This window comes from Nycticebus coucang, chromosome 12, assembly GCF_027406575.1.
Source record: "Nycticebus coucang isolate mNycCou1 chromosome 12, mNycCou1.pri, whole genome shotgun sequence".
NCBI lineage: Eukaryota > Metazoa > Chordata > Mammalia > Primates > Lorisidae > Nycticebus > Nycticebus coucang.
The window spans coordinates 17,874,635-18,160,041 of NC_069791.1; the positions used below are offsets into that span (position 1 = coordinate 17,874,635).

At 45.1% G+C, this 285,407-nt stretch overlaps 6 protein-coding genes, 1 long non-coding RNA gene and 2 pseudogenes across 14 annotated transcripts; 5 read left to right on the forward strand and 4 right to left on the reverse strand.

The window, feature by feature from the left end:
- Nucleotides 1–21,803: 21,803 nt before the first annotated feature.
- ASB8 (ankyrin repeat and SOCS box containing 8) lies at nt 21,804–30,177 on the forward strand. Of its 2 annotated transcripts, none has more exons than XM_053557541.1 (4): nt 21,804–21,927; nt 24,358–24,521; nt 26,275–26,379; nt 29,338–30,177. In XM_053557541.1, the coding sequence occupies exons 2-4, from the start codon at nt 24,393–24,395 to the stop codon at nt 29,968–29,970; spliced, it is 867 nt and encodes a 288-aa protein (XP_053413516.1). In that variant the 5' UTR covers nt 21,804–21,927; nt 24,358–24,392; the 3' UTR covers nt 29,971–30,177. The 2 variants fall into 2 exon arrangements, with proteins under 2 accessions (XP_053413516.1, XP_053413517.1); XM_053557542.1 differs by having other exon boundaries at nt 21,842–21,927; nt 24,344–24,521.
- A 4,501-nt stretch (nt 30,178–34,678) lies between these two features.
- PFKM (phosphofructokinase, muscle) lies at nt 34,679–82,192 on the reverse strand. 2 transcript variants are annotated; one of them, XM_053557536.1, is made up of 24 exons: nt 82,096–82,192; nt 81,343–81,465; nt 57,566–57,658; nt 49,583–49,656; nt 48,519–48,596; nt 47,165–47,354; nt 46,706–46,871; nt 45,554–45,598; nt 45,038–45,146; nt 44,833–44,928; nt 44,511–44,603; nt 43,796–43,921; nt 42,052–42,116; nt 41,522–41,585; nt 40,567–40,716; nt 40,057–40,127; nt 39,368–39,455; nt 39,135–39,287; nt 38,673–38,837; nt 37,444–37,505; nt 37,103–37,214; nt 35,623–35,722; nt 35,440–35,545; nt 34,679–35,212 (listed from the first exon to the last, which is right to left on the reverse strand). In XM_053557536.1, the coding sequence occupies exons 1-24, from the start codon at nt 82,175–82,177 to the stop codon at nt 35,068–35,070; spliced, it is 2,556 nt and encodes an 851-aa protein (XP_053413511.1). In that variant the 5' UTR covers nt 82,178–82,192; the 3' UTR covers nt 34,679–35,067. The 2 variants fall into 2 exon arrangements, with proteins under 2 accessions (XP_053413511.1, XP_053413510.1); XM_053557535.1 differs by lacking the exons at nt 81,343–81,465; nt 82,096–82,192 and having other exon boundaries at nt 57,566–57,660.
- Nucleotides 82,193–82,314: 122 nt separating this feature from the next.
- Nucleotides 82,315–159,663, forward strand: SENP1 (SUMO specific peptidase 1). 4 transcript variants are annotated; one of them, XM_053557539.1, is made up of 18 exons: nt 82,315–83,430; nt 88,003–88,050; nt 90,281–90,411; nt 91,921–92,005; nt 98,211–98,370; nt 103,159–103,330; nt 124,130–124,233; nt 124,316–124,599; nt 128,529–128,583; nt 134,381–134,419; nt 135,477–135,561; nt 135,934–136,089; nt 138,630–138,761; nt 152,594–152,797; nt 154,003–154,082; nt 155,392–155,476; nt 156,003–156,098; nt 157,495–159,663. In XM_053557539.1, exons 2-18 carry the CDS (start codon nt 88,047–88,049, stop codon nt 157,555–157,557), a joined length of 1,935 nt encoding a protein of 644 aa, XP_053413514.1. In that variant the 5' UTR covers nt 82,315–83,430; nt 88,003–88,046; the 3' UTR covers nt 157,558–159,663. The 4 variants fall into 4 exon arrangements, with proteins under 4 accessions (XP_053413514.1, XP_053413515.1, XP_053413512.1 ...); XM_053557537.1 differs by lacking the exon at nt 82,315–83,430 and adding an exon at nt 83,466–84,064; XM_053557540.1 differs by lacking the exon at nt 88,003–88,050.
- LOC128562518 (DNA-directed RNA polymerase III subunit RPC10-like) lies at nt 118,890–119,519 on the reverse strand. The gene has a single exon (XM_053557543.1). The coding sequence runs from the start codon at nt 119,435–119,437 to the stop codon at nt 119,111–119,113; it is 327 nt and encodes a 108-aa protein (XP_053413518.1). The 5' UTR covers nt 119,438–119,519; the 3' UTR covers nt 118,890–119,110.
- Nucleotides 131,134–131,565, forward strand: LOC128562519 (ATP synthase subunit g, mitochondrial-like; annotated as a pseudogene). Its single transcript, XR_008373452.1, has one exon. The product of XR_008373452.1 is annotated as an ATP synthase subunit g, mitochondrial-like (transcript).
- A 19,105-nt stretch (nt 159,664–178,768) lies between the features above and the next one.
- Nucleotides 178,769–180,437, forward strand: LOC128562415 (uncharacterized). Of its 2 annotated transcripts, XR_008373418.1 has the most exons (4): nt 178,769–178,913; nt 179,025–179,812; nt 179,897–179,991; nt 180,205–180,437. It is a non-coding gene; the product is annotated as an uncharacterized LOC128562415 (long non-coding RNA). The 2 variants fall into 2 exon arrangements; XR_008373419.1 differs by having other exon boundaries at nt 178,769–179,812.
- A 16,236-nt stretch (nt 180,438–196,673) lies between these two features.
- On the forward strand, nt 196,674–228,913 carry COL2A1 (collagen type II alpha 1 chain). The gene is made up of 54 exons (XM_053556462.1): nt 196,674–197,018; nt 200,994–201,200; nt 202,630–202,646; nt 203,144–203,176; nt 203,278–203,310; nt 203,417–203,470; nt 203,625–203,726; nt 204,703–204,780; nt 205,407–205,451; nt 205,561–205,614; nt 206,750–206,803; nt 207,543–207,596; nt 207,961–208,014; nt 208,129–208,182; nt 208,472–208,516; nt 209,324–209,377; nt 212,016–212,060; nt 212,529–212,582; nt 214,584–214,682; nt 215,066–215,110; nt 215,204–215,302; nt 215,494–215,547; nt 215,878–215,985; nt 216,414–216,467; nt 216,557–216,655; nt 216,809–216,862; nt 217,335–217,433; nt 217,834–217,887; nt 218,241–218,294; nt 218,600–218,653; nt 218,852–218,905; nt 219,143–219,187; nt 219,358–219,456; nt 219,708–219,815; nt 220,145–220,198; nt 220,479–220,532; nt 220,833–220,886; nt 221,125–221,178; nt 221,477–221,584; nt 222,040–222,093; nt 222,497–222,550; nt 223,166–223,327; nt 223,521–223,628; nt 223,862–223,969; nt 224,288–224,341; nt 224,515–224,622; nt 224,825–224,878; nt 225,001–225,108; nt 225,452–225,505; nt 225,927–226,034; nt 226,311–226,599; nt 227,051–227,238; nt 227,595–227,837; nt 228,328–228,913. Exons 1-54 carry the CDS (start codon nt 196,934–196,936, stop codon nt 228,472–228,474), a joined length of 4,464 nt encoding a protein of 1,487 aa, XP_053412437.1. The 5' UTR covers nt 196,674–196,933; the 3' UTR covers nt 228,475–228,913.
- A 3,936-nt stretch (nt 228,914–232,849) lies between these two features.
- On the reverse strand, nt 232,850–237,766 carry TMEM106C (transmembrane protein 106C). The gene is made up of 8 exons (XM_053555458.1): nt 237,636–237,766; nt 236,953–237,167; nt 236,027–236,090; nt 235,431–235,590; nt 235,199–235,339; nt 234,707–234,756; nt 234,110–234,163; nt 232,850–233,205 (listed from the first exon to the last, which is right to left on the reverse strand). Exons 2-8 carry the CDS (start codon nt 237,137–237,139, stop codon nt 233,109–233,111), a joined length of 753 nt encoding a protein of 250 aa, XP_053411433.1. The 5' UTR covers nt 237,140–237,167; nt 237,636–237,766; the 3' UTR covers nt 232,850–233,108.
- A 31,109-nt stretch (nt 237,767–268,875) lies between these two features.
- LOC128561891 (dynein light chain roadblock-type 1-like) lies at nt 268,876–269,233 on the reverse strand (annotated as a pseudogene).
- Between the last annotated feature and the right edge of the window lie 16,174 nt (nt 269,234–285,407).

A 285,407-nucleotide genomic window follows, 5' to 3' on the forward strand; every position in this document is an offset into this window, starting at 1 on the left:
CATTGTCTTGGGATTTCCCTGGTTGTGTGCTCCGGTGATGTAGAGTGAGGCTGGCCTAGTGAAATTTGGGACACTAGAGAACTCTTTGGCCTATGCCTCTCTCTCTGTTATTAAAGTACAAACCAACTGAGAATGTCCTAAATGCCCAACCGCAGAACATTTAAATAATTTAAGTTGTTGCTGATATAATAAAATATGATGTAGCCATTAGAAATCTGGTTTCCCAAAACTAATATATAAACAGATTTTTCAAAAAACCCACAGTATTGTATTTTCTAAACTTAATGATTCAATCCTATTTGCTTGCTCATCCCTTTCATCCTTCTACAGACTTGCAGCACTCTCGCTTCCAGCCATCGTTCCTACCTCCACTTTGTGCTCCACACACAATAACACCTTATGTTATTTGTGGGGGTTGTTTTTGAGACAGAGTCTCACTCTGTGCCCTGAGTGCCATGGCACCATCATAACTCACAGAAACCTCAAATTTCTGGGCTCAAGTGATCCTTTTGTCTCAGTCTCCCACGTAGCTGGGACTACAGATGCTAGCCACTAATGCCCAGCTGTTTTTTCTATTTTTAGTAGGATAGGGGTCTGACTCTTATTCAAACTGGTCTCAAACTCATGAGCTCAGTTAATTTACCCACTTTGGCCTCTCAGAGTGCTAGGATCATAGGAATGAGCTACTGCCAGCTTACATTATTGTTATTCCTACATATCAAAAGAGAATGGAAGTGCTTTTCCTTGGTTTTCTGAGGCACAGCTAAAGTAGGCTGGTATTTACAAATAGAGTTCGTAAAAAACATAACTATAGGGAGACTGGGAACAGAAACAGGACATGTAGAAACAACTGAGCTTACATAGCATAAGTTTCTGAGTATACTATTGCAAGCATGCTCTCAAGTTTTATGGGGTTGAACTTCCCAGGAGAGCTCTCCTATAGCCAGAATATACTTTCTTTGAGGCTTATTGCCTGGATCCATCACTACATATCTCTTGAGCAGTACTTCACATGGAAGATTTCATCTTGCCTGTGCTCTCACCCCTTCAGGTGGTTTCTGCCTTCTATTTTCAAAGAGTGGCCCTTCCTCCCATGTAGGGCTTCCCATCTTTGGCATCCCATAAGCTTACATTAACATGATCCCCATACAGTAGGAGCTGGGTTATGCCATCACACAATGGCCTTTGCCACTATTGTTGAGGAGACCATATATGTCAGGGCTTTCACCATAAGATTACATCATGCTTCCCAGAAGTGCTGGTCATGAAGTCCACTGAGAGTCCAGGGGGTCTGAGCCCAAGGGGAGGGGACATTATTGGAGAAGCATGAAAGACCATGGAAACATATGCAGTGATCCAGCAGTGTGGCTGATTCCATCAAGTACCAGGTCAGACATTAGAGAGCCAAGGGTGGATGGGAACTGGGGGAGTGGACCAGTAGCAGTACTTGAGAATAAAAGGAGGAGACACTGGTGTATCAAATACAGAATGATATTATTGTAGGAATTCTCCGTGGAATGAGGTAGGAGAAGGGTCTAGTCTCAGGGAAATAAGGGGGAGAGATTTAGAGAGAAAGCAGAACCTCAGTGATTTGGCTGGTTTATAGGGCTGGGGCCTTTGGAGGCCACTACCCTACAGTCTGTTGCTTGGGTCCATTCTCAAGGAAAAGGGGACTAGGTGGCTACCCCAGCCATCGACTGCCACATAGCAAGAGAACATAACTCCTACACACTCTTCTCCTTCCTGCTGAGAATCACCTTAGCTGTTCTATTCCTTCATCCCAGTGTCATCAGCCCATGGAGGAAACAGACCTCATCTGCTTAGATACAGATCTCCATCAGGTACACTTGGGTCCAAACACACTGAAATTGTGACTCTGAATAGTCTCTGCCATTTTCCTCTATCTGGTGTGTATTTTATCTCCTGTTTCTATTTTATACAGCTGACATAGTTTTTGCACTGTAAGTCTGATGAAGACGTTTGCTTGACTCAGGTCTAGAACAATGACCTAACACAAGGTACAGCTGAACACCCAAATGCCCCAAATGCCCCAAACTTTTATGAAGCTGAGCTGCCTCATGGCCCATCTCAGCGTGGTATTATATTCAAAAGAAATGCATCCAATAGCCAAAAAGAATTAAAAAACAATTTAGATTTTTATTACAGTCTCTGGGAAAACTCTGTAGGGGTTTACATTCTTAGGACAGAGCAAAACATCTTCAACTTCTCTCCCTCCTCGATTAGTCTCATGTGTTATGGAAAAGCTGTTGCTGCTGGTCTCTCTCCTTTCTCCCTAAACACCCCTAAACTTTCCCTCATGCCTGGCCCTGTTTTCTCTCTCCCAAACTCCCTTCACTTATGGATCTATTTTTTTCCTCTCCCTCAAGAAGAAACTTATTGAATTTCTAATGTGAATCAGTCCAAGCTTGTTTTCAGTTCCTTTGATTCTGTCCCTCATTCCCTCCATCTATACAAGTATGAGGAGCCCCAGCTATCAATTATGGGGGTCTTCTCAGAGGATAAAAAGGACTGAGAGACTGAAAATTCGATTTTTGTAGGTTCTGTCTGTTACATAGACTTGATTTTATCAACACCAGAGTGGTTTGCCTGGTGTTGTGCCCACCTTTGCTTGTTTCCCTTATGCCTGTACAGAGAAATAGGCATGGTGGTTTGCCAGGACCCTTTTTTAGGTTTAGACTCAAACTTCATTCATTCATCTATTCAACAAATATTTATTAAGCATCTTCTACATGCCAGGCACTATTTTTTGTTCGTTTTAAGGCACAAGGATCCCCTTCATTCTGGAGCTCTCTTTATGAGCCTCTGACTGGGGGTCCAACTATCCAGCTATCTACACCCTCAAGAGTCTTTAGTGTCACAGACACAGCCTTGAGGCAAGCCGCACACACTCCCTCACATAAGGCCTGAGCTGAGCGTGGCCTCAATCTAGTTTTAGGAGTCTTTAAGGCCACCTGTCCCACTTCTTTCTCTTCCATATTAACTTTACTCAGAGAAAGAATTCCCAACTTTTCCTGCAGTCTGAATCTCCTCCAAAAGTACTGCAGCAGTGCTGGATCTTAGGCACAAGTGAGGAGAAGGGCCTTTTCCCAGCTTTTTCACCCAGGCCCCAAGCCCCTGTTATAAGAAGTTTTGCATGAAAACAGCTCCATCTTCCATGGTCAAGTTCTTAGGCACAATGCCTGCTTTTTTGTTTGTTTTAAGGCACAAGGATTAAGGCTCTCTAATCCCTTTACTTTCTTTTATTCTTTTCCACACTAGTTACCCACATTGGTTATACTGTATTTTTACTGTATTCTTTTTTTTTTTATTGTTAAATCATAGCTGTGTACATTTGTGCAATCAAGGGGTACAATGTGCTGGTTTCATATACAATCTGAAATATTCTCATCAAACTATGTTTGTTTGTTGTCTTTCACCCCCAACTAAGCTGTAAGGTCCATCAGAGCAGGGGTTGTGTTTTGCTCCCTGCTGTATCTCCAGCCCCCAGAACAATGCCTGGCACATAGAAGATGCTTGATAAATATTTGTTGATTGGATGAATGAATGAAGTCTGAATCCAAACCTAAAAAAAAAAAAAAAAAAAAATCTGCCTTAAGAATGTGTAGTCTCTGGGATGGTGCCTGTGACTCAAAGGAGTAGGGCACCGGCCCCATATGCTGGAGGTGGTGGGTTCAAACCCAGCCCCAGCCAAAAACTGCAAAAAAAGAAAAAGAAAAATAATGAATGTGTGGTCTGCAGAGCTCCACCTTTGCCTAATCTTTAAGAGCAGTTCAGCTTTTTTAGTTTTAACCACCGACTTTGGTAATCTGTGGCTTATGTTCACACAATAAATGGCCTGTTTAGAGATTGTTCTCGAACAAAGTAATACTTCCTTCAGAGACACTTGGAAGTCTCCACTGTTTAGAAAACAGAAAAGTGATTGTAGATTTGAAGTAAGCGTTGTCACCTGCCCCCTACTCCAATCCCCCTTTGAGTATTCTAGCGCTATTCCCCTTAGTCTCACAGATGCTGGGGCTACATTTTGTCAGAACTCAGGGTCAGAGGACAGCGTGCCGTCCACTTCTCTCAGTGTTGTTGGATTGAGGGATGATGTCAAGCCTGTACGCTGTGGGTTAAGGAGAATAACTCTTCATTTATCATCTTATTCTACTAGAGACAGCCTCAAAAACATTATCTTGTTAGTGTTTATAAGATTGGTATTTACTTGAAAAAAAAAGATACTATGAATATGAGGTTACTATGCTTTAAAGCATGTGTTTCTCTTCCCTTTGCCTTCCCGAATGGGTATATTATAATGATTTAGGGTAATTTCAGCACAGGGTACTTTTTACTGTAACAAAGCTGCAACTTTTTGTCCCTTGCTTGTGCTCTTTCTGCTTCTGCTCTAAAATCAAACCAAACAAAAACTCTCCACATTTATCAAATATATAATGAAGGATATATAAAGATTACTCTTTCTAAGACAGTAAAGCTAAATTAAAATCAAACGCCAAACATGGATCAGAAAAACAATATTCCAGGAATTGAGGTTCATCTCTAAATGACCCAAATGAGATGATTGCCGTAAGGCCTTGCTGCTCTCTCTTCTGAGAGAGCCAGGTGTTAGTCTGGCTCTCTCAGAAGCAGGAGGAAATTTTATGTGAGGTTCCTAGGGGATTGCCTGGATTGAATGAATTAAGCTGGGACTAGATTCTCCTCAGAGGGTGATCCTGAGTCACATATCCAGTGTCTTGTTCATCCTAGCTCATCTGTCACCAAACCACACACCACTTCCAGTTGCTCCTTACATTATTAAAAACCAGTTCCCTTTACCCAGTGGCATTAGTGGCTTTTGCTGCTCAGCAGAACAATGAATATCACCCAAGACACCTCCAGGTGTATTAGATAATAAACTGCCTGCAATTTCATATTATTCACATTGAAATCACTGATGTTTAAATCACAATGAGTTCTGTGGGACACGGGCCTCTCTTCTTCATGCTTACAGATTTCTGTTAGTGTGCAAGGGGGACTTCTCTTCTTAGAACAGAGTGATTATGGAGAGGTTCTATGGATGGAGATGGAGCATAGAGATAATGTCATTTGAAACCTAAGGCTGTAATTTGAAAGCTGAGGTCTAATGGAAGAAGGAAAATAATCAACAGGTGTGAGAAGGTGGCGCCTGTGGCTCAAGGAGTAGGGTGCCAGCCCCATGTACCAGAGGTGGTGAGTTCAAACCCAGTCCCAGCCAAAAAAAATGAAAAAAGAAAAAAAAAGAGGTGTGAGAGAAGAAAAAACTAGAAAGAACTTCTCAGTGGAGTTTCAACTCCAAGACAAGCCAGCATCATTCCCCACTTCCACAGTGAGGGCAAGATGGAGGCATTTAGGTCAGATTTCTTACAGAACTTCTTGAGGGTGATGGATCTATAAGAGATAGGAGCCTGAATTTCCTTTGCAGGAGGCCTTGACAACTAGGAGACAGTCTTAGTTGTCAGAGTTTACCCCTGAAACCAGCTGTGTGATATTTCAGCAACCCTACCATCCATATTTTAACCACAAACCCAAAGTTGAAGAGTCCTGAAGTGATTGTCTGCCTTACACAATAGGAAAATTACCACATCCTCTAAAACCCAGACACCTCTTTAATCATTTCCTTTTTTTTTTCTTTTTTGGCCAGGGCTGGGTTTGAACCCACCACCTCCAGTATATGGGGCCGGAGCCCTACTCCTTTGAGCCACAGGCACCGCCCTTCCTTTTCCTTTTTTTTTTAGACAGAGTTTCACTTTGTCACTCTTGGCAGAGTGCTATGGCATCATAGCTCATGGCAACCTCAAACTCCTGGGTTTGAGTGATCCTCTTGCCTCAGGGTCCTGAGGAACTGGGACTACAGGAACCCTCCACAACACCTGACTATTTTCAGAGACAGGGTCTTGCTCTTGCTCAGGCTGGTCTTGAACTCCTGAGCTCAGGCAATCCACCCGCCTCTGGCCTCCCAGAGTGTTAGAATTATAGGTGTGAGCCACCACGCCTGACCATTCCCTTTTCTCATTTCTATAAGCAATTCCATAAGTCAGGCCCTTGGCATCTCGTGCTCGGAAGACTATTCCTCTTCCAATTTTTCCTGTGTCCTTCTCCTCTCTCCCTGCATCCGCCTCCTCACAGCAGTCAGGAAAATCTACCTAAAAGCCAGATTTGGGCTTTTTTGTACCCCAGTTAAAAATGTTCCAAAGGCCATAGGCCCCAGCCTCATTTTTTCCCACCCTTTTCTGCCTGTTTCCATAAAGTTCCATAAGCCTGCTTGCAGTTCCCACGCCCTCAGCACACTCTGCCCCCCCTCTGGACCTTTATTCATGATGGTCTGTATGTTTAAAAACCTTTCTTGATTTTTCTTTTCTTTTGGATCTTTATTCATTTATTTGTGAAATATAACACAAATAGCAAATAAAATACATGTACACTTTAATGAATAAATCCAATACCTGTATAATCACTGCCCAGGTCAAGAAACAGAATACTGAAAACATTTTCCCCGTCTCCCCACCAGCTACGCGGGAGGCTGAGGCAGGAGAATCGCTTGAGCCCAATAGATTGAGGTTGCTGTGAGCTATGATACCATAGCACTCTACTGAGGGCAACAAAGTGAGGCTCTGTCTCAAAAAAAGTAAAGTAAAATAAAATGACCAACACAATCCATAATTTTTTAAACTTTTTCAGAAGTAATTTTTTGTTATCTGAATCTTAAACTTCATTTTCAGCGAATAGTTGAAAATCTGGGTGCTCAGAGCATGACTGCACTTTAGACTACAGCCTTCATTCTATTCAGTTGAGAAAACACAAGTTCTTAAGCTTTCTCAGACCTTCCCCTGCAGTCAAAATTGCATCAGACTGCAATTCTATAATGTGTGTCCCCATTTATCTTCTAAGCCCTCTTGTGCTTAGAAGAGGGCTGGGTTTGAACCCACCACCTCTAGTGTATGGGGCTGGTGCCCTACTCCTCTTGTGCTCAAATGCACGTTCAAACTTGCGTGTAGTCCAGGTATGTCTGTATGGGGATCTTTTTATATACAGAGAACATCAGGCCAACTATGAAAAATATTCTGTTCATATTTTCCTTGACAGAGGCCAAAATATTGAAAGGTCTTTTAAGTATCTGTGACTTGAAAGTTTTCTTCATAGGTGATGATATTCCCTAACTTATAACCTATGTAATGCTCAAGATTAAGGAGCAATCTATACAGTCAGCATCAGAGTACTATATGTCCTCAGCTTCACAGAAGTCGTCTGAGGACCCGTCACAGTTGGCCCACTGAAGAACAGCCTTTGTGATTCCCCACTCAGAGCTTCACCCACAGCTTCAAATTGTTCAGCTCTTTCATATTCTTCAGTGAGATTATCAGCATCTTTAGAACACCTGTAGCTTGTAGATTTTATTTAAACACTAGATTTTTAACTTATTTTCTTTGATATTTTTATTACCTCTTACATGGATCATACTTGCTTTATGGGATTAAATACACACAATACCAGCCTTAGTACTGATGATAAAATTACAGAGTTCTTGGCAGTTTGTTTTGTTCTTAGAACACAAAGACTTGTGTTCAAAAATTACATGAAATAAACCTTCCTTTTTGGTCATTACCAACCCTACATACACTTAAGTTCACTTATTTCATTTGTTTTTTACCTTGACAGATTGTTCTTTTTTCTCTTTTTGACTTAATTTGCTTTTTGAATACATAAAGTGATTACATAATTCTAAAACGAAAACTACATAAAAAGGTAGACACAGAGCCATCTCCCTTGTATACCTAGCCCCTGATCCCTGTCCCCACTCCTTGCTTTCTATAGATAACCATTTTTAGTAGTTTCTGGAGTATCTTTCCAGTACAAAAGTAGCTCCACATAATATATTGTGACGATCATTCTATAGCAACACATACAAACAGTCCTCCTTATGTTTATGACTTCCTAGTACGCTTCTATCCACCAGACTTTAACTCCTCAACTTCTCCCCTGCTGATGGACATTTGGGGTGCTTCTAGTCTTTTGCCATTAAAAATGCCCCAATGGGCCAGGTCACGCCTGAAATCCCAGCACTCTAGGAGGCCAAGGCAGGAGGATTTCTTGAGCTCAGGAGTTCAAGACCAGCCTAAGCAAGAGTGAGACTCCCATCTCTACTAAAAATACAAAAAATTAGCCAGATGTTATGAGAGGCACCTGTAGTCCCAGATACTTGGGAGACTGATGCACAAGCTTAAGCCCAGAAATTTGAGGTTGCTGTGAGTTAGACTGATGCCCAGCACTCTAGTCTGGGCAACAGAGTGAGACTCTGTCTCAAGAAAAAAAACAAAATGGCACAGTGACTAATGCTGTGAATGTATTATTTCAAAAGTTATACAGATGTACTTTTAGAACAGATCACCCAAAAATGTAATTGCTAAGTTCAAGGACAAATTAATCCATCTTTCATTTTGCTAGATAGAACCAAATTCTCTTCCTTAGGGACTGTATCATGCTACACTTCTACCAGTGGCTTATCAGTGGGTCTCTTTCTCCAGAGTTTTGGCAATGAAGCTCGCTCTCAAACTTTTGGATTTTTGCCAACACAATAAGAAATTCTGTTTTAATGTAATGTAATTCATCTTTCTTTTTTGAGTAAGCTGAGAATGTTTTACTATTTTTAGGGCCATTCGCATAATTTTTATTAACTATTCATGTCTTGGGCTCACTCTTCTGGATTTGTGGCTTTTTATTTCTAGGAATATACAGATATAGATAGACAAGTTATTTATATTATATTATACATATGATTACCTTTTTCCTGGGGTGTGAAATGAAAATATTTTGTCCACTAAATCATTTGTCTTTGGCCTTGCTTTATGGTATTTGGGTCATGACATTTTTTAAAATTATGTAATAGGCCAGGTGCGGTGGCTCATGCCTGTAATCCTAGCACTCTGGGAGGCCTAGATGGGTGAATTGCGTGAGGTCAGGAGTTTGAGGCCAGCCTGTACACAAGGAAGATCCCATCTCTAAAAATAGCCAGGTGTTGTGGCGCCTGTAGTCCCAGTTACTCAGGAGGCTGAGGCAAGAGAACTGCTTGAGCCCAAGAGTTTGAGGTTGCTGTGAGCTGTGATGCCACAGCCCTCTACCGAGGGTGACAAAGTTAGACTTTGTCTCAAAAAAAAAAAAAAAAGAATCGATTTGTCTAAATAAAAAACCAAACCAAATTGAAAAAAGCAACTTGGCATTTTTATTAGAACTATGTTAAATTTACAAATTCACTGAGTTTATCTTTCACTTGTGCATGACTATTTTGTGTCTTTGGAGCATATTGTATTTTCCGTTTTTGCTCACAGCAACCTCAAAGTCTGAGTTTAAATGATCCACACGCCTTGGCTCCCAGAATGCAAGTATTATAAGCAAGACCCACCTCGCCTGGCCCATATTACATTTTCCTCATAGGTTTTATGTGTTTCTTTTTAACTTTATACCTAGACATTTTGTTTTATTTTTCTTCTGGTGTTTTTGTTGTTGTTGTTGTTTTTGAGACAGAGTCTTACTTTGTTGCCCTTGGTAGAGTGCCGTAGAGTCATAGCACACAGCAACCTCAAACTCTTGGGCTCAAGCAATCCTCTTGCCTCAGCCTCCAGAGTAGCTGGTGCCTGCCACAACATACAGCTACTTTTAGAGACAGGATCTTACTCTTGCTCAGGCTGGTCTCCAATTCTTGAGCTTAAGTAATCCACCTGCCTCAGCCTTCCAGAGTGCTGGGATTACAGGTGTGAGCCATGGCACCTGGCCTACCTAGGTATTTTGTAATTATGTTTAGCATTGCAAATCTAATCTTAATGTTCTCTTCTATATGATTTTCTTTGTTTTTTAATGGAAATTGGATTTTATTTTATTTTATTATTTTGTGTGTGTGGTTTTTGGCTGGGGCTGGTTTGAACCTGCCACCTCTGGCATAAGGGACTGGTGCCCTACTCCTTTGAGCCACAGGCACCGCCCTCTTCTATATGATTTTCTACTTGATTTTTCTTCATATCTATGAAGCCTATTGACTTCTTTTCTTTCCTTTTTGAGACAGAGTTTCACTTTGTCACCCTCGGTAGAGTGCTGTGGTGTCACAGCTCACAGCAATCTCCAACTCCTGGGCTTAGGCGATTCTCTTGCCTCAGCCTCCCCAGCAGCTGGGACTACAGGTGCCCGCCACAATACCTGGCAATTTTTTTTGTTGCAGTTGGCCGGGGCTGGGTTCAAATCCACCACCCTTGGTATATGGGGCTAGTGCCCTACCCACTGAGCCACAGGCACTGCTTGAAGCCTTTTGATTTCTATACATTGTTTTTATATCCTGCTATCATACAGAATAATTTTTTTGGTTGCAATAGTTTTTCCATTGATTTGCTTCCATTTTCTGTATATACCATTATATCATCTATAATTCTCTTATACCTAACTGCTTTTGCTTGTAAAAATGCATTGGCATGGCTCGGCGCCCATAGCACAGTGGTTATGGCACTGGTTATGGTGCCAGCCACATGCACCCAGGCTGGCAGGTTCAAGTCCGGCCCAGGCCAGCTAAACAACAATGACACCTGCAACAAAAACATAGCCGGGCGTTGTGGCAGATGCCTGTAGTCCCAGTTACTTAGGAGACTGAGGCAAGAGAATCACTTAAACCCAAGAGTTTGAGGTTGCTGTGAGCTGTGACGTCACAGCACTCTACTGAGGGTGACATAGTGAGACTCTGTCTCAAAAACAAACAAACAAAAAATGCATTAGTAAAGACCTCCAACACTATCTTAAATGTTACAGTGATGGTGTATAGCCTTATCTTGTTTCAGACATTAGCAGAAATGCCTCCAATATATTCCCACAAAAACAGTAAGATGCTAATCAACAAGATGCTTTGTGAGGGCAGCGCCTGTGGCTCAGTGGGTAGGGCACTGGCCCCATATACCAAGGGTGGCGGGTTCGAGCCAGGCCCCAGCCAAACTGCAACAAAAAAAATGGCCGGGCGTTGTGGCGGCAGCCTGTAGTCCCAGCTACTCTGGAGGCTGAGGCAAGAGAATCACCTGAGCCCAGGAGTTGGAAGTTGCTGTGAGCTGTGACACGACAGCACTCTACTGAGGGCAATAAAATGAGACTGTCTCTAAAAAAAAAACCAAAACAAGATGCTTTGTGATGTCAAGAAAACATTCTCTTCCTCCTTTGAAAATTATTTTTTCACTTTTAAAATAAATTTAGGGGGTACAAGTTGAATTTCATTACATGTATATGTTGTATAGTGGCAGAGTCTGTGATTTTAGTGTGCACACCACCCAAATAGTGAACATTGCGCCCACAGGTAACTCTTCATCTGTTAATCCTTTCCAATCTCCCTGCTTCTGAACCTGCAATGTTTATTATACCACTTTGTGCATCCATGTGCATCCATGGTTTAGCTCTCACTTATAGTGAGAGCACACAGCATTTCTTTTTCTATTCCTTAGTTACTTCATTTAGGATAATGAATCCAGTTCCATCCAAGTTGTGCAAAAGACATTTCATTCTTTCTTATTGATGAGCAGAACTCCATGGTATATATGCCACATGAAAATTATTTTTGTTAGGAATATATCTTTTGTTTGTTTGTTTGTTTGTTTCTGTTGAGACAGTCTCACCCTATGCCCTGAGCAGAGTGCAATGATGTCATAGCTCACTGCAACCTCAGGCTTGGGCTGTGGACATCCCACTGCCTCAGCTTCCAGAAATCACTGGAATTATAGGCACTTGCTGCAGTGCCCAGCTAGGTTTTTCATTTTTTGAGGAGTTAGGGTTTCATCCTTGCTCAGGCAAGTCTCAAACTCCTGAGCTCAAGCAATTCTCCCTCCCATAGTGCTGGGATTACAGGAGTGAGCCACTGCGCCCAACTTGTTAGGAATATATCTTGACTTTTCAAATGCTTTTCCAGTATCCATGAAGATAATTACAAGACTTTTATTCTTAGATATAGTAATATTAACTATATTAATGAATTCTTAACATTGAACCATCTTTGCATTCCCAAAACAATTTTCACTTAGTCATATATATTGTGCTATTTTATTCCATTTGCTAATTTTCTATTTAGTACTTTTGCCTTTATATTAATAAATGAAATATGTCTGTAGTTTTGTCTTTTGTATAATCTTTATCATATTTTAGTTACAATATTATATATAATTCATTAAAACTTTTTTTGGGGGGGAGACAGAGTTTCACTTTGTCACCCTTGGTAGAGTGCTGTGGCATCATAGCTCACAGCAACCTCCAACTCTTAGGCTTAAGCAATTCTCTTGCCTCAGCCTCCCAAGTAGCTGGGACTACAGGTGCCCACCACAATGCCTGGCTATTATTTTGTTGTAGTTGTCATTTTTGTTCAAACCCGCCAGCCTGGGTGTATGAGGCTGGTGCTGTAACCACTGTGCTACAGGCGCCAAGCCCATTAAAGTCTTTTAAAGAATCCCATTTTAAACTATCTTGGATTTTTTTTTTTTTGAGACAGAGTCTCACTTTGTTGCTCTCGATAAAGTGCCATGGAGGCATAGCTCGCAGCAACCTCAAGCTCGAGCAATTATTTTGCCTCAGCCTCCCAAGTAGCTGGGACTACAGGCGCCCACCACAATGCCAGCTATTTTTAGAGATGAGGTCTCGCTCTGGCCCAGGCTGGTCTCGAACCTGTGAGCTCAGGCAATCCACCCACCTCAGCTTCCCAGAGTGCTAGGATTACAGGTGTGAGCCACCAGGCCTGGCCCTATCTTGGATATTTTTAGAAAGATTTTTGTAAAAGATCCTCTCTAGTATTTTAGTTGCTTTCATCAGGATAGTTGATCAACATAAGCAATTTCCTTCATTTTCCACTTCACTTTGTTTGCTGCTTCTAAACCCTCAAGACATTGTTTTGTTATCCTCTCCTCTAAAAAGTCTTCTCTGAACTCCGCAGATTGTGCTAAGAGCCTCTCTTCTGGGCTCCTACTGGGCATTGTTCATTCTTACTTAGCTATATTATATTGAAATAATCTATTAATAATGTCATCATCCCCCACTAGCCAAAAGTTTCTTGAGAACAGAGATCCTAAATTTCCTCCACTTTGTAATTTCCAGTGTGTACAAACACAGTGCCTGACATTTTGTAGTAGTCTCAATAAATATTTGATAAATTGATGTTTGATCAGATTCACACACACACGCACACATCTGTCTCTTCTCCAGTTCCTACATGTATCTTTGTAAATGGCTCCTCAATTAATCCAGGAGCTCACAACAAAACTTTACATGTCCTCTGAACCACTGTGCTCCTCATCTTCAGCTGTAGCAAATCAGCAAGTCCTATGAATTCTAATACTACAATATTTCAAATTCACCGACTTCTCTCCCTTCCCAGGCTGCCACCCAAGTCCAAGCACCCATTGTTTCTTGCCTGTATCACTTAGATTGCTGTTTTCCCTGTTTTAATCTTTGCCTTGGCGCCTCTGTAATATATTCTTCCTCAGAACGTTAAAGGAATTCTTTAAAAACATACATATGATCATGTCAGTTACATAACACCTGTCAATAATGTTCTGTTCTTTTGGGATACAGTTCAGAATCCTTAACATGTCCCTCAAGACCCTGTCTGATATGGAGTCTCCTTACATTTCCAGCATCAACTTGTACCCTTTATTTACCACTTTATAATTCTCGGTGTTTTTTCTTCCTCTACTTTCCTAACTCTTCCCTCTCAGGGCCTTTAAATACCCTACCCCTACCCCATTTGCCGAAGGCCCACTTCCTACACATCCTTCATACCTTTGATCTGTTTATTTCCACCCATCTTCCAGCTCTGTGCTCAGATCAAGAAGCTTTCCTTGATCTCTCAGCTGGAATGTGGTCTTCTACTGAAGAGTCAGACCCTCTGCACTTTCTGTCTCAGTTCCTTAGGGCTGCTATGTGGATCATTACTAAAGTTGTGAGATACACAAAAATCAAGAAATGTAAAATCCACATAGATAGAAACAAATGAAACCCTCCCAGCAACACCGATAAGCCAAGCGACTTGAAACTTGCATAGCTGAATCAGAAAAGATGCTGTAGACTGTGTTTCTTGGAAGTGAAATAAAGGACCACACCACGGTCTGTCTCAATACTTTTGTACAGACCCATGTATGTGAACGTATAACAAAAATACCATACACTAGGTGTCTTAGAGACAACATGAATTTACTTCTCTCAGTCCTGGAGACTGGGAAGACCAAAATCAAGGTGTCAGTGTTTGGTGAGGACTCCCTTCCTCATAGTGCTTTCTTACAATGTCCTCATATGGTGGAAGGGGAGAGGGTATATCTTGCGTAAGGTCATAATCTCATTCATGAGGGCTCTGCCTCCATGGAATAATCACCTCCCAATACCATCACCTTGGGGGGTTAGGATTTAAACATATGAATTTTGGCTGGGCCCAGTGGTTCACAGCTGTAATCTGAGCTCTCTGGGAAGCTGAGGCAGGTGGATTGCTTGAGTTCAAGAGTTTGAGACCAGCCTAAGCTAGAGACCACCCCTTCTCTCAAAATACAAACAAACAAAAAACTAGCCAGGCATTGTGGTAGGCGCCTGTAGTCCCAGCTACTCAGGAGGCTGAGGCAAGAGGATCACTTGAGCCCAAAAATTTGAGCTTGCTGTGAGCTATGACTCCACAGCACTCTACTAGGGGCAACAAAGTAAACTCTCAAAAAAAATTAAAAATAAATAAATAAACATATAATTTTGACAGCATATAAACATTCAGTTCATTGCACTTTTCCATTATGAAACTCATCACTATTGTGATTATTTAGACATTCAGGCAACTATTAATGTTTGCTTCTCACACTAAATTAGAATTTCCCTAGTGGCAGGGACCGTGTTTATGTTGTTTTTAGCTGGTCCTCAGAATGTATCATAACAAACAGCACAATAATAGGATTTAATACATTTTTGTTCAATGAATGGATGAATCTGTCAATCACTCAATCAAAGAGTCAATGAGTGAAAGAACTAATTATTGAACTTTCAGCAAGAAGCATGAAGGTGCAAATGCTCACTTCACCTCCAGAGGGAGACATATTCCTAATAGAAATAGCATAGGTGACCCAGAACAGAAAATTCTCAGACCAAGTGTAACTTGCTTCTCAAGCCCCTGAAATTGATTCAGAGGATTTTTTTTTTTTTTTAATTTGGCTAGTAAGACTCTCTAAATCAATCTGGACCACCCAATGTTGCCAGGCAAGTTGGTATTTCCTCTGTTAATTTCCCTCCCATAGATAATCTTAAAAACTCTCCTGCTAGACTTTGTCCATTCAGTCTTGATTGACTAAGTAATTTAGCTGTAAATGCCCACAACATTCTTACAAATATAGTACCATGCATGCGTAACTTCAATATTATCATTAACATTGTTATTTATATTATTACTATAATTTCTTTTCAAAATCCCCCAGGCAATCTTTCTCTATGGAGACTCAAATGTTTTAAAATTATTCTGACAGTGGACAATATTGGTTGCCTGTAGGAACACAAAAATAGTAAAATATTGGTGAAAAACTGATTTTTAAATATCAGTCATTTATAAATTTCCCCAAGTCTTGGGGAAAGTTGAATGGAAAAAGAAAAAGAGTAGAGTTTGAATACTGAGAGAGTACCTGAGGAGCTTCTGAAAGCAGCCCTTGTCTCACCCTGATGGCAAGTCTTGGGTGCTATCCCTGCTGCCATGAATACTGTTCTTTTCTTTGCTGAATTACTCTCTGCAGCACAGCCTTAAGCATATGAAAAGTTGCACAGGCTTACATTATATTTCGCCTTCATTTTCTTTTTCTTTGCTCTAGTTCCCAAGCTTCCTTTTCCATTTTTCTATGTCCTGGTCCCTGAGTCTGAGAAAGATGTTCTTCTCAGGCTCAGGGACCAGGACTAGAGGCATTCCCCTCTCCCTGTCTTTGGTAGGTCATCCATCACATACCTACCTACTGTGTGTTGGGAGCTGTGCTATGATGGAGGAGAAGTGTGCAGGAAAGCTGAGTCTCTGCTTATGACGCAATCTAGAGGAGAAGACATTCAGTAACCTCCTTCAAAAATATAAAATAATGCAAAGGTTGGGCGGTGCCCATGGCTCAACGGGTAGGGCACTGGTCCCATATGCCAGAGGTGGCGGGTTCAAACCCAGCCCCGGCCAAAAACTGCACACACACACAAAAATAATAATAATGCAAAGGTGGGGCATCCAAATTTATGTAGTTTACCCAACCATTTTCCACAAATATGGTGTAGGTTTTGTAAAATTATCCCTTAAAGTAAGTGTTGTTCCTTTCATCCTGTTGTACAGATCAGTAAACTGAGACTTAGATACCTAATGCAACTTGTTTAAACAGGTAAAGTAACTAGAACGATGATCAGAACTGGAACCTTGGTCTCATTAGGGTTTGCATGATATTTCATTGTTTCTAAATATGAGGAATGTGCTATAAGTGATATAACTAAAAAATTGAAGAAATTTCAAGTAAAGTAAAATACACTGTTCTATTAATGAGGGGAAACTATTTTTCCCAACTAATCTGATGGTCGGATCTTATTTTTTTCACTCTACTCTGTTACTGTTGACTGATTCCTTCTCTCCCCTTCACTCTTGGGGTATCTCAAGTTCCTCTTTGGTTCTTTTCTTTTTCTTTGATGATGAGAAAACATTTTTTTCTTTTTCAGACAGAGTCTCACTTTGTTGCCCTCGGTACAGTGCTGTAGCGTCACAGCTCACAACAACCTCAAACTCTTGGGCTCAAGCGATTCTCTTGTCTCAGCCTCCCAAATAGCTGAGGCTACAAGCACCCGCCACAACGCCCAGCTGTTTCTTTGTTGCAATTGGCATTGTTGTTTAGCTGGCTCGGGCCAGGTTCAAACCCTCCAGTCTCGGTGCATGTGGCCAGCGCCATAATCACTGTTCTATGGACACCAAGCCAGGTGATGGGAAAACTTACCTGGAAGGAGTCCCCTTCTTCTTACTTAAATCACCTTTCTTGGCCATGCACTGTGGCTCATGCTTGTAATCCTAGCACTCTGGGAGCCCAAGGCAGGTAGATTGCTTGAGCTCATGAGTTCAAGACTAGCTTGAGTAAGAGCAAGACCCTGTCTCTACTAAAAATAGGGGGAGGGGGTGGGAAACTAGCCAGGCATAGGGGCATGCACTTGAAGTCCCAGCTTGTCAGGAGGCTGAGGCAAGAGGACTGCTCAAGCCAAGAGTTTGAGGTTGCTGTGAGCTATGATGAGAACACGGCGATTGACTCAGGGTGACAGAGTGAGACTCTGTCTCAAAAAAACAAATCACTTTTCCCTAGGAACAGCATCATAGAAACACTGCCATCAGCATTAACCACGCAGCCCCTAAAAGAGAAGTATATGGCTTCTGAAACAGGAGAGTATTTGATGAGTTCTGGCCAGAGGCCCAAAAACTGTTTCCAAAGGCTTCATGTTACCACTCAGAAGGTTTCAAGGCAGAATTCCTCCCCTCCAGCACACTGTCACTCTAGAGGATCCACTCAAAATCAGGAGTGGGTTTGGAGCCAATAGGCAAAGAAAAGAGATTTTACCCCAGAAAAGAATTGCACAAAAGCCTGTGGCCATTTGCTACAGGCAAGGCTCAAAAAGCAAGAAACCCAGCTCTGTAACCTGGGACACCTCTGTGGCAATGAACTACAGAGTCTAGATACTAACACACATTGAACAGTGATAGCAGCCATCATTTCAAGGAAAACATCATTACTAAATTACCAGTTCAAGTTTATGCCAACGTCTGAAAATAGGAACACTAGTCTAACTGCCAAACAGCATCAACTAATAAACTCTTGAGTGCAGAACTGGAATTAGCAGGGGAGAGAAGTAAAAATAATGACCTAGAAGTTTCACGAGAGACAGGGCACTCTAAAACTCATGGAATCACTTGTAACCAAAACATGAAGAGCAGACATAACCAACCGAAATATGTAGACATGGAATCTGATCAAAATATAACTTTATTTTTTGTCTATTATCATTAAAATTTTTTTTTTTTTTTTTTTATAGAGACAGAGTCTCACTGTACCACCCTCGGGTAGAGTGCCGTGGTGTCACACGGCTCACAGCAACCTCTAACTCTTGGGCTCACGCGATTCTCTTGCCTCAGTCTCCCAAGCAGCTGGGACTACAGGCGCCCGCCACAACGCCGGGCTATTTTTTTGTTGCAGTTTGGCCAGGGCTGGGTTTGAACCCGCCACCCTCCGCATATGGGGCCGGCGCCCTACTCACTGAGCCACAGGCGCCGCCCTAAAATTTTTTCTTATTGGGGGAAGCTATCTTCCGCTCCTAAATGGAAATTTGGGCAGATTTTCTAATTTTTTGGTTCACTCTTTGATAATTGACTATCCTTTAAGTATTAGTCACTTCAAATCTGATATACAGTCTTCATTTAGTAATTAGAGTATTGCCAGGACAAAATGGTAATGAAATACTTCAGTCTTCATTCTTAGGTACGCTAAGGTGCTTCATTGTAAGACTTCTTTTCCTCTTCCTCCTCCATGTAAGGCATGTGGCTAGTGGCTGCCTTCAGCTTTCTCCTCCACTGACCTGCTTCCTCTAAACTGCTTTTGACTATGCTTATGTAAAAGTGGGAGGAGGTGGAACAGGAGATAGGACAGTTCTTTTTTGGTGGTGTGAGTTTGTACTACCTGGGTCTGAAAGACGGTTAAAGCTGACTCTTTTTCTCGAAATGTGCTTTTTTTTTTTTTCCTTGAGACAGAGTCTCACTGTGTCACCCTGGGTAGAATGCTGTGGTGTCATCATAGCTCACAGCAACCTCAAACTCTTGGGCTTGAGCAATCCTCCTAAATCCTCAGCCTCCCAAGGAGCTGGGACTACAGGCATACGCCACTAACCCAGCTAGTTTTTTTTTTTTTTCTATGTTTAGTAGAGACTGGGTTTTGCTCTTGCTCAAGCTGGTTTCTAACTCCTGAGCTCAAGCAATCCTCACACCTTGGCCTCCCAAAGTCCTAGGATTACAAGTGTGAGCCACTGCATCCAGCCTTTGAAATGTGCTTTCAAAGTTTCTGTGGAGATTCCCATCATCAGAGATCTCTCACTTGAGTCCCTTTGGCCCAGACCAACATGATTGGTTACATTTGACAAACTCTGTGGATTGTAGGATTCCTAAGTTTACCTCTAGCTTCTTACTAAGGGACTTAGTAGGTCCCTTCATATCTCTAGACAGCCCTTTTGAATAGACCAAAGGCAATACCACGTTGGCTGTCTTCTGTGTAGTCCACACCTGGTCCAGGGAAGCTTTTATCATCTTTTACCTTTTATCAAGCTTTTACCTTTGTCATCTCTGTTGAATCTGGGTGTCTAGGAAGATCCCGATTCAGCCACCTCTACTTTGTGGCCACACCCTCTTTAATTTATAAGCAAGAGTTGGTGCAGTTCTCTGTTCTATAACTATGGGGAACAGTTTCCAAGGTCTCTGGTCCCACGAAGTCCCTCTTTAGGTTTGAACAGAAGGAAGCAGCATCAGCACTTCCTCTCTCTCTGGGTGGGAGGAGAGAAAGTACACACAAATTTCTTCTCCAGAAACCACTTTGTAGACTCTTTCTTCCTATACTCTCCTGATCTTACCATGAAGCAGAACTGTTCTTCCACATTAAATGTGTACATAATAAAAAGTCATTGAATTAATCATCTTTAATTGCAATGGACAATGTTCATATACGCCCCCAACCCTTGATAATAAGGGACTATATTACATATGGACAAATAAGGGACTGGATTACATATGTATATAGTCACATATTTACACACATACACACATACACACACATATATACATATATGTATACATTCCTGTCTGGCTAGAACATTTAATTGGCTGTTAAGTCTTTTGGTTCTAAGTTTCTTGGCCATAAGGGTCCCAGTGAGGGACAGAATGGACCCAGGTTAGGTAGCCACACCACCCCAGCAACAATAGGACAAAATAAAATTTGGCCATTGATGTTGCCTCTGGCAAATCTTGGCCAAAAGGAGGGAAATGCAAACTTAAATAAAATCCTACCCCTCTCCTTGACTGAATAGACCTCTTCTTGGCCAAGGGAACTCCAGCAAAACCTCAAAAGTGAGCTACCAGCCATGAAAGGGCATTGTGCATCATTATACCTGCCCCCTTTTGGAGTTTAGACTAATTGCAATCCGTACCTAAGGCCAGGCAAAGCAAAGGTTAAGTCACACCTTCTTAAGGGATCACTTTAAATAAGCATGAGGCCCAATAGAATTCTAAATGAGGCTCACATCTATAAAATCCCAACACTTTGGAGGATGGCAGGAGGATCGCTTGAGGTCAGGAGTTCAGGACCAGCCAGAGCAAGAGTGAGACCCTGTCTCTACTAAAAAATAGAAAAATTAGCTGGGTGTAGTGACTTATGCCTGTAGTCCCAGTTACTCGGGAGGCTGAGGCAAGAGGATCACTTAAGCCCAGGAGTTTTAGATTGCAGTGAGTTACATTGATGTCACTGCACTCTAGCCCAGGTGACAAAGTGAGACTCTGTCTCCAAAAACACAAACAAAAGAATAGAAATTGCCAACATTTGCAATTTGGTAGAATTTGCTTTTTTTAAAGTCAGTTTTTCAGCTTCTTTTGAAAAACTGGACAATCCCTCTACAGCACTGTGGCAGGAAATGGGAGGCACCTTTGCCATGACAAAATTGGTTGGAGATTGGAACTCAGAAGAGGTTCACTCCTCAGACCAGGTCATGAGATTTCAGTTCACCAGCCTCTCTCACTGACACAGCTGAACTCTCTGGCTGAGATTTCGTCTCTAATTGGTTAAATCTGGTTGCTTAGAACAAACTCTGGGGAGCACGTGCTGAGGCACTCCTAGTGAAACAGGCTGCACCTGTGTGTTCCCTACATGCAGCACCATGTGTTCCTGACTTGGAAATGTTTATGCTTTGCAAATAAAGTATGCCACTCAAAGGCGTCATCGTCTCTGCATAGAAAGAGTTATTATTAACAGGTACATCTCTTTTATTCCTCAACATTCGGGATACTATGCTTCTTGGGTGGTTGAATTTGTCTTTGGTATAGTTCACTTTGAAGGACAGTGGACAATATCCATGAGGGTTCTAGGGAACATAGATTTGTTACAACATTACGAATGATGCTGAAAAGTTCTCGTTTGCCAGAGACACTTCTTACTAAGAGTTGAGTCTCCTAAGAAACTGAACCACTGTGGACTAAGTGGACAAAGTCGGCATTAGTTTATCCTTTCGCAGGCGTCCTCAAACTTTTTAAACAGGAGGCCAGTTCACTGTCCCTCAGACTGTTGGAGGGCCGGACTATAGTTTAAAAAAGAAACTATGAACAAATTCCTATGCACGCTAAACATATCTTATTTTTAAGTGAAAAAACAAAACGGGAACAAATACAATCACACCACCTCATGTGGCCCGCGGGCCGCAGTTTGAGGACCCCTGCAAGTTTAGAGAGTTTGGGAATAATCTGAGAATAAGGTGCCTTGATCCGGTTTCAGATGGACAAAGAGGGAGGTAAAGATGGGATGAACCCACTGCAGGCCTGGTCCACGGGGCGAGGCCACATAGCATCTGCCCTACAGCCAGGGTTCAGAAACTGGAAGAAGACGGTAGACCTGGGGCTGTAGTTGAGAGCGCCACATTGCGCCTGCGCGCAAAACCTCTCAGTAGGACCAAAGCTGATGCACAAATCTGCGCAGGCGCGCCCTGCTTACAGTCCTTGATTAGTGCGCAGGCGCCCATCCCAGTTGTTGTTCTCGTCCTGTAAACAGAGGGGTCGGCTGCCGACCGCTTCTGCTTCCGGTTCACGCCTTGACAGCGGCTTTCACTACCCAGCTCTACCCACACGGTTAGGTGAGTGCCGTCCTCGGTGCGGGAAGGTCTGCAGCCAGGTCCCCTAACTCGGGGCACCCCGCCTAGTAACGCTTCCTCCGCTCCCCTCTCGAGGTCCGCCAGCCTTCGAGGCTGAGACATCGTTCCGGGCCTTTAGAGGGGTAGAGCGGAACGGGAATTTGTCCACCTCCAGGTTCCCCCAGCGCGGATTGCGCTATCTCCTTTCAGTACCAGCTTGCCGGTATTGTTGCGGTCAGTTGGGAAGCTCATGCGGAAAGTGGCACCACATGTCCTTGCATTTCGTGCCCTTGTCCTCGGCCCCCTATCCTCAGCGAGACAGCTGCCACGAGCCCTCCCGTAGCAGGTGCAGCGGGGTTTGGGGCGCCTCTGGCTAGGCCAAGGCCTCACTTGCACTAAAGCTGTTGAGTGTCGTCTTTCTTCCTTTATGCTTTGCAATTTAAAAACAAAAACAAAAACCTTGGCGTTTTCTGTGGATCGCCGCCGCGAAAGAAAACGGAAGAGAAAGGGCCCGCTAGGGGTCAAACTGTGCACGGACTAGATAGAATTTAGATTTTCTTTGACCCTCCCTGACAGTGAATGTTGCCAATCTGCCCTGAAGTTTCACTCTTTCACCAGGAGCTTCAAGGCAGCAGCAGGCCACTGGTCACAATCTCGGTTAGGAGTTCTTATCCTGGAGTCCAAGAGAACCCTGAAAATGAGGGTTTAGTTTTACCGGATTATCATGGCCCAGAATCTGTTAACAAAACCACTTCAGGCCAAGCTTCCTGGGTTAGCTAGCTGTTCTGTCTTCTGTCCCCATTCTTGGAATGCACCTTTGCCTTTTTTACTCAAATGTACGTCTGCCATATTTTTTCCTTGCAACAAGATACAGACCCTTGTTACTGAGTTTAGTGACTTCTTCAGAGATGAAAACATGCTTGATCTAAACTATCTAGAAAATTTCAGAGAGACATATAAACAAGTGTGTAAGCTTATTCATTCATAACAAAGTAGCAGGGGAGGAAACTATCCAATTTAAGTCATTGACGCCTATGAATTGAACATTTTTAACTTTTATCATTAATAGAATTCGTATTAATATAAATGGCTGATTAGCAAAATAGAAACTCAGTGTTTACAGTATACACAATGTATAAAGGGATACTCCATCACAAAAAAGCAAAAATTATATATTATGAAATGACCAAAATAATTTCATATGCATAATAGCTTAATGACTGCAAGTCTTGACTTTATTAGCTTTACATTAGTTCAACAAGTATTTAAAAGGATCTACCATGTGTCCAGCACTATTGATAAAAACACTATCTTTATGCCCAAGAAACTTACATTTTATAATAAGAATACAGATTTCTAAGGAATTATACTTACACAGCTAATACTGCATATTATATTTTCCCTACAGTTTTTGACACATGGTTTTTCATAGAAATACCCTACCTTACCGGCTGTCATTTTAAATGTTCCCTAAGTAGTACCTTTTATGCAGACAAAACTTTCATCATAGTTGAATTTAAGTATATTACATCATTTTCTTCTTCCCTCTTAGCACTCTGTCATTTTGTGGCTTCAACATATAGTTCCCCAAATCTTTTTCTCGTTGTCCTGAATAGCCAATTATTGAAACTTTAAATTCACTTTAAATCTGCTTAATTTTTTAAAACTGAAAGCGTATTTCATTGGTATGAACTTTAATTTTTGTCTAGTTTTATATTGATGACTCCAGAGTATACTTTCATTTTCCTTCCTTATTTTAGAATATTACCTCAAATATATCCTAATTTCTTCTCTGCTAAAGACATTTGAAAATATTTCTCAGATTTTTTTTATTAAGATAGATATATTTGTGTAGCCACCTCCCTTTCTTCTCAATCAACCAATATTTGTTAAATACCTGCTTTTTGTGAGAGTTTGTGGCTGGCCTTCCATGTGCAAAAAGAGTAGAATATAAATTCTTTGCTCTCCAATTGAGTACAATTTATGTGGAGAAAATATGTATAATATGTAATTATACTGTAGGCCAAATGTAACAAATAATCTAAAGGTGGGACTAATGATAAAATCCACAAAAATTGAAAGCAGGAACAGAATGTTTTGTGGCATCATCAGCCTTTAAAAAAAATCTCATTCCTTGCCTAGCCTTGTTTATCAACCGCACAGACCTCCATGGGGGTTCTGATTACCTCTTAGGGAAATCTTATGCTGGACTAAGTCATGGAGGTCTTGAGGGTCAGAACATTTGTGTACAGGTTCACCCAGCTCCCTGAGCAACTCTTATAATCTAGTTCCTTATGATTACAAAAGATGGTGTTTATTAATCACTGACCTCCTTGAAATTTGCCTTTTAATGTTAGGCGCCAGAGAAAGCTTAACCCTAAGGACAGAGGTGGTTAGTGATGTTATATAATGCCTAAAGCTTCTTTGTTTCAGGCAATTTGGAGCATGTGAACACACTCTGAGCCTTGATGAGTTCCAGTATGTGGTATATTATGCAGAGCATTCAGAGCAAATACTCTCTCTCAGAGCGCTTAATCAGAACAATCGCTGCCATCCGTTCCTTCCCACATGATAATGTAGAGGACCTCATCAGAGGGGTGAGTGTGCTGTTACTGACATGAAAGTCCTTGGGGTGGGGGGATCTTAGTGGATTACAGATTCGCATCTTTAACTCAGCACAGGATCACATGGAGTTTTTACAATCTTGTTAAATGTATTAACTCGATCACTAAAATACAATTTTTCCAGTGTTTTTCTTTGCTTGCTTTCTCTCTGTCACCCTATGTATCTGATATTTTTCTTCATGAAATATGTTCTGGATAAGTCTAGTCTGTGTTCTTTGTAAAATCTCTGTTTGGATATGATGTATATGGAATCTATCAAGCTCAAAGTCTTCTGTACATGTTTTATTAAAGGGAGGAAGGAGGAGAGCAAAGCAGAGGTGTTTTTCAAATTCGTTGCTGTTGTTGGGGTGTGTGTGTGTGTTTTGAGACTGATGTCTCACTTTGTTGTCCTGGGTGAGGCAAAGCGGCGGTCATCATAGCTCACAGCAACCTCAAATTCTTGGGCTCAAGTGATCTTCTTGCCTCAGCCTCCCAAGTAGCTGGAATGGTTTTCAAATTTTTTTTTTTTTTTTTTGCAGCTTTTGGCCAGGGCTGGTTTTGAACCTGCCACCTCCAATATATGGGGCCGGCACCCTACTCCTTTGAGCCATGGGCACCACCCATTTTCAACTTCTTGTGAGCCTTTCTTCATACATGGGTTATAATAATTACATGGAGAGATTTTGCTTGCCTGTGTCTTAACAACAGCTATGACTTCTATTTCTGTGGGGGATATCAATCCCTAAAATGTATGGAAATTATAATTTAGGCAAACGCCCTATCTGATATCTTAGCCCTGATATTCAGTAATTGTGTTATATGATTAGTATCCCAGAAGGTCTTTACTAGCCTTTTCTGCATATTATTCCTGGTGAAGAGAAATTACAGAGTACTATTTTGATCACTAGAAGGTACATCCAGACGGTTACTTCTGTACATTGTTTTAAAACAGTCTTAAGACTTTTGGATCCCTATTTACAGCTTGGAGCTCTGGAGCTGCTTGAGAATTATGTGGCACAACCAGAGAAGGAAAAACCTTACAGTGTTTGTTCTCAGCTGAAAAGTGGTGTCAGAAGACTCAGCAGTAGAGACTTTGTCACATCCTAATTCTAGCTCTGCTGCGGAGTCATTCAGTGGCTTTAGTGTGACTGGTATCTCCATCTCTTTTATCAGATCTCGAATCAGAGAACCAGCAGGGGCTGGGCATCAGAGAATACTGATACTGAGAGGCTACTTTGAAGATATTTACAAACAAACAAACAAAAATAATGTTAAGATGACCCTATTATAGGCAATGGTCATTTGTTGAACGGTGAAAAGAGCATGCCAGTTCTGGCCTCAGTCTGACAGCCTCACTTTCCTACTTTATCAGAGTGTGGGAGTCATAGAAAGTAGATTCCTAGTCCAATTTTCTTGCCCACTGACAAGGTTCCCACTGCTTTTACACATGAGGTTATGTCCTCAGTGATGTCCAGCTGACCATCTGGCATGCTACCTTGTAGAGAAACCTAATAACTTGATGTAAGGAATTAACAGTTCCTTTCCTTCATCTTCAGTGTATTCCCTTGGTTTGGACATTGGCATTATAATATTATATATTTAATTAATAGAAATAGAAACTAGGAACAGTAGTATATTTACAGCATGGTCAGGTTAGCACTCTCTAGCCCCTGGACTCAGTTCTGAGCCTTGTCCTGCTGAGCAGGCCTGAGCCGAGCAGCTGACTGCAGTTTGCTTCTTCCCTCAGGGAGCAGATGTGAACTGCACCCACGGCACACTGAAGCCCCTGCACTGTGCCTGTATGGTGTCAGATGCTGACTGTGTGGAGTTACTCCTGGAAAAAGGAGCTGAGGTAATGTGTTTAACACTTTCATATTAATGATTCGCTGAAATTTGAGTTTTACATTTTCTTTTTTTTTTTTTTTTTTGTAGAGACAGAGTCTCACTTTATGGCCCTCGGTAGAGTGCCGTGGCCTCACACAGCTCACAGCAACCTCCAACTCCTGGGCTTAAGCGATTCTCTTGCCTCAGCCTCCTGAGTAGCTGGGACTACAGGCGCCCGCCACAACGCCCGGCTATGTTTTGGTTGCAGTTTTTGTTGCATATACCGCCACCCTCGGTATATGAGGCCGGTGCCCTACCGACTGAGCCACAGGCGCCGCCCGAGCTTTACATTTTCTTAGAATTTGTTACCATCACTCCTCCATTTCTTCCCACCTCCAGTCTGGTTTTCCTAACTCGTGTTAACATTGTGTAGCTAATATTGAAAAGGCAATTATATAAAATGACAATTTTATATGCCAATTAAATTTTATATGCCAAAATGGCAATATATAAAATGATCCTAAGGATTTCATTCCTTTGTTGTCTTCTCCTTAATTTAGACTGTCCAGCATTCCAAGGAGATTTATCTTCCTTTTCCCTCCCAGATTACCTTGTCGGGATTGTTCGTATTTCTATTTACACTTCTTATTGCCTGTTGACTATCTAGGAACTCTAAGAGCAGAGATCCTGCAACTCTGACTAAATCTAAACCACCTGAGACCTACTGGCAGCAGTGCAGTTCTAACACCACTGCCACTGGGAGATCAGTATCATAAGGCAATCCCTACTTGTGATATTTTGCCCACTAATTATTCTATGTTTAGCATATCTTGTTCCTATTTTCCTGCTAACGTATCTTAAGTTTTTTAAAAAATTAACTGTTAGGACTGGGCATGGTGGCTCATGACTGTACTCCTAGCACTCTGGGAGGCTGAGGTGGGTCAATCACCTGAGCTCAGGAGTTTGAGACCAGCCTGAGCCTTGTCTGTAAAAATAGCTGGGCATTGTGGCGGGCACCTGTAACCCAGCTACTCGGGAGGCTGAAGCAAAAGACTCCCTTGAGCGTAAGAGTTTGATGTTGCTGTGAGCTATGATGCCACAGCCTTCTACCTGGGGTGACAAAAGTAAGATTCTTATCTCAAAAAAAAATCAATTTTTGAAAGTAGACAAATTGGCATGAAGCAGCACAATGCAATAAATGACTAAAAGAATACACTTTGGAGCCAGATTTCATGAATTCAAATTCCAGCTCAGCCACTTCCAGCTGTATGGCCTTAAACAAGATACTTAAAAATAAATAAACAGGCTTGGTGCCCAAAGCTCAGTGGTTAGGGCACTGGCCACAAATACCGGGGCTGGCTGGTTCGAACCTGGCCCAGGCCTGCTAAACAACAGTGACAACAACAACAACAAAATAGCCGGGCATTGTGGTGGGCGCCTATAGTCCCAGCTACTTGCAAGGCTAAGCCCAAGAGTTTGAGGTTGCTGTGAACTGTGATGCCAGGCACTCTACTAAGGGTGACATAGACTCTATCTCAAAAAAAAAAAAAAACGCAAAACAAATAATTTTTTTGAAAATCCTTTCTTTGCCTCAGTTTCCCCATTGGTAAGATGGGAATGGGAATGGTATCTTTTTCATAAGGTTGTAAAGAGTTTGGAACACTGGCATGTAGTAAGTGCTTGTTAAATAAACTAGCAGTTTTGACTATTGGTGAGTGGTCGTGGACGATGCACTGTGCTGAGCCTGCCTCCTGGTGCAGCCTCACACCCGGGTCAGTGGGCCCAAGGAGCCAGTCCCAGGATCCTCATCTCCAAGTAGACAGTGGTTCTCTACTTGCCTTTATCTATCCTTTAACTCTTGTGATTAAACTTGCTCTTTTGAGAGTGACCCCCGGGGTGATTTATGTCAATGATGAAAGTGAACATAGAAGAAAAATATGAGTGTTAGCCAAATAAGAGATGAAACTCACTTAAATGCTTCAGTTTTGCTTTATTGGACTTAATGGGGGAATATCCAGTATCCTATGTATAAATTAGGGGATTTGAAGTAAAAAATTATAGGTGATGCTGCCCTCCAGCAAGCCATCTGCTTTCTCAGCATTGGAAGAGTTGTGTTTTTCCCTGTACGTGCTTTCATCTGGGTTCTCTTGTCAAACCACTGCATGTTTTTGCATAGGACTGACTAGGATTAACGTTTTTTAGCTTCTCTGTATGGTTGAAGAACATAGCAAAGCTGTATGGGCAGGGCTTTGACTTCTTTTTATAGTGTGGTTGCCATTTGCCATAGGATATGGAAAGAGTCAGAATAAGTAAAATAACCCCAAACTCTTACTCTAACTGTATATTCAAACAGCTCTCCAGTAAATGTCTTTCAGACCTGTTACAAGCACTTAGATTTCATCTTTTCCTGCTTTACCTCTTGTGCTATAGTAGAGATTCTAATAAATAGTGAAGTGAACATTGCAGCGAAAACCTTAGTGATGCAGGCCAACTAGTCAGGCACAACTGCGGGCTATTACAGGACAGTTCTTTTCATTTATTTATGTATTTATTTATTTTGAGACAGAGTCTCACTATGTTGCCCTCGGTAGAGAGCCGTGCTTCACAGCTCATAGCAACCTCCAGCTCTTGGGCTTAGGTGATTCTCTTGCCTGAGCCTCCCAAGTAGCTGGGACTACAGGCACCAGCTACAATGCCCAGCTATTTTTTGTTGCAGTTGTCATTGTTGTTTAGCTGTTTAGCTGGCTCAGGCCAGGTTCGAGCCCGCCACTCTCAGGGTATGTGGCTGGCGCTATAACCACTGTGCTACGGCTCCAAGCCAGTTCTTTTCCTTTTTGCACCTAAGCTCCTTCGTATCTTTGTCTGCATCACCAAGACTCCCTGAGAATTGCTTGATCTCTTGTTCAGAGCACTACCACCTGCTTTACTGTCCCATCTTCCTCCCAATAGTCTGTTTACTGTAACTTAGCTCCTCCCTTTTTTACAGGTGAATGCCTTGGATGGTTATAACCGAACAGCCCTCCACTATGCGGCAGAGAAAGATGAGGCTTGTGTGGAGGTCCTATTGGAGTACGGTGCAAACCCCAACGCACTGGATGGCAACAGAGATACCCCACTTCACTGGGCAGCATTTAAGAACAATGCTGAGTGTGTGCGGGCTCTCCTAGAGAGTGGGGCCTCTGTCAATGCCCTGGATTACAACAATGATACGCCACTCAGCTGGGCTGCCATGAAGGGAAACCTTGAGAGTGTCAGCATCCTTCTTGACTATGGGGCAGAGGTCAGAGTTATTAACCTAAAAGGCCAGACACCCATCTCCCGCCTGGTGGCCCTACTAGTCAGGGGACTTGGAACAGAGAAAGAGGACTCTTGCTTTGAGCTCCTCCACAGAGCTGTTGGACACTTTGAATTGAGGAAAAATGGTACTATGCCCCGAGAGGTGGCCAGAGACCAGCAGCTGTGTGAAAAACTGACTGTTCTGTGCTCAGCCCCAGGAACTCTAAAAACACTCTCTCGCTATGCTGTGCGCCGCAGCCTGGGACTCCAGTATCTGCCAGATGCAGTGAAGGGCCTTCCACTGCCAGCTTCTTTGAAGGAATACCTGTTACTTGTAGAATAGCCTAGAGGAGACATTTGCACCATCATGCAAGCAACTCTGGGTGAGGATTTTCTCTGCAGTACTGTCTCTTTGTCATGGAAAACAAAAGCGGTTGTTCCTGTTGTATGGTTTATAGATTTCAAGGCAACAGGTCACAACAATAACCTCCACACCACCTCCCCTCCCCACCAAGCAACCAAACAAAAAAAAAAAAAAAAAATCCCTCACTTTTGTTTCCCATTTATTGCTTACTTGGCTTTTTATATTGCAACCTGCAAAAGCTATCTCCCTCCACCCTCTTTGCTTTAAAGGAGACAACAATACCTGCTAAATTTCCCTAGGGAGATGGAAAGTAAAGAATTGTGTATGTGGTTTTCCTTTGGGAACAGGTTAATGTTTTGGAACAATGCCTTCTAGAAAGCATTTTAGTTGATCTGTGAAGAAGTTTAAGAAAATCACAATTTCAGCTAATAATTACATCTCAAAAATGAAGATACTCCAAATGGAGTGCACATTCAAGAATGGGGCTGGATGATTTCCCTAGAGTGCCTTGTCAAGGGGCATTCAGAAGGGACTGGCCCCTTTTCCCATCAAAGGAAACAGCACTTTTTGCCTCTTCTCCATAGGTGTGCCCAAGGGTCACAGTAGTTCAGCAATGTTATTTCAGAAAGATCATCCTGCTGCTTTCCACATAGAAGAGATGTGGGTTCTAAAAGTCCTGAGAACTTTTCTTCTTATGCAGCTCACACTTTTCCTGAAAGGCAGTTTGGGCTTAGCAGGCAGTTCCTGCACCTTTGGCTAAGGTGTTCACTGTAGCTGGGAAGGTTTTTTTTTTTATCAGTTTTGAAAGCTTTGCTTTTCATTGATCTATATAAGACATTGGGGGTGGGGGGAGTGGAGTGGGGAAGGAGGAGGGAAAGAACATAATAAGAGCTTCTTTTGAAATGGCCCACATACCCAAAAAAGATCTGTTTTAATAATTCTTTTTTTTTTTGCAGTTTTTGGCCGGGGCTGGGTTTGAACCCGCCACCTCTGACATATGGGGCCGGCGCCCTACTCCTTTGAGCCACAGGCGCCTCCCTAAATAATTCTTAACAATACTCATTTCATGTTTCTAAACTAGATCAAGTTGTTATTGATCTTAGATGAACTAGATGCAAATTTAAAAAACTTTTTTTTAAAAAAAAGCTGATTGGGAACTATAAAATGAATGGAATCTGCTGACGCAGCTAATCTGAAAAACAATGTCTGCTTTTGTCCTTTTGCTGTGGTGTTTTTGCCCATTAAAAAAAAAAAAGAAAGAAATAGTTCTAAAAGCAGTTTGGTGATTTCTACTGTTGTACTTTTCTTTGCTCCTTCCATTTAGAAAACATTCCTCCTTTACTGCCCTGCTCTTCAGTGTCTTTCCATCCCACAGGCTCCCTTAACAGCCATTCTGGGCATCCGTACAGGGAATGGGAGGGATTCCGCAGCACATTTGAGGAGCTGCCCTTCCTTCATGCCTCCCCCAACCCCAAATTTGGAACTACCGCGTTTATGTTCTTAACCCCAGCTGCACATTAAATCACCAAGGAAGCTTTCTAAAAACACTGATGCCAAGGTTTCGCCCTGTGCCAAATGTTTAGAACTTTGAGGGGTGGAGCTGGGGGCATCAGCAGATTTTTAAGATTCTTCAAATGCTTATAATGTATAGCCAACAGTGAGATCCATTGCTAGGGACTTATTTTTTTAAGATAGTGAAAAGAAACATTTTTTAAAATACTTAGTGCCCAGGCTCCACCTCAAGAGTCTAATTGGTCCAAACTCCCCACCCCCACTCCGGTGATTATAATATTCAGGCTAGATTATGAACCACTACTTTACATGCTACTTCATTTCTCATCACAGACACAGTTAATGTTCTGGAAAGGGAAAATGCATTTTGTCCATGTGGAAAAAGATATGTGTTTTCTCAGTTACTTCATCACTGGTGGTTAATAAGTTCTGCTTCAGCTGGGCTGTGCCTGTGGCTCAAGGAGTAGGGAGCCAGCCCCATATACAGGAGGTGGCAAGTTCAAACCCAGCCCAAAAGACTGCAAAAAATAAAAATAAGTTCTGCTTCACCTCCACTTAAGAGTTTAAACAGTTTCACTTATCTTTTTCACTCTGGGTTAATAGCATGTAGCTTCATGGGTTTTGTTTTTTGTTTCTTTGGGGGATTTTCCTTGCTTATTTTTTATTTTTGTTTCTTTGCTTTATTGTTGTTATTGTTGAGACAGTCCCACCCTATGCCCTGAGCGGAGTGCAATGGCGTCATAACTCACTGCAACCTCAGACTTGGGCTGTGGGCATCCCGCTGCCTCAGCCTCCAGAAACCGCGGGGATTACAGGTGCTCGATGCAGCGCCCAGCTGGGTTTTTCCTTCTTTTAGGAGTTGGGGTCTCACTCTCAGGCAAGTCCTGAAATCCTGAGCTCAAGCAATTTTCCCTCCTCCGCCTTCTATGGTGCTGGGATTACAGGTGTGAGCCACCACGCCCAGTTTGTTTTTGGTTTTTAAGTGGTCTTTACTGTGAGATTTTTTTTTTTTTTTTTGTAGAGACAGAGTCTCACTTTATGGCCCTCAGTAGAGTGCCGTGGCCTCACACAGCTCACAGCAACCTCCAACTCCTGGGCCTAGGCGATTCTCCTGCCTCAGCCTCCCAAGTAGCTGGGACTACAGGCGCCCGCCACAACGCCCGGCTATTTTTTGGCTGCAGTTTGGCCGGGGCCGGGTTTGAACCCGCCACCCATCGGTATATGGGGCTGGCGCCTTACCGACTGAGCCACAGGTGCCACCCTACTGTGAGATTTTTTTTTCCAGATCATATTATGATGCTAAATGTTTTCCTCTGTGATTGATTAGCTTCCCACCCAGCCATCTCTTCCCTCTTTATCATTTTCTGAACAAAACAACTCTAGAATTAAAGATAGGAAAGAGAACCTATTATATAATCTAACAGCCATTAGCACTTACGATGTTCTGAATGAATACACGGACCTTCCCTTTGACTTCATGTTCCAGCCCTATGTTGGGGATTCCATGTAGCATAGTAAGGATGACGAGGCATAAGGAATGAGGACGACCTCTGCGGTCAGAGCTGAGTTGTGTTCTGTTTGAATAATGTTAAATGTGATTATTTAATTACCCCTGAGCCCCAGTGTCCTCATCTCTGAAGTGGGGCTGTCACCACTCCCTCGAAAAGCTATTTTGAGAATTCAATGATAAGGTGTAAAATGCTTACCACAGCACTTGATACTTACTGTTAATTTCTCTTCCACTTAAAGAACTGTGCAAAAAACATTTGTCTGCCTTAATTTCTGACTGACCACAAGCCACCTCAGTCACTATTTAGTATGTTTCAAGAGTTTAGCAGTAATACTTTGGACAGGTAGCAAAAGTGGTGTGCTAGAGGAGAGGGAGAACCCTCCCCCCCACCGCCCCCCCCGCTTTTGATACCTTGAATGTCTTTCTTGCTTCATCAGGCGAGTGAGGAAATATGAGTTGGGAGGAATGTGTGTGCCTATGCTGGGAGCCACAATCTGGTTATTGGAGGCTGTTTTTTGGGGTTTTTTTTTTTCACACAATGGAATCTTTTTATTCTCTGATCTGCCTTGTTATTCCTCCTCATATTTATTATTATTTTTTTTTGCAGTTGTTGGCCGGGGCTGGGTTTGAACCCGCCACCTCCAGTATATGGGCCTGGCACCCTACTCACTGAGCCACAGGCACCGCCCTGTTTTTTTTTCTTTTTTTTGAGACAGAGTCTCACTACGTCACCCTTGGTAGAGTGCCATGGCATGTCACAGCTCACAGCAACCTCAAACTCTTGGGCTTAAGCGATTCTCTTGCCTCAGCCTCCCCAGTAGCTGGGACTACAGGCACCCACCATAACGTCCAGCTATTTTTTAGTTGCAGTTGTCATTGTTGCTTAGCTGGCCTGGGCCGGGTTCGAACTGGCCAAACTTGGTGTATGTGACTTGTGCCGTAACCACTGTGCTATGAGCGCTGAGCCTGGAGACTAATCTTAAACCTGGCATTTAAAAAGGCACCTTCCTGTCAATTTGGGATGTAGTCTATAGTTCCAATCCCAAGGATCAACTACCTTACATGGGCACTCAGGTAATGAGAGAGAAGAACCAGCTGCTGTGGAACAGAAGACAAATTACACCTGAATAAGAACTGACATCTTTCCAAAGCAGTATTCAATAAACCCACCAAACCAGGTGCAGGATTAGATGTCTCTATTTTCCAAGCTTCCAAAATGTACATGTCTTCCCCATAAAGGTTCTGTCAAATGGAATCTGGCTTTCATCTAGGAAGGAGTATGGGGGGAAAGCTGTGAAGGAAGAATGCTGGATTGTCAGTGGAGCAGAGATTGGGGGATGGCTGTAGAAAAGGCACTCTGGGTAATGGGTATATGATCAAGGGGTGAAACCTCATTCTGCGCCTGAGGGAGATGGGAGTGTGCTTGTGGTTGCAGACCATGCAGGAGGGACTGGTGCAGGACCAGGGCTAGTGTGGTCGGTGTACCGTGTGTGGGATCCTGTGTACAGAGCCAAGACTCCTGCAGAAAAATAATCTGAGGGTTAGAGAGACATACACAGGATGATCACACAGGCTATTTTCCCAGGTGGTCTATCTGGGCAGATCTGGTACACATGGCTGATAGTGTTACGTTCCACTTGTGAAGATGATAACAGGAACCGAAAGCACAGTGACCAGTTGGCATTTATTAGTGTAGTTACAATTTGCCACTGTGGGTAAAGTAGTAGAGGAACCAAGGCTCTTTGTTACCACAAAGAAATAAATAAAGCTTATGTTTTAGGAACATTCTGAGTAAATGACATCTAGGAGGAGCATTAGAAGAGTCCAGCCTTGTGTGACAGATGAAACTGGGGTAGAAGTCAAGATAAATTCTACCTAATGGAGCTCACATTTATCACCCTCACCTCCAATTCCCAGCCAGAGCTGATCATGGTACAAAATAAAAGGAAACCTATTGGAAAGGGAGATAAAACATTGAGAAAACGTGGACTTAGACCTACTGGGGGGTGAGCTGGCCATGATCAGATAATCTGTTCCCCTCACTCCCAGGAGGCTTAGACGGCAGCTTCCCCAGACCGCTTCCGAGTGATGTGCTCCAGGTGGGCGTGGTCGGAGGTGTCCAAGTCTATCTCGTACTTGGCCAGGATTTTGAGGATGGGCCTCAGCTTCAGCCACCATTGTTCTTTGGGGATTCGATGCCTATGGAGGAATGAGGTAGATGATGCTACAATCATTCAGTGCCCCAATCAACTTCTACCAAATGTTTATAGGAAGAAGTTGGGCAGGAGGGGCTGGCTTCAGAACACAGGCAACAGATCGGAAATGGGTAAGACTCCTAGAAGAAAAGGACTGAAGACATGAATAGCTTGGCGAGAGACCTTGAAACTAAAAGGGAGCGAACCACTCCAGAAAGGAGATGTACTCACTCAAAATCAGTCTGGTCCTTCAGCTCAGTCACTGGTTGGAAGAGCAGGGTCCTCTTACGCATCCCCAGAACACAGCCTGAGTCTGGAGTATTGGCGAAGATCCGCCCTGCAGTAAGAAATTGCCAATCAGCTTCTGTGCTGGGGAACCAGTCTAGATGGGGACCACCCTCTCACCCCACCTACCATTGCGGTAACTCTCTTTGATTTTCCCAGACATCCAGTTCATAGCTTTGGCACCCATCTTAGTGGCAAAATTCCTGTCAAATGGAGTTGGACTCCCACCCTGGAAAAAGAATCATAAAAATCATAAAAGGATGGACTCTGAGAGAGGGATCCAGACACACAGGAAAGGAGGAAAGACCGACCCTAGGCTTAGAGCCAGAAATAGAAATCCAGAAGTGGAACTATGAAAGGATGGATACCGGAGGCAGTGCTGGGATCCCTGGAGGCCTGGCCCAGCATATTTAGTAATTTATCAGATATGAGAGTAATTAATTAAAGGAAAGGACTGGTCTCAATTCCCTCGTTTAGTTCTGTAGCTGCCAGATCCTGCTTTAGTTTTATTGGCCACTGGGTCAATTCCCTATCCATCCCCAGCCTAGCAGCTTTTTTTTTTTTGAGACAGAGTCTCACTCTGTCACCCTGGGTACAGTGCCATGGAGTCATAGCTCATGTCAACCTCAAACTCTTTGGCTCAAGTGATCCTCTTGTCTCAGCCTCCCAAGTTGCTGGGACTACAGGCACCTGCCACAACACATGGCTCTTTTTAGAGACAGGGTCTCACTATTGCTCAGGCTGGTCTTCAACTCCTGAGCTCAGGCAATCCACCTGCCTCAGTTTCTCATAGTGCTAGGATTACAGGCCTGAGCTGGCACACCCAGCCCTTCCCAGCAGCTCTTGTCAGTCACCGTCACCAAGGGACAGGGAAATGTTCTTTGTTTCACCCAATCTGGCTGCCCTTGGTAGCACCTCAAAGTAATATAAAACATCAAACAGATTTTCTTTTCTTTTTTTTTTTTTAGAGACAGTGTCTCACTTTGTCACCCTTGGTAGAGTGCCGTGCGTCACAGCTCACAGCAACCTCCAGCTCTTGGGCTTAGGCGATTCTCTTGCCTCAGCCTCCCAAGTAGCTGGGACAACAGGCACCTGCCACAACGCCCGGCTATTTTTTGTTGCCGTTTGGCCAGGGCTGGGTCGGAACCTGCCACCCTCGATATATGGGGCCGGCACCTACTCACTGAGCCACAGTCGCCACCCCATAAACAGATTTTCTTTGAATTAAAAGAAAGTAGGTGGGAAAGTGGGAGTGTTTGGGGACATGTTGTTACAACTGGGGGTGAGAGGGAGATGCTACTGGCTTCTAGTGGGTAGAGACCAGGGATGCTGCTCAACTGCCCTACAACACATAAAAAATAGCATTCACAGTCCCCGTGGTGAAGGTGCTGAGGGTGAAAACCCTACCCTACACGAGCAGGACGGACCACATAATCTGTAAGGTCATTTCTAGGATACAGATGTTTTGACTATGACCGTAAGGGATGACAGGCCCATCCTTTATGGTGGCACTGACCACCTCCGCAGAATAGAGAAGGCCAGTGGGAGCCTCCATGACCACTGGGGATTATGGCTGCCCAAGGAAGGCATGGCTGGGGGTCTTCCCCACCTGCTGCATGTGACCGAGCACGTTCTTCCTGCTGTCGAAGATGCCCTTCCCTTCCTCCGAGTACAGGTTGAAGATGAAGTCAGTGGTATAGTTCTCATTGCACTTTTCATTCCTGCCAGGTAGAGACCAAAAGCCTGTGACTCCACTTGTCTCCCCATTCCCTCTTTCTGTCTTCATAGGCTTTGTTCTGGCCTTTTCTATCTCCAGGGCTCAGGGGATAGACTGCTCCCTCCCTCTGTATGGACAGGTTCCTCAGTGTACCCCAACCTTGCATCTACCTCTGTGGGTTAGAGCAAAGACTATTTTCTCCTTCACGTAAGAACAAACCATAGTTGATATACCTTAACACCAAGCCCCTTTTCACAGTTGTTTTCATCTTTTGCACCAGATGTTCAACATTTGCCTGAAAATGAAACAGTAAACCCTAAGCCTCATGGATTCACAGACTGATCAGATAAGCTGGGCAGCATACAAATCTCTCTTCTTCTACACTAGGCCTAAGAAGGAGTGGGGGCACAGAAGAGAGTTGTTTCCCCTCCTGGGCCTGAACTGCGTCTACCTCTTTTGTTGCTGTTGTTGTTGTTGTCATTGTTGTTTAGCAGGCCCGGGCCAGGTTCGAACCCACCAGCCCTGAAGCACGTGGCCGGCTCCCCAGCCACTGCGCTATGATGGGCGCCGAGCCTATGCCTAAGAAGCAATGAGACAGGCAGAACTGGAAGAGGGAGCATTCCAGACAGCTGTAGCAACTATCAGTTGTCAGCCCGAACCCTCTTCATCTCCCTTTCCAGGGATTTCTGAGTCCCCTTCCCTAGAGGGGTGACTCTGCTCACAGTGTCGGTCTTTAGATGGGTTGTTTGTGTGGAAAGCAGCTCTTCACCTGGAAGAAACATGTTCTTTCTTTTGAGCTTTGAGTTGAGTGTGAAGGAAACTCCTACCTCATGCCAGTAGGGGTTGGCTGGGGTCTTGGATTACCCTTGGGAGTCCCCTCTTCCCATTGCTAAACCTCCACTTTGCAGCAATTTTCTCCTCCAGTGAATTAGAATCCAGGAAAATAAAGATCATACAGTCCCCCCATGAAACAGGAGTCAGAGCCCTACCCTGGAGGTGAAAGAGCATTGTCCCTCAAAAATGGGATGCTGGGGAGGGTGATCTGGAGGGCACTACATTCTGGTGAAAGCTCACCGACTTTCTCCATTAGTTAAACCGCCTTCTCAGTTATGAGTTTAGAAACTTTTTTTTAACCTCCCTAAACCTTTCTCAGTAATTCTCTCTCTGTAATACAAAAATCTTCCTTGCATGTCTGTTGTGAAGATGAAATGCAAAAATGCACATAAAGGGTTTAGCAGCATGCCACCTGACTCAAAGTAAGTGTCCCCATATGGTAGCTATGGTCACGTGTGTGAAGTTACACTGGAGGATGCCTGCCTGGTGTTCTTTCTAGTCCTCACAGGATTCATAGACTGATCAGCTCCATCACCAACCTGAGTTTTCAAACCTCAGGTCACTGTCGGGACAGACAGGACAGACTGGGGCAGGGGAGCTACCTAGCAGGCTCTGGATGGCACTCTACCTGCAGGTCTCGAATGGTGAAGGGCTCCTCAAAAATGTAGGCGGCATCAGCCCCAGCTGCCAGTCCTGCCATGGTGGCCAGGTAGCCACAGTAGCCACCCATAGTCTCAATGATAAACACCCGACGCTTGGTGCCTGCTGCTGACTGCTTGATGCGGTCACAGGTCTGCAAAGACAATGAGTCACACAAAGACATGGTCAGGGTCTGGTTCTTGCCACTCTGGCCTTTGGCATTAACTCTACTCTAGAACTGTATCCTCCCGGGGCCGGTGGGGTCCCGTGACCTCATCATGTTCCCACATTTAGGGACAATAGGCAAGTGTAAAACTGCCTGGGCTTGGGGAAGCATTTTACAAATACTGCCTCTTGTTTGGTACAAAAACCACAGCTCACTTCCCAGGCCCACTCTGCCCAGGGATTATAATCCTCACCCAAAGCGATAAGAAATAGAGTGGGCTCTTACTGTGCAGATAGTATTGAGTGCTGTGTCGGCCCCAATGCTGAAGTCTGAGCCAGGGACGTTGTTGGAGACAGTAGCAGGAATGACCACAAACGGGATGCAGAGCTCATCAAACTGCTTCCTGCCCTCCATCAGCTCCAGGCCGCCCGTGTAAGCCTGAGAAGGAGAGCGCACGGGGTGAGAATGGGAAGCAGGGGCAAGGGGACAGAGAGAGGAAGGAATGGTGTGGCACTCACTTCAAAGCCCCCGATGATGACAAGGCCCTGGATGTTAAACTTCGTTATGTTGGCGCTGATCTGTTCCAAGCTCTTCTTGGGTAGAGTTCTAGTTTGACCAGTGATGGAGGATGAGGGAAATTAGAATTTGGGGAAAAGATAGAAAATTGAGGAAGAGAAAAGCTAGAATTAGAAGGTACTTTAGGCTTGGCGCCTGTAGCACAGTGGTTATGTCACCAGCCACATACACCAAGGGTGGCAGGTTCGAACCTGGCCCAGGCCAGCTAAACAACTGCAACAAAAAAATAGCTGGGCATTGTGGAGAACACCTGTAGTCCCAGCCTCTTGGGAGGGTGAGGCAAGAGATTCACTTAAGTCCAAGAGTTTGAGGTTGCTATGTGACACCACGGCAACTCTACTGATGGCGACATAGTGAGACTCTCTCTCAAAAAAAAAAGAAGGTACTTTATTTAAAAAATTTTGACTTGTGCTACCCTCCCTAACCCAAAGACACATGCTGGGGCTCTAAGTTGCCAGAGCTGCGAAAAGCTGAATGGACACATCTGCCCTCACTACAGAGACTGTGAGCTTGGGGTAGAGGGCCTGGACAAGAGGGTGGTTGAAGCAGACCAGCCTAATGAACTGATCCCCACATGAAGGGACACCATTAAGGGGTGACTGGGAGGAAGTACTCCAACAGTGTCACTTACCTTTTAGTCCCAAGTTTAGAACCTCCTTGGCCAGTCCAACCCCCAACATAGCTCCAGCCGGCTTCCTCAATCTGCAGGGAAAGGCCACACAGTGCTGCATGGAGGCCAGAGCACCGGGAGACCCGTGGGGGACCAATGCCACTTCTTGACTTCCAACCCCACCCCTCGGCATCCCCCCTTGGCTGGAAGAGGAACACAGGTATTGGCTTTTGCCCACATGCTGAACTGCCCCCAGCCCTACTGCTCATTCACAAATATTAAGCACCAACTTAAGCCAGGCAATGTGCTGAGCTTTGGGATGGAGAATTGAATATGTGTTGTTTGCAAAGGTTCATTCCACTGTTCCTACTGTCCTAACATTAAATGTCTACTTCTGCCTGACCCCTGAGAGAGGTCATGAAGGATGGAGCAGCAAAAAGAATCCACAGGTTGCACCTTGCTATACTCATCTTCCCTGCAACTGTTTCTGGGCCCCAGAACACACACCCTCCTTCCTTTTAGCCTCCATACCTGACCCTTGGCCAGGCCCTCGAAGCCGTCATGGACAACCAGTACTCGGTTGCCCTGGATGAGGCCGATCCTCACAGTGGAGCGAACAGCAGCATTCATGCCTGCAGCTGGGGCCCCCACATTCATCACGGCCACCGTGTGCAAAGCAGTCTGTGCAGGAGGAAGCAGGGAAAGAAGGGGACAGAAACCCCAACAGGGAGAGGAGGAATGAGGTGAGTAAAGGAGGCAGAATGTGGAGCCCTTTTTGTCCTGGGATCAGCACTGCTGCCTGTGACAAGACACACCCCTCTCCCAAGGAATACTAGGGCAGCTTGTCACCTCATACTATAGAAGCAAAATCCATTACCCCAAATCAATAAATAAAGCTGCTGTCCCCGGTCCCAGATATTACCATTATATAATGAATAAGAGACCTGCCAGAGCAGCCTTTTTCAGAGTGTGATCCTTGGACTACCTGCATCAGAATCCACCTGGGGAGGTTGTTAAACAGGCATATTCCTGGTCTCTACCATAGATCTCTCTGGCAGTTTGCCCTCCCGCCACCCTTTTCAGGGGCCCAAGAATCCATATGTTTAATAAGCAACCCAGATAATTCTGATATATACTAAATACTGAGAACCGCTATTCTAGTGGAAGAGGTGGCTTAGATATGCTTGGATGGAATGGATCCCAGATTTTCCCAAAGGAAAAATACATAAGATCCCTTTCTCATTCCTTGCATGTTATCTTGCTAGCCTGGATTGGGCACAGGTCTTGGGATGTAGATATCCAAGGCACACTAAAGACAGGCCTCTGATATCTGCAGTGGTTGAGAGGAAATCATCATAGTGGGGCCAAGTACCCAGCACTGAACATTAGCGGTGGACAAAGAAGTTGGCAAGGCTTAGGCTGCACACACCAGGACAGCACCTCATAATGTGAGGGGAGGGGTGAAGGGAGGAGAAGCTGCTAGTACCTTAGATACTGGGGGTCTGACATGGGCTAGAAGCTTGTACACCTCCCAGTTGTTCATGAAGCTCCTGTGAAAAGTACAGAGAAAAGTACGCCCCTGGCCAGCAGTCACAGGGATAGCGGTCTGAAGTTTGCTCCCGAGGGAAGTTCCAGGGGGCAAACCTCCAAGGACAGCACCAGATCAGAGCAGGATTGGGCAGAGGCTGCAAAGGGGCCACCATCTTATCGGAACTCCCCAGCACTGTGCTCAGCACGATAAGAGACTGTCCTGGCCTAGAGAAAGTGCTGACCCAGCTGAGGACCACATACAGAAATTACAGGCCACACACATGCAGAAGTGGATCCCAGGGAGAGCATCCCTAAGATGACCTGAGCCTCCTGGTCACCTCGCAACTAATTTTTGGGGAAGGAAATTATTGTAGAGACTAAAAGAAGGAGAAGCAGAGCCCATATTTGGGTCTGGAGCCAGATAGACACGGGGCTTCATTCTGACATGTGATTTCTGCAGCTAGTGAGTTTCGGTCATGTCCTTACCGGCCTCTCAGCTTCATGGCTTCGTCAAATTTCTGCTCCTCCATAGCCTTGGTCACGTCTTTGGTCTGAGGGAGGAGCATGGAAGCAGTAAGCATCCCAGGGCAGGGTTCTCCACTGTCAGACTGCCCACCTTGGCTCGTGACTGGGTCCTGCCCACCCTGCACCACACCTTCCCAATGCCCCCCAGACCAACACAGAAGGAGAAATAGCTTTGCTTTAACTTAATTTTCTGAGTAATATAAGCAGCAAAAGGGCTGACTTAAGCCAGGCACGATGGTTCATGCCTATTATCCTAGCACTCTGGGAGGCCAAGGTGGGTGAATTGCTTGAGCTCAGGAGTTCAAGACCAGCCTGAGCAATAGTGAGACCCTATCTCTATTAAAAATAAAAAAAATTAGCTGGGCAAGATGTTAGGTGTCTGTAGTCCCAGCTACTCAGATGGCTGAGGCAAGAGGATCATTTGAGCCCAGAAGTTTAAAGTTGCTATGAGCTATGCTGATGCCACAATAGTCTGGGCAACAGAATGAGACTCTGTCTCAAAAAAAACAAAAAGGCTCCACACCCGTAGTACAGTGGTTATGGCACCAGCCACATCACCGAGGGTGGTGGGTTAAAACCCAGCCCGGGCCAGCTAAACAACTGCAAGAACAACAACAACAAAAAAATAGCCGGGCGTTGTGGCGGCACCTGTGGTCTCAGCTACTTGTGAGGCTGAGGCAAGAGAATCGCTTAAGCCCAAGAGTTTGAGGTTGCTGTGAGCTATGATGCCACAGCACTCTACTAAGGGCAATATAGTGAGACTGTCTCAAAAAAAAAGAAAAAAAGAAAGAAAAAGGAAGAAAAGGGCTGACTTAATGCTCTATTTATGAGAAGTATGGGCAGAGTAAAAGAGTGCTCACAAATAAATAGCACTGATCTGTCTCCCTTCCACACCCAGGTCCTCAGCCTCAAAGCAGCCTGTAGACTAACAAGTAAATGAAGAAGATACTGCAGGTAACTCAGGAGGAGAGACAGATCCCTGCCACGTGCTTCTCACCCACTGATTCCACTCTGTGAGTCAGTGCTCTAGCTTTTTGAGCTTTCAGAGATACAGTTCCAAGCAAGGCTGCAAGTCTTCAGGACTTCTGAGTCTCACCAACAAGCAGGCCACAGGATGCGGCACATTCAGACCAGCCCTGAAAACCAGGCCAGACACCCCAGCTCCCAGCCAGTGTTTGCTCTGTGGTATCAAACAAGCAACTCCTCTACAATCAAAGCCACCACTTCCTGAGCACTCCACATTTCCTAGGTACTGTACCAGACTGCTTCCCCCAACCTTTACAATACCCCTCAGGATGAGCATTAATAACCTCACACTGGTTCAGAGAAACATTTTCAAGGTTGAAATCATAGAAAAAAGCTACCTACCCGGAACTTAATAATGTGCTACTGCTTTTAATAAAGTTAAATGGACTATTGCATATCTCTTCCAATAAAGACATGATAAGAAGCCTTGAGGTTGGATATTATGAAATATTGGTGGGTCTCATTACTCTGGAGGATATAGAATTGCCTACCTTCCTCAGAAGCATTTTATAGATGGGGAAACTGAGGCTTAGAGAGGCTCTAGCTCCTATGCAAAGCCCACTGTCTTCCTCCATGTCTCTCACACCATCCTGCCTTTCTATCTGCTCCTATACCCGTGGCTTTAGAAGCTGGTCAGGGGCTTGGGATTGCTAAGAGGGGGGTTCAGATCAGTACTTACCACCTGGACACACTCCATGAGGGGCAGGCGCACGGCTTGGTTACCAGACAGGCTCACTACACAGGCTGGGGTATCCGGGGTCCCCTCCAAAAGTGCCATCACTGCTTCCACACCCATCCTGCTACCCTGCAGGAGCGCAGGAAGTAAAAAGAGACTGGCTCAGGACTCCCCATCTTGGCTCTGCCTAGAGAACCAGGGCTCTCAAGGTCTTTCCAGATCACAGGGTTGAGTTTCACATTTACAGACTAAAGCCAAGGGCTTACTGGGCTTTACCTCCCATCAGCAAAAGTTTGATGACTCTTTGCCATCAGAACCTCAGGGGTTCTACTTGGTTCCAGAGAAACATGTCCATTATAGTTATCAACAAGACTACTGGAGTTTAATATATTTCCTCCTTATTGATAAGGAAAGAGATTGCCACTCCTTTTAATGAAAGTAGAATACAAGTGTTCAAACTGAGTAACTTCACAGATGCTTAGAGCTCTAAGACATTGGTTCTCACTATTAGGGAAGCACATCATCTCCCATGAGTTTTGTAAGGGAGAGAACTCTCAAGTGTAGAGAAATGGGGCAAAGGCCACTGCAGTCTGCAGGCTGGTGTAGGGCAGCATGACTGGTGATATTAAGCCTCTATCTGGTGGTCCGTGGCCCCACAGGGGCAGGATTGCAAGGTTAAGGGTTCCAAGGCGAGAGGGCCACAGAGCCCATGACTTACCAGGATTCGGTCAAAGGCTGACGGTGTCCCACCCCGCTGCACATGCCCCAGGACGGTGACCCGGGTGTCATATCCCAGACGCTTTACCACCAGCTAAAGGGACCAAAAGAGGGACAGAGGGGGTTAAAATCAAGGGGAGAAAACAAGCAGGGACTGGGGTGAGCCATGGACAGCCCGGCCTCCTGTCCTGTGGTGCTTCCTGATGACAGGAAAGCAGGGGCTGGGACCTGGGGAGAGACAGGCAGGAGGACCAGGGGAGAGGCAGTGTCAGGAGACTCAGAAACCACCACGGCAGGGGCTATGTAGTTTCGCCCATACACACATTTTTGATGTCTTCTGAGGTGATTGGCTTGCCATTCTTGTCAATTGCACCCTCAGCCACAATGATGATGTTCAGTCGAGAACCTCGGGTCCTTGTCTGGTCAGGAACAAAGGGAAAAACAGTCAGAGGAATAAAAGAAATGAGAACTGGATCATCAGTGCACAAGGGTGAGGGATTTTTTAAGGGCAAAATAAAGTGACAGCACCTCACTGAGTCGGCGACAAAGGTGCTCCTCCCAGTCATCATCTGGTGGACATTCAGGAATAAAAACCCAGTCGGCCCCACAGGAGAGAGAGGTGACAAGGGCCAGGTATCTGAGATGACAGTCAAAAGTATCACGTGGGGAGCCAGACTCCACAAACAGCCTCACCATACCCAACCAGTTCTCCCAGGCCCCTCAGTGGTGAAAGGTCTGGGGTCCTCCATCTCAGTCTTGAGGCAAGGGTGAGAGCACCAGACCCTCATTGAGATTCTGTCCCTAAAGAGCACCTTCTGTTCATGTTCACCTGCCACAGCGGCTTCCAATCTGGGAGCACTGCCCACACTTTAGCCCCTGGTGTGTGCCTGAGCATGTGCACACACACGTGCAGGGATGTGAGGGAGGTGGGGTACAGGTGGGACAGGAGACCATGCCATGAGGAACCTCCACACCTCCAGATCTGGAAGAGGAAAGGGCTATTGCTGGTTCCCCAGAATAAATGGGCTGGGATGAGGATCTTACCCACAGTGGCGGCCCATCACTTCTAACACAAATGTCCTCTGATGGCTGCAAGAGAGAAAATCACAGGACTTACACATTCCAAGTGTCCCTATGGACAGCACCCACATCTAGGCCAATTAACCTCTCAGAGAGATGCATTCATGCTGTTAGACCTTCCTGCGGTTTCCTGAGAGACCAGAAGACCTAGGGGAAACACTTGAGCTACAAGGTGTCCTTCCTGAGCCTGAGAGAACACAGCAGCGAAAGTGTCAGTGCAGAGGATGTGTTCTAGGGAGGGACAGGGTCCAGGAATGGAAGGAGAGAAAGGGAAAAGAAGCAAAGAGAAGACTAAACTGAACTGGAGTCCTTAGGATTACCCTGGGTAAACTGTTCCCCTTAACCCGTCCCCTTCTTCTGCCTCCCCCAACCTCCCTAACCTCTGAGCAGTGGTGCGCATCTACCCTCTCTAGGATATGGCTGGAAAGAGGGAGCTCAAGTTTAGTCTCCTGGATTTGTCTCTATCTAGAGCAGTGGTTCTCAACCTTCCTAATGCTGAGACCCTTTAATACAGTTCCTGTGGGTCATGACCCACAGGTTGAGAACCGCTGGTCCAGAGACTAACCCTTTAGGCAACACCACAGGTGTTAAAGACTTCAGAGCCGCCTATGTGGACAGCGTGCTGGACAGCGGGAAAAGGCAAATCTTTGAGCTTTTACAGAGCAGTGCCATTCCAGTGCTCTAGGGATCATGTTTAGTTAAAAATAGCGTTCTAGGTTCAGCGCACATAGCTTAGTGGTTACTGCGCCAGCCACATACACTGAAGTTGGTGGGTTCGAACAAGCCCGGGCCAGCTAAACAACAATGACATATGCAACAAAACATAGCTGGGCATTGTGGCAGGTTCCAGCTACGTGAGAGGCTGAGGCAAGAGAACTGCTTAAGCCCAAGAGTTTGAGGTTGCTGTGAGCTGTGATGCCACAACACTCTACTGAGGGCAACATAGTGAGACTCTGTCTCAAAAAAAAAAAAAGAAAAAAAAATAGTGTTCTAGCCTCAGAAGACTGGTAGTTATCAACAGCACAGCTGGAATGCTCTCATCTTCACCAGCCTTTTGCCCTTTAGCCTGTCCCAGCTGCCATCCTCCTACACTGCCTACCTCCCAAGGCCCTGTACCTCTGGGCAGTGGTGGTGATGGCATCTACAATTTCTATGATCCGGTGCAGAGCAGAATCAGTACCAATGGTCATATCAGTGCCACAGAAGTCATTGTCAATTGAGCCAACCAGGCCCACGATGTTCAGGTAGCTGGATTTCTTAGCTTCCTCATCTGTGATCTTACCTGACAAGGAGAAGCAAACCAGGAGCCATTGGTGAGTTGCCTGGCCGGCCTAAGGTCTCCAGGGAGAGAAGAATCTACAGCCAAAGGGAACTGTAACCAATGGGTGAAAAAGGAGGGCAAAGACCAACTATCTGTGTCTGCGTAACGTTTTTCTCCAATGGGAGGTGAAGGCTGTGTGTGGTGTGTGTATGAGCACTTGCACAAACAAGCAATACTAATGTGAAAAATGTCTTATCCACTTTCTTTCATCAAGATAGCCTACCACAAAACACAACCAAAATGCAAAGTCTCACCCGCTTTCTGGAGGTCACTCAACAAGTCGCTCCACTCTGAACGGAAGGTGTCAGCCCCGGTGAGGCTGCCATCACCCCCGATGACACACAGATTGGTGATCCCACGCTTCACCAGGTTGTACGCAGCTTGGAGTCGTCCTTCTCGTTCCCGAAAGTCCTTGCACCGGGCACTTCCAATCACTGTGCCTCCCTTAGGGAAGAGGTAGGAGTCAGCTCCCCAGATGACATGGCCATATTTGCCCTCAACGTGCCAAGATTTCCCTATTCCAACACTGTCATGGGCCAAAAGAACCATGTGACTCCCTAAGAAATTCCCTGACACCCTTGAGAGTCATTTATCCCTTCCAAAGGAAAAGGAAATGATGCTGGCTGAGACAACATAAGGTCATTCCCACATTCTTTTTTTTTTTTTGAGACAGAGTCTCACTTGTCGCCCCCAGTAAAGTGCCATGGCGTCACAGCCCACCTCAAAGTCTTGGGCTCAAGTGATTCTCTTATCTCAGCCTCCAGAGTAACTGAGAATATAGGCGTCTGCCACAACGCTTGGCTATTTTTAGAGATGGGGTTTCGCTATTGCTCAGACTGGTCTTGAACCTGTGAGCTCAGGCAATCCATCAGCCTTGGCCTCCCAGAGTGCTAGGATTACAGGCATACGCCACCCATTCCCACATTCTGATGCATAGAAGACTGCTAAGAACCCATTTCATTAAAAAGTTTATCAAAGTGACTATCTTTTTTTTTTTTGAGACAGAGTCTTACTCTGTTGCCCTTGGTAGAGTGCCATGGTGTCACAGTTCACAGCAACCTCAAACTCTTGGGCTCAAGTAATCCCCTTGCTTCAGTCTCCTGAGTAGCTGGGACTATAGGCATCTGCCACAACACTAAGCTATTTTTAGAGACAGGGTCTTGCTCTGGCTCAGGCTGGTCTCAAACTCATGAGCTCAGGGGATCCTATCCCTTAAATAGTCTGCTTACAGGTCACCTCAGCTCCATCACATGAGGCTTGGCTCTGCTTTTGCCTCTGGCTCTAGTCTGGTAAGGTTATTTTCAGGGCCAGACCTTACCCGTGACCCCAGAGTAGGACCTGTTTGCATGCCAGTTCCTAAAGTCTTCCCTGTGACCTTTCTATAAAAAGCAAACCATCCTGTGATCACTCCCTCACCCCTGTCCACACCCCAGGAAACCAGAGTGATATTTTCAAATGCAAAGAGTAAAAGACAAATATAGTCCCTCTCTTGCCACTGAATTCCTTCACATCAAACCATATGGCAGGGTTTTGGGGAGACCACAAGCCCAAACCAGAGTGGGATAAAACAAGGACAGGACAAATATGAGACAGTCCTCTGGCACATACCAGCTGAAGCATCATGGAAACGCTCTCCCAGGTGGCTTCCCTGATGTGATCTCCGCCATCCACCAGGCCTTGATAACCCTGTGGGACACATTATGCCCTTCAGCCTCTGGTAGGCTCCCTCCCATCAAATTCCCAGGATTAAGACAGGATCACTGGGAAGAGGTTCTCTGAGAATCAAGTCACCTCATCCCGGGAGTGATGGGTACTCATCTTGGATGCTCATGAGACCGCCACGTTTACCACAGTCCAAAGGAAACAGTAACTTTCTCAATACCCTCTTCTGGTTTTTAAATACCCTCCCGTTTTTTAAACATGAGGATATTCTTCCTAATATTTAATCTTAGCTCCCTTACTTTGGGCTCATCCTATTTCCTCCAGCCTGCTCCTCAAGGGGATTGTGTAACAACAGACGGTTTGGGTAACAATGGGAAACACGACAAAGGGATGTTGGAGAGAAGGAAGGAAAGAAAGGAGACTTGATAAGAGAATATATAATTTGAGAGAAGAAAGGCAGACAGACTTTACAGAAAGAAAAGTAGGGGGCGGCGCCTGTGGCTCAGCGGGTAGGGCGCCGGTCCCATATGCCGGAGGTGGCGGGTTCAAACCCAGCCCCGGCCAAATTAAAAAAAAAAAAAAAAAAAAAAGAAAAGTAGGCAAAACCTGACAGGGACCTGAGGGAAGGAGTCACGGAGGAGTCAGAACCTCAGAAAGCTAAACAAACTACAGAAATCTAGCAAGATTCTTTCCGCCTGGGACTCTACCCTTAGATACACTAAACACCCTCTTCAGTTTCTCTCATTTTGGGGGAGGTGGAAGGAAAACCAAGAGTTATTTCTTCCTTTAAATTGAACATAACAACATGAAGACCCAGTTTGCAGATCCCTGGGCCCCGCCATCATCACTGGAACCAAGAGTGGGAAGGAGTTACTCATGGAGACGGGGAGCAGGGAAAAGCAAACTCAGCGATGGAACTGGGAGGTGAGGAAACAAAATGGGAAGTGGGTAGGAGGCATCTGAAACAGAGAACAGAGAAAGAATGAGGAAGAACAAAGTAGAGAACCAACCTCATGGACAAAGAAGACACGGGCACCAGTAAAGATACCAACTCGAACCACAGCCCTGACAGCAGCATTCATTCCTGCAGGAGGGGAGAAAGAAGGCAGGGCGAGGTTACTTCTAAGAAAAGCAGCCTTGGAATGCAAGGAAGTTACACCTGGCTAAATATATGGGTCAGTACTTTTTCTAGGCTTTTCTCTGAATCTAGAATAATTCTCTCATCAAAGTCTTCTGGCCTCCCCACTCCCAATCTCCATATTCAATGTTAATGGAGTCTCCATTAATTCCCTCCCACACACAAAAATCCTGCCCTTCCCCAGAGCTTTCCTTGACAGGGCAATCTGGGAAATAACAAGAAGAACAAGCAAGCATTTTCCTGAATGTGTACTGGAGTCTGTTCAAGGAGTATCAGCCTTGAATGTGTGCTGTGGGTCAAATACAGCCAAGAACTTGTCAGAAGCATCATCTCATTCAGTCCTATCTATAACCCTGAAGTTGCCTCCATTTCACAGATTTGGAAACTGCAGCTCAAAGAGGTCAAGGTCACAGAGCTACTATTCAGAAAGTTCAGATGTGAATTCAAGTTCTAAAATGCCTAAATCAACACTGTTGACCTCTCTGACTTGCCCTGCTAATCTCAATGGCTGTATTAGGTTTTCCTTCCTTTTTGCACTGAATCTAGACATCAGCTTTGGTAGGCTTTTCGGGACAAAGACATGACTCTCTGTGGTTTAGTGACCTGATGAGTCACAGTCTGTTCACGAGCATGCCTGTTACTGAACAGCTGATTCTCCCACTCTACACGTGCACACACACAGCTTTTTCACATCATTTGTGTTGGTCTGTGTTCCAATGTGTGCCACACAGATTTCCTGGCTCCCACATTCAATACAGGAAGAATTAGTGGGGACTCTATTCTCTCACTGCCCTCTCCTGGCATTCAGTCAATTACTCAACAAATACTTGTTGACCTCCTGTGGCCCTGTGTATAAGATGAGTATGGGGAACTTAAAAATTATGCTGTAAATCATTCACTCTCTGCTTTCACTGGGAAAAAAAACTAAAAGACTAAAACAGAGAGGAGAGCCTCTTCCCTTTTGCACAGATGAGTATTATACCTCTCCCAGTGGCTGCTCAATGACAAGAACTCTCCCAGGAGCACTGCAGAGGAGCCAGCCTGCCACAGCACCTAGCAGGTGTCCCAAACATGTGTTTCATGATAGAAACAACACTACTAATACTGCGCTAACCATGGCTTTATGGCTGAGAGGTGGCAATGCTCAAGGAGTGTCAGCCATGATGGATCAACTTTTGCAAACCACTTTAGCCACCGTACATACCATGTGAACAAGTTTGGCTTTTATTCTGTAGGCCAGGGTTTAACTGGGGACCCACAGATAACAGGTTTCAGGGAATCCATGAACTTCACAAAACTATAGGTATGAAAAGTTTTGTGGGCATGGACATTTCTTTCGGGAGATGATCCACAGCTTTCATTTGAGTCTTTTTTTAATAGTTTTTTTTTTGTTGTTGTTGTTGTTGTTTTTTTTTTTAGCCGGGCTTGAACCCGCCACCCCCGGTATATGGGACTGGCAGCCTACTCCTTGAGCTACAGGTGCCACCCTTTTCATTTGAGTCTTAAAAGGGACTGTGACCCCCTCACTCCAAGAAAGAAAAGTTATAGACAATGAAGACTCTCTGAGGAGCAGAGAGACATGATGAGATCTACATATCAGAAAGGCAGTTCTGGCAGCAGCATGGAAGAAAGCTTGAGAGAAACTTTACTAGGACTAGGAGGTTACGGGGCATCCCAGACAAGGAATGTGGAGGGCCCAGAAGCCTAGCATTTGGGACAAAACAAATACTAGATGGAAGACATCTAGGCAACAGAAGTAAGATGACTTACATCTAATCAGCAGTGTGATTACATTTCAAGGTTTGGGAGAAGTAGGTTTGGTTGAGGAAGGCAGAGGTGAGGATGATACATTCATACTTGGACATGTTGAGTTTGCAGTTCTTATGAGGCATCTACATGGACTTGGAAGAGACTGTTCAAGACGAAACGTAGAATCATAAGGGGAAAGGGTAAGGAATGGAAGCATCAGGCAAACTGACACCGAAGGAATGGGCCAGGGAAGGGGGCTCTGTGACAGATACTAACAGAGAGCAGCAAGAAAGACCAAAGAAGATCCAGGGCTTAGTAATGTCTTGGTAGCCAAAAGGGGACAGTTTCAAGAAGTGGAAACAGGGCCTAAAGCTTCTGATAACGGATCTAAGGTGAGGACTGGAAGGTTGGGCTCCTCAGTAAGAGGTCACTGGTGAGCACTGACGACAAGGCTTACTTATGACATCGTTAAGTCGGGAACTTCACACCCTTAAGCTGAAGGAATCAAAACCATAAAGTCTGTGAAGGGAAGGGGGTTCTCAGGAGCTTCAGAAAAAGCCTGCTGCGTCTGAAAGGAAGAACTTCAGAGTCAACACAAAGCCATAAGTACCTTGGGGAACAGGAATGAAGTCAGCTCACCAAGATCAGAGCAGGCAGGAAACTGGTGTTTGTTTGCCAGCCCTTCACAAGGCCAAGGAAATGCTTGTCTGGAGTTCTGGAGTATGAATTGTAATCTTAGAAAATAATAGAAGAAATTGTCCTGAAATGTATAGAATGTTTCCCTGCTCCCAAGCTGAGTAAATTGGGGGAGGGGAGAAGATGTAAGATAAGCAAATGACTTAAAAGGTTTTCAGTGTAAAGGAAAAAATAGGTGGTAAGCAGGGAATATGAAAAGAAAAAATTCTACAATAAGGAAGATTCTTTCTCTTTTCCTTCTGCCTTTTTTTTTTACGGCAACCCACCAACTTCTAGAAGTCATTTTTCTTGCCTCTAAATTGAATATCTGAGTGTATTCCTAGTTTTAGGACCCCCTCCTGTGCCCCTGTACCTGTGTCCCTGTATCTGTGCCTAGTTAGGGAACCCCCTTGTTCCCTAAAAATCACAGACTGGGGTGTATAGTTTATACTGAGGAGTCCCAGTAATCCTCTGGGCTTTCTTATCCAACCTCACTGGCCTAGTCTGGCTGCAAGCCAATCCTGGCTGGAGTCTCCTTGGCTGTTCCATGTTGCCCTAAATAACTCTGCAAGCAGCTGCCTGACTCAGTAGAAGCAAAACGAAGGATAAGATTACAGGCACCATCCAGTAGGTATTCTGGGTGTAGTCAGTGGGGCTCTGCAGAACATCATAAGCACATAGTTTGGAGTGTCCAATTATAGCCTATTGGGAAGAGGTTTGGGGAAGAAAAACTATGGGTGATGGGTCCCTATAAGACTAAACAGAAATAAAACTAATAAATGACTTAATCATGACTTTTGAAAGCTGATACTAAAATGCTTCTTTCCACCTTAACTTTGAATAACACCTTAACTAGGAATAAACCTATGTCAGATGTGAACTACACTGTCGTTTTTGTTTTTTGAGACACAGTCTCACTTTGTTGCCCTTAGTAGAGTGCCTTAGTGTCACAGCTCACAGCAACGTCAAACTCCTAGGCTCAAATGATTCTCTTGCTTCAGCCTCCCAAGTGGCCGGGACTGCAGATGCCTGCCACAATGCCCTGCTATTTTTAGACACGCACTCTGGCTTTTGCTCAGGCTGGTCTTGAACACCTAAACTCAAACAATCCGCTCACTTTGCTCTCCCGGTGTGCTAAGATTATAGGCTTGAGCCACTGTGCCCAGCCTTATTCTACTTTTAATGGTTTATAGGAACAGCTAGTCTAAGGTTTATGATTTTTATTTATATATCCATTAGAAAGCATAATTAAGGCTGGGTACGGTGGCTCATGCCTATAATTTGAGCACTCCGGGAGGCCAAGGTGGGTAGAATGCCTGAGCTCAGGAATTCCAGACCATTCTGAGCCACAGCAAGACCTTGTCTCAAAAGTAGTTGTGCGTTATGAAGGGCACCTGTAGTCCCAGCTACTCAGGAAGCTGAGACAAGAGGATTGCTTGAGCCTATGAGTTTGAGGTTGCTATGAGCTATGATGCCACAGTATTCTACCCAGGGTGACAAAGTAAGACTCTTGTCTTAAAAAAAGTAGAATAAGAGATTAAAGAAAACTATACTCTCTCCCTCCTTGGAAAGAAAAAGTAATAAGGCTGGGTGCCCACAGCTCAGTGGTTAGGGTGCTGGCCATATGCACTGGGGCTAGTGGGTTTGAATCTGGCCTGGGCCTGCTAAGCAAACCTAACAAACAAATAAACAAAATTAGCCAGGCATTGTGGTGGGCACCTGTAGTCCCAGCTACTTGGGAAGCTCAGGCCAAGATAATCACTTAAGCCTAAAAGTTTGAGGTTGCTGTGAGCTGTGATGCCCTGGCACTCTACTGAAGGTGACAAAGTGAGACTGTCTCAAAAAAAAAAAAAAAAAGGTAGTAAAATTTAAAAATAATAAAAGTAGATTAAGTCAGCCATGGTGACATGTACCTGTACTCCCAGCTACTCAGAAGGCTCACTTAAGCCTAAGAGTTCAAGTCCAGCGTAGGCAATGTGGCAAGATCCCATCTCTTAAAAAAATAAAATAGGATAAATATGCATTTGGAATAACTGCCTGTCTGGAGACAGAAGGCTAACACAGGTGACTGAAGTCCTTTTCAAAGGCAGAATACACCATTCATAAGACTAAATGTAGCATGGCTGAGGCCATTCCTGAGCTGGAAAGAAAATTAAGATTTGGTATTTAATCAGCCTAGCATTCTAGAGTCCTTCGCTTTTGAGCTCAGGATATCTGATTCCTGATTATTTTTCTACCTCAAGAGATCATCAGTTTCTGTGAGTTCAGAAGAAGAGAACTGGAGAGAACTTCTACAGATTTTACAGAACTCAACCTAACTTTCCCATGTGGTCCATATCCTATAAGAAAAAAAAAAAGCATTTCTTTGTTTTTTTCTCCTTGGGAGAACTAGGGCCATCAAATTTATGTGTGGGAAGTTCACTCTGAATTTCAGCTACTCCTTCAGCAGAGACCTCTCAGCTCTATTTTGAGTTTTCTGTTTTGACGCCCTCCCTCCTGAGAACTTCATTTCTACCATTCTCAGGCCCTATTGACATATGCCTGTGATGTTATGTGGGTTTGCAAGAAGGATATTTCCTTGGATAAACTGTGCCTATCAGAATCCCATAGCACTTGGCTCAAGTGGGCCCTTAAGAAATCTGCTTGTCTATAGCCCCCGACTCCATGAAAGATGGTCCTTCTCTTACAGCAGGCAGGTTATGGTCATCCCTATAATAAGAGGGTCTCACTGCTCAGGGTCAGAAGCTGGAAGGACTCTGCTCCTCTTAGACCCAAGTTAAATCCTAGGCATTTTTTTCTTCTGTCCCTCTCCATCATTTTATAACTCTGTGTGTCTCATGTGAATATCTTTATAGGCTCTCTCTTCCCCTAATCTGACAATCTAAGTCCACAGGCCATTCTACCAAGGCTTCAGGATCAACACTAAAGGGTTTATGTTGAAGAATTTAATATTGACAAGGGATATTTTTTTTGAGACAGAGTCTTATTTTGTCACCCTCAGTAGAGTGCATGGTATCATAGCTCACAGCACACTCAAACTCTTGGGTTCACGCTATCCTTTTGCCTCAGCCATACAAGTAGCTGGGACTATAGGAGCCCACCACAACGCCTCGCTATTTTTTTCTATTTTTAGTAGAGACAGGGTCTTGCTCTTGCTCAGGCTACTCTCAAACTCCTAAGCTCAAGCTATCCACCCACTTCGGCCTCCCAAAGAGCTGGGGTTACAGGCTTGAGCCACCCACATCTGGCCTATTGACAAGGGATTTTAACAGGGAAGAAGAGGTCCGCCATCTCTATGGCCTCAAAAGGGGTTCTGCATTCCCAATCTGGTCACTGTTCCCAAGTTCTGACCTCTGGGCCCTCTCTTCTGATTTTCTTCATTCTAGCACTTTCTGATTCATAACATATATCATAATTATTTAAACATTATTTACAAATATAAAGTCTAGGCAGGCAGTAATGCCTCGTGCCTATAATCCCAGCACTCTGGGAGGCCAAGATGACTGGATTGCTTGAGCTCAGGAGTTCCACACCAGCCTGAGCAAGATGGAGACCCTGTCTCTAAAAAACAGCCAGGCTGGCTTAGCTCCTATAGCTCAGTGGTTAGGATGCCGGCCACATGCACCAGGGCTGGTGGGTTGGAACCCAGCCGGGGCCTGCTAAGCAACAATGACAACAACAACAACAAAAATAGCCAGGTGTTGTGGCAGGCGCCTGTAGTCCCAGCTACTTCGGAGGCTGAGGCAAGAAAATCGCTTAAGTCAAGAGTTTGAGGTTGCAGGGAGGCTGTGACGCCATGACACTCTACCCAGAACAACAGAGTGAGACTCTGTCTCAAAAAAATAAATAAATACATAAATAAATAAAAATATAAAGTCTAGCTTTACTAATATACTAGTAGAAGTACCATAAGAGCAAAAATTCTATCTGACTGACCAATCCTTAATGACTGTTGTCCTACTTGACACACAGTAGATGCTCGCTCATTCATATTTAAGTAATTATTGATACATTTATAATTTACTATGTGCTAGCTACTCTTCTAAGCACTGTACTTGGATATAAAGAGTTCGGTTGCTTGGCTGGCTGAGGTGGCTCACACCTGTAATCTCAGCACTCTGGGAGGCCAAAGCAGGTGGATTGCCTAAGCTCAGGAGTTCAAGACCAGCCTAAGCCAGAGTGAGACTGCATCTCTAAAACTAGCCAGGCATTGTGGTGAGCATCTGTTGTCTAGGTACTTGGGAGACTGAGGCAAGAGGATCACTTGAGCCCAAGAATTTGAGGTTGCTGTGAGCTATGACATCATAGCACTCTACCCAGAGCAAAAAAAGAGAGTTCAGTTGCTTGAAATCTATATTCTCCATGAAAATGGATTCAACCAGGGCCTACCATTTCATTACATAAGGGGATTCTGCTTGGTTAATGCACACTTGACTATTTTTATTTATGTGCCTTACATAATAATTCTAGTGATATTTAATTCTTTCCTCATTAAACTTTAAGTTCCCATAGAAAATCAACTTCTTCACAGCACCTAAGACAGGGCTCTATAGAGAGTGGGTTCTTAGCACAAAGTCTAGAGAAGCCCAGGGACAGTGGTACAGAGGAAGGCGGATGAGCTGGGACTGCTTTCCTTCTCTTTTTTTTCCATCATGGTCTCCAGGTCCTGGCCTCCCTTTCAGAGATTCTGCCCTGTATCAGTGTATTATAGACTAGGACATATAGGAAGAGCAAAGGGGGGAAAAGTTTGTTTTTTTAATTATACATTCCCTTCCTCCTACTTCATTTTTCCTATATACCTAATTTCTATGACTCCCAGGTTTCTTAGACTCAACCCAGGGAAGGGTTCTTGCTGACTCCGTTTTCTGGCCCTCCACCCCCAATGAATCTGCACTGCTTAACTGCTGCTGTTCGTTGTTTGTTCAGGAGCTAAAAGAATTGAAGGGGAGGAAAGGCCAAAGAAAACAGAGAGTACCTGGCTAACCCTGGTCACTGCAGGAACTCTCTAAACACCAGAGTTAATACCTGAAGATCTAGCTGGGGCCTGCCAACTACCAGTTCTGGGTCTCCTTCCTTTTCCACCATTTCTAAAGTATGAAGGGAATCAATCTACTATCTTCTCAACAACTTTCTCTCTTTAGTGTCTTTCTAATGTTGCTGAAGAAAATCTACTCTTTTAGATACCAGAGGACCAAAATGGTTCTAAATCTTCAGAGAAACTTGGGAAGAAATTTTATGATGATGTGGGTAAATAAAAGTAGAGCAAATAAAAATCTAAACACACTTGGGGATTTAGACCTGACAGAGATTTTTAAAGGGAAGTCCAGGATTCGAGTGAACCCACAGAAGGACAGTTCTATCCTGTAGGCTAAGGGGAGTCAGGAAACTCCAAGGGGCCCACCAGCCAGGTTTTTTGTCCCCTTCTCCTTACCTTGGGCATCTCCGCCGGAGGTTAACACGGCAATGGCTTTGCCGATCCCCAGAGTTTTGGCTGCATGGTGCTCTTCATGGGTCATGATCCACTCTAGGATTTAAGACAATGGTCAGTTAAAATGCAGCTGGATCAATGTGCTCCTAGCTCAAGAAATGGCTGTTAGACTGGCTAGAGCCACTTCACTCAGTCTGGGCTTTGCAGCCGGGGACTTTGGACTTCTTCCAAAGGACAGCCACACCTTTGCGGGCTGATGAGCTGAAAATGTCACTGTAATCAAGCCCAAGACTGCAGAAGTCCTGGTTAATCCTTCCCTGTCCCCTCCCACTCCAAGTGGAACCTATCTGGGGAATAAGCTAAGGTCAAGAAGGAAAGCAGTTGACTCAACAGCAATCAGAAAGCAAAGAGGAAAAGTTAAGTCAACCTTAGGGATTCCTCCCTTCTAATGAAGGTTGGTGTAGAAGGTAGGAATCAGATGGGGTTTAGGGCACTGACTGAGAACTAGCAAAATAGAAGCCGAAAAGCAAGGTAGCTTGCGTTCTGGTTAAGATTAGAGTTGGGTGTTAGGGAATTGAGCAGGGTTAGGGAATATGGAGTAGAAACTAGAGTTTGAGGTTATAGAAGCACATGAGACCTCGGGCAAGTTAACAGTGTCCATCTCAGGAATGATTAGAGACTTTCTCTGACCTTTCTTGTCCCTCTCAGACTCTCAGCCTCCTGTGCATCTCTTAATCCTTTGTCTTTGGGCCTTGTCCCTCATACCACATATTATCAAATGAGAAGAGTAACCCAAATTCACTGCCATGTATACACAGATATGTACACGTAACATGGGAACCCCTTCATATTTTTGTCTTTAGAGATCATCTCTCTTAAAGGAACACAGAGGATATACTTTTGCATCCATAAAATGCCAATGGCATCATTACTCTCTGTTTTCCAGGCTAAAATCTCTTATTTTTAATTTATATCCTCCTTCATCTCAGAATTAAAACAGTAACCAAATCCTATTATTCCCCCTATTATATTCCTTTATCCATGCTTTCCTTTCTATCCTCGTTGCTTCTTTACGCCTGAATTGCTTACTACAATGGCTGGTCTCTCTCTGCTTGTGTTCCCTTCTTCAGTCTATTAGAGACACAAAATAAACCTTCATGGGAAGGTCATAGGTCCTGAGGCTTCAGTGGAGAAGGGATTCATTCACATGAACAGGAGTTTCAAGAGGAGCTCATGTTTTTGCCCTGCATCTGGGGAAATCAGGATAGCTGCCTATAAAGACATAAGTCCAGTAAACATACATATCACCCACGCCAATAAAATACATGCAGTGAAACACATGTGAAGACATACACACAGACACATAGTGTTGTCAAGAGACACAGATTAAGAAACATATTACATATCATCGGTACTGACAGATAAAGTCCAAACTTCTTGGGTTGGCATTCGAAGCTTCTATGATGTAACCCTTGCCTATACCTTCAGCCTTTGCTTCCATGAGTTCTCCACTCCATTGTCGCCTGAACATTACTTTTCTGTCCCCAGGTATTTTTGTGCCCAGGCACACTATATCCCTCATCCAGATGGCTACCCTGCCCCTTTGCAGATCCATACTCCACTCCATTATTTAAGGCCAGCCCTAGTCAGACCTTTGTTAAACCAATTAGACCTTCCTTGATCACCACAGGTCAAGGAAGACTTCTTTTTGGACCTCCTCTAATCATACAAGGTCAGACAATTAAGTTTGCAAACTCGTCCTAAAAAAGTGCTACCTCATTTAGCAATGAGGTACTCCCCTTGGGAAGTACCTATGCTAGTGCCTAGTCCACCCCTCATAGCAATTTTTTTTTTGAGACAGAGTCTCACTCTGTTGCCCAGGCTAGAGAGCTGTGGTATCAGCCTAGCTTACAACAACCTCACACTTCTGAGTTCAGGTGATCCTCCTGCCTCAGCCTTCGGAGTAGTTGGGACTACAGGCATCAGCCACAATGCCCAGTTCTTCTACTTTTAGTAGAGACAGGACTTATTCCTGCTTAGACTGGTCTCAAACTCCTGAGCTCAGACAATCCTTCTGCCTCAGCCTCCCAGAGCGCTAGGATTACAGATGTGAATCACTGTGCCTGGCTTTCAAAGCGATTTTGGAACTCTATCTGGAATGGCCATCAGAGCTGTCATTGTACAAGGTCTGACATTAAGTTTGAAAACTCAGCCTGGAAAAAGTGCTACATACCTCATTGCTGAATATCTCTATGGTCACCAGATGGCCAAGGGGAGTACTTTGAAGGTGACTATCGTGATATTCAGCAATGAGGCATGTGGCATTTTTTCTAGGATGAATTTGCCAAATCATTGTCTGGAACTGCATCATTCATTTAGCACTTACATCCTACTTTATGGGCATTTTAATTTCTTATGCACTGAAACAAAGACTGGACTAGATTAGGGGTCAGCAAACTACAACCCATTGCCCTCCTCCTGTTTTTGCAGGGCAGCAAGCTATGAAAGGTTTTTACATTTTTAAATAGTTGCAAAAAATAGTTCATGATATGTGCAAAATACATAGTATCTGAAATTCAAATTACAGTGTATTTACTAGCCCCATTCACTCACCTGTTATCTGTGGCTGCTTTTATGCAACTAGACTGGGGTAGATATTGTGACAGAGACCCAAGGGCCTGCAAAGCCTGAAATACTTACTATCTGATCTTTTCTAGGAAAAGTTTGCAGGCCACTGGACTAGATAACAGCTAAAGTCACTTTTCCTAACTAGGCTGAAAACTTCTCCAGAGGAGGGATCACGCTCATGTTTTAAAAACTTTTATACAGCCTATCAAAGCTTGGTGAGTCCATTGCACACAAAAACTCAATAAATACTTGTTGAAAGTATAATGGACTAGTGAACTGCCTAAAATACAAATATATAAAAATTTCAAAATAGGCTTGGATATACATATACCTCCATATTCTCTCTACTTCTAAACACACATTTAAGACTTAAATCATATAGTGAAAGACTCAGAAACACATAAATAGAGGTAACACTCTTATTTAACTAGAATGTTCATGCCTAAATTTCTGCTGTAAGAAATAGAAAGGCCAAAAACTGTAAAGGAAAGACCTCAGAGTATGCTGATCTCTTCTTCCCTGAATTTTTATTATTATTATTATTATTATTCTGTCTTGGGACTCAGCACTGGGTAGAAGCCCATACAGGGATGGTCCACTCCTGGAGGTTTCGGTGATGGAGAAAATTCACCCTAACAAGGGAAAGGTTAGGAGTATCGACTTGTAAAAAAACAAAACTAAACTAAAAACAGCTCACATTCTTCTCCCGAGTCTCTAAGACAGTTACAGAGGCCAGGACACTGAAATAAACGGCGACTCATATATAAGCATCCTTCACAGACTCACGGAGACACGCATGCAGAGATAAGCAGTCACAGCTACTGAAACGTATCTGTATAATCACATGTGCGTCTATAAGCACGCGGGAGGGAGAAATACAGAGAACGGCATCACAGGCGCACGGATTTGAATTGGATGAGCGCCAGAGCAGGGTCAACCCGCCAAGGGCAAAGTCGCTCGACACCACCACCCATGCCCGACTCCCAGAGACTGGAGCAGAGCGCGCAGCGGAGGGAGAGCGGCCCAGGGGCTAAGGCTTCACCACTGCCCTGCCCATCCCCCCTCGGCTGCAGCTTCGGATGCCGCAGCGCCTCTGCTTTTCCCTTGGGCTCCTTTCAGCTCCCGCACCGCCTCCTCCCAAGCCCGCGTACTCCCACCTGTCTCCCACCGTTCCCCTTTCTCTTCACCCACGGCCCCTCTTGCCTTTTCGTCTTAGCTCTCCCCGGTTGCAGCTTTCTTGCAGATTGTCCTTGGGGAAGGGGGAGGGGAGCTTGGCGAACACGGGGAGGAGCCAGGTGGAGGCAACCGGGGAGGGAGAAGGAGGGAAGGGTTCCCAACCTCCACTAACAGATGCTGACAAAAAAGCTCCGCCTTCCCTGCTCGCCTTTCTCCTCCTCTTCCTCCTCCCCCTAAGAACTCAGCTCAGATATGGCAGCGGCTTAGTTTTCACTCCCCAGAGGGTCCTATCCAAGAGCTGTCAGCTCCCGAATGTAGTGGGATTCAGAAATTATTTAATTACTTCTCTTGTTTTCAACAGAGACAACTTTTTCCTAGTTTGAGCTAAGACACCTTATTCCATCATCTTCAGCAACAAATAATAAAACTTCCCCCTCTGGTCCTATCTGACCTCTATTCACTCTTGAAACTGACATTCCTAACTTACTGGGAGTCTGTGTGCCAGGTTCGTATTCGGTGCTCAGAGATGATGTCAACATCATGTCATTAGGGAATTGAAAATTAAAACAACGAGATACTAGTACACATCTATCAGAATGGCTAAAAAATTATTTTTTAAACTGATAACACCAAATGCTGATGAGATTGTGGAGCCACAGAAACTCTCATTCTTTGTTTCTAGGAATGCACAATGGCACAGTCACTCTAGAAGGCAATTTGACAGTTTCTTACAAAGCAAAACATAATCTTAACACATAATCCAGTAGTAGCACACGAATAAATTGGAAATTATGTGCACAGAAAAATCTGCACGTGAATGTTTATAGCATCTGTGTTGACAATTACCAAACTCTGGGAGCAATATGTCCCTCAAAAGGTGAACTGATGCCAGGTGCAGGCTCGTTGTTGTAATCCTAGCACTCTGGGAGGCCAAAGTGGGTGGATTCCTTGAGCTCAGGATTTGGAGACCAGCCTGAGCAAGAGCGAGACCGCGTCTCTAAAAAAAACTAGCCGGGCATTGTGGCAGGTGCCTGTAGCCCTTCTACCTGGGAGGCTGAGGAAAGAAGATCACTTGAGCCACAAGTGTTTGAGGTTGCTGTAAGCTATGCTGCCAGGCACTCTACCCAGGGTAATCAAGTGAGACTCTGCCTAAAAAAAAAAATGCATTGATAAACTATGGTACATCTATAAAATGAAATAATATTCAACAGCAAAAGAAATGATGTATCAAGCCATGAAGAGACATATTGCTTAGTCAAACAAGCCAGTCTGAAAAATCTACATGCTGAATGATTCTAACTACAGAACATTCTGGAGGAGGCAAAACTATAAAGACAGTTAAAAGATCAGTGGTTACCTGGGGCTTGGAATAAAAAAGGAGAGATGAATACGTAGAGCATAGGGAATTTGGGTGGCAGTGAAATTATAGGGTGCTATAATGGTGGATACATGACATTACACATCTGTCAAAACTAATAGAACCATACAACACAAGGAGTGAGTACTAATGTAAACTATGAAATTTAGTTAATAACACTGTATCAATATTGGTTCATCAATTATAACAAATGTACCATACGATTAAAGATGTTAATAAATATAGGAAACTAGGATTAGCGCAGAGGCTCACACCTGTAATCCCAGCACTCTGGGAGGACAAGGCAGGTGGATTGCTTGAGCTCAAGAGTTTGAGACCAACCTGAGTAAGAGCGAGACTGAGTCTCTAAAAATAGCCAGGCATTGTGGTGAGCGCCTGTAATGCCAGCTACTCTGTAGGCTGAGACAAGAGAATCACTTGAGCCCAAGAGTTTGAGGTTGCTGTGAGCTATGATGCCACTGCATTCAACCCCAAGGCACTCAACCCCAAGTGATACTCTGTCTCAAAAGGAAAAAAAAATGTTTAATGTGCAAACGTTTCAAAAGACATTTCTCTGTAGAAGATATACAATGACCAATAAGCCCCAGAAAAGATGTTCAACATCAATAGCCATTAGGGAAATGCAAACCAAAACCTTCACTTAGTGACGAGGGAGGAAGGACAGTAGGAAGCAGAGCTTAGTGATAATGTGAATAATTTAGAACCTTTGTGCTGGTGGGAATGTAAAATGGTGCAGCTGTTGCAGAAATCTGTCAGTTCCTCATAAAGTTAAACATAGAGTTATCATATGACCCAGCAATTCCACTCCTAAATGCATAACTAAGGAAAATAAAAATACATGTACACACAAAAACTTGCATGCCAATTGGTCATGGCAGCATTATTTATAATAGGCAGAACGTGGAAACAGCTCAAACATCCATTAATTTGAGAATGGATAAAATGTAGCACATCCACCCATGACAATATTACTCAGCATTATAAAGTACTGATACAAGCTGCAACATGGATGAAACTTGAAAACATTATGTTAATTGAATAACCCATTCACAAAAGACCACCTATCCTATGATTCCATTTATATAAAATGTCCACAACTGGCAAATCTATACAGACAGAAAGTAGATTAGTAGTTGTCTAGGGGTGAGAGGAAATGGTGAAACAGCTAATGGGTACAGGATTTTGGGGGAAGGGGGGACTAATGAAAATGACCTAACCTTGAAGTGGTTGCAAAACTCTACGAATAATCTAAAAACCACTGAATTGTATACTTTAAATGGGTGTATTTTGTGATATTGAATTATATCTCAATAAAGGCATTTGACAGGGCCAAACATAGGGACCCCCCCAAATAGAAGCAAGGAATGGGTGCATGGTCCCGCCCAGGAAGGAATGAATGCACCAATCCCTACCCCTCTGAACCTTTATATTCCCATCCACCTTAACCCGTATGCTGACTTCCTTTTCCAATTCAGCCCACTTGCACCCAAGTGGAATAAAGGTCACATTGTCCACACAGAACCTAGACTCTGATTCCTTTCACTCACATCTCGGGAATAATCTCTCATTTTCGGTCCTTAACCTCTCAATTTTTTAAAAATTGGGGGGAAAAGGTGGCTCCTGTGGCTCAAAGGAGTAGGGTGCTGGCCCCATATGCCAGAGGTGGCAGGTTCAAACCCAGCCCTAGCCAAAACTGCAAAAGAAAAAAAAAATCGTGGGGGAAAGAGGTCTGAAAAGCTCCCCCGGGAAATGAAAATATGCCACCCCAAATAATACTTCTTTGGCATATTTTGAAGTGGCTATTCAGAGGGGCTGCAAACACGGGATAACTGAAAAGCTGTCCTTTGTGGGAGAGATTTGCATCTGTATCTGCAGAGGAAATTTACATTAGTGTAGTAAAAAGTGGGGCAAACAGGCTTTCTCTGAGGCCCCATTATCTGTCCCATCCAGATCTAGGAAAGAATAACTCACCGGAAAAAGCATCTAAAAGTTTGACACTTTTAAAGGTCTGTCAGAGAAACTTTCACCGCAGGCTCTCATCTGTCCTTTCTGAGAGCCCTTCTGAGCCTCCCTGAGAGATTTTATCTGCATAACAAGACAGCCTTTCCTCACCCTGCTTTTCTTCCCCTCCTGCTCACACAACCTGTGTTGCCACCTCCCCTTGAGAAGCCCCAAACTCCTATTCTTTTCTGTAGACAAAGGATGATTTAAAACTTCAGTCACCTGGTTCTTTGGAATCTCACACTTTGTGTGGTTGCCATGCACTCACGTGCACGTAATAAATACATATACTTTTTCTTTTATTAACCTATTGTTGGTTTGTTTTATAGACTAAAATTATCAAACCTTCAGGAAGGCAGAAGGGAAAATAATCCCTTCATCCCTACATTCCCCACACATTCTGAGTTTTCTAACTTCAATACTGAGGTTGAAGGCTGAAATTTGAGAGGCAATCCACCCCTTCTCTCTCCACAACCAACTCCTATCTCTACCTTAATTGGGTGAGGGCAAGGAAATGTCACTCAGTTACTCATACTTTTATCCCAAGACATCTAATCCCTTAGATCACTTTTTCCATCTGGAATGTTAAAGAAAAAATTATAGGTGGGGTGAGGTGGCTCATGGCTATAATCCTAGCACTCTGGGAGACAGAGACTGCTGGATTACCTGAGCTCAGGAGCTCAAGACCAGTCTGAGCAAAGTGAGACCCTGTCTCTACAAACAGAAAAACTAGCTGGATGTTGTGACAGGTGCCCCATAGTCTTAGCTACTTGGGAGGCTGAGACAAGAGGATTACTTTGAGCCCAAGAGTTTGATGTTGCTAAGAGTTATGATGCCATGGCACTCAACCCCAGGGCAACCAAATGAGACTCTGTCTCAAAAAAAATAAAAAATAAATAAATAAATAAAATAAAATAAAAAATTAGGCTCAGCACCTGTGGCTCAAGCAGCTAAGGCGCCAGCCACATACACCTGAGCTGGCAGGTTCGAATCCAGTCCGGGCCCACCAAACAACAATGATGGCTGCAACCAAAAAAAAAAAAAAAAGTAGCCGGGCTTTGTGGCAGGTGCCTTTAGTCCCAGCTACTTGGGAGGCGGAGGCAGGAGAATCACTTTGAGCCCAGGAGTTGGAGGTTGCTATGAGCTGTGATGCCACAGCACTCTACCCAGGGAGACAGCTTGAGGCTCTATCTCAAAAAAAAGAAAAAAAAAAATTATTCATGATACTTGAGGCAGACTTTATTCAGGACTATTATAATAGGTATAGAGACCATAGCAATGGGATTCTGAGACTGGGCTCAACTCCAAATGCAGCGTGGACAAGTAGGAATTTATATTGGGGTAGTAGGGGCAGAGGTGTCAGTGGCTGAAAATTACTAAGAGGAAACCTTAGGGCTAAGGCAGATTCTGGCCAAACCAATCTAACAGGATTCTTGCTGAAGACAGACCAGGGTGATCAGACATCACCTGGCAGATGGTGGAGGAAAAACACTTGATCAGATATTAATTTTTTTTTTTTTTTTGTAGAGACAGAGTTTCACTTTCTTGCCCTCGGTAGAGTGCCGTGGCGTCACACAGCTCACAGCAACCTCCAACTCCTGGGCTTAGGCAATTCTCCTGCCTCAGCCTCCCGAGCAGCTGGGACTACAGGCGCCCGCCACAACGCCTGGCTATTTTTTTGTTGCAGTTTGGCCGGGGCTGGGCTTGAACCCACCACCCTCGGTATATGGAGCCGGCGCCCTGCTCACTGAGCCACAAGCACCGCCTTGATCAGATATTAAGAATCATCATGTATGGAGGATGGAGAGTTCTTGTTAAACTGACTTGACAGGGTTCTTGGCTAAAACTGGATTTTACTGGGAAGTGCATAGAAAGGCCTAGAAGAAGGTTGAAGAGTTTGACTAAAGTTTGGCCAAGCAGAGAATCTTTGTCAAGGGCTCAATCATGTCCAGGGGGTCCTGGACAACTAAATGGACACAAATTAAGAAAACTAAACCTCAACTCAAAGGACATGTACCCAAGGAACATTCAGGTCAGTTGGGGTTCTCGAAAAGGAGTATTTTCTCAGAAGTCCTGAGGCCTGGCCTATGGTCATCTCAGTACAATCCTTAAACTTGAAGACATTATTTCCTGAGAGTTACACTAGTAAAAAAACACAAAAAAGAGCAGCCAATGAAAGAAATACTTCAAATTAAGAAATAGTTGTAAAGCCCAGTGCAGTGGTTTATGCCTGTAATCCCAACACTCTGGGAGGCCCAGGCGGGATCCCTTGAGCTCAGTCTCTACTAAAAATACAATAAATAAGCCTGGCATTGTGGGGGGCACCTGTAAGTCCCAACTATTCTATTTAAGAGGTTGAGGCAGGAGGATTGCTTGATCCCAGGAGTTTGGAGTTGCTGTGTGCTAGGCTGATGCCATAGCACTCTAGCCTGGGTGAGAGAATGAGCCTCTGCCTCAAAAAAAAAAGAAGCGGTTGTAAATTTATTCCTATACCCCTATTCCTATATTATAATTCATTCATACATGCAACAAATATTTATTGAGGACTCCTTATGTGCCAGCCACTGTGCCAGACAATGAGCTACATAATAAGCTCCCATGGAGTATATAATTTATTATTATTATTTTGTTTTTTGTTTGTTCTTTCTTTTAGAGACAGAGTCTTACTCTGTCACCCTTGGTAGAGTGCCATGGTGTCACAGTTCACAGCAACCTCCAGCTCTTGGGCTTAGGCGATTTTCTTGCCTCAGCCTCCCGAGTAGCTGGAACTACAGGCACCCGCCACAATGCCCAGCTATTTTTTGTTGCAGTTTGGCTGGGGTCAGGTTCAAACCCACCACCCTTGGTATAAGGGGCCGGCGCTCTACTCACTGAGCCATAGGCGCCGCCCTTTTATCATTATTATTATTATTATTATTATTATTATTATTTTGCAGCTTTTGACTGGGGCTGGGTTTGAACCACCACCTCCGGTATATGGGACCAGGGCCCTATTCCTTTGAGCCACAAGTGCCACCCTGGAGTATATAATTTACAGGGACTATCAAAGTTTCCTAGGAAGTTTACATTTCAATGCACCTAAAATATAATTAGAAAAATCAATAACCCCACTAACATCTCTAATGTATAAATATATTAGTTGAGCATAAATGGAATAAAATACATGGGACTTGTATAAGAAGGATTTGGAAGTGTTTACTCAGTACTTCTTTCCTTTAAAGATACCAGTGGACACAAACATTCCAGCATTAGTCATGGATGATATGATGGAAGAGGGATAGCTCTTTATGAATGGGTTTTCTTTCCTTTTAATCCTAAACTCCAAAACTATACACTTCCCCTTTCCTAGATTTTCTGTCCATCAAACTTTTAAAAAAAATTTTTTTAGACAGTCACACTTTGTCACCCTTAGTAGAGTGCCATGGCACCATGGCTCACAGCAACCTCAAACTCTTGAGCTCAAGCGATTCTTTCACCTCAGCCTCCCAAGTAGCTGGGACTACAGGCACCTGCTACAGTGCCTGGCTATTTTTAGAGACAGGGTCTCACTCTTGCTCAGGCTGGTCTCAAACCTCTGAGCTCAGGGCAATCCACCCGCCTCAGCCTCCCAGAGTACTAGGATTACATGCGTGAGCTACTGCGCCCAGCCAAAAACCTTTGAAATTTCAAATACTGTTTACCAGGAACCTTAACAACTTGGAAGGGGTACTTTAGCTAGTTATCATTGGCTTATCTTATGAATCAAAATTTGGTTTCATAATTTGATGATGGTGGACTGACGAGGGGAGAGAATGTCTTAGATCTGGTCAGTTCTAGAAAATGTGGTATGTCTAATCTCCATTCCTCTCCCTATTGGAGAGGCAGAGAAGCATCCCTTAAGGCAGACTGTTGGTGCATGAAGCCTACGGGGGAACACAGTGTGGTGACTAAGGAATGGTGGGCTGAAGAAATGGTCTGAACATTATTCAAGGGCGGCGCCTGTGGCTCAGTTGGTAAGGCGCCGACCTCATATACCGAGGGTGGCGGGTTCAAACCCGGCCTCAGCCAAACTGCAACCAAAAAATAGCCAGGCGTTGGGCGCCTGTAGTCCCAGCTACTGGGGAGGCTGAGGCAGGAGAATCGCTTAAGCCCAGGAGTTGGAGGTTGCTGTGAGCTGTGTGAGGCCATGGCACTCTACCAAGGGCCATAAAGTGAGACTCTGTCTCTACAAAAAAATAAAAAAAAAAAAATAATAATAAAAAAATAAAAATGAACATTATTCAAGATAGGATGCCTAAGGAAAGTGTCAGGAGTAAAGTGCAGAGCTCAGCAGAGTTAGGGGACCACAGATCACAAGAGTAAAGCAGCAAGTTAGACGGTCAACAGAGATGGTGCCAAGAAATTCTTGAGGGCGGCGCCTGTGGCTCAAGGAGTAGGGCGCCGGTCCCATATGCCGGAGGTGGCGGGTTCAAACCCAGCCCTGGCCAAAAAAAACACACACACACACACACAAAAAAAGAAATTCTTGAGGCAACTAAAGTAAGCCAGTGGCTGAGTTTGTACTCATTTGAAGATTTTTTTCATTGCTGTCATGATGTAATGAGGGTAGGAAAGGACACCCCAGAACCTCCGTCTGGAGCTGAAAGCTGAAATATCCTGGGTTTGCACTAGAGAAGAAAGAACCTGGGGCCCTCAATAGGCTTCTCGAGAGGGTTCATGTTTATTCCAATGATTAAAATATAGGAATTAGCCAGGCCACTGCTGGAAATCTAGAATATTGCCCCAAATATACCCATTTATCTTCAGTTGTTGAGGCTGGTAGCTAGAGTTCAGATTTGTGGTAGTTGGACATGGCAGCATGTGTGGGGGGTTGAGAGGAAGAGGACTGAATGTGTAAGAAGCAGGTCAGTTAGAGCCAAAGACCATGAGAATAAAGTCCACAGTTCCCTCTCCCTTCAATTATCTGGTGGTGGTCTTCCTATTTTCGGCATACTAGGTAAAGCTCATGTGCTCAGTGAAGAGCCAAATGATAATCTCAGCTTATATGGCATACCCAGGTATCCAGCAATGAAAGGCACCATCCGGTTTCCTTTTTTTTTTTTTTGACACAAGAATCTCACTTTGTCTTCCTTGGTAGAGTGCCGTGGTGTCATAGATCACAGCAACCTCAAACTCCTGAGCTCAAGTGATTCTCTTGCCTCAGCCTCCCAAGTAGCTAGGACTATAGGTGCCAGCCACAGCACCCAGCTATTTTTAGAAACAAAGTCTCACTCTGGCTCAGGCTGGTCTTGAACCTGTGAGCTCAGGTATATAACCTAGTATATGTTAGGCACTGTTCTAGGCTCAAGGGGATTCCAAATTAGTAAAACTAGGATAAAATCCACCCACCTCGGCTTCCCAGAGTACTAGGATTACAGGCGTAAGCCACCAAAAGGCGTATTCTTTCTATTGATCCTCAGTACACAAGAAATTTAGAGGATTCTCTTAGACTTCTCAGAGCTCTCCAGGTATCAGTCAGCTAAGTGGGATACTTGTGTAAAGTCTAGGCAAACAGTAGAGGCAAAAGGTATAATTATTAGGAAAGAAGGCATTATGGGTGTGATAAATATAAGATGTTTATTTTTATTTATTTATTTATTTTTTCGTAGAGACAGAGTCTCACTTTATGGCCCTCGGTAGAGTGCCGTGGCCTCACACAGCTCACAGCAACCTCCAACTCCTGGTGCTTAAGTGATTCTCTTGCCTCAGCCTCCCGAGTAGCTGGGACTACAGGTGCCCGCCACAACGCCCGGCTATTTTTTTGGTTGCAGTTTGGCCGGGGCCGGGTTTGAACCCGCCACCCTCGGTATATGGGGCCAGCGCCTTACCGACTGAGCCACAGGCACCGCCCGTAAGATGTTTATTTTAAAATTTTTTTTTAGACAGAGTCTCAAGCTATTGCTATCAGTAGAGTGTTGTGGCATCATCATAGCTCACAGAAACCTCTAATTCTTGGGTTCAAGCAATCCTCTTGCCTCAGTTTCTTCTATTTTTAGTAGAGATAGGGTCTTGGTTTTTCCTTAGGCTGGCCTCAAACTCACGAGCTCAAGCAATCCTCCCACCTCAGCCTCCCAAAGTGCTAGGATTACAGGTGTGAGCCACCGTGCCCTGCCTTTAATTTTAATTTTTTATGTTTTTGAGACAGAGTCCTACTTTGTCACCCTTGGTAGAGTGCTGTGGTGTCACAGCTTACAGCAATCTCAAACTTGATGAGTGATCCTCTTGCCTCAGCCTCCCAAGGAGCTGGGACTATAGGCACCCACCAAAACATCCAGGTATTTTTAGAGATGGGGGTCTCACTCTTGCTCAGGCTGTTCTCAAACACCTGAGCTCAAGCAATCCACTGGCCTCAGCCTCCCAGAGTGCTAGGATAACAGGTGTGAGCCACACGCCTGGTTTAATATGTTTAAAGAGAATTCTCCAACAGCTAGATGGGTAGAACAACTGAGATATCCTAAAATATCTGATTCATATGCTCTGTCTAACCATTAACCCTGTATGCTGTGAGCAGGTAAATGAAGATACAGAGAGCTTTGTAAAATGCCCTTCCAAACTAGGATAAAATCAAATATCACAGTCAGGTAGTTGAGGAGTTCATGTACAGAAATCTCTTAGATAGTAACGATCAGAGGCTGACATAGATGAGGGGGCAATAAAGAAGATGTTGTGTGCTATGCTCATGAGTCCATTCACCACCAATAGCAGGCACCATGACTATGGAATAGGGACAGATCTTAAAGCCATTATGATGAGAAGATGAAAATGATGATGCAGTGATGTGCCGGGGCATTTAGGAATGAGAAGTAGGTATGGCAGTCACCCAGGTGACTGCACAAAGGAGCAGGAGAAAAGCATACAGCATATAACAGATTCAATATGTCCATTCAACAAATACTGAGCACCTAGTATATGTTAGGCACTGTTCTAGGCTCAAGGGGATTCCAAATTAGTAAAATAAAACAAAAGCCATGTCTGTCCTCATGGAGATTACATGCTGGTGAGCAAAGCACATAATAAACAAATTAGTCAAGTAGTGAGAAATGCTATGAAGAAAAATAAAGCAGAGCAGAGAAGCAGAGTGACAAGGTTGCTATCTGAAGTAGGGTGGACCAGAAACATCTGAGGAGATGATATTTAATAGGCCTGGCCAGGTGTGGTGGCTCACACCTGTAATCCCAGGACTTTGGGAAGGCAAAGTGGGAGAATTGTTTGAGGCCAGGAGTCTGAGACCAGCCTGGACCGCCTCCTCCTTCTTCACAAATTTTTTTTTTTGAGACAGAGTCTCAAGCTGTCACCCTGGGTAGAGTGCCATGGCGGCACAGCTCACAGCAACCTCAAACTCTTGGGCTTAAGTGATTCTCTTGCCTCAGCCTCCCAAGTGGCTGCAACTACAGTGCCCATCACAACACCCGGCTATTTTTTGGTTATAGTTGTCATTGTTATTTGGCAGGCCTGGGCTGGATTCAAACCTGCCAACTCCGGTGTATGTGGTTGGTGCCTTAGCCACTGAACTACAGGCGCCGAGTCAAAATTTTTCTTTTTAAATGTAGGCAGGCACAGTGGCACATGTCTGTAGTCCTAGTTGCTCAGGAGGCTGGGCCAGGGGGTCACTGGAGTCCGAGAGTTTGAGGCTGCAGAGTTAAGATCCCACCACTGCATTCCAGCCGAGGCTATAGAACTGTCTCTCTGTCTGTCTCTCTCTCTTTTATTTTTATTTTTTACAGAGTCTCTCTCTGTCCCCGAGTAGAGGAGGAGAGTGCCATGGTATCATAGCTCACAGCAACCTTAAACTCCCGGGCTCAAGTGATCCTCCTGAGTAGATGGGGCTACAGGCATCCACCACAACACCCAGCTAGTTTTTCTATTTTTAGTGGAGACAGGGTCTTGCTCTTGCTAAGGCTGGTCTTGAATGACTAAGCTCTATCAATCATCCTGCCTCAGCCTCCCAGGGTGCTAGGATTATAGGCCTGAGCCACCACATCCGGCTGACCCTGTCTCTTAAAAAAAAAAAAAAAACAAAAAGAAGGCAAGATCTGAGTGAGACTGGCTCAGTGCTTGTAGCTTAAGCGGCTAAGGCACCAGCCACATACATAAGAGCTGGTGAGTTCAAATCAAGCCAGGGTCTGCCAAACAACAATGACAACTACAACCAAAAAATAGCCGGGCGTTGTGTTGGGCGCCTGTAGTCCCAGCTACTTGGGAGGCTGAGGCAAGAGAATCGCTAAAGCCCAGGAGTTCGAGGTTGCTATGAGCTGTGATGCCATAGCACTCTACCCAGGGTGAGTGACAGCTTGTGGCTGTCTCAAAAAAAAAAAAAAAAAAGATTTGAGTGAGACAGTAGGCTATAGCAATGGGTTTCTAACAAGCTATCCAGGTGATTCTGATACAAGCTGAAGTTTGAGAATCATTGTTCTACGCCAGGGGTCCTCAAACTGCAGCCCGCGGGCCACATGAGGCAGTGTGATTGTATTTGTTCCCATTTTGTTTTTTTACTTCAAAATAAGATATGTGCAGTGTGCACAGGAATTTGTTCATAGTTTTTTGTTTTTCTTTAAACTATAGTCCGGCCCTCCAACAGTCTGAGGGACAGTGAACCGGCCCCCTGTTTAAAAAGTTTGAGGACATCTGTTCTATGCTATGGAGGTCCAAGAAATCATCACTTGAATGAATTTATGAGCCTCTGGATGGCTTCTAGAGGGTCATTTATACAAACTCAGATCAACCTCTTTTTTTTTTTTTTTTTGTAGAGACAGAGTCTCACTGTACCGCCCTCGGTAGAGTGCCGTGGCGTCACACGGCTCACAGCAACCTCCAACTCTTGGGCTTACGCGATTCTCCTGCCTCAGCCTCCTGAGCAGCTGGGACTACAGGCGCCTGCCACAAGGCCCGGCTATTTTTTTGTTGCAGTTTGGCCGGGGCTGGGCTTGAACCCGCCACCCTCAGCATATGGGGCCAGCGCCCTACTCACTGAGCCACAGGCGCCACCCCCAGATCAACCTCTTGAGAAAGATAGCTCAGGGAAAAGGTCACAAGTCCCGCTGTAGGTTGAAGGCCCTACTTTCAAGTCTTTATTATGGCAGAGGTAAACAAACTCTTCAGCTGAGGTATGTAGTCTCAACCTTGGGCCAAATAAACTTTCTTCCCTTTAAGAAGTATGATTTGGGGAATACTAGAATACAAAAGACAAATAATTATTGTCTAAGACAATCCTGGGAACCTTCCTCTTCAGATTTGCTAATCTCACATCAAACATAATGTGGAAGCCTTAGCTGTTTAGTAAATATATGGTCCAAGGCATATACCTCCTAGGCTCTTAAATACATCTCCATAGGCAACTTAGAGGTAATTTGATACAGGAACACCCAGGATAAGGTGGTTCAAAGGGAGAAATCTCTGTTAATCAATGGAAGGTTAAAGAAGTATTCCATTGGTCAACTAGCATCTTTGGTTATTTGGCTGAAAAAGAGCTTTTTTTTGAGACAAGAGTCTCAGTCATCCTGGGGTTGAGTGCCTTGGAATCAGCTCACAGCAAACTCAAACTCTTGGGCTCAAATTATTCTCTTGCCTTAACCTCCCAAGTAGCTGGGACTACATGTGCCCACCACAATGCCTGGCTATTTTTAGAGACAGGGTCTCACTCTTGCTCAGGCGGGTCTTGAACTTCCAAGCTCAATGAATCTACCTGGCTTGGCCTCTCAGAGTGAAAAAGTGCTTTTATAAGGCCACTATCCCAGTCAATGACCTTCCAAATTCCGTTGATGTTATAAGGACCCTGAGAGTTTTAGCTCCATAAAGACTCAAGTGGAACTGATCTTGGAAGTCTGGAATCAGGAGCTCCACGTTGAATGGTGACTTCATTGAGATGAAGGCAATGTTGATAGAGGCAGAACTTCCACTCAGTTTTCTTCAAGAGTCCAGGTTCTTGGATCATTACAACATAGAACAGATGAGGATGCCAAAAACATGCATACACATTTTTTTTTTTTTTTTTTTGAGACGGAGTTTCAAACTGTCGCCCTGGGTAGAATGCCTTGGGGTCACAGCTCACAGAAACCTCAAACTCTTCTTGGGCTTAATCAATTCTCTTGCCTCAGCCTTCCAAGTAGCTGGGACTACAGTTGCCCACCACAATGCCCGGCTGTTTTTTTTGTTGTTGTTGCAGTTGTCATTGTTGTTTCAGCTGGCCCAGGCTGGGTTCAAACCTGCCACCCTCAGCGTATGCGGCCAGCGCTCTGCTGACTGAGCTACGGGCACCACCCCATGTATACACATTTTAAGAAAGAAAAAACTGTGTTAACATTGTAATACTCAATATATACTGACATTTATCTTTTTTTTTTTTTTTTGTAGAGACTGAGTCTCACTTTATGGCCCTCGGTAGAGTGCCGTGGCCTCACACAGCTCACAGCAACCTCCAACTCCTGGGCTTAAGCGATTCTCTTGCCTCAGCCTCCAGAGTAGCTGTGACTACAGGCGCTCGCCACAACGCCCGGCTATTTTTTTTTTTGGTTGCAGTTTGGCCGGGGCTGGGTTTGAACCCGTCACCCTCGGCATATGGGGCCGGCACCCTACCGACTGAGCCACAGGCGCCGCCCTGACATTTATCTTGTATGTTGCATCTCATATCTTTTGTATTTGCAGAAATCAGATGTGACTTGAGTATTACAATTTAAATACAGTTTTGTCCTTCCTTAAAATGTGAGTGTGTATATACGTGTATATATGTGTGTGATATATACATATATATACATATATATATGCACTCTCCATATCTGGAAAATCTTGTCTCTGATGCACCAACCAAGTATAACTGCTTAGGAGGAACTTGGGCCACAGACAACAGTGATACTCTCTACATATCAGTAGTACTCACAATGCTAGTTGCAGTAACTTTGTATCCTGGTCTGGCTAACCTACCTGAGTTTCAGTGTATGGAATTCAGTAGTACTCACAATGCTAGTTGCAGTAACTTTGTATCCTGAGTGTATGGAATTCGGTAGTACTCACAAGGCTAGTTGGAGTAACTTTGTATCCTGAGTGTATGGAATTCTGTAGTACTCACAATGCTAGTTGCAGTAAGTTTGTATCCTGAGTGTATGGAATTTGGTAGTACTCACAATGCTAGCTGGAGTAACTTTGTATCCTGAGTGTATGGAATTCAGTAGTACTCGCAATGCTAGTTGCAGTAAGTGTATCCTGAGTATATGGAATTTAGTAGTACTCACTATGCTAGTTGCAGTAACTTTGTACCCTGAGTGTATGGAATTCAGTAGTACTCACAATGCTAGTTGCAGTAAGTTTGTATCCTGAGTGTATGGAATTCAGTAGTACTCACAATGCTAGTTGGAGTAACTTTGTATCCTGAGTGTATGGAATTCGGTAGTACTCACAATGCTAGTTGCAGTAACTTTGTATCCTGAGTGTATGGAATTCGGTAGTACTCACAATGCTAGTTGGAGTAACTTTGTATCCTGAGTGTATGGAATTCGGTAGTACTCACAATGCTAGTTGGAGTAACTTTGTATCCTGAGTGTATGGAATTCAGTAGTACTCACAATGCTAATTGCAGTAAGTTTGTATCCTGAGTGTATGGAATTCAATAGTACTCACAATGCTAATTGCAGTAAGTTTGTATCCTGAGTATGGAATTCAGTAGTACTCACAATGCTAGTTGCAGTAAGTTTGTATCCTGAGTGTATGGAATTCAATAGTACTCACAATGCTAATTGCAGTAAGTTTGTATCCTGAGTATGGAATTCAGTAGTACTCACAATGCTAGTTGCAGTAACTTTGTATCCTGAGTGTATGGAATTCAGTAGTACTCACAATGCTGGTTGCAGTAAGTTTGTATCCTGAGTGTATGGAATTCAGTAGTACTCACAATGCTAGTAACTTAGCATCTTGGTCTGCATAACCTACCTGAGTTTGAGTTTACGGAATACCCAGGTACAGAGAAATAGAAGGGCAGCAAGGGGCAAGGGCCCTAGAACATCTGCTGGTAATGGATGGGCTAGAAGATAAAATGAAGAATATGGGTAGTTGTCCCACACTCTCACCCATCATGGCATGCTAACCATCTGTCTTTATAAAGCCTAGGGACCAGGACATAGGGGTAAAGGGTTATGCCTAGGGTTACATTGGAGCTGATCTTCTATGGGCCAGAAACACACACATGTATACACAAATCCACAGCCTGTCTTATCATAGTAAAGGCAGAGATTTTTTTGTTTTTTTTGGCCGGGGCTGGCCACCTCCAGCATATGGGACCGGCGCCCTACCCGCTGAGCCACAGGTGCCACCCAAGGCAGAGATTTTTATACTGATGGGAAAGGAGTTGGAGAAACCAACAGCTTCAGCTGCTTCCCTGCCAGGGGTGAAACAAGAAACAAATGTATTCCATTTTTCTTGAGGACTAGAACCCAGCATCTCTTCATAACTACACTTAGAGGAAGGAACAGAACACCCTGGGGTGGGGGTGGGGGGTACCTACACGTTTCAGGACGGCAGAAGCAGGAGAGGCCCATCAGGCCAGGAGTTTTGCATGTTTTGGCATCAGTAGTGCTGCGCCCACCTCTGCTATTTGGTGGCATGAGTGCCTCACTGGTGATACATTACCTAGAGGCAAGGAATGGAGCAAGACAGTGGCATTCACCTCACCAGAGCAGGTACCACGCTTTTTTTTTTTTTTCGTAGAGACAGAGTCTCACTGTACCGCCCTCGGGTAGAGTGCCGTGGCGTCACACGGCTCACAGCAACCTCTAACTCTTGGGCTCACGCGATTCTCTTGCCTCAGCCTCCAGAGCAGCTGGGACTACAGGCACCCGCCACAACGCCCGGCTATTTTTCTGTTGCAGTTTGGCCGGGGCTGGGTCCGAACCCGCCACCCTCGGCATATGGGGCCGGCGCCCTACTCACTGAGCCACAGGTGCCGCCCGCAGGTACCACTCTTGTCCCCCTCTAATACATGCTCTACCCAGAAGTCAGAAAGATCTTTTAAAAGGAGTAGGGCACTGGCCCCATAGGCCGGAGGTGGTGGGTTCAAACCCACCCCTGGCCAAAAACTGCAAAAAAAAAAATATGATTTTGTTATTCTTCAGTGATTTGCCACAGCTTGAAAGTATCAACAAGAACCAGAAGGCAGGGTGGCCCCTGTGGCTCAAAGAGTAGGGCGCCGGTCCCATATGCCGGAGGTGGCGGGTTCAAACCCAGCCCCCGGCCAAATAAAAAAAAAAAAAAAAGAACCAGAAGGCACTGCATGACCCAGCCCTCATACTGTCTTTTGTGTTCATGCTCCAGCTGTGTTTCCCATCACTCAAGTTATACTGGCCCACTCTGCTCCTCCAGTGAGCTGAACTCCTTCCCATTTCAGAGCCTACTGTTTCCTTTTCCTGGAAAGCTCTTCTTCTCCCTTGGCCTGGATAATCCATATTCATCCCTCAAGCAGATTAGGTCCTTTGTTTTATACTCTTATTACATGGTATATTTTCTAATTACATAACCATGTATGTGATTACGTGGTTACTGTAATACTCCCACAAGACTGCAAACTATATGAGGACAGGTAATGTACCTACTTTTCTTTTCTTTTTTTTTTTTTTTTGAGGCAGTCTCAAGCTGTCACCCTGGGTAGAGTGCTGTGGCATCATAGCTCACAGCAACCTCCAACTCTTGGGTTCAAGCAATCCTCTTGCCTCAGTTTTCCTATTTTTAGTAGAGATGAGTTCTTGCTTTTGCTCAGGCTGGTCTATGAACTCGTGAGCTCAAGCTATCCACCTGCCTTGGCCTCCCACAGTGCTAGGATTACAGACGTGAGCCACCAAGCTTGGCCCATGTACCTGTTTTTTGTTTTTTTAATACTTTATCCCTAGTGCCAAGTACAGTGCCTGACATAGCATGTGCTTAATGATTTTCCTTGGAAGGGGTTAGAAGGAGGTAGAAAAGGAAGGAGGGACAAAGGAAGAGATGAAGGAGAAAAAAAGGGGAGAGAAAGGAGGGAAACAGGCAAGAAAAAAGGAATGGAGTTCCCACTGGAGCTGAGAAAATATTTTATTCCCTTTCTCTAGTTGGAAAGCTACAAGAGTCAAGAGAGGCCCTTACCTGTAGTCCCAATGCTTAAAGAGAGAAGTCAAACATTAAAAATTCTGTCCATGGGATAACGCACAGAAGCAGAGACAAATGGGTCATCAGAGCAAAGGAGGTCTGACGTGAGCATTGGGTACAGAGCAAAATAAGAATGGTAAAAGCAAGAAAGATGAGAGAAAATAAGAAATAATCTGTGCAAAGTCAAGAAACAGTAGGGCAAAGCCACCAACTGGATTTCTTGTTCCTAGTTACCTCCTATGAACAAAACAAGTCTGATTAAAGGGACATAGATCCGTATATTGATAGAAAGTGTCCCAACATACGAATAAATTGAAATCCTTGTATATAAGCCATTTTCTTGTGTGTGTGATTAACTCTGGGCATTCCAACTAGAGTGTGTTAAGTCAGATTTTATGAAGAACCATGGTGGAGCTCATGAAGCTCTGCCTAAAGGCACTGTCTAGCTCCTCCCTTCCCATCTCTAAGGCACTGTCCTTTATTTTTATTTATTTACTTTTTTGAGACAGAGTCTCACTTTGTCATCCTTGGTAGAGTGCAGTGGCATTATAGCTCACAGCAACCTCAAACTCTTGGCCTTAAATGTTATTCTCTTGTCTTAGCCTCTCAAATAGCTGGGACTATAGGCACCTGCCACAGCACCTAGCTATTTTTTGTTGCAGTTGTCATTGGTGTTTAGCTGGCCCAGGCCAGGTTCAAACCTGCCAGCCTCGGTGATTGTGGCTGGCACCTAACCATTCTACCACGGGCGCTGAGCCATTGTTTTATTTTTTGAGACAGAGTCTCACTATATTGTCCTCTATAGTGTCATGGCATCACAGCTCACAGCAACCTCAAACACTTGGGCTTAAGTGATTCTCTTGCCTCAGCCTTCCAAGTAGCTGGGACTACAGGTGTCCACTACAATGCCCAGCTATTTTTTTTTTGTTTTATTTTTATTATTTTTTTTCTTTATTTTTATTTTATTTATTAATTTTGCAGCTTTTGGCCAGGGCTGTGTTTGTTTATTTATTTTGTTTTTGTTTTTGTTTTTTTTTTTGTAGAGACAGAGTCTCACTGTACCGCCCTCGGGTAGAGTGCCGTGGCGTCACACGGCTCACAGCAACCTCTTAACCCTTGGGCTTACGCGATTCTCTTGCCTCAGCCTCCCGAGCAGCTGGGACTACAGGCGCCCGCCACAACGCCCGGCTATTTTTTGGTTGCAGTTTGGCCGGGGCTGGGTTTGAACCCGCCACCCTCGGCACATGGGGCTGGCGCCCTACTCACTGAGCCACAGGCGCCGCCCCCAGGGCTGTGTTTGAACCCGCCACCTCCGGCACATGGGGCCAGCGCCCTACTGCTTTGAGCCACAGCCGCCCCGTCATTGTTGTTTTAGCTGGCCCAGCTAGGTTTGAACCAACCACCCTCAGTGTATATGGCCAGTGCCCTACCCACTGAGCTATGAATGCCACCTGGGCATTGCCTTTTTTTTTTTTTTTACAGTTTTTGGCCAGGGCTGGGTTTGAACCCGCCACCTCTGGCATATGGGGCTGGCACCCTACTCCTTTGAGTCCCAGGCATTGTCTTTTAAAATTCAACATTTTGATCTAAAGTTATCAACTTCTTCACTTACACATTGTCTCTCATTTCTGCTCCTTGATCATCATCTCCTAAGGAACAGGGGAGGTAGATATCTGGTTCAGTTTTTCAGCGTCTACTGAGTTTAGCACATTGACTTCAAATAGTAAGTGCTCAAAAAGCGATGAATAAATGTTGCTAAATACTGCTGTATATTTCATTACTTAAATTGTTAATTTATTAAGGAAAACCTTTTTAGTCTTGAATTCCTTCTGAAAATATACGGAATCCCTAAGTCACTTCTAAACTGTTAACTATAAGGACAATGACAAAGCTGTTTTATACATATGTTTTTAAATATCTTTATTATTTCCAGTATATTACTGGGCAGATAGTGGAATATGTTTATTGTGAACTGACTCCAATAGAGATGTTCTGAGTTGAGAAGAAATGCACAGATTTGTGTTTGTGAAGCTTCACATAAATTGCTTGCGAATTGAACATTAATTAAAATATAGAGGATACATTTATTAAAAAGATTCCTAAGGTGAATTTTTGACAATGTTTGGAATCATTTTGTAATATAACTCCTTAACTTGGTTAACTTTTTTAAAGTTTCACATTTTTATATACCAAGGATGCCGACACTAGGATAAGCCAGATTGGCATCTTACAGTTATGAGGGAGCCAACTAATTTAATATTAAACAAATTACGCTATTGGTCATAGAGAGAAGTGTCTGTCTTTCTAGTTTTCCAGATGATCTCTCTCTTGCACATACATACACACTCTTTTTTCCTTATGTCTTAAGTCATATTTCAACTTTGATAAATCTGCTCTAATTTATAACACTGTGCAGGAACTTTTCACTTTCCCATACTCCTTTCCATATTCCTCCCCCTTGTTTACCCACATGCCTCACCAGTTGTGAATATAGGTATGCCTTCCATGGTGTCTGGATCATCCACGGTATCTAGACTCTTCAAAACATCTGTCTTTGTTGGTGGCTTTGGTAGTAACACACTGGAAGTTGAAGCTTCCCCAGCTGAGAAGCAATAGCTCTAGGTTATCCTCAAGGTGGGATTTAGGGGAGTATTCCTTGTTTCCTTTCATTTTCTCTATGATTCTTAGCTGTTTAGAGCTTTCTTTCCAAAAATCCAGTGAAAAATTACAGAAGTGATGACTCTTCTCAACAACTATCTTACCTTAAAAATATTCTATTCTTTTGACATAAATAGGAGAAAAACTGAATATATAACTATATATAGATATTTTGAGGCTGAGGTGAAGGGAAGGCCATTGTCCTTTGAGGCCTGATTTATCTCATGAATTCTGGATTGTCAATTACAATGGCAACAAGGACTCCCACAGATGAGCCCAGATAGGTTGAAATAACTCACAAAGCACATAGAAATCAAAGACCAGATGATGAGCTATAGATTGTGCTCCCCACAACTCCCATGTTCTCCTTATTTGCAAAAATCTCACCTATACTTGTACAAAAAAAAGATATGATTCAATGACAAACATATAACCATTGCTAAGAATGGAATAAAAAAGGTCATTTGACCACAAAAGTTTGTATTTACGCTAGAAAGTCTCATATCCTACATTGAGACTCCCTGTGAGAGAACTCATTCTCTGTCACTGGAGTATGATTAGGAGACAATGGTACCTGTTCTCTGAGGAGTCCTGTCTACCTGGCGAGACTGAATTATACACACGTAATGTTTCAGACGAAAATCCTTTTTATGCATGGTTGTCTTCTAGAAATAGAGAGAATTTAATTGTAATCAATAGGTCTGTGGAATGATTAAGATGTCAATGATTGACATGAATCAGATATGTTCAAAACTACTAGGCCTTGACACTTAAAAATAGAAAATATCAGCTTATGAGGCGATATAAATAATGTACTTTCCTACATTTGACACAGTATGAGTCCCTGAACTCAGCAAGGTGCTGAGAGTATCAAAAAAGCTGGGGGGTCTCCAGAAGATTCACTTTTTTAAGTCTTGAGCTCAGACCATGGCTGACATCTGGGTCCAGAGGTGCTATTCAGAAGCATTTCTCCAGACAGGGCCTGGGTCAAAGGTCTGCCAAGTTGAGGGGCTTGGTAAACAGTCTAACTGAAAAAAATATTTTCTCTCCTAATTTTCTCTTAGAAACCATAGCACAGATGACAGGTTAATCAGTGTGGTCCCAGGAACATCAGGGTCCTTTTCTATCTCTACTCCCCTAAAATAGACCTCACATCTACGCCTGATTTCAAACTTTTCCAGAGTGATGGAAAACTCTACATGTTGCCTGAGTCTAACTTACACGGCCCCTAGGGTACTTTTTTTTTTAATTTGCTGAGTGATCTATCAAGCACGATGCAGTGCAAAGAGGACAGAAATGCAAGTTAAGAAACTCGTTTCCCAGTTCTACATCTGCCGTTAACTTCAAAACTAGGAAATCACTTTTCTGAACCTGTTAGCATGAAATAACCTCTACAAGCACTAACGTTCTGTGATTCTTAATAAAACACGATACAGCCTGAGATCGATTTAGATCTCAGGTCTTCATCTGTTGGGGGAGTCACAGGTTCCCGCAGATCTACAGCCACAGAGAAAAACTGCCCTGAAGCTGGAGCGTGAGCAAAAATGTCCGTGCGGAACCAATGGCGGCGGGTAAAGAAGGCGAGGGAACATAGAAAAGCAAAGGACGAAGGGCGCAGTAACAGTATTCCAAGTGCAAGAAAGAGAAAAACCCCAGATAGAAAGGTTAACTGGGAAATTACGACTACAATCTTAAACGCTCCCTTAGCTTCTTTAGGCCTCGCCACACCGCGCAGGCGTTCCGCTGGTCTTTTACACCGCTCTTTGACCTCCTGCACCACCCCCTTCCTCCGCAGCCACCGAGAGGCTCTTCCGGTGTTGTAAAGGCGGTTCCGGTTCGCGGCGGTTCCCGGGTTTTGCGTTCCGCGCCCGGCCGGAAACCCCTTCGCCTAGCAGCCGGTTCCGGTTCGGTGAGTGGCGGCGGGAAGCTGGGGGAGGGGTGAGGATGGAGGGAGCCTGGGCCGGCAGGCTGCGCTGGACCGGGCCAGCTGGCTTAGACTGGGCTGGGCGGAAGCGGGGACCGCTGTGGGGCTGGAGCCTTTTCCTCTGCCCCGCCCCCTGGGACCACCTCTCCTCCCCCCTGCTGTCCGGCGGCCGCAGTCTGGCCGGTGGCCGTTAGGAAGGCTACCTGAAGCCGTTCTTCAGGCCCCTTTTCTCCCTGGGCCGCGGAGAGGCCGCCCTCTTGCCGGTGTAGTAGGCTCCATCTTAGCGCCTAGCTCTACTTGTGTGGAAAGGGCAGGGCGGTTGGGATTCCGGGGCTTTCCCGCCAGAGCAGTCTTCTCTCTAGGGAGACTTGTTTTGACCTGGAAGCTCAGCTTTCTGTCACCACCTGCTTCACCTCTCGCCTTCCTTGAGACCCGAATGGTATTTCTCGACTACTGCTGCGTCTCACGTAAACATTTCTCCAACTCTTACCCTGTGATATCTCCCTGAGATGCGATATCACTAGTGCCACCACCAGAAAGAAACGTCTGGACCCTTCTGCCGAGGTTATGAAAATCCCCTTAACTGCCACAATTTGCTTACCTGACTCATCGCCTCCCGGTAATTCTTTTGAACCGTCTTTTTCTTGGGGTATCCTAACGTGATCTCTCGGGATCTGTGGCCAGTTTCGCTTTTCTTGACTTTGGTGATTTCTGTTTATCGGTGCCTGTGCAGTATTTCCACTATCTCGTTGGCAAAAACTTGCTGCTTTATCACTTTTAAGTCAGCCTTGTTAAAGTTATTTCACATTATGTTTGATAACACATTATATTTGGGATGGTGGTGATTCTTGTAAAATTTACATAAAGGCTTTTTATAGGCTTCCAACTGTTTGACTTAGGAAATGTTGTTGCAATTGGTTATTCTGGATGGAGTAGATCACATCATTTCCTAAATCTTTACTCTTGGTAAAGATGTGTTAAGGATTCGTGTTGAAATTTGGATTACACTGACATAGTTACAGTGAAACCGTGAGCATCTCTGTAAACATGATCCCTTAACTTTCTTCCAATTTAGAGATTCTCTTCTTTTTTTTTTTCTTGTCTAGTCCCTGTTGGGATACCTCATTCATTTTTATCTGATTTCACTTAACTATCTCAGCTGCAAAGATGGTTTTCATGTCATCAGTCTGATGAGTTAAATCAGGGAGTGGATGGATACAAGAACAGGTTCTGCTACTTCTGGCTAAGGTGATGTAATGCTTAACTACTGTTTTGGACATCCTTCATTTTCTTCCCCTGACTTCCACATCTCCTACCATTTGTACCATCTTTACTGTCTTGCTGTATCTGTTTATGAATCTGTTTTTCCTCACTAGACCTTGAGCTTTTTAGTGGCGGGGATCAGTTCTTCATTTTTGTATCCCTAGTAACCCTGCACAAGTAGTTGGTGCATGGTAAGTGTATGGGTATGGAAAAAGTTGAATATTTAGGATTTAAGGCTTAGAGTGTTAAGATGTTAGAGTGTAATTGGGAGAGATTACATATGAAAAAGGAGGGGGAAAAAACCCTAAACACATGATGACAGAGTACAAACTATAATATATATGATGGGCAGAGTTCGAGGTAGGGTGATTCACATGATCACATCCACACCCTTCTCATATCATAAATTCTTCTAATCACATACTGGTCCTAGATAAAGCTAATAATGCCTCTCAATATGTATTTCATCATAGCCCTAAATATTGTCTTTTATCATCATCTCTTTTCTTTTTTTGAGACAGAGTCTTATATGTTGCCCTCCCGGTAGAGTGCCATGGCATCACAGCTCATAGCAACCTCAAACTCTTGGGCTTAAGCGATTCTCTTGCCTCTTATCATCACCTCTTTATGTAAGCTTATGTTTTATCACACTTGTTACCTTCTGTTACAATCATTTTTTTTCTGTCAGATTTCCTATTACCTTATTTTCAGTTACTGACCCGACTTCACCTGAATAACTATAAACTGCTTGTGTTTTCTTCAGTAAACTAAATGGCCTGTGTGTATTGGAAAATAAATTATTAGAATGATTTTCTTTTCTTTCTTTTTTTTTTTTTTGAGACAGAGTCTCACTTTGTCACCCTGGGTAAAGTGCCAAGGTGTCACAGCTCATAGCAACCTCAAATTCCTGGTCTCAAGCAATCCTGAGTAGCTGAGACTATAGGCACCCACCACAATGCCCGGCTAATTTTTCTATTTTTAGTAGAGATTGGATCTTGCTTTTTGCTTGGGTTGGTCTTGAACTTGTGAGCTCAGGCAGTCCATCTACTTTGGCCTCCCAGAGTGCTAAGATTATAGGCATGAGCCACTATGCCTGGCCTAGAATGATTTTCTTAAAAGAAAAAATTCTTAACACTTGCAGGAATTTGGTAGCATCAAAGTTTCCAGATCCAGCATTTCATGGAGAACCTTGGGGTAAAATATCTCTTCTCCCAATATATTAATAGCTACAAAATGGTTAGAAGAAAATACCATAAGTGCACTGAAGAAGCTAGATGTATTTGTATTAAAATATAAATGTGGGGCTTTATTTAAAATTGTAAGTCAGTGTGGATTCACCAGGATTAGCTAGAGATTACTTTTAAATCGCCAGGGTAAGTGAACCTTTGAGTTTGTGTTAAAAGATTTGAAGTTGTGTGATGCTGTAAATGTGGATTTGTCCTGGAGTCAAGATACCTGGATTCTTAACTTCCCTTTGCCCCATTCGTGTGATTTCAGGCAAGTCATATAAGCTCTGGACATAATCTGTTTGTTTCCCTTTTCACATCTATCTCAGCTAAATGCGGAGGAAATTAACATGGGATTGTTCTTCTGGGCACCAGGCTTTTAAATTGATATTCTTATGCCTACACACTGGCTCGTGCCTATGATCCTAGCACTCTGGGAGGCCAAGGCCAGCAGATTGCTTGAGCAGTTCCAGACCAGCCTAAGCAATAGCAAGATCATGTCTCTACTAAAAATAGAAAAACTGAAGCAAGAGGATTGCTGGAACCCAAGATCGCTTGAGGTTGCTGTGAGCTATGACGCCATGGCACTCTAGTCAGGGTGCCAGAGTGAGACTCTGTCTCAAAAAATAAATACATACATAAATAAATAGGTATTCCTCTTAAAAAAAAAAAAAAAAGGCTAGGATGACAATTATGAAACCACCTGAAAGAGTGAAATTTGGAAAAAGCACTGCTAATTTATTGGTTGATACTGATTTTTATTTTCTCTTAATCTGGAATTTGGAGAATTCTGTTCTATTAAAGAAGAGAGAAGGGAAGCCCAGAGAATTTCCAGATTTTGTTAAATCGAACATTTTGAAATGTATGTGAAGTCTAAATCTAAGGTTTAAATTCTTTAGACCAGGTAATCAGATAATTATTCTGCTTAATCCATAGCTGTGCCGAGAAAAACTCAAGCATTCTTCCTTTGTGTGCACCTGGTTTTTGTGACCATAAATAAAGCCCATTATCATCCAGTCTTCTGAATATATTTAAACCCTAGTTATTGTTATGTAGTTGATGAAGTGCTCAATCTTTTTAAAAATGTGATAAAATTGTAAATATACATGGTTATTGCCATCCCTAGTCTCCTCTTGGAAATCTGTCAAGAGCGTATATGTCAAGGGTATGTTTATTAGCCTTGTTCCAAGTAGTGAGGCTTTTGACTTTTTTTCTGGGAAAAGTGGATACATCAGAGGAGAAAGTAATTTTTATATAGGCAAAGGGATTTTGATTTGTAGTAGTTTGATTAAAGATGGGTATGGGGAGTACTTTGTACAACTGTGAAGTAGTCCTTAATTGTCCTCAGAATATTAGTAGCTTTATATGTCACGAAGTAAGACATATGGAAGAGAAGTCTTAATAGGACCTAGGTCTGTCATTTGTTTATAAAATAATTTAGCATGAGGAGATAGAGCAGTGGATTGGGAAGAATTTCTAGATTATAATTTTTGTATGGCCACTAACTTTATGATTTTGTGGGAATTATTCAGTCTTCTAAGGGTTGGCTGTCCCAACTTGGTTCTTGCTTTAATATTCTGTGATTCTGGAGGTAGTCTCTAATTGTTATAGTACAGATTGCAAAAAGGTTTGGAAGTACCTCAGGCTAGTTTTAGTTTTTATTCTATCATCAAATCAATTCCTTATCACCTTAGGTTTTTCTTCACTAAGAACACAAACACTTGCACTCTGGGAGGCCGAGGTGGGTGGATTGCCTGAGCTCACAGGTTTGAGACTAGCCTGAGACAGAGTGAGATCTCATCTCTAAAAATTGCCAGGTGTTGTGGTGGGCACCTGTAGTCCCAGCTACTTGGGAGGCTGAGGCAAGAGAATTGCTTGAGCCCAAGAGTTTGAGGTTGCTGTGAGCTGTGATGTCATGGCACTCTACCAAGGGCGACAAAGTGAGACTCTGTCTCAAACAAAAAAACACCACAAATGTCACCTCTGAGTGGCTGCCTATTCTATACTAAATCTATATGAAGTGGATTTTTCAATATGTAATGTTTCTGTTTTGTGTTTTCTTTTATAGGACTTTGTATTTTTACTAAAGTCAGTGATGTGAAAAGATTTGACATGGGTAAGACTAGTTTAATCCTTTTAGCTACTCTGGTTCGTGAAAAGAATGGCTATTCCTAGCATTTTTAGTAGTTGTATCTTTGTGCTTGATAATAATTTTAAGAGAGATCTTAATCCTAATTATGTAGTACCATATGCCAAACATAATTTTCTTTTCATTAGAACATTGTTTATAGAGTCATTTAGGAATATTTTCTCATTCATTGTACTAAAAAAACCAAATAAATGCTAGCAAACATTTACTATATATTGCCCCCTGTTCTGAGTATCTGAAGTGGATTAATCCATTTAATCCTTACAGCCACCTTATAAGGGTGCCTAATGGTACCTACAAAGTAGGTACTACCCTTATCCCGATTATATCAACACAGAAGTTCTGAGATCAGAAATTAAGGAACTTGCCTAGGATCATGTACTATAACTGACAGAGCCAGGATTTAAACCTAGGTACTCTGGTTCCAGAGTCCTTGTTCCTTAATACTGTGTTATATTGCTGTCTATATGATAAACAACTTGATTGAGATAAATATTTCATTCTGCCGGGTGGCGCCTGTGGCTCAGTGAGCAGGGCGCCGGCCCCATATACCGAGGGTGGTGGGTTCAAACTCAGCCCCGGCCAAACTGCAACAACAACAAAAAAAATAGCTGGGCGTTGTGGTGGGTGCCTGTAGTCCCAGCTACTCGGAAGGCTGAGGCAGGAGAATCGCCTAAGCCCAGGAGTTGGAGGTTGCTGTGAGCTGTGTGTGCCACGGCACTCTACCGAGGGCAATAAAGTGAAACTCTGTCTCTACAAAAAAAAAAAAAATTTCATTCTGCTAGTGGAGATAATTAATTATAATTGTAACACTTTCACTAATTTATAGTACTTTATGTCTGTAAAGGGGATTAATATGAGATTAGGACTAGTAGCCAATTTAGGAATAATTTGAAAAATCTATGCAGTTAGATCTTACAGTATCCTATATGCTTCTTTTAAATTTATATTAGCTACCTTTGTACTTTCTGTGTTTTCCTTTTGCTTAGTCTGTCAACTCCCTCCCCCAGTTTTTTTTTCCATTTTCTCTGATTGCTAATGGCAGCATATATCAAGTTCCCTTATTTATTTCTATTACTCTTTAATAGTAACAAAAGTCTCAAAATGGGTTTTAGGGTAAGATTCTGCCACAGTATTACACTAATTCAGCTGATATCTATTAAGAGCCATACAAATAAGTTATACTTTATACAGAAAAAATTTTTCTGGTGGATTAATTTTTAAAGCAACTTTTTGAGTCAGAACAGGAAACAAACCAATGTTAACAGTGTTTTATCTGAATGGTGAAATTTCCCCCCAATTTTTTAGATTTTAATTTTTTTCTACAGATAAAACATTTGGGCTGGGCATGGTGGCACATGCCTATAATCCTAGCACCCTGAGAGACCAAGGTAGGAGGATTGCTTGAGCTCAGGAGTTCAAGACCAGCCTGGGCAAGAGTGAGAGCCCATCTCTACCAAAAATAGAAAAACTAACCAGGTGTCGTGGTGGACATCTGTAGTCCTAGCTACTCGAGAGGCTGAGGCAGGAGGATCACTTGAATCTAGGAGTTTTGAGGTTGCTGTGCGCTAGGCTGACAACATGGCACTCTAGCCTAAGGCTACAGAGTGAGACACTGTCTCAAAAATTTTTGAAAATTTTCTTTGGGGAAAATTTTATTTTTAATTTTTTTTTGAGATAGAGTCTCACTATGTTGTCCTCGATAGAGTGCTGGGGGGTCACAGGTCACAGCAACCTCAAACTCTTGGACTTAAGCAATTCTTGCCTCAGCCTCCCAAGTACCTGGGACTACAAGTGCCCACCACAGTGCTTGGCTATTTTTGTTGTTGTCGTTGATTGTTTAGCAGGCTCAGGCTGGGTTTGAGCCCACCAGCCCCAGTGGATGTGGCCAGAGCCCTAACCATTGAGCTACAGGTGTAGAGCTGAAAATTTTATTTTTTTTAAACTTTAAATTATTTTTATATATGTACAATTTTCAATCAATCAATTCCAGATGAGCCAATTTCTGTACATGGGCCTCTTTTGACAATGACTTTTTGAGACATCTTGCCAATGGTTAGCTAGCTATGAAGGAGAAGTTTTATTTGAGGATAGTCTTATTCTTTGTGAATCTTTTTATTAGGTGAAAAGACTGGTTCATAGGAAAAACGTTATTGAAGAATTTTGTGACTTGAACTAATCCAGACTCTTTCCCCAGATGATATTGCTGATAGGATGAGGATGGATGCTGGAGAAGTAACTTTAGTGAACCACAACTCCCTATTCAAAACTCACCTCCTGCCACAAGCAGGTTTTCCAGAGGACCAGCTTTCACTTTCTGACCAGCAGGTTAGGAATAATTTTCTTCCCTTAATTATTTTGGCTCATCATAAATTTTTATCTGATGTAGTTTAAATGCCACACTCAAAAATACAAGTACATATACATTTCTTGGAATCAACAATTATAGTCTTTAGAATTCTGCTTGATACATTAAAGTTAAGATAAAAAAAGGTAGGTCAGTTGTGGTGGCTCATGTCTGTAATCCCAACACTCGTTGGAGATTGAAGTGGGTGGATTGCTTGAACTCAGGAGTTTGACACCAGCCTGAACAAGAGTGAGATCCTGTCTCTTCTAAAAAATAGAAAAGAAACTAGCCAAGCATTGTGGTGGATGCCTTATAGTTCCAGTATTCAGGAGGCTGAGGCAAGAGGATCTCTTGAACCCAAGAGTTTGAAGTTGCTATGAGGCCACAGCACTCTTAACCAGAGGACAGAGTAAGACTGTGTCTCAAAAAAAGAAAAGACAAACCAGGCTATGTATGAGTTCCTTGAGAACAGTACCTTTTGGAAAACCCTTCATTGTTCCTCTGAATATTATAATTACCAATATACAGATCAGTGTTCTTGCCTACAGTGTTTTTTTTTTTTATTAATATTAAATCATAGCTGTGTGCATTAATACGATCATGGGGTACTATACACTGGTTTTATAGTTTGACACATTTTTTTTTTTTTTTTTTTTTTTTGTAGAGACAGAGTCTCACTTTATGGCCCTCGGTAGAGTGCCATGGCCTCACACAGCTCACAGCAACCTCCAACTCCTGGGCTTAAGCGATTCTCTTGCCTCAGCCTCCCGAGCAGCTGGGACTACAGGCGCCCGCCACAACGCCCGGCTATTTTTTGGTTGCAGTTTGGCCGGGGCTGGGCTTGAACCCACCACCCTCGGTATATGGGGCCGGCGCCTCACTGACTGAGCCACAGGCGCCGCCCGACACATTTTTTTTTTTTTTTTTTTTTTTTTTTTTTTGTAGAGACAGAGTCTCACTTTATGGCCCTCGGTAGAGTGCCGTGGCCTCACACAGCTCACAGCAACCTCCAACTCCTGGGCTTAAGTGATTCTCTTGCCTCAGCCTCCCAAGTAGCTGGGACTACAGGCGCCCACCACAATGCCCGGCTATTTTTTTGTTGCAGTTTGGCCGGGGCCGGGTTTGAACCCGCCACCCTCGGTATATGGGGCTGGCGCCCTACTGACTGAGCCACAGGTGCCACCCATAGTTTGACACATTTTCATCACCCTGTTTAACATAGCCTTCCTGGCATTTTCTTAGTTATTGTGTTAAGCTACAATGTTGATATGTTCATGTAATGCATGTCCAGCCTATGAAAATTAGGTCATCTTAAGGGGTCAGGGTAGGGAGGTAGTCAACTATGGAGGTTCTACTGTATTTATGCTATATATAATTCATTATGAGTTCTAAATATGCTATAATCTTGTTTAAATATATATTTTTCCTAGTATAAATTTTTATTCTGTTGTCAAAAATGTGATTTAAGAAAAATGTTTTGCTTTGTTTAGATTTTACCTTCTGGGCAAGGAATTTTGGACCGACCTTTTACATGTTCCACAAGAAGTGCAGCTTACAATCCAAATTATTTCTCAGGTATGGCACATTACTTGGAGTCAAGGCACTTACACCTTTCAGATTTCTTCTTTGCAAATAGTTTGTTTTTATCATCTCTAAAAGTAAAAACGTTGTTAAAAGCAAAATGGTATTTTCTCTATTTTTGTCATTTTTATCATTTTAAAAGCTTCTTATGTGTATGTATGTGGTTGCTATAATACTTTAATAATCTAGTCTCAACCGAATATTAGTTTTTTAGTGGAAAAGTATTTTTGGAATTATTCTACTTGTCTATTTGCCATTGTAAATAACAATATAGCTTTGTTTTTGTTTTTTACTTTTTGGGGGAATGTGTGTATGTGATATAAAGGGTATTTATTTGCATTAATTTAAACCACAGAGCAAATTTATTTCTATCCTGCTTGAAACCATGAAACCTGAAAATTTACTTCTGCTCAAGCTTGTCCCTCTCTCAGGGCTGGAAATGTTAATTACGTGTTTCTGTCTAATACCTGCCACAGCCATATGCTTGCGTATTCGAGGGCTTGCCTGTTCAGTTTGTGATCCATGACAGAAGTCAGCATTCACTAGTCTAGGCTGTTCCTGTCCCGTGGTCTGCCTGACTTATCATCTGCCACCTTCCTAAGGTTTGGACTTCTAACATCTTCTGTTTCTGCCTTGGGAGTCTCAGAGTTTTTGTTGGTAGACTTTTAGCAGTAGGACTTAAATTATAGTGGCCTTCCCAAGTCTTTTCACTCCTTATGCTTCATCTCCTCACATACCACAAATATGGGGATACTTGTAATACCTGCCATTGAACCTGTTTCAGTGGGATTTTTATAAGGCTAAATTGAGATGATAAATATGAAATGCAAATAATAATTATTCTAATTATTTGGCTTCCTCAGGATTATTTGTCAGCAAGATGAGATCTCCCCTAAAAAGATGTTAGTATGATGCTCTTTTAGATTTATATTATATTTAATTGTTATTTAGGTGTGTGGTACTTTATTTACTCAGGGCACTGGATTTCCTCTCTTGGTATGGGCAGCAGTCTTCACAAAGTATGTGCGTAATTTGTAGAGAAAAATCAGTTTTCTCAGAGAGTAATTCAACTATATTATCGAAAAGGCCTTTTTGATGAATGGAGAGCCTGAAATCTGGTTTGATAGCTTGTTATTAATCCTAGAGGAATTAATGAAATCAGATTTCCTATTACAACTCAGGCTAGGTTTGCTTATAATTTCATATGCCAGTTTGCCATTGAACAGTATCTTTGCTTTACGTTTAAAGTAATTGCTTAATAATAAACAATTATATAGAAGATTATACTCAAAGTCCCCTGATCATAATTCAGTTCTTATTTATTTATTTAAGACAGAGTCTCACTTTGTTACCTGTGGTAGAGTGCTGCGGCATCTCGCTCACAGCAACCTCAAATTCTTGGGCTCTAGTGATTCTCTTGCCTCAGCCTTCCAAGTAGCTGGGACTACAGGCACACTCCATAGTGCCTGGCTATTTTTAGAGATAAGGTCTTGCTCTGGCTTAGTTTAGGCTGGTCTCAAAACCGTGAGCTCAGGTAATCCACCCACCTCAACCTCCCAAGTGCTAGGATTACAGGCATGAGCCACTGCGTCCAGCATTCAAGTTCTTATTTAATCCAGGTCTCTGGCCTCTTCTGGTTATCTGTGTGTGCGTGGTACACATTGTATGATTTGACACACACAGTATTTTTTTTAATTGCGTACTTAAAATTTTTCATTGTTATGTATTAATATGTTCTTCATATTTATCATTTTCTCTTAATTTCTGATCTGCAAAGTTGACTTATACATCCATAATCCCTTATGTACAAATTCAAAACCCACAAAGCTTTAAAAACAAAGCAAAAAATTTATAAATCATTTGGTATTAAACCTAACTTGTATTCATTCCTTGGCAAAACCTACATGAACTGACATGAAGCTGTTTATATCTTGTCTTTATTTACCTATATAAATAGGAGAATTTACACATTTTGCTGCAAATATGTCAGTATGTTTGATTAAACAGAGTACTCTTCCAGATTATACTTGAAATTATTACATGGTATACCTGGATATCTTTCTAAAATTTCAAACATTTTAAATTCAGAATTGTAACTGGACCCAGGGGTTTATGATTTGCAATAGTGGGCATCTGCCTTCATTTGCTTCATTTTCCGTATGGTTTACGTGCACTTTCACCCTTAATATTTTTAGCTATTGTTAATAACATGACTTTAAAACGTTTGTATACATAGCTTTTTTTCTTTTAAATTTCAGAAGAACTTTGATATTCGCAAAGGGTATATCTGAGATCATCTCAAATCCTCATATACTATTTGACCACATTTCTGGGTTTCTACTAAATTACATGATTGTTGGGAGTTACATTTTTCCTTTGTCCTTATACCACAAATTGGTTCGCATATCAAAAATCTAATACATTGAAGTTTTATCATTCACTGGAACCTCATTTTCTATGAAAGAAAGAAACATTACTTCGTAACAGTTTACTGTATACATGACAATGATTAGAGAACAGCAACAGTGAATAATAAAGTCATACTGAAATGGGACTGCTGGGCTGTTTGTTAGACTCACTCTCAGTTTTCAAATTAATACCTCTGTCAAATTTCATCTAATTCCTGATCAGATAGGCTTCAGCACATCACACATATCCAAGATTGCTCTCTAATGGTCAGAATTTTATTTTTTCATTTTTTTGAACAACCACAATTTTAAAATCTCTGAATGCCGAGGGTCTCTTATAAAATTTTTAATTAAAAGCCGTTTTTTTACTGTGTACTTTTAAAAACTCTTGCTGCACCTACTTTAGTTCATTGCAAGTCCTGCAGAATGTTGTCTTTGCTATCTCCTTTGGATATAGTCTTTTCTAATAATCCCCACACTGATTTCTCCCGTCAGTCACTTTGAGCCTTACCTCTTGCTTGGACTACACATGATCCCCAGTTTACTTGTCTTAGTCTTCTGATCCTGGCTGTGCTGGTATTTTTGTCTTCTCTCTCAGCCTTATACTCCAGGGAATGGCATTGAGCAGAAAACCCCAAACTTTTAAGTCTATTAGAGTTCAGAGTTTCTTATTTATTGCTTTATTGGATTTACCTCTCTAGATCAAGTTAAAAAAAAAAAAACTCCTCAAAATTAGATGATTAAAAATACTGATTTTTGAAAAAGTTTTTAGAAAACAAAATGCAGTGCTGTTTCACTTTAACAATTTAGTGATGGTCGGGCTTTAAGCCCTCCCAATTTTTTTAACAACAGAATGAAAAGAAAATTAAAACATTTTTAAACCCTAAACAAAGAAAAATAGATTAAAATGAAAAGAAATGATTTTACTCATGCCTGGAGTCTTACCTTTGGAAAATATGTTAAAGAAGGTTGCTAAACTGGCATTTGGTAGGTAAGATGATTTAAAGCATCCTGCTGTCATATTAACTAAATAAATCCTAAAGTTAATAGGAGCAACTTGACAGTTATTTTCATAGTAAGTGGTTACCTGACATTCTTTTTAGTATAAAGTTCGTTATGTCCATAGAAGTTTTGTCTGTCCCTGCAGAAAATTTATAGGGAAAAGTAGAAAAATACCCATCATTCTATTGTTAGAACATAACCACAATTAAAGGTGGTGTATTTTCTTCTAGTTTTGTGTATATGTGCACATAATAAGTGATCTTATTTGAGGCATTTGCAATTCATTTCTTAGTGATGACAGACTATTGGGTTAAACCTTTACTATGAAAAGAGTATCTCTAGCCCCCTGTTTGTCTCTCTCTACCTTTGCATAATCTTGTTAGCAACAGAAGAATATTTAATGGTTTCACTGAGTGGAGATGGAACCTTCCCACTTTGTTCTGGTTAAACAGACTGTTTGATTTTGTGTTTTTCCTTTGTATTTTAAAGATACAGCCTCTGTCACATGCCATTGAGAAGGCTCACATTTCACACCTATCAAGATAATTTATATTTTTTGACCAACTTTCTCCTCAAATAGACATCTCTAGTTAGATCATTCCCTAACCAAATTTTACTAAATAGATGTGAGAGACAAAAGTTTCTGCTGTATTTTTTTGTATTTAGAGGTAATAATTTTCTAGTTCTTTTACTGAGACTCATTTCCAATAGCCTCATGTCTCTGTCCTTAAAGTAATGGTAGTAGATGTTAAGCATAATTACTGAGTAAAAAGGAAAAAAAATTATAATCCATTTTGAAAGTTAACTTATTTTAATTATTAGACTAAGTTCATTCACTGGTTTATAATTAGTACAAACACTATTCCTGATTACTGCTTTTTTCCTTTTTTTTTTTTTTTTTTGAGACATTCTCACCCTGGGTAGAGCACTGTGGCGTTGTCATAGTTCACAACAACCTCAAACTCAAGTGATCCTCCTTTATTTATTTATTTATTTATTTTTTGAGACAGTCTCACTTTGTCACCCTGGGTAGAGTGCCATCATGTCACAGCTCACAGCAATCTCAAACTCTTGGGCTCAAGTGATTCTCTTGCCTTAGCCTCCCAAGTAGCTGGGACTATATGTGCCTGCCACAACACCTGACTATTTTTAGAGATGAGGTCTCACTCTTGCTAAGTCTTCTCTCAGACTGGTGATCTCAGGCAATCCACCTGCCTTGGCCTCCCAAAGTGCTAAGATTACAGGTGTGAGCCATGGCACCTGGCCTCAAGTGTCCTCTTGCTTCAGCCTCCTGAGTAGCTGGGAGTACAGGCATGCACCACCATGCCCAGCTAGTTTTTCTGTTTTTATTTATTTATTTATTTTTAGAGACAGAGTCTCACTTTGTCGCCCTTGGTGGAGTGCTGTGGCATCACAGCTCACAGCAACCTCCAGCTTTTGGGTTTAGGTGATTCTCTTGCCTCAGCCTCCTGAGTAGCTGGGACTATAGGTGCCCGCCACAACTCCTGTCTATTTATTTTTGCAGTTTTGCCAGAGCCGGATTTGAACCTGCCACCCTCAGTATATGGGGCAGGCGCCCTACTCACTGAGCCACAGGTGCCGCCTGAGTTTTTCTGTTTTTAGTTAGAGACAGGGTCTTGCTCTTGCACAGGCCGGCCTCGAACTCCTGAGCTCAAGCAATCCATATGCTTCAGCTTCCCAGAGTGCTAGGATTACAGGTGTGAACTACTGTGTCTGGCCCTTTTTTCTTACCTTGTTTACCCTAAATCCTGATATCTTGATGGTATCTTAAGAAAACACAAAATTAAATTTTTGAAGGCTGTCTTTTTGGGTATAGTATCAAAAGGTAACATTAAATATTTTTAATAGAATAAATGGACAGTATTGTGAAAAGTTTTTGGTACTATGCATTTAAAGAAGATTTTCAAGATGATATCAACATTAGATTCAGGAGATAGAGAATTATTGTCACTTTTGTTTTTTCAGGAGCTCTTCAGAGTTCCATAGCCTAATGTCTGAAGTTATTTTGAAGGAGCTGTTTTACAATCCTGCTGATAGGGAGAGGAGGGCATAGAAATTATTCATAGCTGAAGCTTCAGGAGATTTTTCTCACCCAACTTGAAATTTACAAGGTAGAAAATTCAATTTATAATTCTCAATCTGATTATAGTAGCAAGCATTTGAGTTTTAATATGTCTGATAATCATGGCATTAAATGACTGGAGATTATCATACCAGAATTAGATGTATACGATGGGTTATTCCTGCCATAAGCTGGCTAGAATAAGCAGCAATTAGGTTATCTCTGTTTTTGGAGCTAGGCCCTGAGTCTTGAACATGGTAACTAAAAAGAAGTGACACCAGCTGCTTATTAAGCAATAAATGTTGTTCATTTGAATAACACTTCTCCTTGGCCCTCCACCTGCTTTCTTACTGGTCTGGCCTACCTTCTTTCAGGCCCAGGCCTGGGAGTGCTTGCAAGATATAGTTGGGGTAAAATGTTGACTTTTGGTGGACACCACGGAGTCACATTGATGCAGATAAGGCACATGGCTGTGGCAGGATTCAGCTCCTTCATCAATTTTCAGGTTAGTATGGCTGAATCAATTATAGTTTGTAGAAGTTCCCTTACTGCAGACTTTAATGGCAGTTGAGATGGGGATCTTTCTTCCATGAGAGACATGGTGATATGTCACATTACTTTGGAATACAATGTTGGTCACAGTTTCAGTCATAAGGACAAACAGCTATAGTTATTTGTTTAATTTATTCAAACTTTTTTTTTTTAGACAACCCTTCCTCAGACAGTTTTCTTGGCTCAGGCGACTTAAGAACCTTTGGCCAGAGTGCAAATGGCCAGTGGAGAAATTCCACTCCAGCATCAAGCTCAACTTTACAAAAATCAAGAAATAGCCGAAGTATTTACCTCGAAACCCGAAAGACCTCAAGGTTGGTATTTTGACTGCTTGTTTCTCAGTTGTAAAAGAAAGTGGTTATGAGTTAGTTACATTGCCATTTTATTTATTTATTTTTGAGATACAGTCTCACTCTGTCACCCTGGGTAGAGTGCCATGGTGTCACAGCTCAGAGGAACCTCACAACTTCTGGATTTGAGCAATTCTCTTCTCAGCCTTCTCAGTAGCTAGGACTATTGGTGCCCGCCACAACACTGGGCTAGTTTTTCTATTTTTAGTAGAGAGGGTCTCACTTTGCTCAGGCTGGTTTCGAACTCCTGAGCTCAAGAAATCCACCCACCTCAGCCTCCCAGAGTGCTAGGATTATAGTTGTGAGCCACCACACCCACTTTATGACTTAAATTTTGCTCTGGTGATGTATTTTAGGACTATGGAATCATTTTTCTGTTTAGATAAGGCTGAGTTTTCTGGTGTTGATGGCTTTTATTTTACCTTATTATTATCGGCACTTAGACTCTGGGAACATATATATATATATATATGTGTTCCCAGTGATAATCTTCCCAATTCTTAACTTTTAAAAAATTATACAAGAATTCATTAATATACTTACATTGTAAAAATCAGAACATTATCAATGAAGTGAAAGTCCCCTTGACTACTACCTATGTAATTTCAGTTCCTTCCCTTTGGTGTGTTTCCTTCTAAATCTTTCCCTATGATTGTTTCTCTCACTCTTTTCCACTAATACATAGCATGATATATATGCTGTGTATAAAATGAAATGTATGATATTTGTCTTCATTAAAGATTTTCTGTATGCATCATTTAGCAAGTTGCTTTTTTTACTCAATAATGCCATACTATTATTTTAAAAAATAACATTATTTTAGAAATAGTACATGTGTTTTATAAAAATTTAGAAAATGGAAAAATCAAAAATGAAAACATCAGCTGGCATGGGCGGTGCCTGTGGCTCAGTTGGTAAGGCGCCGGCCCCATATACCGAGGGTGGCGGGTTCAAACCCAGCCCCGGCTGAACAGCAACCAAAAAAAAAATAGCTGGGCGTTGTGGCGGGCACCTGTAGTCCCAGCTACTCGGGAGGCTGAGGCAAGAGAATTGCTTGAGCCCAGGAGTTGGAGGTTGCTGTGAGCTGTGTGATGCCATGGCTCTCTACCGAGGGCCATAAAGTGAGACTCTGTCTCTACAAAAAAAAAAAAAAAAAAAATCAGCTGGCATGGTGGCTCTCACCTGTAATCCTAGCACTCTGCGAAGCAGGTGGATTGCTTGAGCTCAGGAGTTTGAGACCAACCTGAGCAAGAGTGAGACCCCATTTCTACTAAACCTAGAAAAATTAGCAAGGCATTGTGGTGGGTGCCTGTAGTCCTAGCTACTCTGGAGGCTGAGGCAGGAAAATAATTGCTTGAGCCCAGGAGTTTGAGGTTGCCATGAGCTAGGCTGCTGCCATGACACTCTATCCTGGGCAACAGAGTGAGACTCTGTCTCAGGAAAACCAACAAAACAAAAAATATCACATTCCTACCAGCTTGAGATCAACTCTGTAATGTCTTAGTACATATCCTTTCAGATAGTTTTCTTGCCTTTACACACACATTTTCTTTCCAAAATGAGTTCATACTTTACATACTCTTTTTTTTTTTTTTTTTTGAGACAGTTTCACTATGTCACCCTTAGTAGAGTGCCATGGCGTCACAGCTCAAAGCAACCTCAAACTCCTGGGCTCAAGCGATTCTCTTGCCTCAGCCTCCCAAGTAGCTGGGACTATAGGCACCCGCCACAACGCCCAGCTATTTTTTTGTTGTAGTTGTCATAGTTGTTTTGCAGTCCTGGGGCTGGATTCGAACCCACCAGCGCCAGTGTATGTTGCCAGCACCCTAGCCGCTGAGCTATAGGCGCCAAGCTTATAATCTTTGCTTTTTTTTATCAATCACTTCTTCTTTTCCAATTCAGTACATTTTATCTCTTATAGTAAATCATATTTAAATTTTCTCAGTTAACCCAAAAGTATCTTTTATAGCTGGTCTGTCCAAACCAGTATCCACTCCAGAATTACATCTGGAAGTTAGATAATCTATAACAGCTTGCCTTTATTACTTTTTATGTTATTATTTTATTTTATTTTATTTTTTTACTTTATGTTAGAGACAAGGTCTCATTGGATCTCCTTGGCTGCAGTGCAGTGGCATGATCATAGCTCACTGTAGTCTTGAACTCCTAGGCTGATGTAGTCCTACTTAGCCTCCCGATTAACCAGACTACAGGTGCGCCACCACACCTGACTAACTTTTTATTCCCCCTAATCTTTTTTTTTAATGACATGACTTTTCTGCATAAAGTTTCACCTTTGGAGTTGACAGGTTACTTCCTCATGGTATCATTATGTTGTAAAAAAATTGTATGTATTGAATAAAAGAACAAAAGATGATGCTGTGTTATATCACATTAGAGAAGAATTATCTTGTTCTAGTTCTCTCTGGTTCTCTTGGTTCTTTTGTTTTTAGCGCTAGATAGATGTCTAGATGGAGGAGATGACAATCTAGTTGTCAATTGTACAGATAGGTTTTTCCCCTATGACTAGAATGTAATCCAAATGATGTTACTTTGGCATTATATGAATGACTAATTTTACATTAGCCTTTCACTTAACATTTTTTTTTTTTTTTTTTTGTAGAGACAGAGTCTCACTTTATGAGACTTATGGCCCTAGGTAGAGTGAAATGGCATCACACAGCTCACAGCAACCTCCAACTCCTGGGCTTAAGCGAAGCTGGGACTACAGGCGCCCGCCACAATGCCCGGCTATTTTTTTGTTGCAGTTTGGCCAGGGCCGGGTTTGAACCCGCCACCCTCGGTATATGGGGCTGGCACCCTACCGACTGAGCCACAAGTGCCGCCCTCACTTAACAATTATTAATATCAATTGATAATATTTACCTAAAAATACTTTTATTAGTGCTAAATGAAATAAAAATTTTTAATTTTTTACTGTTTTTTTCCTACACTTAATCATCAGTACTCAATTACCCTTTTTATTAGCTGGGGCCATTTGGTTACCCTGAAATGCATTTCCTATAGGAAAGGCAGGATAAATGGTTAGATTTTTCTTTTTTGTAACCAGTTCTTAAAAATAGCTACTTCATATGATTGAAATGCTTTTTTTTTTCTGTTCTCTTGTACATGTCATTATGGATTCAGTGTGTTTTAGTCTATTACATTCATGTTTTGAATGCTCACATTCTCAAAACTTTGACCAGTGGGAACTTCTCTAAGCTTGCTTCTCTGTTTTTTTGACCCAGCCTCATTAATTTTTGGTAACACTCTTATTTTCTGGCATTACAAGGTATCTTTGCACTACTTTTTAAAAAGAAGGATTTTGTATGTTAAAAACATGCACACACACACTCTGGTATGTGCAAGTACAAAGGACACTGTGGAGAATCCACTGTATCTTTACCAAACATTATACTGCCCTTACTGTCTTTTCCTAATTACTCCGATCATCCCAGTGAAATAAGCCTGTGCCTGGAATTCTGAGTCCTTGCTCCTTTCCCCACTGTAACACACATAGAAACCATTAGAATTTGATGAGTTGAAGGAGAAAGTACATATGTTTTTGATATTTTTTTAGATCTGGTCTGATTTTACTTGGATCCAGACCACATGTAATGATATAAAGAGTTGATCTCCATTGGATTTAGTATACCCAGCTGGGTACTTTCACTGAGTCCTCAACAAAAAAAAAAAAAAGGAAATTTTATTATGATTAAGGAAATTATTAAGATTAAGTACCTCAAACTTGTTGGGTAATGATAGATGAAAATCACATGGAAAAAAACTTGAAATTATCAAGCCTTAGAAGACTTTAGTTTTTGAGTCCATAGTATTCAAATATATATATATATATTTTTTTTTTTTTTTTGAGAGTCTCACTCTGTCCCCCTGGGAGGAGTGCTGTGGTGTCATAGTTCACAGCAACCTCAAACAACTGGGTTTGAGCAAAGCTCTTGCCTTAGCTTCCCAAGCTGGCATTACAGGCTCTCATCACAATGCCCACCTAGGTTTTTTTCTATTTTTCATAGAGACAGGGTCTCGCTTTTGCTCAGCCTGGTCTTGAATTCTTGAGTTCAAGCAATCCACCTGCCTTGGCCTAAGTGCTAGGATTACAGGTATGAGCCACCATGCCTGGCCTGAGTCCATAGTATTCTTCATGCCAACTTTTCCCGTTAGATAGGGCACATACATTATAAAGAAACAACTTTTCAGAGGAAGTAAATAAAAATAAAGTAGGAGTAGAATTCACAGAGTGATACAGCCTAATAGAAAGCTGTTTTTTAATGAAGGATGAGAGCCCTCTGTTGGTCTTTCGGGAAATTTAAAAATTCATTTTAAAAGCTTGAGAGGCTTCACCTTTATCCATCTTTACATATTCAATCTGAAGGTGTAATTCTCTCCAGTGAACTTGGGGTAATAGGAATTGTATGTGTGTGGTAGGATACCTGGAACCCAGGCTTTTGTACTACCACACAGCTGTGTGGTTCCTAACCAAAGGAAATTCTAGATTGTGGATCAAAGAAATAGAATTTTAAGTGTTGAGAATTTTAAGTCTTTGACAATGTAAGACCTTTTAAGTGGCAGAACCTGATACAGCAATCCCATATAACATTCCTTGTACATTTCCTTCCAACGATACATCTATCATTATACCAGTTAAATTTTGTTTGTTTTTATTTTCTCTGGAAAGCAAAAATAATCACTAGATTAGATTTAACTGTTCTTTCTTACTCTTTTTTTTTTTTTTAGTGGATTATCAAACAGTTTTATGGGAAAGTCAAACCACCACTGCCATGCCTCTGCGTATGAGAAATCTTTTCCTATTAAGCCTATTCCAAGTCCATCTTGGAGTGGTTCATGTCGTCGAAGCCTTTTGAGCCCCAAGAAAACTCAGAGGCGACATGTTAGTACAGCAGAAGAGGTAAGGAACATCTCCAACAAAAGCCACTAAAACTTAGCATTGCTTCCTATATTGAGCCATTGGCTCCCTCTGATTTAGATGTTTACTAACCATTCTATTCAATCCTTTCTGTGCCTTTTCTTTCTCAATTACTCTTTTTGGTACTATCGTCTGTTTTAAAGAGATTACAGAGTACTTTATCGGGACTTCATTATTTTTCTTATTGTCTTGAATTCTTGTTGGGTGGCTAACTTCATCTTCAGTATTACCTGAAAGGATTCTCACACATCACGTTCTCTCTTCTCTTTTTTTTTAAGACCCTTCCTAACTCTTGTTTTGTATGGGAAAACTGTTAGCCTTGCTAAACAGTTTTTGTTTTGATAAAATTTAATTTGGTAAAATACCTGTCCTTCACACTAGGAACAGTTTTTCTTCAATATAGGAGGACAATAAAGAAGCCAGTTAGACAGTTTACGTCCTTTCATTAGGAGTAAGATCTTTGAGCTCATAGACTTTTCTGAAGAGAAAGATGCTTTATTGACATTGTTATATTTATTCAGTAAACCTAAAGGAAAAAGTCAATTCCATAATTATAATATAGCATATAATTTGCAGTGGGAAATTTGCAGTGCTTGTATCTGTTAAACTGCATATTTATTATGTATCTAATCAGCTTTGCACTGGTTGCTGTGGAGATACAAATTAATAATTATGACCTTACATTTACATAGTATTAGAGTTTACAAGTGTACTTTCTGCATGTGTTATTTTTAATCCATTGAAACAGGTAGGGATGAGGTAATATTCATATTTTACAGATTTAGAAACTAAAGTTCATAAGTCACAACTAGTAAATGGCAGGCCTAGAATGCAGGTCCTCCAGGGAAGTTGGTCTAGTATGCTTTGTGTTATGCAACAATGTGGTCCTGCCCACAGGAGCTTAATGAGCATAGAGTCAAGAATATGGCATTATTGGGTGCGGTGGCTCACACCTAAAATCCTAGCACTTTGGGAGGCTGAGGCAGGTGGATGCCTGAGCTCAAGAGTTTGAGACCTGGCTGGGTGCAGTGGCTCACGCCTGTAATCCTAGCACTTGGAAGGCTGAGACAGGTGGATTGCCTGTGCTCACGGGTTTGAGACCAGCCTGAGCCAGAGTGAGACCTCGTCTTTAAAAAATAGCCAGGCGTTGTGGTGGGCACCTGTAGTCCCAGCTACTGGGGAAGCTGAGGCAAGAGACTCACTTGAACCCAAGAGTTTGAGGTTGCTGTGAGCTGTGATGCCACGATACTTGACTGAGAGTGACAAAATGAGACTGTCTCAAAAAAACAAAAAAAAGAGAGAGAGAGATGGGCGGCACCTGTGGCTCAAAGGAGTAGGGCGCCGGCCCCATATGCTGGAGGTGGCGGGTTCAAGCCCAGCCCTGGCCAAAAACTGCAGAAAAAGAAAAAAAAAAAGAATATGGCATTATATGCTAAGTGATCACATAATTTGGTACTCACAGATCTCTTAGGTGGCAAAACTTGGTATTTGTGATATGGTTAGTAAAAATGCTGGGCATATTTTTGGTTTTAAGTTTGTACTGAATCTATTTTTTTTTTTTTTTTGTAGAGACAGAGTCTCACTTTCTGGCCGTCGGTAGAGTGCCGTGGCCTCACAGAGCTCACAGCAACCTCCAACTCCTGGGCTTAAGCAATTCTCTTGCCTCAGCCTCCCGAGTAGCTGGGACTACAGGCGCCCACCACAATGCCCGGCTATTTTTTGGTTGCAGTTTGGCCGGGGCTGGGCTTGAACCCACCACCCTCGGTATATGGGGCCGGCACCTTACCGACTGAGCCACAGGCGCCACCCCAAGTTTGTACTGAATCTAAAATATTCAAGGGAAGGGTGACAAGAACTAGCAAATCATTTAACAATGCAAAAAGTAGACAAGAAGCTGGCAACATTTGTCTTTAGTATTAAGGGCTGGGCAACAAGGATGGGAGGGAGATTTCGTTATATTTTTTGTACTATTAAATTTCATATAGTATATATATGAGCTATTAGGTACATAAATATTTATTTGATTGTTAGAGTTGTGGGGCTTGTAATTATTTTGATGTATAGATAGTCTAATGCAGTGGTTCTCAACCTTCCTAATGCCGCGACCTTTTAATATAGTTCTCATGTTGTGGTGACCCCCCCAAACGTTGTGAAAATAATTTTATGGTTGGGGGTCACCAAACATGAGGAATTGTATTAAAGGGTCGCGGCATTAGGAAGGTTGAGAACCACTGCCTTAGACTATCTATATGTCAACATATTTATAAGGGGTACAGAAAGACTCTGCAGTGAAGCAGACACCAGCTGCATGACAGGTGGGTACAGGGCTACAAACCTTTCCCTGCTCCATGTGGCTGCTGCCAGGATCACCAGGATTCTTTAATCTGTGTTCATTGTAAGCTTGCCATTAACCCACCAGCCCCTTGGACCACCCAGCCCCACTTCCTTTCACCTCTACTGCAACCTCCACTTGGGATCCTCAGGCAATTTTACCCTCTGCGCAACCTCCAGGCCATAGGCTGGGTCATTGGAGAACAAGAAACTGGAGTTCCTCTTCTTATTGTAGTGCAACGAAGATTTTGAGTATTTTCTTTGTTGTTGTTGTTGTTGCAGTTTTTGGCCAGGGCCCGATTTGAACACGCCACCTTCGGTATATGGGGCCAGTGCCCTACTCCTTGAGCCACAGGGGCCACAAAGATTTTGAGTATTGCGTCTATTCTATGAAATGAGAGATACAGGAAATTTTGCCTCAGTTTTTAGTTCTTTATTTTCCTGGTATAGCAAGCCACCTATACTACAGAATAATTCATTTACTATAAAACAAAATATTGGACCACATTTCATTGTCAAACTTTTTTTTTTATTATAACTGTGTACATTACTGCATTTATGGGGTACAATGTGCTGATTTTATATACAATTTGGAATGTTTACATCAAACTGATTAACATAGCATTCACCTCATTTAATTCTTTTGTTTAGGCATTTGTACTCTACTCTTTTTTTTTTTTTTTTTTTGTAGAGACAGAGTTTCAATTTATGGCCCTCGGTAGAGTGCCATGGCCTCACACAGCTCACAGCAACCTCCAACTCCTGGGCTCAAGTGATTCTCTTGCCTCAGCCTCCCGAGTAGCTGGGACTACAGGCGCCCGCCACAACGCCCAGCTATTTTTTGGTTGCAGTTTGGCTGGGGCCGGGTTTGAACCCGCCACCCTCAGTATATGGGGCCAGCGCCTTACCGACTGAGCCACAGGCACCGCCCTATACTCTACTCTTAATATATTTGACATGTACCCTTGCAATATGCACAGTAGGTGAGGTCCCACCTATTACCCTCCCTCCACCCATCCACCTCCCTCCCTTCGCCCTCCTCTTCTCTCCTTCTTTCTGGGCTATAATTTTGTTTTATCTTTCATTTGAAAATGTGGGTGATTATGAATTGGTTTCGTAATAGTATTGAATACATTGGATATTCATTGTCAAACTTCCAACAAAGTATTTAGATTTTTTTTTTAACTACTTGAACTTTTTTTTTAATTATTAAATCATAGCTATGTACATTAATGCGATCATGGGGCACCATACACTGGTTTTATAGACTGTTTGACACATTTTCATCACACTGGTTAACATAGTCTTCCTGCATTTTCTTAGTTATTGTGTTAAGACATTTATATTCTACGTTTACTAAGTTTTAAGTATTTAGATATTTAATTTTGGATATTTCAGTAATTATATATGATTATTTTTTATACTGGTTCTAAATTTATTGATAGGAACTTACAAACTGGAGGAAAAGTAATTTTCCATGGAAATGTTGGGATCCTCAAGAGAGGTACATTTGCTTATGTTAAAGAAAGGAAACTATATATATTCTTAATGTTGGATTTATACACCAGCTTCAGGAATAGGCAGCCATCTACAAAATTAACAGTTAAGATGATGCCACTACCACGCTGTTTAGTTTTACCACTACACTGTTTAGTCTTACAATAGATATTTGATGAGAACACATGAAAAAGAATTTGGAAATGTGCATATGGTAGTGTGCAGGATGGCTGATTCAAAGGACAACATTAAAGAGCTGTGCTGCCCAATAGGATAATCACTAGCTACAAGTGCTGTTTAAATTAATTCAAATAAAATAAAGTTTTTTTCTTTGTAGACAGTCTCCTTTTGTTGCCCTTGGTAGAGTGCCTTTGTGTCGTAGCTCACAGCAAACTCAAACTCCTGAGCTCCAGAGATCCTCCTGCTTCAGCCTACCAAGTAGCTGGGATTATAGGTGCCCACAACACCACCTGACTATTTTTAGAGACAGGGTCTTTCTCAGGCTGGTCTTGATTTCCTGAGCTCAGGCAATCCACCTTCCTCAGCCTTCCAGAGTGCTAGGATTAAATAAAATTAAATTAAAAATTTAGTTTCTTAGTCACACTAGCCACATTTCAAGTACTCATTAACCATATGTGGCTAGTGGCTACCATATTGGACTGTACAGATACAGAACATTTATGTTACTACAGAGTTTTGTTAGTGCTTTTATAGAGGATATAAGTTTCTTTTTGGAGATGAGAAAATTCTAGTGACAAGAAAATGTAAACTATAAAAATAAAGGTAGTTTCTTTTCAATTATAGATTTACAGACATCAGTACTCTGTAACTTACTAAGTGATATTTTAAGGTGTTGAACTTTGTCAGTGATGGTTTTTTTTTTTTTTTTTGTAGAGACAGAGTCTCAATGTACTGCCTTCAGGTAGAGTGCCGTGGCGTCACACGGCTCACAGCAACCTCTAACTCTTGGGCTTACGCGATTCTCTTGCCTCAGCCTCCCAAGCAGCTGGGACTAGAGGCGCCCGCCACAACGCCCAGCTATTTTTCTTTTGTTGTTGCAGTTTGGCTGGGGCTGGGTTTGAACCCGCCACCCTCCGCATATGGGGCCGGCGCCCTACTCACTGAGCCACAGGCGCCGCCCCAGTGATGGTTTTTTTAAAAAATGCTTTACAATTTTGCCATAAAGCAAGCATTTTGGACTTCTTAAAATTTTATTATTTAAAAAAAAATTTTTTTTTAATGTTTTTTTGTGAGACAGAGTCTCACTTTTTTGTCCCGGCAGAGTGCTATGGTATCATAGCTCACAGCAACCTCGAACTCTTGGGCTTAAGCGATCCTCTTGCCTCAGCTTCCTGAGTAGCTGGGACTACAGGCACCACCCACAATGCCTCGCTAGTTTTCTGTTTTTAGTAGAGACAGGGTTTTGCTCTGACTCAGGCTGGTCTCAGGTGCCTGAGCTCAAGCAATCCACCTACCTTGGCCTCCCAGAGTGCTAGAATTACAGGTGTGAGCTACTGCACCCAGCCTCAACATTTTGGACATAAGAGAAAATCATTGAATTTTGTACTTTTCAAGGTTGTAATTGTTTTTATGATATAAAGCTATTACTTTAAACAAAATGAAAATAAGGGGGGTTGTGTATAAAGTTAATTTTATTTATTATTTATTTTTTGTTTCAGGTTAATTCGAGGGTACAAAGAATTAGGTTACAATGTTTGCATTTGTTAGGGTAGAGTCCCTCTTTAATGTTAGGTGTGCCATATACCCTAACATTGTGCCCATTAAGTGGGAGCACACTTCTCTTCCTGCTCTGTCATTTCTCCCCCACCTTGAATTAAGTTGGGTTTTTCTCTTATATTGGCATATATTAGTTCATCTACTGGTTTCATATTAGTATTGAGTCCATTGGATTCTTGCTTCTCCATGATATTTGAATGTGCTTCAACTCCATCCAGGTTAATGCAAAAGATAGAAAGTCTCCATCTCTTTTAATGGCTGAATAGCATTCCATAGTATACACATACCATAGCTTGCTAATCCATTTCTGAGTTGGTGGACATTTAGGGTGTTTCCACATTTTGGTGATTGTAAATTGAGCTTTGTTTAAATAATCTGATCTAGTGCAAATGTCCTTATGATAAAATGATTTTTTTTTCATTGGGGTAGATGCCTACTAGTGGGATTGTAGGATCAAATGGGAGGTCTAATTTGAGTTCTTTGAGGATTCTCCAGACTTCCTTCCAAAGAAGTTGTATTAGTTTGCAGTCCCACTAACAGAGTAAAAATGTTCCCTTCTCTCCACATCATGCCAGCATCTATAGCTTTGAGATTTTGTGATATGGGCTGTTGTCACTGGCATTAGGTGATATCTCAGGGTGGTTTTTTTTTTTTTTTTTCCTTGAGACAGAGCCTCACTTTGTCGCTCTCTGTAGAATGCTGTGATGTCATAGCTCACAGCAACCTCAAACTCTTGGGCTCAAACTCTTGCCTCACCCTCTCTGGTAGCTGGGACTATAGGCGCCCCCCCACAACGCCTGGCTATTTTCTTTTTTCTTTTTTTTTTTTTTGATTAGTAGGCCTGGGCCAGAACCTGCCACCAGCCCCAGTGCATGTGGCTGGTGCTCTAACCACTGAACTATGTCCCTTAGCCCTCAGGGTGGGTTTTTTTTTTGTTTTTTTGTTTTGTTTTTTTTTGACAGCGTCTCACTATGTTGCCCTCGGTGGAGTGCTATGACATCACAGCTCACAGCAACCTCAGACTCTTGGGATTAAGTGATTCTCTTGCCTCAGCCTCCCAAGTAGCTGGGACTACAGGTGCCCATCACAGCACTCAGCTATTTTTTGGTTGTAGTTGTCATTGTTGTTTAGCAAGCCCAGGCCGGGTTTGAACCTGCCAGCCCTGGTGCATGTGGCCAGCACCCTAACCGCTGAGCTACAGGTGCTGAGCCCATCTCAGGGTGGTTTTGATTTGCATTTCTCTGATGATTAGGGACCATGAGCATTCTTTTAAATGTAGCCATTCTTGTGTCTTCCTCAGAGAAGGTTCTGTTCATATTTCTTGGCCAGTGGTAGGTTGGATTGTTTGCTCTTTCTTTGTTGATTAATTTGAGTTCTCTATAGATTCTAGTTATCAACCAAATATCTTTTCCCATTCTGAAGGTTGTCTTTTTGCTTTTCTTGTATCCTTAGCTGTGCAGAAGTTTTTCATCTTAGTTAACTCACATTTGTTTCTTTTTGTTGTTGCAATTGCCCCTGAAGTCTTTGTCATAAAACCTTTCCCCAGTCTGACATCATCAGGAGTTTTTTCCACATTTTCTTCTAAGCTTTTTATTTTTTTATTTTTATTTATTTATTTATTTTTTGAGACAGAGCCTCAAGCTGTCGCCCTGGGTAGAGTGCCCTGGCATCACAGCTCACAGCAACCTCCAACTCCTGGGCTCAAGTGATTCTCCTGCCTCCGCCTCCCAAGTAACTGGGACCACAGGTGCCCACCACAACACTAACCTATTTTTTGGTTGCAGCCGTCATTTTTGTTTGGTGGACCTGGGCTAGATTCGAACCCACCAGCTCAGGTGTATGTGGCTGGCGCCTTAGCCGCTTGAGCCACAGGTGCCGAGCCTCTTCTAAGAGCCTCTTCTAAGCTTTTTATTGTTTCATATCTTAGATTTAAATCTTTTATCCATCTTGAGTCAATTTTTGTAAGTGGTGAAAGGTGTGGGTCCAGTTTCAGTCTTTTACATGTAGTCATCCAGTTCTCCTAGCACCACTGATTGCATAGGGATTTTTTCCCCCCACTGTATGCTTTTGTTTGGTTTATCAAAGATCAGATGGCTATAAGAGACTGGTTTCATTTCTTGGTTTTCTATTCTGTGTCATGTCTGTGTCTCTATTTTTGTGTTAATACCATGCTGTTTTGATCACTGTAGGCTTGTAAGATAACCTGAAGTCTGGTAGAGTGATGCCAGCAGCTTGGTTTTTATTACTGCAAATAGCCTTAGCTATACGGGTTTTTTTCAGGTTACATATAAAACAAAGTACTATTTTTTCCAGTTCTTCAAAGTGTGATGATGGTATTTTAATGGGGATTGCATTTAATATGTAGATTGCTTTGTGGAGAACAGACATTTTAACAACATTGATTCTTCCTAGCCAAGAGCTTGGTATGTTCTTCCACTTATAATGTCTTCTGCTATTTCTTTTCTTAGGGTTTTGTAACTCTCTTTGTAAAGATTTTTCACCTCTTTCATTAGGTATATTCCTGAGTATTTCATTTTCTTTGAAGCTACTGTGAAGGGAATTGTGTCCTCAATTTGCTTCTTAACTTGGCTGTTGCTGCTTATACAAAGGCTACTGATTTGTGGACATTGATTTTATACCCTGAGACATTACTGTATTTCTTGATCACTTCCAGGAGTTTTGTGGTTGAGTCTCTGGGGTTTTTTTAAGTATAAGATCATATCATCATCAAAGAGTGAGAGTTTGACTTCCTCTGCCCCCATTTGGATGTACTTTATATCCTTCTCTTACCTTATTGCATTGAATAGAACTTCCAGAACTATGTTCAGTAGAAGTGGTGATAGTGGATATCCTTGTCTGGTTCCAGTTCTAAGTAGAAAAGCTATCAGTTTTACTCCATTCAGTATGATATTAGCTGTGAGTTTGTTGTAGATGGTGTCAAGCAGTTTAAGAAATGTGCCACCTGTGCCTATAAAGTGTTCTTGTTAGAAAAAGATGCTGAATTTTATCAAATCCTTTTTTTGCATCTATTAAGAGGATCATATGGCCTTTGTTTTTGCCTCTGTTGATATGGTGAATTACATTTATGGATTCGTGTATGATGTATAATTTTTTTAATGTGTAGCTCTAATCTGTTGGCTAAGATTTTGTTGATTATTTGCATCGTTATTCATTAGTGAAATTGTTCTGTAGTTCTTTTTTTTAGTTGAGTCCTTTCTACTTTTGGAATCAGGATGATGTTTGCTTCATAGAACATGTTGGGGAAGATTACTTTCTTCTCAATGTTTTGGAATAGGTTCCAAACATTCCAGTGTTTTATCAATTTTATTTATCTTTTAGAAGAACTAACTTTTTCTTTCATTAATTTCTTGAATGATTCTTTTGTTTTCAATTTCATATATTTCTGATTTAATTTTGGTTATTTCTTTTCTTTTGCTATTTTTGGGATTAGATTGTTTTCCTTATCCATTTCTTTAAGATGATTCAGTAGGGTGTTGATGTGCTCTCCTTTTTTTTTTTGGATGTAGGCATCTAATGCGATAAATTTTCTTCTTAGGATTGCTTTTGCAGTGTCCCACGGATTTTGGTAGCTTGTGTCTGTCTGTATTGTTGTTATATTCAAGAAAGTTAATGACATTTTTCTTCCCCTTCTGGGATACTTGTAATTTGTATGTTTGAATACTTCATGAAGTCCCATAATTCTCTGAATGAACATTTTGCTTTCTCTTTCATCTTTTCTGCCTCTTTAATTGCCTGTGTTAACTCAAGAGCTTTATCCTCTAGCTCTGAGAATCTTTCTTCTCTGTGGTCTAATCTGTTATTATTCATTTGTTTTTTAGACAGAGTCTCACTCTATTGCCTTAAGTAGAATGTGTCATAATAGCTCACAGCAACCTCAAATTCTTAGGCTCAAGTGATTCTCTTGCCTCAGCCTCACAAGTAGCTGAAACTACAGGTGCCTGCCACAACACCTGTCTATATAAAGTTAATTTCAAAAATTCAGTTTGTGGCTTGATGCCCATAGCATAGTGGTTACAATGCCAGCACATATACCGAGGCTGGCAAATTCAAACCTGGCCTGGGCCAGATAAACAACAATGACAACTGCAACAAAAAATAGCCGGGCATTGTGGCTGGCGCCTGAGGTCCCAGCTACTTGGGAGGCTGAGGCAAGAGAATCGCTTTAAGCCCAAGAGTAGGAGGTTGCTGAGCTGTGACGCCATGGCACTCTACCAAGAACAATATAGTGAGACTCTGTCTCTACAAAAAAAAAGAAAGAAAAATTCAGTTTGTGTTTTTTTGCTGTAATTGTTTTATGATGGAGACTTCTATAAAAATTTCACCTAATTTCAGGACTCTTGTCACTTTTTTTATTAAAAGAATTCACTTTATTTTATTTTACTTTATTTTTTTGAGACAGAGTCTTACTATGTTGCCCTCTGTAGAGTGCTGTGGCCTCATAGCTTACAGCAACCTCAAACTCTTGGGCTTAAGCGATTCTCTTGCCTTTGCCTCCCAAGTAGCTGGGACTATAAGCACCTACCATAATGCCCAGCTATTTTTTTATTGTGGTTGTTATTGTTGTTTTAGCAGGCCCGGACCTGATTCAAACCCACCAGCCATGGTGTATGTGGCCAGCGCCCTTACCACTGAGCTACAGGCACCAAGCCAATAGAATTTACTTTAATTACCCTTATACTTTTTAAAACTTTATTTTTATTAGGTTTTAAAAAGCACATTAGCCAACTTCTTTGGCTAAACTTCAACCAACTATTTTACTTCTTCTTTTCCTCTTAATTTCTTTTTTTTTTTTTTTTTTGTAGAGACAGAGTCTCACTTTATGGCCCTCGGTAGAGTGCCATGGCCTCACACAGCTCACAGCAACCTCCAACTCCGGGGCTTAAGCGATTCTCTTGCCTCAGCCTCCCGAGTAGCTGGGAGTACAGGCGCCTGCCACAATGCCCAGCTATTTTTTGGTCGCAGTTTGGCCGGGGCTGGGTTTGAACCCGCCACCCTCGGTATATGGGGCCGGCGCCCTACCGACTGAGCCACAGGCGCCGCCCTTTTCCTCTTAATTTCTTAATTTTTTTAATTTAGTAAAAAATTTAATAAGTAATTTGTTGCAGCCCCTCTGGCCCTGGTCTGGATCTCCGCAGGAAGGAACCAGGCATGACGCGGATTAGAAGTACAAGCTTGCAGGAGGAGGGCTACCCTTGATTGCAGGGTAGCCCCGAGCAACCTCTGCAGTAGCCTTTTATTGAGACAGTACAAGACAGGTGAGGGGAGTATTAGACAATGACTACGTGCCTAAGGATCGTCATTGGCTTGGGCTTTTTTCCGCAAGGAGCACCTGCTGACCAATTTCCTAAGGGTCCGCCCCCTCAGCTGCAAATCATCTTGCTCAGAGGTCACCTGGCTCTTGGCATTCTCTACAGTAATTTATAGAGGAAGATTTTTTTTGTACTTTATAATACCACATGTTCCAAAAAAAAAGGTTGCGTTTGATATTTCAAACAACTTTCATTTTTGGTAAAGCCGAATGTTATATATGCTCTTTTGGGAAAGGAAGAAGAGAAATTGTCACTGTTTGCTGATGATATGATCTTATATATATGGAAAACCCTATAAACTCCCCCAAAGAACTGTTGGAACTAATAAACATAGAGAATAACACAAATAATTTAAGAAGTAGGGATTGGGGAGAGGGTTTGGTAAATTCCCACCTAGCAGGTACAATATAGAGGTACCCACACTTCCTGGGTGAAGGACTCCACTAAACTCAGACTTTACCTTACAAATGCAAACAATGTAACCTAATCGTATGTACCTGTGTATTAACCTGAAATTTAAAAAAAGGTCAGGCCAGAGAGTCCCCTAAGATACTTCCCCCCCCAACCCACTAATAAATGAATATAGTAAAATTTCAAGGTATAAATCAATGTGCAAAAATTAGTAGCATCTCTATTTATGCTAACAATGAAGCATCTGAAAAAGAAATCAGGAGAACAGTCTCATTTACAGTAGCTTACAAAAAGATAAATAAAATACTTAGGAATAAATTTAACCAAGGAGATAAAAGACCTGTACAGTGAAAACTATAAAACACTGATAAAAGAAATTGAAAAAGACAGAAATAAATGGAAGGCTATTCTGTGTTTATGGGTTAAAAGAATTAATATTGTCGGGCGGCGCCTGTGGCTCAGTCAGTAGGGCACCGGCCCCATATACCGAGGGTGGCGGGTTCAAACCCGGCCCTGGCCAAACTGCAACCAAAAAATAGCCGGGCGTTGTGGCGGGCGCCTGTAGTCCCAGCTGCTCGGGAGGCTGAGGCAAGAGAATCGCTTAAGCCCAGGAGTTGGAGGTTGCTGTGAGCTATGTGAGGCCACGGCACTCTACCGAGGGCCATAAAGTGAGACTCTGTCTCTACAAAAAAAAAAAAAAAAAAAAAAAAAAAAAAGAATTAATATTGTTAAAATGTCTATGGTAGGTTGGTTGTGGTGTCTCATGCCTGTAATCTTAGCACTCTGGGAGGCTTAGGTAGGAGGGATCCCTTGAGCTCAGGAGTTTGAGGTTCTTTTTGTTTGCTTGTTTGTTTGGAGACGGAATCTCACTTTTTCGCCCTCAGTAGAGTGCCATGGCATCACAGCACACAGCAACCTCCAGCTCTTGGGCTTAGGCGATTCTCTTGCCTCAGCTTCCCGAGTACCTGGGACTATAAGCGCCCACCACAACCCCCGGCTATTTTTTCATTGCAGTTTGGCCGGGGTAGGATTCAAACCTGCCACCCTCGGTATATGGAGCTGGTGCCCTACTCACTGAGCCACAGGTGCCGCCCGAGTTTGAAGTTCTTGTGAGCTAGGAGCTCAGGAGTTTGAGACCAGCCTGAGCAATTGCAGACCCCATCTCTACTAAAAATAGAAAAAATTAGCTGCATGTTGTGGCGGGCACCTATAGTCCCAACTACTTGGGTGTCTGGGGCAGGAGGATTGCTTGAGCCTAGGAGTTTGAGTTTCTTGTGAGCCATATGGGGTATATGGCCATAGCACTCTAGCACCATAGCTAAGCAACAGAATGAAACTCTGTCTCAAAAAAAAAAGTCCATACTACCCTAAGTATCCACAGATTCATTGCAATCCCTATTAAAGTTTCATGTCATTTTTTCATGAACATAGAAAAAAGAGTCCTAAAATTCATACGGGAACACAGAAAACCCTGAATATTTAAGGTAATCAATGAGGAAAAAGAGCAAAGATGTAAGTATCACACTACCTTATTTCTTTGTTTTTTATTTTTAGAGACAGAATCACACTTTGTTGCCCTTGGTAGAGTGCCATGGCATCACAACTCACAGCAACCCCCAGCTCTTGGGCTTAGGCGATTCTCTTGCCTCAGCCTCCCGAGTAGCTGGGACTATAGGGACCTGCCACAACGCCTGGCTATTTTTTGTTGCAGTTTGGCCGGGGCTGGGTTTGAACCCGCCATCCTCGGTGTATGGGGCCATATACCCCATATGGTGCCCTGTTCACTGAGCCACAGACGCTGCCTACACACTACCTTATTTCAAACTATACTGTAGATCTTTATTAGTTAAAACAGCATAGTATTGGCAAAATATTAGCTACATTAAGAAATGAGACCCAGAACAGAGAACCCAGAAATGAACTCATGCATGTGTGGTGAACTGATTTTTCACAGAGGTACCGTTAATACTCAAAGGGAAAAGGACAGTCTCTTTAATAAATGGTGCTGGGAAAACTGGATTTCCATTTGCTGAATGATGACATTAGATTCTTATCTCACATTATATACAAAATCAGCTCAGTGGATTAAAGACTTAAATGTAAGACTAGAAACTCTAATAAAACTACCATTTAATAGAAGAAAATAGGGAAAACTACGCAACTTTGGTCTGGGCAGTGATTTGGGGTGTTTGAATCCAAAGCAAGGACCAGAAAAGGAAAAATATGCTGAGCGTAGTGTTGCACACCTATCGCCCCAGCTACTTAAAAGGCTAAGGCAGGAAGATAGTTTTGAGTCCAGGAGTTTGAGGTTGCAGTGAGCTGTGATGATGCCATTGTCCTCCAGCTAGGTGACAGAGTGAGACCCTGTGTCCAAACAGACAAATGGGATTACTGAAAACTTTTGTACAGCAAAGGAAACAATTAACACCATACAGAAACAGTCTATGGTTTGGGAAAAAATATTTGCAAGCCATACATTCTATAAGGGGTTAAGATCAATATCGTAAGGAGCTCAAACAACTCAATAGCAAGAAAACAAAAACCCAATTAAAAATGGGGAAGGAAGGGGGCACCTGTGGCTCAAAGGAGTGGGGTGCTGGCCCCATGTGCCAGAGATGGTGGGTTCAAACCCAGCCCTGGGAAGGAACCTGAATAGATATTTCTCAAAAGACAACACACAAATGGCCAACATATATTTGAAAAAATACTCATCATTGCTAATCATTAGAGAAATGCAAACTAAATCACAATGAATATCATCACATACATGTCAAAGTGACTTGTATTAGAAAAACAAAAGATTGCTGGTGTTAGAAAGATGTGAAGAAAAGGGAACTGTTGCATGCTGCTGGTGAGAATATAAATTGGTATAGCCATTATGGAAAATAGTATGGAAGTTTCTCAAAAATTTAAAACAGAATTATCATATGATTTAGCAATCCAACTTCTGGATATTTACCTAAAAGATTTGAAATCAATTTGTCAAAGAGATGTTTGCACCCCTGTGTTTATTGAAGCACTGTTCGCAATAGTGAAGTCATAACATCAACTTAAGTGAATGGACAAAGAAAATGTGGAATAGATACACAATGGGATACTGTGCAGCCTTTATTTATTTATTTATTTTTTGAGATAGAGTCTCACTATGTTGCCCTCGGTAGAGTGCTGTGGCATCACAGCTCATAGCAACCTCAGGCTCTTGGGCTTAAGCAATTCTCTTGCCTCGGCTTCACAAGTAGCTGGGACTACAGGCGTCCACCACAATACCTGGCTATTTTTTTGTTGTCATTGTTGTTTAGCAGGCCCGGGCCTGGTTCCAACTGACCAGCCCTGGTGCATGTGGCCAGCACACTAACCACTGAGCTATGGGTGCTGAACCTGTGCAGCCGTTAAAAAGAAGGAAATGCCATCATTTGCAACAACATGCATGGAATTTGAGACCATGACGCTAAGGGAAAAAGGCACAAAAAGACAAATACTGCATGTTCTCACTTACATATGGACTCTAAAATATTCGAACTCATAGGAGCAGAGAGTAGATAGAATGGTGATTACAGAGTCTGGGGTGGGAGAATGGAAAGATGGTCAAAACCTCAAACAGTAGGAATATGAGGGGTTTCTGTTGTTGTTGTTGTTGTTTTTGGGTTTTTCTTGCAGTTTTTGGCCGGGGCTGGGTTTGAACCCACCACCTCCAGCATATGGGGCCAGTGTCCTACTCCTCTGAGCCACAGGCGCCACCCTATGAGTTTTTTTTTTTTTTTTTTTAGTTATTTTGCATAGTATGGTAAATATAGTTAATGGAGTATTGCATATTTTTAAGTTGCTAAGACGATAAATTTTAAATATCACACAAAATGTTAAATATTTGACAAGGTTGGTATATTAATAACTTGATTTAATTATTTCACATTGTATTCATGAATCATAGCATCACTTGCATCACTTTATATGTCATAAATGTACAAATTATAAATGTTCATTTATAATTTTTAAAAAGTTACCTAAACCATTTTTTGCCTTAAATGGTTTTATTTATTTTTTTTTAGACTTTACATTTTAATGAATAATCAGAATAAATCCTGATTAAGTTTATAATTAACAAATATTTAGAGACATTTAACGTACTAAGTTGTACAAACATTATAAATATTTAACAGCATCGGTTGGTGGTAAGGGAATGTCAACTGCCCAATAAATGTAAAAGATGACTAAACAGGACCTTAAACAGAGAATACTTAAGTTATCAGTCTCCTCCACACACAAAAACTCCCTGGACATTAATAACTTCATCCATTCATTCTGATGGGCAAATAGGCTACTTTTCTTGACACTTAAAAGGGTTAGTTTTCTGTCAGACCAGTGAAGACCCTCAGGACACAAAATTCATACTCCCAGCTGAGAATGCACACTGAGGGACAGGTCAAGCAGACGCTCAGGCAGCCAGGCCACCCTGGCCCTAGTCCCTCCAGCGGTGTCCACACTGAGCATTGCAGCACTTGTAGAAGGTGGTCATTGGCTCGTCTGCAGAGCGGGTCTGAAGCTGCATGAAGTAAGCACGAGGATGTTCACATTTGGGACACGGCTCTGCAGTAGAGTCAACATTCTCCCAGGCAGCTGCTCCTCCAAGTACATCATCCACTTCTTTCAGCTTTGGATACTTTCGATTTGTCACCTTGCAGGTGATGTTGTGCACGTAGGGGCAGGTGTTGCAGGCGAAGCAGTAGCAACGCTGTCCCTCCTCCACGATCAGCCCATTCCCGCAGCCCGGGCAGAACAGCAGCATCGTAGCCTCTACACCCCTCAGGATTCTGCTCCGGGAGGATTTCGGGGCCTCTTTGCGCCGACCTACCGCCCGCCTCCAGCTCACATTGGTCCTGCGCCTTAAATGGTTTTAAATGGAATATAACATACTTGGTGTTTTGTTTTGTTTTGTTTTTCCCCGAGACAGATTTTTACTTTGTCGTCATCCTTGGTAGAGTGCTGTGGCGTCACAGCTCATAGCAAACTCCAGCTCTTGGGCTTAGGCAATTCTCTTGCCTCAGCCTCCCTAGTAGCTGGGACTGCAGGCGCCCGCCACAATGCCCAGCTATTTTTTGGTTGCTGTTTGGGCGGGGCTGGGTTTGAACCCACCACCCTTAGTTATGTGGGGCCGGCGCCCTACTGCACTGAACCACAGAGGCTGCCCCTGTTGTTGTTTCTTTTTATTATTATTATTATTTCAGGTTAATTGAGGGTACAAAGAATTAGGTTACAATGTTTGCATTTGTTAGGTAGAGTCCCTCTTATATTTGTTTCCTGCCCCCAAGATGTGTACCATACACGCTAACATTGTGCTCATTAAGTGGAAGCACACCCATCTGCCTCCCTCCTCCTCTTTCTCTGTTCCCTCATTTCCCTGCCCCCACCTTAAATTGATTTGAGTTTTTCTCTTATGTGGGTGTGTATTAGATCATCTGCTGTCTTTGTATTGGTTTTTTTTTTTTTGTTTGTTTTTTGTTTTTTTTAAGAGACAGTCTTTTTGGCCGGGGCTGGGTTTGAGCCCGCCACCTCCGGCATATGGGACCAGCGCCCTACCTGCTGAGCCACAGGCGCCACCCGCTGTCTTCGTGTTGGAATTGAGTACACTGGATTCTTGCTTCTCCATTCTTATGAGCACACCCATCCACTTCCCTATTTCCTTGTTCTCTCCCCCACCTTAAATTGATTTGAATTTTTCTCTTATATGGATGTGTATTAGATTATCTGCTGTCTTAATATTAGAATTAAGTACATTGGATTCTTCTCCGTTCTTGTGATACTTTGCTAAGAAGAATGTGTTCCAGCTCCATCCAGGTTAATACAAAAGAATACGAAAAGTCTCCATGTTTTTTAATGGCTGAGTAATATTCCATGGTATATATGTGTGTGTGTGTATATATATATATATATATATATATATATACCACATCTTGTTAATCCATTCCTGAGTTGGTGGGCATTTAGGTTGTTTCCACATTTTGGCGATTGTAAATTGAGCTGCAATAAACAGTCTAGTGCAAATATCTTTATGATAAAATGATTTTTTTTTTCTTCTGGATAAACGCCCAGTAATGGGATTGCAAGATCAAATGGGTGGTCTAATCTGAGTTCTTTGAGGATTATCCATACTTCTTTCCAAAAAGGTTGTATTATGTTATTGTTCCTAATGAAACTCAGAAAAGTACCTCCCATCATTTAAAAAGAACCTTGTGATATCCGACTTAGCATATATACCAGTAAAAAGATTTTAACTGTACCTTTTAAAACTATAAATTAGTTTAATCTGAAAGTATGATTTAAATAGACCTGGATATTTATATGAAATATGGATAATTTATTCCTGTTTGTTTTTTTTGTTGTCCAATGACTCTGTGAGATTGTTTGGGCTCAGAAATTTTCCTTTGAAAATGTATTTGTTGGGCGGTGCCTGTGGCTCAACGGAATAGGGTGCCAGCCCCATATGCCAGAGGTGGCGGGTTCAAACCCAGCCCCAGCCAAAAACTGCAAAAAACAAACAAACAAACAAAAAGAAAATGTATTTGTCGGGGAAATTGATTTGTGGGGGACTTGTTTGTGTGTTAAATTAGCTTTTTGATCATTTCTGTACATTGTATTAGTTTAGATTTCTCATAATTTGCATTAGTAAAGTCACTTTTGGCTCTTTGGTTCTTCGTGTCTTATTTGTAAGTATAAAAGTTTATTTTAAGAAAACATTTTGGCTTGGCATCTATAACTCAGTGGGGTAGGGTGCCAGTCACATACACTGGGGCTATGGGTTCAAACCCAGCCAGGGCCTGCTAAACAACAATGACAACTACAGCAAAAAAATAGCTGGACGTTGTGGCAGGTGCCCATAGTCCCAGCTACTTGGGAGGCTGAGGCAAGAGAATCACTTAAGCCCAAGAGTTTGAGGTTTGCTGTGGGCTGTGACACCATGGCACTCTACCAAGGGTGACAAGGTGAGACTCTGTCTCAAAAAAAAAAAGAAAACATTTTGCTATGTGATGTAAGGGAGAAGTGTTTTTAATGTTTCATAGTTGATGCCTTTAGTAAAGCATAAAGATTCTTAGTATTTCACTTTATTTTTTTTTTTTTTGAGACAGTCTTATGTTGCCCTTGGTAGAGTGCTGTGGCATCACAGCTCACAGCAACCTTAAACTCCTGGGCCTGTGCAATTCTCTTGCTTCAGCCTCCCAAGTATCCAGCCACTACAGGCACCGGCCACAACGCCCAGCCATTTTCCGCGGCAGTTGTCATTGTTGTTCAGCTGCCCCAGGCCGGGTTCAAACCTGCCAGCCTCGGTGCATGTGGCAGCGCTGTAACCACTGTGCTATGAGTGCTGAGCCAGTATTTCACTTTTTTCAGTGTTCTTTTGAGGTCTTTATATGATGGGATCGCTTTTTATAAAAAACAAACAAACAAACAAAAAAACAATCCCTTAGTAACCACGAGGTACTGTGCAAAGTAACCTCTCATACCAGTTTATCTGGGACAAGTAAAAATGACGTGATATGCTTATTAATGAAGGGTTAATTTCTATGATCCAGGAGGTCTGATTTCCCTTTCCTTATGTCATCTTTCCACCCCTGAAAACAACCTATTGTTAACTCTGTTGTATTGCAGTTACTTGATGTATTGGAAAAGTGGAGTCAAGATTTACTTTGGAGGGTATGCAAAAATTCTGTTCAGTAAAGTGCCAGATAATAACATGGCTTTTTTGGTCAACAAATTTCTTATAATCCAATAATCTGTAATGATACTTCATTCTGCTGTCTACTTTATGTTCATAATGGTAATTTTAGATTATAATTAAGAGGTATTTATTTTAATTTTGTTGTTGTTGTTGGTTGTTTGTGAGACAAGAGTCCTATTCTGTTGCCCAGGAGAGTGTGCCATGGCTTCATCATAGCTCACAGCAACCTCAAATTCCTGGGTTTAAGCAATCCACTTGCCTCAGGCTCCTGAGTAGCTGGGACTGTAGGTGCCCACACAATGCCCACCTGTCTCATTTTTCTATTTTTAGTAGATAGAAGTCTCACTCTTGCTCAGGCTGGTCTTGAGCTCCTGAGCTCAAGCCATCCTCCCACCTCGGCCTTCCAGAGTGCTAGGATTATAGGTATGAGTGACTATGCCCAACCTACTTTTGGTTTTTGAATTTGTTTCTCAAGTACTCATATCTTCTCCAGTAGAATTGCCAATAAATGCAGATTTGGTTATTGGTAGTAATTTATAACTGGTAATTATCTTATTCTAACCATTATTTTTGTGCTGTCACAGAAATGCCTCCCCAATACTGTGGATAGTCTCTTTCATGAGCACCAGAAAAGGGGCCCACCATCATCTTGGGTACAATATTGATGTCTAAGGGAGGAAATAATGGGAATTATTTTTTTCACATAAAATACGGCAATATAGTTTTTCTCTTGGGCCCATTTTTCTACCAAATGCTCAACTAATTCTTCCTTATCACTCAAGTTATACAAGTTTAAAGATAGGTCTTTGTCATAGAGAGTTGTGTTCTTCATAATTCAAGTATATTCTAGTAGAACAATAACATTATACTGACAATGTAATTGTAATTTGCTATGTAGCAAAAAAGTTCAAGAAGAAAAAATTTGTCTATTTGCCTTTGTATATTAATTGCATAATTCATTCTGCCCTTTTTTTTTTTTTTTTTTTGAGCTAGTGTCTTACTATGTTGCCCTCGGTAGAATGCTGTGGCGTCACAGGTCACAGCAACCTGAAACTCATGGACTCAAGTGATTCTCTTGCCTCGGCCTCCCAAGTAGCTGGGACTATAGGCACTCGCCAAAACGCCTGGCCATTTTCTGGTTGCATTTGTCATTGTTGCTTAGCAGGCCCGGGCCAGGTTCAAAACCCTCCACCCTAGGTGTATGTGGACAGTGCACTGCTGACTGAGCCATGGGTGCTGCCTCAGTACAGTATCTTTAGTGACTGAAGCATAGTAGATGTTCAAGGCAATGAATGACTGTTACAAAGTATGTGGTTTTCCCTAAATTTAGTATTGGAAAAAAGTATATAAATGTTGGAGATGAAAACCATCTCTAGAAAATGCCTGAACTTAGAATAGGAAACTTTTGACAAGATATCTCACATTAATTGACTTTGACTGTTCTGGTTACTTTTTGGTGAATTTTCTAATAGGTCTCAGGAATCAAGCGGGTATTTATTGGAATCCTAATTTAGAGCTCTTCAAATGTTTTATTTCTGGGACTCTTTTAGCTTCCTGCACTATTACTTACATATATTTTCCAAAATATACTGTCTGGTATTTACTCTTCTGCACACTTGATAATTTTCTAGAATATTTTTAATGTACTGTAATTCTTAATTTTCTTCAGGACTTTGCCTGAGCTTTGGCAGAGCTTCTGTTATTCTGTCTAGATGCTACTTTGAGAAATATATACCTTACTTATTTAAATTTTTTCTCTTACAGACAGTTCAAGAAGAAGAGAGAGAGATTTATAGACAGCTCCTACAGATGGTCACAGGGAAACAGTTTTCTGTAGCCAAACCTACCACACATTTTCCTTTACACCTGTAAGTCACAGATACATATTTCAGATGAATTTAATTATGCAATTTGTTATTTGATATTGAAACTATTTTCTTCTCTTGCTAGATCTCGATGTCTTAGTTCCAGTAAGAATACTTTGAATGACTCACTGTTTAAAAATGGAAATTCTTGTGCATCTCAGATCATTGGCTCTGATACTTCATCATCTGGATCTGCCAGCATTTTAACTACCCAGGAACAGCTGTCCCGCAGTGTGTATTCCCTACCATCTTATACCCCAGATATTGTTGCGTTTGGATCCAAAGATTCTGATCCTCATCAGCCCCACCATCACCACGCTCTTCCACATCAGACAGATAACTTATCAGCTTCAAATACACAATCCGAAGGTAATAATGGTATTGTATAACTATATATATATATTTTTTTTTTTGTAGAGACAGAGTCTCACTTTATGGCCCTCAGTAGAGTGCCATGGCATCATACAGCTCACAGCAACCTCCAACTCCTGGGCTTAAGCAATTCTCTTGCCTCAGCCTCCCGAGTAGCTGGAACTACAGTCACCTGCCACAACGCCCGGCTATTTTTTTGTTGTTGCAGTTCAGCCAGGGCCGGGTTTGAAGCCACCACCCTCGGTATATGGGGCTGGCACCTTACCGACTGAGCCACAGGAGCCGCCCTGTATAACTATATTTTTAATTGTAATAGCCAGTTGTTCATAGGCACTATACATTATAATATACATATAAATTAACATATACAGTTTGAACATCCCAAATCCAAGAATCTCAAATCCAGAATGCTCCAAAATCTGAAATTTTTTGAATGCCAACGTGATGCTCCATAGAAATGCTTTTGGATTTTCAGATTTGGGATGCTCACCTGGCATAAGGTAAATATTCCAAAATCTAAAAAAAAAATGTGAAATTGGAAACACTTCTGGTCTCAACCACTTCAAAAAAGGGATACTCAATTGTAAGATACTTTAAAAACATACAATTCATGACTGGGCGCACATCTCAGTGGTTAGGGCCCTGGCCACATGCACTGGGGCTGGTGGGTTTGAACCCAGCCTGTGCCTGCTAAACAAACAAACACAACAACAAAAAATAGCTATGCATTGTGGCAGGCGCTTATAGTCCCAGCTACTAGGGAGGCTGAGGCAAGAGAATTGCTTTAGCCCAAGAATTTGAGGTTGCTGTGAGCTATGATGCTATGACACTTTACCAAGGGTGACAAAGTGAGAGTCTGTTGCAATTAAAACAAAAACATACAATTCAGTTAACCCTCCCATGAATAAACTAATCCTACAAATTAAGATATACTTTTTCATGTATCAAGATGCAAATGATTTGATATAATGTTTAAATAATTAATTTACTGAGTAGTTTATTATTCAACCCAATTGCTTCATCCCTTTCTCTGTTTCTGTATTTGACAATGATAATAAAGAACTCTGAAGTTTAGCTCGGCATCCGTAGCACAGTGGTTACAGCGCCAGCCAGATACACCGAAGTTGGTGGGTTCGAATCTGGCCGGGGCCAGCTAACCAACAATGACAACTGTAACAAAAAATAGCTGGGCGTTGTGGCAGGTGCCTGTAGTCCCACTTACTCGGGAGGCTGAGGCAAGAGAAGTGCTTGAGCCCAAGAGTTTGAGGTTGCTGTGAGCAGTGACACTACGGCACTCTACCAAGGGTGACATAGTGAGACTCTGTCTCAAAAAAAAAAAAAAAAGGCTCGGCACCTGTGGCTTAAGGCGCCAGCCACATACACCTGAGCTGGTGGTTCGAATCCAGCCCGGGCCTGTCAAACAACCATGACAGCTGCAACCGAAAAATAGCCGGGTGTTGTGGCGGGCACCTGTAGTCCCAGCTACTTGGGAGGCGGAGGCAAGAGAATTGCTTGAGCCCAGGAGTTGGAGGTTGTTGTGAGCTATGATGCCACGGCACTCTACCCTGGGTGACAGCTTGAGGCTCTGTCTCAAAAAAAAAGAATTTTGAAGTTTTAGGTGTTTTTGAAATATCAAATAAATATTAAAGGGTCTGTATTTAATTACCATGTAATACTTACTAAACTTCTATATTTCTTTTTAATTTTTTTTGTAGAGACAGAGTCTCATTTTATTGCCCTCAGTAGAGTGTTGTGGCGTCGCAGCTCACAGTCACCTCCAACTCCTGGGTTTAGGCAATTCTCTTGCCTCAACCTCTTGAGTAGCTGGGACTACAGACGCCCGCCACAATGCCCAGCTATTTTTTTGTTGCAGTTTGTCTGGGGCCTGGTTTGAACTCGCCACCCTTGCTTGGTATATGGGGCTGGCACCCTACTCACTGAGCCACAGGCGCTGCCCTAAACTTTTATATTTCATTTATGCGCTTTAGAATGGTTGTCAGCAAGTGTTGGAAACAAGGAGTTTTTCTTCCTAACTTTCAGCTAACCAAAATATTTAGTTAGCATTCTAATTAAGTTTTTTTTTTTTTTTTTTGAGACAGTCTCTCACTACGTCACCCTTGGTAGACTTCTGTAGCATCACAGCTCATAGCAACCTCAAACTCTTGGGTTTAAGCAATCCTTTTGCCTCAGCTTCTCAAGTAGCTGGGACTACAGGCACCCATCACAATACCTGGCTATTTTTTTTTGTTGGCGTTATCATGGTTGTTTAGCAGGCCCAGGCCTGGTTCAAACCCACCCGCTTCAGTGTATGTGGCCGGCGCCCTTATCACTGTGCTACACGCGTCAAGCCTCTAATTAAGATTTTACTATGAGAGATTTGTTTCCTTAATTTATCTGTTTTTTAGATATAATCTGTGTATTTATGGTATGTAGTTAGGTATGTAACTTAAAACAAGTTAAAGGTTAAGTGGTTAGGTGTTAGGGATCATTTAATAGGTAGGATCTCCCCTCCTTCCTCAAGTCATTTGATTTTTTTTCTTTTAATCATCACTTTTTGAAAATTCTCACTTGGGGATTAAAATTTTTGGTGGCATCATTATATAGCTAAACATGTCCATGAGCACTTCTGTTACATTTTGTTAGGTGATTTACTGGAACTTCATTTTTTTTAAAAAGTGAAAAGAGCCCTTTAACTTTAAAAACATACATTGTGTGTCAGATATTAGATACAACTAAGCAAATAAATATGCTGCATTGCATGGGTTAATTTCCTTGTGCCATTTAATAAATACTCTAAGTGGGGTTCTAATCATTGCACTTTGGAAGGACATGATTCCTGCTTTTGAGGAATATTCAGAGAAAATATATGATGGAATGAAAAAATTTGTATATTTTAGACTTCTGTAGTCCTATTTTTCTCCTTGTCCCCCTCTTCTCCACCTTACCATTCCTTTCCCTTCCTCCCCTTCTTTTTCCCATGCCCCTTCCCTCACCTTTTGCCACTTAATTCAGTCTCATGGTATATCATGAACTTAGTCTTCTCCTTACCCACAGGGGTGTGTGTTCTGAGACCCCCCAGTGGGTGCCTGAATCCATGGATAGTACACTATATATACTATGTTTTTTCCTACACTTGCATACCTATGATTAATTTTATGAATTAGGCACGGTGAGAGATAACAGCAATAATAATAACTAATAATAGAACAATTATAACAATAAATTGTAATAAAGGTTTTTTTACCCCTTATTAATTGGAGAACTTTTACCTTTTCACTTAAAGGAAGCATGTTTTATATGGCTTCTCTTTGGCATATCTCAGTTGCCAGCATTGTTACTTTTGCACTTAAAGGCTATTATTAAGTAAAATAAGGATTACTTGAACACAAGCATTGCTGTCCCGAGACAGTCAATCTGATATGCAAGATAGCTACTAAGTGATGGATAAGCAGACAGTGTGGGTATGCTATATAAAAGGATGATTTACTCTCAGGCTGGAGAATGGTGCACAATTTAAAACTAGTTAATTGTTTATTTCTGGAGTTTTCCATTTACTATTTTGGGACCGCAGTTGATCATGGGTAATTAAAACTGCAGAAAGCAAAACTGAATAAAAGGGGAGTACTGCAAATGCTTTTAGGAAACCCTGGTATGTCTAGCTCTCCCAGAAAGAAGCATGGGAGTAGATGCTGAAAGGCAATATGCTTGTGTTTCCCAGCATTGTGAAGCAAGCTCCTCCCTAAGACCCATTTCTGGTCTTAGGAAATGGACTTACCTCTCTTTCTCTTCCATCTTACCGTTGTCCTTATGCTATGTTAATTTTATGGAAATAGAATATAACAGCGTGTAGGAATGTAAGCTATCTAGAAAGTGTAACTGTGTGGCATTTTATTAATAATGAAATGCTCTTGTGTTTCTTCATTTAGGATCAGACTCTGTGATTTTACTGAAAGTTAAAGAATCCCAGACTCCAACTCCCAGGTAAACTTTGGAGAAAGATCATTCTTAATATACAGTAGACCCTCCATAGTTGACCATCTCCCTACATTGATCACCTCCTTAAGTTGACCTAATTATCATAGACTGGACATGCACCACATATACGTATTAGTACAGTGGTCCTAGTTCCTTATGTTGACCACCTTTGTATGTTGACCAATTTGTTATAGTCCTTTGGTTGGTCAACTTACAAAGGTTCTACTGTATTATTTTCCCTTTTTTAATCACAATTTCTTCAGTAAAAGTTACATATTATTAGAGTATGTAATTCATATATCTCTCATGTATTATGTGAATTCTTTCTTTTTTTTTTAATATATTTTTTCATGTACTTTTATTTATTTATTTATTTATTGTTTGTGTGTGGTTTTTGGCTGGGGCTGGGTTTGAACCCGCCACCTCTGGCATATGGGACCAGCGCCCTACCCCTTTGAGCCACAGGCGCCACCCATCTGAATTATTTAAATGACTTTCTAATTGTTCTTTCCTTTAGTCTCCATTTTGTTCTTCATTCCATCTTCCACCATAACATGTTCTCTAATTCATTCTTCTGCCTTGTTCTTTAGTCTGTCTTCTATGCTGTATTCAGAGTGGTGTTTCTAAAATTCATATGTGATAATTCATTAAAGGAGTTTTATGATCATTTATTAAGCTCTTTCAAGGTGGCTTATCAGACATAAAATTAAGCCCAGACTAATTATAAGCGTCACTTTTTATTATACATTCTTTCCTTTAGCAATTATTTGTTACTGTTTGTTGCGAGCCTCCTGTGTGTCAGATACTTCTGTAGACATTGGGGATAACAGCTGTGAACAAGGTGCTTGCATTCTAATTGAAGGGAAGGGTGGTATCAGGTAGTGAACAATGAGCAAATAAACATATATGCCTGGCAGTGATAAGTACTGTGTAAAAACTATATGACTAGGGTTGGAGGACACTTTATCTAGGGTGGTCAGCACAGGTCTCTAATACAGTGAGGTTTGAGTAGAGACACGAGAGAGATGAGGGAGGGAGCCATATGGAAATATGGGACTTTCTGTGTGTTTTTGTATGCTGGACTATTTTCAGTTTGTAAATATATGCATTGTATTACCTTCACATTCATTGTTTCTTCTGCCTAGAATGTCCTCCCTGCCTCAATTTACCTGTCATTAGTCTCTTTCTTATCTTTTAAGTCTCAGTTCAAATGGAATCTTCTTTTTTTTTTTTTTTGGCCGGGGCTGGGCTTGAACCCGCCACCTCTGGCATATGGGACCGGCGCCCTACCCGTTGAGCCACAGGCGCTGCCCTCAAATGGAATCTTCTATATGAAACTTCAATGTGAGGCATCAAATATTTCTTCCTCTGTAATGCAATAGGTTACTATAGGTTACTATGATCACTACGTCTTGCTTTATGTGGCCTTGGTAATTTACTTGCTAGGATGATGATAATATCAGTTTCCATTAGAAGATTAAGGTTAATGAAATATTCTTTCTAATCTCAGTTCCCCCACTTTTTCTCAGCTCCCCTGTATATGCCAAGCTTTAGATATTTCTTAAAATTCTCTGTTAAGTCAGGGAGACATCACAGTTGCATTCTTTATTTCTTACATGTTTTCTTGGAGTCAGATCTGGCTTCTGATCTTGGCTTTTGCAGGAATCATGTAACTCTGGACTACTCTTCTGAATCTCAGTTTTCTTATCAATTGTGAAGATTAACTTGCAGATAAAGCAATTTGTATTTCAAAGTGTCTCACATAAAGCACACAAAAGTAGGTATTCTTTTTTAGGAAGAAGTTGATCTCAGGTTAAGAGGAGTCTTTCTCTTAATGGTTCTTTAGTAAGTCTGCCTTTCTTTTATGGAGGATTTCTCCTCAGTGATGACAGAAGAATGAAAAGGAAGGAGAAATGGAGTGTTAGCTATGGCTGTATGAGTGATGCTCTTTGTTGATTGATTGGCTCTCTAAATTTCCTACCACTGCGTCTCAGTTAAGTTTCAATAATGAAGATCTGCCCTTATTTCCTAGAATATACCATGCTGTTTTATACCTCTGTGCTTTCTGATCTTTCTGCCTGGAATTCCTTTCTCTCCTTGTCTACTCTTTTTCTTTTCAGAATGTAATGAGGTGTTATTTTTTTTGTTCTCAAAAGATTGCATCAATTTTCCCTGCATCCCTCTGCCTTGTTAGCTATGTGTTCTATTATCTTTGCTCTTACCCATGGTGCTAATCATAGTGACTGGTGTGTGATAAGTGCTTAGTAAATGAATCTGTATTAAATAAATGAATTCCCTGGTTATGGCGCCAGCCATATCCACCAAGGGTGGTGGCTTCTATCCCGGCCTGGGCCTGCTAAATAACAAAGACAACTGCAACAAAAAATAGCCGGGCATTGTGGCTGGTGCCTGTAGTCCCAGCTACTCAGGAGGCTGAGGCAAGAGAAACATTTGAACCCAAGAGTTTGAGGTTGCTGTGAGGTGTGATGCCATGGCACTCTACCAAGGGCGACACAGTGAGACTCTGTCTCAAAAAAAATAAAATAAAATGTTCCAGGCGACGTCTTTCCATCCTAGTGCCATGGCTCAATTTGTCCGTAACCTCGCAGAGAAGGCCCCGGCGCTGGTGAATGCTGCTGTGACTTATTCGAAGCCTCGATTGGCCACATTTGGTACTACGCCAAGGTTGAGCTGGTTCCTCCAACCCCTGCTGAGATCCCTAGAGCTTTTCAGAGCCTGAAAAAAATAGTCAATAGTGCTCAAACTGGTAGCTTCAAACAGCTCACAGTTAAGGAAGCTGTGCTGAATGGTTTGGTGGCCACTGAGGTGTGGATGTGGTTTTATGTCGGCGAGATCATAGGCAAGCGTGGCATCATTGGCTATAATGTTTGAAGACCAAGCTTTAACATCTGATTGCATTTGACTTATTTGAGAGGACCATGTGTGATCAGACTGTTACCTGAATAAAATAAGATGTGTCAAAAAAAATAATAATAAATAAAATAAAATAAATTAATTTCCTACAGAGCTTGAAATACTCTTTGAAGCACTCTAAGTATTCATTTTTTCCTTTTTTGTTTAATGCTTGGGTCTATTGAAAGACATTTAAACATTTGTAGAAAGAATACAGTCTTTGGAATTGGGTAGAAAAGATTTCTAATCCTGATTCTTCCGAGAGAAGTCATCCTTCTAAACCTCATTTTCCTTTTCTGTGCAGAATGAACAGTAATTCCTTATTTGATACTATATTGAGATTTAAATAATATGAAGGCTATCATGAGGCCAAACTAATACATAAAACACCGAGAGCAGAGTTTTACATGTAGAAGACTAAGTAGGTGCTCAAAACATAGTTCTAGTTATTATTGTATACCTCAGTTATATGCACATGAGAAATAATTCATAATCTCTTTGGAAAAGCACATTTCCTTATTTTGCTTTCCTGAGCTGGTGGATACCTCTATACATTGAAGAAAAGGGACTACCCCTACATTATGTGTTTATTTGACAAATATCGAGAGCCTACGATATGCCATGCACTATTTTAGTTGCAGAGGATACAGTAGTATACAAAAAAGATAAATATTCCTATCCTGATTAAATTTATGTTTTAATAAGGGCAGACTTGAGTAGCACAAACCATTTCTATGAAATTCTGGGTGATTTTTGTCACATCTTTATATTGCATAATAAATATGGTCTCATGTTTGTTTTTAGTATCACAAGCTGACTAGCCTCTCAAAGCACTACCACTGTCCCTGTGGCTTTCTGCTTTGATTCTTATATCAGTTGTTCACTGTGCCAACGGGATAGGCCCTCATTAACCTCAGTGGTAACGGAGAGGTAATAAAACAGCATTTTCTTTTTTTCTTTCTTTCTTTTTTTTTTTTTTTTGCAACAGGGTCTCAAGCTGTCGCCCTGGGTAGAAGTGCCGTGGTGTCACAGCTCACCGCAACCTCAAACGCTTAGGCTTAAGCGATTTTCTTGCCTCAGCCTCTGAAGTAGCTGGGACTACAGGTGCTTGCCACAATGCCTGGCTATTTTTTGTTGCAGTTGTCGTTGTTTAGCTGGCCGGGGCTGGGTTTGAACCTGCCAACTTCAGTGTATGTGGCTGGTGCTGTAACCACTGTGCCACGGGCACCCAGCCAGAACAGCATTTTCATTTGTAAATTCCAAACTGATTGGGAATACTGTTTAATACAAATTCTCAAAAGTTAGGCTAAGGAGCAAGGGATACCTTCTGATACCTTTTTTTTTTCTTTTTTTTTTAAGAGAACGTGAGCCAAAGTTTTATTTATTGATTTCTTGCATTTGAAGTACTCTTTGATGACATCCTTGGCCTGAGATTCTTTGTCATAGTCCTTAACTACTACACAACTGCAACCAACCACTTTATGGAGTTCCCCTCTCTGCCAGTTTTTTTTTTTTTTTTTGTAGAGACAGAGTCTCACTTTATGGCCCTCGGTAGAGGGCCGTGGCCTCACACAGCTCACAGCAACCTCCAACTCCTGGGCTTAGGCGATTCTCTTGCCTCAGCCTCCCGAGTAGCTGGGACTACAGGCGCCCGCCACAACGCCCGGCTATTTTTTGTTGCAGTTTGGCCGGGGCCGGGTTTGAACCCGCCACCCTCGGCATATGGGGCTGGCGCCTCACCGACTGAGCCACAGGCGCCGCCCCTCTCTGCCAGTTTTACAAAGGCCTGCCCATTACCCTGGTTTCTTGTCATCAAACTTAAATTAGGTTAATTTGGTGTTCAGCATAAAGGGCCTCCACTAACTTGACATACACAGGCTCATAACAGTTGGATGCAAGCACAGAGATGGGCTTGACGCTGAATTCATCCAGAATCATTTGCAAACTGCTAAATGCAACAAGACTGTCCAGTTAGCCTCTAGAAAATGTAAATCTGCTAACCCCACAACCTACAGGGTTGTCAGACTTACGTTTCACTCATAAAACAAGTGAAGGCCTTCTGAGCCTTTTTTCTTGCCCTCACTAGGACAGATTACAGAGATTTAAGATCCCAAAGGGACTCTGATCACTACATTTTACAAATCCAGAAGCCAGGGCCCATAAAAGTGAAGTGATTTGAGTCATAGAGCTAATCAAGGACACCTCTGGGAGGTTGAGGTCTCTTCACTCCCAATATGATCCTCTGCGTACCTCCTGGGTGTATTTAAAAGTTTTCTTTGGAAAGCATTCATTCTTCTTTTATTCGTTTCTGTGAGAGATCCCTTAGGGGTTTGAGATTTAAATAATATGCAGCTAAGGGAGAGATCCCTAGAACGATTAACTGCTTTTGACTCTGCTAAGCCTTATTCATTTGTGTTGTCAGCAGGAGCCACATGGACTGGAATTGGCCTCTTATCTTTGAAGTAGAGATGTGCCTCTGATTCTCTGCTTTGGCTTGTTGGCTGCTTAGCCATTTCATGAATATTTTGTGGGTGCAGATATTTAGTAAGTCTGTCAATCTGAACCATTAGAGTAATGTTCTAGATTAATATATTATCTTGAGAAGCGATATACTCTCACATAATACTGGTTTCACACAGGTAAGGGGCTGTATTAAACTTCTTTTCTCTTCTGTACTTTGGGTCCTCTTTTAAAGTAATTGGTATGCAAATGATTCATTTGTGTTCCTTTAATTCCCAGTTGTTCTATGTCATTTAGGTGTCTTTTTATTCCATACTTTTACAGAGCAGTCTTATAAATTGTTTAAATGATTGCTTTTGTTGATGAAAATATTTGAATTTTCTTATAAGCCTCCTGCTCATTTGTCACATTTTTCTTTTCCTACCTATAGTTCTACTTTCTTCCAGGCAGAGCTGTGGATCAAAGAATTGTAAGTTATTTATTTTTGGTACTGTTTTTCCTTTTCAATCACTTTATTCTCATAAGAAATCAAATACTTAGCTCATCACCCTGCTTAGTTTTAGTCAGTGAGAATTACTTTTAAGTTGTTGGGCTTTTAGGTGGCGCCCGTAGCTCAGTCTACAGGGTGCTGGCCACATACACTGAGACTGGCGGGTTCGAATGCAGCCTGGGCCTGCCAAACAACGACAACTACAACAACAACAAAAAAAATAGCCGAGTGTTGTGGTGGGCACCTGTAGTCCCAGCTACTTGGGAGGCTGAGGTAAGAGAATCGCTTAAACCCAAGAGTTCGAGGTTGCTGTGAGCTGTGACGCCACGGTACTCTACCAAGGGCGACATTGTGAGACCCTGTCTCAAAAAAAAGAAAAAAAAGTTGTTGGGCTTTTAAAATTTTGTTGGAATTGGAACATTTTTGTACTCATATTTATTAAATCTGTAACAAATGTTGAAGCTAAATTGAACTGGAAAAATATTTCAAGGTTAGCAGTTACATAGAAAGGAATGTAAATACCCTTTTTTTGACAATTAGTAAAACGAATTTGTTGAATAATACATATTTCTGGAGTTTGCAAAATCACTGAAAGCATTTAGTCTCCATTTTCAGGAGCTCACTTTAAATTATCCAAGCACCCTGGTCTTGATAATTTTTAAAAAGAAATAAACCATCACAGATACAATATTGGAATTAAACATCAGTTATATCTTGTATTATTTATTTCTTTGGGATTCAATCTTAGAAACACGTTATGAGGAGAACTACATATTTACAAAAATTAACAGAAGTTATCTATTCACATATAGCAACACTAATATTTTTAATTGTTTCAGTAAAAATAGTAGAATAATTTTGGTCATACCATATGGTTTCACTATATGTCTTAAAATGTAAGTGTGGTATAAGTTAGTGTATGGATTGTAGACTCTCTCGGTAAGGGTCCAGTATTTAATACTCATTGTGCAGCCACAGTGTATTTGACGCCAAGAGTGTGTTCTACATTTGTGTCACTCTCCTTTTCATTTTCTAGAACTAGTGTTTATGATTCTCGAGCACGAGAAAGATTGCGCCAGATTGAAGAGCAAAAAGCACTAGCATTGCAGCTTCAAAACCAGGTAAAAAAATTGGAATCATAAACAAGTAGCACATCCCAGTTGGAATTATTTTGGAAGATTATCCAGATTTGGATTACGTAATTGCTATTGTAATTGCAAGATTGTATGGTTTGCATAGCACTTTATGATAGGCGGTATATGATCTTGGTCTGTCCAGTCAGTACTACTTAGTGTACATAAGATAAACACAGATGATCCCTGACTTGGTAATAGTTCAACTTTCAATTTTTCTACTTTACGATGGTGTGAAAACTGTAAACAATTCAGTATATCCTTGACTTACGATGGGTTTGTCAGGACGTAGCCCCATAATAAATTGAGGATCTATAGTAGATTACTTTACTCCACTTACTCTTAAGTTCTGTCTTTCAGAGATTGCAGGAACGGGAACATTCAGTACATGATTCAGTGGAACTGCATCTTCGTGTACCTCTTGAAAAAGAGATCCCTGTTACAATTGCCCAAGAAACAGAAAAAAAGGGTCATAAGTTAACTGATAGTGAAGATGAATTTCCTGAAATTACAGAGGTAAATTATATACTATAAATTTCTGCACTAATAAGTACTATATTCAGAAAGAATACTTTGGACAAATTTCAAACATAAAAGCAAGAGAACACCTGGTATTTAAGTTTTATTGCATGCCTCTGCTTTCCTTTGCATTGCATGCCAATTTTGGCTTTATTTTTTAAGTACTACTGAAAACTGTTAAAAGAATTTTGGATGGCTTTTAGCAAGTTGAGTGAAAACATTTTATAAATTTATATTTCATTTCATGTGCATTTTCAGTTAATGCACGTGTACAGTAGTTTGACATCAAGTTGTAAGCTGAAATTTACATTTTTTAAATTAATAAATCCCAGTATAAAAGATCTGATAGTTAAGTTTGTAAACTTGCCACCATGTGTTTACATTGGCAGCACTGTACAAACAAGTCAATAAGGTTTTTTTTTTTTTTTTTTTTTTTTGTAGAGACAGAGTCTCACTGTACTGCCCTTGGGTAGAGTGACGTGGCGTCACACGGCTCACAGCAACCTCCAACTCCTGGGCTTAAGCGATTCTCTTGCCTCAGCCTCCCGAGTATCCGGGACTACAGGCACCCGCCGCAATGCCCAGCTATTTTTTTGTTGCAGTTTGGCTGGGGCTGGGTTTGAACCCGCCACCCTCGGCATATGGGGCCGGCGCCCTACTCACTGAGCCACAGGCGCCGCCCGTCAATAAGGTTTTATAACATTGGTGTGTCAGTGTCTCACAGCTGTGTTTGTGTTAACATGTGATGGTGTCTTAATGAGTGATAGTCATTATAGTCATTGCCTATTTTTGTATGCCATCACAAGAATGTTGGAACTTGAATTAAAGTAATGAACAAAAATTAAATTTCTTTTTAAACTTGTCAAGACTGGAAGGAAAGCAGGCACACGTTAGCCCAAGTTTATGGATAATCATCTAATTGTGCATCAAAATTGTCAGCTGATTGTGAGAAACATAGCATACCAGTAAACATCGATAGAGAAACAGGAAAATCTTAACTGAAAATTTTGGCATGGGAAAGGTGTATACAAAAATGGTCTCAAAGGAGCTCCCTGATGAACAAAAGCAAAGGAGAGTTAGTTTGCCAAGACCTTTTGGAAAGGCAAGATGATGTTTTTTGCTATGTTATCCCTGGTTATGAAACATGGTTGCACTAATACAGCCCTGAAACAAAGCATCAAAGTGTATGATAGAAGGCAGAATTCTCCATGACCAAAAAAGTTCCACCATTCCAAATCAAGAGTTAAAACAATGTTGCTAATCTTCTTTGACATCTGAGGGATTGTTCATTATGAATTTGTACCAACTGTACAGTTAATTGAGTTTATTATTTAGAAGTGCTGGCTGGGCACAGTGGCTCATGTCTGTAATCCTAGCACTCTGGGAAGCTGAGGTGGGTGGATTGCCTGAGCTCACAAGACCAGCCGGAGCAAGAGTGAGACACTGTCTTTAAAACATAGCCAGCATTGTGGCGGGTGCCTGTAGTCCCAGCTACTTGGGAGGCTGAGGCAAGAGGATCACTTGAGCCCAAGAGTTTGAAGTTGCTGTGAGTCGTGATGCTACAGCACTCTACTGGGAAAGTGAGACTGTCTCAAAAAAAAAAAAAAAAAGAAGAAGAAGAAATGCTGAAAGGGCTGTGTGAAAAAGACAAAAACATCCTGAACTTTTCATCAACAGCTCATGGCTCTTGCATCACGATAGTGCACCAGCTCACCTGGTGCTGTCTGTGAGGGAGTTTTTAGCCATTATGGAAATAATATACTGGAACATCCTTTCTGCTCAAACTGATCTGGCTCCCAATGACTTTTTTCTTTACCTGAAGATAAAAGAAATTTTGAAAGGAAGACATTTTGATGACATTTAGGACATCAAATGTAATATGATGACGGCTCTGATGGCCATTCTAGAAAGAGTCCAAAATTGCTTGGAAGGGTGGACTAGGCTCTAGTGGGTGCATACCTTCCCAAGGAGAGTACTTAAAAGGTGACCATAGTGATACTCACAGTGAGGTATGTAGCACTTTTTCTAGGATGAGTTGACAGACTTAATTATCAGACCTTGTAGTTAGCTGGTATTAGCTAGCATAACACATTTATTAAGATTGAACTGGTTTACACATAAAATGTTTTTTTTTTTCTGGTAAATAGTAGGTAAAAGATACCACCTTTACTCTCATCCTACCTTTTATGGAAAGTTCTTATTTCTCAGGAAATCATTAGGATCAGAGATATAAAATATAATTAGGTCTTCCCATGGGCTTAGAAAATTTGTTAGCATAAGATTATTCTAGACTTTAGAAATTAATATGAAACAGTGGTCTAAGTGTTGTGCAGAAAAAGAGAAGGGAGAACTATATGAAATGGAAGGAAGTAATCAGGAAGATTATTGAGAAAGAAGAGAAACCAAAATGTTAGAATTAAATCAATTCATAGTAAATTGATAAATGATAAATATAGTCAGGGTTTATGGGGCTGGGTGAGAAATCTGATTTGTCTGAGCCACCTGTATTTGATCTCTGACCCCCTTTGTTTCCCTAGGAAATGGAGAAAGAAATAAAGAATGTATTTCGTAATGGGAATCAGGATGAAGTTCTCAGTGAAGCATTCCGTTTGACCATTACACGCAAAGATATTCAAACTCTAAACCATCTGAATTGGCTCAATGATGAGGTAATCTTGCACCTATTTTTATATACAAATAGTAAGCGAACATTAAATTAAATCAAGACATTTCATTATTTTTCAAAGTATGGTCTTCGGATAACTTGTATCAGAATTACCTTTCACAGTCCCCTACATTCGCCTAAGTATGAGGGAAGACTATGTAGTGAAGATACAGATTTTTAACAAGCATCTCAGGTGGTATTTTTGTATTTTAAAATAAAGTCTGAGAAATGCCGAATTTACCTTTTTGTGTATTGAAGATTTGAACACTGAAGAAAAGGACATTCACTTTTTGGTAGTTTCATTCTCGTTAAGGAACCCTCCCCTGCAGTTCTCATCTTCAAGGTAATATTTAATAGCTGACCATGTTACAGCATGAAGGTTTCTTTCTTTTTTTTTTTTGAGACAGGGTCTCACTTTGTCACCCTCAGTAGAGTGCTGTGGCATCATAGCTCACAGCAACCTCAAATTCCTGGGTTTAAACAATCCTCTTGTTTTAGCCTCCTGCATAGCTGGGACTACAGGCACCTGCTACAACACCCGGCTAGGTTTTCCTTTTTTTTTTTTTTTTCTGAGACAGAGCCAAAAGCTATTGCCTGGGTAGAGTGCTGTGGTGTCACAGCTCACAGCAACCTCAAACTCCTGGGCTTAAGCGATTCTCTTCCCTCAGCCTCCCAAGTAGCTGGGACTACAGGTGCCCACCACAATTCCCAGCTACTTTTTGGTTGTAGTTGTCATTGTTTGGCAGGCCCAGGCTGGATACAAACCTACCAGCTCTGGTGTATGTGGCTGGCGCCTTAGCCACTTGAACTACAGGTGCCACCTAGGTTTTCCATTTTTAGTAGAAACAGGGTCACGCATTTTGCTCAGGCTGGTCTTGAACTCCTGAGCTCAAGCAATCCACCTGCCTTGTCCTCCCAGAGTGCTAGGATTACAGGTGTGAGCCACCGCACCCGGCCTGCGATTTCTCTGTGGTAATCCAGTTCTACTTCCCTTTCTGCCTCTACTTACATTAGGTCACTTATATAATGAGTCATAAGATTTCTAAAATAGCCTCCAGTTGTACATGATATTTTTTAAACTGACATTGAAAAGTTATATTATTATTAAATATTTGATATATTGGGCAAAAAAATGTTATGGCCTTCATCTACCAGTTACATTTATTTTATGTGTATTAACTACACTGTAATCTTTAAACTGATCTATTCTTAACCCTGTAGGTGCTTGTTTTGTCTCAAAGGGATATTTTTACCACAGAAGGAGAAAATTGAGTTTGGTACCTTTTCCTAAGTACCTCCATTCCTGGGCCCACTAGGAGCATCCCTGCCTCATCCTGTAGGTGAACCCAGGCTTCACAGTTGTGGAGGATATTTAGATTCTCTGTCTAGTAAAGACTAAATATTCTAGATACCCATATCCTGTTTTGTAGGCTTAGGACTTGCAAAAAAATAATATTGGCTAACAGCAGTTGAACATTTACTTCGTGTTAGGCACTATTCTAAATGTTTTGTGTGCTCTACTCATATAATAGTCATCATGTCCTTGGAGGTAGACACTATAGTTTTATCATCTCTATTTTACAGATAAAGAAACAAGGCATAGAAAGATTAAAAAACTCGCAGGGTTGTGTAGCTACTAAGTGGTAGAGCTAAGATTCAGACCTAAGCCTTAGGTCTTATCTACTATCTCATACTGCCTCAGAATCTCAAATTGGATTCTGTCTTAGGATTAGGTGAGTAGAATTTAGGACCTATGTATTATGCCCAGGATGCTGATTTTTCTTTCAGGTCAGCTGGACTAACCTCATTCTTTTTGCTACTCTTCCGTTTATAAGATAAAAGTTTCAGAAGCTCCTCGCTCCCTGAAAAAAACAGTAAGGGAAGGCATGGTTTTATACTATATTTCTTAAGAGGAAACTCCCTTTGCTTCTTTTGGCTCAGATATTAGAACATTGGATCAAATAATAGGGGGGAAAGAGCTTATCAAATCAAAGAGGAAAATGAAAATCAAGATTAGTCAAAAGCAAAAGCATCTACTTATTATTTGTTTTAAAGATGTGGTCTTTTGCCATTTTTTGCCTGCCAGTGTTGGAGAGGAGGATTTAATTATTCTAAGGGGATTGTAGCCTTTTTGTTGTAAATTATGCAAAATATTCTAGGGGGCAGCAGTGAGTTGGATATGAACTGAGTTCTTGCTATTTACTGTGATAGTTAACCTCAGTGAGATCCCTCACAGAGACAGCTTTCACTGGGACATATTTTCCATTCCCTGGGCCCATTCAGGGTCTGGATTTTTAGCAAGCAAAGTTAAGGGAAATTACATTATTTAGAGGAGATGAGGGGAAGGAAAGATTCCTTGTCTGCTTTATCCCTAACACACCTACTCATAACTTTGGTAGGGAGTGCTTTTATTCTGAGTTCCAGATAATGTTAACCTTGAAAGTAGGTGCCAGTTCACATGTTCATAATAATGAGAACTAATTTTAAAAGCACTGTTTTCAAAGTACTATACCTCTCGGGCTTCTCAAGTACCCTTGAAAAGCTATCATTCTGACAGAGTATTAGTAAATATCCTTAAGTATTGATACTCATTCAAGAATCCATAATCGACTGGGCATAGCACTTGACATTTATAATCCTAGCACTCTGGGAGGTTGAGGCAGGAGGATCCCTTGAGCTCAGGAGTTAGAGACCAGCCTGAGCAAGAGTGAGACCCTGTCTCTACTGAAAATATAGAAAAATTAGCCAGGCATTGTGGCAGGTGTCTATAGTCCCAACTACTCAGGAGGCTGAGGCAGGAGGATTGCTTAAACTGAAGAGTTTGAGGTTGCTGTGAGCTAGACTGAGGCCATGGCACTGTAGCCAAGGCAACAGAGCAAGACACTGTCTCCAAAAAAAATAGACTACTTAATTTTTTTTTGTTGTTGTAAACTATTAATCTTCTTTTGGAAGTGATTTACCCTTACTACTTCTTCTTCTTCTTTTTTTTGAGACAGAGTCTCACTATGTCGCCCTCTGTAGAGTGCTGTGGTGTCACAGCTCACAGCAAACTCAAACTTCTGGGTTTAAGTGGTTCTCTTGCGTCAGCCTCCCAAATAGCTATGACAACAGGTGCCCACCACAGTGCCTAGCTATTTTTTGGTTTTAGTTGTAATTGTTGTTTGGCAAATCTGGGCTGGGTTCATACCCGCCAGCTCTGGTATATGTGGCTGGGGCCCTAGCTGCTAAGCTACAGGCGCCAAGCCAATTTACCCTTTCTTCAATCCTCTTCTTTCCTCAAATATTTTAATTAATAACCATATCTTCTTGTATTAATACTTTTTCCAAAATAAAATGACCAATACATTATTATTACCATTTTATAGACAATATAAAAGTCAGGAAGTAAAGGAATCAGATTCAGTTTGCAAGGAAAATAAAATCCAGAAATCCTATACTTTGGATATGTACAGAAAACCATTAGGCAAACCTTTCCCTGTTCTCTTTCCTAAAAGAAAACTAGAGTGCCTGTTCATGCAATAAGCTTTCAAAAATGTTTTCATGAATAAGTTGATATATAGGTGAATTTGGTTACATCATATATATCTTTAAAGGAGTAATAATTGATGGGATTGACATTTTACCTCTATAAAAACATGAAACCTCTCAAAAATGTAATATGAGAATTGGCTTACCTATAAAGAAAACAAAGGGAGGCAGGAAGACTGATAAAATCAGGGACATTGTAGATAGAGATTTTGATACTGGATGAGATTAGTTATTAGTAGAAATAGAGGAGGATAGGGTTAAATAGGGGAGGAATTAGTTGCAAAAGTAGGTTTAAAGTCATAATTAAGAAACAGAAAGAAGGGCAGGGCCTGTGGCTCAAGGAGTAGGGCGCCAGTCCCATATGCCGGAGGTGGCGGGTTCAAACCCAGCCCCGGCCAAAAACCACACACACACACACACACACACACACAAAAAAAAGAAACAGAAAGAAATATTTTCAAATGAGTGTCAATACTAGAAATGTATTAATTCCTGAGGATTAAATTGAATGACTTTTGGAATTTTAAGATTCTAGGTTAATATCCTGAGAAGAGGATTCCTTTGGGCTTTGTATTTCCCTGTATGGCCAAAATGGTTGTGTTTTTTCTGAAGGACTAAGGATTGTTTTATAAGGCATTAGATAAATTTAGAGACACACAGAAATGATTTAGGTATACAAGTAAATAGAACTAACTTTTACTTCTGGTCATGATAGAGTAGAAGGAACAAGACTTACCAGTTTAACTTAACTAGAAAACTAGACAAAACATACGCAACAATAATGTTTAAACATTGGACAGGAAATTATGCTGGAGAAAATACTTTAAAAACTCTAATTTCCTCCACTTGGGTGGGATACGTGTGTTGTAGGGAGGGGCTGGTAAAGCCTGTGCAGGGGGCTTTGGCTGAATATTAATCTGTACGTGTATGAAAAGAAACTACCAGAGGCTAAAGAACCACCAGAAAGAAGAAGTCAGCACAATCTTAAAGCCAACATGGGTGCCAATACTTTACGTACTTTACTTTACCAGCTGGAGTGGGAAAACCTAAGTCACAAGACGTGGAGTAAAATCATCAGAAGTATATTGCAGGCCAGGCGTGATGGCTCATGTCTGTAATTCTAGCCCTCCCGATGGCTCATGCCTATAATTCTAGCACTCCTGGAGGAGGGTGGATTGCTTGAGCTCAGGAGTTGCTGAGCAACAGCGAGACCCTGTCTCTAAAAATAGCCGGATGTTGTGGCAGGTGCCTATAGTTCCAGCTACTTGGGAAGCTAAGGCAAGAGGATTGCTTGAGCCGAAGAGTTTTACATTGTTGTGAGCTATGATACTGTGGCACTCTACTGAGAGAAACAAAGTAAGACTATATACAAAATAAAGTGTATTGCCTCAAGAGTGGAACTAACTGCCTCTAGTTTTGGATACACTATAACGAAGCTTAAAAAATAAGTCCTAAGTCTCCAGGGCGGTGCCTGTGGCTCAGTCAGTAAGGCGCCAGCCCCATATACCGAGGGTGGTGGGTTCAAACCCGGCCCCGGCTGAACTGCAACCAAAAAATAGCCGGGCGTTGTGGCGGGCGCCTGTAGTCCCAGCTACTCGGGAGGCTGAGGCAAGAGAATCGCCTAAGCCCAGGAGTTGGAGGTTGCTGTGAGCTGTGTGAGGCCACAGCACTCTACCAAGGGCCATAAAGTGAGACTCTGTCTCTACTACAAAAAAAAAAAAAAGTCTCCAAAACTTGAAACTGATCCCAGTAAGTTAACTACAGAAAAAAAAACAACAACAATATTTAAAGTAGTGCAACAAATTCCAGCAATAATGAAACCCAAGAACATAAAATTTACAATGTCCAACATCCAATCAAAAATTATAAGACATACAAAGAGGGAGGAAAATGCAGCTTATGATGAGGGAGAAAACTATTCACTAAAAACATCCAGAAATGACCAAAATGAAAAAATTAGCAGGCATAGATATTGAAATAAATATTTATAAATATATTCAGGAACGTAGAGAAAAATGGTTATTATGAGGACAAAAAAAGGAAGATTTTTTTTTTTTTTTTTTTGTAGAGACAGAGTCTCACTTTATGGCCCTCGGTAGAGTGCCGTGGCCTCACACAGCTCACAGCAACCTCCAACTCCTGGGATTAAGCGATTCTCCTGCCTCAGCCTCCCGAGTAGCTGGGACCACAGGCGCCCACCACAACGCCCGGCTATCTTTTTTTTTTTTCTTTTTTTTTGTAGAGACAGAGTCTCACTGTACCGCCCTCGGGTAGAGTGCCGTGGCGTCACAAGGCTCATAGCAACCTCTAACTCTTGGGCTTACGCGATTCTCTTGCCTCAGCCTCCCGAGCAGCTGGGACTACAGGCGCCCGCCACAACGCCCAGCTATTTTTTGGTTGCAGTTTGGCCGGGGCCGGGTTTGAACCCACCACCCTCGGTATATGGGGCCTGCGCCCTACCGACTGAGCCACAGGCGCCACCTGGAAGATATTTTTTAAAAGACCCAAATTAAACTTCTGGAGATGAAAAATGTAATATATGAAATAAAAAATAACATTGGGTGGTGATAATAGTAGACTAGATACTTTGGAAGAAAAATTGTAACTTGATGATATAGCAACAAACTGTCCAAAGTAAGTTAACAAAAAAGAGGCCAAGAAAGATGACAAGACCATCAATGAATGGTGGGTCAATATTAAGCAGTCTAAGTATACAATTGGAATCCCAGAGGAAAGGTGAGGGTATAGGTAGTATCAAAAAAAGTGTTTGAAGAAAAATAGTAGAAAGCTTGGCGCCCATAGCTCAAGTGGCTAGGGCACCAGCCACATACAGCGGGTTCCAACCCAGCCTGGGCCTGCCAAACAACAATGACAACTACAAACAAAAATGGCCGGGTGTTGTGGGGGGGGACGCCTGTAGTCCGGCTACGTGGGAGGCTGAGGCAAGAGAATCGCTTAAGCCCAGGAGTTTGAGGTTGCTGTGAGCTATAACACCACAGCACTTTATGCAGGGTGATGGCTTGAGACACTGTTTCAAAAAAATAAAATAATTTAAAAAAGAAATAATAGTAGACAATTTTTCCAAATTTACACTAACCCGACAAATTCACGAAATTCATCCTACCTTAAGTAGAAGAAACAGTATGCTAAAATGTATAATAATCAAGTAGATGAAAACAGAAATTTCAGTCTACACAAAGGAATGAAGAACAATGGAAATGGTTTCATTTCTTAATATCTCTAAAAGACAGTTGTTTAAAGTAGAGCTAAAATAACATACTGTGGGATTTATAACAGAAATAAAATACATGACAATCATGGCACAAAGGTGGAGACAAAATAGTAATGTATACTGTAATAAGATTCTTACACTCTGGATGAAGTAGTATAATGTTATATGAAGCTAGACTTTGATAAGTTAAAGACGTAATGTAAATCCTAGAGCAACCACTAAAAACAAAGGGATAAGATATATTTAATAAGTCAACAAAATGGAATTTATAAAATTCAAAGAGGCAGGAAAAGAAGAAAAAGATACAACGAACAGCTAGGACAAATTGAAAAAAGAGCAAGATGATGGGCGGCACCTGTGGCTCAGTGGGTAGGGCGCCGACCCCATATACTGAGGGTGGCGGGTTCAAACCCATCCTTGGCCAAAAACAGCAACAAAAAAATAGCTGGGCATTGTGGTGGGCGCCTGTAGTCCCAGCTACTCGGGAGGCTGAGGCAAACGAATTGCTTAAGCCCAAGAGCTGGAGGTTGCTGTGAGCTGTGTGACATCACGGCACTCTACCGAGGGTGATAAAGTGAGACTCTGTCTCTACAAAAAAAAAAGAAAAGCAAGATGGTAGATTTAAACCTAGCCATATCAATATTAAGTGTCAATGATCTAGACCATCACTGTCCAATATGATATTAGCCACAAATTTTAAATTATCTAGTAGTCATATTAAAAAAGTATAAGGCAAAATTAGCTTTAATATTTTTATATAATACAGTGTATCCAAAATATGTTAATTCAGCATGTATCAATATTGAAATATTATTAGTGAGATATTTACCTTCTCTTTGAAATGTGGTATGTAGTTTATACTTACAGCACATCTCAGTTTGGATTAGTTATATTTCAAATGCTCAATAGTCACATTTGGCCAGTGGCTGCCATAGTAGACAGCATAGCTTAAGTGTCCAATTAAAAGGCAGAGATTGTCAGGTTGGGTAAAAAGCTGTGTACAAAAAACCATTTTAAGTGTGAAGATGCGGATAAGTTTCCAAAAGTAAAAGGATGGAAAAAATGAAAGAAAATGAAGTGACAGTATTACACAAAGTAGATTTTTTTTTTTTTTGAGACAGAGTCTCTTTATATTGCCCTCAGTAGAGTGCTGTGGCGTCACAGCTGACAGCAATGTCAAACTCTTAGGCTTAAGTGATTCTCTTGCCTCAGCCTCCCAAGTAGCTGGGACTACAGGCACCTGCCACAACACCTGGCTATTTTTGTTGTTGTAGTTGTCGTTGTCGTTGTTGTTTTGGCAGGCCCAGGCTGGGTTCAAACCTGCCAGCCCAGGTGTATGTGGCCAGCACCCTAGCCACTGAGCTACAGGTACTGAGCTCACAGTAGACATTAGGACTAGAATATTATCAGTGATAGAGATATTTAACGATGATAAAGGGGTTAGTTCAAGAAGGTTTAACAAACGAAGTATGTACACTAATAACAGAGCTTCAAAATGTGTGAAGCATAAACTGATATAACTAAAGGAGAAATAGACAAATCTATAATTATGTTGGAAATTTCAATGTCCGTCAATAATTGATAGAATAACTAGGCAGAAATCAATAAGAAAATGGAAGACTGGAACAAGTAGATGTGTCCTTTGCATCCAAATGTTTGTATGCCTGAAACACTGTCTCCTTTATATGCCCTGTCCCACAGGGAGAAGAGAGATAGCTGCAATTATTTCCTTTCTCTTTATTTTCCTTCTAGGACCCTGTTCTCCCTTTTATTCCTTACTACTAATTATGTAAATGAATTGGAAAATTCTCTTTTTTTTGGTTCTATTCTTCAAGCCCATATTATTACCTTGTTTCCAGCTGTTGGAATACTGTATTTCTAACTTCATTGGCTAGTGAAAGACGATGAGGAAAAACTCATAGCAAATATGGGAGACAAGAGGATGATGAAGGAGGAGTTAGGTAGAATCTGCATAGCAGACTGGAATTAACGCTGAAGCCACTGTTACCCAGGCAGTCTTAATTACCTATTTCGTAAGCGTCATCTTTGAAAGGAAAGAAATGTCTTTCTATTTAGCGTCATAATAGCCTGATGTATAGAGAAAGTATTCTTGATTAGTAATGGGGAAGTAAGAAGTAAGACTTTACAGGAAGTATAAGGTCATCTGATTTTTATTGCAGAATCAGTATCTGGGACCAGAGAGACATACTTTTTTGTATAGCATTCTAACTTTTTTTTTTTTTTTTTTGAGACAGAGCCTCGCTGTCGCCCTGGGTAGAGTGCTGTGGCATCACAGCTCATAGCAACCTCCAACTCCTGGGCTTAAGCAATTCTCTTGCCTCAGCCTCCCAAGTAGCTAGGACTACAGGCGCCCACCACAACACCCAGCTATTTTTTGGTTGCAGCCATCATTGTAGTTTGGCAGGCCCAAGCTGGATTCGAACCTGCCAGCTCAGGTGTATGTGGCTGGCGCCTTAGCCGCTTGAGCCACAGGCGCCAAGCCAGCATTCTAACTTTTGAATGTAAATCTTTGATGGAAATGGGGCATAGGTAGTGCTTATAGCTTGATAATTATTTCCAAGGAGTAGTTAAATCTAAGTTATGATTCGTAAAGAGAGGAATAGCCTCTCTTTAGGGAGCAGACAGACCCAGCACTGGGAATAGATTTTTCTTAGGGAACAAAAGCTGATTGTATAAGAAGGGGAAAAGTTAGGCAAAATGAAACACATTAGCGAAGGGAATATGATCTACCATGTGGTGTACACTTTTATATGTAGAATGAAATGATCAGAATTAACGTTTAAGTGCTTCTAACATGACTCATTGTCTTCCACATTGTTATGGTTTACCTCTGCAAAGTGTTTCTAAATGGAACTAGTCTTTTTTTTTTTTTTTTGAGACAGAGTGTCACTATGTCGCGCTCGTAGAGTACTATGGCATCATAGCTCACAGCAACCTCAAACTCTTGGGCTTAAGCAATTCACTTGCCTCAGCCTCCCAAGTAGCTGGGACCTTGGCGCCTGCCACAACGTATGGCTATCTTTTTGGGTTGTAGTTGTCATTGTTGTTTGGTGGGCCCAAACTGGGTTTGAACCTGCCAGCTCTGGTATATGTGGCTGGCGCCCTAGCCACTGAGTTACAGGCATTGAGCCAATGGAACTAGTCACGATAAAACAAGGATTTATGTGGGGTCACACAGTGAGTAGTAATTATTTTCCATAAATGATTCCATAAAAATAGATGGTGCTTGCTTATCTTTCTCTAGAACTTTAGCAGTAATTCTAACTTGTTACTTGAATTTGTATGTGAGAAAAATCCTATGTGCATTTTCACAGTGAGGGAAGCCTGCCTTCTTGATTCCTATGATATTATTAGGTCAGATATTATAAGTGAATGAGCTTCTAAACCATAATATTCAGTGCTGCTGTTTGATTAGTTTTTTGAGGCTTTGTGGCTGACAAGGGTAGATTTAATTTAAAAATCAGAATGGGAAGGCCAAGGTGAAAATCTGGAGAGGTAAAATTGGAAAAATGGCCTTTGTCCCTCTAAAAGTTATCTTGGTCTCTGCTCAGGAGCACTGTCATGTCCAGGACTTTTAGAACATTTTTTCCTTAAGGGTTGAAAATGGAGACTTTACTGTTAGTGAAATGTTTTATTTCTAGATGCGTGAGAAAACAATAGTTTAGGGCAGGGCATGGTGGCTCACGCCTATAATCCTAGCACTCAGGGAGGCCGAGGTGTGTGGATTGCCTGAGCTCACAGGTTCAAGACTGGCTTGAGCTAGAGCAAGACCTCATCTGTAAAAATAGCTGGGCTTTGTGTCGGATGCTTATAGTTCCAGCTACTTGGGAGGCTGAGGCAAGAGAATCGCTTGAGCCCAAGAGTTTGAGGTTGCTGTGAGCTATGATGCCACGGCACTGTACCAAAGGTGACAAAGTGAAACTTGGTCTCCAAAAAGAAAAAAGAAAACAATAATTTGGCTGGCTTACTGAATAAGAAGAAAGATACAAATAGCAGTGGTCATTTATGTCATTGTGGTAATATACAGGAGAAGGATTAAATCCTTATTTGAAAACATTGTAGGCTTTTCTTTTAAAGAGAAGCTTTTTTCAGCTTCAGCCTGGCAGCTCTTCAAATAAAATCACAAAGGGCTAAGACACTATAAACAATTTTCCCATCCCTAAACAGGACTGCATAGACAAGCAGACGCTCATGGCCAAGACTGTGAAGGCAGCAGGAAGGGCAGAGGCAAGCGTGGGCCCCAGAAAGGGTGACAAGTGGACCACGTTGGTAGTGTTCCTCAAGTGAACTATATTGGCAAGGCAAACAGTAGCCACAGGGCTGATTTACTTTTAGCCCCTGTTTCAACAGGAATTGGATCTGCTGGAGCTAAGAGAGTCTTGTGTGCAGCAAAGGCTCTTGCCAAGGGATGTTGCAGGGGCAGGGGGCCTTGTCTTCACAAAATCCAAGCAACGGCCGTGACCATCATTGCCTCTCTTTCATCTTGAGCACTGTGATCCCTTCTCTCATTTCTTTTTCCTTCATCTTCAGCCCACCTCTGTGAGTTGACATGTAGGATTCTTTTTGTTCTCTGACTCCTAGCATTTTGGGAGATGTGATTATGTCTTAGCTGAACTATGGCAGTTTCCTTCATTTGGATGGAGTAGTAGCTGAAAGACTGAGGGAGAGACTTGTATTCCAAATGCTGCCTCAGATGTCAGATTATACATTCTCAGAGAGTGAGAGGGAACATGGCCACCAAAATCCTTCCTTCTGGGAATTAGGGGAAATGAAAAAGAACCCAGACCACTCCTTAGAGCTAATTAACTAGTTGACCTTGGAAGAGGCCATCTGCTTGACAGTGGAGAAACCTTGGTTGGAGGCAGCATGAGAGAGGGATTCTCAAAGGAAACAGATACTGTGGTATCTGATCTCTGGTTCTCAGTTCCTATACAGCCGTGTTGGTCTTTAGCTTTCTAGTGCACCCTTTCAGAGTGGGAAAAAACAAACTCAGGCTAAGTCCAGCTAAACTTCTTTTGTTTCTGGAACTCTTTTCCCCTGAATATAGTCATGTGTAGTGTGACACTGATTTGTGTCAACCTTTTTGGTTTTTTCACCTCAGGTATTCCGGAGGTAATACCTGTCATAGGTCCCTACAGGAGCTTTCCCTGGTCGCTTTCACTTATCCCTTTAGTCTTCACTATCTGTTATGCTATATACACGGTTTGCCCCTGGGGAAGGTTTGCAAGGGCAAATAGCATATATATCGTAACACTGTGTATATAGCCAGTCAGAGGACTGGCAGGTCCTCTGACTATTCATTTTTACCTTGGACTGAAGGGCTTAGCCTTATAATGCAGCTACCATTATGGGATGGGTAGAAAGTCAGAGGAATTAATCAATCCCTTCTTGTTAAATAACATAGTTCACAGCCTAAAAATCGTGGTTGCCGGGTAGTTCCTACTACACTGGTGGGTGGCTGCCTTCACAAACCTAGAGGCATCCTTCAGTACCATTATGTTCAGGTGTAGTGTGAGACTGAAAACCTGGATTTGAGAAATACATTATTCTAATTGTCTTGTCATTATTTAAAACAACTCAACTCTGAGTTCCAGTTGTCTGTTGAGCATCACACTAGGTAGAGAATTAGCTGCAAACCTGTGTCTTCTGGCCTGCTGCTCAGTCACAGGAGCTGCGGGCAGAATAGTTTCTTTCTTCAGTCCTAGGTGCCTTCCTCCCCAAGAGCTCTGCCTCACCGTGAGTACAGTTTCCAGCCGCTGCCTCGGCATCCTCATCTGTGGGCCCTTTCTCTGCTCTAGCCCATGCTCCGCTGTGTTCTTGGCAGTGCTCCCTGCTGCCTGTCTAGTATGCAGTTGCCTGCTCTTGGGCAGTAGCTCAGTGCTCTGGCATCCTGATGTGTAAATATTTGTCAAAGAATGGGGGCATTTTCCCATTCCCCAAAAAGCATCCTGAAAAATGTGCCTGTTTTCTTAGTCATATTTCCAAACTGTGGATCAGTTAGCCCATTCATTCCTTGCAGTTGACAGACACTGGCGTGGCCTCAGCTGGCCACATAAAGTAAGTATGCAGTAACTTCCGGCACAATAACTTTCAGGTTTTAGTACCAGAGAGTCCTGGACCTAATGGAACCATAGACAATATAGTCACTATTAGAGAGGACATTGTTTTATTAACAGAAATAATCACACATCTCTTCTCCCAGGCATTTTAATTTCTTTCACTCATACTTGATATTGAAGACTTAAAGGAAATCAACAAAGATGAGAAAGCTGACCATAGAGATTGTGAGGGAGAACTTTACTTTTCATGTTTGTGACTTTAGTTTTAGGTTTCATATAAGGTAGATGTTTATACATTTATGTATGCCTCTATAAAGATGACATTGCTGGACTATTGTCAGTTTATAGGTATTTTTCCTGTATAGTTTGTCCTATCACTTAGTTTTACTTGAGACCAAAATACTTGGCCTCTGCAAGGTGGCTTATTAAGCTGAAAAGGCAGTGTGTAACCATGGAGCAGAGTTCCCTATCCTTATGCAAAACCAGGTACCCTCATATTGGGGTTTAAAGTCTTGCTCTTACCTCGGTTAACAACTAAGTTCTAACTGAGCATAGGGTCTGTTTAAATGGCTCACACACCTCCAGTAGCTTAAAGTAAGTAATGTTTCTTTTAACCTTGTAAACCACTGGCATGCCTTCCTTTTCTTTTCTGTAAGCCTCACCTTCTAACCCCCCTTTCTCCTCATTCTTCAGTCTTTTGACCTGTCAGTCTTCTAGGTCTGGCCAGCATCTGCCCATTTTCATCCCCAACCCCATAATATACATACACCACCCTTTTCTCTTCTCATTGCTTACAACCACTGCAACCCTCTCCCTTCTAGTCAAAATTTGATATAGGGACATGAAGCTGTTGAGTGTTAAAATCTTAATTGAAACGACTTAATTCCATTGACTGGAAACAATGACATAATGGTGTTCATATATCAACTGCTTTTTCCTTATATAACTTTGAAAGGCCTGTGTGCCACTTCTAACGTATATGATTTCTTCCTACAGATCATCAATTTTTACATGAATATGCTGATGGAGCGAAGTAAGGAGAAGGGATTGCCAAGTGTACATGCATTTAACACGTTTTTCTTCACTAAGTTAAAAACAGCTGGTTATCAGGCAGTGAAACGTTGGACAAAGAAAGTGGATGTGTTTTCTGTGGACATTCTTTTGGTGCCCATTCACCTGGGAGTGCACTGGTGTCTAGCTGTGAGTACTACTTTTATTTTTGGCAAATTTTAAAAGAAATCGATGTATTGTATAACACACAGAGGGCGGGTGGTGATTAGTAGTTCTACATCTTCACTTGATTATTGAGAAAGAGTAGTGTTTGAGAGGTTGGCTGAAAGTCACATAGATCAATGAACTTCCTATCCAGGATAGGAGATACTTAGATTTTGAAGAAAGCAGTGGAATTTCCTTTTCTGAAAATATTTAAAAGGGTTATAGGGTGTATAAGCAGCCTCAAGCCAAGGCCTGGGGAGAAAAGTGACTGCACAATGGTGCTGCCAACTTAGATTCTGTGACTCTTATTTTGTCTAATCACAACCTGCCTTGCATATTTGGTAATTTAATATTTTTTATGACTGAGGCATGGATGCTTTAGTTTAATGTGTTAATAAAAGTTTAAGCCAGGTGCAGTAGCTCATGCCTATAATCCCAGCACTCTGGGAAGCCAGAGTGAGTGGATTGCCTAAGCTCACAGGTTCGAGACCAGCCTGAGCCAGAGCAAGACCTTGTCTCTAAAAACAGCCAGGCATTGTGGTGGGCGCCTGTAGTCCCAGCTACTCAGGAGGCTGAGGCAAGAAAATCTTGTTGTTTTTTTGTTTTGTTTTTCTTAACAGCTAAAGGCACTGCAAGAGAATCTCTTGAGCCCAAGAGTTTGAGGTTGCTGTGAGCTATGACGCCACGGCATTGTACCAAGCGTGACAAAGTGAGACTCTGTCTCCAAAAATAAATAAATAAATAAAAAGGAAAACGAAAATGTTTAAAAGTTATTTCATAATCTGTTTTGAATTTCATTTGAAAAGCATAAAGCCAAAAGGAAATTCTCAAAGAAACAAAACCCAGAATCTTTTCAACATCTCTCTGAAACTATATAGAAATAATCTCAAGATACTTAATTTACAGTCTATGAAGAGGATGTTGTTTCTTCACTGTTGCCCACCTTGCAGAGAGAGAACCTGAACCCTAGAAAAGTTTTCAGGGCAACTAATTGATCAGCCCCATCACAGTTTTGTGTAAATAACCCTTCATTCTTCTTTTCTGTACAGATTAAGCGTGGTGTAATACAAAGTATCAATCAAACATGACAATTTTGCAGGAAGTCTGGAAAAGGTTTCTGGGGCCAGGAGAGGGAAGAGCTGAGAAACCAATTTTCTTCACGTTATGAACACAGATTTTTTTATTTCCAGGTCGTGGACTTCAGAAAGAAGAATATTATCTATTATGATTCTATGGGTGGGATAAACAACGAAGCCTGCAAGATCCTTTTGTAAGTATGGAATTGAGTTGAGGACAGAGAATTTGGTGTTAGGTATATGCTGTGTTTTTCCAACAGTCGAAATTACTTGTTTGATACCTTCAATGGAGTGATTAATAAAGAAAATCTTCATATTAAGTAGGAGTGGATATTTTGCATCTAAGCATGAAGAGTTTAAAAATAATATGATATCGGGCGGCGCCTGTGGCTCAAAGGGGTAGGGCACCGGCCCCATATGCTGGAGGTGGCGGGTTCAAACCCAGTCCCAGCCAAAAAAAAAAAAGTAATATATCAAAATACAGCCAAAAGGAGGCATTTATGTCCTAGTGCACTAAAATATAGGGTGGCTATGTAGATAGAGATAAGAAGCTACTTAAAAATCGTTTAATCCGGGTGGCGCCTGTGGCTCGGTGAGTAGAGCGCCGGCCCCATATGCCGAGGGTGGCGGGTTCAAACCCAGCCCCGGCCAAACTGCAACTAAAAAATAGCCGGGCGTTGTGGCGGGCACCTGTAGTCCTAGCTGCTCGGGAGGCTGAGGCAAGAGAATGGCGTAAGCCCAAGAGTTAGAGGTTGCTGTGAGCCGTGTGACGCCACGGCACTCTACCCAAGGGTGGTACAGTGAGACTCTGTCTCTACAAAAAAAAAAAAAAAATCGTTTAATCCAACCTCCTAACTTTTCAGATGAAGAAACCAAGGCCCACAGAGGTGACTTGGATTTGCCCAGGTCCTGCTTTTTATACGCAGCTGGGAACCAGAGTGCAAATCTCTTTATATCCTATTCTATTTCTCTTTCCAAAACACCTTTTCCTCACTACTGTTACAGCCAGAGTGAGGTAGCTTTGGAATGGTGAACAGTTTGCACGTAAAAAGAGTGCTCTACAGGAGGTGTGCATTCAGTGAACTGTTCATTTGGATTGAATTTTCACACAAGAAAACCAAGCCTAACAATAGTAAATAAATACCCAGATGTTGCTAGAGAAACAGTTTTCATTCATTAGATTGAGTTCTAAAGGACCATATAAATTAAGGAAATGAATTAAAAATTGTTACTCAGGAGGAATGGTGGATAAAAGGAGCTTGGGTATTAGGGGCAGGGGTCATGTTCTTCTTGGCTTGACAGAGCAGGCCTTAATTGGAGCTGGGAGAGGCAAGTGTAGCCCTAGGAGGAAGTGTAGCAGTCCTGGATTCCCTGCCTGGGTTATGTACTGTTTTACTCAGAAGAGCAGATGAAACTCTTCCTAAGGATTGTCAGCCCCATTCTTAGATGGGCAGCTGTCCTCTGTTCCCCACCACTCAGCTCATTCTCTTCCAATACCTTTAGGCAATACCTAAAGCAGGAAAGCATTGACAAGAAAAGGAAAGAGTTTGACATTAACGGCTGGCAGCTCTTCAGCAAGAAAAGCCAGGTACGTTTCATCTTGATGAGCTGGAAATCCCAAGAGTAGGGTGTTGGGGGAGGAAAGGATTTTATAGCTTGTTTCCTCGGGACCTTACTCTTAGTATCTAGCCTGACTGCAATTTGGTTGTTCGATTCCTCACAGTAGACAGATTAAGCCATTTGTGAGAAAACAGTAACGTGTTTCTTTTGCCAAACTAGGTTTTCTGAATGCCTAGATATTTTGCTAAGCTTTTTAGTCCTGTGGGAAACATTGACTGATTATTCGGCCCTTGGGGGAGGGACCACTTTGTACACCCTAAGGGACCATGAAGTCTAAGAGATTCTCCTGTGGGATCAATACGAAGTTCACAGACCTGATAGAAATGCTAGATTTTTTTCTTTGAGTCTTCATTGTCTTGAAGTGGATCAGGGTCATCTGTTCAAAATTCATGGAAACCTGTAAAAATTTATATCCTTTGGTTCTTATTTTTAATCTGTGAAGGAAAGAACCTTAGAAAGATGTTTCCCTTTTGTTGCTATTATTCATCTTTCAGGAAATACCACAACAGATGAATGGAAGTGACTGTGGGATGTTTGCCTGTAAATATGCTGATTGTATAACCAAAGACAGACCAATCAACTTCACACAGGTGAGCGAGGCTTACAGGAGGGAGCTCTAGGGCCACCTTGTTTCCAGGCTGCCTTAGGGATGTTTTTCTCTCCGTTTACTTTTCTTGGGGGCCTCTGCCCTGACCTTTAGCATTCACCAGCCTGTGACTCATAATACTGGTGGTTACTGCCTGAGCCACATCAGAAAGGAAAGAAAGACCATGCTAGGCCCTATTCTAGGTTATAGTACATCACATATTGTAGCAAAGGAATCCTGGTGAAGAGCAGAGGCTTCTCTTCTCATGTCCCCCACTGATTATAGATCCTGAAAGAAAACAGAGAACTGGGATCAGAGCAAATTTTCTTTGGTTTCCTTGCATTTAGTTCCCAGTCAGGTTTCGGAACAGGCCACACCTCGATCTCCTGGTGTAGTTGTTATGCTGCCCTCTCACTTGATGGAGCTGGATCTCAGTGTATGGTTGGACCGTCCATGTGGTCCTTCAGAGACTCAGGTGGATTGAGACTGAGACTTCTAAATTATGGCTTATTCTGACGGTGTTTGCCATTTAATTCTATTTGTTTTTCTTTTAAGAGACAGGATCTCACTCTGTTGCCAGTGTAGAATGCAGTGGTGTGATGGTATCTCTTATAACTCCTGAGCTCAAGTCATCGTCCTGTCTCAGCCTTGTGAGTAGGTAGGACTATAGGCACATGTTGTCCTGCCCAGCTAATTTTTAAATATTTTTGCAGAGATGGCATCTTGCTATGTTGTCTAGGCCTGTCTTAAACTCCTGGCCTCAGGTGATCCTCCCATCTCAGCCTCCCATAGTTCTGGGATTATAGGCTTCCAGCTGTTGAAAACTGCTCTCAATCCTCTGTTGTTATAAAATCCTTGATCCTTGCCCTGCCTTTCCTTTTGTATATAAGCCTGCACCTGGCCTCCATTTGACTCTTTACTTCTGTTTGAATCAGTGGCTTTACCAGATTTTTCCACCATAGCCTTTTGTTAAGACCTGACCCAGCTGACTCTTGAAGTTCCCTTAACTCTTTACCTAAAAAGTGAGTTTTTAGTTTTAGGCCTTGGTTTCATATCCTCTTAAAAGTTCAACTCAGAAAAAAAAAAAAAAAGTTCAACTCAGAGGACTTTTTAGATACCATTCTCAAAATTCTTGGAGACATTTGGGCATAGCCTGAGGACTCCTGGCGATGTCCAATATGCCTTCTAAGGCTACAGCAATGGAACAGCAATAGAAATAGCAATAGAAGAATCAATGGAAAGAAAAATACCACATGTAATCAAGAATGAATAATTTGAAAGACCAGAAATATGACTGAGACTATGTTAGTTGAAAACCTTGAGAAGTAAAGGAGGATGGGGAAAAAAGTATTGGGTCTACATAAAATAAATGAAAATTAAGGGTGTCTCTGTCCCTGCAGCAACACATGCCATACTTCCGGAAGCGGATGGTCTGGGAGATCCTCCACCGAAAACTCTTGTGAAGACTGTCTCAGCAGATACAGACCTTGAGGGGGACCAGCTCTTTGTTGTCTACAGCCAGAGACCTTGGAAACAGCTGTTCCCAACCCTCTGTTCTTGTAAAGCCCTTGATCTTGGCCCAGACCCTGGCAAGATGCATTCACAAGCACATCTGCCTTTCCTTTTGTATCTCAGATACTATTTTTGCAAAGAAACTTTGGTGCTGTGAAAGGGGTGAGGGACATCCCTAAGCTGAAGAGAGAGACTGCTTTTCATTTCTTCAGTTCTGCCATCTTGTTTTCAAAGGGCTCCAGCCTCACTCAGTCCCTAATTAGGGAACTGAGAAGAGCTTGGAAAGAATCTCGGTTTCATGTAAACTCTTGTTGTTAGGCCTTACTAGGAAGTAGGACAGGGCATGGACAAAAGGTAGAGATAAAAACCACCAGCATATACATGCACATATATGTACACACAATTTTCAGGATGTGTAGTCAGGAATGTGACTTTAAACTGGACTTTTGGGCACATGCATAAGTCCTGCCTCCAGAACTTATACTTTTCCTGTATTATGTCCCTATGTGAAATCCTCTGGTTCTGTACAAGGCTGTTTATTATCTGTAGCTTCATCTCATCCTGAGGCATAGCACACAAGCCCTGGATGGACCCCAAAGTCCCAAACAGTCCTTTCCTTAAGAGCAGGGGTTTGCATGTGCTAACAGTACATGTCATGGGGCAGACCTGCCCCAAGAGCAGTCCATAGGAGTAACAGAGCACTACTTTTGCTGCCGCCTACTTCTGACCAAGAAGAAGGACCTCAGTCTTTAGCATAAGATTCCAGCGTTGGAGGAATACAGGTCTAGTTTGGTCTGTGGCTAGTTAGTTTAAATATGTTTCTAACCACAGATAATTTCATATATATATATATATATATATATACATACATACACACACACACATATATATATATATATTTCACAGGGATATGCTTTTTTTAAAAAGACTGAATGTGTTCACCATTTAGCCTGTATATTTATTTCCATTTTCCAGATTCCAGCACACACAGATCCCAGCCCCTATGTAGGGTGTTTGTGGACTTGCTAATGGAATATTTTGAGGCCTGGATGAACTTCGGCTTAGGGATAGAGGTTATAGACAGAGGTGGGATTTTCAGCTGAAAAACGGGTGGAGTTTGGACTGATCAACTTGAGATTTAAAAACTGCTATTCCTTTTGTTCTTTCTAGCATTTACCCCCAACCCTCTGAGAGCTCCTCAGGCTTAGATAGTGAAATGATCCAATGCCAGTGTCATTTTGTACTTAAGTTCCAAAATAGGAACATTTTATACTTTTTTCTGTATTGTTATAGGTAGTTTTTTATGAAATCTTTTCTCCTCTCCCCTTGTACCCCATTCTTTCCAGCATTGTGCTTTCTCCTTGGGCTTATTTGAAAATTTTACTCTGTTTTATATCAAGCTTGTTTAGTACATTTTTCTATGTTTTACCACAAGTTACAATTTGAAAAGAAAACTATTTTTTTTAAATATTCCATTGTTAACTGAATGTTACTGTCTCCACTCCAGCAACTAGATGTCCTACCTTTTTCATAACTGCCTGCCTTTGAGGGGAAGACTACCTTTTGTGTGTTTTTTTTCTTTTCTTTCTTTCTCTCTTTCTCTTTTTGTTTTTCTTTCTTTTTGTCTTTCTTTTTGATATTTTCCATAGGAAATAAATAGCTTTCTATATATGAGTTGCTGGGGACTTTCACATTGTCTTTTAGAAAGTTACAGCATGCAGACCCATTATAGGATTCCTGGAATATTATTTAATTCTTGGTACTTAACTGTATTTAATTGACAACTCAAGAGGTGGCATTATGGTGTATATTTGGACTATAAATCAGAAGACCTGAGTTTTTCAAGTTTTTTCACCATTGTCTGGGGGACTCAGAATAAGATACTTCTCTGTATTTATTGTTTTTCCAGTTTAATAACACTTGTCTTACCTTCCTCATAGACTTTTTGTACAGACCAAAGCAACAAATATTATATTTATTGCTATGTATAGCAGAAAATGAAACATGCAACAAAAGCACTTTGAAAAATATATAAGGAATTGTTGAGCCTGTCTGAACTGGCCCCCCTTTCTGAATAACAAAGAAGGTTGAAGTTAGTGACCCTGAGATCATCCTGCTATACCCATCTTGGTAGGAGTGGGCCAAGCTGAGAGATAGGTTGTGTCCCAGGGTGGCTTGATGGGAACCACACACAAGATTTACACAGTGGGCCATTGTTTCCAGCGGGCTAGTCAAAGGAGCAAGACTAGTATCTAGAAACTTTCGTCTTCATTTAGGGGTGGGCTTTGATGACCAGGAAAGAAAATAGATATTTCTGTATTTCATGGCCCAAGAGCATGTTGCCAATATGTTGTTTAACCTGCTTTAAATAAGACTATTTCTTTTCTCCTTTCTTCCCTTTCCCTGTGTTCAGTGCTCATAATTACCTCCCTCGCCTAAAAGAATACTTGAAGGATCATAAGCATCAGATGCCACATAGAGAGACTAGAACAGAAACCACAATCCCAACAATCACTCCTGGACCCTGTACAGAGAATGTCAGACTGTTCTTGCCCATTTGAGAACATGTGGTCCGAGGCTTAGAGGCTAATTACATCCCATTTGACCCCTGAGACCCACGGTTGCTCCCACAGCACTGTTCAGGGTTGGATGTCAGAGTACTTTTCCCTCATCCAGCCTGAAGACTGTAAATTGACTCCTTTCCATTTGAGGTGTTTCGTACTTGTATGTGTTATCGACTTCTCTAGTCTTTTTTTCTTTATTAACTTCTGTAGTCTTTAGCTACTGTAATCATACAAGCATCTGAATCTACACATTGCCCCCAGTAGCATTAGCCCCACATTTTTGTTTTTTGTTTTTTTTTTGGTCTTGAGGTAGAAACAGAGATGTCTTGGAAAAGCACTTCCACCAATTCCATCTCATAGCCTATCCATTGTTGCCTGGTTTTACATGGCCCATAGAAGGCTCCAGTGAGTAGAGAGGGGGAGTGTTCATTTAAAAGTCTCAATGATTTTTTTTTTTTTTTTGGCCGGGGCTGGGCCTGAACCCACCACCTCTGGCATATGGGACCGGCGCCCTACTCCTTGAGCCACAGGCGCCGCCCAAGTCTCAATGATTTTAATGTTTTAGCCTCTGCTCCTGTGCTATCCTTCTAGTTCTTATATACGTCTTGCTCCAGAGTAAGAGAGACAACTGACACCTGTGATTTGTCTTTTTCTTTTCTTTACCTGAATGTGCCAACATGAGGTGGAATATGATGCTTTCATCCTAAAAGTTCACTTACCCAAGAGAGTCAGAAAAGGAGATGTTAGGCTTTTAGACCCTATTGTTAAACAGGTCACATGCTGAGCCGTACTTCCCAACACAAGAACGAGTATCCACCACTGCACGTTCATCCTAAAATTTAGGAAGGGACGAGTAAGGCTCAGTTCAGCATCCTTCCTTATATCTAGGGCCTTATTTTACCTGTGCTGAATCCTAAAATCTGTTAAGAACATGTAACTACCCATCTCGGCCTTGGAGGTGGAGAGGGAGACACGGAGTCATCCTGGTCACCCATTAAAATTAGGAAGAACTTACATATGTGTTCCTTATAGGAGAAAAAGGAGAAAGTAGGAGACTTTGAACTGGAAGATGAACCTTGAGGAAATGTTAATTCATGCTCTATCTCTTGTCTTGTCAGGGATATGGTAGTGTGTGATGGACTAGATGATTGGACCAGATGTCAAGGATTTTGTAATCCCAGTACTCTGGGGGGCTGAGGTGGGTGGATCGCCTGAGTTTGCAAGTTCAAGACCAGCCTGAGCTAGAGCAAGACCCCATCTCTAAAAATAGCCAGACGTTGTGGCAGGTGCCTGTAGTCCCAGATCCTTAGGAAACTGAGGCAAGAGAATTGCTTGAGCACAAGAGTTTAAGGTTGCTGTGAACTTTGACGCTACTGCACTCTACCAGAGGGTGACAAAAGTGAGACTTTTGTCTCAAAAAAAAAATTCTGGAATGTTATTAAAGGCTATAATGCTGCTGGGAAGAAGACTCAGTCGAGGCAGATCCAAAGTTAAAAGCCAGTGTTAACACTGGCTTGGTTTTAGAATTAAGGCATACGTCCTAATTCTAAAGACCCTAGCTGCAGACTTTGCTCCATTCTAAACTGAGGAGCAGCCATCAATTACTTCTGGAGATTGTCCTGCCCTTCACGGAACACAGTTGCTAGCAAGGAAAGAAAAGAGTGTGAGAGAATGGCTTCCAAAGAGCCCAGAGTCCAGTCTGGGTATTCCTCATCCAGTTTACCGTAGTTGTGTTCCTCTCTCAAATATCTATGCCCCACCCCCAACCAAGTCAAATCTCTTTGAGGCCTTCTCTGATCACATTATCTTAAAATCTTTTATCTGGACATCCGTAGCCATTATAATCAGGAAATAATATACTTCCAAATGGTATTTGTATTGTAATCCATCTTTTGGCTCCAGATTGGACAAAGATGCTTAGCCTAGCCACTGAGGGCAGGTAAAGGATTTGGTGCTTGTTTTCAAACCAGGAACACAGTGCTGTTTCTTTCTAGACTTTAGGATGAGGTGGGGTAATAAACTATTACCATTTATTCAGAAATGGCTCAGTGCCCATAGCCCCCAGGAGTAGAGCATCAGCCACATACCCTGAGGCTGGCGGGTTCAAACCCAGCCTGGGCCTGCTAAACAACAATGACAACTGCAACCAAAAAATAGCCGGGTATTGTGGTGGGTGCCTATAGTCCCAGCTAGTGGGGAGGCTGAGGCAAGAGAATCGCCTAAGCCCAAGAGTTAGAGGTTATTAAAGGCTGTTACTAAAGGCTATGATGCTGCTGGGAAGAAGACTCAGTCGAGGCAGATCCAAAGTTAAAAGCCACTGTGAGCTGTGACACCATGGCACTATACCAAGGGTGACATAATGAGACTCTGTCTCAAAAAAAAAAAAAAAAATTTTTAGACAATGTGTGGAGGTGGGAGGAGTGAGGACTGCTCACAGCAGCTTGCAGTCTCCTTTGTGCTCTCCAGCAGTTCACCTCTGGCCTCAAACCTAATGCCCCACTCTGCTCTTAACAAAAGCGCCTCCCTTGGCAGGTAGGAGGGCCCTTCAGTGCCCTTTAGGAGTGTCTGTCTCTATCTTAGAGGGCTTATCAAAGTATTGTTTGCAACACACGTCTTTGTTAAATACAGTCTCCTCCATCTTTTCTCTTTCCAGTGATCCTTTACATCCCTCATCACTTGAGATTCTGGGTCTCTCACTTCTAGAGAGCCCCTTATTGCTAGGTGTTTACTAAATGTGTTTAAACACTGGGCTTTGGGGACCCTGATGGGTGGAGTGAAAAAAGCCACCTAGTCTTCGGGGTCTTCCAGTCTGTAGACCTTATAGTTAACTAATTTGGGAAGCTAGGCATATAACCAACCAACGTACTTTACAAGAAGGCAGACTTAGGCACAGGGTTCAGAATGAAGCTAGAAGTGGAGGATGGAGTGGCAGAGAGGGAGAGGGAGTGCCTTTATCTGCCTATCTGTGTGTGACTCTCCCTAGTTTTTTAAAAAGTTGATTTATTTCAAATAAACTGGATTCTGCTTCCTTGCTTTGGTTGGAAACTCCCTGGTAGAAAGGACTTGATGGTGTTTGTCTCTGTAAGACTGTCTCCCTGTCTCTGTAACTGTTTGTTCTGTCTCTGTCTGTGTCTCCTGATCCAAGCTGGACCAGTGATTGGATCCTTATTGTGGTCTGGATTTCTGAGCCCACCCCTTACTCAGGAGTCTGAATACTGTTCATTCATTTATTTCATTCCACATACCTGGAAGTGAAGCCTAAAAGGTAAATAACATGCAAATCTGTGGTTCTTTGGCACTTTTAGAAAACCAAACCTGTCTGTGGAGCCTGCCAGAGGACCCTCCTGAGGCCAAACATGCCAGTCAGGACTCCAGCCCATCCTGCTAACTGCAGCCCTTGTCTCCTTGCCCCTCTCCGGCAGCCCTCTCTCCTCACAATGGAACCCCAAAGACGTGCTTCCCACAGCTCTGCCTGTAAAACTCACTCAGAGAGCAAAAGATGAAAAAGCACCAACTTCCCAAAACTCTGCTATGTTAGAGAAACAGTTTTATCTATGTTGCGTAAGGAGACCCCCTGTAGTCCCCAAGATGTTCTCAAGTTTTAAGGGTTTGAAGGGGCGTGGTTAAGATTGTTCAGCCATTTGAAAATGGTTGGAATGAGGAGGGAAACCTTCAAGCCTTCTTGTTTCTGGTTCCTGAATGTGGTTAAGGATAGCTGATGATTGCCTGGATCTTGTCCATCACCAAATGGAAAAGATTGCCCTTCACAGTGGGGACCTGGACTTGAACATGAGTCATAGTCCACTGGTATCCCCAGCCATTCCCTGGTCTTGGGCTCTTCAGAAAGTTACAAAGGGGGGCGGCGCCTGTAGCTCAAGGAGTAGGGCGCTGGTCCCATATGCCGGAGGTGGCGGGTTCAAACCCAGCCCCGGCCAAAAACCACAAAAAAAAAAAAAAAAAGAAAGTTACAAAGGGAAGGGAATGGGATGCCTGTTCTTTCCCCCCTCAATAAATCCTTCATTGGACAGACACTTCCTAAACCTGTCAATGTCCCATTTCCAGCAGCCCATCACCAGCCCTTCATCTCTGCCTATGATGGCCTACAAGGTCTTGTGCAGCTAACCCATCATTCTCTCTCAGCACCCTCACCATGCTCCCTGTTCCCTCCCTCTGCTTTGGCTGCACTGGCCTCTGCTTTGTCCAAGAAGCCAAGCTTGCTTTCACCTTGAGGCCATTCTGCTCACTGCTTTCCCTGGGCTCTGATGGAATGTCATTCCTCATCCCAACTCTGTAGCTTCCTTACCCTCATCTTTTCTCCATAGTACTTACCAGCATCTGACTTTATTGAGTCAAATTGAGTATCCCTTACCTGAAATGCTTGGGACCCAGAAGTGGTTTGGATTTTGGATTTTTTCAGATTTTGGAATATTTGCATTATACTTAGTGGTTGAGCATCCCAAATCTGAAACCTGAAACCCAAAATGTTCCAATGAGCATTTCCTTTTGAGCCTCATATCAGCGCAAAGAAAGTTTGAGATTTTGAAGCATTTTGGAGTTCATATTTGAGATGCTCAATCTGTATTTATCGATTTGTTCATCTCACACTGATAGGTCTGTTCTGTTCATTGTGCATCTCTGATGCCTAGAACAGTTGAAGGAATAAACGAATCCACGTGCTGTTGTTATTTAGCATCTTTGAGCTGCACTTCCCTTCCAGCATGATAGCCTCCATCCTATTCCAAGTTCTTACCTCCTCGTGACTGGTTTATAGTGCCTCCTACCTCAAGGTCTCTGGCTTTAAGTTCATCATCCACTTAGCATTTAGAGCTGTCTTCTCCCAATGGAATTACACCTTTTTTTTTTTTTTTGAGACCAAGTCTCACTTTGTCATCCTTGGTAGAGTGTTGTGGTGTCAAAGCTCATAGCAACCTCAAACTCTTAGGCTTAAGTGATTCTCTAGCCTCAGCCTCCCAAGTAGCTGGGAGTACAGGTGCCCTCCCCAATGCCTGGCTTTTTTCTTAGAGACGAGGTCTCTGGCTCAGGCTGGTCTCGAACCTGTATGCTTAGGGAATCTACCCAGCTCGGCCTCCCAGATTACAGGTGTGACACCACACCCAGCCTTCCAATGACATTAATATTAGTTACCACAGTGGCCCCAGACTTGGATGCCAGACACTTTGTACATGCATTACTTCATATAATCCTCATCAGTCTTTGATGTAGTTCCCATTATTATATCTCTTTCTCAGATGCGAAAATGAGGACATAGCAACTGAATGACATGTCTCAAGTCTCACAGATTGTCAGTAATAGAAATAGCGACTGGGCTGGGTGCAGTGGCTCACGCCTGTAATCCTAGTACTCTGCGAGGCCGAGGCGAGTGGATTGCCTGCGCTCAGGAGTTTCAGACCAGCCTGAGCAAGAGCAAGACCCCCACCTCTACTAAATATAGAAAAAAAAAACCTAGCCAGGTGTTGTGGCAGATGCCTGTAGTCCAGGCTACTCAGGAGGCTGAGGCAAGAGAATTGCTTGAGCCCAAGATGTTGAGGTTGCTGTGAGCTATGATGGCACTCTACCCAGGGCAACAGAGGGAGACACTGTCTTAAAAGAAAGAAAGAAGTCTGCAAACTAACAGCATATGGCTCCAAAGCCCTTTAAAGTGCCACGATCTGCTGCTTCCACACAGCCAACACTGTTTCATTTCAGCAGGGAAAACTTACAGTAGATGCCATGGGGGCTCAACTATAGAGAGAGCAAAGAAGAGAAGTTTCCATGAGGTCCATGAAATCATCCTGCCTCTTTTCTCTCATGAGCAGGATTGAGGTCTTCCTTTGTCTTTTCACCTTAGTTTGGAGGGTAGAGGGTAATGGTAGGTTCCTTCTACCTTTGGGTTCATTTTCTTTGGCTTCTTCAGACCCGGGGGCAGAGAGGTAAGGAGCACCGAAGAATTTCCATTACTCCTCATGACAACTCTTGATCCTTTTTCCTTTCACCTCCCACTTTGATCCTCAGCTCTTGGCTGCCCACATTAGTAAAAGTCATTTCCCTCAAAGGTCCTAATACATAAGGGGAAGCCTAAGGAGTAGGGTGGTGTGGTAGGGAGACCCCAAGATGCAGCTCATCCCCACAGAGGGCCCCAAGAACCAAACATGCAAGTACATGAGTCTGCAAGGATGAGCTGGATAGCTACACTTGCAGGAAATTTAGGCTATCCCCTCAGTCTGTGACTCATGCCCTGTGTCCTCAGTGTGGAGTTTTCTCTGACATTCCTACTGATTAGAGAATCTCAGGAATGCTGAGCTCTGTGCCCACCCTCTTCCACCTCCCAGCCCCAGGCACTGAGCCCCTTGGCCCCATAGAGGCTGGGGGAAGGGTTCCTGCCCCTCTTACTGGAGAAGAAAGACAGCGCACACTCTCTCAACCCTTCCACCCTCTTTCCTAGCTTTTCCCCAAAATCAGTCTGGCACTTTCTTCTTCCTCCTAAACAGATGGCCTTTCCCACCCTCACCCCTCACTGGAGGCCTCTCTTGATGATAATTACTCCTAATTGTTTTCCCTTGGCTCCCGAAGCTTTTCCTTGCCTGCCCTGAGCCAACAGCTCTCCTGTGTCTGCTCAGAAAATGGGCTTCACTCATGCTGAAAAGGAGGCAAGCCTCTTTGGGCCTCAAAACCCTGGCTTCTTAGATCTAATTCACAAGGAGGTCTCCCTCTTGGACTCTCCCAAGGCACATGGCAACAGAGAGCAGTGATCACACCCAGCAGCAAGGACCCCTGGGCCTGGTGCAAGGAGGGAGCATGACTCCGAAATGGAGTCTCCAAACCCCACAGCATTGGGTTTGGTGGTGTAGAGATGCCGTCTCTCCCCAACCTGCATCCCTTACACCCAACAGTCCCATGCAGCATGCTACACCCTGCCCCAGTAAAGTGAGGAGGCCTTTTCCCAGAGATTGGGACCATTGCACACACTCCTTCATGTACACTCAGTAGCTGTCCTGGTGCCCCCAACTTCTGCATCAACACAACAGCTGCTGGTGGTAGGCAGGGGAGGGAGGGGACTGTGGGTGGTGGTACAGTGAGGAGACCTTCGGGAGTGGTATACACATTGTCCCTTTCTCCCTCAGCAGGGCTGCTGACCTGGATTCATTCTACCCCCAGAAAAGGGTCCCTAGTGGTCTAGAGCTCCCTAGAAAAGGATTTGGGGGCACTAGCCAGAGGGAAGAGGACATAGAAATGTTCTGTTCATTCATTCATTTATTCAATAAATACTTAATGAGTGCATGTCAGGCCTCTGTGTTGGGTGCTGGAAATGTTCTCCCTTCTCTGGTCCAAGCACGTAACTCTTTAGCCCCAGCCTAAAATATCTTGTCCAGGGCCCAGTTTTGTGGTACCTGGCAGCTGGAACCACATCTCCTCCCACCCCCTCTACCCCGACTCATCGCTGCTTTGTCCTGCTGCAGGGCACATATGCTGGGAGGCTGCAAGAGGAAGCCTGAGAAGTAGACATGGGAGTAGAGGAAAAGCCAGATTCACTAGCCCAGACCTCCAAGGAATCTCAACGACATACTGTAAAGGGCTGGGCTGAGAGATTTCCCTTAGGTTCAGGGACAGGATGGTGGTTGCACCTTCTAAAGATAGATTTCCTCTTTCTTTTTCTCCACGGGAATCAAATTAGACTTTTATTAGAATGCTTCCATGAATATTAGAGTCTTTATTTATTTACCCATCTGCCCATCCATTTATTCATCCTCTCGACCATTTACTCATCTTTAGGACCTACTCTCCACCGGGCACTGGGGCTAGAGGGAGGAATATGGTAGGGTTGCTGCTCTCTGTGGGCCAATCCTCAGGTCCCCAGGGATCTCTCTCAGTCTTGGCTACTTCCTCCATACCCAGATCTCCCTTCTCTCCTTAGGTAGGAGACCAGACTGAAGTCCTGAACCAGAGACCACTGCTAGCCAGGGCCCGCTAGGGTATTGGAGGCTAGGCTAGTCGTTGGAGGAAGGAGGAAGGTGCTCAGCCAGGCCACTGAGCCCATCACTGAGGTTTGGCTCCTCTGGTGAAAAAACAGCAAATGTGAACAACTGTCTCCCTGTGTCCTGAGCTCTGGGTTGCTCCCAGACAGGAGTCACTCCATTAAACAAACCCTGGCCAAGAGCAACAGGGGACAAGCCCAGAGAGGACCAGAACTGGGAGTGGGAACATGGGGTCCATCACGGCCAGTGGTGCATGTGGGCCTGTTGTCTGGATGGAGGCCTGAGCCTGCAGAGCAAGGGGCTGCAGGGGAGGCAGGGGGAGAGCAGCCACACCCAGCCTTAGACCCGGACAGGGCAGGCACTCCCACTATAGGACCGAGACAGCCACAAAGCAAATAGGGTCAGCTTTCTAGAATCTGTTTTAGGACATTGGCTGTAGATTCTCCCTAAAAAAGTGCCCAGCTGGGTAAAGAGAGGTTGACAATGGGGTTGAGAAGAGGTTGTTATGACAGGGCACAGAGGGGGTGGGGAGCATGTGTGAGTACGCACATGTGCGCGGAGTATTCTCTGTATGAATTTGGGTCTGTGTAATTTCTTCTGTGTCTTCTACTTCAGTCTAAAACTAGAAGGACTCTGAGTGGTTTGGGCTTCTCCAAGCCTCTCCTCCCCTTCCCACATGTGGCTGAGGGTGAGTTAATGGGACCTGCACACACAGAGGCTCACACAGCCTTGAAGACAGAGGCCCATTCATAGCATGCAGAGTGTGCGGCACCTTTCTCCCAGGCTGGTCCTGTACCACCAGCACGCATGAGCGATGGACGTGCACCCTTGCACATGCAGCCTCGCTCTTGGGCGCACACACACACATACACGCACAGCCCCCCTTGGCTCTTTTAACCCTTCCCTACCATGTCAGATGGCTTCTGGCTGTTAGCTTGGGCTCTGGCTTTGCCTTTTGCCTAAGCTTAGACCCACCAAGTTAACCCTTGCACAGCCTCCTCAGGACCCAACACTTGCCAAATTTCACAGTGCCTGGGAAGGGAAATGAAGTCTAACGCATTTTTTATACGTCCTTTATACGTCCCTTAAACCCCCCCAAAGTTAAAAAACAGTGAATTTGAACATTCCAGGACCCTGTGTGGGTCAAGTTCTTTGTAAGTGGGCAAGCATGGTCATTACAGTCCACTCAGTCATCCAAAATCAGGACTAGCCTACCTGACCTAGTCTCCATAGTTCCCCACATGACATGCACGTGGTCCCCAGGCCATGACACCACACCCGTCATATCTAGGAAGAGCTCAGCTCAGAGCCAGGCTGACACTCGTCCCATGGACCCATTTGCTGAATTTGTTCAAGCAAGGATCATGGGGCAACATGAAATGAAAGATGGGTAGATACTAGGAAGAACTAATGTCTATTGAGTGCTTAATATGTATCAGGCATGTGTAACCAATAAAGCGAGTAATACCATTACTCTCATTTCACAGATGAGGAAACCGAGGTTTGGGGAGATTGTCAGTTGCTCAGGACCACTCTACCTATCAGAGGTAAAAATTAGCACTGAAAGTAAGTCTGTCTGACCCAAAGTGTTTAGTGTCAAAAGAGGAAAGAGAGGCCTGTGGCTCAAAGGAGTAGGGCGCTGGCCCCATATGCCGGAGGCGGTGGGTTCAAGCCTGGCCCCATCCAAAAACTACCAAAAAAAAAAAAGAGAGAGAGAGAAGGAAAGAGGACATTGACGGGAGGACATTGAGGACAATGATCCCATCCCTGGTGACATTCAGATGAATTGGGCAACGCTGCACTGGGGCACCGTGCTGCACGAGGAGTCCCCTTTGGGGGCAGGAGACCAGAGCCAGCAATCTGCCTGAGCCAGTCCTTGTGGGTGTGAGGGCAGCTACGAGTCTGGGTTGCAGGGACTGGTTCTCCAGCACCTTCGCCAAGGCCTGGCTCAAAGGCCTCTTTGTTTACTACCCCAACTTCCACAAGAAACTCTTCATCCCTGGGTCCTCAGGGACCCTGGGCTACCTCACCCTGGGGGTCTCCAATCCCTCTCATCTTCATGCCTCAGGATTTCTGAAAAGGGCAGGTGGCTCAGGGACAACGGGCAGGACTGCCAAAGAGATGGGGTGGGCAGCAGGGACTGCATTAGGAAGAATCAGTGTGGAGGGCCTGCAAGCTGCCTGCTCCTACACACACACCTTTTACTTCTTTCAGAGGTAAAGAATGAAAGACTCATTAAATATTTTGATTTTACTTTAGAGTTTTGTAAATTCTCATTAATTTGCAGTTATTATTAAAAAACAGCATTCTCCCAACTACCTGCTGATACTGTTCCCCTACCCTATTCTTCCTATAACCTCCAGGGTCTGACTGTCCCCTTCCAGCCTCTGTGGTTTAAGAAAAAACAGGGAGACTGGAAAATATACCCACTGGATTCAGATGGATGCCCCTGAACTTAATTCCAACCTTCCTCACCCCCAGGCTGAAGTCTAGAAAGAACCAGTGTACGCAGGAAGGAGCCTCCAGCCCTATAGAGTTCTGGAAGGTGCAATCAACCCCATCAGAAGTAGAGAATCAGGGAGTCTCCAAACCCTTTTCCAGTCCCCTTTCTGGACACTGCCAAGACTTCTTTCTTCTGCCACTTTTTGCCTGGGCCCTTCTGGACTTAGAGGCTGTCTCCTCACAACTCTGAGAGTTGGCCCCCTTGCTCTAATTCTGGGCTCACACCTTTGGTCACATGAACAACAATGGCTTCGGTCTAATTCAAAGCAGATTTCTACTCTCTTTGCTTTATAAACACAACCTGACCAGGCCTGCAAGGGAAGTGGAGCCATTTTAAGGAGTCCCTACCATGGAGGGTTGCTTGGTCACTGTAGTGTTGACGAGAATGTCATCCATAAGATCCCTGTCTTTCCTCTGGCTGTGGCAGAAGGAAACTCAGTGCACTATTCCTGTCACTTGGACACACTATCACAGCCTGGGAGTTGAAAATTGGCTCACTCTGGATAGCCCTCAAGCACCACATTTTTTTCAGTGACTCTCAGCAGACTCACAGATGAATTTGCCTTCTCTGCGTGTGCTGTTCGACTGTTGCTGTTTCAGGGAACTGTGAGCTCAATAAGCTCCACTGTTGTACAATGCTGGCCAAACAGCCGTGTCTCTGTTCTTTCAGGCAGACACTGGAGCCTGGAGTCCTGCCTCCAGGAATTCCAGAATTTCAGAATGTAAAAGCTGGATGAGACCTCAGTCCTCACCCAGTCCTGCTCCGACCACTGTACAAATGGGGACATTGAGGCCTGGAGAGGGGAAGACTTAAGGAAAGCGGGATGACAGGCTTTCCTTTGGTAAGCCCAGCATCTGCCTTCTGCAGGCACCAGTATTCTCTGCAATCCCTGGCCTGCTGGCTCTTCAGCCGTGGAGTTCAGACTCCAGGCAGCTCACCCCATTGTTGGAATCACATTGGGCTAAAATCAGCCTCCCACCTCACTGAGTGCTCACCTGTTTCCGAAGTTTCCATGGAGAGATAGGGCTGACCTGCATAGAGCAATGGGGAATCAATGTATCCTCAGAGATTTTGTTGTTGTTTTTGCTCTGGGTAGAGTGACATGGCATCCATCATCATAGCTCACAGCAACTTCAAGCTCTGGGCTCAAGCAATCCTTATGTTTTAGCTTCTAAGTAAGTGGGACGATAGGCACCTGCCACCATGCCCAGCTAGTTTCTCTACTTTTAGTAGAGATAGGGTCTCACTCTTGATCAGGCTGATCCTGTAACTCCTAAGTTCAAATGATCCTGCCATCTTGGTCTCCCAGACTGCTAGGATTAACAGGCCTGAGCTCGCATCCTCTGAGAATTGATTGAGAGTGCAGCAGACTATCCCAGGTCATTCTTAGGCAGTCTCTGCCCATGAGATTGGAGAGAAGGCCCAGCACTCTGGGTCTTACACAGACTGAACATAGAGACCTGATTCATATCATGCTCTACTGCCTGAGAGCTCTGTGATGATAAGCATGTTACTTAACCAGTTTAAGCCTTAATTCACTCATTGAACCAAGAGATAATAATAGTTTCTACCTCCAAAGGCTGTTGTGAGGCTAGAGTAAGAGAATATGAAAAGCGAGTAAGCATAGTGTTGGTATATGATCAGTATGCAACCAATGTTGGTTTTGTTGATATTGCCATAAGAGCATGGGTTGCAGATTCATATTGCTTTGGTTTTAATCTAGGCTCTATCATTTACTATATATCTCACTTGACCTTAGCCAAGTTATTTAACTTCTCTGGGCCTATATTCTGCATCAGTTTGGATATTTTCAGTGACAAGTTACAAAAAAAGTCTACCAACTCAACTATAAAAATGGATTTTATTAATTTACAGAACTGAGGGTGACACCTGTGGCTCAGTGAGTAAGGCGCTGGCCCCATATACCAAGGGTGGCCAGTTCAAACCCGGCCCCGGCCAAACTGCAACAAAAAATGGCCGGGCATAGTGGCAGTCACCTGTAGTCCCACCTACTCGGGAGGCTGAGGCAGGAGAATCACCTAAGCCCAAGAGCTGGAGGTTGCTGTGAGCTGTGATGCCATGGCACTCTACCAAGGGCGACAAAGTGAGACTCTGTCTCAAAAAAAAAAAATTTACAGAACTTAAAATCTGAAGGTCAGGGGTTTCAGGAATAGTTTGATCAGGGCTTCACATTTCTCTGTGATTCTGTTGTCATTGGCTTCATGATATGTTGGTTCATCGTCAGTATGGCTCACCTGTGATTCTAAGGTGGCTATCATCAATTCCAGGCCTTACATCTGCATGGATCATAGTCTGGCACACAATAGAAAGAGATCTTTTCTTTCCTCATCTTTAAACCAAGTTTTGCCCTATGCTTCCTCTGGATAAACCTGAAGAAATTTTTCTGGCCTGGGTGATAAAATTAGCCTTAATGGCCCAGATCGACCAAGGCCTACCCTAGGAACTGGGACAAGGGTCAACCCTACCCACATTGCAAGTTAGCTGCATAAAGTAATATAGTGGAATATCACAGATACTGCTGGGGAAGGCAGCCACGAAATCATCTGTAGTGGACATTTACAAGGCCAAATTGATGATGCATGCAAAGTGTTTAGAGCCATGCCTGATACACCGTAAATGCTAACCATTTTTAGGAACCACCATGAATCAGTTTTCAAATCTGTGGTTAAGAGCCAGTCTGGGGCACAGTCCTAACATCTTTGAGCCCCTTCCCTTCCCTCCCCTCCCCTCCCCTCTACTCCCCTCTCTTTCCCTTTCTTGAGACAGAGTCTCATGTTGTTGCCTGCAGTAGAGTGGCATCATAGCTCACAGCAACCTCAAACTCTTGGGCTCAAGTGATTCTCTTGTCTCAGCCTCTCCCAACTAGTTGAGACTACAGGCAACCTCCACAACCCCCTGCTGTTTTTAGAAATAAGGTCTCACTTTTGCTTAGGCTGGTCCCAAACTTCTAAGTTCAAACAATCCTCCCACCTTGGCCTCCCAGAGTGCTGGGATTATAGCCAAGCTTAATGCTTTCTGTTTCAGAACTGCCATTCTGGCTCGGTGCCTGCGCTCAGTGGTTAGGGCACCAGCCATATACATTGGGGCTGGCGAGTTCAAAGCCGGCCCAGGCCTGCTAAACAATGACAACTACAACGAAAAGATAGCCAGGCATTGTGGCAGGCACCTGTAGTCCCAGCTACTTGGGAGGCTGAGGCAAGAGAATCACTTAAGCCCAAGAGTTTGAGGTTGCTGTGAGCTGTGACGCTACCGTACTCTACCAAGGGTGACATAGTGAGACTGTACCAAAAAAAAAAAAAAACAAAAAACCCTGTCATGCCTCTACAGCCCCTCTCCTTGTTTCTTTCTCTCCTGGGCCTCTGCCCAGCATCAGGCCACTGGGAGTCCTGCATGCCCTAAAATGCCACTAGCCTATTTTTGCTCATAGCTTCTGCAGCCCCCTTACCCTCTCCCCACCTCAGTGCAGAGCTGAGCTGTCTGAGTATGCATTCTCAAAGCACAGCTTCCTTTTTGGTCTCTCAACTTGCTAATCTCTGCCCCCAAAAGTTGCCTTGAGGCATCTTAGACCCCAGTTCCATTCACCCCTTTGATTTTTTATCACTCAAACAACATTAGCTCCAAGGCCAAGGGAGAAAATATGCCACCCTCCACTAGCCCACTAGCCAAGAGGCCCTTCTCAGACAGAAGTCTCAAGAGCATCTTTAATAGCACCTACCCTACCCAGCCTCTGATTCTACATCAATCAATCCCAAGCTTTAGGATGAAAAGCTATGAGAAATTTCTGTAAGCAAAGAACTACTTAACCAATCACCTACTTGGTTAATGTTGGAAGCTAACCCTCTCCAAATGGTGATTCTGGGGGCTTCTTTTTGCCCTCCTCGCTGCAGAAGACAGAGACTGTCCTGTAGCCTTCAGGTAGCAGAGGCAGTGCTGGTCACTAAGCCCTGATGGTCAGCACCAGCTCACTACCAGTGTCTAGAGAATGTGCTTGAAGGAGTGGATCATTCTTTCCTCTCTGTGGCACCATGCTACCTAGAGAGCCTCTTTTCCCTGGATCTGCTCAACAGCTCTGGGAGGCAGGCAGATAGGTTCATTATTTATGGTTTAAAGATAAGAGCACCAAGCTGGAAGACTCTAAATGGTTTGTACAAGACCACCCAGCTACAAAGTGGGAGAACTGGGACTTGGATCCAGACCTCCTGACTCCAGTGCAATGCAGCTTCCTTCCTGGCCGTTGGCCCTGGCTCCTGGGGAGGAGTATCGTGAGCCCAAGTATGTCTCATGCCCAGCCCAGGCCTGGCCATGGTGGGTGCTCAGAGACCTTTGTCTTTTGCGTCTCACCCTGAGCCCAAGTGGGCACAGCAGGGCAGCAGGGCAGGAACCTAGGGAGTGGCTGGGCCAGCCCGGCCCCGCCCTGGCCTCTCCCTTGTGGTGGGGACACAGCAGTGGTCCTGGGAATTGGACCACATGCTTGGCCACATCTGTAAACGTGACCGCAGTCTCTCCGACCCCTCGGTTCTGTGTCTCCCCCTGTGCACATCTCTTAGCTTCCTTTCTTCTCCAACTCCAGGCTCCTCCCAGCCTCCTTTCTCTCTGCTGCACTTTTTCTTCCTCCGTCTCCTGGCATATCCAGCATATCTGGGTTTTCACCTCTCCTTAACTTCCTCTTCTCTCCCTCCCTTCCTCCTCTGGATCGTCCCCGGGTTGAGCGGGCAAGGGAGAGGGACTGCTGAGCTGCCTGTCCCACCGCACCCCTCCCTGCACCTCTCTCTTGGGCCCTGGCCCCTCGTCACCTTAGCTGGCTCCTCCTCAATGCATGGGCTGAGGCGAAGGTACAGGGGGGCCATTGGAGCGGCTTCTCTGGACACAAAAGCTTCTTTCTCCCCCTCAGAGATGAGGTTTCCAGGCAGGTTATTTTTATAGCGGGGCTCAGGCAGGATCCTTCAGAGAAAATAAACAACGTCACACACACTAGTCCTTCACACCCCCAGTCCCTTCCCTGGAGAGGGGCCCAGCCTAGCTGTGCCGACATAGGGACGCCCACCGCCCCAGAGGGGCCACAGGGGCTGCTGCTGGGACAGCAAAGAGGCTAGCTGCTGGGGTTGGTGGGGGTGCCCAGGAGGGAGACTGACAGGGATCCTCTGCTGTCCCTGTCAGGCCAGGAGAAGATGGGTGGAATCCTGGGGCCCCGACCTCACAACCCAGGCCAGGGTCCTCAGTTCTGCATCTGTAGGGGAGCCTCAGGTTCAAATTGAGGTATAACCCACATTTCCAAAATGCCTACGAAGGGTCAGCAAACACTTGCAAACACATTTTACTTATTTGTCATCACCGAATTCAGTCGAATTCAATTCTATAAATTGCCATTTGGTACTCATTTCTGTCCCTTCCTAAACACCTGCAGGGTGCTATTAGGTGCTGGGGAGACACCTAAGACACTCAGAGAGCTTCCCAACTGGTGGGGGAGGCATTGGGTAAGTACCGTTTGCAGAAGAGAAAACAAATGACTTGTCCAGGGAAGCTTGGACCTTTGAAACCAAAGGCTTTGGGAATCAGAGACTCAGAGATCTCTTGGGGCAGGTTTCTCAGGAGTAGAAATTTCAACTAGAGGATAGGGAAGGCAAAGCCTGAGAAGGGAGGAGGGAACAAGGCACACATCCACGTGCAATCTTCCTGGGGTCTCCAGTCCTCCGGGGGGGGGGGGGCACACATGGTCCCATATTCTTGAGGGCAGCAGTCAGCAATACCTCATCTAACAGACCAAGAAAGGAAGGCCTTTCATAACTGGGTTGGCTGCAGTCTTCTCAAAGATCCTTTATGAGGAAGCCTCAGGTTAAAAAAAACTTAATAAATCATGTGCATTCCCTGTCGGACATGACAAAAATACATGGCCCTTGTGGGTCCCTGCCCAGCGAAGGCAAACAGAGCTCATGAAGCAACTCTGGGCGTCACACAGGCCAGCCACTGTCCTCCACCCGATTCCACAGAGCCTGTCCCCGACTTGGGCAGCCCCCCTCGCTCTAGGCAGGACAGGGGAACTCCAGATACCAGACATTCACACTAATTACCCTTCAGGAGGAGGGAGCTTCAAGCTGCTGCCTCAGCCCCAACAGGCATTCAGCCTTTTTATGATTAACTGTGGAATGAAGGTATGTGTCCCTAGTCCACAAGTTCCAGGCATAGGTAGAGTTACAGTGAATTCTCAAAGAGCCTGAGGAGCCCCAAAATAACACATTCTCATATCTCTATTTCCTTATCTTTAAAAGGGGCATATTGGATTGCCTGAGCTCAGGATTTCGAGACCAGCCTGAGCAAGAGTGAGACTCCATCTTTACTCAAACCAGAAAAATTAGCCAGGCATTGTGGTGGGTGTCTGTAGGTGTGAGCTACACTGATGCCACAGCACCCTAGCCCGGGCAACAGAGTGAGACTCTGTCTCAAAAGAAAATAAAGGAAGGGGGGAAGGAAAGGTAGGGGAGGGAAAGGGGGGAGAAGGGAGGGAAAGGAAAGGAAGGGATGGGAGGGAGGGAAGGGAAAGGAAGGGACACATTTCTACTTATGTTGTTGAGATACTAAGAGTGTGCAGAGATACTGTCTAACTCGTAGTAATACTAACAGCAAGTGCTTAACAAGTCTGAACCATTGCTGGCCCTCCTTCCCAGGGCTAGGCTAAATCTTCATTCATTTCTCAAGTGTTTGTTGAGTGCCTGCTTGGTGCTGAGGGGTCCCAGTCTCCTGGGGCCCTGCCTCCTCCCCCAAGAGTTTACATAGTGGAGGCTCCTCACACCTCACCTCTAGGACTCCCAGAACCAGGCAAGAGAAAATGACAGCCCGTCCTAGTCCCTGGGCCTTCCCTTTCCAGCCGGAGCAGGGAGCAGCTCCCCCCTCGTAAAACTCCCCAGTTACCTTCCCACTCCCCTCCCAGGTCTCGGTTTGTTATTTTTCAGTCGGCTGGGAGCTGACCTTAGTTATGGTTTAATGGCCTTTTAGTCCTGCGGCCCCTCTTAACTGACACCTGGAATGCCTCTCTGAGCTGCCTCTTGCCTTTCTGTCTCTGCTAATGAGGTTTCTAACAAAGCCATGTGTCACTGGGCTCTGCTCACAGAGGGACTGCTGGACTGCAGCCTGGGGACCCGGCTCTGTGGGAGGAAGGGGATGTGGCAAGGGGGAAGGGCCAAAGGAACACAGCATTTCTTTCAGAAAAGGCTGAGGCCTGGGGGGAGGGAATGCGGCTGGGGTATGCTTCGGGGTGGCCAGAGGCTGGTAGCTGGAGAATTCAGCCCAACCCCCAGGCTCTGGAGCTGCTCTTTGTAGCCTCCTGAGCAAGGGCTGAAGGTGCCGGAACAAAGGGTCAGGGCTTGGGCCTTGCAGGGTGCACCTAGCCTAGTGCCTGGCACAAGGGCAGGTGGGGTAGGTGTGTGCTGGTGGCCTCTCGCTAGTCTGTCCACACAGGCAATGGTCTTATGTGTCCCTGGGCACTGTCCTCTGTCCTCCATCCGTCTGTGCTGGGAAGGTCGGTTGCATCCACCAGCCATGGCTGCTCCTGGCAGACGCTAGCTACTAGGCCAAACTTGGGGAAGAAAAGCCACTCAAAGAGTCCTGGAGACCAAACCTTCTATGCCTAGAGAAGAAAGGCTGTGACATGGTCCAGGAATAGAGGCTTTTCAAGTCTAGGAAGGGCCACTAGACCCAGGAAGCAAACTGTTGTCAGTCTCCATGGAGCCTCTGATCAGGGGAGCGTATATAGAAAACTCGTCCCAGCACATCCACAATCAATCAACAGATAGCTATTAAGCACCTACTTCCTGGAAAATGAGTGCCAGTAGGCTGCTCTTGAAAGAACTGAACTCCAAGTTCAAGGAAGGCATGGCTAGGGCAGTGTACTTGCTGTTACTGTGCACTTGGTCCCATCATACATTCAGTACTCCCAGCAATCCTGAAAGGAGGCAGGTGTTGCCTCATTACCAGCCTCCACCCCGTTATAGGTGAGGCACTGAATAACAGAGAGGGTAAGAAACGGGCTCAAGGACAAATACCTGGTGAGCAGTCGTGCTGAGATGAGACCTGACCTTGAGCCTTATGCTGTTCTAGCTGTCCCACCTGCAAGAAGGAGGAGATTTGCGGCTCGGGGAGAAGGCTGAAGAGGAGCAGGAACAGGCTGGAGGCTGCTGTGCAACTCACAAAGCAAAGCAGTCTGAGCAGAGGAGAGACCAAACGGAGGTGCCACTGGGCCTGGTGGAGAAGCCGTAAGAAAGGAAAGATGGAAGGAAGGGCCCAGAGTGCTGGGCTGAGGAGCTGCCCTCTCCCCTGCAGGCAGTGGGAGCTACAGAGAGCTTCTGAGCAGTGTGACGGGGCAGTGTGTTACAGAATAAATCTGGTCGGCTGCAGACTGGAAGGGACAGGTGACACCACGACGACAGAGAGAGACAGGACAAGTCCCTGGAGCTGTCTGGATACAGAGCAACCCCTCTCTCTAGCTAACCCGGGACAGGACCTCCTCATGTACATCAAAACCGCATCTACCAGATTGCCACATCCAGGTGGAGGTGAGATCATTCCTAGATCCCTTTGCCATGTCTGGGGACTTTCTGGACTCTTGCTGATTGGATCCTTTGCTTAAATCAACTTTCTCATTCTCTTTTACTTACTCAAATTTACTTGAAATGGAAACTCTATCTTTCCCACTAATACTTGTTAAGTAAATCCATTAAATACATCATATATATGTAACTATTAAAATGAAAAACTTTCATTCATGCTTCCCCTAAAATCACCTGGGGACCTCTGAGCTTCAGAAATATTGCTTCATGACCCATCCTTGCTCTCCTGCTGCAGTGGCCTCAATTAAAGATTTTGCATCTGGAAAAGCCAGGTCAGAAAGTCACTCAGAACCAGGAGAGGGAAGGAGGCCAGGTCTGGCCCCAGGGCGGGACCCTGGTGGGTTTGGGACAGAGGGGCTAGGACACCAAAGGCACTGCCCAGGGAAGGGAATGAGGCCTCGTTGAGAGCTATGGCAGCTGGGCAGTCTGCAGAGACCATGATGCAAATGTCAAGTTTCCAACAACTTTTATGGATGGTTCATTCCTAAACATCTGAGCAGCCTGTTTGGACCCAGAGTGTGTTGTCGCAGGCACTGGAGATGGAGGTGGGTGAAGTTCAGGTTCCCACTCTCTCCCATGTCGCCTCCCACCTCCTCTTCGTCCTCCTCCACCTTTCTTTTTACCTGAAGAGCTTCTTCCATTTGCTGAGTGCCGACTGAGTCCAGCACTGTGCTAAGTTCCTGCTACATTTTGTCTCACGTAGTCCTCGCAAGCACTTTATTAGGTAGGTACTTGTATTGTGCCACTTTTGAGTGTCAGGAAATGTGGAAACATATCAGGTGTAACTGCAGTCACAAGGAAGGACCTGGCTCGCCCTTTGGGCCAGGCCGAGGTCTGTGGCCTTCCAGCCCGTGCCCTGAGCACTGGCCACCTCTGCTACCTTGCTCTTTTTCATCCTTGGTGCATCAGCACAGCACTTTCCCTTCCCTCCTCCCAGTCTCTTTCCAGAGCCAGCCGCTGGGCAGCCAGTGCCTCTCTCCTCAGAAACACCTCCAGGAAATCCCACCTCCCAGGTGACCCCACCAGAACCGGCACCCTCCTGAGTACAGCAGGCCGGACCGCAGGTCCATTGGCTTTTCTGTGATGGGACTGATTAATCTAATGCTGAGAAACCTTGGCAGCTGTTAAAGATACTTGGACTGTTGGCTGTAGCTTCAGACAAATGGGATAAATAAACAAAGCAAAAAAAGGAAATTGCTTCCGAGGTCTTTCTCAGAATTTGGTACATCAAAGCCAAGTTCTCGTCAGAAGCTTACACTTCTCACCAGCACCTTCTGATGATGTCCCTTGCTTTCTCTAGTTGACTTATCACAAGGGCAGTATGAACTGATAATGCCTTTTCAAAAGTACTGATGCCATTGGGCCTACCCAAAGATAGACTGCTATAGGAAAGGAGGAAAGGAAAGCACCTTAAGAAGCCAGGTTCTCAGATGTCAAGAGATAGAGACAGTGGCTTGAGCTGGGGTGGGTGCAATGGCTCACATCTGTAATCCTAGCACTTTGGGAAGCCGAGGTGGGTGGATCCCTTAAGCTCAGGAGTTTGAGACCATCCTGAGCAGGAGTGAGACCCTGTTTCTACTAAAAATACAAAAATTAGCCAGGCATTATGGTGGGCACCTGTAGTCCCAGCTACTAGGGAGACTGAAGCAGGAGGATCGCTTGAGCCTAGGAGTTTGAAGTTGCTGTGAGCTAGGCTAATGCCATACACTTTAGCCCGGGGCAACAGAATGAGACTCTAGACTCTATCTTAAAAAAGAAAAGAAAAAAAAAAAAACCAGAAGAAGAAACAATGGCTTGAAGTGTCTCACCTATGGCCAGGAGTAAACAATGCATAACTCACAACAAACTAATCAGCATGCTTTGTTAGCCCATTAGAACTGGCCACACTGACTTCACGGGCCTCTATTTCTTGGTTCTGGGACTTTCTGTAGGGCTCCACTGGTCTGTAAACATGTAAGCCGCAAACTCCCAACACGGAAGCAGTCATTTGGTAGCTATCATGTGTTGTCCTGATTAAGATCGCTCTGATTAAGATTATTCAGAACTCAGACATTGCCTTCGCCCCCTCTTCTGTTGAGTTTCCTTACAGATCATAAATTCTGTGAGGGCAGAGACCATAGGTCAGGGGGGAGACCAGGGCAGAGTGAGCTGGTAGCCTGAAGGCCTTCGGCTCCATGGGGTGCTGTGTCCACACTTCATACTCTGATCTAGCACCTGGCTTGCAGCTTGGCAGGGCCACTGGGATTGGAGCACCCTAGTTTGTTTCACTCCGACACCATCAAGAAAGACAATAGAGAAAATATCAGCTAGGAAATCTCAGCACCTGATGAGCCTGAGCACTGGCCATTCATTGGGTGGGTGGGTGGGGGTCAAAAGCTGGCTGGGAGTCAGGCCTAAGAATTGGTCCAGATGCCCGCTTTGCCTTGCCTGTGAAGCCTGCTTGGAGGAAAGCAGCATGCACCCAGGCTCTTGAAGGCTCCACCAGAGGACAGAGAGTGTCTGTTACCGGCAATTCCTTCAGGGTTGAAATTCCATCTCAGGTCTCAGCACCTAAAGTCATTTTTCTTTCTTATTTATGTTTCCTGTGGAAAGTCTGAAGGAAAATCGTGGAGCATCTTTGAGTTTGCATTTGGAAGGGAGAAAATATGCTCCTTCTCTGCTGGGCAAACATTTCAAACATTGGTGCTTTCACAAACCAAACACAAGCTGGTTTTCAAAGCCTTCGGTTTGGCGGCCCAAGGCGCTGGGTGGAGTGGAGGAGAGGGATGCAGACACCTGGTCTGGGAGGTTTGCTTTGGGAGCAGAGCTTGGAATGTGTGCATTTCTACTCCAAGAACATCTAAGTGGTACAGCCCCAGCCCCCTTCTGCACAGGCTCACTCAGGCAAAGGGGGCTCCATCTGCTTAGGGTGGGGATAGAATGGCAAGGGCCTTAATGGCTCCCTACCTGTCCCCTATGCAGCTTGTAGAGGGGCCTAAGAAGGTGTAGCCCAGAGGGTGCAGATGAATGAAGATGGACTTGGACCCTGGTCCCTCTTTCAGGGTAATGCTGAGGGTAGAGGGTGGGGGTGAGAGCAGGCTTTCCAATGTTAATTAGGGAAACTGCTAGAGCTATGACAATGGCAAATACTTACTGTGGGCTGTCTGGTTTGCGTGGGAAGACTGCATTTCAATGTAAAAAGCAAAGCTTCCTCCCCTCCTTTCGTTTCCTTTATAAGAGAATAATATAATAAATTCCCAAGCATCCATCACTGACTATAACAATTATCAACGCACAGCCAGTCTTGTTTAATCAATAATTATACCCACCTCACCTTCTCTCTGCCCTCCACCTGGGATTTTTTTGAAGCAAATCCTAGACATATTATTTTATCCATAAATAGCTAGCTTTAATTTTTTTTTTTTTTTTTTTGTGAGACAGTTTCACTCTGTCACCATGGGTAGAGTGCCCTGGTGTCATCAGAGCTCACAGCAATCTCAAACTCTTGGGCTCAAGCAATCCTCTTGCCTTAGTCTCCCAAGTGTTGGGACTACAGCTACCCACCATGACATCCAGCTAGTTAGTTTTTCTATTTTTTTTTTTTTAAGTAAAGACAGAGGTCTCGCTGTTGCTTAGGCTCATCTCAAACTCCTGAGCTCAAGCAATCCACCTGCCTCAGAGTGCTAGGATTACAGGCATGAACACATCACCCAGCCCCTAAATTTTTTTTTAAATATTGAACTTTCATGAACATTAAGGAATCTCCTTTCCCACCTGTTAGAAAAAAATGCCTCCTGTAGAACTATGTATAAATTTTGCAAATCATTGCAGAGTTTTTGTTTGTTTGTTTGTTTTGTTGCAGTTTTTGGCCAGGGCTAGGTTTGAACCCACCACCTACAGCAATGGGGGCGGCGTCCTACTCCGTTGAGCCATAGGCACCACCCTCATTGCAGGGGTTGAAGGAACCTCTGAAGCTCCAAATTGAAACCTCTGGTACATAGGGTAATCAATTGCTAGCTCCCATGGAAAACGTTCCTTCTGATAGCCTGGAGCTTTAGCTGTTCCTTCCAAAGAGATTGACTCTCTTGTTTTAGGTGTGTAATGAGCGCATGGTGGCCATGCTGGGTTATTGAGGGGGAAAGTGAGAGAAGACAGGCAGGTCAGGGGCTTAAGGTCCAGTCAGCCTGATAGCAGCCTGCCCCGGGGGAGCAGTAGGGAGTAGGGACTCGGGGGGTTTCCTTCTAGGGCCCTAAGGAGGAACTTTATCTGCATAAGCTCTCCTGAGGCTTTGTTTATTGGCTGAGGTTGGTTAGGTCTCTTAGTGGCTGTTAATGTGTTTGTTTAGGGTTGGATGTAATGTCTTTAAGATAAAGACCAGCTCAATTTACAGGCGACCATCAAGTACTGGGCTTGGAGCCCAGGGAGGCTGTGAGGGGTGCATTTCTTTTGCGATCAAAGGCAGTGGGGACTCCTATACCCACAGGAGAGGCACCAGCAGAGGAGCGCGGAGAGCACAGCATTGGAGGAGAGAGGTCCCTCAGGGCTGGACAAATAGTCAGATTTCTAAATGAGGAAATGAACTTCTTTGTTCTCTTTTTGTTTTTCTTTTGAGGGGTGGTATGGAAGCAAAGCCCTCTTAGATGTGGAAGGGTTCTTTGGAGAGAGCTGAAAGCTTTTCGACCTTAACATCCAAACCTGCTAGTCCCCTCCCACTGCAAATCTCAGGGTCTGCAAACTAGGGACCTATAGTCAAGTCCACCGGGTGCCTAAAGATAAAGAGCATGGTGGGGGGCCTGGTGCCTGAATCCCCGGGGCGCAGAGGAAGTCCTAAGCTGGGCACAGACTCTGCAGTACATAGTAGAGAGAAGGCAGCATTGCAGCCATTAAGGAAAGATGGACTTTCCCATACACGTCCTGGAACAACTGAGCGGACATTTTGGAGAAAAAGAATAAATTTAGATTTATACCTCATACCCTTAAAATGAGAAACGTTATATGTGAATCAAAAGTTTAAACAAAAATCAAACCCTAAAGGAAATCAAAGGAGCCATGAAAAATGTTTTTGAAAAATCTATGAAGGAAACCAGAAACCGTAAAATAATGATAAGTTTGGTTAAAATTGGTTAAATAAATGATGGTATAGCAAGACAATGAAATACTAAGCAGCGGTTTAAATAATGAGCACTTTAAACATGTGTGGATGTGGAATTTCCAGGATACCAAAACTGAAGACGTCCCACGGTGACCAGTGTGTGGAGCACATCACCCTTTGTGAGGGGGGTGAGGGATGGCTTCTGCACACTGCTGCTGGTGAGTGCTTGCTGTCTCTCTGGAAGGACCCCTGAGGTTCCCTCTGGGGAGAGGGAGTAGGGGGGAAGTAAGGTGACTTCATCTTTCGTACCTGTGGAATTTCGAAATGTATGAATATACTAGCTACTAAAAAGATAAGATTAGGGCGGCGCCTGTGGCTCAAGGAATAGGGCGCCGGTCCCATATGCCGGAGGTGGCGGGTTCAAACCTAGCCCCGGCCAAAAAAAAAAAATCACACACACACAAAAAAGATAAGATTAAAATTATGATTTTTCTTTTTATAAAAAGAGAAGAGAAAATGAGGGGAATGGCATAGTTAAGGAAGAGGAGGAAGACCAAGTGTACTTTCCTGCCTTTGCAGCAGGTCCAAGCTGAGCCGGCTTAGTTCTCGTAGCCGTGGAGCCCTGCCCCTGCACTCCTGTCCCACTTTTCTTCTTCTTCCTTTTTTTATGGCTTTCCTAACAGCCGGGCTCACAGAGGCTTTCAGGGAATGAGTTTTCTACAAAAGCTTGTCACCAAAGCACGATTTCTGTAAGTCTGGGGCTCTAAGCCTTTCCTCCAAGTGTAGCATGGTCCTCCCTCTGGTCAGTGGTTCTCAACCTTCCTAATGCCTCGATGTATTTTTTCATTGTTACTAAGGGGTTGCCACCCACAGGTTGAGAACCACTGCTCTAGATAGAGGGATGTGAATGGCAGGGGCACTGACGCCAGGCGGGGGACATGTGCTCTCTGAGAAAACTGTGTGGGAGTTACATGACTCTGCAGTGAAGAATCCTGGAAGAAAGCAGACCGAAAAGATAGGGAGAGAGAGAAAACAAAAAGATGCGACTGGAAGTCCATTGCAGGTGGCTGGTATACCAGGCTACACTCATACAGGGGAAGGCCAGTCCTGCAGACTGTACAAAGACAAAGGGGGGTGATTGGTGCCCAGCTGTGGAATATTGCTCACCTTCCCCATCATACCTACGGCTGTGCTCTGTGTCATGAGTGCACCACAGTGAGTGGAAGAAGCACAGTGTAGTGAAGCTTGATCAAAGAAACAAAACTCTTTGGAAGGAAGCTGGGTTTGGAAGGAATGGAAGAGGCTTCCAAAATAGTGTGGGTGAGGGAGGGCTGGGCTGTGGAACTGGTCCTTGTTTTGGCTTGTGTCTCTAGATCTTTTGTTATCTCATCTCAGTACCAAAATTTTGAGACTATCTATCAATAATGCCTTATTTAGGGAATAAATTTGCAGTTTTAAAAAAATTTCAAATATAGACTGGGCGCCATGGCTCACGCCTGTAATCTTAGCACTCTGGGAGGCCGAGGCAGGTGGATCCCTTGAGCTCAGAAGCTTGAGACTAGCCTGAGGAAGAGGCTCTAAAAACAAATAGCCGGGCATTGTGATGGGCACCTGTAGTCCCAACTACTCAGGAGACTGAGGCAAGAGGATCACTTGAGCCCAAGAGTTTGAGGTTGCTGTGAGATACGACTCCACGGCAATCTACCGAGGGTGACCAAGTGAGACTCTGTCTCAAAAAAGAAAAAGAGAAAAAAATAAATAAATTTTCAAATATAGTCACTTCTTTGGCCAGGCAACAACAACATAAAAGTGTTATTATCCCACAAGTTCACCACCCTGCCTTCCAGATCTCCCCATTTATTTGGAGAAACAGGACTTTGCACTTGAAGCTGACAGACAAGAAGGAAGTGGACAAGTTAGAAGACTCAAGGTCCGCTTTTACCTCTGATCAGAGCTAATGCTACTCTCCCTGCCAGGGCTGGGCCCAAGGAGCAAACTTTCAGCGGTACCAAAAACTCATTAATCAAGATAAAGAGTATTTTAATGCAGTATTTAAAAAATGAAAACTAAAAAATTCACAATGAACAAAATACCAAAATTTTAAATAAAGGCAAGATCAGTATTACTGATTTTTCCTTTTGCCTTGGACTCCTTTATGGCTGGACAGCACTGCCCCTTAGGCCTCATTTTCTGCAATTCTAAGTCAAGAGGGTTGGACAATTTGACCGCCAAGGAGCCTGCTGGGCCCTGTTGTTTTACGGCTCAGTAATGAAGTGCCACTGAAGAATGAGAGAACATTTAACAAAGTGTTAATTGTACACCAGACAATAGCCACTGGTGGGGTGATGGAGAGTCTTCATGGAGACAAGGACAGCAATAGAGTGAGTGGGGGAGGAGATAACAACACTCGGCTGGCTGTTCTCCTCCAGTTTCCAGTTGGGCACAAGCTTACCTGTCAGCTACAGACAGGAGACAATCCTCCCCTGCGACCAGATGCTTGCCTGGAGCTGGGCTCTTACCTAGTTGGAGCACAGAGATAGCTGCATTCAGATGTGGCTTGTGGCTGGTGGGCCTGCTGCCTAATGAAGCTTTCTAAGGAATCCTAAAGAAGCTTGGAGCCCTGCAGGTGGAGGGAACAGCCATAGAGGGTGACTTGCTCTGATGTCCTGGGACACAACCAGTACTAGTCCTCTCTTCTTTTCTCTCTTGCCTTCTCCCAAGATGGGCAGAGTATCACACCTTGCTCTCTTGTAACCATCCCAAGGGCAATGTTGTTTTGACTGAGTCTTTTAAGGTCAGCATGGAATGAATGCATGAAAATTGCTCTGAGTACAAAGCTTAAGAAATTGTACGGACTTCCAAGACAAATGAGTTAATGATCATACAGTTAGGAAATTCCAGTTCTAAAGTGACCTGGAAATGCACCTGCACCTCTGCATCACCCAATTCAGGGTGATATTCTTGGTGATATCACAAGTCAGCGCTCCACGCAGGAGCTGTAACCCCAGCCTTGGGGACAACCTTGCTGCTTGCGGGCCCCAATTTCCTCAGAGCTTGACTTCAGACTGCTTTTTCCAATCTTCACCAGCTCAGAGGTGAGTCTCACTAGAAAGAGGCTGGGGCCTCTGAGGTCTTGTTCAGATAAACAGAATGAGAGTATCTGGCTCTTCAGGAAAACCCACCTCTTCGCTTTGGCCCCAGTGCCCCTCGGATGCTTGTTGAGCAGCAGGAGGGGCAGCCAGACATAAGTGGCATTGGAAAAACCAGAGGCCTCCACCCTGGGTGGGAAGAATGGCTCCCTTCATCAGGGCTGCTCTGCCATGCCAGGGTTACCTAGGTCCCAGAGTGAGGAAGTGAATCAACTCTTCCCAGCCTCCAGCCATCTGGGACGGTTCTGTACCCTTTGGTGGTGTGGTATTTGAACATGTTTTGTCAAAAACTAATGAACATCTCACTTAGATGCTGGAAGCAAACATAAGACCTGGCCAATTCTTACACTTGATGAGGAGGAATACGTCCCTTTGGCTTCCTAGTCTGCTGGGGCCCAACAAGTGAATTTAGAGGCTGAGAAGTCAGTTGTTGGCCCTCACATGGACTCATCCATCTGAGTGTGACCCTAGCTGGCTGCATAGCCTGAGAGCAGCGATTCTCAACTGTGGGCTCACACTGGAGTCATCTGGGGGCCTCAAAAACACTGATACCTGGGTTCTTCTCTCAAAAAATTCTGATTTAGTTGCTCTGAGGTGCAGTCACAGCACTGGGACTTTTTAAAGCTCCTCTATTTTTCAGTCAAGACTGGGAACCACTGTCCCAGACCAGTGCTTCATAAACCTTAATGTGTAAACAAATGACCTCATGATCTTGATGATTCAGAAGGTCTGGGGTGGTACCTGAAGGTCTGAGCAAGCTCCCAGGGGATGCAATGCTGCTGGTCTGCAGACCACACCTTAAAAACACGCATGGTCCAGTATGGTAGCTATTAGCCACCTATGGCTATTTAATTCAAACGAAAAGCAATTAAAATTAAATCAACTTTAAAACTTCAGTGCCTCATTTGTGTTAGCCACATTTCAGGTATTCAATCACCACATGTGGCTAGTGGCTACCATATTGGACAGCACATATACAGAATCTATCCATCATCACAGAAAGTTCTATCAGGTGGCACTATCTCACAGCGTCTCCTCGTCTCTGAACTCCTATTCAAGTTGCCAACTCTTGAGTTGTGGACTGGAGCTTTCCCGCTGGCAGGGCCTATGGAACAGTTCCTTTGCACTCCCTACGAGGTGCCTGCGCACTCGCCATAGAATAGGTGCCCAGTCACTGCTTGCTCAGGTTAGGGTACTCATGCCTTTGTCCAAAGACTACTACCATATAAACATTGGCTAATTAACTGATGCCTACTTGGTTATCAGTCAGTTTTCTTATATCCAGCACAGTTCAACAGAGTTGTCAGCTCAGGAGAAGACAATGACCAGGTGGCAATGGCAACGTCTCCCCTATTCTGGGCTGGCCTACGACTCAGGCAAAAAAAAAAAAAAAGCAGGGTTCCAGGTGGTCTCCTCCACCACAGTGTCTGCCCATCATTGGTCAGAATAGCCTGGGAGATGTGCCAAGACGCCCAGGCATAGCTAATGGGATCCTTTATCATCCAAGCCCAATTCAGAGGAGACAAGTCTGGACATGTTCTCTCTCTCCAGGCATTTTTCCTGGCCCTTGAGGAAAGGGAAGTGCCTGGAAATGTCCTGCTTCCTACTCCTAGGTATTCTTCTGTCTTTCCTGGGGCAACAGCCACAGACACAGGGGAGAGGTAGAACTGGGAGTCAGGTGCTGAGTCCAGAAAACAGAGGGAGGGCCAAGTGCAGTGGCCTACACCTGCAATCCCAGCACATTGGGAGGCCAAGGCAAGAGGGTCACTTGAGGCCAAGAGTTCCAGACAAGCCGAGTTGGGGCAACAGCAGGACCCTATCTCTACAAAAAAAATTAAAAATTAGCTGGGCATGGTGGCACACACCTGTAGTCCTTGCTACTCAGAAGGCTGAGGTAGGAGGATCTTTTGAGCTCAGAATTTAGAGGCTGCAGTGAGCTACGATGGTACTGCTGCACTCCAGTCTGGGCAACAGAGCAAGATCCCATCTCTTAAAAACAAACCAAACTATAAACCCAGAAGAAAATGGGAGTTTTCATCTGCCTTAGCCATACCAGGTGGGGAAGTTAAACCAGACGGCCTCTTGTTTTAGCTTCACTGTGCTTGATTTTCACATTTGACAGTTCATTGATAACAGAATTAAATTATACTTGGATTAAAGTCATAGTAGGGGGAAAAAACTTCACCTGGAGTCTCCCCTCACAGACCCACAGGCAGCTGGGTCTAATGATGATGAATCTGAGACCTACAGACCAAAGTAACTTGGATTTAAGGAAATAGAAACACCTAGGTACAAACAGGTATCTTTTTCACTCACTTTAAACTGTTCTCTGACTGTGACAAATAGAGTTGGCACTATCCAGACCTGAGAAGAACCACCTTCTCCCTCTCATTTCTTTGCGGTGAAGAGAAAAGAGAGCTTCTTACCAAATGAAGTAAAAAAGCCTTGCAGGAAGTCCCCCCCCCCCAACCCCTCGCCCAACCCCACATATTGATCCTTCCACAGTTTTATCTTTCGTCTTTTTGTTTAAGTTGATGAGAAAGTCAATAGCTATCCTGGTCGTCCCAGCCTCCCCGAGAAACTTAGAAGTCTCTGTTCTCCTGCTTAGGCAAATCTTGTGCCAAAGTATTGGGTCCATTTGTTCCCGGTGCCAAGTTTCCTTTTCAGGTACTATTGAGAGTTGGTGAAAACACAGTTTATTTTACTAACTGATCTTAAAACAATTAGACATCTTTAACTCTGTATCTTACATTTCATCTGTAAGAATATTCATCTGTCAATTTAGATCCTATAATTCATAACCCAAACTTATGCAAAACTGTAACTGTTAAGACATAGATTTTAACAAGACCCAATTAATTAAAAACAGAGAAATGAGATTGTCTCTTTATGATGGCAGGTGTGTCCAGGAAGGGTAAACAAGTAGGGTGGAGACCAAAGAAAGTATTAATAGCCCTAATGATAATAAACATTTACTCTGAGCCGCCTATGGAAAGCACACTGCCTAGACTTCACACGTGTGATTTATTTACAGCTTGCAGTAAGCCCACGAGTAAATTGCTATTACCACTGTTTTTCAGATGATACTTGGAGGAGCTAAGTAACTTGCCCAAGAAGACAGAGCCAGGAAATGCAGTTGCCATGTCTAACAGGGGGAAGCTGAGGTCAACCCTCATCATTTCTTTTTGTATTTACCCAGGAAAACATTAAGAATGCCATGAGTTAGTCAGCACTTTTAAGATGAACATGGGCCTCTTGTCAAGCTGGCATAGGAGGGACCTGGGGTGCACGTGGGATTCTCTCCTCTTATCCTCATGAGGATAAGCCCATATACAACCGGCTGAGGATTCTAGGATGGGTCTTCATGTGACAAGGAACACAAGCCATTGTGGAGGCCTCTCTGGTAGCCCAGTTAAGCTGCCAGAGGAAGAAACTGACAATTGGGGGGTACAACTACAATTGGGGAGGCAGATGGGGCTCTGCACACCCTAAAGGGTAGTTACACCATAGGAGGAATGTGACCAAGCTGCCTTCACTGCCCAAGGCTGTGTCAGAAGAGCTATTTTCAGTTAAAGGCCAGAACAGAATGCTTCTACATACAACATCACATCACAGTATATTGTAACTGGTGTACCCCCTGGTTTGATTTGAATGAATATCTCCCCTCCCCCTCCTTTTGGGCAAGATCCGTGCCCCCCATACTACCTAGCAAGCACCAGGTGTGTACCTTGTCACTCAACACTGTGGAGCTGAAGGAATGCTGCCTGAGGAATGAGGGGGAGGTGACAGGAAAGAGGACAGAGTGAGGGGTGTCAGAAGACAGAGTTTTGAGCCCAGAGGTCTGGGAGGGAGGGTGTCCAGGGCAGTAGGTGGACTGAAGGCTGGGGTGGGGTGGGGTGGACAGAGTACAGTGGGGCCCTGGCTGCCTCTGGCCAGGCGCAGGGGGGATGGGGACAGAGGGCAGAAAAGGTGCCCTGACGGAGTTTGCAGCATAGGGTAGGGCGGTGTGCACTGTCCTTCTGCTCCCTCCTGAGGTTGTTTTTGGCAGAGGAGCCCACTCGGAACTTACCACATGTTCCCTTGAGCTTTTCAGGGACTTCCTGGAGGGCAGGCCCACCCCACCCAGTGGGGAAGGATAATCTTGGTTTGCAGTACCCCAGCTTTCTCTGAGGAGTACCCATCCTCCTAGACCTGGAGACACCCCCGTTAGCTCCTTGCTTTCCGTGATACGTCCCACCTAGGAAGAAGTCATCAGTCAGGAGTACAGCTGAAAGGATGGTCAGGCAGCAGAGGCTGCACCCCTGCCCCGCCCCACCAGCCCTGCCTTGACACTCTCTCATGGAATCCAGGACCTGAGTTCTAATCAGAGGTCAGTCTTTTCCTTGCACTGACCCCATTTCCAATGGAGAAATGGAATGTGGAGTCCTCTGCGTCTGGCCTGGATGTCCTCCTTTACTGCCATGTCTATTCCCATTGGCCTAGGGCTGGCTTGACACTGTTCTGGAAGCCCTGTCATGTCTTCTCGTGCATTTGCCCTTTTTTGCTTTCCTACAGGGGCCCTCCTAGCCTCTCACTGGAATTCTGCATTGCAAAACCCCACCGATGCCTGGAGACACACTTTTCCAAGGAGACTTTCCCAGCTTACTCTACAGCTCCCAGAATGCCATTCTTTCTTATTTGGTGGGGAGGGTATGCTTTTCTTGTAGCATTTTTTACAGTCTTTTTTTCCCTCTTATTTCCCCTACAGATGCTGAGGTGGTATCGCAATCCTCCCTGTATCCACATTTCATACAGAAGTAGGTACTTAGTACAAGTGCTAAGCAGAATTTGTGTGGCACTGGGACAGGAGTCTCCACCGAGGAGACTGGGTGGGATTCTTAATGCTGTTTGCATTTGAGAATACATAGTAACACATTTATGTCCTATGGAATGGAATGTACACCATAAATTTGGAAAAATCCTATCCCGGACAGTCCTGATCCTGTTGCTCTGCCCCCAGAATGCCAAAGGAAAACATAAACACAGCTTGAAAGGCTGTCTGAACTGAGCCCAACCAACAGAGGCTGTGTGTTACTGAGTGAGCTGGGCCCTCTCCCTTGACCATGGCTGCCCGTGTGAAGTGTGTGTATTCACCTTCTGCCATATTTGGGGTTGGGCTTACCTCTTTGGAATGTGAATCCTTCCTCACTTTGTCACTATTTTTAAAAGGGATTTGTGTAAAGGAAGAGAAGACCTTTTCTTGACAGTCTACCTACAAATATCTTTCCCAGTAAGGCTGTGTCTATATAAGTCTAAATTTAAAACTCCCCATAAAAGAGATAAAAATACCGAAATGTTTATTTTGTCCGTACAATATTACTGATGTAATCCATTCATTTCACTGAGTTGGTCTGATTTTGGGTAGATACACTGATTGTGCCTGTTTAATTTCTAACTGTTCTACTGACTGTTTCACTTGTACTGAGAGGTGTAAGTGAAAGACAGTGACCTCGTGGGACACTCACCTCTGGCCATCAGTGCCCTTCCTCTATCATGTGGGGAAAACAGAAGCTTTTTGTTTCCAGTCGAATAGCTCTAGAAATTGGAGCATTTTCTCATTTATCTGACACTGCCACGACATAAGGTTTTTTACATTAAGTGAGTGAACATTTATTTTCATTATGTTTAGTGGAGACCTTTCTAAAATGGAATATATAGTTTCCTATCTCCTCAAAGAGATCACAGTAAACTTCAGCTAACATTTTGCTGTACATTTATGTTCATCGTTATGAACTGCGGAGAGTGTAGCTGATGCTGTAAATCAGGATACTTCCTGGAACCATCGAGGACTTTAGGGCTGTTTATACTTACCCTGGTAACCTCCAGTTCTCACATTTCGTATGCATCGGGTCAACTTCATATCGCCTTTCCCATTCCTTTCCTGCTGTTGTCATTGTGCTTTCATCCAACAACTGCTCCCATCTCACTGCTATTTTTCTGCATCTAATTGGTGAGGTCAGGTGACACTGTTAATACAATACCTAAACTAAGAATTAATAGACTCAGAGTAAGAGAGACTATGCATAAAATGCATAAACTTTAGCCTGTAACATAAATTCTGGCTACTCAGATGTTCATTTGGTTTCTTAACTATGTTCTCAGTGGTAAGATTGCTGCATAAGTAATGTCTAAATCAGGGATCAGATTGTGGGTTTTTTTTTTTTTGCCACATATAGGTCCTATTTCAGTTTGGGTCACAAATTAGAGGTCTTAAAATTGTAGTTCTTTGGGTTCTTGGGTGGGCAAAATATTAATATTGGTATTTAGTTGGTTTTAGAATTTAAGTAATTTTCATAGTTTATTTTGGGCTTGTCAATTTAAATTTTAAATTTCAGTTTGCTTTTTTCAATTCCTATTTTTTTCCTTTTTTTATTAAATCATAGCTGTGTACATTAATGCAATCATGGGGTGCAATGTGCTGCTTTATATGCAATTTGAAATATTTTCATCACACTGGTTAACATAGCCTTCAGCGCATTTTCTTAGTTATTGTGTTAAGACATTTATACTCTACATTTAGTAAATTTAACATGTACCCTTGTAAAATGCACCGTAGGTGTGTTCCCACCAGTTACCCTCTCTCCACCCATCCTCCCCCCTCTCCTCCCCTTCCTCTCCTCTTTCCCCTTCTTCTTGGGCTATACTTGGGCTATAGTTATATGAAAGCTATAAATTAGTTTCATAGTAGGGTTGAGTAAATTGGATACTATTTCTTCCATTCTTGGGATACTTTGCTAAGAAGAATATGTTCCATCTCCATCCATGTAAACATGAAGAGGTAAAGTCTCCACCTTTTTAAGGCTGCATAATATTCCGTGGTGTACATATACCACAATCAATTCCTATTTCTGATGAAAGAAATCTTTTTCTACAACAAGTGGAGAACTAAACCTTGTATTCACAGACGGCCCAGGGTTACTGGAATGAATTCAGAGCTCTTACACGTAAATACAGTCTATTGGCAAAGATGAATCACAGAGGATGAAATGAAGAGCAAATTAGCAATGAAAGTCTGTATCACTTTGCTGCTCACTGAACTAGATCATTTTGAAATAGGCTTCAATATTTTTCATATATTTTAGAGTTTTCTCTCAAACTTTTTTGTCTATTGAGTTTTTTTTTTTTTTGGCCACTTGCATTTAAGATCAATTGTGTGAATGCCTAGTTTTATAGTTGCCTCTGTATTGCTTGTTTTATACAATAAATCATATTTTGCATCAAATCATTAGTTTACATGGGCTTTCATAATCCTCCTAAGTGTTAAAGTTGTGCTAGGTACAGTTCTTGTCCCAGACTTGATGAGATAAAGACCAGTGAATACAGGGATGGGGGATGAAAACTTTGCAAAATCATATATAGCTTAGGCTATAAATGCTGGGGGATCAGAAAGGCAGAGAGACCTTGCATCCTAGTGGTATCAGAGAATACTTCTCAGAGGGGCTTTAACCTAGCGGATCTTGAGAAATTGTGGGATTTGGTCATTCAACCTTCTAGGTAGAGATGATAGGTCCTGTGGGCATGGGACACTGTGGGGATGAGACCAGCCTTCTCCTAGCAGAGGTTGGAGCTGGGGAAGGGCCCAGAGCTTAGTACAAGGCCTTGAATAAGAGGATGGGATACTAAATAAATAAATAGGATAGGAAAACAGGCAAGGAAGGCCCAGGGAAGGTCCTTCACCATCCCACCCAGACTGGACAAAGCATGGAGGCATTTTTTAAAACAATGAGTTATTTCCCTTTCCAGCCAGCACATTTGCACAAAAGTTCAGTTCTGCATACTTGGAACTCCAGTCTCAACCTGGAGAAGCTTCAAAGCATGAGGGAGTAAGGGAGGGGGGCAGGGGAAGCCCAGAGCCCCTCATGAAAGCTTGAAGCCTGGGCAGTAGAAGTAGTTTCTTCCAAGTGCTCCCAGCTTCCAGGAGGAAAGCTCCAGGGAAACTAAACTGTCTTGTAGGGGAGGTTCCGGTTAAGCCAGACCCCAAATTCTGAGTTACATTTTATCTAAATTTCTTTGCAGGGTCATCTCAACAGGAAGGCCTGTTTGGTAACTTTTCATCTCTAGTATCAAAGGAGGCACCAAGAGACCAAGAAAAGAGCTCAGCTGGGTCCGGGAGAAGGATCTTTGGGCTAAGCGGCGGGAGGGCGCTCACCAGGGAAGGTGAGGTGAGGCGGGAAACGGAGGGCCAGGGGGCCAACTAGGAAATTCTGGAGCTGCTCCCCGGGCTCACAGAACTCGGTCCAGCTGGAGCAGTTTCCTCGCTCCCTGGCCAGGGCCGCAGCAGTGACCAACTATCCCTGGCCAGAGTTGCTTTACCCTGGCCGGCAGCGCCCACGCCCCCAGGGACTCCGGACCCTGGCCAGGAAGAGCAGACACCACGTCTGAGCCTGGAACTAGACAGTCTCCCACAGCCGGCAGCGTGCACCGTTTAGTCTCGGCTCCCTCGGCTCTCTGTACCTCCTTCAGTCCGCGTCCCAGAGCCTGCCCCCGTCCCCCACACCTTCACACAGGTCTCCTTCTGTGCTGAACGCACCGGCCCGTTTCCTGGCGGAGCGCTCAGGCCAACGTCTGCCTAGGCACCAGGGGAGGCTCTTTCATTGCTTAGCTGGATGGAGGGGGCGGGGGCAGGCTGTTGCTCTGAACCTCCAGGTGGGAGTCCAGGGGCCACGTACTACGCAAAGGGGATAGATTAGAAGATAGGTCTGGGCAGCCCCTCAAACCTGGCTCAGCTATCCCGTCTCTAAGATTTAGAGCTTCAGATAACTTCGTGGGTTCCTCCCTGTCTCCATCCCAAGTGCCCAACACTGTGTCTCTCCGGCCCCCCCTTTTCTACTGGCTTTGCCTCCTCCCTCCCAAGTCTTTTCCGTCCTTGGTCCCGGGCTCGCGGCCTGAGCCTCTGCAAACACCCCCCTCCCCTCCAACCTCGGCAGAACTCCGGGGGGAGGGGCCAGAGGCCCCCATTGCCGCCTGTGGTCAGAGGGGGCTGCCGCTGCCCTGGGTCGGGGGAGACCCGGCCATCTCTGCGCCCCACCGGATCAGCAACTCTGCACACTAGGGGTAGGGGGCGGGCAGCAGGACTCGCCGAGAGTGGGGGCCGGCCGGCAGGTGCGGGCTCTGGCGGGGCCGGGGCGGGCTACGGGGCGGGGTCTCAGGTTACAGCCCAGCTGGGGGCCGGGGGCGGCCCGCGGTTTGGGCGAGTTCGCCAGCCTCGAAAGGGGCCGGGCGCATATAACGGGCGCGGCGGCGGGGAGAAGACGCAGAGCATCGCTGGGCTGCCGGTCTCCCGCCTCTTACTCCAGCTCCAAGGGCCTCCTGCATGAGGGCGCGGTAGAGACCCGGACCCGCGTTGTGCTCCTGCCGCCTCGCTGCGCTCCGCCCGGGCCCGGCTCCTCCAGAGCCCGCGGGGAGCCATGATCCGCCTCGGGGCTCCCCAGAAGTTGGTGCTGCTGACGCTGCTTGTCGCCGCTGTCCTTCGGTGTCAGGGCCAGGATGTCCGTAAGTCGCCCGCCGTCCCTGCTTGCCTTCCTTCCGTCCGTCCCTCAGCATCCTCCTCCCTGGCCCTCCCACTCTGGAGCCTGCAAGGGCCGGGTTAGCACGGCTCCGCGGGTCCTAGGGCGCCCAGATTCAGGTGAAAGATGTGCAGGAGTTGGCCGAGTGGAGTTGTACGAGTCGAGGTCTCGGTCCCAGAGCTTTCAGGGGTCACAGGTGGAGGCTTTTTTGGGTTCCTACATTGCACAAGAATATTGAACTTGCAATGTCAGTCGGAGAGATTTGCACGCAGATACCAACGGGCCTTTCCCAGAGTTTTGATAATTAGGCGCACATGCACGCCACTCGCCTAGCCCAGCGACCCGAGTTCGGCAACACAGATCACTGCCCATCAAACTTAGGAGAAGCAGGAGCGAGCACGAGCGAGGGGGCCAGAAAACGCCAAAAGGGCTGACTTCATAGTCTGTCGGGGGTTGGTGGCTGGGGGGCTCAAAGGGACGTTAGACAACGGGGACTAGCATTCTAACACTATTGGGTGGAAATCTGAAGCCACAAGGAAAGACTTCCAGGAGGCACTTGAAGACCTCTGCGCCTCTCTCGGATTCCCTGCCCCTCTCAGCTGGCCCTGGAGCAAGGTGCAGCCCTTGGCTGCATAACGCCTTTCCCTCTGCCATTCTTCTGATTGATAAAGGGTACAAAAACTTTCCGTAGGAGAAGCCATCTGAAAGGCGATAACATTCCAACTAGACAGTGCTTTTCAAATGCCCCCGAAAATAGCGCCCCTCCTCGCCGTCTTTCCCCCTCCCTTTTCCCCTCCATGACGCTACAATGAGTTACTTTTCTAAGTTTCTGGAACTCACCGAGCCAGGCCGCGGCGGCGGGTGTGTGTTGGGGGTGTGTGGTGTGTGTGTGTAGCAGAAGGGGGCAGGGCTGGTCTATTACTACAACCATTTTAACCGAATATAGTTAGAGATTCCTGTTGTAGAATGGTCTAAAGGCGGTTTGGACCGCACCTTTCTACCCCTTCTTTGGTAAGGTACACGGTCTGGGATTATATTCAGGACAAATGAAGCCTGGAAAGTGTATTAGGTAGAGAGATTTTTTTTTTCCACGTGTTTGGGCACGTTTCCGATGCCTGGGATTCTAGCCCTGTCTTTGTATCTTACAGATTGTAAATCAATCGCAGGGGGAACTCTTTGCGGGGTGGGGGGTGAAGGGATCAAAGTCCCTCTGCCTTGGAGGCTCTGCACTCTTTCTCCTGCTACCAGGATGTCTCCTGGTTTGCAAGGCGGCGGGCCCCGGCGAACTTTTCGTTTATTAGCACGGAGGGGCAGGGTTGGAGCCCTCCGAGCAGCTGCGGGAAGCCGGGGGCAGGAGCCTCTGGCCTGGTCTCCCTGTAGTGCGCTAAACCTGAGGCGTGCTCCTCAGCATTGGAGGAATATGGCGTGTCTATACCGGGCCCAAGTCAGACTGACCATACTTTTGTCCTAAATTTGCAAGCATACACCTGCAAAATGTCTTTCTGACTGACCTCTGCCTTAGTACGAAATGGAATTAGCAGGGTGACTCTAAAATAATTCTCCACTTTCCCCATCTGGTGGCAGAGCGCTGTCCCCGCCGCATCCTTCCCGGGAAGGAGTGAATTCCACAGTTTTTTGGGACCAAACTTTACAGTCGCTCCTCCCCCTCCTCCCTGGGGGAGCGTGATTCTGCGTCTGAGCGGCTGATTTTGCGCCCTGGAGCACCCCACCTCCGTAACCACCGCCCCCGCCCCCCGCCCCAGCGCCCGGGGTCAGCGGATTCAAAGACGTGACGTGGGGAAAGGCGCACAGTCTGCGTGGACGCCCGGAACGTCAGAAACCTGGAGCTCGGCCACGCCCCCTCTCCATCCTCCCGCGAGGTTGGGAAACTGGCGGCAGCGTCTTTGACCCACATCTGCATTTCAGAACCCTAGCCTCGGAAAGTGCCCCTGGCTCGGGGAAGAGATCTCAATCCTCCTTTGTGAGGCTTGTTTGCGTTGGGAGATTGGCAGCGATGGCTTCCAGATGGGGCTGAAACGCTGCCCGTATTTATTTAAACTGGTTCCTCGCGGAGACCTGTGAATCGGGCTCTGTGTGCGCTCGAGAAAAGCCCCATTCATGAGAGGCGAGGTCCGGTGGGCTCCCCCGGACTCCACGACCCCCTCTCCCACAATGCCCCCCTGTCCACCTCCCGGGCTCCAGCTCTGCGCAAAGCTGCGGCAAAGCAAAACAGTTCCCCGAAAGAGGTAGCTTTTTAATTGGCCTGCCACAAAGAATCACTTATACAGCGCTGCGGTAATGAGGGGAACCGGATCGGGCGCGCCGGGATGCTATCGGCAGCCGTTTTCCAGCAGTAATTATGGTGGTGCTGGTCTCCTCCGTCCGCACCTAGGGGATCCAGTTACGGTGCTGGCTCCTTTCTGAGGCAGTCATTTAATCCCACTTTTCACTCTCCCAGCTCGTCGTGGGCGAGCCGCGTCCAGGGCCGCAGCCACAAAGAGGCTCGCAGCGGCTCTCACTCCCGGGCCCCTGCGCCGCGCATCCCGGGCCGCCCTGCCCAGGAAATCTGACTCGCGGGCAGAGTGCACCTTCTCCCGATGTTTCCCCTCTCTCCTCCCCCAGCCCTGGGGGTGGAGGGGTCTCCTCTAAGGGCTGGAGGCTCTTTCAGTCCGGGCTGCAGATCATTAACCGACGGCCGCCTTCTTTCTACACCTTCCTCTCTGCCTGCTCTCGGTTGCCCCAGCTGTTTTAGCGGTGGGTGTGTCCCAGCAGCTTCGGTATTTTCCCTGGGTTCCCCCACCCACCCCGTGATTATCTTGCCTAAAGGCGAGGTGGATTTTTTTTTTCCTAGTGGAAAAGACAGAAAAAACGTTTATCTCTAGATTTTCACTATTCCTCCGCCCACCGAGTTTGTGGCTCTTTCCTATTATTCATTCCCTGCTGCTGCCATTGCTTTGGGGATTTTGATGAGAAAAACAGCGCAGGGCGCTCCCTGGCACGTGGTGCGGGCTCTTCAGTCCTTGGCCGCCGAGTGACGCTCTTGTCAGCACAGGTTTCATTTGCAGCACGAATTCCAGACGGCAGGGCGCTTGTGGAGAGGGACCTGCTATTCTTCCTCTGCATTCCTGGACGAGGCCAGGCCAGGCATTCAAAGCTCCCTCCTCTCCAAATTGGAGTCTGTCTTCACATGGAGACAGGGCTCTGGGGAGGGCTGCAGCTGGAGGTCAGCACCAGGCCCTGGCCCTGCTCTCCTCCGGAGCCACTTCTTAGCCTTCCTGAGTCCCAGGGGTATTGTTTGATGGATCCATCCTCCTTCTCAAATTAGTCCTAATTCTATTACGGTTCAAAGGATGGGACAAGATCCTAATTTTAACAGGTCCTCCTTTCACCCCCGCCCCCTTCCTCATTCGCCTACATCCATTTGTGGACTCTGGTTCTTTATGGAGTCTAATTTTTGTAGGTAGAATTTAAGCTGTCAGTTGCATTTTAACAAATCCCGTAACTCCTAGGAAGACAGAAAAAAGAAGTCTTTTCTGCTCCTGGGCTGGTCTCAGCGTTTTTCCTTCTCTTCTCTCATTATGGTCCCAGAGTGCCGGTTCAGAGTCTCGTCTCCTCTCCTAATCATCCTCCAGTCTGTCCCCCACCCCACCAAGTCCCCCTATACTAGACGGGTGAAGAGAATATGGTGTAGTAGCCCCCTCACTTTTATTGCTGGAACAGGATTTTCACTGGTGAATAATAGAATGGTGTAAAATACCTAATAAATATTCGTTGAATACATGAAAGTAAGAATGATGCTTTAGAAAAGTAATGTTTAATTTCTCTATGTTCAGATGGCCCGCCCATGCTCTTCAGCATTGGAGTTATATCACGTTGACTGCAACCTTTTTCTTTTTCTTTTCTGGCTCCCTACCCACTCCTTCCCTTGGCTCTCTGCTTCCCTTGCACCCCCCTCCTACAGAGGAGGCTGGCAGCTGTGTGCAGGATGGGCAGAGGTATAATGATAAGGATGTGTGGAAGCCTGAGCCCTGCCGGATCTGTGTCTGTGACACTGGGACTGTCCTCTGCGATGACATAATCTGTGAAGATGTGAAAGACTGCCTCAGTCCTGAGATCCCCTTCGGAGAGTGCTGCCCCATCTGCCCAACTGACCTCGCCACTGCCAGTGGTTGTAATTTATTTATTTCCTATTCAACATAAATAAATTACTTGCAGGCACAGCAAACACCCTCCCATAGATGCTGGGCATCTCTGCAAAGCAGAGAGGCTGGTTATCCATGGGACCCCAGCAGCTGGGGCATAAAGGAAAGGCCACTTCTCACTTACAGATTGAAACTGAGAGAGCCTGAGGCACTAGCAAACACTTTCCTTGCCCAATTCCTCCCCCCCAAAAAATCTGCTTCCCAGACACATGGAAGTACAGATGTGATTCCAAAAAACGTATCCTCTCTGGAATCACCTCTGCAAATTACTAGAGCCACAGCGGAGATCAAATGCTCTGTCTGGCCAAAGCATGAATAAATTCCTCCCCCATCACTTGCTCCTTATCTCCTTAGAAGACCTCCAAGTACATATGGTCTTCAGTGCAGAGAAACCCCTGCCAGCTAGTGGGGAAACAGGACGCAGGCTCACTTTTTGAGGTGTGGAACATTGGTGGTAGTTTCCTCTTTGCTATTACCTCTCTTGGAGGTAACCACCAATGAAGAAGCAAGTTAATAGGATTGGGAGGGGATGAGTTCTGAAAGTGTCAGTGGGGAAGGGTGGAGATAGGGCTTGCACTCTGGCGAGTAATTACTAACTTCCAGCTAGAGCCAGTGCAGGTGGGGGTATATGTACAGGCGACCCCTCCCCAGCACTCAAACACATCCTGTCTCACTGCAGGATGAGTGGGTGCTCACATCTAGGTTTCTTGGGTGGCCCTCACTGTTCTTTTCCTGTCGAAGGAGGTGAAAGGGAAGTGAGAAGTTGCCTTTCCTTAACACTTGGCCAGCACTGGCTCCTTTATGCAACAGATTCCCAGATCTTTTCAGAGGGGCCCATGTGAGCAAAGTGTTGATGGCTTTTACCATTTTGCTGCTTGATGGGGAGGGTTATTGAGTTGGGATGGCACTGGCTGCAATGCTCTGTATAACTCCTGTGCTCTACTGTTTCTTTTTTTTTCCTTTCCTTTTTTTTTGTGCTTGCTTCAAGGAGACCCAGCTGTAATGTAAGACGTTTCTAAGTACCTAACTCTTCTTCTGGGATGGCTTGGGATTTGGGAAGGGGTTCCTACCCTGTGGGGGAAAAGAGCCTGAATCTCCCCTGCTTGCTTTGGGTGGCTGATTAGATCTGGAGCTCTTTGTTTTCTCTCTGTGCTGCCCTTGTCCCTTTCACTGCAGGCTGTCTGCTCAGTGAATAACAAAGTCTGGGTTACCTCCATTCCTCAGTGGGTCTTCAGCAACCCCAACTCCCCAATGGAGGGGTTCAGGAAGCTGCCTCCTTTCTTGGTTGTGTCCCCTCTTTGTTTGACCCTTTAAAGAGTATTTAAGTGACAAGAACTAGGACTTTTCCATCTGATAATTCTTACCTTCTTTTTCTTTCCTTTTCCCCCCTTTCAGGGCCACCAGGACCAAAGGTAAGGGCTTCCTTTTTCTCCTCCTCCTTTTTCTCCTCCTCCTTCTTTTTCCCTTCTCCTTTTTTTTGCCTTTATACTTCCGTTTTTAGAAGCAATGCTATGCCAATGCAGCCTGTGATTCTTTTTGTTGAGACAGAGTCTCACTCTGTTGCCCTGGGTATCATCACAGCTCACAGCAACCTCTAACTTTTGGGCTCAAGTCATCCTCTTGCCTCAGCCTCCCTAGTAGCTGGGACTACAAGGCACCCACCATGATGCCTGGCTGGTTTTTGTATTTTCAGTAGAGACAGGGTCTTGCTCTTGCTCAGGCTGTTCTCCAACTCCTGAGCTCAAGCATTCCACCTGCCTTGGCCTTCCAGAGTGCTAGGATTACAGGCTTGAGTCCATTCCCAGCCCCACCCTGTGAATCTTTAGACATCAGAAGATGTCTGTTTCAAAGGGTACCTTGACACTGGGTTGCTGGCAGGGCTTAATCCTGTGAATGTTTTGTGTTTCAGGGACAGAAAGGAGAACCCGGAGACATCAAAGATGTAAGTATGAATTATTTACACGTGGGGTTCCATCTGCTGCTCTGCCTGGGTCATTTCCCTGTGTCCTCTAACTTGCTGTCTTGTGGGTCTCTCTCTCACAGATCGTAGGACCCAAAGGACCTCCCGGGCCTCAGGTAAGAAAGGGGGAGTCTCTTCCTCCATTTCTTCCTCACTGCATCTGAGTTATGGATCTGCAGGCTCCTGGCCTTGCTGTCATCTTACCAAATTTTTTACCTTCAGGGACCTGCAGGTGAACAAGGCCCCAGAGGTGATCGTGGTGACAAAGGTGAAAAAGTGAGTAGAGGGCAATGTTGCTAAGCCCTTTTGCACGTCCCATGCCCTTCAAGGCCCACCATGAGCCTGACTACTTTTTCAACAGTGGCCCAGAGACAGATGGTTCTTGAAGAAACACTGCTTCACATTGGTGCCTTTTTCTCTTTCTGCCAAGGGTGCCCCTGGACCTCGTGGCAGAGATGGAGAGCCTGGGACCCCTGGAAATCCTGGCCCCCCTGGTCCTCCTGGTCCCCCTGGCCCCCCTGGGCTTGGTGGAGTAAGTATCCTTATTTCCCCCTTCCTTTAGGCTGTCTCTCCAGAAATGTGGCTTCTAAATTGCTACTTGCACTTACCTGGCTGGTTCCCAGGGCTGCCAGCAGTGTGTACATAGCCTGTCCATGGGTTTCACCTCCAGGCCCGTAATTTAGTGGAGTCACATATTAGGCATGAGACTGTGGCACTAAAGGCTGACTTTTTTCACTTGCTGGGGTTCTGTAATGAAAGTCTTCAGTTACCTGGCTTCCTGGCACCATGTGGTTGATTCTTGGGAGTGGGTGTAAGGTTAGAAGGAAGGATGACTGGGCACTTGTACTTCCCTGGAAGAAGAGTGACCACTGTCCTTGGAAGACATTTATTCATGATCCTTGCCAAGAACATTCCAAGCAACTATTCATTCTCATGAAAGAGCTCCACTGAATGAAGGTGTGTGTGGCTAGTCATCTGTGGACTCAAACCAATCAACAAATTATATTATTGCCCAGTTCTTGCAGATTTGCCATTTTGATGTTTGCTGTGTTTTAAATTCTTAAACTTAAATGGGCTCAACAGACGCCTACTACATCGCTTGCTGAAATAGTTCAAGACTGTTGGTTTAGAACTTTCCTGGGCATTAAAGTCTTAGAAAATAAAGAACACTTTTCAAAGTGATGTTTTAGTTATATTTCTCAATATATGTTACATAAATAAGTCATATTTAAGGATATAAAATAATTTTATAGAATAAAATGTAAGAAAGGGATACTCCTCCAAATAACACTTCATCTTCCAGGAAATGATTTTGCCATTGTCATCAAATAACACTTTACCCAAACTGTTTTTCAAGCATCATTGGTAATTCTGATCAATGATGGCTTAGTTTCCAACAATTAGAGTTTATCTAAGTGAAGCTATTTCCATCCAGATAGAGCTTACTCAGCCAAGTAGGAAATACCTAGGGCCCTTCAACCTCCTAATGTTGTTGGGTTTATTTGTAGAACTTTGCTGCCCAGATGGCTGGTGGATTTGATGAGAAGGCTGGTGGTGCCCAGATGGGAGTAATGCAAGGACCAATGGTAAGAAAAGACACTAGTTCTTTGCAGCCAGAATGGCAGGAGGTGGCCCTTAGTAGAGCCAGAGACTCTGACAACCTCTGCTTTACAGTAATTGCTCAGAGCAGCTCTTCTTCACAAGTTATGTAACCTCTCATTCAGTTTACTCAGAGCATTTGGTTTTTAATGGCGATGGATGCCAGTTTTAATGATGCGCTGGAGTGACTGAGCAGAATGAGGATGGGGACATGCATATAGGCTGATCTGTTAGAAGGCCAGTTGCTATTGCTGTTGGAATGAGAACTGAAGAATGCAGACAGCAGCTACTGTTCTCCAGCATCCACAGACTTCCAGCAGGAAATCTTAGCCCTGCAGCTCTGACTTGGCACATGCTAAATGAAACTCAGACTTTAGTAAATATGGCTGCTGTCCAGGACAAAGCAAGGCCAGCTTCTCTGTCCAAATGGTGCCTATAAATAAAAATAGATTGTTGCATGAGGAGTGGGAAATGAGAGGGAACAGCCACTTTAGGGCCCCCTGCGCACAGAGTAACTTCTTGTCCTTTGGGCTTTTGGCTGAGAGGAGGTTGGCACATTAGAGGCCATTGGGAAGCATTTCCAGTAAATCTCCCATTTTCTGTCCCAATGCAGGGCCCCATGGGACCTCGTGGACCTCCAGGCCCTGCTGGTGCTCCTGTAAGTACTGAGCCCTTTCCTTTTGGTGGTGTCACAGATGATTGTCAAACTTTCCGATGCCTTAGCACAGTTTGTGGGAGTCAACTGGTGTCTTCACTTTACTTTTTAGGGACCTCAAGGATTTCAAGGCAATCCTGGTGAACCCGGTGAACCTGGCGTCTCTGTGAGTACCTCTACCTGTTCCCTCTTTAATGACAGACCACTGGGACCCTGCTGCTGTCCCCTCCCAGGCTCTCCCAATTCTTTTCCACAGTATGGTGGCCCAGAGGAAGTCCAAATGTCACTTCTTAGCTATGGAGAGAGACAAAGAGCCAAACATAGCAAGGACCACCAGAAACTCTATCCTAACATCCCTTCCATGTCACCCAGCCTCCTGTTGAGATCTCTGCACCTTTGCTCCACTTTCTGCATCTTTCTTTTTTTTCTTCTTTCCTTCCCTTTCCTTTCCTTTCCTTTTATTTTCTTCTTTCCAGAAAGAACCTCAAGCTGTCACCCTGGGTAGAGTGCCGTGGCATCACAGCAACCTTCAACTCCTGGGCTTAAGTGATTCTCTTGCCTCAGGCTCCCAAGTAGCTGAGGCGCCCGCCACAATGCCTGGCTATTTTTTTGTTGTAGTTGTCGTTGTTTGGCAGGCCCAGGCTGGATTCGAACCTGCAGCTCTAGTGTACCTAGCTGGCACCTTAGCCGCTTGAGCTATAGGTGCCGAGCCTTTTTTTTTTTTTTTAAGACAGAGTTTCTCTATGTTGCCCTTGGTAGAGTGCCATGGCATCACAGCTCATAGCAACCTCAAATGCCAGGGCTTAAGCAATTCCCTTGCCTCAGCCTCCTGAGGAACTGGGACTACACAATGCCCCACCACAATGCCCAGCTATTTTTTTGTTCCAGTTGTCATTGTTGTTTAGCAGGCCCCACAATGCCCCACCACAATGCCCAGCTATTTTTTTGTTCCAGTTGTCATTGTTGTTTAGCAGGCCCGGGCTAGGCTTGAATCCGCCAGTCTCAGTGCATGTGGCCAGCACCCTACTCACTGAGCTATGGGCACTGAGCCACCCAGCTATTTTTTTTGTTGTAGTTGTCACTGTTGCTTTTTTTATCAGGCCCAGGCTGGGTTTGAACCCGCCAGCCCTCCTGTATGTGGCTGGCGCCCTAGCTGCTGAGCTATAGGTGCCGAGCCCACTCTCTGCATCTTTCTTCCTTACGGGAGAACTGACTTCCAAGACTAATATCCCAGTGTTTTGACCACTGACCAGGAATTTTCCCCTTCTAACCATCTCTTAACCCCCTTACTTTGTTTATAGGGTCCTATGGGTCCCCGTGGTCCTCCTGGCCCCCCTGGAAAACCTGGTGATGATGTGAGTATCCCTGGGTCCAGTGGGAAGTTGCTTCATTTGGAAGGGCCTGGAGATGATGTGTGGTGGAGTATGATGGGGAGCACCCAGGGTGGCCGGGTCCTGAGGGGCAAGCCTGGGTAGTCCCAAACACTGACTCTGTCTCCTGTCACTAGCTTGCAAGTTCCATGGGGATGACTTTGGACCCAATGGGAAGAGAAATAATTAAACTATCATTAGCCCCAGGAAGGGAAATTGAGAAATGAGAGATGAGAGAGAAAAAAACACAAAGCGAGATGTAGAGAAGGAAAAACAAAGAAAGAAACGTTCAACAACCCAACATTATCTTAATTGTAAATGCGTTAGAAAAAGCTCAGCCTGAGTCAAGATGTCTACAGAGAATGCAAACAAAGTAAAGAGACAAAGCTGGCACTCTTGAGCTATTCATATGAATAGCATTAGATGGTAGAAGTCTCTCAAGGTCAGAGAGAGCTAGCCCAGTCTGCAGAGCCTTGGAGGGGAGAGAAAGAGCCCTTCCGGGGAAGTCAGAGGCTGGTGGGGACAGAGAAGCTGGCCATGTGCCATGTACATGTTTGAAAGAACACAGAAGGCATACAAGGGGCTGGAATCTGGACGAGATGAGGGAGATGAGTGAGCTGGTGGGCACAAGGCATGGGGAGTGGAGGAGAGATGCCGTTCTGGAATGTGCCAACTATGCCGACATGTCTTCTGGGCTAGCTGAAGTCTCCCTATCTCCCTTCAGGGCGAAGCTGGAAAACCTGGAAAATCTGGTGAAAGAGGCCTTCCTGGCCCTCAGGTAAAGGCCCACCTTTCCAGGCCTCAAGTACCTTTCCTAGCATCCTCTTCCTGGTAACCTTAAATCTGGCTCACCCAATTCACTGAGGCTACTTCTAAAACGAAACACTAGTGGCTCCTATGTCTATCACACCTGCATGTGGAGGGTCATGTGTGATCCTTACACAGGCCCCCAGGGGAGGCTGGGCAGTTGTTATTTATACTCACTTTGTGCAAGATGGGGAAGTGTGGGGAGGGGGCGGCCTGGGTTTCACTGAAAGAGCTAAGTGCTGGGTCTGGTGGCAACTCCCTGGCAGCCATAGGTGCTCTAGCAGCCCAGGGCAGCCTATACTTTGTGCCCTGAACTTCTCCACTTTGGATTGCAGGGTGCTCGTGGCTTTCCAGGAACCCCAGGCCTTCCTGGTGTCAAAGGTCACAGAGTAAGTATCATGCAGGGAGTTGGAAGGAATGGGTTGCTGTGCGGGGGAGAAAAGCACTCTGGGGGTGTGTGTGTTTCTTCTCATTTGTGATTGATTGTTTTCTCTTGTTCCTAGGGTTACCCAGGCCTAGATGGTGCTAAGGGAGAAGCTGGTGCTCCAGGCGTGAAGGTAAGGTTCTGGGAACCTTGCGGGGAGGTCCCCTTCTGTCCAGTCCAGAAGATGCTGTGGAGCTCAGTCAAGTTAGCACATCAGGACAGCTCAGGCTGGGAACACCCAGTCCCATAACCTGAGGGGTAAACAGCAGGCCTGGACAGCTTAGGGCACTACCCCTCACAGAACTGAAGACTGAGTGTGTCATTGCTAGCCAAGATGACCAGGGCTTTCAGCATCTTCCTTGGGCATTGTGTAGGGGTTGGAAATGGGGTCCCAGACACTGACCCTGTGTGTCTTTTTCCAGGGTGAGAGTGGTTCCCCTGGTGAGAATGGTTCTCCAGGCCCGATGGTGAGTATGGGCGCCCCCCCACCAAGGAAGGCTGCCAGACACTCTTAAGACACCTCCTAAAGCCTAATGGATGGCTGCATTATAAGCACCAGCACTCTCTTCCTGCAAAGTACATATTCACTTTTGTAGATATGATTATGATCAAAAAGTAAAATGTATTAGATAGACGTTTTGTTCAAGACTTCGCCAACATTTCCTTGAAATGGCCCTGTTAACACACTTAAAATATGCTTCAGTTGCAAAACATTCTGTTTATTCTCAACATTTTGGCAAGCTCTTCTTCTTTCTTTCTTTTCTTTTTTTTTTGAGACAATGTCTCACTCTGTCACCCTCAATAGAGTGCTGTGGGGTCATAACTCTCAGTGACCTCAAATTCTTGGGCTCAAGAGATCTTCTTGCCTCAGCCTCAGCCTCAGTAGCTAGGATTATAGGTGCTCACCACATGCCTGGCTAGTTTTTCTATTTTTAGTAGTGATGGGGTCTAGCTCTTGCTCAGGCTGGTCTCAAACTCCTGAGCTCAAGCAACCCACCCACCTCAGCCTCCCAGAGTGCTAGGAATATAGGTGTGAGCCACCATGCCAAGCTTCGCAAGCTCTTGTAGCAAGGTTCCTGCTGGGTAGCAAGAGGAGCCAGGCCGAAGGCCTTTTGGTGTGGCTCCAGGAGCCCTGGGCGAGGCGTGAAGGCAATGCTCCCAGGAGCTCCTGTCTTCCTGGGCAAGTGCAGGTCCCTTTCCTCTGGGACCTGGGGTGATGACCCAGAGTGCTGTGAAGCCTACTCATCCTTGGACTGCCGTGGTGTGTGTTCCAGGGTCCCCGTGGCCTGCCTGGTGAAAGAGGACGAACCGGACCTGCTGGTGCTGCGGTGAGTAATAGACAAAGCCAAATACCACCATTGGGCCAGCACGTTTGAGTTTACAAATTTATCTCACTTAACCCTCAAAACCACCCTGTGAGGTGCGGAGACAATCATCGTCCCATAGGATTTGAGTCAGAGTGTGCCCATCAACAACTCCCAGGCTGGATCTGCACAGTGCAGAGAGGAGGGTTATGGGGGCGAGCAGGACTCTTTTAACTAGTCCGGATTGTCAGGTTACCTCTTCACCAGCCTCCACTGGCCCTCAGCCAGCCCGGTGGAAGCTGATGGACTGTGCTACTCTTCATACTTTCTGGTTGCTCAGATGATGGCGCCTGAGAAAGGTGTCACAGTGTCTAGCAGCCACTCCTGGGGCATTTATACTGATGCTGCTAGTAACATTATGATGCAATACTCGTGGCCACCACTTCACTTCCTATACTTTACATACTTTCTTTTGCTTACTCTTCTCCCACATCTGTGGGGTAAGTTCCATTCTTCTCCCTATTTTAGAGAAGAAGAAACTATGGCACAGAAAGGTTAAATAGCCTAGGATAAATGATGCTTTAACAGCCTCAGACTCTAGTGGCCCCTAGTTAATATGGGTCATCAAGAATAAGGGGATCGCAGCCAGTGGAGGGCACCGGGCACCAGACGGAGGCATTTAGCTCTGATCCTCTAGCAATAGAGAGTCCTTGTAGGCGCCTGGCCAGGCGAATGATGTGATGAAAGCCATGTTTAAGAGACATTATGCTTTTTGTCGAATTCATACCCCAACTACCCAAGCTCTGAAGCCCCTCCTCACAGGTCCTCCTGGGACTGGCCAAAAGAAATCGGCCTCACTCAGTTGTGTTGCTTTCCAGATAATGTATCTATCTGGCAGAAACTTCCCTCCCTAGCAGATCAGTAAAATAACCAGCACTCTCGACCCCCATTTGTCAGCCAGCGCTGCTAAAGTGCTTCGCCCCAGGTCACTCTGTGTGAGGGGATTAGAGCATGCCGGGCCTGCCAAGAAACACCAGTTTGGACAGATTAGCAGGCACTGGCTTGGGGCTGTTCAGTGAGTCTTTGAGCTGTGACGGCCTTAGCTGGGGAATGGAGTAGAGACGAGCTGCAGCCCCTGCCCCGTCCCTCTCCTTCCTGGGCACAGTGGGCTCTGCTCTCAGCTCTCCGTGCTGGGTCCTGTCCCCGCAGTATCAGGCTGCCAGAATGTGTCTGAGAGCTGGCTTAGAAGCTGGACAATGTTGTGTTTGAGCCCTTCTTTGCTTTTCTTCCCTCTGCCCTTCAATCAGGCTCCTCCTGGCCAGTCTCTGCTCTGAGGAATTCCAGCAGCCTTCTGAGCCTTGGCTTCTAGTAGATGGCCTTGCAGTGTCTGAAGTGTGTGGGCCTCAGACACTGGGTAGGCTCACGTACTTCCAAATGTGGGCCTGGTGTCAAGGCAGGGCTGGGGACAGCTAGGTCCACCTAGCCTGCAGCAGTCATGTGCTGCCCTCCCTTGGGCCTGACTATGCCCTCTCCCCAGCCTTGCTGCAGGGAGAGCTGGCAGGTGCCAGCCCAGCTCTGGCTCTCAGCTCATCATGGCAGCTCTCCTTTGCTCGTGCCCAGGCTGGGCCTCTCTGCTGGCTGACTCCTAGAGGGAAGGATCTCTGCAGCTTCTCTAGGAACAGTTTCCTGAAGTGGCCAGGCCAGCCCCAGAGGGCTTTATGTTCCCTCTGGCATTTATCCTGTTGCATCTTCTCTTTCCTGTTAAATGCTAATCTGGAGAGTCTCAGAGCCACAGATGAGTCTTATTTAAAACATGAGCTCCCCCTAAAGCATCCTTCTCCTGCAGCTTCCGAAGCGAAGCAGAGACTGGCAGGTGGGGCCCAGGAGGGGAAAGGCCCGTTCCTGGCCTGCTCGGGTTCCCCACTGAGGATCAGATCCCAGGCCCAGCTCTGCCCAGCTCTCTGGCTAACAGATTTTGGGTTAAGAGTTCCCTGCGCCCTAGAGACAGAGTTTGAGTGGTGCCCATCACAAGCCCAGGGAAAAAAAACTCTCAAAGTGCAAGTCCTGTAGAGAAGGAACTGGCAGCCTGCCTTGCTTTGTGAATAAAAACCTCTCAGGGCATGAGTTCAGATGTGTGTCTTTGGGCTGGTGCCCTGTCCGCATCCTGCAAGCATCTTTGTTTTTGAGCAGAGGGCCGGGGGCAGAGGCAAGTGTAGCTAACCCCGAGGAGGCCTTAGCCAAGCCTTAACCAAGCAGGTAACCCAGCCTCGCAGGTGCTTCATTCTGTGGGCAAGCAGGAGGCACTGAGTCTAGGCTGCAGGTGGCTATTTCGTTTTCCTTTCACCCATTTTCTTGAGCCCTTAAATGATAACTTGGCCTGAATTTAGGGGTATTTGGAATCCAAACTAAAGCTGAAGAAATAAAGGAATAGCAAGGAAATTGCCTAAATTTTAATGAAGAGGAGAGCCTCTGGCCTACCCTCTCACATAGGCAGCACAGAGTGGTTCCTGTAGCAGGGGTGTCCTGCCGCCCACACCCCGCCCTCTGTGCTCAGCCCTGGACACCCCAGCACAGTGTCTTACTCGTTTTCTGCGAGGGGCTGTGATCAGGGGCGGACCGGGGCTGTGGGCACCTCTCATGGTGTCCTTTTTCTTGCTCACAGGGTGCCCGAGGCAATGATGGCCAACCAGGCCCTGCAGGGCCTCCGGTAAGTACCTGGGAAACAGCCTGATGAAGTCTGCAGGGTTTATTTGGTATACTTGTATCAGTTCTCTGACTTCGATTGGAAAAGAGGAAGAGGAGGAGGAATAATTTTAATGCTGCCTGGTCATGTTGATAACAAACTCTGAGGCCTTAGTTTATTTTTCTCAGCCACGCTTTCAGTCTTCTTTGAGGAGGTCAGTTAAAGAAATGTCTGCTTCTCATCTAGTATATAGGCAGAAACTTCACTTTGACTTTTGAAGCCAGGCAAAGCAAGGCCTCTCTCTCAAATTTCCTAGGTACTCTGGCAGTGGGGACAGTTTTCATCCAGGGACTTTAGCCACAATCGATGTAGAGTGAGATCAGGATGAGGGTGGGAAGGAGCAAGAGGTGTGCGGGCTGCTCACCTTGGAGGCGGGAGAGATTGTGCCCAGAACTGGCATTCACCCCCCTCTCACCTGATGTCTCTTTATAGGGTCCCGTCGGTCCTGCTGGTGGTCCTGGCTTCCCTGGTGCTCCCGGAGCCAAGGTGTGTGCCCTGCTGTGTGCTGAGACACTCCCCTCTCCCCGTGACCCTTGCTAGCTGGTCCCTCTAAGGAGGGGCTCCCACTGCCCACTGCTCACTGCCATGCTCCATTGCTCTCCACCAGGCAGGGCACAAAGCCGGGTGTTTGCAGCATCATCAGCTAGAGGGAAGTAAGGCAGAATGATAAAAAGCGAGAGGTCCAGTTATAGCTTCGGAGTGGGGAGAGGAGACAGAGAAAACGATGGGGATACACCAGAGACCCAGGAGGGGACATAGGCCAGGAGCCAGCTCCCTGTTTCCCTCTCCCCTCTGGGTTCAGCCTCATGGGGCAGGTGTCTGGCCCTTCTGAGCTGAGTTAATGGAGTCCTTCCTTTGGAGGATTACTAGAGGCCAGTGGGAGGCAGGCCAGTGTAGGCACAGGCCCCTGCAGCCCAGGAGGGATTCCAGGGCGGACAACTCTGGGAATGAATAAGGAGGCTCCGTGTGTCACTGGCATCAGGTTGCTTTTCCCCTCCTGGGGGTTTCCATGGCAACCAGACAGTGTCTGAGGCCCCTGGAGCCGGGTGAAGGAGATCCATTGTGAAGAGGGACAGCAGAAGGTGAGGGGGCCTGACCTTTAGAAAGTAATAACTACAAAAGTGAAGCAGGAATGTTCTGAGAAGAAACTGGAGGAGGCTCTGCCCTCTCTCCAGGTCAGCAGCCGGCCCCAGGGACTCTGCTATCCAGAGAGAGTTATAACTTTCAGGAAGAAATGAAAGTAAAAGCAGAGGCTGTTTGTGTGGAGGAGATTGCTAGAGGCTCCCAGGGTGGATTGGCCTGCAGTGGGAGCCGGGAGAGCAGGGTTGGAGTGCCTGCCCAGCTGCTTTTGCCCTGGTTTTCTAGCTCATTTCCAACAGGCTGGGGCCAGGGCTTGGTGTCCCTGTGCCCCCATTAGCTAGATGAAGTGTGCACTGAGCTGCAAAGCTCAGGGAAGTAGCAGGCCAGGTGGCCATGGGCTCACCTCCAGGGCCTTGGTTGCTCAATAAAATGGAAACACAGGAGGGGTGGGAAGACAGTGGCGCCTACCCATCATTTCATGGTGCCTGGATGGCAGGGTCCCAGCCCCTGCATTTCTTTTTTCTTTTCTTTTTTCTTTGAGACAGAGTCTCAAGCTGTTCCCCTTGGTAGAGTGTCATGGCATCATACTAGCTCACAGCAACCTCAACTCTTGGGCTTAAGAGATTCTCTTGCGGGCAGCGCCTGTGGCTCAGTGAGCAGGGCACTGGCCCCATATACCGATGGTGGTGGGTTCAAACCCAGCCCTGGCCAAACTGCAACAACAACAAAAATCTAGCTGGGCACTGTGGCAGGCACCTATAGTCCCAGCTACTTGGGAGGCTGAGGCAAGAGAATCACCGAAACCCAGGAGTTGGAGGTTGCTGTGAGCCGTGATGTCATGGCACTCTACCAAGGGTGATAAAGTGAGACTCTGTCTCTTAAAAAAAAAAAAAAAGAAAGAGAGATTCTCTTGCCTCAGCCTCCCAAGTATCTGGAGTACAGGCGCCTGCCACAACACTCGGCTATTTTTTGGTCGTAGTTGTCATTATTGTTTGGCAGGCCTGGGCTGGATTCCACCCACTAGCTCCAGCGTATGCGGCTGGTGCCCTAGCTGATGAGCTACAGGCGTCGAGCCCAGCCCCTGCATTTCTGATAGGCAGCGGAGGAACCCTCCAGCAGCCTGTTGCTAGAACACGTAACTGCCTGTGGGAGTGTGCAGTGGAGAAGGAGGGGGAATTGGAGAAGGAAGGCATGGAAGCCATCAGGTCATCAGCCCAGTCAAGTGGAGACAAAAAGGACAATGTGACCTATGTGTGAACAGACATTAAACATGCATGCTCGTGTGTGTGGGGGAGCACATGCATAACTCAGCTGTCGGGTACCGAGCACGCAGCTGGCCTGAGCTGTTGCCAGCTGCCCAGAGGTCTGTGTACCCTGCTTTACATCATCCTCCCTTCCTCTTCCCAGGGTGAAGCTGGCCCCACTGGTGCCCGTGGTCCTGAAGGTGCTCAAGGTCCTCGTGGTGAACCTGGTACTCCAGGGTCCCCTGGGCCCGCTGGTGCCTCCGTAAGTGCAGCTTCTCTTTGGCCTAAGGGCCTGTGGCCTGTGGCCTTGGCATTCTTGACTCTGTGCTTCGGTCTGAGGGTCATGAACTGCAGTCACCAAACCTTTACCCTGGCTCAACGCCTGTCCCCTGATCTTTAGACATATCTACCCCATCTAGAGTAGTGGTTCTCAACCTTCCTAATGCTGCGACCCTTTAATACAGTTCCTGTGGGTTGTCACCCACAGGTTGAGAACCACTGATCTTCCCTGGAGATGCGCAGTAGGCGTGACCCTGAAATGGACAGCACCTATCCCAGTCCCATATCTAAACCCTGGAGGGCTGGGAGGTGGTTGGGGTTCATTCTTTGCTGCTTACTTTGCAATGACACTATCTCCTTTTTCAGGGTAACCCTGGAACTGATGGAATTCCTGGAGCCAAAGGATCTGCTGTGAGTGTTGCCCCTGGACTTTATTCCTCCAAGCGGGCTCAGTCCTGCCTCGGCCTCTCTCCTGATGCCCCTCTCATCTGTTCCCCCTGACAGGGTGCTCCTGGGATTGCTGGTGCTCCTGGCTTCCCTGGACCCCGTGGTCCTCCTGGCCCTCAAGGTGCAACTGGTCCTCTGGGCCCAAAAGGTCAGACGGTAAGAGCCCAATGCAACCCCAAGTCCCACTTACATCCTGTTGTCAAATTCCATCTCCCCTCCTCCCCGTGCTCTCCTGCCTTAGCTTCAACCAGTGCCCGTCCAAGGGCACCTTGAACCAGGATTCTGCAGGTGGGGTGGGCATCACAGAGGGAGCCCCATGTGAGGACCTGCCTCTCTCCTCTGTTAAGGGTGAACCTGGCATTGCTGGCTTCAAAGGTGAACAAGGCCCCAAGGGAGAACCTGTGAGTATCTGCGGCAACCCCTCATCTTTCCTGCTGCTGTAGGGGCACACAGCCATTCTCCCAGCCCCTGCCCACCTCCACGGGGGCCCCATCCCCCAGTCTGAGCCCTCTCAGGTTGTTCCTAGAAAAGGGGACTTAACAGAAGACCCTGCTGCAGCTTCCGGTCCCTCTTCTTACTGGGCTGTGTCTGCTGATCCTTCATGGGCCCTCTTTCCCGAGTGCCCCAGCCCTGAAACAATTGCCAAGGCCACTTTCTCCACACTCTGGGCCAGTGCTTGTCCCAGGGCTAGGTGAAGACTTACCCTGTTTCTCTTTTGTGTTGGTCCTCAGGGCCCTGCCGGCCCCCAGGGAGCCCCTGGTCCGGCTGGAGAAGAAGGCAAAAGAGGTGCCCGCGGAGAGCCTGGCGGTGCTGGGCCTGTTGGGCCTCCTGGAGAAAGAGTAAGTGACCTGGAAATGCCCAACCTCACTGGGGCTGTGTCTTAGAGATGGAAGCAGAATCCTTGCAGCTGTGTTCTTGCCAAACTCATGACTTTTCTGGACACCAAACTCCTCTTTTCTTCACTCACCACTATAGGGATAGGGAGTCCTTAGCCTTAGTTGTGTCCCCCAACCTCCACGATGACATAAAACAGTTTGAACATCTTCCCAAAAAGGTGGAGACAGGCTCAAGAAGTTAACCTCTCAGAATCCTGCAGGCCACGGCTACTGCTCCCCAGAAACTGTGGTTGCTGGGTTGGTGGGTTGGCGGGTTGATGGGTTGGTGGGTTGGTGGGATGGACTCCCTGGGGCCTGGCTGGGCTCCCTCCAGCCACCGTCCACTTAGGGGTCATTTCTACTTATTGCCTCTCCTCCCCACTTCTTCCTAGGGTGCTCCCGGCAACCGTGGTTTCCCAGGTCAGGATGGTCTAGCAGGTCCCAAGGTGAGTGGGGAAAGAGGGGCTGAGGTCCCCTGCACCCCTGCCCCCTGGTCACATGGCATCTCACTGATTCCCTGACTCCTCTTGTGTAGGGAGCCCCTGGAGAGCGAGGGCCCATGGGCCTTGCTGGTCCTAAGGGAGCCAATGGTGACCCTGGCCGTCCCGGAGAATCTGGTCTTCCTGGAGCCCGGGTAAGGAGCAGAGCTGCTTGCTGTTGCCCTTGGCTTCCGACTCTGAGAAGACTGTTATGCCCTTCCCTCCTGCTCCCCCAACTCTGTGCTGCCAGGTTTGGGAGGTCCTGGGGCCTGCCCCTGACACCACCTTCTTCTCCCTCCTGAAAAAAGGGTCTCACTGGTCGCCCTGGTGATGCTGGTCCTCAAGGCAAAGTTGGCCCTTCTGTAAGTGCCCAATCTTGGAGTTATTAGGAGGGTAGGGGGTTATCCTGGGGGAGACAGGGAGGAAAGAGAAAGGAGCTTGGGTGGGGGTGAATTTGAAGAATTAGGCAGGGGAAAGAAGGGGGGGGAGGGAAGAGAAGGAAGGTTGTGGGTCCAGGAGTGGCCTGTCCACTAGCTGTAAGGTCTGAAAATGCGACCCGCTTATGAATTCAGGCCTTTCCTTGGGGGAACGACAATGTCTAATGTGCACTGGGGCAGACTTCTGAGCTCAACAGTGCCTTGTCACAGATGGATCTGTGTGTGGTGTGGGCTGCTGGTCTCAGCTGTGGTCAGTCCTAGGTGCCGTGTGTGTGTGTGTGTGTGTGTCCAGTGCCAAGTCCTGTGCCTGCCACATGGCAGGCACTGAGTAGATGTTGACTGGACAGATGTGGTCAGAGTGTTGTGGTCTGAGAACGAATGGTGTCATCTCTTTCAGGGAGCCCCTGGGGAAGATGGTCGCCCTGGACCTCCAGGTCCTCAGGGAGCTCGTGGGCAGCCTGGTGTCATGGGTTTCCCTGGTCCCAAAGGTGCCAATGTAAGTAACAATTTGCAATTCCATTTCCTCCCATGTGATGCTACCTGCCTTCCTGTCCCCTTGGAAAAAGGGCTGGATCCTGAGTGGAGTCAATCCAGGGACAGGGATAAGTAGGATCCCTATGCCATATGCAGCTCCTGTGTGTCCTGCAGGAGATCACATGATCTGGGAGAACCCAGGGCCCACAGAGCCTCAGGACATTGCAGCTGTGACATTGCTCCATTGGGCAGTGCCTGATAACCTGGCTGCCATTAATGCCTCTGGACATGAGAGGAGGGACCAATATTCTGCCTTATCCTTTGCTGTTTCTCAGGGTGTGGCCCAAGCCCCAGTCTCCCCTGTGGGCCTGCTCCTTTCCCCAGGGGCCTCTACTCATGGGCCCACACACTCTTCCCTACAGGGCGAGCCTGGCAAAGCTGGTGAGAAGGGCCTGCCCGGCGCTCCTGGCCTGAGAGTGAGTACCCTTCCCTGCACACCTGGGAGGGGCAGGGGAGTGACTGTCCTATGGCGTGGTCCTGGGTCCCTGCTAGCAAGGTAGATCCCTGTGGCTGGCCGGGCTCTGTGGGAGTCCACACAGGAGATTCTGACCGCAGTTAGGCAGCAGGCCAGGGAGATGAAGAAGGTACCCATGCTGAGAAAGAGAAAAAGCAGGTTCAGAACAAAGAGGGGGTAGGGAGTGCAAATGGAGGTCAGTGAGGGGGTCAGTGAGGTCTGAAAACTCTGGACCCAAAAGTGACCCTACACAGACCCGGGAGCACTACAGAACTGAGAAAAAGCCTAAGTCATGGCATTTTCTCTTCCTTCTAGGGTCTTCCTGGCAAAGATGGTGAGACAGGTGCTGCCGGACCCCCCGGCCCTGCTGTAAGTACCTCCCCAGCCTTTCCAGGTTGTCCTTGGCAGGGGCTTGGCAGGACGACGGCAGAGTGACTGCAAGCCCATCCAGTAATGGGGCTGAGCCAGGACCCCAGACCAGCCCGGAGCTGTGGCAGTGTGCCCCCTCTTTGGTGGAGAGGAGTTGGGGAGTCGGGTCTTTGCTGCATGCACGTGGGCTGGGCAGTGCAGGAAGGCACTGGGCCTGCCTTCTCTGCTGACTTCACCCGGGGCTAGCCGTGGCTCTCAGGTGGTCTGGAGCGCTGGTTCAGCTCACCTTCTCTTTGTCTCTGCAGGGACCTGCTGGTGAACGAGGCGAGCAGGGCGCTCCTGGACCATCTGGGTTCCAGGTAGGTGGCTGGACCAGGCTTCTGTCTGAGGCAGCAGCAGGATTGTGGCCAGGGGGCCTGCCCCACTTCTGGGGGTCAAAGCTTCCCTGCACCTCGCCTTTCTGGCTGCCCCCTGAGGTCTGCCCTGTGCCGTGCCTCCCTGCAGGGCTGGGGCAGCAAATACACTCCTTTGCTAACACTTGTCACTTTGGCTTCTAGGGACTTCCTGGTCCTCCAGGTCCCCCAGGTGAAGGTGGAAAAGCAGGTGACCAGGTGAGTATGGGGTTCTTTGAACCTATAGCCTGTTCAGATGGAAAGGTGGCTTCTGATGCTACAGAGGCAAGGGTGAGAGGACACAAGGAGCCCTGTGAGACCTGGGAATGTCCCAGACCCACAGCCCAGCTCCCCACAGATGACGGTCTGAGCTCAGTGGCCCACATGGGGGGGGGGTGTTTAGGGGTTTGGGACATGACACCTTTACTCTCTCACACATCTTTCTTTCTTCCACAGGGTGTTCCTGGTGAAGCTGGAGCTCCCGGCCTTGTGGGTCCCAGAGTGAGTGTCCTGTCATCCATTGCTGGGTGGCTTCCCTCCCTGTGCAGCTCTGCCAGTGCCTCCCAGCACCACAGACTGCTCGGGACCCCCTCCTTCCCGTCTCCCCACTTCCCCCTGGGCCTTCTTCCCCACTGCTCTTGCCTGATTGCTCCTTGGTGTCTCTGCCTCAGGGTGAACGAGGTTTCCCAGGTGAACGTGGCTCTCCTGGTGCCCAGGGCCTCCAGGGTCCCCGTGGCCTCCCTGGCACTCCTGGCACTGATGGTCCCAAAGTAAGTGAGGCCAAGTCTTGCAGGGTCTTCTGGGCGGCCCTGGGAGGCCCCACTGAGCAGGGAGAGAAGGGGAGGGGACTCAGGAGGAACAAAGAACAGGAAAAAGGAGTGGAATATGGAGTGGGAAAGGAGGTCTGGGTGGAAGGAAGATGGAGAAAGAAGGGTCTGGGGCCCTGGCCTCCCAGTCTCCATGCCTAGGGGTCCTGGGAAAGGTCTGCCTACCACAGACTCCCTCTTGCCTCCCACTCCAGGGTGCATCTGGCCTAGCTGGCCCCCCTGGGGCTCAGGGTCCTCCGGGTCTTCAGGGAATGCCTGGCGAGAGGGGAGCAGCTGGTATCGCTGGGCCCAAGGGAGACAGGGTGAGTACTGGGTGTAGTGTGCCACTCACCAAGGCCATGGCTGCCACACTCCTGCCCCTCCCTTCCCACACTTTCCCCCAGGGTGTCTGGGAATGATGGTCCCACTTGGTCCTTCCCAAGAAGCCTGGAGACCTCCTTCCAGAGTTCTCACTCTCTGTCTTTTAGGGACGTCATCTCCCCTAAGCCTTCATGTCACTCTTATCACTTCTTGTCACCCACCCTGAGACCACAGCAAAGCCCTCTTGGGCAGTGTTCCAGCCAGGGTGAGACTGAGTGGGCAAGGGGTTCTAGAACATTTCCCTGAGGCAGCTGGTTTTGTCTTGTCCCAGGGTGATGTTGGAGAGAAAGGCCCTGAGGGAGCCCCCGGAAAGGACGGTGGACGGGTAAGTGAATGCTGGTGTCAGGAACCCCTGGGTTGGGCTGGGGGCACATGCAGGGAACCCTTTAGGTCTCTAGTCTTGTACTCAGGGGAGCGTGGCTGCGCAGTATGCGAGTGGGGTCCCAGTCCTGCCTCTGTGTGGGCAGTTGCCAAGCTCTCCCTGTCAAACTGGGGTCAGAGAGGGCCCTAGGGACCTGGGCAGGAGCCCCGGTGTGGTGTGCTGGGTGTGGGCCCCCACAGTTCCTCCTGAGCCTCTGCCTCTCTCACTTCACCTTCTCCCACAGGGTTTGACTGGTCCCATTGGGCCCCCCGGCCCAGCTGGCGCCAATGGTGAGAAGGTGAGTCACGGCTCCATTCCTCTCTCTGCCTCGCGGCCCCATCATGCCCCTTCTCAGCTCCAGATCCTCACTCACCAGCTGTCACCCTCCTGACCACTAGGGTCGGGGGCACTCTCCGAATGAGGTCATTGGCCATGTGCACTGTTAGGCAGAGCAGCTGGACTGAGAACCTGGAGAGGGTGCAGGTGTGGCTAAGATGGGGAGCAGGAACATGGGGAGCAACAGGGCTTCTGGACCCCCTGCACCCTCCCCCACTCTGACTTCTCTTCCTCATCCCTGGCTCTTCCCCCCACCCCTTAGGGAGAAGTTGGACCCCCTGGCCCTGCAGGAAGCGCTGGTGCTCGAGGTGCCCCGGTGAGTATCTGCCAGCCGGTGACCACCCTGGCACTCTGCCTGCCCTCTGGGTCTAGTGGCGGGAGGAGAGATGGGAGAGGACCTGGTCAGGGTGATGCTTTCTCACTGGGTTTAGGGTGAAGGCTACTTCAGATGCCTTCTCTCTGGACAGCATGAGGCTGGGTGGGGCCCAGGGGCTCTGGATTCTCAGGAGGGAGCAGGCCCAGCCCTGACCTCTGCCTGGCCCCTTCTCTCACAGGGTGAACGCGGAGAGACTGGGCCTCCCGGGCCAGCTGGGTTCGCCGGACCTCCCGTGAGTATCTTGGGCCACCTCTCCCAGCCCCGCTCCCACCAGCAACACATCCAGTTACCTGAGGGCAGCTGAAACTGACAGACAGGAAAGGATATCATTTAAAGAAGCTGGAAGAGGACTGTCCTTTCCTCTCTTTTCACATCATCACATTGATACAACAACCTTGTCTTAGACTCAGTCCTCAGGCCCAGTTCTCAGGGTGGACACATACACTCACAGGGTCAGTCTCTGGCTCTTTCGGAAGAACCTTGAGGACCTGACTTGCCTCTCAGTCATTCGTCCCTCCTTTCTGTTACAGGGTGCTGATGGCCAGCCTGGTGCCAAGGGTGAGCAAGGAGAGGCTGGCCAGAAGGGTGACGCTGGTGCCCCCGGTCCTCAGGGTCCCTCCGGAGCACCTGGACCTCAGGTGGGTGATGCTGACTCCCCTGAGAATTATTCCCTAAGGCAGGGGTCACTGGGTGCAGGAGGAGATGCCCCAGCAGACTGGACAGGCAGAGAAGGGCCAACAGGCCTGGGGATGCCCCTCCTATCAGTGGAAGGAGCTTTCATTGTCTTGGTGTAGTACGTGGAGTGGTGGGGGGTCTGGGGGGTGACACACAGTGCAGGCTGATCTCTACTGACAACAGGCAGCCAGGACCAAGCAGCTGATCTCCTGGGGGGGTGGCAGGAAGAGTGTCCTTGGAAGTGAGACCCTGGACTAGAATACAAGTCTCCTGTTGGCGAGAGTGGACAGACCTGCCTGGGACAGCTTCTCCAGGCTGGGATTTTAGTGCCCAAGAATCTGCATCTGCTGGGGCTCAGGAAAAAGTCCACCACCCTCCCTGGGCTATTGGCCTCACTGTCTCCTCCTTTCCCTCCCAGGGTCCTACTGGAGTGACTGGTCCTAAAGGAGCCCGTGGTGCCCAAGGCCCCCCGGTGAGTGAGCCCCTCACATCCCTGCACCCCTCTCAGAAAGCACCCACAGTGGACAGTGTTCTGGGACCCACCCTGCCCCCTCCTATCTCAATCCTGCTCAAGTCCAGGCCTGTGTCCATCCCACAGCAAGGTGGGGGAGAGGATACCTCTCTCTGCGGAGCACACAGGGACCCTGGATCCCCCTGGCTCTGGGTTCGGCCCAACGGAGCTCCCTGAAGCAGGAGACAGGCGAGCCACCACACCTGATTCAATGGCCAGATGGGCCCTCCTTCCCTCCCTAAATCCTGTGATTTGCAGACCCTTACCCCTTTTCACACCAGCCTCTGAGCCCCCATCCTTGCCAGTTCTATTCTTGAACCTCCTGAGGACCCGAGGCACTCACGGGCTCCCCTTCCTCACACAGGGAGCCACTGGATTCCCTGGAGCTGCTGGCCGTGTTGGACCTCCCGGCTCCAATGTAAGTGCCCTGCCTGGCTTGCAAGGTTCAGTCCCCCACAGGGCTCCAGGGGGCTCAGGGCAGTCTCTACTCCCCTCTGCCCCTTCCCATTCCGGGGAGAGGTAGCTAATGGACCCTGGGGACCTGTCCCATGAAGACAGCTGGCCTGGGGCAGAGCTTCCATAATGACCTTCATCCTGGGTATACATATATTCTTGAGCATGTTCTATGCTCCTGCCTCTGTGCTCTACAAGAAAGTGGGCTTGGGTCTTACTCTCAGAGCATTCATGGAGGGACCAGCGGCAAGGCAGGGTCACCTGCTTCCAGCTCCAGGTGCAGAGGGAACAAGTGGTGGGATGAGCAGAAGGCGTAGGGTCAGAGGAGCCAAGCCAGAATGGGGATTGGGGGCTGGAGGAGAGGGAAGGAAGCAGAGGGTTGGAGGGGCCCAGGCTGGCTCCCAGAGCTCTCACATGCAGGTGACAGTCACAGAGGTGGACTGGGGGAAAGTTGCCTTAGCACAGGGAGGTAGGGAAGCCCCCAGAGGGGAAAGTACTGTCCCTGAGGCCACCGTGGCTTTGGCAGCCTGCACAGGGAAGGGTGAAATGAGCTCTCACTTCCTGCATTTGCTCTTCTTAGGGCAACCCTGGACCCCCTGGTCCCCCTGGTCCTTCTGGAAAAGATGGTCCCAAAGGTGCTCGAGGAGACAGTGGCCCCGCTGGCCGAGCTGGTGACCCTGGTCTCCAAGGTCCTGCTGGGCCCCCCGGTGAGAAAGGAGAGCCTGGAGATGACGGTCCCTCTGTAAGTCCCTCACCAGGCTGTGCATGGTCCCTGGGAGCAGGGTTGGGAGAAGCTTCTGAGTTCTGACAGAGCTGAGTGTGGGAGGGAGCAGGGCTGTATGGGTGCCACAGAGAAAGTGGCATAGAGGAAACTGTTCTGAAAGGGCAGGAAGAGTCCTGGCCAGTTCTCATCTCTTACTCCTCCTCTCTCTCAGGGTGCCGATGGTCCTCCAGGTCCCCAAGGTCTAGCTGGTCAGAGAGGCATTGTTGGTCTGCCTGGGCAGCGTGGAGAGAGAGGATTCCCCGGCCTGCCCGGCCCATCGGTGAGTGTGAGAGGCCCCTCCACCCAGCTGAGCTGGGCCCATCCTGGTGCAGGCCAGAGGCACTTTGCTCAGTACTCAGTGCAGTGGCACGGCCTCTGGAGACAACGTCACCTTGAGCTTCACCCACTCAGCAACCTCAGAACCTTCCCTCTGACTGCCCTTTCTTCTGAAGGGCCAGTGGGCCCACGGGTGCTTAGCATACATGCTCATCGTCCTGGTCTCTGTCACTGCAGGGTGAGCCTGGAAAGCAGGGTGCACCTGGTGCATCTGGAGACAGAGGTCCTCCTGGCCCTGTGGGTCCTCCTGGCCTGACTGGTCCTGCAGGCGAACCTGGACGAGAGGTGAGCCTCCCCACCTGGGTGGCTCTGACTAGCAGGAGGAGCCTGTATATCTCTGTGGTGGGGCCAGCCAGGACAGATCCTGGGCCCTGGGGAAGGGGATGGCAGGGTCAGCCGCTAGGCCCAAGGGCCTGGGTACCATGGGAAGGTCGTTGGGGAGGGAGGCAGGCACAGAGAGCCGGGTGCGCGGGAGGAAGGCCAACTGAAGCTCTGTGGGGAAGCTTTGGCGCCAAAGCGCCAGTAGGCAGAAGAGAAGAGACCTGGGCCTCTGACAGGAGGACTGGGGAGCAGGTCTGATCACATCTCTGTTCCTGTGCCCAGGGAAGCCCCGGTGCTGATGGCCCCCCTGGCAGAGATGGAGCAGCTGGAGTCAAGGTAAGCATCTGGGAGTCTCTATGTCAAGGTGGGCTGAGAAGGACATTGCCTTGGGCCTCACAGGTCAGCCCAGGATGGCAGGTTGGAATCAGTCTTGTCTCAGTCTGGAAGGGCCCTCTGTCCTTGCCTCTTCTGAAGCATCTCCTCTGAGCCTAAGACCTCTCTTCTGACAGGGTGATCGTGGTGAGACTGGTGCCTTGGGTGCTCCTGGAGCCCCTGGACCCCCTGGCTCTCCTGGCCCTGCTGGCCCAACTGGAAAACAGGGAGACAGAGGAGAGGCTGTGAGTATCCCAAACTCCGTAACATGGTGAGGCGGGTGGCCGAGTGAGCGGAGCATCTCCAGGACCGCCCTCCCCTGCATGAGCACCATGGGGAGTCTGGGCTGGAGGGGTGGCAGCCTCAGTGCCCAGCCCTGTGCAGATGCAGAGAAGAGTCAGCTGGCCCTAGGTCTCCTCTGACGCTGTTCTCATTTTCTCTTCACAGGGTGCACAAGGCCCCATGGGACCCTCAGGACCAGCTGGAGCCCGGGGACTCCCAGTGAGTGTCTGAGAGTCCTGCGTAGGGTCCCCTGCAGAGGCAGGCTTGGAGGGCAGTGGGACACACAAAGGACTCCTGTCTTGGCCCTGATCTGACCTCATTTGTGTCTGTCTTATTCCCAGGGCCCTCAAGGCCCCCGTGGAGACAAGGGAGAGACTGGAGAAGCTGGCGAGAGGGGCCTGAAGGGACATCGTGGCTTCACTGGTCTGCAGGGCCTGCCTGGCCCTCCTGTGAGTGTTGCTGCCTACCCAGGGCTCCCCAGGGCCTCCTACCACAGAGCCCATTTGGGTTTCTCGTGCTGCTAAGACAGCTTGGGATCACCTAAGACATTTCTTTATTATTATTATTTTTTTCCTTAATTTTATTGTTGGGGATTCATTGAGGGTACAATAAGCCAGGTTACCCTGATTGCAATCCTAAGACATTTCTAAGACCTCCTCAGGGCTAGAGGGAGGTGGAAGTGGAAAGGGAATGGGGTGGGACGTACGGCTACTCCCCCGATTCCCAAGAGTTATCTACATATTCTCAACCGTTGGTGCTGACTACTGCCCTTTGGCTCTTTCTTCTACACAGGGTCCTTCTGGGGACCAAGGTGCTTCTGGTCCTGCTGGTCCTTCTGGCCCTCGAGTAAGTGAGATGGAGTGAGAGGGAGGGGCCCTGCCATATGGGTAGCCCAGGGTGCCAGCCAGGTATTCCTATGGGGAGGGAAATGCTTTTCCTTCCAGGGAAGCCAGGGGCTCAGGGGTGCTCGTCAGCTTCAAGGTGTGACTGCTTGGTAACCCTGTGGCCAAAAAAGCTCTTGAGGGTACAGTGTGGTAGACGAACGTGGCAGCTGCTAATAGGATTTTACAAAGTGGAGCTGGAGAGGGTGGGAGCACTATTGAGCTGCCCTGTTGCTCTTGGCCATGGCTGGGTGGTGTGAAGAACTGGAGCAGAGTGGCTGGTGTGATCGGGATCGGGACAGCTGCCTAACCAGCCCCGACCACTCTCCAGCCTTCTCTGTGGGGACCGCTCGTTTCTCATGCCCTCCTTTCTCTCCGGCCTGCAGGGTCCTCCTGGCCCCGTCGGTCCCTCTGGCAAAGATGGTGCTAATGGAATCCCTGGTCCCATCGGGCCTCCTGGTCCCCGTGGACGTTCAGGCGAAACTGGACCCGCTGTAAGTGTCCTGACTCCTTCCTGCTGTCTGAGCTGTTGCTTCAGACTTGGGTGGTCTGTGCTCAGCATCTCTTTTGGGGTATCAGCCTGCAGCTAATTGTGATGGCATCCTTTGTCCTGAGGCTTCCTCAGAGGTGCTGGGGGACAGAATGGGTCCCTTGGCCTCTGCCCTACCCATGGGACTGGGACAAGACCACTTCAGTGCACACTAGCAGATGGGTAGAGACATGGGGGCACCTTCCCACAGTTCCTGGCTGATGTCTGTTTCCTGCTACAGGGTCCTCCTGGAAATCCTGGACCTCCTGGCCCTCCAGGTCCCCCTGGCCCTGGCATTGACATGTCTGCCTTTGCTGGCCTAGGCCAGAGAGAGAAGGGCCCAGACCCCCTGCAGTACATGCGGGCTGACCAGCCAGCCGGCTCCCTCAGACAGCATGACGCCGAGGTGGATGCCACACTGAAGTCCCTCAACAACCAGATCGAGAGCATCCGCAGCCCTGAGGGCTCCCGCAAGAACCCCGCACGCACCTGCCGGGACCTGAAACTCTGCCACCCTGAGTGGAAGAGTGGTGAGCCCGGAGGACAGGATCCCCTGGCCTGGAGAGCAGGGAGTCAGCCCCTGGGCATGGTCACCTTCACTGTAAGGGAGGAGATGCCCCTTAGTGCAGGGCAGGGTTGGGTCTGGAAGGTTCTGGAAGAGGGTTGCCCCCACATTTCACAGCAGAGAAGCCACAGCTGGCCACCTGTTCTGCCATGGCTACCTGGCAGAGGTGACCTCACGGGAGGTCCCATGCACCAGCTGGGCACTGTTCCAATGCCCTCTTTGCTTGTGCCCTTCCATAGCACTGGACTTTGCCCATCCAGACCTCCCAGCCCCTGCATCCTCCCTTCAGGCCACCCCAGTCCCCTCTCTGGTCTTGCTGTAGGGCTTTTCATCCCTCCCAGTCGGGCCTGGCCCCCGGGGGCATTGGTGTCTGTGCCTATCTGAGCCTCGTGGGATACTACTTCTCCCCACTGCAGGAGACTACTGGATCGACCCCAACCAGGGCTGCACCTTGGACGCCATGAAGGTCTTCTGCAACATGGAGACTGGCGAGACCTGCGTCTACCCCAACCCAGCTAGCGTGCCCAAGAAGAACTGGTGGGGCAGCAAGAGCAAGGAGAAGAAGCACGTCTGGTTTGGGGAGACAATCAACGGGGGCTTCCACGTGAGTGCCTGCGCGCGCCGGCGGGCTGGCACCGCAACTCTTTGTCTTCTTGAAAGTTTTTAGCACAGTCCCCACATTCTCCTTTAGTTCTCTTTTGGTTATGAGCATGAGCTCATGCTCATACCCAAGGAAGGAAGGAAGGAAAGAGGGGGAAGAGTATTTTTTCTCGTTTAGAGGTGGAAAAAAAGGTCCTCTGAGCTTGCTTTGCTCCCTGGAAGCAAAAACATCCTCCCAGTTCCTTGCCACCCCAGCACACCTCAACTCCTCTGAGCCCTGAACACTAGGTAGCCCATACAGCCCCTGATTCAGTCGAATGCTGGCTCCCAGGCCACAACCCCTGCTCTGTGCCCCAACAGTTCAGCTATGGAGATGACAACCTGGCTCCCAACACTGCCAGCATCCAGATGACCTTCCTACGCCTGCTGTCCACGGAGGGCTCCCAGAACATCACCTACCACTGCAAGAACAGCATTGCCTACCTGGATGAAGCAGCTGGCAACCTCAAGAAGGCCTTGCTCATCCAGGGCTCCAATGACGTAGAGATTCGGGCAGAGGGCAACAGCAGGTTCACATACACCACCCTGCAGGATGGCTGCACGGTGAGTGGGGCAAGCTGGAGCGGGGCTGAGGGTGGGCCTGCAGCAGGTGTCCAGGTCCCACAGAGGCATGAGTTAGGGGGGTTACCTAGAGAACACAGCTGAGTGACAAGGGAGGGAGAGGCACATATTGCTCCATCTTCTCCCTCCTCTGGCTCAGGGGAAACAAAACCCTACCCAGCATACCCAGTGACTCTTGTAGAAGTGTTTGAAGAGAGTGAAGAGGGGGGACAGGTGGGGAGCTCAGTGTAGGGGGTCGGGAAGAGAGAAGGGCAGGGTGAAGAAGGGCCCTGCCATTCAGCATTGGTAGTTCATGCACAGAGGGCTTCAACAAGCTGAGAAGAGAGAGGGATCATGGAGAGAGAGGGACCAGGGAGCCCCCTATGTGTGGCTCATACTTTGTGGATCAGGTTGCTCAGTTTTGGGGTCCTAGGCAGCTGGTACTGGATTGCAAGGCATCTACTGATTAGTGTCTCTTCCCTTCCCCCACTAGAAACACACCGGTAAGTGGGACAAGACTGTCATCGAGTACCGGTCACAGAAGACCTCACGCCTCCCCATCATTGACATTGCACCCATGGACATAGGAGGGCCTGACCAGGAATTTGGTGTGGACATAGGGCCAGCCTGCTTCTTGTAAAAACCCGAACCCAGAGACAACGCAATCCATTGCAAACCCAAAGGACCCAAGTACTTTCCAATCTCAGTCACTCTAGGACTCTGCACTGAATGGCTGACCTGACCTGATGTCCATTCATCTCATCCTCTCACAGTTTGGACTTTTCTCCCCTGTCTTTCTAAGAGACCTGAACTGGGCAGACTGCAAAATAAAATCTCGGTGTTCTATTTATTTATTGTCTTCCTGTAAGACCTATGGGTCAAGGCAGAGGCAGGAAACTAATTGGTGTGAATCAAACGCCCCCTGAGTGACTGCCCCCAGCCCAGGCAAGAAGACCCCCTTCAGGTGCCGGGCGCAGGAACTGTGTGTATCCTACACAATGGTGCTATTCTGTGTCAAACACCTCTGTATTTTTTAAAACATCAATTGATATTAAAAACAAAAAAATTATTGGAAAGTACATATTGACTTGTGTTTTGTTCTTTCTTTGGTTTTCCATTAGTTCTTGGTCCTATAGGCACACCAAAATGGCAGCCCTAAGGCCATCTTCTGTTGACTTGCCAACCCAGGGTGAGGTCTCTGGAGCCACACTGCCTGGTTGGCAATCTCACACAAATGCAAACTTGCCTCTCTTATAAACCTTGGCAGTGCGTGGAACCCAGTGGCGAACAGGGGCCAGAGAACAGAATTTGGGAAGGGAAGCATATTAGAGCACAGCTTTGTGGCAGGTTAATGCTGGAAGTGAGATGCCCTGCCAGCCTAGGGGACAGGACCTTGTGTGGGCAACGTCCCACTGGATGGGCCAGGTGGGAGATGCTCCAGCAAAGGGGTGTGATGAGGGAAGGGGGGCGGGGCAGCAAGTCCTGCTGGGCCCTGTGATAAGTGTGCACGATCCATCTAGGTGATCTATTTATTTTGTCTTTCTATAAGACTTTTAGATGGAGGAAATGTTACCCGCCCCTCCTCCGCCCCCATTTCCCTTTCCTACCCCTCCAGCCATGATTCTTCACTTTAGGGCCTGTACCTAAAGCTCCCTCCCATTCACTTCCTCTGAGCACCAGCCTTGAATAGGCAGCCTCCCATTTCTGCCCATTATCAGGTGTCCCTTGTTTTCCATTGACCTAGGTACGTGGCAAAAATGAGCAAGTTGTCCTCTTCTCCACTAGAGGGCCATGGTGGTCATGTCAAATGAGTGGGAGACAAAGCAATGAGATCAAGGACAGTAGTGTTTTACAAAATGTTTGGTATAGCTGATAAACTAGAGAGCCCTCCCTTTCTCTGCCCTTCTCTCCTATCCCTTCCTCTTAAGTGTGGCAGAATTTCTATTAAAGAAATACTTTTACTGGATTTATTTGTGTTTATTTACTCAACTCGTGGGGTAAATTTGTTGAACAAAGTGTATGTTACCAGGATAAGTTCATGACAATATAAAGGAGTAAAATGAAAGCATGGTAACTAAAAACACATAATTAGGATAACTATCTCATAATTTAAAATAAACATCACTTCCATCTACGAGAGAGATAATGAGGGCAAGGGGAGGGCAGGGGAGGTATATGGGTGCTCTTGAAAGCTTTTCCTTAGACAACAGATGGAGCCAAGTAGCTGAGCTCCCTTCCGACCCACCACACTCCAAAGCCCATGCTGCTTCCTTGCTCACGTCTCTTCCCAAAAGGCATCAGAGCTATCTATTCTGAACAACCTAATTCAGTAGCTAGTGACCATCAGCTTAGACCTTTGCAAGAGAAATCCCTGGAAACCAAGTGATTCCTTGCAGCTCACCCCGAGGGCCCATAAAACCTAGAAATAAAAGCAACTGCTCCACAGGTGTCTGAGGTGTGACTCAGAAGAGCGAGCCCAGGGAAGAGTGGCACAGAGAACCCTGCCTTTGCCCGCAGCTAGGGCCACTCAGAATGCACCCCTCCGCCTGGCAGTGCTGTGCTCTTTTTGCTGCTCCCTTGTCCCAGAGGTTTTCGGCTAATTCCCATGATGTCTCTAACCCCAGGAAAGAAGGATGGTCTCCTGTCAGACGAGGTCCTGACCCCAGCAGGATTGAGAGGACAGAGCCGACTGGCCGGCTTACTTTCTCTCTCTTGAGCTTCCCTCACGTTCGCCATGAAAGTGGCAAGCATGGAAAGTCTGTGGACTAGGAGTCAGCAGTCTGAGTTACTTGGACCAGGGGTAAATCACAGAACTTCTGAAATCGTTTCCCCTTCTGAATAATTGGAAGGAATAGAGTCTTAAAGGAATGCTGAAAAACTAATGAAGAATTTTACTTACCAAGGCAAAGAATAAAGATTATTTTGTCAAGAGAGACTATCTGGGACACCATCAATTCATGTAGCCCTTTTAACAAATAGGCCGATTCTTTCAATAATTTCTTTAACCCTTTGGGCTAGAGTCTTCAGGGGAGTTGATGATCTCAGTGGTTCTGCTTTGGGGTAAGAGGCTGCAAGTAGTTGGCGGAGGTAAACCCTGACCTATATAGGGCCTGGTGAAGACAAAAAGCTGTGATGTTTTAAACTCCAGCTTTGGCACTGGACGAAATGCCTCGGAAATTGCAATCCTTGGCATACCACAGGGGCTCCATGCATACTTTTTTGGAATGAGTAATCGGACAAAGAAATGAAACAACTCTTCAATCAAGGGACCTGGTTTAAATGGTTTGAGATCAAGGAAGAGGTCACAGGACAAGCCAGAAGCTACAGAGATGGCTTGTAAAGCCTCTCCAAGACACACTGCAAATTTCAATCCACTAGAACTCAATGGTGATTACATTGACACTTAAACCAACCACTTCCTCTATTTTGGGGTTGCTGAGAGAATATCCTAGGCATTTGTTCAAGAATTGACAGACACCATGATAAAACTATGCAGAGCACCCCAAAGTGTAGTTTGAGATGCTAAAAATATAAACAGAATTCATAGCATCTTGAGATCGGACTTAATGCTTTGTTAAAAAACTTACATGTTCTCATTTTAATATCATAACCTGGATTTTAAGGTAAAATGAAAAGCAAGAAATGTTATTGAGGCATGTGGCAACCAAAAGTGATTTGAAACTGAAGTAGCAGTATGACTAACTTGTTCAAAATTATATGAATAATATGCTACAGAGGCTAATTGGGAAACTGGAAAACTAAAGAGGAAATGTAGCCATGGGACCCTCTTCATGTGTTTAGGGTATGGTGAGTTTAGGCAACATTCTCAGAAGTGGTGCACATTTGCTTCCGTGCCGTGGTAACATTGCATCACCAATACACATCACAGTCCTCACTGCCACACACACACACTGCTGCGCGATCCAGTGTAACACTGCAACTGTTTCAACCCTCAACTTTTGGGTTGCTCCATCACGGTCAATGTCAGGCAAATAGTCGTGAAATTTAGCCCTAGTATGAAGATTCAGTGTAAAAGTCATTAAGTGAATACTGAAAATCAATCTATAGGAATGGGGACAAAAACTAATAGAAAACTCCACCCACCACCTGTTGTCAGGTTTTCAACAGCCCTGGTGCCATGGGAGGAGCTGTGCCTACCTCAGCTTTGCTGTGAAACCTGACTACTCAAGCTTAGATCCCAGCTAATTCTCTGCCAGCTTGGGGCTGTAGTCCACCCTCTAATAACTGAGAGGGTGAAGAATGTTCAAGAAACATTCACTCTCAAACCAAGTCCTCTTCTTCAGGACTAAAGCCAGCTAGTGGGGATGTGAGGGGTAGTAGTTTTTCCTCCTGAGGGAAATTTCCCCTTTTCACTCCTAGGGCACCTCTATCCTGACTCTTTCAACTTTTATGGGCACTGAGTGCTCCACTGGAAGAGCAATAGGGCAGCCTGTTGTCCCAAGAGGAGGGTGGAGGAAAGTAAAGCTGCTGAGGTAGGAACTTGTGGGAAGAGGGGCAGAATCAGCTTCCTTCTTTTCTTCCCATACCACCCAGCAGGTAACTATTCTGTGGTTCCCAACAGCTGCCTCCTAAGACATCCAGGCAATCAGAGGAGACACAGATAAATCAAAAACAGGGTTTATTTTTTTTATCAAATCCCCAATCCAAGTTCCAGCCAATGGATGAAGGGTAAGTGAAACCCCACACAAATCTTGATAAAAACAATTGCCACTTTCTAGATTAAAAAAAAAAAGAAACCCATACTTCTTTTTTAAAAAAGCTCCCATGCGTTTGGGAACACATGAAAGAAATCCACATATTGAACAGGCCTGTGCTTTCTTCTTTTATTCAGATAATCCCTCTCTGCTGCCACTTTTGTGCAGACAAGACACTGATAATAATCTGTAGCTTCACTAACAGCTCTAGCTCCGTGGCAATCTGGTTTGGTAACTTAGAACCATGGTATGATTTCTCTTTAAATGCCCCCAAGAACAGCTGGAAAGATGTGAATTACCTTCTGCAAACCTTTATTGAGTGCCTACTATTTGCTGGGCACAGGCTAGGCACTGGGCAGTGATTCTGCTGACTGTGAGACAACAGCTGGTACTATAGTGAGGAGACTCCTTCTAAGTGGCAGGAGGATGTTTGCTGGAAGTTAAGAGAATCAATTCCTCCTCTGCTATACCACCTGTCATAGGTACGGAACTCAGGCCTTGGAAACAGGTGCTATGCTCTCTTCTACAGGTGCTGCTAAAGAAAAACCAAGAGCAGTTGCTAAACAGCTGTGGAATTTGCTCCACAATCCACATAATGATGTGTCTCCAAGGACCTCTGGGTCACGTGGCCAATGTATGAAATCTTCATTGAAGTTCTAGGAGAAAAAAAAAAAAACAAGCAGAATTTATTGTTTTCAAGATGAAACAATCAAGAAAAATTGCCCAAATAATTTCTTGCAAGTTTGGGCAACAATACCCCTGGGTCTAAGAAGGAATATATTCTCATGGTTATGTAACTAAGAGGACAGAATATCATTCCACATCCATACAGATGCTGTGTATGGGGTAACCTTGTAAATAAGTGGTTGTCAACCAGGGAAGACTTTAACCCTCAGACTTCTGGCAATATGTGAAGACATTTTGGGTTGTTACAACTGAGGAGGATAGAAGGCCATGTTATTAGCATCAAGTAAGTAAAGCTAGGGATACTGTTAACATCCTACAGTACAACAAACAACCCCCTACATTAAAGAACTGTCTGGCTCAAATGTTAATAGTGCCAAGGCTAAGAAGTCCTGCTTTAACCCCTCCTATTTCAAATGTTTGTTGCAGACTCTTGTCACCTACAAATGTAATAGTCATGGTTTCAGGAATAGCTCTAAAGGTCTAGGACATATGGTAATTTGTGTGACTAGAGTATAATCTGGTCAAATACCCAGTACTTACACCCTGAGAAAGTTTTTCTGTTCACTACTGCTCTCATTAGGATTCTTAAGGGATCAGAGCATATTAAGTTGAACTAGACCCCATTTCATGAAGAAAACTGTATGTTCGACTATTCACTATGAATATATTTGTGAAGGGAATTTGGATACTGCATCTAGAGAACACCAGGAAGACTCCACTGTGTCTGTGCCTGTGAGGCCTTGAGGGTCCCCTCTTTGGCTATGTACCTCTGCCTTGTGGGTCACACAGTATCTCCTGAGCAAAGGTGCTAAGATGGCCTGATGGTTCAGGCTGAAACATACGGGCATGAGGGTAAGGAAAAGCATGACATACCGCATGAAGATCACTATGTTGTGCACCAGGATATCCGGTAATGTGCAGAAGAAGCTACCAAACAGGAAATATGAAAAAGGTCAGTTCGGTTAAAAAAAGAAGAAGAAGAGGGGCGGCGCCTGTGGCTCAAGGAGTAGGGTGCTGGCCCCATATACCAGAGGTGGTGGGTTCAAACCTGGCCCTGGCCAAAAACTGCGGGGGTGGGGGGTGGGTGGGGAGAAGAAGGAGCTTCAGCAGAATAGTGCAGAGTTACACTGACAAACTGAGCAGCAGTCACACCCATCTGGCACCCATCCCTTGGACTGAAGAGCTGCCGAGCTCACAGTTGTTCTCATTCTCCCACATCATAATTCTTTTTTGTTTTTCCAAATCCATCATATACCTGCTGTAGCTTGGTAATGTTTCTAGTGAGTTAATATTCTTTCAGAATTCCAGCACTCAGTCACGTATCAAATCAGTCACACATCCTCCAAATAAATCTCAAGATACTCCTTTTGCTGGGAACCTAAAGCCCAAAGGCTGAGGCCAGATCTCAATCAATGAAGTATGACTTTCTCATTCATTAGAGAGCACATATATGGAGAACAAGGTCCTTACTACACATAGGAAGATGGTCCTCCCATTTCAGCCTTCCCAGTAAAATTCACCTGAAAATAAGACACCAGAGTCAGTCTGTGGCCAAGCAGGCTTAACCTAGAATAGTACTACTATCAGCAACCAAAGACCCTGGATCATTCTTCCCATCACAAACAAAATACTTCCTTGAGATTGTCCCTGATATAGTCTATCAGCCTCTAATAAATACTTCCAACCTCTTCCCTTCTGAGAGGCCAATGGACCTCAGACTACTCTTTCTTTTACGAATTCTTCTGCTCCTCAAATGCTAGCTAAATTTTCTCTCACAATTTTTTATAATTACAGAGCCTGTCAGGTCTTCCTCACCAACCAGTTCCTACAAGTGAAAATGAGGAGATGAAAAGAAACATAACATAGCTAAGGCATTCCCACAACGCCTACTTTTCTCTCTCTCTTTTTTTTTTTTACTTTTCTCTTAAGCCTGGGGACAAGATTCCTACAAGAACAGCATACCAGTTGCTCACTCCAAGGTGGAATGAGGGAGACATTAGTAGTTGCATATGTGCCAACCACCGTGTTCATATACTGAATCTGACTGGACAGGTTCATCACTGCCACAGGGTAGAAGTTGGAGTTCCTGATTTTCAGAGTGGCCTGCATCAGGGTAAGTGAGGAAACAAGTGTAAGCGTCCTGAGTTGAAAACTGGCAGGTGCACAACCCAGGAAATAAAGCCCTAAATCTTACCATGATGGCAAGGATTACAAGGGAGTCCTGTTTATTAAATGTGACTTTCACAACTTTGATGCCGTCATCATCCACAAGGACTGAGTGTGGAAACAGGAAGAAAACCACCAAACCAGATGCCAGGAGACAGAGCAGGATGGACAAGAGGACATACTGCTTACTGCAAATGACACAGCACATGACCAACCCGGAAAGTCAGATATCACGGTCCAACTGGTCAAGATTAAATATAAAACCAGGAAGGAGGAGAGAGTGAAAGGGAAGTTCAAAGTGCCATGAACCACAAACCAGCCAAAAAGGAGTGACGCAGGAGAAGGCTTTTTAAACTTGTCTGAACATTGTTTGTACTCTAGGAAGAAAAACTGGAGAGAGGAGCTGTGTGGACAGAGATATTTCTGTACCTCCCAGAACACCCATTTCTCCAATTCCACTCCTTTATTTGGCCCCCAGAACATTTCTAGCTTCAAATTTCTTTCTCCAGATTGTAATCGGAGCAGATATATCTTGCTCGGGTAAATAGTAATAAAGAAAACAGGAAACTGAAAAAAGGACTAGAGACAGAAATAGGTATTAACCAGTGGAAGCAGGTAACTCACGTTCTCTGAGGGCGTAATCTCTGATCACTGTGTGGGATCAAAGCCACTAATTCATTTACTTGCTCTAGAAAAGAAATAAACAATTATTGTGTAAACATTCTGAGCCTGCCACAATAAACATTCTTCTGGAATGAGACATTTAGAAAAATACTAACAAAATTCACATTTTGGGTCTAATTAACATGAGACAAGTAAATTTGTAGAAAGTGCCACAAATTATAAAACATCTATCAGTGCTGCCAGGGCAATGACATGGAAGCTGAGAAATGTGGCATCTTGCTTTGGCTTTCCTAATACAGCCTTGGTGAAGTCATAAAATCTCTCAAGGCCATGTTTTCTCACCTTTAATAAGGAATATTGGAGTTAAGGCTTTCTACGAACCTTACCAGCTCTAAATTGTTAGGACACTCTTAAGGACTACTTAGTAATACATGATCCTATACCTAATCCAAGCTCCGCCAGTGAACATCTGTCTCTTCCCCCCCCCCATATAGTTTTCAAACCTTAGGCTGTTAATGATTTGCTATGTGCTTCCTTGAAAAGAAATTTACAAGATAGTCCCCCCAAACACACAAAGCTATGCCAGTCTTTATGAGCAAAAGCAATAAAGATATGTACCTGTCAACAAATCTTACAACACAGAGCAAACTGAATGTTCCAAACCACAAGAGGAAAAAATAAACCCTCAAAAAAGGACAGAGTGGAAGTGAAGAGAAGAGAGTTTCAAATATAAGGAGATCAAGAGAAGCTGAGGAATCTGTCCAAGTTATCAAGTCAGCTAGCTGAACTGGCTCCTATTCATGGCACTATGACTGCATTACATTATGGCCTAGAAGAAAAAGCCTAGCCATACACAAGAACCCCTGAGGGTACCTCAGGATTCTTGTCAGAGAATCATCCCTCCCCTGATGACCCAAGATTTCCACCTGTTGGAATGTAGCCTGTTCCCTGGCACGTGAGACAGGTGATGCTATCTCTGCCGGTGAACTCCACATATGGGAACTCAGCAATGGCTTCTTCCTGCTCTCGTTCAGCCAGCCAATCTTCCCTGTCATCTTCTTTCTTTCGCTTGCAAGAGGAGGAGTGAGCAAAGGTGGAATACTGAGATCCCATGGCCGTGTTGTGCCACTAGTGTCATGACCTAAGATGAAAAGAGGCAAGGGAGGGCAAGTTAGCGTCCACACTGGGCCACGAGAGAGTAAATCGATTCCCACGCGAAAAGTAAAAACACCAAAACGACCAGTTACCGCCCTGAGCATGATCCCAACACCCGCACCACATCTATCAGGACTCTCAGAAGTGCTCCCCGCCCCCCACACACAGCCGGGAACCGGGCCTGCCTTCCGCCCACCTGCCCAGGTCCTCACTGCCCTGGGATCGGGGCACCCCAGCTCCCACACAGTTCAGCCTTGTCCCTTCCTCTTCATTATTAGTAGCCTATGCCCTCCGCAAGCAAACTTTCTCAAACAGCAGGCACCAAACTAATAACCGGCATTAACAAGTCCCATCCCCCTCCACTACCAGCTCCGGGAGACCGACTCAGGTCACACCCCCTGACAAAAAGCCCACCCAAGTCGCCCACGCGGGAGGGAACGCCAGCGTCCCAGACCTGCAGGGTACGGACTCCCGGCAGCTCCTCTCCGGGCCACTCCCCCCGCCAGCTGCCCTCAGCCGCAGGTTCCCTGCCGCTTCAGTCCTCTGAGCTGCGCGCACTCTACGCGCAGGCGCTGAACGACATACGGATCCGGGGACGCCGGCGTGCGCTCGCGCGTGCGCTCTGCGCGGCTCAGGGGGCCTTCCTGTCCTCCGCGCGGCTGTCGCGCTCCCCCGGCGCCGGCAGAGGGCGGCGGAGAGCGGCGGAGAGCTGCGCTCCGCGCGGCTGGCCCGGGGTTGGTCCCCAGAAATTGGGAGCGCGAATCTCTGCTGTTCCCTGGAGACGCAGCGAAAAGCTCAACTCGGGAGCGGAACTTCTCGTTGCTGCAGGAGAACGAAGGCGCTGCCGGGTACCAAAGCCATTCTTAACTGTTCTTAGAGAACTGAGCCGCAAAGATGCCAAACACCCACTACCTGGCCTCAGTCCGTGAGGGGAACCAGACGCTTCAATAGGCCGTACCAGCGCGGAAGACAAGTGCTGCGGGAGGGCTCGCGAGCAGAGGGCCCCCAGCCCAGCCTGGGGGAAAGCTTCCGGGGCAGGGGGCCGGGGGGAGTCCTGCCGCTTCTCAGCTTCGAACCCCGGAGCTGAGCTTTGCAAGCCAGGTAGGCGCCAAGAGGCACCAGGGAGTAGGGTCATCCTTCTGCGGGGCCTCCCTTCCCCAGCCCTCCACGAAAAAAATCCACGTACTGCCGGGTTGAGCTTAGTCCGGAGCAGAAGACAAAGAGTAGACATTAAGAGGTGGAATACTTGGGTGGCACCTGTGGCTCAAAGGAGTAGGGTACAGGCCCCATATGCCGGAGGTGGCGGGTTCTAAACCCAGCCCCGGCAAAAAAAAAAAAAAAAAAAAAAGGTGGAGTACTGAAGGTGATGCTTTTAGGAGGGAGGAGATATTCCGAAACTGGCTGATGGGAACCTGCTTGGCAATGGAGAGTGAGGCTGGCGACCCTTAGGGTTTTTTGTTTTTGTTCTGAGACAGAGTCTCACTCTGTTGCCCTGGGTAGAGTGCCGGGTGTCTTCGTAGCTCACAGCAACCTCAAACTCTTGGGCTCAAGAGATCCTTTTGCCTCAGACTCCCGACTAGCTGGGACTATAGGCATTCCACACAAAGCCTGGCTAGTTATTCTATTTCTAGTAGAGATGCTCAAGCCAGTCTTGAACTCCTGAGCTCAAGGGATCCACCCGCCTCGGCCTCCCAGAGTGCTGAGATTACAAGCCTGAGCCACCGACCCGTCTGCCCCCCGCCCCTTGAGGTTTCTGCTACCTCCATATTCTTTTCTTTCTCCTGTGGGGAAGGCGGATGCACCTGTTGCCGTGTAACCAGCTGCCCAACCGCTGGCCACAATCAGCCCACTGAGCATTTAGTGAGAAGCCACAATGAGCCATCGCTTCCCCTCTCCTTCCTCTGGCTCAAATCTTCTTCCCAAGCTGTTTTATTTCTCATCTGTTGTGGTCCAAAACATGATTCCCCAAAATATGGTGCTTGGACATGCTGAGTGCTTTTGAAAATTAAAAGGCCTCAGAAAAAAGTCTCAGAATCAAGATTCCCTCCAATCTTGTCTTTCTCCCCTGACCACCCCACACCCCCCAAGTGCAAGGAGGGACACTCCAGGGAACCACATCTGGATGGACTATTTCACAAGATGAGGCCCCCTTAGACTGATTCAAATTCCAAAGAAATCATTTATGATTTCTTTCATAAATTTCTGGTCCATTTACTCTCCCTAATAATTTACCACCACTCAAAAGAATTGTCTACATTCCCTGTCTTCTCCCTCCCCTGTGGAAAACCTATACAAGCTTTGGTACCCCCGCAGAAGGGTGGGTGTAATCACTCTGTTATCCCCCCCCATGTAGATTAAATATATATGCCTTTTGCCCTACTAATCTGCCTTTTGTCAGTTGATTCTTAGCAAACTTCAAAGGCAAAGAGAAAACTTCCTCACAGCACTGTGAGCAGGTTACCAAAGCTGCTCTGCTCTTCTGGAAGCTGCAGTCAAAGGAAACCAGGACCTGAAAACCTGGCAGAAGAGTAAGAAATTCCTATTAGTTAGGCTCAATCTTGCTTTCTGTGGAATCCAGTTCAGACGATGTTACAAATCACTTTTTCCTTTCTAAAATCTTGATTAATAGGAGAAAAGTGTTTGAGTGCCTCGTCTTAGGTGTGGTGACTCTGATGTACTTTTTGAATGAATATACATGTAGTCTGATCCTTTCTCCTCCCCCAAATACCCTTTTTTTTGTCCTCCCGAGTTGTTATGTCATAAAGAGGGTGTACCCTAAGGTACAACATGGGCCTAAAACCCCTGTAACCCCCTGTTATTCAAGCCATCCCTGCAGACTGGCCAGTTTTGCATTTCTGACAAGACCACAGTATCTTTTTAGACAAACTTTGCTGTGGGTCTCCCAGATAAAAACCAAATGAAGCTTTCCTTTCATCTTGTTTATGTGAGAGCTTGACCTGTAACCAAGTGGGAGTACCTTCAAAGGGCAAAGAGGAAGTTTTCCCTTCACCCCTATACATCTCTGTCTTTGCAAGTTCTATACCAGTTTATAATTTCTTTTAAAACAAATCTGGTGTTGTTAGTAGCAGCAAATACTCAACCTGAAATATACTCAGCCTCTCTTGAAAAAAAGAGGTGGCCATGTGATACAGTTATAGCCAATGAGGTAGAAGGAGTTGTGTGGAACTTCCAGGAAAGCTCTTTAAGAGAGATGGTAAGCCAGGCACAGTGGCTCAGGCTATAATCCCAGCACTTTGGGAGGCAGAGAAAGGAGAATTGCTTGAGCCCAGGAGTTTGAGCCTGGGCAACACAGTGAGATCTAATCTCTACAAAAAATAAAAATAAAAATAAATAAGCCAAGCATAGTGTCATGTACCTGTAGTCCCAGCCACTTGGGAGTCTGAGAGCAGTGGATTGCTTGATCCCATGAGTTCCAGGTTGCAGTGAGCTATGATCACACCATTACACTCTAGCCTAGGCAACAGAGACCCTATCTCAAAAAAAAACAAAAACAAAAGAAGATAGATCCCTTGGAGTCCTTTGGACTTGATGTAGGAGTTGGGGCAGTCTTCTTGTCATGATGAGTTAAGAAGTATGTGCTGAGGAAGGCTAGGTAGAAGGATAAAGAGCCTGGGTCCTGGATGGCATTTGGAGCTTGGAGTACCTGTTCTCTGAGTTCTCGTTACATGAGAAAAATAAGCCTCAAAATTGTGTAAGTATTTTGGGTGCCTTTTTTTCACAGTGGGGTGAAAACAGTGCAGTGCTAAAAAATGCAGACAGAACTAGTAAGGATGAAAGACTGGATCCTAATAAGCAGACTGACTGCTTTGAAACATGCCACGTAGGCACACTTCTATCCATCCAACTGTAGCCCTCAGGGCACATGCCTTTTGAGAGAGGGAGGCTCCTTGCTTGTCTGAAGCTTGTCTTCCAAGTCAGGCTTTCTTGCCTCTGACAGGTAACTCGCCTGGAGAATGACTTCTACTAACAACCCATCCTCTAGTCACATGGATGTTGACTAACTTGTGGCCTCTACTGGACACCCTGCCAGGGACAGGATGCAATAAGCCTAATGTCTACACTGCAGAAAGATGTTACAATGAGTCATCTGCATTGCTTCAAAAGCAAGGAAAATGAGGAGGCAGTAACCTGATCCATCCCAGGTTAAGAGGAGGAGGAGCCCAGAAGAAGACAGAGAACTGTGAGTACTTTGAAAAGTGAGAGAAACCCGTTAAGGATTTGGAGCCTGGTGCAGGAGGAGGCAGGACTTGGAGTGGATGGGGGACTGGAAAAGGTCTGGGGGCTTCACCAGCAGAACCCTTGAGGGTGTCTGATCTGCTTTTGAAAGTGTGACTGGGACTGTTCAGGGTGGGTTTTATTCCTCCTTGGCTCCCCAATAGTCAACTCAATGCCTGGTGTACAGTAGGCCGTCAATAAATGCTTGCAGAACGACCCAGCTGGAGGCTGGCCAGCACTGCTTGGGGGAGCAGTCCAGGCAGCTGCAGGAACCATCTGGGAGGTGGTTTTAATTGGGCAGCACATTCCTGAGGAGACAGCCATCACCTCTCACCCAGGCCTGGCTTCCAGGTTTGTCTCACCATCCTGGTTATGAGCAGTGAGGCTGCTGCAGACATGAGCTCACTGGGGCCCGCAGTGTGGAGAGGCTGGAAAAGGTTGCTGCTTCTGAAAGGTCTGCAGGGATGGGGAGGTCAGGGATTCGTCCTCCTTAGCTCTGCATCCCTCTGCTCACTCATATATGGGGACAGGACAATACAGTGGGCATTTAGGACAGTGCAAAGCCTCCCTTTGCACTGACAGGGAAACTGAGGATTGGGGGTTGGATATGCTCTTCACAGTCTTCATTCTGCCCCTTTTATTATTTCACAGGTGAGAAAGCTTGGTCAAGATTCAGTGATGCCGGGTAAGAGGAGTAATCAGGACCAGAACTAAGTCTGCTGTTTCTTTGGTCAGTGTACTTTCCAAAGAGATCTGGAGACTTGCTAAAATTTGGAGAGTGGCCAGGTACAGTATCTCACGCCTGTAATCCTAACACTGTGGAAGGCTGAGGTGGGAAGATTGCTTGAGTGCAGGAGTTTGAGACCAGTCTGAGCAAGAGTGAGATTCCCATCTCTACTATTATCTGGGCACGGTGGCGGGCACCTATAGTCCCAGCTACTCAGGAGGTTGAGACAAGAGGATTGCTTGAGCTGATAAGTTTGAGGTTGCTATGAGCTATGATGCCACATCACTTTACCCAGGGCAACAGAAAGAGACTCTGTCTCAAAAAACAAACAAAGAAAATAAAACTTGGAGAGTTAGAGGCAGAGCCAGGTTGTGGCCCCACTGCTATAGCCACTGTACACAAGTGGATTTAAGCATAATGCTTTTTGTTTAATGGATTCTTTATTTTTATGTGAATCAAAGATCTCAGAGCCCAAAGCTCTGGCCCATATGTTTCTAAAGAGAGAGAAACAGTCCCATTCTCTGAAGTTCTAACTCAGTTCTCTAAAGAGAAAAGGAGAGTCCTTGCCTTTTAGAACTGCTTACAGTGTAGAACATTTTACCACTTACGTGGCACTTCCTTTTATGTTAAGAAGCTATAATTCCCATTCTCATTTCTCTGGGGGAGAAACTGAGATACAGGAAGGCTGATTTGCCCCAGCTCTGGTGGTAGGTCCCACCTATATTATTGAGGTTTCTGCTCCCAAGCCCTGGCTCTTTTAACTTTACTGTGCTATTTCCTACAAAAGAATGGTCTCAGGAAGAGAGTTTATAGGCTTTTCTAGGAAGAGAAGTGGCACAGAGGGCGCTTCCGTGCAAAAGGGTTCCAGGCAGGGGGCTGTGCACGGAGGCTGTGACCACAGCACCTGTGGGCTGGGAGCTCTACTCAGAAAGGTTAAACACAGTGGGTGTGCCTGAGGATTATGTGTTTCAGGAAGTAACAATCCACCACAACCTTGTAAAGGGGACCCTGAAGCTATAGTCAACCAAAGTGTTCTGAAAAGTGAGACCCTCCTCTGCTCCTTCCTGGAGGATCATTGGCAAAGCTGACTGGGACAAGGGCAGAAGCATCTCCCCTGCACTGAGCTCATGTCCATCTGGCTCGGGGATGTACCTGGAACACAGTAAGGGTCCTGGCTGCAGTAGGAGGGCTGACTGCTCCACAAACCCAGGTGGGCAAAAGAAGTTCTATTTAAAATTTTTTTAAACCAGCCTAAATCCAACTCAAAGCCCCATCCTGATACTGAGGCTGTCTTCTTCTCCCCCGGGTCACTCAAGAACCCTGGACACTTGGCCAGGGATCAGGGTAGGGAAGGGCCTCCATGTTTAGCTCACCATGTCATGCTGATCTCCTTGTCTAGTGCCCCATAGGCCTCTGACATGGGTGATGGTACTGCTTCCAGGTGCCCAGAATCTTTGCCTAGGCTGGCAGTGCTGGTTCCCAGGGTCGAGCAAGCCTAGTGCATAGTGCGTCTGCTCCCCTTGGGGAGGCCAGCACCCACCCCATCGTGGAGCCAAGGCAAGGGTCTTGGACCCTCACCCGCTCCACCAACAGGTGCACCTGCCTGAGGTCCCTTCCCTGCCTGGTGCAGGCTCCATCTCCTCTGCTCTCTCCTTTTTTTCCTTTCTTTCTTCAGTGACATCTCAGGAATACCTGATAACATCTCTTTAATAAACTCGAGCATTGATGGAAGACAGGTTAAGGGGTTGTCCCCATGCAATTAAAAAACAGTTCCTACCTCACAGAAATCAAAGAAATCCAAAGGGCTGAGTTATCTCCTGGGAATAGGGGACAGAAATACAAGGAAAACCAAAACACTAAAATTTTAAAATTAACATCTGAGCTAGACCATCTAGTAGGGGGACCTGCAGTCTAAGGAGGCTGACAACTGGACCCTGAACACTGTGAATAGCTGTTCCCAGAGTTGCCGTGTCATGGAGAGGGTGTCAACACCATGTGATGGCTTTGGGAACCTTAGCCTCCCTAATCAGTGCAAATCCCTTCACTGCTGGCAACCTGAGATGAACACACAGGTAAACTGTGTGCCCCTTCCTGCCCCTCCTCCTGGCGTGACTGGACAACCCTGAATGGGGCCTGTGTTAGAGTCAGCACCCTGGAGGCACATTGGGGAGGAGGGCTGCCCCGGGAAGTTTGGGGAGCTGTGCATGAAGGTAGGCCAGAGTTGGGCTTAGCAAGTTGTATTTTACTCAGTGCAGATCTGGTGAGACCCGGGCCGAGTCAGATGTCATCACCGTCAACCTCCCCTGCACTTCCTCTTTCAGCCACTTGGTCAGCTTCAGGCATGAATATGGTGGCTGAATAGATCCCATTAGTTTGTCATTCTTTAGCTTCCATTAAACTGTGCCTGTGTCCGCTGCTGGGCAGGACATCTGTACCCAGAGGCTTACCCAGCAGAGCCTTTACCTGATCCCTAGGCAGCCTCTTCCTGAGACCAGCCAGAAAAGTTGTGGATAGACAAGCTTTAAACAAGTGTACAAAGCAAGCGATGGAAGGTGCAGGAGAGTGACAAGGAATGAGGGGGCCGCAGGGCAATGCTGGAGGACAAAGGCTGAGGTGCACTCTGAGAGGTGTTCAGAATGACAAAATCCATATCCAGCCTTGTCCCAAAAGGCCTTTAGTAGCTCTTATGTCCTTTTCTCTCCCACAGTCCGTGGTTGAATTTAGGCCCTCTGTGTGTTTTTTGCCTAGGACGTTGCCATGGTCTCCTTGATGGGCTCTCTTACTTGAGAAGTTATAATTTACTGAGTGTCTATTATGTGTCAGTACCAGGGTAAGCACCTCCTGCGCATTCTATTTAATACTACTATCTCATGTAGTATTCTCAGCAAGTTGACGGGCTGGGTGTCCTCACTCCTGCTTGACAGAGGAGGTATCTGTGGCCCAGAGAAGTGATATGACTTGCCAGTGCCACACAGCTGAGGTTCAACCACCACCCCATCTCCGGCCACATGCCCTGCCTCCATGCTTCATTGGTCTAGTGTTTGTCTACTTGTCCTTTTCTAAAAAGCAAATGTATTTATATTATTCTCTCTTTTTATTTTATTTTATTTTATTTTTTGAGACAGAGTCTCACTATGTTGCCCTGGGTAGAGTGCTGTGGCAACACAGCTCACAGCAACCTCAAACTCTTGGGCTTAAGCGATTCTCTTGCCTCAGCCTCCCAAGTAGCTGAGACTACAGGTGCCTACCACAACATCCATCTATTTTTTGTTGCAGTTCTTGTTATTTAGCAGGCCCAGGCTGGATTCGAACCCTCTTGCTCCGGTGTATGTGGCTGGCGCCCTAGCTGCTGAGCTACAGGGCCTCTCTTTTTATTTGTAGAAACAAAGTCTTACTCTGTTGCCCAGGCTGAAGTGCAGTGGCCTCATCATAGTTCACTGCAGCCTCAAACTCCTGAGCTCAAGTGACCCTCCTGCCTCAGCCTCCCAAAGTGCTGGAACTATAGGAGTGAGCCACTGCACTGGGCTTCAGTCTGTTTTTTTCAGCTTTTGGTGGCTTCTCACAGGCTCCTGGATGAGACCCACGCCTCTCACACAACTCGCAAGGCCTGCCCCACTCTCCTGCTGCCCTCTTCCCACTAACCACATAGACTGCAGCTTCCTGAACACGCAGTACTTCCCGTGCTCTCTCAGTCTGCCCTCTTAGTGGAGGGCATTCTTTTCTCCCTGCCCCACTCCACTCCACACTGCATTTCTTGGTCTGGGGAGATCCTTCACAACTGTGCAAGCCTAGCCCTGATACCTCCCTGACAGCTCTGCACACCTGTCTCCTGCCCCCACATACATGCACATGCACATGTACACACTCTTCCTGTGTCCCTACAGCGGGTGCTTAGTGTCAGGGTAGTTGTTGCTTTATCTAGTGTGTCTCCTCTGTGGGACTCTGCTCTGGCGCCCATGCCTTCCCCGCCGTGTCGTGATCGTTTGTTTACCAGACTGTATGCCATTAGACTGTACACTTGGTGCAGGCAAGGATGGCGGTCATGTGTCTTGAGAAAAAAGAGCTGGCAGAGAGTAGGAGGTCTGCAAGTATTTGTTGAATGAGCGAGTTGAGTGAATGAATGGAGAGCAGCTTGGGGCAGAGACGGTATTACACTCACTTCTGTGCCCCCATCTCATGGTATGTGCCTGGCCCTCAGTGGATGTTCAGGGTGAATGAGCAAAGGAGTCTGGGAGAGAGGAGGGAGGGCGGAAGCCTGTGGAAGGAAGGGTTGCTGCAAAGCAAGATGCAGGCCTGGCCACAGCTCTGTCCCTTCCACCAGGGGGCGCGGGAGGCGCAGGAGCAGGGGCCTCTTCCTTCTCTTAAAGCCTGCAGGGAAGCGGGCACTGTGGCACATGCCTGTAGTCCCAGCCACTGTGGAAGTTGAGGCAGAGGGTCGCTTGAGCCCAGGAGTTTGAGGCTGCAGTGGGCTGTGATAGTGCCTGTGACTAGCCACTGCACTCTAGCCTGGGCAACATAGCGGGTCTCTAAAGAATGCTAAGAGGTTTGAGGTTGCTCCCCTTCACTGAAGGGTTCAGTAGGCAGCCAGGGTCAAAGGGAAGGATTACCCCAAACAGCAGGTCCATGGCTGCCCTGGCCTGGCCTAGCCTGTCCTGGTGGGACAGGGAGGGGTTAGGATGCACTCAGGCAAGGCCTACCAGTTGAACTGGTCTGGAGTTGGGAAAGGGCATGTATTCTGTCACCCCTCACATCAGGGAGATGCCAAAGGTTTCAGAGGCAAGTAGGGTGAGTAGAGTCCAGCCTCTGATCTCCCAGCTTATCTCCTGAGACCTTAGAGCCACATGGCTCTGTGGCCACCCTACTTGCCCTGGCCTGGCCAAACAAGACGGCTGGGTGATATTTGTCTCAATTAGATGCCACCAAACATTTATAATATGAAGAGTTTTTAGAGAGTCGTGGATTTTGTCTTTTCACTCTGCCGTGTGAAAGGGGACTTGAATAAATGGTGAGAGAGATAATTGAATAAGCAGGAAGGCATAGGGAGAAGAGAACGCAGGCCCACGGGGTGGAGAGATGGAGTAGGGATCTGAGTCACTGTGTCACCATGTGTGAGCCCAGCCTGACTGTGCACCTTCCTCAGGCCAGCATCTCTTGCGGACACTGGACAGGTGTGAACACAGCCCTTTTGAGTGGTGCCTAGCCTTTTGGGTCCTGTCTCTGCTCCTGTTTCCATGTTCTCTGCCATTTACCTTCTGTCCTACCTGTGAGTATAGCCTCAGGATCCCCACAATCCTTCCAGACACTGCCCTGTGTGGCCTCCATGAAGCACTCTTGATTCTGATCCTCTGCCAGGGACCACCCTCTCTTTTCTTTGAGTTCCCATGTTAATTTGTTTCTCCTCCCATGGGGTTTCTGTCTTGCTCCTTGTACAATTGTACAGCACTGAGATAGATTCAGGACAGACTCCCTGGGCCCAGACCCTGGATCCACTGCTGACTAGTTGTATCAGGGTGTGAGGGGTTCTCGCCTTCTGTATGCCTCAGTTTCCTCCCTTGAAAGATGGGGATGATAATAATACCTTTTTTTACAGGGTTGGTGAGGGTTTTAAATGAGTTGCTGCACATAAAGTACTGAGGCCAGGACCCTGTACGAAGGGAGCACTCTGTAATGCATGCTCTGTGGTCATAGGTGTCTGTGTCCATGCCTTTCCTTCTCATTAAGTATATGACTCCTTGAGATTGGGGCCAGTCTCTTTTACTTTAGCCAGTTTTTGTCCCCCACATCCCCTGTGCAGGGCCTGGCACAGAGTAAGTCCTTATGGATGGTTTGTGGAGCGTGGACGGGCTCCTGTGTCCCCTCCGCACCCTGTGTGCCCCCGGCAGGGCCCTGCAGAGCAAGCCAGCCTCCGTGGCTGAGGCCCTTCCTCCCACAGCCCAGCCTGAGCCCCAGCAATTTTCCCTGGCAGCTCCCACGTTCTGGACTAACTTTAGGGTTGGTTTTCAGCTGTGGTTGGATTTTTCTGTTTGAAAAATATTTTAAGCAGCTGGTGGGGAAGGGGTGGAGAGGTGGGAAAAGAATAATAAATAAACTTGTGAAAGGAAGATTGTCTAAACAGCTTGGAGCTACTACTACCCACAGTTTGGTCTCTGGACCATGCCAAGGACTAAGGAGCTATCAGGTGGTTGGCCATGGGGAGGGGACAATCTGATGGCTTCACGGGCCAGGGAGAGACTCTCTGTCCCTCACAGGCACCCCTCATGCTTGCTTTCACACTATGTCCTACATGAATTCTGAGGATGCAGGAATAAACATGGGAAAAAGCTAGTTCTGCAGCAGGAAGAACTGAGGTTAGACATGGAAAGGAGTTCTTAACATTAGAACCTATCCCTGCAATCCACCTTTATTTGCCCCAAGACCCTGTTTTTCACCCCTTTGTTGTCCTTTCCACTCTGTGTCCCCCACACCCCAGGTTTCAACAGCTTCTTCTTCCCTTTCTGCCCTGCCCTGCCATGGAGGCCCTCAGTCTCCTCACCTCAGCCGCCTCCCTCGGTGGCGGCCTCCTGAGTGGACCAGGCGGTGAGGCGCAGAGGCCTGCTGTCCCTGTGTTGGCTGGGAGAATGGTGGAGACAGAGATCTACAGAAAGTCAAGGATGGGAGAGAAGCTAAATCACAGAGTTGAACAGAAGCCGAGTCAGAAGGAGACAGGGAGTAAGTCAGGGAGGAGGGAGTCGGCAGCCAGCGGGCAGTGCCCTTGGCTAGGCCCATGTGGAAATGCCTGTGGCTGCCCAGTGCCTGGGGTCTCCTGAGGGCTCTCTCTACCTTTGCTGTGGGGAGAGTGTGGCGTCAGTGGGAGCAGAGGGGCGACGCCTTGTGTGCGGGTGGCAAAGCTGGTGAAGTGTCACTTGAAGTCCAAGGGTAGGGAGGAGTGAGGAGGAGAGGCTAGGAATGTGGGGGCTGGGGAAGGCTGGGGTCCTTGTCAGGGATCCTCTGACAAGCAGGGGGGATGCCAGGGGAGCAGGGAAGTGCTGGACCTTAGGTCCAAGGACAGAGCCTTGCTGTGAAGGAATATGGGGTGGAGAGCTGGTGTGGAAAGGAGCCTGTTTGGGGTCCAGGGGAGCTTTGCAGGGGTGAGGGCAATGCCCACTAGACGGGGTATAAAGATGTGCCTGCTGTCTGCAGCAGTGCAGGGTGCAGAGGGGCCACGGGGAAGGGAGAGCTATTTTGAGCGAATGATGGCCTCCCCTCCCTCCTAGGCATCTCCCAGCAAGGAGAGCCATGCTGATCCAAATTTATAACTGCAATCTCTTTTTATTAGCTCGTCCTTGTCTGCTGCCCAGCTAACTTGGGCCATCGCTCTCCTGCTCTCCATCTCCTTTCATTTCCCTGGGAAGCCAAGCAAAATTCAGAGTCCCAGAGGCTCCACAGAGGGTATGAAGCCAGGAATTTGCATTTCCTGATGCTACTTTTACATTTGCAGTAAGCATGAGAATTTCCAACATAGTTCTTTTTCCTTCTCTTATTGTGAAACATAACATGTATGTATTAAATACACCTGTACAGATTAATAAATAATTATAAGTCAGGCACACATGTTTCTTCTGCTCAGAATGTTGCTGGCATGGGAGAAGTCTTGTGTCCTTCCTGACAGCCCCATCCCTCCACCCCTGGGGGAACCGGTATCCTAACTTTGTGATCATCATTTCCTTGTTTGTCTTCCGAAGCCTTTAGTTTCTTAGATATTATCATCTTTGAGTTTCACAATAACCTTATTATTCCCATTTTACAGATGAGGAAACTGAGGCTTAGAAAAGTTAAATAACTAGTACTAGGCCAGATAACAAGTGTCAGGACCAGGATCATATTTCCTGGGGGTGGCTCCTTGGTTAAACCAGAAGTGCAGGGACAGCCCCGGTGCTGAGACAGACTCTGCAGGGTCCTAGAGAAGGGCAGGCCATCTTCACCGTCAGGCCAGTGCTGCCCACTGGGAACTGTCAGCTCGCCTGACTTTCTGGAGGAAGTCCTGCTTTCTGAGTACCTGCAGGAAATGGTGGGATAGGGAACATAAATTGGAGCTGGGGGAGCAAGAGGAGCTGGGCTGACCTAGAACAGGACTGGTGCCTGGCGAGAGCCGTGGGCCCTGCCCGACACGTGCCAGGGACCCAGCACTGGGGCTGTGTGCCTGAACCAAGTTTTCCAGGTGTGCCCGCGATGGTGGGCCAGATGTGTGCGGTGTGTGCATGTATACACGTGTGTGCAAACGTGTGTGTACCTGGCATGTCCGCCTGTGTATGCCCAGATCTGACTATATGCTTGGATTGTTCTGAACCACCTCTCCCACCCTCACCTTTTTTCTTTTTAATTATCAAATTATATGTGTTAATTATAAATATTCAAATACAAAAATTCTCTCCTCTCATGCAACCCAAATTATCTCAGATATAATTCCTTTTAAGAATTTAGCATTTATCTTTCTATACATCTTTCAAGCACATTCAAATATACAGTCATCTGCATTATTTAGATACACGTACTTGAATACATTTGGTTTATTTTTAACAAAATGGCATCAGAATCTGCATATCATTTTTCAGTCTCTTTCCCCCACACTTGACATACCTTGATCATCTTCCCTGTTAGTGTGCATGGATTTAGTTCACCTTTTACAGCTGAAGAGTACTCTGTTATATGGATGTACCATTGCAGATTTAACTGGGTGGGCTCACCTCTCTGTGTCCCACCTCCCCAGTCTCTCAGAAGCTGTGAGAGTTGGGTGTGAGGGGAATTGAGAGGATGTGGAGACTGGCTGTTTGGTGTCAGCCCCACCCTGGGAGGCAGTCCAGTCTCAGCTGGCCTTTGACCTCTTGCAAGTACGTTCCAGATCTCTGCCCCCTGACCACAACTGCAACCCCACTCAACCAAAGTCCACACCTTCTCCTGTCCTCTATCTGTTGGCCCCCTGCTCCTTCTCTCTTGATCTTTGAACTCTGCAGTGCTGCAAATTTGGGGATCTGCTGGGTGCCCTGCTGCCCAGCTCCTGACCTCTGAGGCTGGCTGATCTCAAAGCTGGGAGGAACCCTGAATTGAGAAAGCTCTGCCCAGGTAGCCAGGGCTGTTAGTGCACACGCCTCCTGCCCAGGCTGACCCAAGGGAGGCGCCATGCTAATATCCAGGCTGGCACTGCCCATGCCCAGATGGCCTTTTCCTGCTTCCCAGAGGGCACTGGGGATAGGGGCTGTGCCAGATAGGCATGGTGCCCCCGCACCTGCACCAATGTCATGGAAAATCTGAAGCCTTGATCTCTGTGTTTGATTGTTCCTCCCAATCTTTATAACTGGAAACTTGCGGCATCTTTGTTCCCATCAGCTGGAGAGGGAGGTGTGGGTTGAGGGGGGAGGTACTGAGTCAGCAGGTGGGGGAAGGAACTTGGTGCTTCCTGGGACCATCACACCCTCTTCTCTCTCACTCATTCCTGCTTGGTTCACCCACCCAGACAACTTGTGTTCTGGGAGCAGTGGGGTCCTTTGCTGTCCCCTCCCTAGGTAAGCCATCCCCTCTCAGGACTGATTCTACTGCCCTCCTTGCTTCAAACATCTCTAATTCCTTTAATACCCATGGTAGCAAGCAGTGCCCAGCCCATCTCCTTGCTAAGGGCAGGCCTTGTGTGTCTGTTTATGGCATATCCAATGAGAAGTTTATGGGGGTGTTGCTCCCTCCCCAGCTCAGGGCCCACCCTCCTGGTGCCCCCCCCCCCTTTCTCCCTCATGGCCAGAGTTCATGGAAACTTCTCAGGTCAGTGACTCTCACCTCCTTTTCCTCCTCAGGAGAGCTAAAGTGGCTCAACACCTCCTCCCATGGCTTCAGAGGGGGAGGGCAGGCCTGGGGGCTGAGCCTGGCTAAGGAGCTATGCCTCTCCTTCCTGTGACCTTGGCACCATAGCTGTGGCCTGGGGAGCAAGAGGTGAGGCCGTGGAGAGCCAAAAAGAAGGCCGGGGTCCTCATTCAGCAGCTTTTACACTCAACCCAATCACTCACTCAGTCATTAGCAGATGCTGTTCGAAAGCCAGCATCCGTGTGTGGTGGGAGAAGGGGAGATGTGTGGCACAAGCTTTGGGACCTCAGGAGAGGGAGAGCTGAGAGGCTGACTCAGTCAAGGCCTCCCAGAGGCTGGAAGGTGAGCGAAGACTGCCAGCGGTGTGGCCAGAGAGGAAGAGGGAAGTGGGGTTGAGGGAGGAGGACAGCAGCCTCTTGGGGTCCTGTGCACAGGCCTTCTCTGCCTGGCCTGGCTCAGCAGTGCCCTGCTCTGTCTGTCTGTCCATCTGGGTGGTGCACCAGCTGCAGTCTGGATCAGTCAGTGGGGTTGGATGGGGCAGAGAAAACGGAACTTGCCGGCCTAGGGCTGACCTAGGCTGCTTGACCTTCCTTGGCGACGCTTTGCTTGCTGGGAGCCATGGCTCCTGGCCGGTGGCTGAGCAAGACTGAGAAGACCCGTCCAGCCCTTGCAGGCCAGGCTGCTACACCCCCACATCCGATCTGCCCCACTGCCCAAGCGTGCCAGGTTATTTTTGTTCCTTCAGACTCTGCCAGTGCCTTTGTCCCCCTTTCCAGGAGTTACTCAGTTACCAGTGTTGGTTTTCTATTTCCAGAGCAAAGCAGGTCCTCCCCGCTATGGCTCTCTCCCCCCTACCAGGGCCTGGCATCCCCTCAACTCCATGCCTGGGGAGGGGCTGGGCCTGAGTCCAGTTCAAGGGCAGGGGCATGTCTTCTATGGTGGGGAGGGTGAGAGAGGATGGGGGTGTCTGAGGGAGAGGGCCGTCCCCCTCTCCTTTGCATCTTCTCCCTGCCACCTTCTCCTGGACCACTCCCAATCAGCATGAGCTGCTCTCCCTCTCATCTTTAAAGATATCCAGGACCCACACCAGCCAGCCCCTTGCCTCTGATCCTTCCATAGCTGCCCTTCTCACAAGCAGCCTCTGCTTCCCACCCCCCAGCCATTCTCTCTTCAACCTACTGCCGTCTGGCCACCACGCACACCGCTGCTCCTCTGCAGTTGTCTCATCAAACTGAGGGACACCCCTCCACCTCACCTGCCCCTTCTCTCCGTGGTGCTGATTGGCTGGTGCCCCTCCAGAACCCCTCCTCACTGGCTTCTTCCTGCCTCACTTGCAGCGCCTTCTCAGGCCTCCTGGCAGGTTCTTCTTTAGTGACCCTAAAGCCAGTGCTCCTTGGACTTGGTCCTGACCTTCTCCTCTCTCCACATTTCCACCATTTCCATATGGTGGCAAGCCGCCTCTTCCTCTTTGAGATCTGACCTTCAGAAGAAGTTTGCACGAATATGGCTACTGGAGACCTCTCAGACATTTCGCACTTTATGGGACCAGATAAGGACTCTGGATTCTCATCCTGTTACCCCCAGTCTCGCCTGGATCACCTCCATCTTCCTGGTGGGTGGGGACTGTGCTCCTCACGCCTGCTTACCTTTCACATCCAACATATAATATCAAGTCTACCAAATCTCACTACCAGAATGTTTTTATAAGTCTACCAACCATGTCTCTCAATGGCCAATGTCACCCTGTTTTTCCTGAGCTACCTGGACTCTCGTGGCTCCTCTGTCTCAATCTTCAGGAAGCACTAAGAATTGTCTTTTCAATAGCGTTTAGCCATAACACCCTTTCTCCTGAAGCCTTTCAGTGTGCTGTGTGTGTGTGATCAGACAGTACCATAGCCTGTGAGGTCCTGAGTGGTTCTGGATGTCGTCTTATGCCGCTTTCCACTGGCCAGGCCCCATTCTCATCCTTGAGGCCAGCCTGAATGTCATCTCCTCCGAGAGAGTCTCCTCACTGCCCTGTCCAAACCAGCCCTCCTTTTATTTCTATTTCAGTCCTCTATTAGTTTATTTTCATAATAGTGCTGATTTAAATTTGTAAATAATTTATTTCTTTACTTTCACTTTTGCTGTTTGCCGTTCCCTCCAGATTGTAAGCTCCACGAGGGCCGGGTCTATATCTGATGCTTTCATCACTGTATTCCTAGTGCAGGAAGTCAGGTATTGTGGAGGGGAAGATCATGGTGTCCTACCCAAGGACACTGCTTGGGTAGGGTTGCCAGTTGGAGCAAGTAGAAATATAGGATGCCCAGTCAAGTCCAAATTCCAGATAAACAATAAGTCATGTTTTGGTATAACTATGTCTGAAATTAAAATTTAATTGGCATCCTACACTTTACTTGGAAACCAGGTGAGTGAGGAGGGTGGGGTGGGAGAAGGGGATGTCAGAACAGTGTACAGAGCTCTGGGGGCAGATGGAGCTATTGGGAAACATAACCAGGCAAGGGCAGAGCACGACAACACCATGTGCCTGCATGCTGCACCCTCAGGATGAGCCTTGGCCTGAGAGAAGTGAGGTGAAAAGGAAGCTCCGAGGAACACTGAGACCTGGATGGGTCCTGGGTGGAGGTGGGACTCAGCTCCTCGCCCTCCTAAGGTCACAGATAGAACCTGGCAGGTGATTCCTTCTCCATGACCTTCTGACTCATCAAATTTAGTTCATTTCAACACCTCTATCGGATACTCTGGGACATGCTGGGTGCTGTATTGAGAGCACAGAGATGAGTAAGGCTTGTCCCTGCCCTCAAATGCTCAGTTCTTGAGCACTGGACGGCATGATCCAGCCCAGGGGGAAAGCCATACCCACGACTATTGTCCTCCAGACACAAAGTTGGGTGCCTTCCATGCGTTATCTCATTTCATCTTCCAAACAGCCTCACAAGGTAGGCATTATGCCTGCCATTTCCTAAACAAGGAAACAGACACTCAGGGATTCTGCAGCTTAGCAAAGGTCACTTGGAAGTAAGGGATGAGCTGGGATGTAGTTTCCAGTTTCTCATCCCCTGAAGAATTCATCGCACTTGGGGGACCACAGCTATCAGAGCCAGGTCAGAACCCGGAGGGGCTGGAGGTGGTGAGCAGAGGGAGGACTCTCCTGGACATACCAGTGCTGCCCCACAACAAGGGGCAGGGTACAAACTCCCTGATGGCCTCTTCATGCATGGGCTGGTGGCGCTGCCTGATGGGGTGGAATATCTGCACACCTCTGCTGTGTCCTACCGTCACCCTCTGCTGTTAAACACGTGACTTCACTCCCCTGTAGAGGCTTCTAAGCAGTGTGGGAGAAGGGGCTGGTGAATCTCACCCTATCACCCCTCACACTTGACAAGCCTGTCCCTTCTAACTCTAACTCTGGAGCAGTAGCGGGGCTCACAGTCCTTTGCTTGGAAATCTCTTGAATTAGGGTGGCTTTCGGGAGCTCTTTCTTGCCCTCTTTGCCCTCCAAGAAGGCCAGGCTCTTGCTCCATTTTGATACATGGGCAATCTCAGAACTCAGATGTTTCTGGAGAAAATGAGGCTTTCTCCCTCTCCCCAAGGTCTTGCACACTTAAGATATAAAAACTCCTACCCAACTTTGTCCCTCCCACCCGCATTTGTGGCAAGTTGCTATTGCCCATCTCTGAGAACCAAGATGACCATCGAACTTGCTGTTCAACTGATTCTTTTTCTGTCTTTCCAGTTTCCCATGGCTCTATCTCTTTATTTTCTTTTGTGTGTCTATGTTTTCCATTTAGATACTTAATTTTCTTTTTTTTTTTGTAGAGACGGAGTCTCACTTTATGGCCCTCGGTAGAGTGCCGTGGCCTCACACAGCTCACAGCAACCTCCAAATCCTGGGCTTAAGCAATTCTCCTGCCTCAGCCTCCCGAGTAGCTGGGACTACAGGCACCCGCCACAATGCCTGGCTATTTTTTGGTTGCAGTTCAGCTGGGGCCAGGTTTGAACCCGCCACCCTCGGTATATGGGGCCGGCGCCTTACCGACTGAGCCACAGGCGCTGCCCTAGATACTTAATTTTCAAGCAGTTGCAGTTTGGGTGTGGGAAATCCTGTCTGGGGGTCCCTCATAATGTTGGCATGTGAGATTTCCCGGCTGTGAATCCCCCACCACTCATCTCCCATATGTGTGAGTCTAAACATATTCTCCACACATTGTCCTCATCACCGTTGGCCTAATTCTTCTCCCTCTAAGCATGTGCACACGTACAATCTCACACCCACACTTGCACATACCTCTCATCCGTGCTTGCTCAGACATGGATGTGCTGTTGGTTTGCCCTGTAACAGTAAGTGCTGATGTGTTGGGAAAGGGCCCTTTGTTATTTTCAATGAAAATTCATCCAGAAGCACTTTGTTGAATAAATACTCTGAGGGGCTATTGGGTTGGGAAAGGCCATCATTGAATGGGATGGGTTTTGACCTAGAGAAAGAGATAACCAACATAGGAATTTGTGGGTGAGGGATGGTTAGCTTAGAAGCAGACTGGATGAGGATGGAGCCACCACATGGTAGGAGGCTTGAGCCCAAACAGAAGACAATTCAGAAGACATTTCAGAGGATAACTGAAAACACTAAAAATTATAGTAATCAACATTATGATCTATTCTGTTGTGCCCCTGAGTTACTTCCAAATCTTTAGTAGTCCATGTTTAGTAACTTTCACTGGCCTTGGTGAATGATGTTAAAAGAAATTAAGGAATGCAGGCTAAATTACATGTTTCAGTCTGTGGAGATGGAGGTTGGAAATGTTCACAAAAGGCACGACATAAGAAAGAGATACAGTTCCACAGAAGCAGGAACTTAGAGCCAGAAGTGACTCCGGGAAGCTCAACCCCAACCCCATCCCCCACCCCCAAACATTCCTAAAGGTGTTGGGAGGGACCCTGAATTTCCCACCACTTGTGGGATGAATATTGAGAACCTATTATCTCATCTCAACAAAGCCAAGTTACATGTGTGTGCACATGCTAAGACATGCAGGTTCACACTCAAACGCCCTCTTCCTAGAGCATGAATGAAGCAGGGGGTTGGCAAGTACCAGGTTAACTTTGTAAATGAAGAGAGCCAAACCAGAATATTTAGGTTCAGAAATCTACCACTGACCTGAGTAATCTGGTATGGCCATCTATACTTAGCAAATTAACCAGAAAAGTGCCAAAGCCCTGCACTTGTGACCGGTAGGAGCCCTGTTAGGGTGGCCTCAGCCTCCCAGAAGCGCAGATTATTCTCTCTCCTAAGGTAGTAAGTACATCTGGCCACATAGTATTACATCGGATATGTATTTGTAACCAACCCAATGACTGACTGTCCCAGATAATCCAGGACTAATCTTTCACATGAGGCTGGTTTTCTGCAGTTGCCTATCATGTGGGTATAAAAGATAGAAAAAGAAGGACATTCCAGAAGAGGCCATTTTTGCTTTTCTCTTCCTTACTATTTTCATTCCCCATTAAGGCGTGCTCAGGAAAATGCAAGGGAGTTTGCTATTAGCATAACTGGCAAAGAAAGCCTAATTTTAAAACAGAAACCCAAATGTAAAGCACCAAAAATGAAAATAAAAACATAAAGAAATAGGAAGAGGGCAAGAGGGAAGGGAAGCTTTTTGTGTCAACAGAGATTTTGGTTTTCCCCTCAGTTCTGCTAGGGACTTTGAAAATGTGTCAGTGTCATCATTTGTCCCACCATAGATACGTGAGAGCTTCTGAGACGTTCCTCCAGCTCCAAAGTACTGAGATGCCCCCAGAGTGTATGAGCCAGGTAGACCATCAGGTGCTGGAGAGGAGTGATCCCGTGTTGGGGTGGTAGTGCTTCTCAAGCTTCCATGTGGATATAAAATCAGAGTTTCTGGGGAGATCTTGTTATAATAAAGGTTGTGATTCACTAGGTAGGTCTGGGTTTGATCTAACAAGATCCCAGGGTGGGCTGAGGTTGCTGGTCTGTGGACTGCATTTTGAAAAACAGGCATAAATTGTTACTGAGTCTGGACTTAGAAGTCTCAGATTTGTTTATTATATCTTGTCTTTGCTGAGGCTGGGTTTCCGCTTTTGCTAAATAAAAAGTCTTAAATACGTACTTTCCAGAGCATCGCCCACAGGAGATAATGAATTTAAAAGGGCCCTCTTTACTGTACAGTGCCTTACAAACATTTGCTAGATTGTTTTGGGGTTGCAGGGCTCTGCTTCTGACAAGGCAGGCGGGGCTGATGGAGCGATAGCGGCTCCCATCCTGGCATCCCTCACACAGTGCACTCGTGTGAGAAGCTGTTTCCCTGGAAGCTGTTATTTGCAGAACCAGATGCTGTGTGTCTGTCCCTCCGCCCTCTGATTGCTAGTCTGCATGTGCTCCTGGCCCTGACTCAGAGAGGCCACATGGCTTCCAGCTGTGTTGGGCGTCAGGAACACATTCCTCCCTGTCCCAGCTTGTGGGCTGTCCCTTTAGCTGACCGCACACTCAGGGCTGGCCCTGGGTGAAACTCTGCATTAGGCAGTTTCCCCTCCCTGTCTTTCCCCTCGGGCAGCCAGTGCCCTTGTGTCCTCCTGCTCCCGTGCCCTCAGCTCACTCCACCCAACCGCCCACTTTGAATCCTCCCAACAGGAAAGCATCTGATACACCAGTTCTCACTGAGTTAGCAAGGACTGATAAGGCTTAGGGGTGACCTTTCCTTAGGGGACAAAGTCAAGATGTGAGTTGAAACCATGAGGGAATGGTGCCTGGAAAGGGTGGCATTTTTGGAAATCCTAGACTGCAAAGTCCTGGATCTGTCTGCTGTGCCCTTTTCCATTGCAGTGTTCCAATCCTGCTACTGACCTGCTTGAGTATGTTTGTGAAAGCCTGGATGTGACATCTAGCAGGTGTCTTAGCCATGAAGGTGCTTGGTCACAGGCTCCCATAATCAGCCGGGTGGCTCTCAGTCTGCTTCCTACCCACGGCAACCATAGCAGCTGACTCTCAAGTGTGGGATGCGGTGGCCTCCGTGCACCCTGGGCAATAAACACCTACCCCCTCCACCTCACAGAATATAAGTCCATCTTTCTTTTTCTTATTCAAGCAAATCTCATTAAAGTAAATGAGAAGAATATTATTACAAGGATAAATTTATTTGTTCCTACTATTCGTTAAGTATTCCTAACCTTCAGTCCTTGTCTTAACATTAGTGACAAAGAATGACATTTAATTCTCTGCTGAGTATTTCTGTTCTTAGATTTTACTTCAATATTGGGGCCACAGACTGCCAGCTCAAGAAATGGATTTTGCTGGGCTCTGTGGCTCACGTCTATAATTATAGCACTCTGGGAGGTTGAGGCGGGTGGATTGCCTGAGCTCACAGGTTTGAGACCAGCCTGAGCAAGATCAAGACCTGGTCTCTAAAAATAGCCGAGTATTGGGGTGGGCATCTGTAGTCCCAGCTACTCGGGAGGCTGAGGCAAGAGAATCTCTCAAGCCCAAGAGTTTGAGGTTGCTATGAGCTATGACACCATGGCACTCTACCAAGGGCAACAAAGTGAGATTGTTTCAAAAAAAAAAAAAAAAGTGGATTTGATTTTATATGTACAGCAAACCTACTGAATATCTATTATGTACCAGGCTTCCAGCCTTTGAAGATAGAAAGATGGATAAAACATGGGCAGCCATAATCAGCTGCAAAAGGGGGAAGGAGACTTGTCTCTGCTAAGAACATCATATTGTCTTAGGGTTTTTGTGTTTGTTTATTTTTACAGTTTTTGGCCAGGATTGGGTTTGAACCTGCCACTTTCACTATATGGGGCTGGCACCCTACTCCTTGAGCCACAGGAGTCACCTGTCTTAGGGTTGCCAGTAAGGCTCTTCTATCTCTCTTTCTCCTTTTTCTCCCTTGATGAATTTTTTTTTTTTTGAGACAGAGTCTCACTCTGTCACCCTGGGTAGAGTGCTGTGGAGTCATAGCTCACAGCAACCTCAAACTCTTGGGCTCAAGTGATCTTGCCTCAGCCTCCAAAGTAACTAGGACAACAGGTGTGCACCACCATGCCCAGATAGTTTTTCTATTTTCAGCAGAGACAGGGTCTCAACTCTTGCTCAGGCTGGTCTCAAACTCCTGAGCTCGAGCAATCTGCCCGCCTCGACCTCCCAGAATGCTAGGATTACAGGTGTGAGCCACCGCACCCGGCCTTTCCTTGATGAATCTTGCTCTTTTTCCTTTTAAGTTTGCCACGCTTATTACTCTTCTCAGAAACCAGCTTTGGGTTTTGTCAATCATTTTTTTGTGTACTGATTCATTCATTTTTGCTTTTATTTTTGTTTCTTTTTATACTTTCTTTGAATGTCCTCTTGTTTTTGTGAGTTAAATATATAACTCATTAACAATCTTATTTTCTAACCATTATATTTAAAACTACACATTTTCCTATAAAAGCTATTTTCACTGTAGTCACAAATTTTGATGTGCATTGTTTTCATTATTATTTTGTTTAACTATTTTCATAACCATAATTATTTTTCTTTGAACTCTAAATCATTTAGAAGAGTACTTGGAGTTTCCCAAATAAATACTTCCTAAATAAATATTTTATCTTCTTGAAATTAAATTTTTATTTTACTTTATTATGGTCACAAAACATATAAAAATTTTGTTAGTCCTTTTTGAGACTTGCTTTATAATCTACTTCTGTAAATATTTTGACATGTGTTGTCAAAAAGAATGTGTCTTCTCCAGTTTGGGGTGCAAGATTTATACATGTCCATCAGATTAAGACTTAATAATAAATTATGTTAAAATAATTTACATTTATGGCAGCACCTGTGGCTCAAAGGAGTAGGGTGCCAGCCCCATATGCTGGAGGTGGCAGGTTCAAACCCAGCCCTGGCCAGAAACTGTAAAAAAACAACCAAACAAACCAAAAAAAAAAAAAAAAATTTACATTTGGCTTGACAACTGTAGCTCAATGGCTAGGGTGCCAGCCATATACACCAGAGCTGGTGGGTTTGAATCCAGTCTGGACCTGCCAAACAGCAATGACAACTGCAACCAAAAAATGGCCGGGCATCGTGGCGGGTGCCTGTAGTCCCAGCTACTTGGGAGACTGAGGCAAGAGAATCTCTTAAGCCCAAGACCTTGAGGTTGCTGTGAGCTGTGACACCATGGCACTCTACTCAGGGTGACATATTGAGACTATCTCAAACAAACAAAAAAAAATTACATTTTTATTTAATTTTTGACTGCTTATACTTTGTGTTAATAAAAATTATGAATAAAATCTCCTACTCCAATTGTGTATTTTTCTATTTCTCCTTATAATTCTGTCAATTTTTTACTTCAGGTGTTTCAAGATTATATTGCTAAAAGCATGCAGATTCATAATTATTATATCTTCCTGGTACAGTATCTTTAAGTAATGATTCTCTTTATCCCTATAATGCTTTCAGGGGGTGGTTTTGTTTTGTTTTTTTAATTTTGCTTTCAACTGGCTTTCACTCATCTTACTTTGAAATTTTTTTTTCTTTTCTTCCTTTAGTGATTCTCTTACCCTTAGCCTCCTAGAGGAGCTGGGACTACAGGTGCCCGCCACAACCTCTATTTTGTCTTATATTTATTACTATTGCTGCACCAACTGTCTTTTTACATCATTTTACTGTCAACATTTTTGTTATTATGGATTATAAGCAAAATATAGATGGATTAAAAATCCAGTCTGAGGCCGGGCACAGTGGCTCACGCCTGTAAAGCTAGCTAGCATTCTGGGAGGCCAAGGCAGGAGGATTGCTTGAGCCAGCAGGTCAAGACCAGCCTGAGCAAGAACAAAACCCTGTCTTTACTAAAAATGGAAAAAACTTGCCAGGCATGGTAGCCCATGCCTGTAGTCCCAGATACTTGGGAGGATAAGGCAGGAGGGTCACTTGAGCCCAGGAGTTTGAGATTGGAGTAAGCTATGGTGACACCACTGCACTTCAGTCAGGGCAACAGAGGGAGACTCTAAAAAAAAAAAAAATACAATTTGAGCATGGCTGCCCTTTAGCAGATACATTACGCCCATTAGCAATGCACACATTTACTTTCTGATACCCCTGAGTTTTGTTTCTTTTTTTGGCCAGGGCTGGGTTTGAACCCGCCACCTCTGGCATATGGGGCCCGTGACCCATTCCTTTGAACCACAGGCACTGCCCTCTGATACCCCTGGGTTTTAAAACCCAGTCTGAGCAGGGGGTATCCAGAGGAACTGGGAATGTCATTGCTATTCCTAGGAAAATGAATGAAATGAACTATTCTCTCACAGTTATCCTGAGTCCTGACCCTGGAACTTCCCTTCCCTTGCACTTATTTTACCTTTGTCTTTCATGTAAATGCCATCTTCTTTACCACCTGCATCTGTCAGCCCTGGGTCTGTCCTGTGTTCCTCTCTTCCCCTCCCCACTGCCCTGTGCTTGGCTCACATAATCCACAGGAGGGTACTTGACTTGGGGTGTCCATTTCCTTCTACACTCAGGAGGAATGTACAAAGGCGTTGACTCATTTCAGTAATCAACACAGCGAGCCCCCAGCATCTACAAGCCTGAGCCAACACCTTGCTCTCCCAAGCTCTGTCCCCCCTGGATTGCAGCAGTTTCTCCTGTCTCATAATTCCCTCCACGACCCACCCTCATTGAGTATACAGCATGCACTGATTTCTCTGCTGGCTCCAGTACAATTGGCTCTGAAGGAATTTGCTCTGAAGAATCCCATGGGCAGAAATGTCTCTCCTTTTCTTTGAAGTCAGCAAAGCAGATTTTTTTTAGGGGGGGGGATGTCAGAGTGGGAAAGGTGAAGTGTATGTAAGGAGATAACACTGATCAGGTGACCAGATGGTGATAGTCTGGGAGATTTAAGAAGCACTCATAGTTATTCAACTGTAAGTCCTGTGTTTCCTCCAGGCTCTGTCTCCAACCACCCTGAGGTTAGACCTCTGAGGGCTTGACTGGGGAGGTGGTAGCATTTCTGATTCCCACCTCCGTGGCTTAGGAGTTGCAAAGCATGGAGACTGTGTAAGTCTCTGTGGTCTGGGGAAGGCCGAGGCTGAGAGGTTGGAGGACAGGGTCTTGACATGCACACCGCGCATCAGGTGTCTGCAGGGAATATGATCTAGGTACATCAGGGGAGGCCCCAAGAGCCCTGTGACCAAAAGACCACATACCTGCCCCAATGTTGCACTACCTGTGGGCTCAGCAAGATGAGGTTCTCTTAGGGCCTGATCAGCAGGGACCCAGGGAAACAGGGGTGACAGAGCCTGGGGGTGGAGTAATTTGAGGGGCATAATGAAGGGACTTTTTAGTATCATTAGGGCCATCACCACCACTCCATCTTCCCTGAAAGGGCAGACTCTGAAAAGCAGCTCATCAGAGACCCTCCCTCAGGGCAGGGGATGGCTTCCACTGCTTAAAAGCCTGCCTGCTGGTGAGAAATGACAGATCACATTTTCTTGGTGACAACCCAGAGGGTTGTCAGAAACTATAACCTATGCTTAGGAACAGACTACCCCATTAAAAGTATATATTCACATAAATCATTGACCAAAAATGATACATTGAAACAATTTCTAAACAATGTCCTGTGGTCAGTCATCCTAGTTTTTAGTACTCTAGGATAAAAGGCAGTGAGCATGTGGGTGGGCACGTCTGTGCAACACTTTGCCCTGCTTAAGGGAAGAAGCCAAAGCTTCCACATGTGCCAACACCCTCCCATCTTCCCGTCTAAGGCAGGTGCTGGGGCAGCTTCTCACTTGGCAGCTTCCTCCTTCAGTTATTCCCCCAGCATGCCCAGACATACACAAGCCACTAGCTGGTCAAGACTGGGCGGACAGAGCCAGACAAGGCCAGCACTCCCATCCCCAGGAGCAGGGCAGTAAGAAAATCAGGCCGGGCTCCGCTCCCGTAGCACAGTGGTTATAGCGCCAGCCACGTACACCAAGGCTGGCAGGTTCGAAACTGGCCTGGCCAGCTAAAAAAACAGCAATGACAACTGCAACAATAACAACAACAAAAAATTAGCTGGACATTGTGATGGGTGCCTGTAGTCCCAGCTACTTGCGAGGCTGAGGCAAGAGAATCACTTGAGCCTAAGAGTTTGAGGTTGCTGTGAGCTGTGATGCCACACACTCTATTAAGGGCAACATAGTGAAACTCTGTCTCAAAAGAAAAAAAAAAGGTCACCAGGCTGGGCATTGTGGCCCACAGAACAGGATGGAATTGTCTTAATTCCAGGATCCTTTTAGCCCCTGGATCTCAGAACGCAAACCCAGACCTCTGGATGGACTCTGTGCAGACATCACCTTCATGTCACCCACTTGTGTGGCTGAGAACAGACTTGAGTTTTGTCTGGGGCACCTTGGAGATGGGGAGGTGCTCTCTGCACCCCTTGACTTGTCTCGAGCCCTAATTCCTCTGGTGGAGGTGGAAAGGGAAGCAGTGGGTACACTAAGTTCCCAGAGAGCACCAGGTATCAGTGTCACTCAGAGCAGGCAAACAGAGCTCGGGAAGAAAGTTTCTCAGCTGCAGCATGTGGGTGGGTCCCTTCCTCCCCAGCACAGGCAGTTAGAGTAATTGGCAGGATTACTGATTACCGCCACGGCAGCTGGGCTGTGTGATTGTGCTTGGGTGGGGTGGGCGGGCAGCCTGAATCTAAGGGAGGGAGTTTAGGAAACTGAAACCCAGCTTGTTGATAGGGCAAGCTCCTGTACCAGGTGCCTTCAGTAGTAAGACTCTCCTCCAGGAGACTCCTTGGGGCCTGGAGCTGGAGGTTGGGGCCACGATGGAGTTACTCTGAGCCACTTGCTTACAGTCGTTTTCTCTTGCTAACAGTGGTGCTAATATACTCTCAGTCATGTCTGGCTCTTAGTTTGGCTTTGAACAGCAAACCAGGGAGGGTCTAGTGATGGCTGTCCCTCCCCATTCAGGCCCTAACCGCCACCCTATTGTCTTGTCTGCAGTAATGGGTTCAAAGTTCTCTCTCAAGTCTTCGTGCCAAGCTCCGGGGTCTGGAAGTTCCTGGGGAGCCATGGAGGAGCGGGTTGGCCTGGGCAATGATGCCTCTGTGTACATCTAGCCTGTTGTCTCAGGCAGGCCACAGAGGCCACAGGGTAGTGTGGTCTTGGGCTCAGCTCCCTTCCTCCCCACTGGCCACACTGATCTGGGCCTCCCACCCCCATCTTGGCCTAGTCTTCCTGTGTCCTGGGGACCTGGGCAAGAAGGCCTGATTATACAAGTTTGGGGCCAGATCTCTGCTGCGGTGGCCTTCTCTGGGCTCAAGAGGGAATTTGGGCCACAGGGTAGAGTAAACAAGCGAAGTTCCTGAGAAGAATTGCCCTGACTAGCTGCTTGAGGTTGAAGGAGAGGGTCCATTGTCCTGGGCCAGGCCACACAAAATCATCTGGGTGCAGTGGAGACTGCACTTCAGCCAAAGGACGTGTCCTCTTCTTGTGCATAATGTATCTCCTGGCTCTTCATCTGGAGCCTCGGCCTGCCTTATCTTTGCCCCCAGTTGCCGACCTGGTCCTAATGTCCTGCAGGGCTAGAGAAGCATCATCTCTTGAGGCCAGGGTCTGGGGCCACCTCTGGGATTAAGCTAAGGGGTGAGAGATAATACATAACCTTTTTGAGACAGAAGGTTGAGAGGAGGCAGGCGGTTGTCCAAACTGGACAAGGAAGCCTCGTGGTGCATATAACAGGATTTGGGTCATGTGGGGGCTCCATTTGTCCCAATAGCACTGACTGTAGCTCTTCTCCAGAATTAATTTATAAGTGTCTGAGTTGGTCAGAAACTTTCCTAGGATCCTTCTAAGCCTTAGGAGGATATTTTGGGAAAAAGAATGTCCTTATTTAAAGCTGAAAACCCCAGTGTGATTCTTGCTGTTCTAGTAAATTTACCAATCCTCTATAATTTTCTTGACCCTAAAGATAACAAGCTGTGCTCTTAAAGAAAGGCTTAACCACATCCTTCCCCTGTGCGATCTCTTTGCTGTCTTTCTCCCTCCGAAACAGCTTACAACCCTGGCAGAAATCATCAGTCCAGCCCACAATTCCAAGCATGGTTTCCCACCACTCTGAGTATGTAGACCCTAAATAGTTCAGGCTCTGATCACTGGGAAGCCCCTAATGTTCCTGTCCCACAGTGACATGTGATACCCTCTTTATTCCCCCAAACCTTCTCCTGTCATGGGAGATGATTGTATTCATAGACGGTCCTTAAACTGGAGGGCCAAGATGTGAGCTTTGCTGTCATGGGAGCCTTTCCCCTTTCATATGGTTCCTTTTGGGGCCTACCAGCAAGGGCATAGCCATAGGAGGGTCATGGGGTTAAAGGTGATCCTGGTAGAGTCCAGCCATAGCCCAGTTCACAGCAAGGTCAACATCTGGCAAAACCAGTGAGCTTCTCCATTCCTTTATGTGCTGTTCCTCCCTCCTCTGTCATCCCCAGATCCATTCTCCACCTTACTCTGTGTCCCCGGAGACTGATCCTCTGAACTAGATCTCCCTGGGCTCCCTTATGAATGGCTTCTGATCAGGTGTGGCAGAGGAGGCTCTTTTAGGGGACCCAAGGGCCAATGGAGAGAGAAGCCAGGTATTTTACCCTGCCTTTCATTGCTTTAGGGCCAATTCTGCACTGCAGTGGCTACAGTTCCTGCTGGGTGTCCCATTATCCACAGTTCTAGCTCCCACTGGGCTGGGATAATGATTTCTTGTCATTCCCATAGTCCATTTAGTTCCCTTAACTTTGCTCATACTTCCATCAATTGGCCTTTTTCCCCCAAAGTCTCTTCATTTGAACCTTCTGGGGAGAAGTATATTTTCTCCTAGGACCCTGACTGATACATCTCCTTGCCTTCATTTCCCCAAAGGATACCATTTCCATGACCATTAAGATCCTGTATCAGTGCTCAGAGCTTCACTGCCTAAATTATACACCCAGACTTTGGTCCCCTCTTTGGAGAAGTTAATTCCACTCTCTCTCATCATCAGCCAGTCCCTTTGCAAAGACCCGGTGGTGGATATTGGTTGACTTGGGTAGGAGGACATGGTCAAGGCCATGCAGCTCTGTCTTCCCACTGCCCCTGTGCCTTGCCACACCCTCAAGCAGGACTCCTGGGCTGCCTTCTGCCTGAAGGGGAACATGCTAAGAGTGAAGAACAGGAATGATGCACATGGATACTAACAGGAAAGAAAGACAGGTGCACAAACCCCCTAATATCCCAGACATCAGTCAAATAAAAGAAAGATTTCTATGCTGGGTAGAGATGATATAACTTCTAGGGGGAAAGGGGAGGTAGAACATGGTGCTTAAGACTAAAGCCCAAACTCCTTGACATTCATGAAAATTATTGACTTTCCCAGTCTGGTTCAAGCTCAACTTTCTAGACTTTCCGTGACCCTCCTTTCCCACTGATATACCCGAGGTTACTGAGTTCTTTACTCTCCCCCAGAGTCTCTGAGTATTCTGTATCATCATCCTCCTGCTTCTCCCTCTGAATAGAAAATCCTACTGTGTTAGCGCTCTATCACTCTGCAATGACTACTGTAATGACTGCATAATAAAAAAACATCATTTATTATTTCACTGTTCTATAAGCCACAACTCCAGGGGGCTCTTCGGGGTTCTCTGTTCAGGGTCTCATAAGGCCAAAGTCAATGTGTCAGGCAGGTGGGGTCTTATCTGGTGGTTCTGGGAAGAGTTGTCTTCCAAGATCATTGAGATTGTTGACAAAATTCAGTTCCCATGGCTTCAGGACTGAGATCTCTCTTTCTGGGCTGGCTATTAGCTGGATCTCTCTCTGGTCCTTAAAGCCACCTGGCTTTAAGCACTACCATTTTCAAGTCAGGAATGGTATATCAAGACCTCTCATGCTTCAAGTCTCTCTGACTTCATCTTAAAAGCGGAGCCATATTAAATGCTCTGCTTTTATAGGGTTCGTGTGATTAGATTAGACCCGCCTGGGTTACCTCCCTTTTGCCATATAATCATGGGACTAAGGCCATGGATATAGGGCATAGGGCCATTTTGCAATCTTGTTTACCACACCTTCTCTCCTTAGTTCAAATGGCAACAACCCTCTAAAGCCTTCTTGGTCTCTCCCCTCAGAATTATCAGTTCTCCTAGCTGACACTTGGTTAGACTTCTTATGATGTTGTATTAGCGAGCTCTTTGAGAATACGTGCTGTGTCTACTCATTTTGTGTTTCTGTTGCACTAATGCCTATCACTTAGTCAACATTCCATCAGCATTTGTTGAAAGAAAGGAAGGGAGGGAGAAAGGAGAGGGAGGGGGGGAGGAAGTGAGGAAGGGGGAGGAAGGGAGGGAGAGGGATAAGGGAGGGAGAAGGTAGGGAGGAGGGAAAGAAAGAAGGGAGAGAGGGAGTGGGGGAGGGAGGGAGGAAGAAGGGAGGAGAGAGGGAAAGAAGGAAGGGAGGGAGAGGGAGGGAGAGAGGAAGGAAGGATGGAAGGGAGGGAGGGAGAGAGAGGCTACAAGGACATAATGGCAGACACCTGAAAGGTCACCTGGTTTATGTGATCACATTTCTATAAAGTTACTAAGTGTACTAAGATCACACCATTTTTTAAAAGACGATTTTTCAGTTTTTTTTAGTTAAAGAAAAACAGCCTTTTCCAAGAGCGACAAAGTGAACTAATGGTCAGAGGAAAGCTGGGTGTGGGTTTCTCACAAGTTCTTGCTCCAAATCCCAGATGAGGAAGGACGGCCCGCCTGGGAGCTCTGGGAGAGACCAGTGCAACAGAGAGATTTCTTTGGCGGAGTGGGCAGAGCTGCCAGCCCACCCGTGGTCACTGGAATGGCCTGAGTGGGCTCTAAAATGATTTCCACATGCCAGTCCATGGACATGATAAACATTATTATTCTTGAGGAACATTAAAGCAGGGAATGACATGGGGACCTGAGAGAGTGGCTGATTTGGTTGGATTCTGAGTCACAATCAGGAAATAGTCTTTATCTATTATAAAGACTATTCTGAATGAAATACCATAGTTTCATTTTTCTTGGAGGGAATTCGAAGAAAGGTGAGGTCGTTCTAGGGGTCAATTTCATGCTCTGTGCTTTCGAGATGAAGTTGTGCATGAGGTTGGCGCCCTGTGTGCTGGTAGAATTGTCCGTGGTGCTCTTGATGGGAATGCCTTCTGTGCTCACTGCCATGATTCCCCGCACTCCTTCCTGGCTCTGAAGTCACTTCAGCCTCTCCTCCATCCCGGCCATTTTTGACCGATGGGTAGCTCTGCCTCCATTTTTTTTAGGTTTCCTCCTCCCTTTTTGCTGCCTCCTCCTTTTCCTCCTCTTTCTCCTCCTCCTCCTTTTGCTTCAAAACTGATTTGGAAAAGTTTCAGATTCAGTGCTTGTTTACTACTCCCAGAGGGCAAGAGCTAATTATACTTCCGTTTCCTAGCAATGTACATGACCTATTCACCAAAATAACCAATTCAAGAGGTCTGTCCTTGATAGTATAAGCCTGGTAGTCATTTTCCTTCTCACAGGGCAGGTGCTGAGAGGACAGGCCAAAAAAGACACATTCTGAAAGTATGGGAATGCTTCCCGTTTCAGACATGGTGAACCAGGTGGGGTCTCTGAGTTCAGCACAAAAATTTTGAGGTAGATGAGAAAAATTCATTCCTTTTCTCTGTGGAAAATCATACATTTAAATGATAGATTGTTAGATTTCTTGCCTTTATTTTACTAACTGAGAAGTCAGGGCAATGACCCCATTAACGCAGTCCTCATTCCTCAGGATAAGCATAGCTAGCCATTCAGACAAGGCAAGCAGCACCAAGCCCCATCTGAAAGCTTTCTTGCAAGAGTTCTGACTTGGCTCTCTCTGGTTCTTCCCCCATGATTCCAGTTTCTGATTCTTCCGGCCCCAGACCCAGGTACCAAAAAGGAGACAGGAGACCCCATTAGGGAAGTGCTATCCTTGGATGCATTAACTTTTTTATTTGTTTTGAGACAGAGTCTCACTATATCATTCTTGGTAGAGTGCTGTGGCATCATAGCTCACAGCAACCTCAAACTCTTTGGTTTAAGCAATTCTCTTGCCTCAGCCTCCCAAGAAGCAGGGACTACAGGCACCTGCCACAACGCCTGGCTATTTTTTGTTGCAGTTGTCATCATTGTTTAGCTGACTTGGACTGGATTTGAACCTGCCACCCTTGGTGTATGTGGCTGGCTCCATAACCACTGTGCTACAGGCGCCAAGCCACGCATTAAATTTTTTTAAAAGTAATAAATATATATATGTATATATGGTAAAAAGTCAAACTAAATTGAAAGATAAGATGGAAAGTAAGAATCTCCTCCCTCTGCACACCCCTCACCCAACTCAAGTTCTCTCTCTCCAAAGGCTGTCACTATTCATAGCTTCTTATATCTTTTTTTTTTTTTTTGAGACAGTCTCACTATGTCACCTTTGGTAGAGTGCCATGGTGTCACAACTCACAGTAATCTCAAACTCTTGGGCTTAAATGATTCTCTTGCCTCAGCCTCCCAAGTAGCTGGGATTATAGGCACCCGCCACGACACCTGGCTATTTTTTGTTGCAGTTGTCATTGTTGTTTAGCTGGCCTGGGCTGGGTTTGATGTATGTGGCTGGCGCCATAACCACTGAGCTATAGGCACCAAGCCAGCTTCTTATATCTTTTTCCAAAAAAAAAAAAAGAAAACAAAATTATGGTGCCTGCATTTTAAGCTCAATTATAATACTTTTGTAGATAGTATATGGTTTAATTGGGGCCTTATTTCCTCAAAGATTATGTTCTCTACTCTCAACTATTAAGTCAAATAGAAGCATTTAGAAAAACTGTTTTTCAAACAAATTAAAGTATTGAACCTGTTTACAGTTCATCCAAGATGAAGATGAAATGTTATATTAACTCCCCCAGACAGAAGCTTCCTCTCTTCCTCCCATGCCCTTCTCATTTCCCAGTTCATCTTCTCCTGCCCCGACAAAGCAGTCAAGAAGTTTAAAAAGACATTTGCAAAGCTACGTCCATCTCTCCACAAGATAAAGAGAGAACACAACCACCTCCTTAGCCCTTTCCCAGTCTGTCCTTAGTTTGGCCCTCGATGGCTCCGGCAAGAAGGCAATTACTGAGACATTCAAGTGAGGAATGCCACGATGTTACAGCATAAGACTCCTTGCCTGTTATGAAATGTGAAAAAAATTCTTACTGATTGCATTCTAGTTTACCTATTAGAATGTAATTTGAAGCATTTATTGACATTGTATATGTTAAGTGTGCACGCACATGTGTGTGTGTGTGTATCTGTTTGGATTGAAAGTATTAACTTTTCTGTCTTTTCTGTTTATAAATAAAGCTTCAGCAGTAGCAAGTGAGTCCAACGCTAGGTACAACTGAACTGAGAAAGACCTTAATTCAAAGACTTATCTCAAGAGAGATCTAATCATGTGGATTTTGGAGCAACCTTGGCCAAACGTGCCTCCACCTCCTCATTACTACTTACCACTGGGATCTTCTTCAACTCCACTCCTCTTAACTGTACGTCTTCACCCCATTTATAGTCTCAGGGATGCTCTTGACTCGCCAATTTGCTAAACTAGCTTTCAGACAGAATCTGAAACTCATTTAGAAACCTAAACCATACTCCAAAAGTATAACCAATGAAAATATTTTCCAAGTTTCAGGGAATACTTCCAGGGAATACTGTGTTTGGAAATCTCTGCATACTAAGTCTCTTGCTTGAAGAATTCCAATACAGATTCACATATGAAAGGGCCTGAGAAGTCTTGTATTAAGTCTAATGTTGGTTCTTTCATTCATTCAAATATTTGTGGAGTTCTTACAGTGTGCCCGGTGTAGTTCTAGATGCCAGAGCGAGGGCAATAAATAGGATAGATACCGTTTTTACCTTTAACTGGAGGATCAGATAATATGTAAGCAAAACTTACAATTTACTCTTTTCTTGATTAATCTGAATTCTCTTTAGATTCTAGTTATCAGCCCTTTGTCAGATTCATAGCAGGCAAATATCTCCTCCCATTTTGAAGGTTTTCTGTTTGTTTTAGTTGTACTCTCGCTGTGGCTCAGGCTGGTCTCAAACTCCAGAGCTCAAGCAGTCTGCCTGTTTCAGCCTCCCAGAGTGCCAGGACCTCCATTACATCATGTCTCCTTCAGTTCCTTTAGACTATGACAATTTCTCAAACTTTCTACATTTTTGATGATCTTGACAGTTTTGAGTGGGATTGGTGAGGTATTTTGTCCTTCAATGTAGGTTTGATCTTTTTTTAATGATTAGATAGGAATTATGGGTTTTAGGGAAGAAGACTACAGAGGAAAAGTGTCATTTTCATCATACCACCTCAAGGGTATATGCTACTAATATCACTATCACTGATAATGTTGACCTTGACCACCTGGCCGAGGTAGTGTTTGTCAGGTCTCTCCACCGTAAAGTTACATTTCCCACCCCCTTCCCTACTGTTACTTGTTAAAAGGAAGTTGTAAGGTGTATACCACACCTAACAAGGAGGGAGTTATATTCCACTACATAAATTATTTGGAATTCTTCTGAATAGGAGATTTATCTACTCTTCCCTGCTTATTTACCTATTCAATCACCAACTAATATTTATTTGCTTAACCTGGACATTTGAAAGGTGGATAGTGGAAACCAAGTTTCTCACTATTGGAGAGAAAGCTTACAGGTAAGCAAGGACCAAGGCTAGAATGAACCATGAAGTTCTGTATGAGAGTTGGAGACATTAATATGACTCAGGTTTAACATGGATGCTGTTGGGTAGATATAGAAATAATTATAGATATGTATGTAAATGCATGTACAATATATAATATTTCCCAGCTTTGCCTCCTGGGAGAATCTAGAAGGAAGAATACACAAATAGCAACAAGATTTTAATGCCTACTTTTAGTGCCCAGATTTTAATTTCTGATGCCATTGTCCAATAAAAGGAACCAGGAGTCCTTGGAGAAATACTGACTCTAGGGCTGGGTCAGGAAATATACAAGATGTGCCCAGAGCATCTTGTAGTGTCAGAAACAAAGGAGGCGTTCAAAAAACAACACAAAATCATGGGGATAATGTCAAAGAGACACAGAAGCCACCTAAAAGAGCTCTGTGTGGCCAAAGTTAAAATGATTTCAGTGACAAAATAAATGATTGGATTATAAATCCAAAATGTAAAAAGAAAATTCTTCTTAAATGTTCAAGTCCTACCTTATGTTCTACCAAGTCTTCTACCTTTTCTTTGGAGAGTTTTCTAGTTTTGTATTTCCCCATTTAAGCTTTTTTTTTTTTTTTCTTTTTGCAGTTTTTGGCCGGGGCTGGTTTGAACCCACCACCTCCGGCATACGGGGCTGGCTCTACCCCTTTGAGCCACAGGCACCGCCTCCCCATTTAAGCTTTTAATCAACCCATAATTGGTTTCTGTATACTGTTTGAAGTAAAGATCCAATTTAGTCTTTTTCCACATGGATGAATGAGTAGTCATCCGTATGGAATGCCATCAGTGGCATCATCATAGCTCACAGCAACCTCAAACTCTTGAGCTCAAGAGAGCCTCTGGCTTCAGCCTCCCAAGTCGCTGGGTACAGGTACCTGCCACAATGCACAACTATTTTTTAGTAGAGACAGGATCTCACTCTTGCTCATGCTGGTCCTGAACTCCTGAGCTCAAACAATCTACCCACCTTAGCCTCTCTGAGTGCAAGGATTACAGGCCTGAGCCACTGCACCAGGCCTAGCATCTTTCTAATCTTCATAACTTTTATTTCTATTTCTTGACTTACATAAACTGGCTGGTGCTTCCAGTATAATGTTGAATGGAACTAGTAAGGATGGATATTCTCATTTTGGTCTAGATCTCAGTAGATAGAAATATTTCAAAGCATCGTTATTAAATATGTATTCTCTATTTCAATGTGGTTAAGGAAGTTCCCATCTATACCACATTTGAGCTTTTTTTTAAAAGTCAAGAATAAATGTATTTTATTGAACACCTTTTTTGCATTGACGTAATCATATGGTTCCCTCCCTCTTTAACCTGTTAGTGTTTTATACATTGCTAGATTTGATTTGATAATATGGCCTCTGAGATTTTTCTCTCTGTGTTAATGGGTGAGATTAGCAGACTGTTTTCTTTTCTTGTACTCTTCTTGGTTGTAATGTCAAGGTTACACTAGTCTCATAAAATGAGTTTGGGAATGTCTTTTCTTTACTAATGTCTGCGAGCATTGTATAAGATTGAAATGCCTTAAATGTTTGCTAGAATTTACTATCTGCATGGGGGAAAGGAGATTCACTCTCACTCTAGCTATCCCATTAACACCCAGCTCTGCGCAGGTGGACTTCGAGGCATCTTGCCTCAGCTGTCCCATCTATCTCTTACTTTCTGTCTAGGGCTTTTCTCCTAGTCTTGGAGGGTGGCCTGGAAAAACTCCTAGTACTTAGGGATTTGCAAATCTCAAAGGTTCACGGAAGTTAACACCCCACAGGGCAACTCTTAACCAGAGGGGAATAGAAATTGGTGAATAAATGCTTTCCTCTCCTACCCCTCTGGTGTAGGATTCTGAGGAACAGTCTACCCAGCAGGATTGAGCCCTGGTTGTGTTGGCTGATTCTCTTTCCCTACTTCATTTTTTCCTGCTTCTCCACTTCCAAAAGAAAACATTCTGCTTCCCAAAATAAGCCATCTATCCCCAAGCCCTTAACTCAGGCTCTGGTTCCTGAGGAAATCCAGGTTATGGTACTTACTTGGTAGTAAGCTATTTGATCTGGTGTTTTCTTTGTGGGAGAATTTTTAACTGCCAGTTTAACTCTTTTTCTCTAATGCAAAAGATATTTCTGTCAAAATTTATCCACATCTAAAACTTCAAGTTTATTGGCATAAAGTTGTTTATACTATTTCTCAACTTTTGAATGTTCACAGATCTTTAGTCAGACTCTCTTTTAATCTTTAATATTATTTGCTTCTTTCTTTTTGTCTTGATTAATCTTGCCCTAGGTTTATTTATATTATATTATTAGTTGTTTCGGAAAATCAACATTTGGTCTTATTTTTCTATCTTTTTAAATTTAATTTCAATTTAATTTCTTTTTTCTTATACTTTTTTCGGTTCATTTTGCTTTCTTTCTTTCTTCTTCTTCTTCTTCTTTTTTTTTTTTTTGCAGTTTTTGGCCAGGGCTGGGCTTGAACCCGCCACCTCTGGCATATGGGGCCAGTGCCCTACTCCTTTGAGCCACTAGGCGCCGCCCCATTTTGCTTTCTTTTAAACCACTTCTTCTTTTTTTTTTTTTTGAGACAGGGTCTTGCTCTGTTGCCCCAGCTAAAGTACAGGGGTGTCATTATAGCTCACAGCAACCTCAAACTCCCAGGCTCATGCAATCCTCTTGCCTCGACCTCCTGAGTAGCTGGGACTACAGGTGTGCATGCCAGCTCTGCCTTGCCTGGCTAACTTTTCTTTTACTTTACTTTTCTTTTTTTTTCTCTTTTCCTTTTTCTTTCTTTCTTTTTTTTTTTTTTTTTTTTTTTTTTTTGTAGAAATGGGGTCTTGCCCTTGCTTACACTGGTCTCTGAACCCTGAGCCACCATACCTAGGTGTAAACTCGTTAAGTAGGGTACTTAGCATATTAATTTTGAACTTAAAAAAATATTTAATGTAAGTATTTGCAACTACAACACAGGAACTCTAAAGGCAGATTGTCTGAGTCCAATTCCTGGCTCTGCTACTTACTAGCTGTGTGACTTTGCCTAGCCTCTTTGGGCTTCTGTTTCCTCGTTCATACCTGCCTCAAGGGTTCTTATGAAAATTAAGTGAGTAGACTTGGCGCCTGCAGCTCAGCAGCTAGGGCGCCAGACACATACACCGGAGCTGGTGGGTTCAAATCCAGCCTGAGCCTGACAAATAACAATGAGAACTACAACCAAAAAATAGGTGGGCATTGTGGCAGGTACCTGTAGTCCAAGCTACTTGGGAGGCTGAGGCAAGATAAGCCCAAGAGTCTGTGAGCCCAAGAGTCTGTGAGCTGTGACATCACAGCACTCTACTGAGAGTGACTGAGGCAAGAGTATCCAACAGTTTAAGATTACTGTGAGCTGTAACATCACATCACTCTACAGAGGGTGACATAGTGAGACTCTGTCTCAAAAAAAAAAAAAAAAAGAAAGAAAAGAAAATTAAGTGAGTAAAGTGGTACATGAAACAATACCTACCACACAGTAAATGCTAAGCCAGTGTTAGGATTATGCATTTCCACCTAAGTTCTATTTTAACTGTATCTGTGTAAGTTTCGATATATAGTATTGTTATTATTCAATGCTAAGTACTTTCTTTTTTACTTAATGGTTTATTCTTCAGAGGTATATTTTAAAATTGCCAGTTGTAAAGGGTTTTTCCTGGACTTATTATTGACTATGTTGGTGTTCATCAACATTTCCAGGTATTGGCTTGGTGCCTGTGGCTCAAGCGGCTAAGGTGCCAGCCACATACACCTGGGTTTGAATCCAGCCTGGGCCCACCAAACAACAATGACGGCTACAACCAAAAAATAGCTGGGTGTTGTGGCAGGCACCGGTAGTCCCAGCTACTTGGGAGGCAGAGGCAGGAGAATCGCTTGAGCCCAGGAGTTGGAGATTGCTATGAGCTGTGATGCCACAGCACTCTACCCAGGGCGACAGCTTGAGGCTCTGTCTCAAAAAAAACCAACCAAACAAACAAACAAAAAACATTACCAGGTGTCCTCCAGAAGGGATACTCTTCACTGACCCTTGAAGTTAGTCATGGCCAAGTGACTTCTTTTGGTCAATGAAATACAGTGGAAGCATTTTAAAAAGCAGCATGCACCCTCCACACTCTTTCCCTTTCCACAGGGATTGGGAAAACACGTGTTGAGATGGAGGTGCCACCAGTTCAGACCAGTCTAGAACGTGGAGCCGCACATAGAGAGCAGCTGCCCTGGAGGGCTTGTCTGCCCCTTGAACCAAAATAAACTTTTGTTGTGTCAAGCTACTCGAGTTTTGAAGTTGTAACCACAACATCACCCAGACTATCCTGTTTGACGTTATTTATTTTAGTTAAATTTTGGTCAAAGAATGCAATCAGAATAAAAGCCATCTTCTAAATGTGTTCAGACCAGTTTTATGGTCTCATAAATTTTTATGCAGTGCTTGAAAGGAATATTTATTCTCTGATCATTGTAAGTAATGTTCCTTACACGAATATTAAGTCCAGCTTGTTAACTGTCTTCAGTAGTTTTTTGTTCACTTAATCCATCGCTTCCCTAGAACTGTGTGTTAAAATTTCTATGATAGTGAATTTATCCTTTTCCTCAATATTTTTGAGGCTATGTTATTAAATGCATACAAGTTTAGACTTATCAGCTTCCTAGTTATGGACCCTGAATAGCACATATCTTGAATTTTAAAAATCCAGTCTAATGATTTTTATCCTTTACTGGAACATTTATTTAATTACAACTCGTTGTGATTGATGACCTATTTTGATTTATTGCTACCACCATATTAAGTGCATTGACTTGATTTTTATGTTTCTTTAATTATACCTTTATTAACTTTTGTTCCCATTCACTTGGGTTGAAGTTATGCCCTCTACTGTTTATTTTTGATGGTTTTGCTAACTATTTTAATACTTATTCTTACCTTAACAAAGTCTACAATGAATCATTATCTGTATCTTACTCCCCAACAATGCAAAGATTTTATAACACTTTAACCCTAATCACCTCTGTCCTACCTAGATGCTTTTAATATCTATTCTTTTAGTGCTAGCCTCCCTCTGCCACATTATAATTACTATTTGGAAGAGTTAATATTGGTCAGGATTTGCCCACATGTTCACCAGTATCTTCATTCATCAATCCTTCTTGCATGTCAGGTGGCCCATCGAGATCATTTTCCTTTTGCTTAAAGTAAATTCTCGAGCATTTTCTTTAGTGAGTATTTGTTAATTGTAAATGCTCTCAATTGTTCTTGGGAGACATCTTTGTTTTGCTTTCATTGTTTAAAGATAGTTGTACTGGACACAATATTCCAGGTTCACAGTCATTTTCTTTTAGCACCTTGAAAATACTTCTATATTCCTCTGTCTTTTGGCCGCCATTGATTGTTGCTGAGAAGTCAGCTGTAAGTCCAATCATCATTTCTTTGTAGGTAGTATTTCTCCTTGATCCATCACTTCCCTAGAATTGTGTGTTAAATGGCAGCTGTCACAGTATTATCTTTTTCTTTGTTGTGTAATTTTCCATGATATTATTTCCAGATGTTAATTTCTTTTTTGTTTATCTTCTTGGTATTCACTGGGCTTCCTGAAGCTAAAAATTCATGTTTTCCACAGTTCTGGAAACATTTCAGCTATTGTCTTTTTTAAATATTACCTCTTAACTGGTACTTCTATTTCCTTCTAGAACTCTAACTAAGCACAATTCAATTTTTCAATTTTCTCCTTCATATTCCTTAACTTTTCACATTTCCCATGTTTTTGCCCTTCTAGTCTATATTCTAGATACTTTTTTCAGCTTTAATTTCTAGCTTTCTGATTTTTTCCTCATCTCTGTCTAATCTGCTGATTAATCTAATCCACCAAGTTTGATGACTCAACACTACTTATTTCTAGAAATTCTTTTTGGTTCTTTTCCAAGACATCTTACCTGCTCATTTTTGGAGATCCCTTTTATTTTTTGAATCTATTCAACTTACTTATTTTACATAATGTATGAAAATTTCAATAGCTAAAGCCTCTGTGGATCTGTTTCTGCTGATTTTTATTTGTTATGATTTGTTTTTTCTTTTTTTTTTTTTTGAGACAGTCTCACTATGTCACCCTCTGTAGAGTACTGTGCAATCACAGCTCACAGCAACCTCTAACTCTTGGGCTTACGTGATTTTCTTGCCTTAGCCTCGTTATGATTTATTTTCATGTGTTTTGTGACTTCGACTGTAAGGTGTAATTATCCTTGAAATTTCATCTGTGGCAAATCTTTGAGCACTGGGATGATGTTAAAAGTTCCCACAGTGAAGGTTTATATTTGATTCTGCCAGTTCTCTAAGAAGTACCAGCCTAGGATCATTTTAAATCAAATTTATTCTTTTTCTTATTCTTTTGGGATCACATAACATATGAATTTGGACTAGAAACACAGATAAACACTGGCTTGTCACTGTAAATTTTAAGAGGATATTTATTATTTTGTCTGCCATTCGGACTGACCCAGGCTAGTTTCCTGGCTGTCCCCTTCTATACGGAGGTTTATGTCTCTTTCTCCTACATAGAGAGTCCTGGGATGGAACCTTGGGAGGCTCAGTTTTATATGGAATGATCCCTTGGCTTTATCTCCTGTCCCCAGGCCTTATGAAGCCATTAAAGTGAAAGAAAGCTCAAAGTTCCGAGGGTTCCACAGAAACTCTCAGGGTGAAGGTGAGCTTTGGTCCTGGCTGCCAACCTGTGTTCCTACTTTCACTTCATTTTGAGTTTTATAGATTTCTTTCTTTAGTGCCAGCGCGGTGATAATCTAGACTTTAGGAAATTGTTGTTTCAAATGGGAGGATCGTTCAGGGTGCCTAACTCACTGTTAAAAACGAAAGGTCTTCTTCAACGCTGGAGTTAGGATGGAGGTAATTAATGCAGACTTGACACATCTTTGTCGGTTGCCCTGGTTCCAACAGCACTGGTTCCCAGATGCCCTCTGCTTAAACAGTGTATGCTGTTTGGGAGAAAGAAACATGGCAATAAATCCTTAATTACTGCAGATCAAATGCCAACAAAACCTCTACTATAGTGAGATAAGAGATTGGGGGGCAACTATTTTTAACTACAAAGCAGGAATTGTGTCTCCTCGCATTCAGGCTTTGATAAGTAAGTAAACCGCCCCCAGGCACCGAATCAGCCTCTCTATGGGCTAGACTGCACTGTCACAACCAACGACGGGGTACATACTGTCAGTCCAAAGTTTAAGACTATTAGAATGGGGGAGTAAGATGGGGAAGGAAAGTTAATGCAGAAACACTAGATTCTCTAGAGTTTCAGCCTTCAACAAGGTAGAAATAGTTGGATTACTTCAGTTGTCTCTAGGAAGCAGCTGTGGAAGTTGACATTTCCTCTGGGATTTACTTCTAATTCTTATCAAGATCAGGCATAAAGTTCCTGGGAAAAGAGAACAGGGAAGTGGGATGTTGAGATTATTTTAAGGGTATACAAAAAATATTCAGTTGTAATTCATTGTCTGGGTCGAGCATCCTGCTCAGAACCTCCATTCCAGCCCTGCCAGGACCTGACAGCTGATGTTTTCATGCCCGGGCACCTGAGCTACTTGCATAAATGTTCTCTCTCCCCGCTCTTCACCCATGGTTTAGGTGTCACTGCAGGGAAGGAAGGAGAACACGTGAGCAGTGTTGTCAACTGGTATATTACCATCCTATGTGAGCAGGTCCAAGTCCTAGGCTGGTTGACCATCAGCTCCCCTCAACTCCCCACCACCTGACAGATGAGGAGCCCTGAGAAGAAGGGACAGAGGCAGATGAGGGGTGCTGGGGAAGAAGGAGGGCAGGAAAGAGAGCTCTAAGAGAGAGTGCTTGGCTTGTCTGCGTGGAACAGGAGGGTGGGGAGGAGAGCCAAGGTCACTGGTCAACCTTGAGAAGGCCTGTGAAAAAGATGGAAACCTCTGACAGTTTGGGCCTCTTCACCACATTCTTTCTGAATTTGGTAGCTGCCATGCAGAGGTAGCCAGGGTAGTTGCCCCTACTTCCCATGTTACAGGAACCCCAACTGAGGGACAGCTGTTCCTTGAGAATACGTTTTAAAGGAAGGTGTTTGGCAGCGACCAAGTTAAGAATTGGAAGGTTACTCTCCTAATGACTTTAAAGTGGCTACCATACCCTCCCCTGCTGATGACCAATGCCAGGAGAGCCAGTCCCATTTGTGTCTCTAGTTTAAGCTGATTGGGGACCTGTGGCACCAGACTCTTGGTAATCACAGACATAGACCACAGTCTGAATGCTGCTTAGATCCTATCTTAGGTTCTACTTAAATAAGCCAAGCAGGCCAAAGAATTTGGGTTCTTAGGCTTCCACGCCTTTAGCTGTCCTGAAAAGACTCTTGACCACCCAATTATTTATGGAGCCATCACCATATACACACTGTCTCAGGCCTTATGGAGCTTTTGATCCAGCTGTCGGTATGCCATTCATTGCCCCCCAGTTATCCTTACAGGAGCCAGCCCCATTGCTCATGCCGCCTCTGTGGTGAGGGTCACTCTGAACATCAGTTTTCCTATGTGTAAAATGAAAGTATAAAGAAAATTGTGGAGTTGGTCTCTGAGGATGCCACATAGAATGTATGTTTTAAAGTGAGCTTTTTCATTGAGGTACATGTTATCACACACAGAGAAAAATGCTTAAATTCCAAGGGTAGAACATGGTGAATTACTGTCATGTGAACACACAGGTCAATAAATAGAACATGACCAGCACCATGGAAGCCCCATGCACTCTCTCAGCCATGATCTCTAGCTCTTCCCCAAAGCAAGCACCGTTCTGCTTCTAACCCCAGAGATTCGTAGACTAGATTTTAAACTGAACCTGCAGGATGAAATGAGTTGGTACATGCCCAGCAGGGCACAGAGTCAAAGGGCACCATGGTTCTAATCTGGTGAGGGCCTTTTTATTTTGGAGCTACAACTGTAAAGCAGACATTTCTTGGGGGCACTTTGGGAAGCTGTGAGGTGTTCTCCAAAGTAATTGCAGCATGGGGGAGGGGCAGTCCACGTCTCTGGCATTGTGGAAGTCAGCATCCTGGCTTCCACGAGAACCCAATCCACAAGCACCACCTGGATCCTGGATCTGCGCGTACTGCCAACACATCACTCACCGCTCCTCATGCCCCTGGATCACCCAGCAGCGTGCTGCCTGGAGCTGCTGAAAGTTTGATGAACCTTTTGGTGGAACTGGGCAATAAAAGGCTAAAAGTCTTCACTATGATACATCCAGGCCATAAAGCACTGGCTCTGCTATCAAACTGCAGGACTCCCACTGCTTAGGAGGGGCCATCTTGAGAAGGAAGTGGCCTGAGCCTTGGACTCTAACTGCGTAGGTCCTGGCAGCCTCTCCATATGGCTGTTTAAGTCCTAATTAATGCTTATACCCGAACTTCAAAAAGCGATCTGAACAGTCTTTACTGAGCTGAAAGGAGACATTTTTCTGTGGTACAAACCACATTTCATTTATCCTAAGGTCTTCAATTAACTTTCATCTTCACGTGCAAAAAGGGGATATAAATACAATTCACCGCTTATAATCAAGAGATAAGGTCCTCAAAGGGCAGGGCTCTCCCTGGATACAAAGTACAGTTCACATAAAGCACAAAGCATTATTTATCTTAAATGCTTCACTCTACAAATGCTCCTGATTGGGTAGCCCCAGTACAAGCAGCTCCCATTGTCAGGTTTGATTCTGGGCCGCAATGGGCAACGGGCAACCCAGATCTCAGAGGGTTCACAGACCTCCAGAGACATGGAGTGGCTACACCTTTGGAAATTCTTTCCAGCTGATTCTCTTCTTGGTTCAGTGAGATAGATTTAACTCTCTTTCCTCATTTCTCACAAAGAGTAAGTGACCTATTGGAGGCAGTCAACAAAGGCATCATGTTGATATCCCGTAAGACCTCACAGTCTAGAATCTACTGTTTCTCTCAGCTGATCAAAGCATCCCACCTCAAGCCAAGGATGTCCAAGAAATTAGACCCAGTCTAAAACATATTGGGCAAAAGGCAAAAATAAATTAGGTTTGTGTACCAGGGATGAGGTGAGGTCATTTTAAAAATAGGTAGCAATATTGCTAGTAGATCTATAATTTTTTTAAAAATCTCAGTAAGGCTAAGCACTTCCTTTCTTTTTATCTATTTCCTTTCTTTTCTCTCTCCCTTCCATCCTCCCTTCCTTACTAATCAGAGAGATAAGAATTAAAAACTCAGATAAAGGGCAATATCCTGTTGAGACTGCAGGGGCCATGATAGTTTTAAGGGGCTCTGCTAATGATTACAATGAATAGCTATTATCTATTAAGTTAATATTCATCAAATACTGGTTACATGCCAGGCACAGTGCTGAAGGTTTTACATAGGTTATTTCACTAAATCTCCTCAGCAACAATATGGTCTCAACAACTCTGTGATTATTATTTATCCCCATTTCACAGATGGCAAAACTGAAGCTCAGAGAGATTAAGTAAATTTCCCAATCGCTTGGCCAATAAGAAGCAGTACAAGCCCAGACTCTTTATCCCTACACTGTAAACTGGATGTACTGCGTCCCTCCTCTCCCTGCTGTTTCAATCCCTGGAACTTTGTAGAAATGTTTCAAGCCCAAGTGGATGTAGGCCCAAACTACAGACAAAATCTTCAGCCAGACTTTATTAAATATAGAAGCTACAACTCCCAGAGGGAAAACTTCCAAAGAGGAAGAGAATGGAATGTGGTGTCTCTGAGCCAGTCAGTCTAGTTTCCTTCCCTAACACAAATGCTTCCATGAAATGGAAGCCATTCATTAGTGTGGACATGGGTCTCACCCTAATCTTGTGGTGTGACTTGAGGTACTAGCTAATGATATATGAATATTATCTTTAAAATATTGTCATTAGCTGATACCTCATCATTTATATTTTGCCAACAGGGTTTTTAAATCAAAAACATTTAAAGACCTGCCAGACACATGGAGGATACAGAGCAACACACCGCCACTATCGTTCAGTCCCAAACAGATTAGCTGGAAGTGGAGATGGACACCAGAAACAGCGGTTCTAACAATGGCAGCACCTTCAGTGGCGTAGGACAAGGAGGCAAGCACAACAGAAAGGGCACCCACGCTTTGTAGTATGTTTGTCTCAGGCCAGAGGCCAAAGGCAAGGGAGAAAAGCTGTCAACAGCTACATCTTTCTGGGGTTGGGGCCCCCAGGGAGAGTTGTGTAGTGCATTCCTGGGCTGCCTGTGGAATGCCCTTCCTGTTCTGGAGAAACAAGCAGGCATGCCCAGGATGAGGCTTGTGGGGTTTCTTCTTGCTATGAAGAGAAGACGGTCATTGCCCAATCATCTTCCCTGGAGACTTTCTTCTGGGGAAAAGGGGCTTCTATTGAAAAGCATCAGCTTGTCATTACTGACCTCTTCAGCAGCAATGTGACACTGACTCCATTCTCACCTGCTCCCACTCATCTCCATCATGAGGCTCTTCCGCAAGGTGCTCTTCCCTAAAGGAGCAAAATAAGAGTTTCCCAAAGTCATTGGGGATGAGGTTCGCTTTATCTCCTACAAGAGTTAGTAATCATGGTGGCTGCCAAACTCACAGCAATAGACAATTGGAGAAGGGAAAGACCCTGAGCCTCTGGTCTATTTTACTGGTCTCAAGGTCTCAGTGGTTGGGGTTGGGGCTTGGAGAAAAGTCACATTGTTTTCTGGAGTTTGGACAGGAGCCCAGCAAATACCTGGGAGCCTGGCAGAGCTCTGAGATACCTTTGCTTGGAGGTGCAGGTGGGAGTCTGAACCCTTCTTTGTCCAGCCCCTAGGCTCTGCTTTACCACGCCAGCAGACACTGTGTGTGGGCCAGTAGGCTGGCAGCCTGGGGCGCAAGGATGTGGGAGCAGGTGAGAAAGACACATGCCAAGAGCCCCGAGGATGGAGACATGAGCTGGGCTACTGGGAATGGAGCCCTGGAGCCAGATGGATTTGGAGTGAATAACTGGCAGTGCTCTATACTTTCTAGGGCAGGCTGAGTCTGCAGGCACTCACTTCTCATGGCTTTGCAAATAACACCCCAGAGCTGTCTGTTCTGGAGAAGTCAGGATTTCCAGAGGCTAAAAGAGCCCCCCAAAGCTGGAAATTGTCAGAGTGGTAAGACATCAGCTGAGAAAGCCACAAAGGCAAATATTAGGTGCATATATATTGCCTCAGTGACCTAACCCTGACCATATGACCTTGGAGGTGGAATCAGCAAAGCCCTGCAGCCACCAGGGAGCCACTGTGGGGTTTTGAGGATGCTATGTGGAAGCCATTGCTGGTCTTTCAAATGCCTTTCTGTGGATCTCATCTTATAGGTTCTAAATGAGGGGATCTCATGGGGACAGGGACTTGCTCGTGTCATTCAGGAAGGCAAAATTCAATCAAATCCTTGGATGGAGTTTTCTGCCTATTGCTTACTCAAATAATCAAATCAGTCTAGCCCATGACCTAGGGCAAGATTTTTTTTTTTTTTTTTGAGACACAGTCTTACTTTTTCCATCCCTAGTAGAGTGCTGTGGCATCATAGCTTACAGCAACCTCAAACTCTTGGGCTTACATGATTCTCTTGCCTCAGCCTCCCAAGTAGTTGGGACTACAGGCACCCGCCACAACTCTGGCTATTTTTT

Excerpts from the sequence above, each read along its gene's own strand:
- TMEM106C (XM_053555458.1), bottom strand. The coding sequence starts at position 237,139 with ATGGGATCTCAGTATTCCACCTTTGCTCACTCCTCCTCTTGCAAGCGA. Across the intron at positions 235,591-236,026 it reads AGATTACGCCCTCAGAGAAC|TAAGCAGTATGTCCTCTTGT; the intron begins GTGAGTTACCTG and ends TGTCATTTGCAG. Across the intron at positions 235,340-235,430 it reads TTGTAATCCTTGCCATCATG|GCCACTCTGAAAATCAGGAA; the intron begins GTAAGATTTAGG and ends ACCCTGATGCAG.
- COL2A1 (XM_053556462.1), top strand. The coding sequence starts at position 196,934 with ATGATCCGCCTCGGGGCTCCCCAGAAGTTGGTGCTGCTGACGCTGCTT. Across the intron at positions 212,583-214,583 it reads CTGGTGCTCCCGGAGCCAAG|GGTGAAGCTGGCCCCACTGG; the intron begins GTGTGTGCCCTG and ends TCCTCTTCCCAG. Across the intron at positions 215,303-215,493 it reads TGGGCCCAAAAGGTCAGACG|GGTGAACCTGGCATTGCTGG; the intron begins GTAAGAGCCCAA and ends TCCTCTGTTAAG.
- ASB8 (XM_053557541.1), top strand. The coding sequence starts at position 24,393 with ATGAGTTCCAGTATGTGGTATATTATGCAGAGCATTCAGAGCAAATAC. Across the intron at positions 24,522-26,274 it reads TAGAGGACCTCATCAGAGGG|GGAGCAGATGTGAACTGCAC; the intron begins GTGAGTGTGCTG and ends TTCTTCCCTCAG. Across the intron at positions 26,380-29,337 it reads TCCTGGAAAAAGGAGCTGAG|GTGAATGCCTTGGATGGTTA; the intron begins GTAATGTGTTTA and ends CCTTTTTTACAG.
- LOC128562518 (XM_053557543.1), bottom strand. The coding sequence starts at position 119,437 with ATGCTGCTGTTCTGCCCGGGCTGCGGGAATGGGCTGATCGTGGAGGAG.
- PFKM (XM_053557536.1), bottom strand. The coding sequence starts at position 82,177 with ATGCATAAAAAGGATTTTCGTCTGAAACATTACGTGTGTATAATTCAG. Across the intron at positions 41,586-42,051 it reads GCCATGAAGCTGAGAGGCCG|GAGCTTCATGAACAACTGGG; the intron begins GTAAGGACATGA and ends TACTTTTCACAG. Across the intron at positions 37,215-37,443 it reads AAAAGGGGCTTGGTGTTAAG|GAATGAAAAGTGCAATGAGA; the intron begins GTATATCAACTA and ends TCTACCTGGCAG.
- SENP1 (XM_053557537.1), top strand. The coding sequence starts at position 84,013 with ATGAAAATCCCCTTAACTGCCACAATTTGCTTACCTGACTCATCGCCT. Across the intron at positions 134,420-135,476 it reads GAGCTGTGGATCAAAGAATT|AACTAGTGTTTATGATTCTC; the intron begins GTAAGTTATTTA and ends TTCATTTTCTAG. Across the intron at positions 152,798-154,002 it reads GAGTGCACTGGTGTCTAGCT|GTCGTGGACTTCAGAAAGAA; the intron begins GTGAGTACTACT and ends TTTTATTTCCAG.